The following is a 270498-nucleotide window of genomic DNA, read 5'->3' as shown; positions in this document are numbered from 1 at the left end:
ATCGACAAAGAAAAGAATGTGATATAGGCACCTTGAAGTTATATTGAGCGTGCATGCGAAACCGTTTCTCTAACCACTCGGCCACGGGACAATCACGGAAATGGTAAGGCAAAAAAGAAATGTACAGATATTACACGGGGAAAAAGTCAATGCCCACTCAACAATCGTGGCCGCGTGAACATGTATTGCATTGCTAGACGGAAATGCGGCCTTGTAACGACTGATGTCGCTATGCCATTTCTGGCAACTTGGAAAAAATACGCGCCGTAGACATAAAACCTATAATCGACTGGTTTTGATACCTTGCCTTTAATCACAATTTCCAGTGTGATGACGTCATCAAAGTACAAAACAATGACATGGTCTTGAAAGACAATTGTTCAAAGTACAACACCTCCGTCGTCGTCATTACAAACTTTAATCGGTTTGACAAAGTCAGCCTGCAAAATTTTTGCAGCAGTCGAAGCAATGTGGTCTCCAACACAAAAAAGAGGGATATGGTGTGCGTGTGTGTTTATGTGTGTGTGTATAGGTGCGTTTATATACGAACGTGATTTCTACATGGACGAATATGTAATACAAAATTGAAGAAAAAAAGTAAAATAGCTAAGTATTTTGTTTCGTGATCTTGTGGGGTTCGAACCCGCAACCTCACGTCTCTGAGACGTCGCCTTTAACCACTCGGCCATACGTCTAGGCGAGAAAATATGAGGAACGTAAACTTATGTATGTGAAAGATGAATCGGGAATCGTTTTGTCCACATTCCATTCTCATTTTCAGTTTTAAACTGCAAAATTGTCAACCTGATGATGAGATTTCAAAAAATAAAATGCATGATTACTGAAGCTTATTGTCTCAGCTACAACATACTTAAGTTTCAGAGGAAATGAAGCAAAATCAGCTGAGATAAAGGTGCTTGAACGTTGTCAAGTCAATGCATGGTTAAAAAAAATCACCTCCCATAGACATAACACGTAAACTTGTCCGATTTTGCGTCTTTACCTTTAATCACAATTTAAGGTATGATGACGTCATCAAATTTCAAACCATGACTTGGACTTGAAAGGCAAATGTTCAAAGTACAACATATCTGAATTTGGGATAATATTGAGCTTAAACAACAGAGATACGAGCAAATGAATGTCAGAAACAGTACCTCAAAAAAATTAATTCCACTTTTTTGATTTCAGATGACGATATGATGACGTCATAATGTAATTATGGAAATAATGATACTTGAAACGTCAAGTCCAATTTATATGCTTTTGTAATATGCAATAAAAACATAGGGTCACCTGACGTTTTAAAGAGCTATGGCGAAATAAACAAAGACATGTTTTTTCACTATATTTGCACATAGACGCGCAGGCGAAATTTGAACTTTGACGCAAGTGCATTGCTTTGTTATTTGTAGGAATCGATTAGAAATCAATGGATATTGTTGCTCAAAGTATCAGGAATCCAAATCTGTCAAAAAAAGTGTATTTTCATGTTGCTGACGCGCTGTGCGCGCGAAAATGCGCGGACGGACGCGCACGCGCAAAATTGTTTGAAACGCATAAAATTGTCTGAAACTTCGAGATTTCCCATTGGAAAGTTGTTTTGAGCCTTTTAAAATTTTGACGCGCGCTTACGCGCACTTAATGATGTCCTAGGTAATTAGCATCAAAAGAAGTAAGATAGAACGTGACCTGAACTTTATGTCCACAAAAAATGATACAGAAATGACCTTTAGTTATGAAGTTATGATCGATCATGTAACATGGTCCAAAAATCACAAAATGGCGCCTAGACGACGTCATAGATATGTTACTGTCATGAAAACCTTATTGTGGCTAGATATTGTCATGAGACATGTTCCCTGAAAATGTCATGTTATTCCGTAATGTCATTCTTGAGATATTGATGACACAAAATTGTCCAGAAAGAAAGAAGAACGAGATATGAAACTCGTCACGCTGACGAGTTAGGTGATACGCTTGAGGTCATCAGATGTCGGTCATCTGTGATCGACAAAGAAAAGAATGTGATATAGGCACCTTGAAGTTATATTGAGCGTGCATGCGAAACCGTTTCTCTAACCACTCGGCCACGGGACAATCACGGAAATGGTAAGGCAAAAAAGAAATGTACAGATATTACACGGGGAAAAAGTCAATGCCCACTCAACAATCGTGGCCGCGTGAACATGTATTGCATTGCTAGACGGAAATGCGGCCTTGTAACGACTGATGTCGCTATGCCATTTCTGGCAACTTGGAAAAAATACGCGCCGTAGACATAAAACCTATAATCGACTGGTTTTGATACCTTGCCTTTAATCACAATTTCCAGTGTGATGACGTCATCAAAGTACAAAACAATGACATGGTCTTGAAAGACAATTGTTCAAAGTACAACACCTCCGTCGTCGTCATTACAAACTTTAATCGGTTTGACAAAGTCAGCCTGCAAAATTTTTGCAGCAGTCGAAGCAATGTGGTCTCCAACACAAAAAAGAGGGATATGGTGTGCGTGTGTGTTTATGTGTGTGTGTATAGGTGCGTTTATATACGAACGTGATTTCTACATGGACGAATATGTAATACAAAATTGAAGAAAAAAAGTAAAATAGCTAAGTATTTTGTTTCGTGATCTTGTGGGGTTCGAACCCGCAACCTCACGTCTCTGAGACGTCGCCTTTAACCACTCGGCCATACGTCTAGGCGAGAAAATATGAGGAACGTAAACTTATGTATGTGAAAGATGAATCGGGAATCGTTTTGTCCACATTCCATTCTCATTTTCAGTTTTAAACTGCAAAATTGTCAACCTGATGATGAGATTTCAAAAAATAAAATGCATGATTACTGAAGCTTATTGTCTCAGCTACAACATACTTAAGTTTCAGAGGAAATGAAGCAAAATCAGCTGAGATAAAGGTGCTTGAACGTTGTCAAGTCAATGCATGGTTAAAAAAAATCACCTCCCATAGACATAACACGTAAACTTGTCCGATTTTGCGTCTTTACCTTTAATCACAATTTAAGGTATGATGACGTCATCAAATTTCAAACCATGACTTGGACTTGAAAGGCAAATGTTCAAAGTACAACATATCTGAATTTGGGATAATATTGAGCTTAAACAACAGAGATACGAGCAAATGAATGTCAGAAACAGTACCTCAAAAAAATTAATTCCACTTTTTTGATTTCAGATGATGATATGATGACGTCATAATGTATTTAGGGAAATATTGGTACTTGAAACGTTATTTTCAATTCATATGCTTTTGTAATATGCAATAAAAACATAGGGTCACCCGACGTTTTAAAGAGCTGTGGCGAAATAAACAAAGACATGTTTTTCGCTATATTTCCACATAGACGCGCACACGAAATTTCAACTTTGACGCCAGCGCATTCCTTTGTTATAGGTCGAAATTGATCGGAAATCAATGGATATTGTTACTTAATGTATCAGGAATCCAAATCTGTCAAAAAATGTGCATTTTCATGTTGCTTACGCGCACTGCGCGCGGAAATGCGCGGACGGACGCGAACGCGCGGAACGCTTAAAATTGTCTGAAACTTCGAGATTTCCCATTGGGAAGTCGTTTTAAGCATTTAAAAACTTTGACGCGCGCTAATGCGCGCGTAATGATGTCCTAGGTAATTAGCATTAAAAAGTAAGATAGAGCGTGACCTGAACTTTATGTCCAACGAAAATGATACAGAAATGACCTTTAGTTATGAAGTTATGATCGATCATGTAACATGGTCCGAAAATCACAAAATGGCGCCTAGATGACGTCATAGATATGTTACTGTCATGAAAACCTTATTGTGGCTAGATATTGTCATGAGACATGTTGACTGAAAATGTCATGTTATTCCGTCATGTCAATGTTGAGATATTCACGACACAAAATGTGCCAGAAAGAAAGAAGAATAACGAGATATGAAACTCGTCACGCTGACGAGTTAGGTGATACGCTTGGGGTCATCAGGTGTCGGTCATCTGTGATCGACAAAGAAAAGAATGTGATATAGGCACCTTGAAGTTATATTGAGCGTGCATGCAAAACCGTTTCTCTAACCACTCGGCCACGGGACATCCCCGGAAATGGTAAGGGAAAAAAGAAATGTATAGATATTACAGGGGGAAAAGTCAATGCCCACTCAACAATCGTGGCTGCGTGAACATGTATTGCATTGCTAGACAGAAATGCGGCCTTGTAACGACTGATGTCGCTATGCCATTTCTGGCAACTTGGGAAAAATACGCGCCGTAGACATAAAGCCTATAATCGGCTGGTTTTGATACCTTGCCTTTAATCACAATTTTCAATGTGATGACGTCATCAAAGTACAAAACAATGACATGGTCTTGAAAGACAATTGTTCAAAGTACAACACCTCCGTCGTCGTCATTACATACTATGATCGGTTTGACAAAGTCAGCCTGCAAAATTTTGCAGCAGTCGAAGCAATGTGGTCTCCAACACAAAAAAGAGGGATATGGTGTGTGTCTGTGTGTCTGTGTGTGTGTATAGGTGCGTTTATATACGAACGTGATTTCTACATGGACGAATATGTGATACAAAATTGAAAAAAAAAAGTAAAATAGCTAAGTATTTTGTTTCGTGATCTTGTGGGGTTCGAACCCGCAACTTCACGTCTCTGAGACGTCGCCTTTAACCACTCGGCCATACGTCTCGGCGAGAAAATATGAGGAACGTAAACTTATGTATGTGAAAGCTGAATCGGGAATCGTTTTGTCCACATTCCATTCTCATTTTCAGTTTTAAACTGCAAAATTGTCAACCTGATGAGGAGATTTCGAAGAAGAAAATGCATGATTATTGCAGCTTATTGTCTCAGCTACAACATACTTAAGTTTCAGAGGAAATGAAGCAGAATCAGCTGAGATAAAGGTGCTTAAACGTTGTCAAGTCAATGCATGGTTTTAAAAAAGATCCCCTCCCATAGACATTACACGTAAACTTGTCCGATTTTGCATCTTTACCTTTAATCACAATTTAAGGTATGATGACGTCATTAAATTTCAAAACCATGACATGGACCTGAAAGGCAAATGTTCAAAGTACAACATATCTGAATTTGGGATAATATTGAGCTTAAACAACAGAGATACGAGCAAATGAATGTCAGAAACAGTACCTCAAAAAAATTAATTCCACTTTTTTGATTTCAGATGATGATATGATGACGTCATAATGTAATTATGGAAATATTAATACTTGAAACGTTATTTCCAATTCATATGTTTTTGTAATATGCAATAAAAACATAGGGTAACCAGACGTTTTAAAGAGCTATGGCGAAATAAACAAAGACATGTTTTTCGCTATATTTGCACAAAGACGCGCACACGAAATTTCAACTTTGACGCCAACGCATTCCTTTGTTATAGGTCAAAATTGATCGGAAATCAATGGATATTGTTACTTAATGTATCAGGAATCCAAATCTGTCAAAAAATGTGCATTTTCAGTTTGCTTACGCGCACTACGCGCGAAAATGTGCGGACGGACGCGAACGCGCGAAACGCTTAAAATTGTCTGAAACTTCGAGATTTCCCATTGGTAAGTTGTTTTGAGCCTTTTAAAAGTTTGACGCGCGCGTAATAATGTCTTAGGTAATTAGCATTAAAATGTATGATAGAGCGTGACCTGAACTTAATGTCCGCCGAAAATGATACAGACATGACCTTTAGATATGAAGTTATGATCGATCATGTAACATGGTCCGAAAATCACAAAATGGCGCCTAGATGACGTCATAGATATGTTACTGTCATGAAAACCTTATTGTGGCTAGATTTTGTCATGAGACATGTTCCCTGAAAATGTCATGTTATTCCGTAATGTCATTCTTGAGATATTGATGACACAAAATTGTCCAGAAAGAAAGAAGAACGAGACATGAAAACTCGTCACATTGAGGACGAGTTAGGTGATACGCTTGTGGTCATGAGATGACAGTCATCTGTGATCGACAAAGAAAAGAATGTGATATAGGCACCTTGAAGTTATATTGAGCGTGCATGCGAAACCGTATCTGTAACCACTCGACCACGGGTCATCCACGGAAATGGTAAGACAAAAAAACAACAACATTGTATAGATATAACGGGGGGAAAGTCAATGCCCACTCAACTAACGTGGCCGTGTGAACATCTATTGCATTGCTAGACGGAAAAGCGGCCTTGTAACGACTGAGGTCGCTATGCCATTTCTGGCAACTTGGGAAAAATACGTCCCGCAGACATAAAACCTATAATCGGCTGGTTTTGATACCTTGCCTTTAATCACAATTTTCAGTGTAATGACGTCATCAAATTACAAAACAATGACATGGTCTTGAAAGAAAATTGTTCAAAGTACAACACCTCAGTCGTCGTCATTACATACTATGATCGGTTTGACAAAGTCAACCTGCAAAATGTTGCTGCAGTCGAAGCAATGTGGTCTCCAACACACAAAAAAGAGGGATATGGCGTGTGTGTGTGTCTGTGTGTGTGTATAGGTGCGTTTATATACGAACGTGATTTCTACATGGACGAATATGTAATACAAAATTGAAGAAAAAAAAACAGTAAAGTAGCTAATTATTTTGTTTCGTGATCTTGTGGGGTTCGAACCCGCAACCTCACGTCTCTGAGACGTCGCCTTTAACCACTCGGCGACACGTCTCGACGGGAAAATATGGGGAACGTTATGGACTTGAAAGACAGTTGTTCAATATATAACACATTCATCGTACGTTGTCAGTTTGCTATTGACATGACGATCTATCATTTGAATATGAGGCAGGCATTAGTACCTGTATGAAATTATTATAGGCATGGTTATCAAATTGCCCTAAAATATCCTTATAATTGCCTTATTTTTACACACAGTTACGCTATCCCTTTAAACTCGTCACAGTTTAATCAGAATCATTAACATCATACATTAGTACCATATTCAGTTCCATAGCTGATCACGTTTGCTAATCAATTAAGAGTAATTGTCTAGCATGTGTCATATGGCCAACCTGTATACACACGTATATACACACACACAATGCTAAATGTATGTATCAAACATCTGTAACACAGCTTTGAACTAACTATAGGAATTATCGCTGCACTTATCATCCATACTTTTTATCACTATCTGAAACTCCACAAAAACCACTAATTGACAAATAATCATCAATACAGAAGACTGAATACCTTTTTTACAATGTATAGCTTGTTACATGTATAAATCAGCACAAAGTAACCACGACTACATTGTGTTACTGAATTAATATGAACAAATTTCATGTTGTGACAGTATACTATATCAGTTTGAAAAGCCCAACCTGCAAAACTATAATTTTGCAGCAGTCGAAGTAATGCAGTCTCCAACGCAAAACAAAGGTATACTGTGTGAGTGTGTGCGTATAGGTGTGTTTACATGCAAACGTGATTTCTACATGGACGAAGGTGTAGTACTCTATTGAAGAAAAAAAGTAAAAAAAATATATTATTTTCTTTCGTGCTCTTGTGAGGATCGAACCCGTACGTGTGCAACCTCACGTTTCTAAGACGACGCCTCTAACCACTCGACCATACGTCTCGACGAGAAAATTAGAGGAACGTAAGCTTATGTACGTGAAAGATGAATCAGGAATCGTTTGGTCCGCATTCCATTCTCATTTTCAGTTTTAAATTGCAAAATTGTCAACCTCATGAGGAGATTTCAAAGAATAAAATGCATGATTACTGCAGCTTATTGTCACAGCTACAACATAAATAAGTTTCAGAGGAAATGAAGCAAAATCAGCTGAGATAAAGGTGCTTAAACGTTGTCAAGTCAATGCATGGTTTCTAAAAAAATCACCTCCCATAGACATAACACGTAAACTTGTCCGATTTTGCGTCTTTACCTTTAAACACAATTTAAAGCATGATGACGTCATCAAATTTCAAAACCATGACATGGACTTGAAAGGCAAATGTTCAAAGTACAACATATCTGAATTTGGGATAATATTGAGCTTAAACAACAGAGATACGAGCAAATGAATGTCAGAAACAGTACCTCAAAAAAATTAATTCCACTTTTTTGATTTCAGATGACGATATGATGACGTCATAATGTAATTATGGAAATAATGATACTTGAAACGTCATGTCCAATTTATATGCTTTTGTAATATGCAATAAAAACATAGGGTCACCTGACGTTTTAAAGAGCTATGGCGAAATAAACAAAGACATGTTTTTTCACTATATTTGCACATAGACGCGCACGCGAAATTTGAACTTTGACGCAAGTGCATTGCTTTGTTATTTGTAGGAATCGATTAGAAATCAATGGATATTGTTGCTCAAAGTATCAGGAATCCAAATCTGTCAAAAAAAGTGTATTTTCATGTTGCTGACGCGCTGTGCGCGCGAAAATGCGCGGACGGACGCGCACGCGCAAAATTGTTTGAAACGCATAAAATTGTCTGAAACTTCGAGATTTCCCATTGGAAAGTTGTTTTGAGCCTTTTAAAATTTTGACGCGCGCTTACGCGCACTTAATGATGTCCTAGGTAATTAGCATCAAAAGAAGTAAGATAGAACGTGACCTGAACTTTATGTCCACAAAAAATGATACAGAAATGACCTTTAGTTATGAAGTTATGATCGATCATGTAACATGGTCCAAAAATCACAAAATGGCGCCTAGACGACGTCATAGATATGTTACTGTCATGAAAACCTTATTGTGGCTAGATATTGTCATGAGACATGTTCCCTGAAAATGTCATGTTATTCCGTAATGTCATTCTTGAGATATTGATGACACAAAATTGTCCAGAAAGAAAGAAGAATAACGAGATATGAAACTCGTCACGCTGACGAGTTAGGTGATACGCTTGAGGTCATCAGATGTCGGTCATTTGTGATCGACAAAGAAAAGAATGTGATATAGGCACCTTGAAGTTATATTGAGCGTGCATGCGAAACCGTTTCTCTAACCACTCGGCCACGGGACATCCACGGAAATGGTAAGGCAAAAAAGAAATGTATAGATATTACACGGGGAAAAAGTCAATGCCCACTCAACAATCATGGCCGTGTGAACATGTATTGCATTGCTAGACGGAAATGCGGCCTTGTAACGACTGATGTCGCTATGCCATTTCTGGCAACTTGGAAAAAATACGCGCCGTAGACATAAAACCTATAATCGACTGGTTTTGATACCTTGCCTTTAATTACAATTTTCAGTGTGATGACGTCATCAAAGTACAAAACAATGACATGGTCTTGAAAGACAATTGTTCAAAGTACAACACCTCCGTCGTCGTCATTACAAACTATGATCGGTTTGACAAAGTCAGCCTGCAAAATTTTTGCAGCAGTCGAAGCAATGTGGTCTCCAACACAAAAAAGAGGGATATGGTGTGTGTGTGTGTTTATGTGTGTGTGTATAGGTGCGTTTATTTACGAACGTGATTTCTACATGGACGAATATGTAATACAAAATTGAAGAAAAAAAGTAAAATAGCTAAGTGTTTTGTTTCGTGATCTTGTGGGGTTCGAACCCGCAACCTCACGTCTCTGAGACGTCGCCTTTAACCACTCGGCCATACGTCTAGGCGAGAAAATATGAGGAACGTAAACTTATGTATGTGAAAGATGAATCGGGAATCGTTTTGTCCACATTCCATTCTCATTTTCAGTTTTAAACTGCAAAATTGTCAAACTGATGATGAGATTTCAAAAAATAAAATGCATGATTACTGAAGCTTATTGTCTCAGCTACAACATACTTAAGTTTCAGAGGAAATGAAGCAAAATCAGCTGAGATAAAGGTGCTTGAACGTTGTCAAGTCAATGCATGGTTTAAAAAAAAATCACCTCCCATAGACATAACACGTAAACTTGTCCGATTTTGCATCTTTACCTTTAATCACAATTTAAAGTATGATGCCGTCATCAAATTTCAAAACTATGACTTGGACTTGAAAGGCAAATGTTCAAAGTACAACATATCTGAATTTGGGATAATATTGAGCTTAAACAACAGATATACGAGCAAATGAATGTCAGAAACAGTACCTCAAAAAAATTAATTCCACTTTTTTGATTTCAGATGATGATATGATGACGTCATAATGTATTTAGGGAAATATTGGTACTTGAAACGTTATTTTCAATTCATATGCTTTTGTAATATGCAATAAAAACATAGGGTCACCTGACGTTTTAAAGAGCTGTGGCGAAATAAACAAAGACATGTTTTTCGCTATATTTCCACATAGACGCGCACACGAAATTTCAACTTTGACGCCAGCGCATTCCTTTGTTATAGGTCAAAATTGATCAAAAATCAATGGATATTGTTACTTAATGTATCAGGAATCCAAATCTGTCAAAAAATGTGCATTTTCATGTTGCTTACGCGCACTGCGCGCGAAAATACGCGGACAGACGCCTACGCGCGGAACGCTTAAAATTGTCTGAAACTTCGAGATTTCCCATTGGGAAGTTGTTTTGAGCCTTTAAAAAGTTTGACGCGCGCGTACGCGCGCGTAAAGATGTCCTTAGTAATTAGCATTACAAAGTAAGATAGAGCGTGACCTGAACTTTATGTCCACCGAAATTGATACAGAAATGTCCTTTAGTTATGAAGTTATGATCGATCATGTAACATGTCCGAAAATCACAAAATGGCGCCTAGATGACGTCATAGATACGTCACTGTCATGAAAACCTTATTGTGGCTAGATATTGTCATGAGACATGTTGACTGAAAATGTCATGTTATTCCGTCATGTCAATGTTGAGATATTCACGACACAAAATGTGCCAGAAAGAAAGAAGAATAAAAAGAAAGAAAGGAAGATTTTGACAAACACAATAGGTGATACGCTAAAAGCGTATCACCTAAAAAGAAACGAGACATGAAAACTCGTCACATTGAGGACGAGTTAGGTGATACGCTTGTGGTCATCAGATGACGGTCATCTGTGATCGACAAGAAAAGAATGTGATATAGGCACCTTGAAGTTATATTGAGCGTGCATGCGAAACCGTTTCTGTAACCACTCGGCCACAGGTCATCCACGGAAATGGTAAGACAAAAAAACAACAACAATGTATAGATATAACAGGGGGAAAGTCAATGCCCACTCAACTAACGTGGCCGTGTGAACATCTATTGCATTGCTAGACGGAAAAGCGGCCTTGTAACGACTGAGGTCGCTATGCCATTTCTGGCAACTTGGGAAAAATAACTCCCGCAGACATAAAACCTATAATCGGCTGGTTTTGATACCTTGCCTTTAATCACAATTTTCAGTGTAATGACGTCATCAAATTACAAAACAATGACATCGTCTTGAAAGACAATTGTTCAAAGTACAACACCTCAGTCGTCGTCATTACATACTATGATCGGTTTGACAAAGTCAACCTGCAAAATGTTGCTGCAGTCGAAGCAATGTGGTCTCCAACACAAAAAAAAGAGGGATATGGCGTGTGTGTGTGTCTGTGTGTGTGTATAGGTGCGTTTATATACGAACGTGATTTCTGCATGGACGAATATGTAATACAAAATTGAAGAAAAAAAAAGTTTTAAAAAAAAATTGTTTCGTGATCTTGTGGGGTTCGAACCTGCAACCTCACGTCTCTGAGACGGCGCCTTTAACCACTCGGCCATACGTCTCGACGAGAAAATATGGGGAACGTAAACTTATGTATGTGAAAGATACATGAGGAATCGTTTTGTCCACATTCCATTTTCATTTTCAGTTTTAAACTGCAAAATTGTCAATCTGATGAGATTTCAAAAAATAAAATGCATGATTACTGCAGCTTATTGTCTCAGCTACAACATACTAAAGTTTCAGAGGAAATGAAGCAAAATCAGCTGAGATAAAGGTGCTTAAACGTTGTCAAGTCAATGCATGGTTTCTAAAAAAATCACCTCCCATAGACATAACACGTAAACTTGTCCGATTTTGCGTCTTTACCTTTAAACACAATTTAAAGCATGATGACGTCATCAAATTTCAAAACTATGACATGGACTTGAAAGGCAAACGTTCAAAGTACAACATATCTGGATTTGGGATAATATTGAGCTTAAACAACAGAGATACGAGCAAATGAATGTCACAAACAGTACCTTAAAAAAATTAATTCCACTTTTTTGATTTCAGATGATGATATGATGACGTCATAATGTATTTATGGAGATATTGATACTTGACACGTTATTTCCAATTCATATGTTTTTGTAATATGCAATAAAAACATAGGGTAACCAGACGTTTTAAAGAGCTATGGCGAAATAAACAAAGACATGTTTTTCGCTATATTTGCACATAGACGCGCACACGAAATTTCAACTTTGACGCCAACGCATTCCTTTGTTATAGGTCAAAATTGATCGGAAATCAATGGATATTGTTACTTAATGTATCAGGAATCCAAATCAGTCAAAAAATGTGCATTTTCATTTTGCTTACGCGCACTACGCGCGAAAATGTGCGGACGGACGCGAACGCGCGAAACGCTTAAAATTGTCTGAAACTTCGAGATTTCCCATTGGTAAGTTGTTTTGAGCCTTTTAAAAGTTTGACGCGCGCGTACGCGCGCGTAATAATGTCCTAGGTAATTAGCATTAAAATGTAAGATAGAGCGTGACCTGAACTTAATGTCCACCGAAAATGATACAGAAATGACCTTTATTTATGAAGTTATGATCGATCATGTAACATGGTCCGAAAATCACAAAATGGCGCCTAGATGACGTCATAGATATGTTACTGTCATGAAAACCTTATTGTGGCTAGATATTGTCATGAGACATGTTCCCTGAAAATGTCATGTTATTCCGTAATGTCATTCTTGAGATATTGATGACACAAAATTGTCCAGAAAGAAAGAAGAATAAAAAGAACGAGATATGAAACTCGTCACGCTGACGAGTTAGGTGATACGCTTGGGGTCATCAGGTGTCGGTCATCTGTGATCGACAAAGAAAAGAATGTGATATAGGCACCTTGAAGTTATATTGAGCGTGCATGCAAAACCGTTTCTCTAACCACTCGGCCACGGGACATCCCCGGAAATGGTAAGGCAAAAAAGAAATGTATAGATATTACAGGGGGAAAAAGTCAATGCCCACTCAACAATCGTGGCCGCGTGAACATGTATTGCATTGCTAGACGGAAATGTGGCCTTGTAACGACTGATGTCGCTATGCCATCTCTTGCAACTTGGGAAAAATACGCGCCGTAGACATAAAGCCTATAATCGGCTGGTTTTGATACCTTGCCTTTAATCACAATTTTCAGTGTGATGACGTCATCAAAAAGTACAAAACAATGACATGGTCTTGAAAGACAATTGTTCAAAGTACAACACCTCCGTCGTCGTCATTACATACTATGATCGGTTTGACAAAGTCAGCCTGCAAAATTTTGCAGCAGTCGAAGCAATGTGGTCTCCAACACAAAAAAGAGGGATATGGCGTGTGTGTGTGTGTGTCTGTGTGTGTATAGGTGCGTTTTTATACGAACGTGATTTCTACATGGACGAATATGTAATACAAAATTGAAGAAAAAAAAAGTAAAATAGCTAAGTATTTTGTTTCGTGATCTTGTGGGGTTCGAACCCGCAACCTCACGTCTCTGAGACGTCGCCTTTAACCACTCGGCCATACGTCTCGGCGAGAAAATATGAGGAACGTAAACTTATGTATGTGAAAGATGAATCGGGAATCGTTTTGTCCACATTCCATTCTCATTTTCAGTTTTAAACTGCAAAATTGTCAACCTGATGATGAGATTTCAAAAAATAAAATGCATGATTACTGAAGCTTATTGTCTCAGCTACAACATACTTAAGTCTCAGAGGAAATGAAGCAAAATCAGCTGAGATAAAGGTGCTTAAACGTTGTCAAGTCAATGCATAGTTTTAAAAAAAAATCACCTCCCATAGACATAACACGTAAACTCGTCCGATTTTGCATCTTTACCTTTAATCACAATTTAAGGTATTATGACGTCATCAAATTTCAAAACCATGACTTGGACTTAAAAGGCAAATGTTCAAAGTACAACATATCTGAATTTGGGATAATATTGAGCTTAAACAACAGAGATACGAGCAAATGAATGTCAGAAACAGTACCTCAAAAAATTAATTCCACTTTTTTGATTTCAGATGATGATATGATGACGTCATAATGTATTTAGGGAAATATTGATACTTGAAACGTTATTTTCAATTCATATGCTTTTGTAATATGCAATAAAAACATAGGGTCACCTGACGTTTTAAAGAGCTATGGCGAAATAAACAAAGACATGTTTTTCGCTATATTTCCACATAGACGCGCACACGAAATTTCAACTTTGACGCCAGCGCATTCCTTTGTTATAGGTCGAAATTGATCGGAAATCAATGGATATTAATACTTAATGTATCAGGAATCCAAATCTGTCAAAAAATGTGCATTTTCATGTTGCTTACGCGCACTGCGCGCAGAAATGCGCGGACGGACGCGAACGCGCGGAACGCTTAAAATTGTCTGAAACTTCGAGATTTCCCATTGGGAAGTTGTTTTGAGCCTTTAAAAAGTTTGACGCGCGCGTACGCGCGCGTAAAGGTGTCCTTGGTAATTAGCTTTACAAAGTAAGATAGAGCGTGACCTGAACTTTATGTCCACCGAAAATGATACAGAAATGTCCTTTAGTTATGAAGTTATGATCGATCATTTAACATGTCCGAAAATCACAAAATGGCGCCTAGATGACGTCATAGATACGTTACTGTCATGAAAACCTTATTGTGGCTAGATATTGTCATGAGACATGTTGACTGAAAATGTCATGTTATTCCGTCATGTCAATGTTGAGATATTCACGACACAAAATGTGCCAGAAAGAAAGAAGAATAAAAAGAAAGAAAGGAAGATTTTGACAAACACAATAGGTGATACGCTAAAAGCGTATCACCTAAATAAAGAGAGATTTTGACAATCACAATAGGTGATACGCTGATAGCGTATCACCTAATAAAGAGAGATTTTGACAATCACAATAGGTGATACGCTGATAGCGTATCACCTAATAAAAAGAAATAAAGAGAGATTTTGACAATCACAATAGGTGATACGCTGATAGCGTATCACCTAACGAGATATGAAACTCGTCACGCTGACGAGTTAGGTGATACGCTTGGCGTCATCAGGTGTCGGTCATCTGTGATCGACAAAGAAAAGAATGTGATATAGGCACCTTGAAGTTATATTGAGCGTGCATGCAAAACCGTTTCTCTAACCACTCGGCCACGGGACATCCCCGGAAATGGTAAGGCAAAAAAGAAATGTATAGATATTACAGGGGGAAAAAGTCAATGCCCACTCAACAATCGTGGCCGCATGAACATGTATTGCATTGCTAGACGGAAATGCGGCCTTGTAACGACTGATGTCGCTATGCCATTTCTTGCAACTTGGGAAAAATACGCGCCGTAGACATAAAGCCTATAATCGGCTGGTTTTGATACCTTGCCTTTAATCACAATTTTCAGTGTGATGACGTCATCAAAGTACAAAACAATGACATGGTCTTGAAAGACAATTGTTCAAAGTACAACACCTCCGTCGTCGTCATTACATACTATGATCGGTTTGACAAAGTCAGCCTGCAAAATTTTGCAGCAGTCGAAGCAATGTGGTCTCCAACACAAAAAAGAGGGATATGGTGTGTGTGTGTGTGTCTGTGTGTGTGTATAGGTGCGTTTATATACGAACGTGATTTCTACATGGACGAATATGTAATACAAAATTGAAGAAAAAAAATAAAATAGCTAAGTATTTTGTTTCGTGATCTTGTGGGGTTCGAACCCGCAACCTCACGTCTCTGAGACGTCGCCTTTAACCACTCGGCCATACGTCTCGGCGAGAAAATATGAGGAACGTAAACTTATGTATGTGAAAGATGAATCGGGAATCGTTTTGTCCACATTCCATTCTCATTTTCAGTTTTAAACTGCAAAATTGTCAGCCTGATGATGAGATTTCAAAAAATAAAATGCATGATTACTGAAGCTTATTGTCTCAGCTACAACATACTTAAGTTTCAGAGGAAATGAAGCAAAATCAGCAGAGATAAAGGTGCTTAAACGTTGTCAAGTCAATGCATGGTTTTAAAAAAAATCACCTCCCATAGACATAACACGTAAACTTGTCCGATTTTGCATCTTTACCTTTAATCACAATTTAAGGTATTATGACGTCATCAAATTTCAAAACCATGACTTGGACTTAAAAGGCAAATGTTCAAAGTACAACATATCTGAATTTGGGATAATATTGAGCTTAAACAACAGAGATACGAGCAAATGAATGTCAGAAACAGTACCTCAAAAAATTAATTCCACTTTTTTGATTTCAGATGATGATATGATGACGTCATAATGTATTTAGGGAAATATTGATACTTGAAACGTTATTTTCAATTCATATGCTTTTGTAATATGCAATAAAAACATAGGGTCACCTGACGTTTTAAAGAGCTATGGCGAAATAAACAAAGACATGTTTTTCGCTATATTTCCTCATAGACGCGCACACGAAATTTCAACTTTGACGCCAGCGCATTCCTTTGTTATAGGTCGAAATTGATCGGAAATCAATGGATATTAATACTTAATGTATCAGGAATCCAAATCTGTCAAAAAATGTGCATTTTCATGTTGCTTACGCGCACTGCGCGCGGAAATGCGCGGACGGACGCGAACGCGCGGAACGCTTAAAATTGTCTGAAACTTCGAGATTTCCCATTGGGAAAGCGTTTTAAGCATTTAAAAACTTTGACGCGCGCTAATGCGCGCGTAATGATGTCCTAGGTAATTAGCATTAAAATGTAAGATAGAACGTGACCTGAACTTTACGTCCAACGAAAATGATACAGAAATGACCTTTAGTTATGAAGTTATGATCGATCATGTAACATGGTCCGAAAATCACAAAATGGCGCCTAGATGACGTCATAGATATGTTACTGTCATGAAAACCTTATTGTGGCTAGATATTGTCATGAGACATGTTGACTGAAAATGTCATGTTATTCCGTCATGTCAATGTTGAGATATTCACGACACAAAATGTGCCAGAAAGAAAGAAGACGAGATATGAAACTCGTCACGCTGACGAGTTAGGTGATACGCTTGGGGTCATCAGGTGTCGGTCATCTGTGATCGACAAAGAAAAGAATGTGATATAGGCACCTTGAAGTTATATTGAGCGTGCATGCAAAACCGTTTCTCTAACCACTCGGCCACGGGACATCCCCGGAAATGGTAAGGCAAAAAAGAAATGTATAGATATTACAGGGGGAAAAAGTCAATGCCCACTCAACAATCGTGGCCGCGTGAACATGTATTGCATTGCTAGACGGAAAAGCGGCCTTGTAACGACTGATGTCGCTATGCCATTTCTGGCAACTTGGGAAAAATACGTCCCGCAGACATAAAACCTATAATCGGCTGGTTTTGATACCTTGCCTTTAATCACAATTTTCAGTGTAATGACGTCATCAAATTACAAAACAATGACATCGTCTTGAAAGACAATTGTTCAAAGTACAACACCTCAGTCGTCGTCATTACATACTATGATCGGTTTGACAAAGTCAACCTGCAAAATTTGCTGCAGTCGAAGCAATGTGGTCTCCAACACACAAAAAAAGAGGGATATGGCGTGTGTGTGTGTCTGTGTGTGTGTATAGGTGCGTTTATATACGAACGTGATTTCTACATGGACGAATATGTAATACAAAATTGAAGAAAAAAAACAGTAAAGTAGCTAAGTATTTTGTTTCGTGATCTTGTGGGGTTCGAACCCGCAACCTCACGTCTCTGAGACGTCGCCTTTAACTACTCGGCCACACGTCTCGACGGGAAAATATGAGGAACGTTATGGACTTGAAAGACAGTTGTTCAATGTATAACACATTCATCGTACGTTGTCAGTTTGCTATTGACATGACAATCTATCACACGAATATGAGGCAGGCATTAGTACCTGTATGAAATTATTATAGGCATGGTTATCAAATTGCCCTAAAATTTCCTTATAGTTGCCTTATTTTTACACACAGTTATGCTATCCCTTTAAACTCGTCACAGTTTAATTAGAATCATTAACATCATACATTAGTACCATATTCAATTCCATAGCTGATAACGTTTGCTAATCAATTAAGATTAATTGTCTAGAATGTGTCATATGGCCAACCTGTATACACACGTATATATACACACACAATGCTAAATGTATGTATCAAACATCTGTAACACAACTTTGAACTAACTGTAGGAAGTATCGCTGCACTTATCATCCATACTTTTTATCACTATCTGAAACTCCACAAAAACCACTAATTGACAAATAATCATCAATACAGAAGACTGAATACCTTTTTTACAATGTATAGCTTGTTACATGTATAAATCAGCACAAAGTAACCACGACTACATTGTGTTACTGAATTGATATGAACAAATTTCATTTTATTACAATATACTATATTAGTTTGAAAGCCCAGCCTGCAAAGTTTTGCAGCAGTCGAAGTAATGCAGTCTCCAACGCAAAACAAAGGTATACTGTGTGAGTGTGTGCGTATAGGTGTGTTTACATGCAAACGTGATTTCTACATGGACGAAGGTGTGGTACTCCATTGAAGAAAAAAAGTAAAAATAAAAATTATATTCTTTCGTGCTCTTGTGAGGATCGAACCCGTACGTGTGCAACCTCACGTTTCTAAGACGACGCCTCTAACCACTCGGCCATACGTCTCGACGAGAAAATTAGAGGAACGTAAACTTATGTACGTGAAAGATGAATCAGGAATCGTTTGGTCCGCATTCCATTCTCATTTTCAGTTTTAAATTGCAAAATTGTCAACCTCATGAGGAGATTTCAAAGAATAAAATGCATGATTACTGCAGCTTATTGTCACATCTACAACATACTTAAGTTTCAAAGGAAATGAAGCAAAATCAGCTGAGATAAAGGTGCTTAAACGTTGTCAAGTCAATGCATGGTTTCTAAAAAAATCACCTCCCATAGACATAACACGTAAACTTGTCCGATTTTGCATCTTTACCTTTAAACACAATTTAAAGCATGATGACGTCATCAAATTTCAAAACCATGACATGGACTTGAAAGGCAAATGTTCAAAGTACAACATATCTGAATTTGGGATAATATTGAGCTTAAACAACAGAGATACGAGCAAATGAATGTCAGAAACAGTACCTCAAAAAAATTAATTCCACTTTTTTGATTTCAGATGACGATATGATGACGTCATAATGTAATTATGGAAATAATGATACTTGAAACGTCATGTCCAATTTATATGCTTTTGTAATATGCAATAAAAACATAGGGTCACCTGACGTTTTAAAGAGCTATGGCGAAATAAACAAAGACATGTTTTTTCACTATATTTGCACATAGACGCGCACGCGAAATTTGAACTTTGACGCAAGTGCATTGCTTTGTTATTTGTAGGAATCGATTAGAAATCAATGGATATTGTTGCTCAAAGTATGAGGAATCCAAATCTGTCAAAAAAAGTGTATTTTCATGTTGCTGACGCGCTGTGCGCGCGAAAATGCGCGGACGGACGCGCACGCGCAAAATTGTTTGAAACGCATAAAATTGTCTGAAACTTCGAGATTTCCCATTGGAAAGTTGTTTTGAGCCTTTTAAAATTTTGACGCGCGCTTACGCGCACTTAATGATGTCCTAGGTAATTAGCATCAAAAGAAGTAAGATAGAACGTGACCTGAACTTTATGTCCACAAAAAATGATACAGAAATGACCTTTAGTTATGAAGTTATGATCGATCATGTAACATGGTCCAAAAATCACAAAATGGCGCCTAGACGACGTCATAGATATGTTACTGTCATGAAAACCTTATTGTGGCTAGATATTGTCATGAGACATGTTCCCTGAAAATGTCATGTTATTCCGTAATGTCATTCTTGAGATATTGATGACACAAAATTGTCCAGAAAGAAAGAAGAATAAAAAGAAACGAGACATGAAAACTCGTCACATTGAGGACGAGTTAGGTGATACGCTTGTGGTCATCAGATGACAGTCATCTGTGATCGACAAAGAAAAGAATGTGATATAGGCACCTTGAAGTTATATTGAGCGTACATGCGAAACCGTTTCTGTAACCACTCGGCCACGGGTCATCCACGGAAATGGTAAGACAAAAAAAAAAACAATGTATAGATATAACAGGGGGAAAGTCAATGCCCACTCAACCAACGTGGCCGTGGGAACATCTATTGCATTGCTAGACGGAAAAGCGGCCTTGTAACGACTGAGGTCGCTATGCCATTTCTGGCAACTTGGGAAAAATACGTCCCGCAGACATAAAACCTATAATCGGCTGGTTTTCATACCTTGCCTTTAATCACAATTTTCAGTGTAATGACGTCATCAAATTACAAAACAATGACATCGTCTTGAAAGACAATTGTTCAAAGTACAACACCTCAGTCGTCGTCATTACATACTATGATCGGTTTGACAAAGTCAACCTGCAAAATTGTGCTGCAGTCGAAGCAATGTGGTCTCCAACACACAAAAAAGAGGGATATGGCGTGTGTGTGTGTGTCTGTGTGTGTGTATAGGTGCGTTTATATACATACGTGATTTCTACATGGACGAATATGTAATACAAAATTGAAGAAAAAAAAGTAAAATAGCTAAGTATTTTGTTTCGTGATCTTGTGGGGTTCCAACCCGCAACCTTACGTCTCTGAGACGTCGCCTTTAGCCACTCGGGCATACGTCTCGACGAGAAAATATGGGGAACGTAAACTTATGTATGTGAAAGATACATGAGGAATCGTTTTGTCCACATTCCATTTTCATTTTCAGTTTTAAACTGCAAAATTGTCAATCTGATGAGGAGATTTCAAAGAATAAAATGCATGATTACTGCAGCTTATTGTCTCAGCTACAACATACTAAAGTTTCAGAGGAAATGAAGCAAAATCAGCTGAGATAGAGGTGCTTAAACGTTGTCAAGTCAATGCATGGTTTTAAAAAAAAATCACCTCCTATAGACATAACACGTAAACTTGTCCGATTTTGTTTCTTTACTTTTATCACAATTTAAAGTATGATGACGTCATCAAACTAGAAAACATCGATATGGATTTGAAAGACAGTTGTTTAATGTATAATATATTAATCGTACGTTGTCAGTTTGCTATTGACATGACGATCAATCACACGAATATGAGGCAGCTATTAGTACCTGTATGAAATTATTATAGGCATGGTTATCAAATTCCCTTAAAATTTCCTTATTATTGCTTTATTTTTACACACAGTTAAGCTATCTCTTTAAACTCGTCACAGTTTAATGAGAATCATGAACATCATACATTAGTACCATATTCAGTTCCATAGCTGATCGCGTTTGCTAATTAATTAAGAGTTATTGTCTAGAATGTGCCATATGGCCAACCTGTATACACACGTGGACACACAAACACAATGCTAAATGTATGTATCAAACCTCTGTAACACAACTTTGAACTAACTGTAGAAAGTATCGCTGCACTTATCATACATACTTTTTATCATTATCTGAAACTCCACAAAAACCACTAATTGACAAATAATCATCAATACAGAAGACTGACTTAAAGGAACAATTCAAATACCTTTTTTTACAATGTATAGCTTCTTACATGTATAAAATCAGCACAAAGTAACCACGACTACATTGTGTTACTGAATTGATATGAACAAATTTCATTTTGTTACAATATACCATGATCAGCTTAAAAAGCCCAGCCTGCAATATTTTGCAGCAGTCGAAGCCATGCAGTCTCCAACGATAAACAAAGGGATACTGTGTGAGTGTGTGCGTATAGGTGTGTTTACATGCGAACGTGACTTCTACATGGACGAAGGTGTAGTACTCCATTGAAGAAAAAAAGTAAAAAAAAAAAATTATTATTTTCTTTCGTGCTCTTGTGAGGATCGAACCCGTACGTGTGCAACCTCACGTTTCTAAGACGACGCCTCTAACCACTCGACCATACGTCTCGACGAGAAAATTAGAGGAACGTAAGCTTATGTACGTGAAAGATGAATCAGGAATCGTTTGGTCCGCATTCCATTCTCATTTTCAGTTTTAAATTGCAAAATTGTCAACCTCATGAGGAGATTTCAAAGAATAAAATGCATGATTACTGCAGCTTATTGTCACAGCTACAACATAAATAAGTTTCAGAGGAAATGAAGCAAAATCAGCTGAGATAAAGGTGCTTAAACGTTGTCAAGTCAATGCATGGTTTCTAAAAAAATCACCTCCCATAGACATAACACGTAAACTTGTCCGATTTTGCGTCTTTACCTTTAAACACAATTTAAAGCATGATGACGTCATCAAATTTCAAAACCATGACATGGACTTGAAAGGCAAATGTTCAAAGTACAACATATCTGAATTTGGGATAATATTGAGCTTAAACAACAGAGATACGAGCAAATGAATGTCAGAAACAGTACCTCAAAAAAATTAATTCCACTTTTTTGATTTCAGATGACGATATGATGACGTCATAATGTAATTATGGAAATAATGATACTTGAAACGTCATGTCCAATTTATATGCTTTTGTAATATGCAATAAAAACATAGGGTCACCTGACGTTTTAAAGAGCTATGGCGAAATAAACAAAGACATGTTTTTTCACTATATTTGCACATAGACGCGCACGCGAAATTTGAACTTTGACGCAAGTGCATTGCTTTGTTATTTGTAGGAATCGATTAGAAATCAATGGATATTGTTGCTCAAAGTATCAGGAATCCAAATCTGTCAAAAAAAGTGTATTTTCATGTTGCTGACGCGCTGTGCGCGCGAAAATGCGCGGACGGACGCGCACGCGCAAAATTGTTTGAAACGCATAAAATTGTCTGAAACTTCGAGATTTCCCATTGGAAAGTTGTTTTGAGCCTTTTAAAATTTTGACGCGCGCTTACGCGCACTTAATGATGTCCTAGGTAATTAGCATCAAAAGAAGTAAGATAGAACGTGACCTGAACTTTATGTCCACAAAAAATGATACAGAAATGACCTTTAGTTATGAAGTTATGATCGATCATGTAACATGGTCCAAAAATCACAAAATGGCGCCTAGACGACGTCATAGATATGTTACTGTCATGAAAACCTTATTGTGGCTAGATATTGTCATGAGACATGTTCCCTGAAAATGTCATGTTATTCCGTAATGTCATTCTTGAGATATTGATGACACAAAATTGTCCAGAAAGAAAGAAGAATAAAAAGAAATAAAGAGAGATTTTGACAATCACAATAGGTGATACGCTGATAGCGTATCACCTAATAAAGAGAGATTTTGACAATCACAATAGGTGATACGCTGATAGCGTATCACCTAATAAAAAGAAATAAAGAGAGATTTTGACAATCACAATAGGTGATACGCTGATAGCGTATCACCTAATGAAAACTCGTCACATTGAGGACGAGTTAGGTGATACGCTTGGGGTCATCAGATGTCGGTCATCTGTGATCGACAAAGAAAAGAATGTGATATAGGCACCTTGAAGTTATATTGAACCTGCATGCGAAACCGTTTCTCTAACCACTCGGGCACGGGACATCCACGAAAATGTTAAGACAAAATGTTAAGACAAAAAAATGTATAGATATAATAGGGGAAGAGTCAATGACCACTCAACAAACGTGGCCGCGTGAACATGTATTGCATTGCTAGATGGAAATACGGCCTTGCAACGATTGATGTCGCTAGGCCATTTCTGGCAACTCGGGAAAAATACGTCCCGCAGACATACAACCTATAATCGGCGGGTTTTGATACCTTGCCTTTAATCACAATTTTTAGTATGATGACGTCATCAAAGTACAAAACAATGACATGGACTTGAAAGACAATTGTTCAAAGTACAACACCTCCGTCGTCGTCATTACATACTATGATCGGTTTGAAAACCCAGCCTGCAGAATTTTGCAGCAGTCTACGCAATGTGGTCTCCAACACAAAACAGAGTGATCGTGTGTGTGGGTGTGTGGCTGTGTATGGGTGCGTTTATATACGAACGTGATTTCTACATGGACGAATGTGTAATACACCATTGAAGAAAAAAAAGTAAAATAGGTAAGTCTTTTGTTTCGTGCTCTTATGGGGTTCGAACCCGCACGTGTGCAACCTTACGTCTCTGAGACGTAGCCTTTAACCTCTCAGTCATACTTCTCGACGAGAAAATATGAGGAACGTAAGCTTATATGTGAAAGATGACTCAAGAATCGTTTCGTCCACCTTCCATTCTCATTTTCAGTTTTAAGCTGCAAAATTCTCAACCTGGTGAGAAGATTAAAAAAAAATGATAAAATGTATGATTACTGCAGCTTATTGTCTCAGCTACAACATACCTAAGTTTCAGAGGAAATGAAGCAAAATCAAGTGAGGTAAAGGTGCTTGAGCGTTATCAAGTCAATGCATGCTTAAAAAACAAAAATCCCCTCCCGTAGACATAACATATAATCTTCGCTGATTTTGGCATCTTGCCTTTAATCACAACTTCTAGCATGATGACGTCATCATACTAGAAAACATCGATATGGACTTGAAAGACATTTGTTTAATGTATAGTATATTAATTGTACGTTGTCAGTTTGCTATTGACATGACGATCATCACACACATATGAGGCAGCTATTAGTACCTGTATGAAATTATTATAGGCATGGTTATCAAATTCCCCTAAAATTTCCTTATAATTGCTTTATTTTTACACACAGTTAAGCTATCTCTTTAAACTCGTCACAGTTTAATGAGAATCATTAACATCATACATTAGTACCATATTCAGTTCCATAGCTGATCACGTTCGCTAATTAATTAAGATTTATTGTCTAGAATGTGCCATATGGCCAACCTGTATACACACGTGTACACACACACATAATGCTAAATATATGTATCAAACCTCTGTAACACAACTTTGAACTAACTGTAGAAAGTATCGCTGCACTTATCATACATACTTTTTACCACTATCTGAAACTCCACAAAAACCACTAATTGACAAATAATCATCAATACAGAAGACTGACTTAAAGGAACAATTCAAATACCCTTTTTTACAATGTATAGCTTCTTACATGTATAAAATCAGCACAAAGTAACCACGACTACATTGTGTTACTGAATTGATATGAACAAATTTCATTTTGTTACAATATACCATGATCAGTTTGAAAAGCCCAGCCTGCAATATTTTGCAGCAGTCGAAGCAATGCAATCTCCAACGAAAAACAAATGGATACTGTGTGAGTGTGTGCGTATAGGTGTGTTTACATGCGAACGTGATTTCTACATGGACGAAGGTGTAGTACTCCATTGAAGAAAAAAAGTAAAAAAAAAAAAATATTATTTTCTTTCGTGCTCTTGTGAGGTTCGAACCCGTACGTGTGCAACCTCACGTTTCTGTGACGACACCTCTAACCACTCGGCCATACGTCTCGACGAGAAAATAAGAGGAACGTAAACTTATGTACGTGAAAGATGAATCAGCAATCGTTTCGTCCGCATTCCATTCTCATTTTCAGTTTTAAATTGCAAAATTGTCAACCTCATGAGGAGATTTCAAAGAATAAAATGCATGATTACTGCAGCTTATTGTCACAGCTACAACATACTTAATTTTCAGAGGAAATGAAGTAAAATCATCTGAGATAAAGGTGCTTAAACGTTGTCAAGTCAATGCATGGTTTAAAAAAAAATTACCTCCCATAGACAATACACGTAAACTTGTCCGATTTTGCGTCTTTACCTTTAATCACAATTTAAGGTATGATGACGTCATCAAATATCAAAAGCATGACATGGACTTAAAAGGCAAATGTTCAAAGTACAACATATCTGAATTTGGGATAATATTTAGCTTAAACAACAGAGATACGAGTAAATGAATGTCAGAAACAGTACCTCAAAAAAATTAATTCCACTTTTTTGATTTCAGATGATGATATGATGACGTCATGAGTTTTCCTGGCAATATGGGTACTTGAAACGTTATTTCCAATTCATATGCTTTTGTAATATGCAATAGAAATATAGGGTCAATGGACGATTTAAAGAGCTATGGCGAAATAAACAAAGACATGTTTTTTCACTATATTTGCAGAAAGACGCGCGCGCGGAATTTCAACTTTGACGCCAGTGCATTCCTTTGTTATAGGTCAAAATCGATCGGAAATCAATGAATATTGTTACTCAAAGTATCAGAAATCCAAATCGGTCAAAAAAATTGCATTTTCATGTTAGTTACGCCCTCTGCGCGCGAAATTGCGCGGACGGACGCGCACGCGAGAAAATGTTTGAAACGCTTAAAATTGTCTGAAACTTCGAGATTTCCCATTGGGAAGTCGTTTTGAGCCTTTTAAAATTTTGACGCGCGCAAACGCGAGCGTAATGATGACCTGGGTAACTAGCGTTAAAATGTAAGATAGAGCGTGACCTGAACTTTATGTCCACCGAAAATGATACAGAAATGATATCTAGTTATGAAGTTATGATCGATCATGTAACAAGGTCCGAAAATCACAAAATGGCGCCTAGATGACGTCATAGATAGGTTACTGTCATGAAAACCTTATTGTGGCTAGATATTGTTATGAGACATGTTGACTGAAAATGTCATGTTATTCCGTAATGTCATTGTTGAGATATTGACGACACAAAATGTGGCAGAAAGAAAGAAGAATAAAAACGAGACATGAAAACTCGTCACATTGAGGACGAGTTAGGTGATACGCTTGTGGTCATCAGATGACAGTCATCTGTGATCGACAAAGAAAAGAATGTGATATAGGCACCTTGAAGTTATATTGAGCGTGCATGCGAAACCGTTTCTGTAACCACTCGGCCACGGGTCATCCACGGAAATGGTAAGACAGACAAACAACAACAATGTATAGATATAACGGGGGGAAAGTCAATGCCCACTCAACTAACGCGGCCGTGTGAACATCTATTGCATTGCTAGACGGAAAAGCGGCCTTGTAACGACTGAGGTCGCTATACCATTTCTGGCAACTTGGGAAAAATACGTCCCGCAGACATAAAACCTATAATCGGCTGGTTTTGATACCTTGCCTTTAATCACAATTTTCAGTGTAATGACGTCATCAAATTACAAAACAATGACATGGTCTTGAAAGAAAATTGTTCAAAGTACAACACCTCAGTCGTCGTCATTACATACTATGATCGGTTTGACAAAGTCAACCTGCAAAATTTTGCTGCAGTCGAAGCAATGTGGTCTCCAACACACAAAAAAGAGGGATATGGCGTGTGTGTGTGTCTGTGTGTGTGTATAGGTGCGTTTATATACGAACGTGATTTCTACATGGACGAATATGTAATACAAAATTGAAGAAAAAAAAACAGTAAAGTAGCTAAGTATTTTGTTTCGTGATCTTGTGAGGTTCGAACCCGCAACCTCACGTCTCTGAGACGTCGCCTTTAACCACTCGGCGACACGTCTCGACGGGAAAATATGGGGAACGTTATGGACTTGAAAGACAGTTGTTCAATATATAACACATTCATCATACGTTGTCAGTTTGCTATTGACATGACGATCTATCACATGAATATGAGGGAGGCATTAGTACCTGTATGAAATTATTATAGGCATGGTTATCAAATTGCCCTAAAATATCCTTATAATTGCCTTATTTTTACACACAGTTACGCTATCCCTTTAAACTCGTCACAGTTTAATTAGAATCATTAACATCATACATTAGTACCATATTCAGTTCCATAGCTGATCACGTTTGCTAATCAATTAAGAGTAATTGTCTAGAATGTGTCATATGGCCAACCTGTATACACACGTATATACACACACACAATGCTAAATGTATGTATCAAACATCTGTAACACAGCTTTGAACTAACTATAGGAATTATCGCTGCACTTATCATCCATACTTTTTATCACTATCTGAAACTCCACAAAAACCACTAATTGACAAATAATCATCAATACAGAAGACTGAATACCTTTTTTACAATGTATAGCTTGTTACATGTATAAATCAGCACAAAGTAACCACGACTACATTGTGTTACTGAATTGATATGAACAAATTTCATTTTGTTACAGTATACTGTATCAGTTTGAAAAGCCCAACCTGCAAAACTATAATTTTGCAGCAGACGAAGTAATGCAGTCTCCAACGCAAAACAAAGGTATACTGTGTGAGTGTGTGCGTATAGGTGTGTTTACATGCAAACGTGATTTCTACATGGACGAAGGTGTAGTACTCCATTGAAGAAAAAAAGTTAAAAAAAATTATTATTTTCTTTCGTGCTCTTGTGAGGATCGAACCCGTACGTGTGCAACCTCACGTTTCTAAGACGACGCCTCTAACTACTCGGCCATACGTCTCGACGAGAAAATTAGAGGAACGTAAGCTTATGTACGTGAAAGATGAATCACGAATCGTTTGGTCCGCATTCCATTCTCATTTTCAGTTTTAAATTGCAAAATTGTCAACCTCATGAGGAGATTTCAAAGAATAAAATGCATGATTACTGCAGCTTATTGTCACATCTACAACATAAATAAGTTTCAGAGGAAATGAAGCAAAATCAGCTGAGATAAAGGTGCTTAAACGTTGTCAAGTCAATGCATGGTTTCTAAAAAAATCACCTCCCATAGACAATACACGTAAACTTGTCCGATTTTGCGTCTTTACCTTTAAACACAATTTAAAGCATGATGACGTCATCAAATTTCAAAACCATGACATGGACTTGAAAGGCAAATGTTCAAAGTACAACATATCTGAATTTGGGATAATATTGAGCTTAAACAACAGAGATACGAGCAAATGAATGTCAGAAACAGTACCTCAAAAAAATTAATTCCACTTTTTTGATTTCAGATGACGATATGATGACGTCATAATGTAATTATGGAAATAATGATACTTGAAACGTCAAGTCCAATTTATATGCTTTTGTAATATGCAATAAAAACATAGGGTCACCTGACGTTTTAAAGAGCTATGGCGAAATAAACAAAGACATGTTTTTTCACTATATTTGCACATAGACGCGCAGGCGAAATTTGAACTTTGACGCAAGTGCATTGCTTTGTTATTTGTAGGAATCGATTAGAAATCAATGGATATTGTTGCTCAAAGTATCAGGAATCCAAATCTGTCAAAAAAAGTGTATTTTCATGTTGCTGACGCGCTGTGCGCGCGAAAATGCGCGGACGGACGCGCACGCGCAAAATTGTTTGAAACGCATAAAATTGTCTGAAACTTCGAGATTTCCCATTGGAAAGTTGTTTTGAGCCTTTTAAAATTTTGACGCGCGCTTACGCGCACTTAATGATGTCCTAGGTAATTAGCATCAAAAGAAGTAAGATAGAACGTGACCTGAACTTTATGTCCACAAAAAATGATACAGAAATGACCTTTAGTTATGAAGTTATGATCGATCATGTAACATGGTCCAAAAATCACAAAATGGCGCCTAGACGACGTCATAGATATGTTACTGTCATGAAAACCTTATTGTGGCTAGATATTGTCATGAGACATGTTCCCTGAAAATGTCATGTTATTCCGTAATGTCATTCTTGAGATATTGATGACACAAAATTGTCCAGAAAGAAAGAAGAATAAAAAGAAATAAAGAGAGATTTTGACAATCACAATAGGTGATACGCTGATAGCGTATCACCTAACGAGACATGAAAACTCGTCACATTGAGGACGAGTTAGGTGATACGCTTGTGGTCATCAGATGACGGTCATCTGCGATCGACAAAGAAAAGAATGTGATATAGGCACCTTGAAAATATATTGAGCGTGCATGCCAAACCGTTTCTGTAACCACTCGGCCACGGGTCATCCACGGAAATGGTAAGATAAAAAAAAAAATACACACAACAATGTATAGATATAACAGGGGGAAAGTCAATGCCCACTCAACTATTAAACGTGGCCGTGTGAACATCTATTGCATTGCTAGACGGAAAAGCGGCCTTGTAACGACTGAGGTCGCTATGCCATTTCTGGCAACTTGGGAAAAATACGTCCCGCAGACATAAAACCTATAATCGGCTGGTTTTTGATACCTTGCCTTTAATCACGCACGTGTGCAACCTTACGTCTCTGAGACGTCGCCTTTAACCTCTCAGTCATACGTCTCGACGAGAAAATATGAGGAACGTAAACTTATATGTGAAAGATGACTCAGGAATCGTTTCGTCCATCTGCCATTCTCATTTTCAGTTTTATGCTGCAAAATACTCAACCTGGTGAGAAGATAAAAAAAAAAAATAAAATGTATGATTACTGCAGCTTATTGTCTCAGCTACAACATACTAAAGTTTCAGAGGAAATCAAAATCAAGTGAGGTATAGGTGCTCGAGCGTTATCGAGTCAATGCATGGATAAAAAAAAAATCCCTTTTCATAGACATAACGTACAATCTTCGCTGATTTCGATATCTCGCCTTTAACCATACCTTCTAGCATGATGACGTCATCAAATTAGAAAATAACGATATGGACTTGAAAGTTGTTCAATGTATAACATATTCATCGTACGTTGTCAGTTTGCTATTGATATGACGATCGATCACATGAACATGAGGCAGCTATTAGTACCTGTATGAAATTATTATAGGCATGGTTATCAAATTCCCCTAAAATTTCCTTATAATTGCTTTATTTTTACACACAGTTAAGCTATCCCTTTAAACTCGTCACAGTTTAATTAGAATCATTAACATCATACATTAGTACCATATTCAGTTCCATAGCTGACCACGTTTGCTAATTAATTAAGATTAATTGTCTAGAATGTGTCATATGGCCAACCTGTATACACACGTACACACACACACAATGCTAAATGTATGTATCAAACCTCTGTAACACAACTTTGAACTAACTGTAGGAATTATCGCTGTACTTATCATCTATACTTTTTGTCACTATCTGAAACTCCACAAAAACCACTAATTGACAAATAATCATCAATACAGAAGACTGACTTAAAGGAACAATTCAAATACCTCTTTTACAATGTATAGCTTGTTCCATGTATAAATCAGCACAAAGTAACCACGACTACATTGTGTTACTGAATTGATATGAACAAATTTCATTTTATTACAATATTTTAAATCAGTTTGAAAAGCCCAGCCTGCAAAATTTTGCAGCAGTCGAAGTAATGCAGTCTCCAACGCAAAACAAAGGGATACTATGTGAGTGTGTGCGTATAGTTGTGTTTACATGCGAACGTGATTTCTACATGGACGAAGGTGTAGTACTCCATTGAAGAAAAAACAAATTAAAAAAATAATTATTTTCTTTCGTGCTCTTGTGAGGTTCGAACCCGTACGTGTGCAACCTCACGTTTCTGAGACGACGCCTCTAACCACTCGGCCATACGTCTCGACGAGAAAATTAGAGGAACGTAGATTTATGTACGTGAAAGATGAATCAGGAATCGTTTCGTCCACATTCCATTCTCATTTTCAGTTTTAAATTGCAAAATTGTCAACCTCATGAGGAGATTTCAAAGAATAAAATGCATGATTACTGCAGCTTATTGTCACAGCTACAACATACTTAAGTTTCAGAGGAAATGAAACAAAATCAGCTGAGATAAAGGTGCTTAAACGTTGTTAAGTCAATGCATGGTTTAAAAAAAACTCACCTCCCATAGACAATACACGTAAACTTGTCCGATTTTGCGTCTTTACCTTTAATCACAATTTAAGGTATGATGACGTCATCAAATATCAAAAGCATGATATGGACTTAAAAGGCAAATGTTCAAAGTACAACATATCTGAATTTGGGATAATATTGAGCTTAAACAACAGAGATACGAGTAAATGAATGACAGAAACAGTACCTCAAAAAAATTAATTCCACTTTTTTGATTTCAGATGATGATATGATGACGTCATGAGTTTTCCTGGCAATATTGGTACTTGAAACGTTATTTCCAATTCATATGCTTTTGTAATATGCAATAGAAATATAGGGTCTATGGACGATTTAAAGAGCTATGCCGAAATAAACAAAGACATGTTTTTTCACTATATTTGCAGAAAGACGCGCGCGCAGAATTTCAACTTTGACGCCAGTGCATTTCTTTGTTATAGGTCAACATCGATCGGAAATCAATGGATATTGTTACTCAAAGTATCAGGAATCCAAATCAGTAAAAAAAAATGCATTTTCATGTTGCTTACGCCCTCTGCGCGCGAAATTGCGCGGACGGACGCGCACGCGAGAAAATGTTTGAAACGCTTAAAATTGTCTGAAACTTCGAGATTTCCCATTGGGAAGTCGTTTTGAGCCTTTTAAAATTTTGACGCGCGCAAACGCGCGCGTAATGAAGACCTGGGTAACTAGCGTTAAAAAGTAAGATAGAGCCTGACCTGAACTTTATGTCCACCGAAAATGATACAGAAATGATATCCAGTTATGAAGTTATGATCGATCATGTGACAAGGTCCGAAAATCACAAAATGGCGCCTAGATGACGTCATAGATATGTTACTGTCATGAAAACCTCATTGTGGCTAGATTTTGTCATGAGACATGTTGACTGAAAATGTCATGTTATTCCGTAATGTCATTGTTGAGATATTGACGACACAAAATGTGGCAGAAAGAAAGAAGAATAAAAAACGAGACATGAAACTCGTCACGCTGACGAGTTAGGTGATACGCTTGGGGTCATCAGGTGTCGGTCATCTGTTATCGACAAAGAAAAGAATGTGATATAGGCACCTTGAAGTTATATTGAGCTTCCATGCAAAACCGTTTCTCTAACCACTCGGCCACGGGACATCCCCGGAAATGGTAAGGCAAAAAAGAAATGTATAGATATTACAGGGGGGAAAAGTCAATGCCCACTCAATAATCGTGGCCGCGTGAACATGTATTGCATTGCTAGACGGAAATGCGGCCTTGTAACGACTGATGTCGCTATGCCATTTCTGGCAACTTGGGAAAAATACGCGCCGTAGACATAAAGCCAATAATCGGCTGGTTTTGATACCTTGCCTTTAATCACAATTTTCAGTGTGATGACGTCATCAAAGTACAAAACAATGACATGGTCTTGAAAGACAATTGTTCAAAGTACAACACCTCCGTCGTCGTCATTACATACTATGATCGGTTTGACAAAGTCAGCCTGCAAAATTTTGCAGCAGTCGAAGCAATGTGGTCTCCAACACAAAAAAGAGGGATATGGTGTGTGTCTGTGTGTCTGTGTGTGTGTATAGGTGCGTTTATATACGAACGTGATTTCTACATGGACGAATATGTAATACAAAATTGAAGAAAAAAAGTAAAATAGCAAAGTATTTTGTTTCGTGATCTTGTGGGGTTCGAACCCGCAACCTCACGTCTCTGAGACGTCGCCTTTAACCACTCGGCCATACGTCTCGGCGAGAAAATATGAGGAACGTAAACTTATGTATGTGAAAGCTGAATTGGGAATCGTTTTGTCCACATTCCATTCTCATTTTCAGTTTTAAACTGCAAAATTGTCAACCTGATGATGAGATTTCAAAAAATAAAATGCATGATTACTGCAGCTTATTGTCTCAGCTACAACATACTAAAGTTTCAGAGGAAATGAAGCAAAATCAGCTGAGATAAAGGTGCTTAAACGTTGTCAAGTCAATGCATGGTTTTAAAAAAGATCACCTCCCATAGACATAACACGTAAACTCGTCCGATTTTGCATCTCTACCTTTAATCACAATTTAAAGTATGATGACGTCATTAAATTTCAAAACCATGACATGGACCTGAAAGGCAAATGTTCAAAGTACAACATATCTGAATTTGGGATAATATTGAGCTTAAACAACAGAGATACGAGCAAATGAATGTCAGAAACAGTACCTCAAAAAAATTAATTCCACTTTTTTGATTTCAGATGATGATATGATGACGTCATAATGTAATTATGGAAATATTAATACTTGAAACGTTATTTCCAATTCATATGTTTTTGTAATATGCAATAAAAACATAGGGTAACCAGACGTTTTAAAGAGCTATGGCGAAATAAACAAAGACATGTTTTTCGCTATATTTGCACAAAGACGCGCACACGAAATTTCAACTTTGACGCCAACGCATTCCTTTGTTATAGGTCAAAATTGATCGGAAATCAATGGATATTGTTACTTAATGTATCAGGAATCCAAATCTGTCAAAAAATGTGCATTTTCAGTTTGCTTACGCGCACTACGCGCGAAAATGTGCGGACGGACGCGAACGCGCGAAACGCTTAAAATTGTCTGAAACTTCGAGATTTCCCATTGGTAAGTTGTTTTGAGCCTTTTAAAAGTTTGACGCGCGCGTACGCGCGCGTAATAATGTCTTAGGTAATTAGCATTAAAATGTATGATAGAGCGTGACCTGAACTTAATGTCCGCCGAAAATGATACAGACATGACCTTTAGATATGAAGTTATGATCGATCATGTAACATGGTCCGAAAATCACAAAATGGCGCCTAGATGACGTCATAGATATGTTACTGTCATGAAAACCTTATTGTGGCTAGATTTTGTCATGAGACATGTTCCCTGAAAATGTCATGTTATTCCGTAATGTCATTCTTGAGATATTGATGACACAAAATTGTCCAGAAAGAAAGAAGAATAAAAAGAAATAAAGAGAGATTTTGACAATCACAATAGGTGATACGCTGATAGCGTATCACCTAACGAGACATGAAAACTCGTCACATTGAGGACGAGTTAGGTGATACGCTTGTGGTCATCAGATGACAGTCATCTGTGATCGACAAAGAAAAGAATGTGATATAGGCACCTTGAAGTTATATTGAGCGTGCATGCGAAACCGTTTCTGTAACCACTCGGCCACGGGTCATCCACGGAAATGGTAAGACAGAAAAACAACAACAATGTATAGATATAACGGGGGGAAAGTCAATGCCCACTCAACTAACGCGGCCGTGTGAACATCTATTGCATTGCTAGACGGAAAAGCGGCCTTGTAACGACTGAGGTCGCTATACCATTTCTGGCAACTTGGGAAAAATACGTCCCGCAGACATAAAACCTATAATCGGCTGGTTTTGATACCTTGCCTTTAATCACAATTTTCAGTGTAATGACGTCATCAAATTACAAAACAATGACATGGTCTTGAAAGAAAATTGTTCAAAGTACAACACCTCAGTCGTCGTCATTACATACTATGATCGGTTTGACAAAGTCAACCTGCAAAATTTTGCTGCAGTCGAAGCAATGTGGTCTCCAACACACAAAAAAGAGGGATATGGCGTGTGTGTGTGTCTGTGTGTGTGTATAGGTGCGTTTATATACGAACGTGATTTCTACATGGACGAATATGTAATACAAAATTGAAGAAAAAAAACAGTAAAGTAGCTAAGTATTTTGTTTCGTGATCTTGTGAGGTTCGAACCCGCAACCTCACGTCTCTGAGACGTCGCCTTTAACCACTCGGCGACACGTCTCGACGGGAAAATATGGGGAACGTTATGGACTTGAAAGACAGTTGTTCAATATATAACACATTCATCATACGTTGTCAGTTTGCTATTGACATGACGATCTATCACATGAATATGAGGGAGGCATTAGTACCTGTATGAAATTATTATAGGCATGGTTATCAAATTGCCCTAAAATATCCTTATAATTGCCTTATTTTTACACACAGTTACGCTATCCCTTTAAACTCGTCACAGTTTAATTAGAATCATTAACATCATACATTAGTACCATATTCAGTTCCATAGCTGATCACGTTTGCTAATCAATTAAGAGTAATTGTCTAGAATGTGTCATATGGCCAACCTGTATACACACGTATATACACACACACAATGCTAAATGTATGTATCAAACATCTGTAACACAGCTTTGAACTAACTATAGGAATTATCGCTGCACTTATCATCCATACTTTTTATCACTATCTGAAACTCCACAAAAACCACTAATTGACAAATAATCATCAATACAGAAGACTGAATACCTTTTTTACAATGTATAGCTTGTTACATGTATAAATCAGCACAAAGTAACCACGACTACATTGTGTTACTGAATTGATATGAACAAATTTCATTTTGTTACAGTATACTGTATCAGTTTGAAAAGCCCAACCTGCAAAACTATAATTTTGCAGCAGACGAAGTAATGCAGTCTCCAACGCAAAACAAAGGTATACTGTGTGAGTGTGTGCGTATAGGTGTGTTTACATGCAAACGTGATTTCTACATGGACGAAGGTGTAGTACTCCATTGAAGAAAAAAAGTTAAAAAAAAAATTATTATTTTCTTTCGTGCTCTTGTGAGGATCGAACCCGTACGTGTGCAACCTCACGTTTCTAAGACGACGCCTCTAACCACTCGGCCATACGTCTCGACGAGAAAATTAGAGGAACGTAAGCTTATGTACGTGAAAGATGAATCACGAATCGTTTGGTCCGTATTCCATTCTCATTTTCAGTTTTAAATTGCAAAATTGTCAACCTCATGAGGAGATTTCAAAGAATAAAATGCATGATTACTGCAGCTTATTGTCACATCTACAACATAAATAAGTTTCAGAGGAAATGAAGCAAAATCAGCTGAGATAAAGGTGCTTAAACGTTGTCAAGTCAATGCATGGTTTCTAAAAAAATCACCTCCCATAGACAATACACGTAAACTTGTCCGATTTTGCGTCTTTACCTTTAAACACAATTTAAAGCATGATGACGTCATCAAATTTCAAAACCATGACATGGACTTGAAAGGCAAATGTTCAAAGTACAACATATCTGAATTTGGGATAATATTGAGCTTAAACAACAGAGATACGAGCAAATGAATGTCAGAAACAGTACCTCAAAAAAATTAATTCCACTTTTTTGATTTCAGATGACGATATGATGACGTCATAATGTAATTATGGAAATAATGATACTTGAAACGTCAAGTCCAATTTATATGCTTTTGTAATATGCAATAAAAACATAGGGTCACCTGACGTTTTAAAGAGCTATGGCGAAATAAACAAAGACATGTTTTTTCACTATATTTGCACATAGACGCGCAGGCGAAATTTGAACTTTGACGCAAGTGCATTGCTTTGTTATTTGTAGGAATCGATTAGAAATCAATGGATATTGTTGCTCAAAGTATCAGGAATCCAAATCTGTCAAAAAAAGTGTATTTTCATGTTGCTGACGCGCTGTGCGCGCGAAAATGCGCGGACGGACGCGCACGCGCAAAATTGTTTGAAACGCATAAAATTGTCTGAAACTTCGAGATTTCCCATTGGAAAGTTGTTTTGAGCCTTTTAAAATTTTGACGCGCGCTTACGCGCACTTAATGATGTCCTAGGTAATTAGCATCAAAAGAAGTAAGATAGAACGTGACCTGAACTTTATGTCCACAAAAAATGATACAGAAATGACCTTTAGTTATGAAGTTATGATCGATCATGTAACATGGTCCAAAAATCACAAAATGGCGCCTAGACGACGTCATAGATATGTTACTGTCATGAAAACCTTATTGTGGCTAGATATTGTCATGAGACATGTTCCCTGAAAATGTCATGTTATTCCGTAATGTCATTCTTGAGATATTGATGACACAAAATTGTCCAGAAAGAAAGAAGAATAAAAAGAAATAAAGAGAGATTTTGACAATCACAATAGGTGATACGCTGATAGCGTATCACCTAACGAGACATGAAAACTCGTCACATTGAGGACGAGTTAGGTGATACGCTTGTGGTCATCAGATGACGGTCATCTGCGATCGACAAAGAAAAGAATGTGATATAGGCACCTTGAAAATATATTGAGCGTGCATGCCAAACCGTTTCTGTAACCACTCGGCCACGGGTCATCCACGGAAATGGTAAGACAAAAAAAAAATACACACAACAATGTATAGATATAACAGGGGGAAAGTCAATGCCCACTCAACTATTAAACGTGGCCGTGTGAACATCTATTGCATTGCTAGACGGAAAAGCGGCCTTGTAACGACTGAGGTCGCTATGCCATTTCTGGCAACTTGGGAAAAATACGTCCCGCAGACATAAAACCTATAATCGGCTGGTTTTTGATACCTTGCCTTTAATCACGCACGTGTGCAACCTTACGTCTCTGAGACGTCGCCTTTAACCTCTCAGTCATACGTCTCGACGAGAAAATATGAGGAACGTAAACTTATATGTGAAAGATGACTCAGGAATCGTTTCGTCCATCTGCCATTCTCATTTTCAGTTTTATGCTGCAAAATACTCAACCTGGTGAGAAGATAAAAAAATAAAATAAAATGTATGATTACTGCAGCTTATTGTCTCAGCTACAACATACTAAAGTTTCAGAGGAAATCAAAATCAAGTGAGGTATAGGTGCTCGAGCGTTATCGAGTCAATGCATGGATAAAAAAAAAATCCCTTTTCATAGACATAACGTACAATCTTCGCTGATTTCGATATCTCGCCTTTAACCATACCTTCTAGCATGATGACGTCATCAAATTAGAAAATAACGATATGGACTTGAAAGTTGTTCAATGTATAACATATTCATCGTACGTTGTCAGTTTGCTATTGATATGACGATCGATCACATGAACATGAGGCAGCTATTAGTACCTGTATGAAATTATTATAGGCATGGTTATCAAATTCCCCTAAAATTTCCTTATAATTGCTTTATTTTTACACACAGTTAAGCTATCCCTTTAAACTCGTCACAGTTTAATTAGAATCATTAACATCATACATTAGTACCATATTCAGTTCCATAGCTGACCACGTTTGCTAATTAATTAAGATTAATTGTCTAGAATGTGTCATATGGCCAACCTGTATACACACGTACACACACACACAATGCTAAATGTATGTATCAAACCTCTGTAACACAACTTTGAACTAACTGTAGGAATTATCGCTGTACTTATCATCTATACTTTTTGTCACTATCTGAAACTCCACAAAAACCACTAATTGACAAATAATCATCAATACAGAAGACTGACTTAAAGGAACAATTCAAATACCTCTTTTACAATGTATAGCTTGTTCCATGTATAAATCAGCACAAAGTAACCACGACTACATTGTGTTACTGAATTGATATGAACAAATTTCATTTTATTACAATATTTTAAATCAGTTTGAAAAGCCCAGCCTGCAAAATTTTGCAGCAGTCGAAGTAATGCAGTCTCCAACGCAAAACAAAGGGATACTATGTGAGTGTGTGCGTATAGTTGTGTTTACATGCGAACGTGATTTCTACATGGACGAAGGTGTAGTACTCCATTGAAGAAAAAACAAATTAAAAAAATAATTATTTTCTTTCGTGCTCTTGTGAGGTTCGAACCCGTACGTGTGCAACCTCACGTTTCTGAGACGACGCCTCTAACCACTCGGCCATACGTCTCGACGAGAAAATTAGAGGAACGTAGATTTATGTACGTGAAAGATGAATCAGGAATCGTTTCGTCCACATTCCATTCTCATTTTCAGTTTTAAATTGCAAAATTGTCAACCTCATGAGGAGATTTCAAAGAATAAAATGCATGATTACTGCAGCTTATTGTCACAGCTACAACATACTTAAGTTTCAGAGGAAATGAAACAAAATCAGCTGAGATAAAGGTGCTTAAACGTTGTTAAGTCAATGCATGGTTTAAAAAAAACTCACCTCCCATAGACAATACACGTAAACTTGTCCGATTTTGCGTCTTTACCTTTAATCACAATTTAAGGTATGATGACGTCATCAAATATCAAAAGCATGATATGGACTTAAAAGGCAAATGTTCAAAGTACAACATATCTGAATTTGGGATAATATTGAGCTTAAACAACAGAGATACGAGTAAATGAATGACAGAAACAGTACCTCAAAAAAATTAATTCCACTTTTTTGATTTCAGATGATGATATGATGACGTCATGAGTTTTCCTGGCAATATTGGTACTTGAAACGTTATTTCCAATTCATATGCTTTTGTAATATGCAATAGAAATATAGGGTCTATGGACGATTTAAAGAGCTATGCCGAAATAAACAAAGACATGTTTTTTCACTATATTTGCAGAAAGACGCGCGCGCAGAATTTCAACTTTGACGCCAGTGCATTTCTTTGTTATAGGTCAACATCGATCGGAAATCAATGGATATTGTTACTCAAAGTATCAGGAATCCAAATCAGTAAAAAAAAATGCATTTTCATGTTGCTTACGCCCTCTGCGCGCGAAATTGCGCGGACGGACGCGCACGCGAGAAAATGTTTGAAACGCTTAAAATTGTCTGAAACTTCGAGATTTCCCATTGGGAAGTCGTTTTGAGCCTTTTAAAATTTTGACGCGCGCAAACGCGCGCGTAATGAAGACCTGGGTAACTAGCGTTAAAAAGTAAGATAGAGCCTGACCTGAACTTTATGTCCACCGAAAATGATACAGAAATGATATCCAGTTATGAAGTTATGATCGATCATGTGACAAGGTCCGAAAATCACAAAATGGCGCCTAGATGACGTCATAGATATGTTACTGTCATGAAAACCTCATTGTGGCTAGATTTTGTCATGAGACATGTTGACTGAAAATGTCATGTTATTCCGTAATGTCATTGTTGAGATATTGACGACACAAAATGTGGCAGAAAGAAAGAAGAATAAAAAACGAGACATGAAACTCGTCACGCTGACGAGTTAGGTGATACGCTTGGGGTCATCAGGTGTCGGTCATCTGTTATCGACAAAGAAAAGAATGTGATATAGGCACCTTGAAGTTATATTGAGCTTCCATGCAAAACCGTTTCTCTAACCACTCGGCCACGGGACATCCCCGGAAATGGTAAGGCAAAAAAGAAATGTATAGATATTACAGGGGGGAAAAGTCAATGCCCACTCAATAATCGTGGCCGCGTGAACATGTATTGCATTGCTAGACGGAAATGCGGCCTTGTAACGACTGATGTCGCTATGCCATTTCTGGCAACTTGGGAAAAATACGCGCCGTAGACATAAAGCCAATAATCGGCTGGTTTTGATACCTTGCCTTTAATCACAATTTTCAGTGTGATGACGTCATCAAAGTACAAAACAATGACATGGTCTTGAAAGACAATTGTTCAAAGTACAACACCTCCGTCGTCGTCATTACATACTATGATCGGTTTGACAAAGTCAGCCTGCAAAATTTTGCAGCAGTCGAAGCAATGTGGTCTCCAACACAAAAAAGAGGGATATGGTGTGTGTCTGTGTGTCTGTGTGTGTGTATAGGTGCGTTTATATACGAACGTGATTTCTACATGGACGAATATGTAATACAAAATTGAAGAAAAAAAGTAAAATAGCAAAGTATTTTGTTTCGTGATCTTGTGGGGTTCGAACCCGCAACCTCACGTCTCTGAGACGTCGCCTTTAACCACTCGGCCATACGTCTCGGCGAGAAAATATGAGGAACGTAAACTTATGTATGTGAAAGCTGAATTGGGAATCGTTTTGTCCACATTCCATTCTCATTTTCAGTTTTAAACTGCAAAATTGTCAACCTGATGATGAGATTTCAAAAAATAAAATGCATGATTACTGCAGCTTATTGTCTCAGCTACAACATACTAAAGTTTCAGAGGAAATGAAGCAAAATCAGCTGAGATAAAGGTGCTTAAACGTTGTCAAGTCAATGCATGGTTTTAAAAAAGATCACCTCCCATAGACATAACACGTAAACTCGTCCGATTTTGCATCTCTACCTTTAATCACAATTTAAAGTATGATGACGTCATTAAATTTCAAAACCATGACATGGACCTGAAAGGCAAATGTTCAAAGTACAACATATCTGAATTTGGGATAATATTGAGCTTAAACAACAGAGATACGAGCAAATGAATGTCAGAAACAGTACCTCAAAAAAATTAATTCCACTTTTTTGATTTCAGATGATGATATGATGACGTCATAATGTAATTATGGAAATATTAATACTTGAAACGTTATTTCCAATTCATATGTTTTTGTAATATGCAATAAAAACATAGGGTAACCAGACGTTTTAAAGAGCTATGGCGAAATAAACAAAGACATGTTTTTCGCTATATTTGCACAAAGACGCGCACACGAAATTTCAACTTTGACGCCAACGCATTCCTTTGTTATAGGTCAAAATTGATCGGAAATCAATGGATATTGTTACTTAATGTATCAGGAATCCAAATCTGTCAAAAAATGTGCATTTTCAGTTTGCTTACGCGCACTACGCGCGAAAATGTGCGGACGGACGCGAACGCGCGAAACGCTTAAAATTGTCTGAAACTTCGAGATTTCCCATTGGTAAGTTGTTTTGAGCCTTTTAAAAGTTTGACGCGCGCGTACGCGCGCGTAATAATGTCTTAGGTAATTAGCATTAAAATGTATGATAGAGCGTGACCTGAACTTAATGTCCGCCGAAAATGATACAGACATGACCTTTAGATATGAAGTTATGATCGATCATGTAACATGGTCCGAAAATCACAAAATGGCGCCTAGATGACGTCATAGATATGTTACTGTCATGAAAACCTTATTGTGGCTAGATTTTGTCATGAGACATGTTCCCTGAAAATGTCATGTTATTCCGTAATGTCATTCTTGAGATATTGATGACACAAAATTGTCCAGAAAGAAAGAAGAATAAAAAGAAACGAGATATGAAACTCGTCACGCTGACGAGTTAGGTGATACGCTTGGGGTCATCAGGTGTCGGTCATCTGTGATCGACAAAGAAAAGAATGTGATATAGGCACCTTGAAGTTGTATTGAGCGTGCATGCAAAACCGTTTCTCTAACCACTCGGCCACGGGACATCCCCGGAAATGGTAAGGCAAAAAAGAAATGTATAGATATTACAGGGGAAAAAAGTCAATGCCCACTCAACAATCGTGGCCGCGTGAACATGTATTGCATTGCTAGACGGAAATGCGGCCTTGTAACGACTGATGTCGCTATGCCATTTCTGGCAACTTGGGAAAAATACGCGCCGTAGACATAAAGCCTATAATCGGCTGGTTTTGATACCTTGCCTTTAATCACAATTTTCAGTGTGATGACGTCATCAAAGTACAAAACAATGACATGGTCTTGAAAGACAATTGTTCAAAGTACAACACCTCCGTCGTCGTCATTACATACTATGATCGGTTTGACAAAGTCAGCCTGCAAAATTTTGCAGCAGTCGAAGCAATGTGGTCTCCAACACAAAAAAGAGGGATATGGTGTGTGTCTGTGTGTCTGTGTGTGTGTATAGGTGCGTTTATATACGAACGTGATTTCTACATGGACGAATATGTAATACAAAATTGAAGAAAAAAAGTAAAATAGCTAAGTATTTTGTTTCGTGATCTTGTGGGGTTCGAACCCGCAACCTCACGTCTCTGAGACGTCGCCTTTAACCACTCGGCCATACGTCTCGGCGAGAAAATATGAGGAACGTAAACTTATGTATGTAAAAGCTGAATCGGGAATCGTTTTGTCCGCATTCCATTCTCATTTTCAGTTTTAAACTGCAAAATTGTCAACCTGATGATGAGATTTCAAAAAATAAAATGCATGATTACTGACGCTTATTGTCTCAGCTACAACATACTTAAGTTTCAGAGGAAATGAAGCAAAATCAGCTGAGATAAAGGTGCTTAAACGTTGTCAAGTCAATGCATCGTTTAAAAAAAAATCACCTCCCATAGACATAACACGTAAACTTGTCCGATTTTGCATCTTTACCTTTAATCACAATTTAAGGTATGATGACGTCATCATATTTCAAAACCATGACTTGGACTTCAAAGGCAAATGTTCAAAGTACAACATATCTGAATTTGGGATAATATTGAGCTTAAACAACAGAGATACGAGCAAATGAATGTCAGAAACAGTACCTCAAAAAAATTAATTCCACTTTTTTGATTTCAGATGATGATATGATGACGTCATAATGTATTTAGGGAAATATTCATACTTGAAACGTTATTTTCAATTCATATGCTTTTGCAATATGAAATAAAAACATAGGGTCACCTGACGTTTTAGAGAGCTATGGCGAAATAAACAAAGACATGTTTTTCGCTATATTTCCACATAGACGCGCACACGAAATTTCAACTTTGACGCCAGTGCATTCCTTTGTTATAGGTCAAAATTGATCGGAAATCAATGGATATTTTTACTTAATGTATCAGGAATCCAAATCTGTCAAAAAATGTGCATTTTCATGTTGCATACGCGCACTGCGCGCGGAAATGCGCGGACGGACGCGAACGCGCGAAACGCTTAAAATTGTCTGAAACTTCGAGATTTCCCATTGGGAAGTCGTTTTAAGCATTTAAAAACTTTGACGCGCGCTAATGCGCGCGTAATGATGTCCTAGGTAATTAGCATTAAAAAGTAAGATAGAGCGTGACCTGAACTTTATGTCCAACGAAAATGATACAGAAATGACCTTTAGTTATGAAGTTATGATCGATCATGTAACATGGTCCGAAAATCACAAAATGGCGCCTAGATGACGTCATAGATATGTTACTGTCATGAAAACCTTATTGTGGCTAGATATTGTCATGAGACATGTTGACTGAAAATGTCATGTTATTCCGTCATGCCAATGTTGAGATATTCACGACACAAAATGTGCCAGAAAGAAAGAAGAATAAAAAGAAAGAAAGGAAGATTTTGACAAACACAATAGGTGATACGCTAAAAGCGTATCACCTAATAAAGAGAGATTTTGACAATCACAATAGGTGATACGCTGATAGCGTATCACCTAACGAGACATGAAAACTCGTCACATTGAGGACGAGTTAGGTGATACGCTTGTGGTCATCAGATGACAGTCATCTGTGATCGACAAAGAAAAGAATGTGATATAGGCACCTTGAAGTTATATTGAGCGTGCATGCGAAACCGTTTCTGTAACCACTCGGCCACGGGTCATCCACGGAAATGGTAAGACAGAAAAACAACAACAATGTATAGATATAACGGGGGGAAAGTCAATGCCCACTCAACTAACGCGGCCGTGTGAACATCTATTGCATTGCTAGACGGAAAAGCGGCCTTGTAACGACTGAGGTCGCTATACCATTTCTGGCAACTTGGGAAAAATACGTCCCGCAGACATAAAACCTATAATCGGCTGGTTTTGATACCTTGCCTTTAATCACAATTTTCAGTGTAATGACGTCATCAAATTACAAAACAATGACATGGTCTTGAAAGAAAATTGTTCAAAGTACAACACCTCAGTCGTCGTCATTACATACTATGATCGGTTTGACAAAGTCAACCTGCAAAATTTTGCTGCAGTCGAAGCAATGTGGTCTCCAACACACAAAAAAGAGGGATATGGCGTGTGTGTGTGTCTGTGTGTGTGTATAGGTGCGTTTATATACGAACGTGATTTCTACATGGACGAATATGTAATACAAAATTGAAGAAAAAAAACAGTAAAGTAGCTAAGTATTTTGTTTCGTGATCTTGTGAGGTTCGAACCCGCAACCTCACGTCTCTGAGACGTCGCCTTTAACCACTCGGCGACACGTCTCGACGGGAAAATATGGGGAACGTTATGGACTTGAAAGACAGTTGTTCAATATATAACACATTCATCATACGTTGTCAGTTTGCTATTGACATGACGATCTATCACATGAATATGAGGGAGGCATTAGTACCTGTATGAAATTATTATAGGCATGGTTATCAAATTGCCCTAAAATATCCTTATAATTGCCTTATTTTTACACACAGTTACGCTATCCCTTTAAACTCGTCACAGTTTAATTAGAATCATTAACATCATACATTAGTACCATATTCAGTTCCATAGCTGATCACGTTTGCTAATCAATTAAGAGTAATTGTCTAGAATGTGTCATATGGCCAACCTGTATACACACGTATATACACACAATGCTAAATGTATGTATCAAACATCTGTAACACAGCTTTGAACTAACTATAGGAATTATCGCTGCACTTATCATCCATACTTTTTATCACTATCTGAAACTCCACAAAAACCACTAATTGACAAATAATCATCAATACAGAAGACTGAATACCTTTTTTACAATGTATAGCTTGTTACATGTATAAATCAGCACAAAGTAACCACGACTACATTGTGTTACTGAATTGATATGAACAAATTTCATTTTGTTACAGTATACTGTATCAGTTTGAAAAGCCCAACCTGCAAAACTATAATTTTGCAGCAGACGAAGTAATGCAGTCTCCAACGCAAAACAAAGGTATACTGTGTGAGTGTGTGCGTATAGGTGTGTTTACATGCAAACGTGATTTCTACATGGACGAAGGTGTAGTACTCCATTGAAGAAAAAAAGTTAAAAAAAAATTATTATTTTCTTTCGTGCTCTTGTGAGGATCGAACCCGTACGTGTGCAACCTCACGTTTCTAAGACGACGCCTCTAACCACTCGGCCATACGTCTCGACGAGAAAATTAGAGGAACGTAAGCTTATGTACGTGAAAGATGAATCACGAATCGTTTGGTCCGCATTCCATTCTCATTTTCAGTTTTAAATTGCAAAATTGTCAACCTCATGAGGAGATTTCAAAGAATAAAATGCATGATTACTGCAGCTTATTGTCACATCTACAACATAAATAAGTTTCAGAGGAAATGAAGCAAAATCAGCTGAGATAAAGGTGCTTAAACGTTGTCAAGTCAATGCATGGTTTCTAAAAAAATCACCTCCCATAGACAATACACGTAAACTTGTCCGATTTTGCGTCTTTACCTTTAAACACAATTTAAAGCATGATGACGTCATCAAATTTCAAAACCATGACATGGACTTGAAAGGCAAATGTTCAAAGTACAACATATCTGAATTTGGGATAATATTGAGCTTAAACAACAGAGATACGAGCAAATGAATGTCAGAAACAGTACCTCAAAAAAATTAATTCCACTTTTTTGATTTCAGATGACGATATGATGACGTCATAATGTAATTATGGAAATAATAATACTTGAAACGTCAAGTCCAATTTATATGCTTTTGTAATATGCAATAAAAACATAGGGTCACCTGACGTTTTAAAGAGCTATGGCGAAATAAACAAAGACATGTTTTTTCACTATATTTGCACATAGACGCGCAGGCGAAATTTGAACTTTGACGCAAGTGCATTGCTTTGTTATTTGTAGGAATCGATTAGAAATCAATGGATATTGTTGCTCAAAGTATCAGGAATCCAAATCTGTCAAAAAAAGTGTATTTTCATGTTGCTGACGCGCTGTGCGCGCGAAAATGCGCGGACGGACGCGCACGCGCAAAATTGTTTGAAACGCATAAAATTGTCTGAAACTTCGAGATTTCCCATTGGAAAGTTGTTTTGAGCCTTTTAAAATTTTGACGCGCGCTTACGCGCACTTAATGATGTCCTAGGTAATTAGCATCAAAAGAAGTAAGATAGAACGTGACCTGAACTTTATGTCCACAAAAAATGATACAGAAATGACCTTTAGTTATGAAGTTATGATCGATCATGTAACATGGTCCAAAAATCACAAAATGGCGCCTAGACGACGTCATAGATATGTTACTGTCATGAAAACCTTATTGTGGCTAGATATTGTCATGAGACATGTTCCCTGAAAATGTCATGTTATTCCGTAATGTCATTCTTGAGATATTGATGACACAAAATTGTCCAGAAAGAAAGAAGAATAAAAAGAAATAAAGAGAGATTTTGACAATCACAATAGGTGATACGCTGATAGCGTATCACCTAAAAAAGAGAAATTTTGGCAATCACAATAGGTGATACGCTGATAGCGTATCACCTAAAAAAGAGAAATTTTGACAATCACAATAGGTGATACGCTGATAGCGTATCACCTAATTAGCTGTGAGCGTATACACAATTTGGGTTGTGTATGAGCATCTGGAACGTGCGCGCGTCTGTGCTTCAGAATGAGATAATAATATAAACAATGAGTGACATCAACAAGGTAATAAACAAAGACAACGACTGAAACTGCAAAAGTTTACTCGACAGGGTTTCAAATTTCATGGGGCATGAAAATCTTGTCAGAAATAAGTGTTCAGTGCCGAACTGAAATATCTATCATTATTAATTTCCTTGTTACAGAGAACTTCAAGGTCTCTGTTCTCTATTCTGCGTAACATCTACATTATTATTCTGCCATAAACACAAACAAAACAAAACATATTGGACTGGTGTCGTGTGAATACTGGAAAGAAAAAGACATAAAATGGTATTACAAGGTGTATGCGAATTTCAGGTAAAGTGAAAGAGACGGATATATTACATGATTTTATTATCTGCCAGCGTCGAAACTCAAAACACATGGTGTGCTGTTGTAACATCGAAACATAGTTACCATTTGCACTGACTACATCAAAGACATAGATTTTGACATTAAATCGAAATCAATAGGCAACTCAATGTGCTATGGTGCACAGATTAGAGTAGTGATAGGTTTATAGAATAGGTCCCACCCGTTTCCAGCCGTTTCCACCACTGAATTTAAAGTATAGACCTAACTTCAATCCTTCAAAATTTATTCGCAAAAATCTTACCTTGAAAAAAAAAATACTAATCAGATTTCAAGCTCCTTCAAAATTGCAACCAATACCAAACGCCGAAAATGTGATTTCGAAACACACACACAAATGGAAAACATTGAACTTTGTTGAAAATGCAAAATACGACATTCATCATCATGTCTTCATGAGAATGATCTAAACAAAAGCACACGAAAACATCAGATTCTTTAAAAAACTGTTTTGCGAACACAAACTCATTCATAGCTTTTATTCCGGATAATCTCGTCAAGGGGCATTATACATATCACGTTCTGTAAATTTGTTTATACGCTTGTATAGTATTAGAAAATGATTAACTTACAATGCTAATGATTATCATCACTATAATCAAACAATATTATTTCCAGATCAACGATATAAGAAATAACAACGACCTGCTGCTAATCTTTACAAAGACTAATTTGAATTTTGAAAGATACAATTACTTCATAAAACTTTATTAGAATTTTTTTTCTTTTAAAAGCACTTTCTTAAAATCCGGTCAATGGATACATTCCATGTGTTCTTACTTTGTTGAATATAATTATTTTATATTTCACAGGCACCTCAAGTAATCCATTCCCGCGGGGGAAAAAAAACAGCTCACAATTATTGATTGAAGTCACTTCATATTCATGAAGTTAATATTTTGGTTTGTCATTAATTTTGAACCAATATCCAGTAATTCACAAATCCACAGTCATCAATGGTGATGAAAATGAAGTTAACCGTAGTAATAATAGCAATTTAAAAAGTGAAAATTACTAAATGGATTATGACCATGATTAAAATAAAACTAAGTCATTTAGAACGGCGAAAATTTGGAACTCAGTGCATCTTATACACAAGTTTGTCAGGAGTACAAAGGTATAAAACAAAATATAAAGTATTCAAAGATATGTACCAGCCGATTTGGTTTCCAGAAAAAGCCATCACACTCAGTTTATATCAAGCTGGCACTCATACGCAGGCTCTCCTATAACCTGGATAATAATTCGCGTAGCACTTATAAGGGCTTTTTACACTTGTAAATTTTTGCTTAGCCCCGGACCAACGGTGGGGCTAAGGGGGGGCCTTAGCCCCACCGTTGGTACGGGACTATCCTTAGCCCACTTTCTGTTTACACTCGTTTTTGCCAAAGTGGGCTAGCCCCACCGATAGTACCGTACTATCTGGCCCTGCAAAATAGCAGGGGTTAGCACCGCAATTGCGGTGCCAAGCAAGTGAGTGTAAACAGAACGAAAAAATAATCCTGGGCTAAGCGACGGAGACGAAGTCCGATCCTCACTGACCAATCAGAAACGAGGTAATCAAGTGCTGCCGGTGCGTGCGTGTACGTGTACAGTACACAGCGTAATTATGAATATTCATGTGTTTTGGAAAGTCCGGGGCTAAGAAATACGAGTGTAAAAAGGTCAGTTTTCTCCTTAGCCCCGGACAAGAGATAGTACGGGACTAATTGGCGAGTGTAAAAAGCTGAAAAAATTGGTACGGGACTAACGATAGTCCTGGGTCAGAGAAAGTCCGGGGTTAAGAAACACAAGTGTAAAAAGCCCTACAGTAAGCCTACAGACACTCATGCCATTTACGGACTTGATACATAAATAAACTGTAGACAAGCGTGCACCTACATGCATTGATTATTGCAACGGAGATAATGGATTTTAGCCGATAACTGTACATGAATTATAAATATTCAAAAGAAATCATCGATACAAATCGTGATAACGGAGCAAAGTATCGACAAACAATGAAAGTTTACTCTATTATATTCAAGAGAACATTGTGGACCACGTAATATGTAAATCAGAAGCTGGAAATGTTTGGAAGGATTGCATCATAAAATCAGTTTTCCTGCTAGGGGCATTCATATGTAAACTGGAAAGAAATCATTGAGCGATACGGCATATACACGCCAGTCTCTGAGAGCTTTCCAGTCATTGGAAACTGTATATTCACCCACCATTCCATTTGTCATTCAAACTTCTTTTGTAACCTATTGATGCTATTGCCAAATTAAGATAGGGTATATTCTTCACTTGTTTGGGTATGAAAACTTTGTGGATTTAAAAGCATAATTATGTATTATCATATTGGATGTTAACGGTTCAGTTGAGTTTTCCAGTTCAGTTTGATCTTATTTCTGCATTTCTCCACGAAAATTAGATTCGGGAATTATCGGTGCATGTATTTGAAAAAAAAATCTACAAAGTGAATTCACAATTGTATGATAACGATATTTCTAAAGTTTTTGAACAAAAATATGATGAAATCAAAGAAGTCAACGATTTGCTTTTACCCAGTTTGAGGGAGAAAAGTAAAAGGCACGAGTCTTACATCTTAAGCTGCTGACTTATAGTAACGGCAGCCTCAAAAAAAAAACAACAAAAAACCATTTAAGTGCCTTTCTGGAATGAAACTCCTCGTAGTCATTTGGTAGTTGACAGACATTTCCGATGAAACTATACACAGGGGTAGTCAAGAAATAAAAATATCCTCTTTGTAATGGAATATAACAATCATATTTTATCACAAATCATATACCTATCGTGGAATGGAGAAGCTATTATGCACCTGTCAAACACAAACACACTCTGATTATAGCATAACCTCAGATAGCTGTTGCCTTTTTTTTTGTACAGGCCTATTACGGCATGAATGTTTTGAATACCACCACAGAGGAATAGGAAATGTGGCAGTAGTATAGCAAGCCCCTGTCAACAAACAAGAAAGAATTAATAACCGCAGAGATAGTTTTTTTTTTCTACAGGGCGGTTATGGGATGAAGTTTTGCAGCTATACCAGCAGAGAGGAAAAAGGAAATGATTGTGGCAACAGTGCCTGATATGTGGGCGTTTCTGTTTAGATATGACTTTGTGCCAGGAATCATGAGCGAACAGCTATTTAGTTCCCTTGCATTATTTCTACGGGATGATATCGTCTTACATGGTACGAAACTTCTGACAAGCTTCAGATGGCATTGATATGGATAATGTTATACAGAGGAACTCAAAAAGAATTTGACTGCAGAATTCGGATGGACAAATCATAACATTAAAGACTATAATTATCTAAAATGATTATTTCCTTTTTGTTATGGGTGTCTCGAAACAACTCAACACGACACACTTGACCTAGGTGCTTTCACTTAAAACCACGGTCTTACAAATACGAGAAACATTTTTTTTTGTTAAATCTAATACGACAATAAGTACGTGAGAAATGGAAGAGTACATAATCATCTGTAAAGGGTCTCAAATCAATTTTTTTTTTTGGTAATAATTCTTTCTGGTGACCGTCTTGGTGGGATTGTAAAAAGGCTTCGGTAAACTTCACAAAATCGCTTCTTGCGATCATAATAATAATAATAATAATGATAATAATAATAATAATAATAATTATTATTATTATCATCATCATCATCATCATCATTGCTATTATTATTTATTCAGCCAAATGAAAATGGCAATAACATTAACTTAACATACATTCACACGGAAATGGCACAGTTGACATATAACGCAAAGCATGAAAAGGGAATAATACATGGGCCAGAGCTCACAAAAGTAATTATTTTACTGTTGCCCTATAAGGCATGTGAGCCCTCATGTAATGCATTCCCGAACACAAATACAATGGACTTGTAAAAATAAACATACACCCCATATCAAAACAGACGAATAATACATAAAAGTACAAGAGATGAATGAAAAAATATCCCAAAATTATCCAATCTTTACTTTAAAACCTACCTAAATTGATACATTCACTTTATGTAATAAAAGCAAAAGAAAAAAAGGGGGATAATGACATAGCAATATAGTCATATCAGACATTGTGTCCTGGACCGGATGTTTCAATCGTATTACATTCAATTCATTCAATTAACTTCAATTCAATTCGTTTTACGTTTATCAATGAAAAATACATCAAATATAACTGACTAGAATGATTATGATATCCAGCTTGGATGTGCAGCATAATACTACTAACATAGAATATGACCGTCAATTTATCAAAATTTGAATCGAGAGCTGATGAAGAAAAAAAAAACCGAATACAGCATAGGATCAAACTAAAGAAAAATGGCAATTATATACTATACACGGAGGTATATCAAATACTTCTCAAATGCAGTTATAGAACGAACTACACCATATGCTGCTGAAAACAAAATGACAGTAGTTATGATATGAGAGAGACATTGGAAGTAGTTTAAACGTGCGATTGAGACAATGAGTAAACTATATACAGGATCCTCAGAAGACACAGGGGAATGGAAAAAGAAAAAAAACACACACATACACTGACATATTATGAACTAACCAGGGAGGTGTGAGAGAGACACCTCCCTGAACTAACGATGCACGTGTGATCTATCGATCAAAATCAACTTTTATTCCCTGGGCACCTATAACTGTAAGGTGGACCCGGCGCATTCAATTTCTCTTATTTGGCATTTGTTAACATGTCATCAACCATCATACTCAGAGATGCCACATAGTCCATTTTTTCAACATTATAGCGTGTTCTGTAGCAGGGATGGCTGAAACATGACAGATTTGGAAACCGCCCCATGTGCACAGACGACACTAGCATGGCGTATTCAAATGTTCGGTCCTCTGAAGCAAGATTGACAGCTGTTCCCCCATAGCTTGAAGCTGATCGTGCATCTGTCAATGAGAAAAGAGATTGAAAAATGACTGCATCTATCTCTAAAGGGTATCTTCTAATAAATATCAATGGGTTATTGATTCATAGCTTTTATTGGGTATAGTGGTATAATGCTGATATGTGACATTGTCATGTGTCATCTTTGGTGTGTATTACATGAAGGTGTAATCAAATTAATAACAAACGATGTGCAGGTGCCGGCAGATTTGTTTTGACTATTTTGATATTCATCTTCATTGGCTTTGTTTGTTTGTACAAACAGATGGAATGATAAATAAATATGTATAAACGGATGTATATGGGATTTAGGATAGAAGTAATAATCAGTCAGGTATACTTGGAATGAGCATGGTTGAAATGGACGTTAATCTATAACATAACAATTTTGTTCAACATATTTTACGAATGCATCATAATAATTATATAAAAGTTCAGAGGACAAATGTATGGACATGCGAATGGTTCGAAGCATGTTATGGTACAGAGGAAGAACTTATGACAAACGAAAATGAATAAGCGCATGATTATAGTAGTATTGTGTCGTATTGGCTGGTGTCAGTGGTTGGCTATGTCTTCCATTGTTTTTTTTTAAGAGGGACAGATTGACCATTCATTTAAAACGCATCCTATGATGTTTATTACAATGTATTGTAAATTCACGATTTTTTTTTGTGGGGGGGGGGATCCGAATGGGCGATGAATTCAGGGGAATTCAATTCTATCCCACTAAGAAAATTGAATAACCTGTGGGACGTTTTACCTACGATATACAACATGTAAGGCATTTCCCATCATTAACATCTCGTCGGGTGAGAATGATAGGGCGTTAAGTTGTCAGTAAAACCAGCGAAAACCATAGTGTTCGAGGCACCTTAACGCCCTTATCATTCCTCGAAGGAATCGCGAGAGCTAAGCCTATAAGTAGAACAAAAATAAAAATGCTTAATGCCGTTATCAACTGCAGTCACAACAATGATAAAATCATTAAAAGCCACCCCACAGACACACAAGCAGCTTCGTAAAATTTTCAACGATACAGCAGAGATATGAAATCGTAACATTCCGCATGTAGATAACGCTTCACAAAACTATATCTAAAAAATAATTGTAAAAACAATAGCTATACAACTTCCTCTTTCAAAATCGTTAATGTCTTACCATTGCTCCTTTAGTATGACTTAAAGGGGATGGCTAGTAACTGATCAGTGGGGATCAGTGGGGGAATGCTGGGGGATGATTGTTCAAATCCTTGTGGGATTCATTTAACCCTAATCAGGCTAGGCTTTTTTGGCTATGCTATATCTGGGGGGGGGGGGGAGAGGGGGGGGGGGGGCGGGTTCCGCCCCCCCCCCCCTTCAGATCTCGCCTATGGAATGCGCGATCGCGCCGAAAATCGGCACACGCGACGCCCGCGACGTATTCTATCAAAATGTATGGTTGCTTCCTCCGAAAAATTTTTCTTATATCTTATATTAATTAATTATTGTAATTATATGCATAAAATCAGTTTTGGGCTGTAAATCACTTATTAATGCTCCAATTAAGCTAATTTCTTTTTAAAAATGTTTCTTGTATCATTCTTCTGAGACATAGGATTAAAAAAAATCTGTATCGAAATTAATTTCTTATGTATTTTATTGGTTTTTTTTTGAATTTCTTCTGTATTTCATTGTTTTTTGACCTTTTGTTTTTGTTTGTTTTTTGGCCAAAATTTGTCACAGACATTTTTCGAAGCATTATTATGCTAAAATAAATTAATTTCGGCCATTCTAAGTGAAGATATGAATTTTTATGTGAATTAATTGAAAAAACACAATTTGCATTGGATTTGTACACAAAATCACGTTTTGGAGCAATTTTGGGGTTGACAAATTTTTTTCGAACGGGCGTCGCGTCAAAACGGTACGCGCGGGCGGAACAATTTTGGTCTCAAAAGTTGCGCGATACTTGAAAGAAAAAAGTCATGAAACATCGCGGTGGGAGCTTATCGCGTTGCGAAGATATTGCGCGAAACGTCGAGGGGGGGGGGGCGGATTCCGCCCCCCCCCCCCAGCCTGATTAGGGTTAAGAGTACATTATATATCTATTGCTGTGTAAAGATTATTTGCTTCAGAATGGTCTCATATTCAAGTAATGTGCAGTTTAATGTTTCCAGGTTAGCATGCCTGTACAGTGACGGGGTGATCATTATTTCAAAAAAGAAATTAGTAAGATAGAATAGAATGAAAATCTTTCTCATCACCTGTCGTGTGAGACTTGCTGTTCTTTCCCTCTCTACACTTGCTGCACGCTCAATCTCTTCAATTCTGCAAAATAGAAAACAATATTTTCTTGCGGTCATATGCACATGCACACACACATAAATCCAGAAACACACATATTATACTAAACATATTCATTTGATACACACATAATACTGGTCAAATTGTCACGTTAAATTATGCACCACTTCAGGAAACCCAACATGCATGCCCTTATAAAACAGTTATGGTAAGGAAAAAAAATCAATACTATACATCATGATGCTAGAATAGTAATGTACAATGTACTGTGTAATTAACATTATCAGGATCACTATATTCAAAATACCATTAACATCTTCTGGGGGAGAGGTATCATTATTGACAAAGGAAATGACCGTGCAGAGCCAATATCATTTTTAGTACCTTCTGTTCAAGCGTTGAACCTGCTCCCCAACGTTAGTGACGTCCGTCTGCCGCTGTTTAGCCACATAGCTCTCGAGCTGTAAAGACTCCCAGCCAATCAGCGACTGGAGTTCAACTGTAGGCTCTTCATCTGAGAATCGAAGCGAAAGCATGGAATAAGATGAGTATTGCAACTTCGTGGATGTACCTTTTTCATTCATTCACGTTTTCCCATTTCCACGTTGACATGATATTATATGCCCAAGCATAAACTAAATTGAACGTGGTTGGTAAAAAGGCCGCAGGATGCAAATCTAAAGTACACAAAGAATGTCACTAAAGAATTAACAAAATGTGTTTTCTATGTCAGAGTTTGAGTCAAAATTTCCGTTTATATACATACCTGCAAATGCGTATGTAAGTGAATAATAGCACACACATTATAGTATAAGTATACACGTATATGTACACACACATACGTATATATTCATAGACATTATTTATTTACAGTACATATACATTTACATATCAATCGCGTATCTCAACATGCGCTTGTTTCTAGCTTTTCATGGAAAGCAATCGTTTCTTTGTTTGTTTTTCTGCTCTTCCGTGGTCGCAAAGAAGTGGGTGTCTATGAGGACCAATGCAGGTTGGCAAATAGCTTACCGAGAAGCTTTTCGTTATCCTCGCCACAGCGTTGGGAGGAGAGATACCTGATGAAGCGGTAGATATGTGCGGCGATGATGAACGGTGGAACCAGAAAGGGTTTGTCGATATACTCCTTGATGAGTCTGTAGCGATGGAACTTCCAAAAAGCATCCGTGTTGTCTTGTACCGTGCTGAATGTGTAGCTGGTGTTTTCAGACCAATTTAGAAAAATGACGGTTAAAGAAAAAAACAAAATCTTGCGCCTGTGTGGCGTAAATTTCTACACTGTAAAAACATCGGTGTTAGATTTAACACCACAGGTGTTAAATCTAACACCGATCAAACTTCAATAAAGGACCACACCCACAGGTGTTAAAAATGCACTGTGATGGTGTTGAAAAGTGTTCACCTGACACTTCGTGGTGTTAATTTGACACTGTACCTGGTGTTATTTTGACACTGTACTGGTGTTAATTAAAAAATGACACCACATGGTGTTGATTTGATATTTGTTGGTGTTAATATCAATGGTTTAACACCCGTCCAGCTTCAATAAGAGACCACATCAGCTGGTGTTACTTTGGTGTAAATTTATTTTCACATTTTTTCAAAAATCTAGTATTTTAATGTAAAATTCTTGATCGTCTTGTTTAAATTAAAAATCAACAAGAAGTGCAGTTACTAAGAAACTCTTCAAAAAACAGTTTAAAATTTGGAAATGACACCCGGAGGTGTTGATTTAACACCATAAATGAGCACCGAAAATTTAACACCAGCTCGGTGTTCACTATTTAACACCGGACTTTTTGCAGTGTATAATGGGCTATATCATTTTGAATAAAAAACGAGAGGAATGTTGTTCTCTGGTTGTAAAGGAAACGTGTAATAGACACTATAGAGAGCCTGTTGTACGATAGAAAATTGAACAGGAAGGTTCTGTGTGCTATACCAAGCATTTAGAAGCTGATTGCGAAGGACCTACAATGTACGACCAAAGAACACACGTGTGTGTGATCTTACTTCAATACTTTGAACGCTGACCAAAAACAAACAAACGAATGAACAAAGAAACAAACCAAATGCTGCTAAGCTATGTCGACATAAGTATGCAAATTTGATATATTTCATGCATCGAAATCCATGAGCTCAAGAAAACTATTCAATTTGAGAGGTTTCATCTGCAAACAGAGGCATACCTGAACATGGCAATGAGAAGGTTGAGGAGGAGAACATTACTGATGAGCATGTACACAGCGAGGAGTATAAGACCTGTCCACGAGTTGTCCGGGCAGGGAGAGTAGTTGCCTTCTTCGATCATGGTCTCATTCCTCGTGCAACCCTCGGGTCCTAGGTGTTAGAATTCAGTTTGTATCCAGAGACAATTTGGCTGATTGACTAGCGATTGACTGGATTAGTGAGTCATTAATTTCTCAGTTAGTCTATTGAATAGTCAGCAAGAGTATTAGTTGGTCTGCGGCTTAATATAATCATATTCTAACTGTCTTGATTTAACAGTGAGTGTGATACGGATGATTACGGAGTAGGTCTTATATACATTTATAGATTTTCGTCACACGGACGTTCAGAGAGAGAGAGAGACAGAAAAAAAAACCTGCGCATGCGCAAATTTGCTTATGAAAATCGACCTCGTGTCGTCTGAGTATGCACGGTCGTTCTGGGTTATTTTTGCGTCCCCTAAAATTCACACGGCAGAGAGCTACTCGATGCAGTGCTCCTTATGGGGCGCCATTTTACTTTGTATATACAATAGGCTGCGTCTTCACGACTCGAGGAGTGAGGAGAACGGCCAACGCAATAGCCGCAAATCTAGAGTTTCCTATTGGTCCGGATGCATAAACATTAGCAATAATTGCTTGTGCTGGCCTGTTTGATTAAGTGATCAATTGGCATAATGACTGACTCGAGAATTATGATATTGATTGATCAGTGAGTACTTTCATCAATTAATGAGCTCACTGGATTATTTATGTCTAGATTGTTGAATAACAACTGTGTGCATTTATAAGTGATTGTTGGTTCATACATAGAAACATGCACGTGTCTCTGTGTGTATTACCCATGATGACGTCCAAGTACAGCTCGCCAAAGACCTGGAAGTAGGCGCGATATAATATCCCCTTGAAGACGTCTACTGGGTCCTCCTGGTTGGGGTAGAGGATGGCTTGAGATGCGATCCCGTACGACAAGAGGAAAATCACCAGGATGCTGATAAACATCACAAGATCGATCATCTAAAAAGAAGACAAACAGTCTCCCTTTTAGGTATACATACATCGCAGTTTAAACGACTTGAATGATTCATTGTTTGTTTGTTTGTTTTTGCAACGACTGCTCTTCATGAGATATGACTTGTATTGGAAATATTTACAAATATTTGCAGCAGAACTGTGGTATATCCCTTTAGCAACTGATGATTCCGTACATAATGGCCTATTGTTCCTCTGAAGGTACAGCAAGATCTTCTTATTTTGAAAACTTTTGAAAATATGAAAAATAGATTGCTGCATGTTTATTTTTGCCTATTGAAACTTACGTTTATTTGAAAGCCTATTTACACTTTACCAAGAGACTTGTGTGTCACAGAAATAATTCCGGCAAACTTTTGTTTACATCTGACCTCTGTCAAATTACGTAATTATACGTTCTATATGAGAAATATAAAAATAGTAAAGCATAAAACTATTTTAAAAAAAAGGACGGGCTGTTTTGAGCGTTTAACCCTAACTAGGCGGGGGGGGGGGGGGCCTCCGAGCCCCCCCCCCCCTCTACGTTTCGCGCGATGTATCGCGTATCGATGTATCGCTAACGCGAAAAGCTAACGCCGCGACGTTTCATGACTTTTTTCTTTCGAGTCTCCCGCTTCTTTTGACACCAAATTTGCGATGCCCGGGCGCACGGTTCCGAAGTTGCGCATAAATATGTACGTGCATGTCAGACCAAAAATTGCTCAAAAACGTGAATTCGTGTACAATTTCAATGCAAACTGTGCTTACAGGCAAATTTCATAAAAGCATGATTATTTTGGGGTTTTATTGATTAAAATCAATTGATAACATATTTTCTTGTTCGGAACATTGTCGCGGACAAGTTTCATCGAAAACATAAAGTCGGAAAAACAAAGAAATACATAAGAAATTAAAAAAACAATAAAATACTTCAGAAATTTTTTCAGATGGCACAATTTTTTTCTCTTATATTTGCTCAGGACACTAAAAAGAATATTTACACAAAAAAGTGCCCATTTTGAGCTTTATTTAGTGATTTATACCAAATTGTCTGATTTCATGCATGGTTATGCATAAATTAGCATAATCAAGCATTAAAATTTAACTTCATGGTACTTTAGATTACGTCATAGGCAATGTGTGTGCGAATTTTCGTCGCGATCGCAGGGTCGACGGCCGAGATATGGAGGGGGGCCTGGGAGCCCCCCCCCCCCCCCCGGCTCTATGATCTACCTAAATAGCCCGGCCTAGTTAGGGTTAAGGGAGTAATCTGAAGGGCGGTTTCGGGCGGTTCAGTTACTAATGAGATAAACATCCTGTCTGATGTAATACTTTCGAATTTTGCTTTGAATGTTGAATAAATTAGTTCAGATTAACCTGTACCGGGAATCCTTTTTCTCAGATTTCTTTCTAAAAATCAAGTCATATATAATCACGTGACTGCAATCGTAATGGGCATATCACACGCACTTTTCCAATCATTAAGATTGAGCACTTATTTTCACGATCAATGATAGTGGATACACAAATCAATTATTAGCAGTCAGATTCATAAAGAAGCGAGGTGGGAGAGGCGTATGGGGAGCCGAGGGTCTTGAGATATTACCATTTTCCCGATCATCAGCAGTTTTGGGCCGAGTTTTCTGACGACAAGGAAGAGGTAAAGAACCCGGATGAAGAACGTCATCAAATTGACGCAGAGAACGATTCGAGCAGCTTCGAGGTTTGCGTGGGACATGCGCAGTATGAGACCCAGAAAAAACAGGAGGAAGTTGAAGATATCCATTCGGTTCCAGGAGTCGTTTATCCAGACTCTGATTTTGCCTTCCCACGTCTCTTTATCCATATCAACAATCTGAGAGTGAAAACAAGATTAAAAAACAATTATTTCCAACAACGAATTATTTGCACTGTCAATTCCAAATCTACGTGAAAGCTAGAAAGATCCACTCACAATATTTAGGAAAGTTTAGATTGTCTATAATTATCATATCTTCACAGGCAGCAATCTGAAATGACCACAGCTATTTCTACTGAACCCTAAAGTGATAATCTTCAGGTGGCAAATTTTAAAAATATTCAGAGGGCTGAGAGAATCAATTCCAACTACGCTCTTCTGCGTCACGGTCAAAGACAGCAACGATCGGAGCCTATTGTCTTCTTGCTCCGCAAGACGGTCCAGAGAGGGTTTGGCAATACAGTGTATCACTTTCTTTATAACTTAGTATCAATTGATAAAGTTGAACCACATTGATAAAGTTGAACCGCAGATATTCGCGGGGAATTTTTCTAGAATTTTTTCCCTATATCCTGGACATTTCAGAAGGAGGTAATTAGTGCCATCAATGATAAATTTGCTGTCTGTATTCAACCTCTACATGCACGAAGGACATTTCTGAGAGGTAGGCTTCGTCAATTAAAAATGTGACAAACAAGAAACTTAGATTGACGAATGACTACTATTGATAAGAGCAAGCATTTCATAACGCAATACCTTTGAAGTGCTGGCCACAATTGATATAATTGACGTACTTGACATTAACCAATCGCTCAGCAATTGATGCAAATTGCTACTGATGAAAGACTTTTAAATAGGGCAACAAGTAGTGGCAAGAGGTATATTTTCAAGGGAGCATGTCACCTTTGCTCGATTCTCGAGTAACGTTTGAGCAACACCTCAGCGAGCTTTAGATCTGCCACGCTAATCCCCCGACGTGGCCATCAGACAAAAAACATCATCATCATCATCATCAACAACAACAACAACAACAACAGCAGTTACAGCAACAGCAACAGCAACAGCAACAGCAACAGCAACAGCAACAACAACAGCACCAACAACAACAACAAAAAGCAACAAAACAAAACAAAGAGAACAACAACATCAAGCAAAGAAACAAAAAAAAATCCTGCACTGCAAGTATGCGAGATAGCTTTTCCCATTTTCCAACCCTGGAGGAGGAGCGCCTTAAGTATTAGCGTCATCCACAGTGAAGTTTCGCACCTGCCTGATTTCGTCCAAGAACAGCGTGAGGACCCAGAAAATGAGAACAGCCTCCGGTCTGGATATATCTTCGTGAAAATTTGACAGCATGACGTAGCTGAACTGAGCCAGAAATACAAGGTACACAATCTGGGGAATGTCAAGAAGGACGACAGAAAAATTAGACAAAACTTGAGTATGAATGGTGACGTCGAGGTGGTATTTCAACGTAATGAGAATTTGCTACGGAACATTGCGGAGCAATTATATTAAAAGCAATGAGTGTACCATGTGTGTTTTCAGCACTAACTTGTTACCATATTAGATTTGATAGATCTCTTTTATTTCTGCAGATTGTATTACCAAAGTATTGTTTCTCCACTCACGGTACGTAGCAAATTTTAATGTCATGTTGTAACCATTCTGATACAATATATTGCTACGTTTTTTAAGGCCATTATGATATCATATTTTTTCAATTTCAACTTACTTCTGCAACTTCTTTTCACGGATATAATGTACAGATGAATGAATGATGATAACATATAGGTAACAAACAAAATGATTGAAATGAAAAATACAGTAAATGGTTGCATTTTATCTTCCATCAAACATACGTAATGATGTTTGACGAGGTAACAGCCCTTTCCTCGTGATAACAACTACAGCAAACCCTTCTCAAGGATTTACTCACAAAAAAGGGGTGCAAAATGCGGGGGATTTATTTTCTTTTAAAAGGTTTTAAGAAGGATGTGAATTTCTTCAAATGGTTGGGAGAGCATTCCGTACATCAGATCTATAATAGTGTCTTAAGGATTTGTAAAGCCAATAGAATTCTTGGGCAATTCAAACGAATCGTTATCGAACTAATTCTAATTGAATACCTTGTTATTTACACTTGATGCAGAGTTGTGCTTGCTTTTCTTATTGTATTATACCGAGAAAGACATTGGAAACCACAGTATAGAAACACTAATAACAATTAAACAATTTAAGCCGAAATCATGATGTATAGCTCCATGCCCAAACATACCAGGTGTAACCGGAACTTCACCGCAGGAGACGAAAAGAACGCCACCATTCGTTGGAAGCAAGTTAGGCCACCTTCAGGGGAATTCCCAATCTCGCTGGTTTGTTCCAGGATCAGAAGTTTACAGACAAGTTTGATGTAATGCAATGAAATAGAAAAATGTGAAAAACATAATAAGGTGTTTCTAAACTCGTGGGGGCTCAAGAGAGTGCTGTTTGACTCATCATTTCCTATCATTACACTGCAAAAAGTCCGATGTTGAACGAGCTGGTGATGGTGTTAAATTTCCGATGCTCATTTATGGTGTTAGATTAACACCTCCGGGTGTCATTTCAAAATGTAGAATTATTTTTTTTAGGTCTTTAGTTGTTGCGACTTTTCACCTTTGATCTGTCCTCATACTCAGCTGTTGTACACATTCCAGGAACACCCAATCATAGCGAGTGAGGTGTTATAGATATAATTAATCAGGCTTTCTTAGGATGTCATCAAATGAAGATAATACCGGTATAAGAGAAATATGATATATCAAACTCCGATTGCAAAACTTCTTTAAAGGGCTTAATTACATTATAAATGATTATGCACTGTATATTAACTAGTACGTCACGATTCGAGGGATTTACCCTGTAATAATGTCTGCGCTTAGTCACTTTTTACGATTAATTACACTATCATATTTTCCACAAGTATATCAAGATTCGAGGCGTATAGTTACCCTATAATATCGGCTGTTGAGAGTGGCTGGTAACTCGCCTTCCTAATAGTCTCGACATCAGTTGTTTCCTTGAAAATTGCAAAGACACTGTTAGTTTCGTAAACTTTTTTTTTTCGTATTCGTGGTGTACTAAAAGATTACTTAAAATCAAACTCTCTCCTTCAGTGATCAAAGAGAGAAATGAGGATCTTTGTATAAGAGCATGTTGGAATCCCTTCCCTCCACGTTTTGTCCATTGTGTTCAAAAATTTATATGCAGTTCCAAGAGCATCCAAGTGCTTAACTTGGAAGAAACAGACCCATGGCATGCTTTACATTAATCAACATTTCTCTGTGACCACTTGATCATATTGAATAGGGCTTTCTGCAAAATATTGGTGATGATGAAATAGAATTCAGACACTTTGATTATATTGAAAGTTATGAATGCGGAAATCCGATCTTTTTTTTTTTTTTTTGGGGGGGGGGGGGGGGAGACATACTGTCTAGGAGACATGAAGGCCTCCAATGGACCAAGATCACTCCCACAGAGAAAGAGACAATACATTACGATTGACACAAACATCTCATAATACATTGAAATCATGGTCAACATGCTTTCTCACTTACACATCAATGATATTGTGCCACGTGTAACATATAGAGTTATATCACCGTCGATGTTATTTGTGAAATCAAGCATTATTTTGATCGAAAAAGCAAGTTAAGACAGGTCAATAAAGATATTAGCACCTGGGGTATAGTCATTACATAATCACATGAGGGGGATAATGTCAGACGATCTGGGAATGGAATGCAATTCTTAGTTCTGATTTATATAAATGTGGATGATTTGTATAGATCTATCAGTGTTAATTTAAGTCAACGTGTACCATAAACACATCAACGAGTCCAGGAACCACAAGGAAGGGAAAGTTATGAATAGTTGATTTAAGGGTAAGAAGTGGAGAAATAAGAAGAAATCCGGTAACCTCGTGAAGTGTATTCCTTTCTTGCAGCTCTTGCTCTTCTTGGTTGGCGCTTTCGAACTGGATGTACCACATCAAAGGTGGAAAAAGGGTCGCCAGCCATATCTATTGAGGAAATGTAACATCGCTCTTGTTACGGAATTTCTTAGCATGGAGCGTACAAACTTGCCTCTATCACAAAGCGTGTGTACATGATTATCGAATGAAACAACAACAGTAACGTAGAGTTGAATGTTGCACAAATTCCAACATTTTTTTATTCACAAAGGCAAACCAACAGCGTATCTTTCATACTTCATCATTAATAGGTACGTAATTCAAACATTTACGTGTGAGTTAAAGCGAGATGTCCTTACCTCGGCTTACGGGGTGAATCTCAAGAGTGAATCTCACACAATATTTACCCAAAAGAAAAGTCCAGAGAGCTTTGACATAGACTAAAAAAGAAGAAATTTTTTTACCAAACTTACGATGTTGAAATAGATATTTGACAACTTTAGTACATTTGAAAATCGCCAACAGGCGTCGATTTATCTATCGCTCAAAATATTTTTCGATTCTCCCAAATTTCCCGAGGTTTCTTCGAATTAAGGTAGATCCGGCACAGTTTACGATATTACGAACATGATGCATCCTTTCTTCATGTCAGCATGACTTAATTTCGCATTACATATTCATTTGTGTTAATTTGACTTGTCCTTGTAGGAATGTTATCGATATTAAGGACGCGAGAGCCGTATTTTCAAATCGTCGACTATCTTGAGATCTAATCTCATCAAAAGACTTAGATTGTACTAAATTGATTTTTCCTGTAAAACAACTGTCTTATAGATTTGGTTTTAAAAAGTTCATGGAAAAGCAAAAACAAAAAAAACAAACAAACAAACAAATTAATGGTGAAAACTGCCATTTGGTAATAGTACCAAATGCATAGCTCGGTTTTTTTTTTTTTACCAGAGATGCCTTTTCGAGAGAGACAACCAAATCTGAACTTTGATCGCCTTGAGAAAAGAGCGAGAATGTCGTGATACATCTAAGAGACATCATTCTTTACGAACCAGTTTGGAGGAGACGAGAGAAGAGATGTCTCCCAACCACATCCGGTTGAGTACTGTCTGTACGCTGATATGCGAGGTGAAGACCAGATTTTGTGCGCTGAAACCGATCCAGACACAGGAGGTGTTGTCCCAGTTGGGTCGGATCACCGTGAGGAGTTCGGTCGTCCTGGCGGCACTCTCGTTCTGACACTCGTCCAGGATGTCCACTGCCATTTGTTCCAGTTTCCTGGACGACGAGGATGAGGATGAGAAGGAGGACGAGGAGAAGGAGAGGAGGAGGATGAGGAGGAGAAGGACGAGGAGAAGAAGGAAGAGGAGAAGGAAGAGGAGGAGGAAGAAGAAGAAGAGGGGGAGAACGGTAATGATTCTCTGTGTATTTCTACTTCATTCATAAACCATCTGTCTGACCTAACCAAACAAGCAAAATGGTGAACGCAGGATAATTATTACTGCAGAGGGGTGAAGATATGCCTGTAAAGATTTGTTTGTTTGTTTGTTTGTCTTTGTAATCAAGTGTCACCCTCTTGTACAAATGTATTTGTCAAAATTGCAACATCTAAATAAACATGTCGGGGGAAAAGAACCAGGGGGGATCGAACCTATCATCAACGTCTTTTCGGGCAGCAGCGTTGTACCACTAATCTAGGCTATCCGTGGTTGCCGGCAGTGATAAGATGAACTTGGAACAAATACTCAGACTTCGACATTCCGACACTGTTATGTTATATAGTATAAGGCAGACAAGAACAATGATATCAGTGCCACAATGTGCGGCTGTCAGTGTGTATCAACTGTATGTTCACATGTATACGTGTGCGTTTTTCGGCATATATTACCCTATATGCAAGACACAATAAAATGATCGAGACGCTATTCTTACATGGTGGTGCTTTTCATACTCTCACACTCGTCGGGAAAGTTAGTGTAGTGGACGAAAGAGATGGTTTCGAGCATCTTTGTGGAGGTCAGCGCGGCAGCTATGGGCTCCCTGCATCTTTCCCAGAACAGTTTGGCCAGTTCGAAGCGGTTTCTGAGAGTGGCGTAGAGGAACAGCTCCTGGAACGGCTCTTCAAAGCGGAAGATCGAACTGGAACCTGGAGCAAGGCATCAATTAATAAGATAGTCTTTCCAGAAATTCTTTTAAAAAAAAAGGAGTTACGATGTGATGGATGAATGAAAGATATTTTCCTCTTGTCATTCAACCATGATAAGTAGATTGGTTTTGGGAAAGTGTTGTTATGTAAATCTCAAGTATCATAATGAAGACGAAGTCCAGTGAAAGTCTGGTATCAGTAGTAGGGCAACACTTTATGAATAGTACACTCTATATTTCTTGGTCATGCACATTCGTCAAAAGCATCTCCAACGCTTTTAGACCTGGCGTTTCTCTGTATAATACGTGAGTAAATCAATAGTGACTTTCGGAGACGAAATCCGTATCTTCTCCTGTTTTTCTTTTCAAAAGCCCCTCTATTTTTGGAATAGGCCCAACCGTAACCAGGACTGTCTGTGAGAAGGGAGGTGAGACTCAGCAAATCGCAAACACTAGGGTGCAGTTTCAGAAAACGCTTTGTGCTTTATTTGTATGTAACGTGAGCACATGTAATAGTTACTTCGTGCCATGAGTTGGTGCACGTCACAAGCTCGACAACCACGAATCACACAATCCACGAGTCATACAACCTACGAGTCAAACAGCCCACGAGTCATTTAGCCCACTAGTTATACATCTTACGAGTCATTTACAGCAAAAAGAACTAGACACTAAGTGAGCAATTCGCCCAGACCAACGAGCCTGACATCAACTATAGGTCCACGATCTATACAGTTCTTCAGCTAGACACTAAGAAAACAAGGCCCACACACCATAGGCAAAATTTGTAGCTCATGGGCCACTTTTAATAGTGCTAGCTACAGTGGGCCTGTTTTTCTCGGTGTCTAACTCGTGGGCCGTATGACTCGTGGATGTCGAGCTCGCGTGGGATGACCCCTATACATTAACCGCTGTTAACCTCTTTGTTTCTTAGTTGACCGGTATCGTCCTATATCTTCGTCTTCTTGCGCGTTCGTCTGAGGAAAAGATGTTCGCCGTACTGACGTCGCGGCTCGTTGTTTTACCGATGCTCTGACGTAATATCGGTTCTCCGTTTCGTACTCAGACGAAGTGAGGTGCTTTATCAGTCTACCAACATCTGACACAGTGAAGAGGTTCTAGTCAATATCAAATCATCAGAAATATACATAATTTTTTTTTTTATCAGCAGGATCATCCTTCCTTTAATGTCTTGCATAGTACGACCATAAAATCAGTTTGAAAGATGCAAGTTACCTCAATCATAAAAAGAAAAAAGTCATCGTGCTTGAGTGCAGAACAATAGTCATTCAAACAATTTGCAGAATAGATATCTATTTCTATGATGCTGATCATAAATGTACATTGATACTATTAGGGATCGTAAAATCTAAGTACTGGACAGAGCTTATATTAAGGGAACTTTGAAGAAATTAAGACCAAGCGATAATATCTATTGAAATGAAAAGTATACTGTTGAATTCCTTTTTAAAATACAACAACAAAAAATGCCAATACATCGTAATCATTTCATGAAATCACAGTCCAAAGCACCTATGGACAAAAGAGTAAAGTAAAATGATAGAGATTTCTAAACAGACATCGGTGGAAGTACAATAAAAAAAGAGAGAGAAATATTACCCATGGCATCTGTTTCCCGCAACAGAGAGTGAAGAGACTTTAACGTGGTACGTGAGATTTATTTCAAAAGATGATTTAAAAAGCTAGTATTTTCCTGAATCTGAAGATGATTTAGACAGTCCCATACATGGTCCAATATCTGGGAGAAACAATTAACCCTCACATGTTTCGCAGACAATGTGGACTTAGACATGCAGATTTAGGCTATTTGATACCTTTTCTGTGCTGCTGGAGTCTTGGCGACAAGAAGAGTTTTGCTTCAGAAGATGAAACAAAACGGAGTTGGTGTTGACCTATTATGACAGTAAAACATATAGATATTGAATATCATATGCCTCATAAGTATATTTGACTAATTGGATAACACTACTGGAACACGTGATCAAGAAATGTTTTTTTCCCTAACATCCATTCCGTGGTATTTTCACATAATATTATCTGATACACTTTTTCGTCAGCACTTCTTACAATACCTGCGATTGCAAAGGTATCGCTAGCATCTATCGGCCACGGCCAAGTCCGGTAGACCCGCCAACGACGCCATAAGCGCAATTATCGATACCATTAGTATCGCTTGTTATCGTCTTAGATCTAACGATAGTCTCGTTCATTCAACTGCCGCGGACCGCGGTCGTATGCCGCCTGTGTTGTAATATTTAGCACGATTATAGAATTATAATCTGCGTGGTTGATGGACTACATTTTTTATCAAATCTCAAGTTTGTCGAATGATATGGGGTATAAGGCACATAATCATCTTCTATTTCTTTGGCAACGGAATCTAACATCATCCCTTTAAGTACAAACACTGACAAACTGAGTCTTACATGATTGTACAAGCTTTCCAGTTCTCTGACAGTCAAGTAGTCACGGACGTGCACACCTTGCTCCAGGAAGAGTCTCACAAAGTCAACTTTATTACAACATATTGCCTCGTGGAAGATCCTCTGTAACTCTGAGAGTTCTAGGGGCTGGGGGAAGATTTTCACGAAAGAAAGAAAGAGAGAAACACGACATGATATGAAATGAAACTCATCATATCTCATCTCATCAGACTATCCCGTCATCATCATAGCAATTACCATTTTATCATAATTATGATATTATCATCTGATAACAATGACATAGTCTTATCTAACCACCTTTACACCTGAGATTGGAGGGACATCTCTGAAAAAAAGAAAGAAAATCAAGTGGTCCAAGGCGTATGTGCTATGTGGATGGAGAAATACGAACTTGAACTTGGATTCTCCTTCTATGTAGAGTCTTATCCACTATATCACAGTGCGGCCACAAGACGTCACTCTTGGATTTGACATTTTAATTCTCACCATTACTTGGTGAAACTTTGTTATAAAAATGTTATGTATGGAGATCGGAGACACGCTACCTCGTAGGCCCGAGTCGGATCGTGGTTGTCTTGGAACAGCTTCTCCGCCGCCTCGAACCGGTCCCAGATCATAGCGAGCTTCAGAGCTGTAGTCCAGTCGGGAGAGTTGCTGGCTTGTGGGACTGATGAGCGATATATATATATATATATATATATATATATATATATAAACCAATCGCCAACATTTACACAAGGAGGTTAGTTACTTCAAGAAGAAATACAGGTAAGTGAGCAGGTGAATCACCATGCAGGCAATCAGCGAGACACTCAGCCAACCAACAACAAAACTTGCATGATACTATTATGGACAATTACTAACAAACAGGTAGTAAAGTTGGGGTCTACGTTCATCTTCGACGGCAACATAAGTATTGCTAGAAAGACTGTGGCCCTGAGTAGTTATACACATAGTGAGCTGTTTCAAGGACAAGCTCACCTTCATATGAATGTGGAATGAGTGAATTCAGCAATATTTTTGGAACACATCAGTGAAGGTTTGTGGAAAATCGACAACTCGTTCACACGTTATGAATTTTTAAAATGTCTGCACAGTCACTGCTGGATGAGAAGACTATACAGTGTACTATGATGTCACATGCGTATAACAATAGGAAAATACAAAGAGAATTTCACATATTTTTAGTTTTTGCATGAAAAAAGGTGCACATTTCCTCGACTCGTCAGTGACGTATGTTAAGGGCAATGTTATTCCCCCTGCCTTCTGAAAGAGGCAAGTCAAGCGTCCTTTAATTATGCGAGAAAAGTGAAAATATGTTGAATTATCTTTGTTTTCTTTATATCGTTGTACACATGCGACATCACAAGCTGTATAGTAGTCTTCTCATCCAGCAGTGACTGAGCAGAAACTTCAAAAATTCATAACTTTTTAACGGAATGTCTGATTTTCCCTAAACTTTCACTGATGTGTTCTACTAATATAGGTTTTCCCGGTCAATTTCATACTTTTGTCATTCAAATTCATTAATGTGCATTCAAATTCACACAGCGCACGCACGCGAAAATATTCAGGCATTCAAATTCAGAATCCGAGCGATCAATTTCATTTAGGGGCGTTCTATTTCGTTTTCGTGAAATCAAATTCACGATTGGGCATTCAATTTCAAAATGCGAGCACCGACTTCCCCACTCGTGCATTCAAATTCATGCGATACTCATGTGATAGAACCAAAGAGCTTGTTTGGAGCGTTCAAATTCATATTTAGGCGATCAAGTTCCTACTTCGTGCAATCAATAACGAGGAAAATGGAGTAGACTTTTAAGGAAGGAAAAAGGGCCAACACAACCAATGAAGGCTTGCATATAGTGTAATCCTGATTGTTTACAGGTTCTACATTGTTCTCTGTTCATGTATTCTTTGTTTTTCATCTCACTAAATTTCAAATTGCAATGTCCAATCAGCAGTGCATCCAAACAAAACAACGACAATCTAATCATATTTCTTGATGATACTGCATGCTGACAACGCCCCAACACCAACCACATAACGACAATTCATAAATTTAAAGACAAACTGACACACAATAATCTCACATAGTCCCGCAAAAGTAAATCAATAAGACAGCAATACACAATACGGTATCAGTTTCAATATAGTCGAAATTGTGGGGGTTTTTTCCTCGAAGGTGTCAACCAACCCTCCGTATTATGCTCGTCTGTATAATTAGGCCTATACAGTGCCTAATGTTTGTTTGTTTGTTTCATTTTCCATCAAAGAAGATGGCTGGATAACCCATATTCAGCTGCAATAGCTGGTCTTCCATATGGGGTGCAGTTGGATGTTCTGCTCTTTGTGATGAACAAATGAAGTGGGATCTTTTACGTGCATGAGTTGTGACTCTCTCATACATGGGACCTCCATTTTATGTCCAATCCGAGGGACATGTGCCTGTATATTCCTTTTTGCTAAGCGCGAGTTCAAAATTGTCAATGAACAAGTGGACCTCTACTGCAAAATAAATAATCATCATAAATCCCAATATAATTATTCAAAGCCAAATGAGAAACACATGCATACACGGCACCAAACTTACTAAATTCAGAACTTGAATGCAGTTATTGAATTTTTTTAAATTGAATGCAGTTATTTGGAACATGGTTGCCTATTCACGAATTTGAATGACCGACGAGATTCCGTCGCCAGCTTGACATGAATTTGAATGCTCATTGATGAAATGCGTGCTCCTCTCTTAAATTTGAATGCTCCGATAGTGAATTTGAGGTTCCGATAGTGAATTTGAATGTTCCGATAGTGAATTTGAATGCTCCGATAGTGAATTTGAATGCTCGGATAGTGAATTCGAATGACCGGATTTTGAATTTGATTGCTGATTCAGTGCTGCGAGCGTGGAATGCGTGAAATCGAATGCTCGGAATAGGAACTTGAATGACAAAAGTATGAAATTGACCGGGAAAACCTATATTGCTGCATTCACTCAATCCACATAACTATGAAAGTGGACTTGTCCTTTAAAGAAAAATCACAAATTTGGGAATCTCAGACGGCAAATTACATCGGAGAGTCAAATCACCATCGCAAACACGAATCAAATGAGATTGTCAAGTTTTCCAGCACATAGACATAATTTAATCGCAGGATTGTGATTAAGGGAATCTTTCCTCCTTAGACATCACACCAGGACAAACTTCCCCTTTATCTACCCACCCCTCCTCATTGCACCCTCAGGGGAGGGGATGGAATTCCTTCACTTCTATGCCAACGAAGTTCTGTAATTTACGTCAACGTAAATCATGCTTAGAACTACATAACTATTATAACCATGCAGGTGAAAATTACAATCGAGTATACACATTGGTAAAAATCCTGATAAATTCGACTATTTTCGATGACTAATCATTAGTCTTAAAGATACTGTGGTAATCCTACAATAAGATTACAAATTCACATACCTTGGACCCATATATCCAATATGACGTTGGGAAGGTCCATACCATCATAGAGCAGGCTAATCATTTCTTTCTTCCTCATGCATGCCTTGATGGATTCGATGGTAGTGTCTATGTCGAGGTTCGATTCGTCTTTGCCGAGGCGTTGCCGGGTCGACTCCTCCCAATCTAATCGTTTCCTTGAACGCAGGCATTGAAGTTGCATATTCAAATGAGGATTGTGAGTGTTGTACGAATGGTTGTTTGAGCCATCGGTTCTTTGCAATCACCACTCAATTAACTGATTAAGTCGACAAAAATGAGAACAACCCCTCCACAAAAATAACAACAACTCACTTTTTGATTAGATGTTATGATAGAATCGTAAATCACTTTGTAGCTTTTATGGTGATGTTTTTAGATTACAGCTACCCCCTTTCTGTTGTTACTTGTTTGTTTTGTTTAATTGTTTGTTTGTTTGTTTGTTTGTTCATCTTTCCATATGAGAAGATGGCTGGATAGCCCATATTCAGCTGTAATAGCTGGTATTCCATGGGCTCCAGTTGGATGTTAGACGGGACCATTTCACCACTCCGCTCTTTGCGATGAATAAAATGAAGCGGGATATTTTACGTGCAAAAATTGTGACTCTCGCACACGGGACCTCCAGTTTATGTCCTGTCCGACAGACAGTGTTTCGCCTGTTAATAGTCAGTGCTAGTGGGGATGGTATGATTACACACAACATTGCTCAGTGGGACTTGGGAATCGAACCCGGGACCTTTGGATCATGAGGCAGAAGCCCTATACCGACTGAGCTAACTCGACGTCCTTGGTGCTGGAATGAAGAATATGTTGATCTGAAAAATATATTCATTTAGGAAGTGAGCGAAAGAAAAGTAGAAAGAAGCTGTACTTCACGAGATAATTTATGGAGAATTTACCTCTCCGAGTCCAAAGCAAGGACCAGGTCTTGTGCGATTCTCCCGGTCTCTCGGAGGACAATGACCGGCAAACCCATCTGTAGAGATCTCCGTGCCGTTTCCAGTGAGTTCTTCCCGCCATTAAGAAGTATGCACACGCTGAAATCTGAGTTGTCAGTGAATAATGAATAAAGATATGAAACATATATATATATATGTATATATATATATATATATTTATGTTATATATACATATAAATATATATATATATATATATATATATATATACGAGTTCGACGCACAAGCGGAACATCAATCACATTTTGGGATCAAATAATGGATTTGATAAAACTCTTATATGAGTACTATATATATACCTCAACTGCGTGTCTTAGAAATGTGAGATGCTGGTTGTTTTGCTTGTTTTTTTTTTTATTTCTTGCATAAGATATTCCGTGTGTCGTAAGGAAATATATAAAGTAAACTTCTATGACGGGGAACGTATGAAATTGATTACAGTAACATCCGCGTCATCTATATTTTCTGGTAGAATACCCAGCAAATCTGTTGAAAATTTCCCACTCGTAAAACTGCAAACACGTTCATACTATGACCAAGAATTGAGATCAATCGAAATAAAGGAAAAAATAATAATATAACCATATTGAGAAAGGAAACGTGAATCTTTATACGTACTGACTCTATTTTCTTCACACAGGACATTCAGCAGCTTGGCGCGCAGTTCATTGTCCCCCTCGACGTCGGTCTCACAGTTGTCGATCAAGATGAAGTGGGTGTGGTGTGGATCCAGAGAACACTTATTTGTCACTTGATACTCGAAGGGAACACCAGACTTATTAGAGTCCTGGAAGTCAGTTACAAACAAATTTGTCGCCAAAATGCAACGGACAAAATATCATACCTTTCTTTCCTTCCAAATTCTAAGAGGTTCGTTTAATGTTTGATGATGCAAGGCATTGCAAATGACATGCCTGTGTATATCATAATCATAAAAAATTACACGTGTAAGATATGAGTACATTAATATCGATGTTGCCACTGAATTTGCTTCCATGTTCCGTTATTTCTGAATACTTTGATAGTCCATGATTTACTGAAAACAATAGAGATGAATTGTATGACCTGAACGAATTCAGGGTAACAAACTCATAACTCCCAGCATGAGCATGCGCTTAAAGAGGAAATCCACCCCAAAAATAAACAAACCTTAAAAGAAAGAGAAAATGTGCCCGACAGAAGGATTAAAAAATGACATGAATCGCATAAGAAATAAGGAAGATATGACATTTTGAAATTTCACATTTTTTCGGAAAACATTTCTTGACCAACCCTTATGAATATTCAAATCAGCAAGTTGATAATGTCGTGCTCTCACAATTTCTTATTCATTTCATGTACGGAAATGACAAGAATCTCATATTTCAACTATATAGATATAAAACTTGTCTTAACCACCCAAAATAAAAAGAGCAAAATGTTAACATTGATATATCTCGGTATGGTAACATGCTTTTACTTGTATTAGCTAAATATAACATTTTTTCCGAATTTCATACATAACATACATGAAAAATTGTGAGGGCATGACATCATCAACTCGCTCATTTGAATACTACATTCAGCAAAAATTCTTCAATCATAAACAATATCGTAATTGCATAAGCACAAAATCTTTTTTTTTTCAGTTATTTTCATCAGCCCGGGAATTGTTACATGAAAAAATGACAAACCTTGAATATAGTCCTATAGAATTGATTAACATTGAACATAATGGGTAATTGAGTAGGTTGTTTGAAAAGGAGAGGACTGATAAAAGGCTTAGCTTGTGTATTGCAATCTCCTCAGGAGGAAGACCTATACCAATAAGCAACTCCTGCTACTGATAAAGAAAAAAAAATGAGAACAAAAAGCGCCCTCTGAGTGTGCTGCATTCAGCATGTTCAGTAACACGCATGAATAAAAAAAAATGAGGGTAGGGGGAAGAGGATGAAAACTTAAAGGAATGATACAGTTTCGATCGAGATGGGGCTTGAGGTTTCCAACGTTTTTTGATGATGATTTTTTTTCTTTAAATAATGAGAAACCTCTTATGAAATATGAAAAAGCATATAATTCTAAAAGGAATTTAAAGTTTTTTTTTTAATGAAAATTGGTTTTGAAATGGCTGAGACATCCAAAACAAGCGACCCTATCATGAAAGGTGACTAACGTATAAAATTGGTTCCTACAAACTGGTGAGGTAGTTCGAGAACCACTCCAAGGCCTTTCCCTTGATACCATGATGATTTAATTTTTAAAGAGGAGAAAACTGTGATTAATGGTATCGGTGAAGGCTTCGGAGAAGTCCAAGAAAACACAAACTATGTGAGAATGATTATCGATAGCTTTGGAAACTTTGTCTATGAAAATGATTATTACATGAGAAGTATTATGATTTCTACGATATCCAAACTGAGAAAAAAAGAAAAATATCGGGAATATCAACAAAATTGATAATAATATTAATCTATAACCCTCGAGTGAACTCCTTTTTCCAAGTATCTGGTGATAAGCACAATCAGGGTATGCAATCATTACTTTCTCACTTTAAAAAAATTGTAACTTCTAAAAGAATGCACCAACTGACTTAAAAATTCACATGCAGCATGCTAAGACATCAGTAATCACATGTGGTAAGACAATAGCTAATTTCTTTTCATTTACTGTTAATTATTAAAGATTAATTACCAAAAAGTCCCCCCAAACCCACGTAATGCGTCAAAAAAAGCGTTTTACAACTTACGTAAAATCAAGATTTGAGGTCCATATTTTAAGTCTACCCCTATGTGTTTGGTATCAAATTAATGGATTTTTTCCTGGCATTGCTGGCATGCAATAAAAAACAGTGGTTCTTTCAGCTGGAGAAAGTTATAAGGTCTGAAGTCCCATCCTGGTAGGAGTGTAATGCGGGCTTATTTTTGTGACATTGTGACCTTTTAACCCATGCTGTACAGCTATACATGGAGAAACAGCTTATTTTTCTGCTTTTCCTGAAAGTACTGAAGACACACTACAATATGGTGCGCTGTTTGCCAATAAATGTTCAGCCAGTTTTGAGTTTTGAGCCATTTTCAAATGCTGAGTAAAATAAGTGCAGCCGTTTTTCAATATTTTCAGTGAGGTATATCCTAATTTGACTACTTTAAAGAATCTTTTTCCCTCATTGAATATCCTTGTTTTTTTAACCATGAATTGTACATATGTAGAAATCTATTGTGTGAAAATTTTAGCAAATTTGAGCAATAGGAACTTATTTTTTTATATTTTTACAAATTGCTGAGCATAAAAAAGTGCGATACACGCCCATGTTATACTGCATGAAGGTCATATGATAAGTGTTCAGTGTTCATATTTCAATGCTTGTTCAATTTCTAAAGATATCATAAGCAAAAACATAGTATTTTGGCTTAATATGTCATTGTTTGAGTGTCACAGCTTGGATATCAACTCAAGTCATCATAAATCTCACATTCATTCTTCTATCTGTGTTTACAAATATGAGAATTGATCCAAACACTGTGCGCACATTCAAGGTCAAACTGTACAGATAATTTTTTGATGAAAAATATAATATCTTCCAAAGTACTAGCCCTAATTTCATAAAAATTTGTAATAATGGCCACTATATGTCTGTTACCTATTCCTGAAAGTTTCGCCTCTTCACTCTTTGGCAAAAGTGAAATATGATAAAATATGTCAAAGTGGTTTTATTTGAATTCAAAATAATGCCTACAAAATTGATCATCCATTCCAAGAAGTGAAAATATGAAATTCATTCATATTTGGTGATATGTCATGGCTATGTGCTGGTGGTGAATGAAAGGGATATTTATCAGGAATATCTAACAGCAATATCAGATGAAAAAAAACATTCTCCTTTTTTTTAATGAGTTTTTCCAATATATTAGTCATTTCAATGTAATTCGACACCCCTAATTTAAATGCTAATTTATGCGCAGTTTAATGGAAAATTTTGACTCTTTCTTTACATGAAATGAAAATTTGAACACTCAGCTACAACAAACAACAAAAAAAGCATTTTCACCAAGTTTTTTCATTTTTGCCCTGTTACACAATTGCATACCCTGATTGTGCTGTTGACCATCTTTGAAAATGCATGTAATATAAATGAAAATAGGTCTCGTTGCCTCATTTGTACAAAGTGATAACCGCCGAGATTTTCATTTTGTATCTTTTTAACCAAATGTTATTAATACGAGTACCAGGATGCTGTGTAATTTTTTGGCTTTAGATTTCTAATTATGTCTATTAATTAATTAATTTCTAGATACAGGTAAAAACATTAATGAACATATGTTTTAGGAACCTAAAAAAATCAAAGATTTTTTTTTTCCTTTTTGACGAGGAATCTTCTCGTTTAAATTCTGACTATTTGTGAAAAATATAGGTTTGATACATTCGCAATTGGTCGTATTTATCATTAATATCCACATCATCATGTTTGATATTTGCATACACATAACTGAGAATTAGAATTAGAATTAAACAATACAGGACAGCTTATCAATGTTCCTCATTTGCGCAAGAGGAGTGTCTGTTACACGATATAAAATTCACCGAATACTGATGATAAACAGATGAGTCACGGGTATATTCTTAGATATTGTGTTGTAAGCAGAGACGTAAACCATATTGTGCGCGGCATGGAGCATGTTTACACGGTAAACAACGTCGCAATGCCTGAAAAAAAAAATATTCCTTTTCTTGTGCGTTCTTTGTAAAACCAGGAAGGTGAGACGAAAACACCGTATTTGGAACACCTTCATGCATGACGTTGATGCAATGTCAGATTATGGCATCAAGAATGAACTTTGGTGTTGCAAGGTATAGCCTATATGACATGATATTGTCAGTTTGAGATTGTGACTATGCCTGGTAGTCTTGGGGACATAGAGATTGTAATTATGTTAAGCACAGCATAATGCTCCATAAACACAATTTATTGGATACAATGCTATTATGTATCATTATTGTCAATGTATTCATAGCAAATTGATTGTTTTGGAAATGTATCCAGTACCAACCATTGCCAACAAATGTCACTACCGTACTGCTTGACCATATGAGTGAGGTGATATGAGTGAGGTGATATGAAAAGTGAGATTAATTGAGTTTGAGTTTGTTGTAAATGCTCGCATGGCAAAGGATCATGTCTCGAATAATCCGATATCCTTCTGTGTTGCAAACGACAGTAAAGCAGCCTTGTACAAAATTAATAGCTGTTAAATGGTTCAGCTAACCTCAATGTGCTCTTTCAGTTCTTTATGATGAGCCAGATTACGCAGAGTAGATATTCCGATGGCCACCACATTTCGAGGAGTGTCTGTCCCGTAGTCTCGTACCGCCTCGCCAACGTATTTCATCACTCCGGCGTGCAAGCCGCCAGAAATTATCCATGCATCTGCAATAGGCACATGCAGAAATGAATGTTTAGAAACAAATTACTGTCTCCATAAACCCTTCGGATAGCTGTTGGAGCTGTAAAAAGAAACAGTGCTATCAGCACAATAATGGAGTACGAACAGTAACGTTTATGATTGTTATGAGTTGTTACATTTATCCCTTATAGAGGTATCCAGTGGCGGATCCAGAGGGGGACTCAACCGGCGCACGCCCGCCCTTTTTTCGTAAAAAGAAATATATATATATATATATAAAATGAAAAATGAAATGAAACCCGGAAGTTGCACCAGAAATAGTTGCCCCCCCTTTTTTTACAGAATTCCTGGATCCGCCTCTGGTATCTATACATTGCACTGTATTACAATAGGTGACGGTAATGGTTTCAGCAGTAACAATTGACGAAGTCGTTTACAGCTGTTAGTAACAGAAAATACATATTATAGTGTCTGTGACGTCCTTGATGAGTATAGCAACTGTTATTTATCAGCAACATTTGATGGTAGAGGTAGCAGTAGAACTAGAAGCAGAATAAGTCACACGGTACTTAACACAGGAATAGCTCTGCATGACCCTTTCGAATTTTTCATATATGACGTATGCTTTGTATCTTATTTTGCTCGATGAAAAGACAGAAGAGGATACTTGTGAGCTGGCTTTTAAAAGTTGAAATTACAGCGGTTTAGTAGTATACTGGATGGACATTTTTTGGACAATGTACTAAAAATGTTGAAGGGTCAGAAAGTTATTATGCATTCAAAAAATCTATAGATTTAATAATTTCACTCTGTTTCAACGGACAGAATAGCAATTCATTTGTAATCTAAAACAAAATAATATCAGAATAGTCTTTATAAATGAAACTGGAGAAAAAGACTTTAAAAATCCACATCTTTTACGTGGCTCCATGTTGACTTACTGGTACTGAGAGATGTTTTGATGAGTCCCTTCTTAAACGAATCCTTCATGTAATCCAGAAAGGGAAAGTCCACGGCACCGCCAGTGACCCGCATCAGCAGACACGGCCTTTTCAGCCCCCACTTTCGCCGCATAAAGGTCTTTAGAGCTCCCGGGTCTGTTGAGTCTTTCACAATCACAACCTGAAAGAAATGGACCAGGCTTTGTCATCTTCCTCTATTAAAATAATTCTCTCTTTTCAATCTATATGGCGATAAGAATCTGAATTACTTCAGGGAACAGAGAAAGACTTCCAGGGGTGCAACGCATAATTCTGGAGTGCAAAATACAGTGGACTCCCGTTTTAACGAAGTCCTCGGGACCGGCAGTTTTCTTTGGCTATATCAAAATGTCTGTTTAAACGAACAGATAAACAATAAAAAAGCACAGAGTGGATAACTTTTCGGCCCGAATTTTTACTTCGTTGTAACCGGAATTTCATTATAACTGTGTTCGTTATAACGGGAGTACACTGTATAAATAGGAAAATACGAAATACGAATGCAGTACTACTCTACAATATATCAGTTTCGAGCGTTCTTTTGTGTGTGTGTTAGTGCATCAAAATGCTTCTTTTTATTTTGCTTTGTTATCTTCTGGGATTTTGGGGTTAATCCTCACCCTGTCTCTGGCCCATACTGCTACTTATATGCGATTATGAATTACAAGAAACACAGACCTGGCATTCGTATATGCAGAGTATAGTGTCATGTCTGCAATGAATTAAGTCATGTAAGTGATGGTCAGACATGTATACAAATACCAATAAATGACCACTCACTATGGTGTTGACTATAATTTAACCTGAATTTTTTTGATGACACTCGTCATCAGAGATGATACCTAATATAATTATACACAGCATCAGGTTAAGACGCCTATTTTATGGTTGCGGAACCTTATGCATCAAATGATGCACATAGATTTCTACTTTCTTGCGTTTTGCTCGCATGGATTGTCAACATATCTTCGTAAGTGAAAAGAACATAATATTACTGTCCTGGGCCCTGTCTTATAAAACTTGTGATAGAAATCAATCAATCACATATCTCTTGAAAGTTGCAATCAATCGCAAACTGTGATTCATTGATTGCAGTTCTCCGTCTTAATTTCAATCATAACTTTTTTATAAGATGAATTTGCATTCAGTCGTAGAGTTGCGATTGATTTGAATCAATCACAAGTCTTTATAAGACGGGGCCCTGATCTATGTGAATCTAGTTTGCTTCAAATTGTACATAATTTTATCATGTACATGGAAAATCGCTTATCATGTAGGACTACCGAGAAATATTTATAGATATCAAGTCATGTCTCTCACCTTGGCCTGGTGTTTGTGCCCAAAGCTCATTTTGTTTTTGTGCCCGAAGCTCACTTTGTGCTGATTGAAGGTCAACCGGCCCGAGCTGCAGAGTAATTCATCCATAACTTCAGGTCTCTGTAAAATGAACACAAACATTTGGAATCGAAATCAAAATTGAACTTGTCGTGCCCGACGATTAGTGGCAATATTCAAAATACTCACTTCTTCGGGCATATCAGTAAATTATGCAAGCATAAAACCTTCAAACAGAAAGATTCATAACGCATTCCTCTTACATACTCACTATTGTACTGTATTAACAGGTAGTAGAATATTCTCACAACCCAAAAGTGAACAAGTACCTTATTCCTTCTATCATGGTTGGAATGACGCAAGTGAACTCGCTAGCCACCCAAATGTGCCCTATATACCCAGGTTGAAAAAACAACCTGAGATGAATGCTACAAAGTTCCACTGGTTAGTCAAGCGTAGTCCAACAAATAAAATTGGATTCCCCTCTATTTTGACCTGTAGGGTAAACGTGTGTCTTTTTGTAGATGAATAATGACATGCGCGTGGAATTCACTAGTCTGCGACAATCTCGTAAAAAGACATTGTACTGAAGTCTCTTGGAATTCCTTTTTTATGTGTGTTTCATGAAGCTGCCATTTTTTGACATAATGCCGTATGCAAACTATATAATCGACAGATCGATATTATGATCTTCTGGTATCTATGTGACAGCCATTGTCAAACTTCGACTAGAGTTTGCGTGGTGAAGGTAACAAAGAAATGATTCTCCTTTAAGAGGCATGTCTATTTCTTTTCTTAGGATCAAACTTATATCTAAATAAACGAGTTGCAACCATACGCTAATTGTAATGACACCACTAGGTAATTCTTGCTCATTGAACCTAATAATGATCATTGTGGGATACTTTCTTCATATCAATGCGTGTGCGTTTGTGTGTCTGTGTTTGTTTGTTTGTGTGTGTGTGTGTGTGTGTGTGTGTGTGTGTGTGTGTGGGTGTGGGTGTGGTTTAGGTTTTGGTGAATCGGGGCTTGGTGGGATGAGGATTTGATTTGAAGAAGGATAGTTATAATTATTGTATGAAAGATATTGGTAGGATTTAATATTTGGGATAGATGTAGACTTGTTTTGGTTGGGAGGGGGAGGGTTGGTTAGGTTATTCTTATGAATGATTTCATTTTAGATTTGTATAATGAATTTGTTTTGTTTTTTGTTTTTATGTATATGCCCTTGTAAGTGAGAATTAATTACATGATTCAATATTTTCAAGGGATTTAGGTTTGGTACATGTCAATACTTTCTCGTGAAGAAATTGTCTATAGGGTTGATCTATAATCGGGTTATTTGTGTTGAAAAGAGATGATTGGCATTATAAATGGACAAATGGATTTGTTTGTGTTTTGAATTGCATTTGTACCTTTTTTGTCCATGTTATACCCAGAATGGGTTGATTTATGAATGATTTGAATGAAATCAATAAATACCAAGGAAAAACAAAAACAAAAAGTACGTGGCATGCACATTTGAATGAGTGATTAAAGCTGCCAGGCATTCTGAAATTTGGGGAATGATGTTTGGGATAATGGGTTCAGTGAACCAACCAGTCTTCCTCAATATCCAAAACAGGAAGTAAACTCTGGGTCGATTTTCCTGAAAAGTCACATTCAGGTCATGTCCGTTCCCCAATGAGCTCGTTACACCCTGTACATTGCATGTGCCAGATTTTCTCAATGTCTATGCATGAAGTATAAGTGTAAAACTTCGTGTTTTTATATAAGCCAGTTTCTCTGAATAGAGAAGTGTGTGTGGTGCATTTGTGGTTGTTTCCTATAATGGTGCAGTGTATCAGCCAGTTATTCTCAGGGATATAGTAGCAAAGGAAAAGGAATTAAGAGATTTAGAGCAGAATTTATTTCATTTCATTTCATTTCATTTCATTTATTTCATTCCTTCTTTCTTTTTCGTCAAACATAACACGAAATGAATCAGAAGATATAACATAGGAATGTATTCGACTTTACATGGTAGATAATGGTTAATAAATACGAAATTATACATGCATACCGGCAAAATACAAAGTTATGTTTGGAGGGAAAAAAAGAAAGAACTGAGAGGTTCACTGAAAAGCATGCTTGTAAATTGTGAACCACTAAAAGGATTCTTGTAAATACATTAAACTTTTTTTTTTTTTACAAAGACAGGAGAGAACAAGACAGGAGAGAACAAGACAGTAGAAACACACGACATTACATGACTTTACAGTAGGGTATACCATGACAGTAATAAAACACAAAAGAATAATGGAAAGAAAGGAGAGAAAGAAAAAGGAAATGAAAGGAAAAGCCAACACGCTGAACATCGGGATCAGAAGAGGGAATTGAGGTGCTGAACATCGGGATCAGAAAAGGGAATTGAGGTGTTTCAGCTCGATTAGCCGAGCAAAGTTTATACAAATAAGATAATGTAAAAAATACACAATAATGAAATCAATGATTGACGATGAACCTTTAGGCTGTAAAGACCAGCTAAGTGATGAATCGTATAAATCTTAATATGAGTTCAACAAAAAAAAAATTAACTTACGCTCAAACTAATTCAAAGATAAAGATTTTTTTATATCACAACTTAAAGAATTCCAAAATCTAGGGCCAGTGTATATAAATGTATTTTGAGCCAATAACGTATTGATTTGTGTTGCTTCTTTAGAGTTGGTTAAACTAATTGGAGAAACAGATAAATGAATGTATCAGTGGAAGGACTTAAAGTGAGGCCAAGAGCTGATTGGTTTGAGGATTGGGAAACGAATACAGAATATTTTGAACAATATTACTGTTGAAATCAAATAAAAAGAAAATTGTAATAAAGATAAATTGTATGATGAAAATGAATTGGTGATTGAAGAGAGAAAAAAATATTTTGAGGTTAGTTAAGTCTGAAACATTATTCGGAAAAGAGTTATGTAGTAGAAGCAAAAGTTTTTAGAAATATTTCTGGAAAATCGGAAAGAATGTGAAGGAGGAATTAGTAAAGAGGAATGTTATGAGGTTTTAATTACAATGAGGATGAATATAGTTCCAGATAATGATGGTTTATCTGTAGAATTCTACATTCCTTTTTGGTCATATATAGGAGGACATTAATTAGTAGAAGCTTTAAATGAAACTTATTCTAGGGATATATTATCAATAACTCAGAGGCGAGGAGTTATTACATTGAGAGAAAAGGAGGGTAAAGATCCTTTGAATATTAAGAACTATAGAACAATCACACTTCTGAATGATGATTATGATTCTTTCAAAAGTATTAGCAAAAAGAATGAAAAATGTTTTGAGTGAAATAATACATATGGATCGATTCGGATATATTGGAATATTGGAGAGGCAACATGATTAAAAGACGATATGATTTTTTTATTGTTTGTCATGAAATATTGATACTTATTTAATAGCTGTAGATTTTGAGAAAGGATAATAAGCTCTTTTTACACTATAGAACTTACTGGAACAGCTATCGTACTTTGCCGTGGCCAATAGATGCGAGCGATAGCTTTACTGATTCCCATAATTGCAATCGCCGGTGTGGTAAAAAGTGCACAATAATGTGATAATACCACGGCATGGGTGTTAAAGAAACCCACGGCATGGGTGTTAAAGAAAAAAAAACGTCTGTCGGTCACGTGTTGCAAATTCAAATAATCCCACTGGTCAAGCATACTTATATTGGATATAGAAAAATAAACCACACCTTGGGACACTAATTCTCATATTGATACATAGGAATGGCTTGAGTTGTTTGTCGCTATATTATTATGTGTCTTCTACTGCTTGGATGGCAGCGAGTGTGGTGTGACGCCTGACGTATAATGGCTTGTTTTTATTTGTGACTTGTGTAGGAGGCGTCTCTTTGGCTTCACAGACCTGGTATACTGTAGCACCCCATCGTGCCCCTACAAAAGGCTTCTTAGTAAATGAATATCAATGCATGCATTGAATTCTCCATTCTTCTCATCCGACAAATACAGTGTTGACACACACAGTTTAAATATGCACACTCACACAAATACATGCAGGTAGGACTACATCGCAGCAAAAGCACATAAAATCAACACTTGACTCAAATACAATGTTAAGAGATGAGTAGTGGTATGACAGAGCTATGAAAGAAATATGAGGTGAAAGCTTAAAGGGTCCAGTCATTCATTAGTGTGTGTATGTGTGTGTGTGTGTGTGCGTGTTTGTTTTTCAAAGTGGACGATTTGAAAAATGGTCAGAGGCATATTCCTAGCTGCCTCATATAATGTGCATCTTTGTATACTTTGTGCATCTTAGAGCATCTTTGGATACTTTGTTTCTTTTGGAAGCCTCGTTAAGTCATTGTATGTATATGGGGAAAGGTCATGGTTGAAGAGAAATCTAATGTGGGGTAGGCCTATATAGATACTACAAGAATTTTGTCTCTCAGATATACATAATGCTACAAACAGATAACGAGGAGAGTAAGATTATTGGTACCGGATTTGATTTTTTTTTTTTGATTTACTGTTCCTCATCTCAAACACAAATATCATGGTACAATCGATTGAACATAAGACAATACATAACATCGTAATGAAAAAGATAAGACAATTTTACAAACATGAAATGTGAAGGACCTACTAAAAAGTAAAGCTTGTATTACGTTTAGGTCTCTATAGATTAAAATGCTAAAGTCTTTTCAAACAAACAACCTAGTAATGAAACTTTGAAAGGAAGGAGTGGGACGTAAAGGAAAAGAGAGCAAAAAGATAGAAAGAATGAAAGCCAGAAAAACAAACAAACAAACAAACAACGAGAATGCATTAGAACATATCGAGATGTAGCCACCTGTAATACGCTTCGTTACCCGAGCAACACAGTTACGTAACAATATGCAAGGTGCACATGATACGTGGTAATTCAGGAATAGCCTTGACATGAAAGAATCTGCTAGAATAGCAAATACCTATAGTAATCATCGAATCTGATAAAGAAAAGGAAGTTGGAGTGCAGTTTCAGTGCTATGATTGAACATAAGTCTGCATAAGGGATATTTCTTTGTGTTTATATAAAAACAATAAGCCAGTTCACAGTAAGCTCATGGGCACAATGACCTTTCTTTCTTTTTTTTTCTAAGTTGGTTAGACACTTCATTCGTTTTCAATTCAGCATGATGCATAAGTACGCCCATAATTTATGGAATTCACGTTCAAACAATGAATGAACTTACGCAGAGCAGGTGACAAGAATGGTCTGTCAATTGACACTTCGGCAGGCATTCATTTCATAGTTTTGTGCTGAATGCATAAACAAAGTCTTTCTACCAACCTCGCAATATACCAGGCTTGCTGTCAGGTAGATGATGTGCTAGCAATCACAATTTTCAAGGGTTACATGAATAGAAATTACATCAGGGATGATTATCTCAGTGAATTAAAAAACAAACATGCCTGATTGTATACAAATGACCTTTTTCTGCTCATGCGCAAAGTGGAACTGTAAACTGCTATGGCTTATTGAGTGACAACGATTCTGTGACGTAAGAGTTATGAAGGATAGCACTTTCCTTGGTTTTTGTTTTATTCTATGTTCTATTTTCTTTTTCGTTTTTTTTTGTGGTTTTTTTGTGTTTTTGTTTTTGTTTTTGTTTTTGTTTTTGTTTTTTTTTGTGGGGGGATCTATCATTAGGCCTAGACTGTCATTTTCATCGGTTTTCTCATGTGACAATATGACCTTTGATCTCGGAATGAAATGCGAGACAGGAATACACACAATCTTGAACCGGTAAATGCTTTCACAGCAGGTATGCGATATGACACAATAACAATCTCACAGCAGGGTATATGATATGGCACAATACATTAGGTCGTATTCAGTGTAATGTGGTGTTATGGGTGTGTTGCGTGTTCATCATGTCGACTGCGCTTTGTTGTTTCCTGTATAAAACTCATACATCTCCATACACTGTATACACTCCATAGTATTTTTACGTACAGCCTGTATACACTGTATATAGCCCTCTCCCCTCCTCCTTTGCCATTGTACCATACTCTCTTTATACTAAGGTTATATATATATATATATATATATATATATATAACCTTAGACAAATGCATTGTGGCAGCAACTACCAGTCTAGACGCATTCCATCACAAGCAGGTTAGTTTTGAAATCCGTCCGACCAGGAGCAGACGTATACTCTTGTGTGTATGTTCTGCTTCAGAAACGGATTTTTAATCTGACATCACATCGCATCCTGGTCGCTGATGAAGAATGCGATGACTAACCTGTTTGGTGTCTTGTTCTAAAACATGCGCTTTCCTCGCCAGGATAAAGCGTTTTAATGCCATTTTAGGTTTTAATCTCATATATATATGTAGAAGTATTGGAACAAGTTCACTCGGTTGACAGCAGGTTCATCCGTATTTACTGCTACTCGGAGTTTCATGCCACCTCCATGAGGCGCAATCATCAGGCAATCATCATCATTGCCTGATAATTGCGCCTCATGGAGGTGGCATGAAACTCCGAGTAGCAATAAATACGGATGAACCTGCTGTCAACCGAGTGAACTTGTTCCAATACTTCTGTCTAAAGCTCTTCCTTTGAGGATATGGAGCACTCTTCATAGGATAGAATCACCAAGTATATATCTATCTATATGTATATATAATCTATATATATATATATAATCTATATATATATATATATATATATATATATATATATATATATATATATATATATGTAGTTGAGACAATGTAGATAACAGAAGATGTCGCATGAAACCGGCAGAGTTGTGAAGCTTTCTACCGTGGTCTTCCTCAGCTTTAATATCTGTTTGTGAAACGAAATATATGTTTTTGAGCATAACAAATCTGAAGTCATAAACACAATATATTGAATATAAGTTGAGCATGAGTTAATAGTTACATGACATACTTGGCAATATTTTTGGCACTTTGCAACACATTCAACAATGTATAACTGTAAATGAGTGTATAGTGAGTATATGTAGCATACAAACATATCATACAAGAAAAATTATCAAACATATTATATCATAAATGAAGTAAATAATATAATTACCTGCTAAGCAGACGTTTGAGTTGCCTGGATGTCTTGTGGCTAGGGTTAGGGTTACCTCGGATAAGTGGCAAAACATCATCCCCTCCTTATCTGTATACCCGGGTTTTATGTAAAATGAGACTGTAATTACGGAAAAGATAGAATGTTTGTAAAGGATTGTGATTTTTCGATGTTGTATTGGTTAACTGATATGTATTGTTATATATTCAGTTATTATATAATGTGGATAGAAGGAATTATATAATCATATATGTATATGTATGTGTGTATATAATATTCATGTGTATATATGCATGCATATGTATATGGATATATATGTATATCTATATATATATATATATATATATATATATATACGATCTCAATATGAATATATATATATATGAATTATGAATAGATTAATAGACAGATTGATAGACGTGTACACAGAAAAATTATACTGTGCGACACAATTTTGTTATATTATGTGGCAAGAGTATGAAGATTGTTTCAGCAATAATTTTGGTACATAAAATAATGTGTATATTGTATATTTCTGTGTTATGTACCAAGGGACAAGTGGCAACACACTATCCACTCTCTATCCACTCTCTATCTGTACCCGGGTTCCATGCCTGCTATTTTGATTGTTGGTAAATCAGCTATAGGGGTTAATGACCATGAGAATGTTCATTGTATCGTAATTGTTAACAATCCTTTATCTGCACTGACACGAGTGACACACTTGTAACACTGAACCTAATTCTTTATACTACCCCACTCCTGCCTGACATGCACCACCGCACACAAACCTTCCCCCAATATCACATGATCACTCACATCCCGCCACAAGACAGCCACAAGACATCCAGGCAACACAAACGTCTGCTTAGCAGGTAATTATATTATTTAGTTCATTTATGATATATGTTTGATAATTTTTCTTGTATGATATGTTTGTATGCTACATATACTCACTATACACTCATTTACAGTTATACATTGTTGAATGTGTTGCAAAGTGCCAAAAAATATTGCCAAGTATGTCATGTAACTATTAACTCATGCTCAACTTATATTTAATATATTGTGTTTATGACTTCAGATTTGTTATGCTCAAAAACATATACTAGTATTTCGTTTCACAAACAGATATTAAAGCTGAGGAAGACCACGGTCGAAAGCTTCACAACTCTGCCGGTTTCATGCGACATCTTCTGTTATCTACATTGTCTCAACTATAATTTCACTTAAGATGACAGAGGCGTGCGGTAGGAATATCAGCATCATCACACTATATATATATATATATATATATATATATATATATATATATATATATATATATATATATATATATATTGTGACGAACTCGCCTTCTCGTCGTGAAGTAAGAGAGTGTATTTGACTGTTTGTACAAATGTCTCCGCGAGCCGTGTCAGGATGGCCGAGTAGGCGGGGTTCGTTTTGTTGCAGTTTACAACGATCCCTTTAAATTATTAAAACTACTACAGTAGTCTGTATGCTACCGTGTATTATGTTGTGTCAGAAGCAGCTCACCAACACAAGCGGCACACATACCAAGTTCAGCATCACTTAAAGTATGTCACTCCCAAGCGTCACTTGTAGAGGATGTTAAATTGGTAACACTTATTTTGTTACCAACTTTTGCTACCAATTCTTGCTACCAAGTTCTACTACCAAATTCTGTTACCAGCTTTTGCTACCAACTTTTGCTACCAACTCAGTCACGCTAACGTGGAACACCTTTCACAACCATATGGTGGCACAGGTATCGTTGATGGCACGGGGTAAAGTGCTGTATCGCACCGTTACCAACTTCCTCAGGCGACGACTGGAACTTGGATTGGGCACAGGGCATATGCGACAAGTCACATTACCACTATTCCCGAAATCCATCGGCGACGACTGGAACTTGGACTGGGCACGGACTATGCGACAAGTCACATTACCAATATACCCGAAATCCAACGGCAACGGCTGGAACTTGGATTGGGTACGGACTATGCGACAAGTCACATTACCAATATACCCGAAATCCAACGGCTTACTAGTTGGTTTTCTCAGGGACATGTGCCACCACTCTCCAAGCTGTTGTACCGTGGTAGAACTCTCAGGAAGACACAGTGAGGACAGCAGTTCAGGAACACATGTACACTTTATTACATATAGAAGTGAACTATAACAACACATTGGAAATGAATCATACACGGGCTACATGTTGCGGACTATGTCGCACAACGGCCACTTTACATGCCTCTCCTCCTATCGCGGAACGAGGAGGCAATCCCGTACGACCGTGAACTTCGCGGAAAATACCCGCAGTAATCGTTCAAATTAGTTACAATGCTGGCGTGGTTACAAAATTCGTACAATGATTATACGTTTTAACAGTATCTCTTGCACATGGTTACTATAATTCGGCATGTATCATCGGTCTAAACCGGAGTTAGTATTAAAATAATCCAAACCTGCCCATGACAAACAAGTAACCACATATCTAATAATAAATGTTTAAACTTATAATGATGCACTACCACCTTGAAACGTTTGTCCACCGTTTCGATATTGTGCCCCTTTCTATGTTATACACACTATCGATCATAACAAATACTAATCGAACAGTTAAATCGAATCGGTTCCACCGACTTTCGTTACAATATATATACATGTATATTTATATATATATATAAAATCCTACTCCCATCTGGTACTTTATACCATTTTCTGTTATAACTCCCAAATGAAACTTTTCCATACTCTGTAGGCCTACATATTCCTATAATATGGTACTTCTCCATGCCCTTTACATATTCTTGTCGTACTTCCCCTTACTCTGTATGGGAATGCGCTCTTTGCTCGCCTTCACGCTTTCTTTCTTACTGAACTGGTTTTTCTGAACCGACCAAGCTGAATTCTACATCCAATTCAATTACATCCATAGTTGACGATATAGAATGACTATAATTATTTGTCAGCAAGCTTCACAGTCGTATACGTATTCTATTCAATTCGGATATCCCAGGATTATTTGTGAGTTAGTGGTGCAATGACACCACTTTCAGTACCTTTCAGGTAAAGATCATTGATGCAGTGTTGTAATGTCCTCTTTTTTGTTTGTTTGTTTGTTGGACTGGAATGATTGATGTTTAGAGCCTGCAGGGAATTGACGAATTAAAACCATTTTTCAGCCGCAGCATTCAGTGCTCTCTCATTTTCTTTCTGTTTCCATAACTTTCTTTGTCCCACACGTGCTTTTTGTCCAGGAAACAGTGTGAAGAATTCCACCGACACTAAGAAAGGATCAAAATAACGTAAGCTCGTTTCAAATTGCTTCATGAAAGGGGGGGGGGGGGAGAAACGATGCTGAAATCTGCTCATTGAAACATGGCAAGCCAGTTGAGTAAAAAGGAGTCAAAAGGGGGTTGAGATTTCGAATCTTCTTCAGAGGCAATATGACAAACACACAAGTAGGCATACAATATGGACTAAACAGAACGGATATAATAACATAATATGCATGTGCTCTTCGATTGAAAGAGGTAAGGACACGGGTCAATGAAAGGCCAAAAGGGTATATGGGTATCCGAAGCAAGGATATCAATCAGGTACCGAGAGGTGATTAAAGTAATGCAGTGAGCAGACACACACACACACGCACAAAAAAAGACGGTGATGTCAGGCCAGTGATGATCCTAAGCTCATGGATGGTCAACCTGTTAAGGACAAAGATGCATGGGGAGGCATTTTTCAACTTATACCCTTCCTCCCCTTCACTCCCCCTCCCATAAAATGTCTCACATGAGAGTGAAATGTGTATAGGCCTATAAGGTAATGAAGAAAATTCAAAACGTATGTCAGTCATTTCATTCTGGATATGGGATGATGCGAAGTCGTCTCATCCAGTTGGCCGCCAAATTTTGCTTCCTGACAACGAACAACGAACAACGAACAACGAATGATATTTTACTATTATCTTTATTATAACTATTATTATCATTATTGTTGTTATCATTATTATCTATTATTACTATGATTTACTATTATTTACTGAGCTGTAAAAAGCCCTAGGTCAGTGTTCGTCCCAGAACCCCTAAATTCTTAATGCTCGAATGGTCAGAAGCTATAGCTTCTAACCTTCCGAGCATTGAACTAGGGCTAGGGCTTTCTATCGCTCAGTCGGTAGAGCACCGGGCTAGCATCCGGAGGTCTCGGGTTCGAATCCCGATGGAATCCCATTTTCTCTGCTCATTTTTCCTCTAATGAATTATATTCTTTTCTGGTCAGTTTCCTCCTGTTTGCATTCATGAAAATAATACGTATTTCCCCTCTTTATCGTCATCATAGGTATGAGCTTTGCATGACGTATAGGAAAAATGAATATAACAGGTCATGCAGTCAAAGGCAGGGGAAAAAATCAGACATGCGTGTACTAAGAGTAAAAAAAACTTTTAAACAAATAAGCAATGAAAGACACTTTACGAGCAGATTTCAACTGTAACATCTCTTTTAATAAGCTTCGCAAACAATGCATGGAACAAATGAAATAAAAAATACCCTTCACCAGAATCATAGTGCAGTGTCCCATAACCATTATCAACCCCTTTGAAAGAATCCTGCGCAAGCCCCAGGTCATGACAGTTCAGCCCCTTTCCACCCTCACAACAAGTCGACAGAATCGGTGATTGTCTTCATTTCATGTTCTTTCTTTCCTCCGAGTCCCTTCAACTTCATACAGATTCCATTACATTTGTTTTCCTGTAATTCTTAATTACGAAGGCCTACATGACTTTGATAGGAATATATATTTTTCTCGTACAAAATTCGTCAAAAAGTGCTGACAATTCATAGACTATGTACAAAATGTACATGGGATGACATGCGTGACATACAGCCACACTGGAATGATTGCAAATTATTGAAATGTGTTCATCTAAAGAAGCAAAATCACAGAAAAAAACCCCAAAGAATTATACAATAATCTCGTTGTAAGAGCACTGTACACGCTGATAAAAAATTCCCAAGTTTTAGTGGGACAGTTGCTCAATTCAAATCTAACCCAAATAGTATGAAACAAAAAGAAAGGTGCACTTCATTTCATATAGTCGATGATTACTGATTATCATAATCGTCACAAGGAATTGTACCAAAAGAAAAAAGCCCAACAACTCCTTCATTCCAAATGTTAATCGGTACGTGAAACACGCTATCAAGACTTTAAAGAGTTTGTGCATTGTTTAATAAGCAAGTTCGGATTTACACTTCATGTGCATATTGGTAAAACATGAAATGAACTTTCTTCTCTTCTCATTAGGCTCTTCACTTGTTTTCAAAGTAACATAATGCATAAGCTTGCCCGATGTGGCAAGTTAGGGAATTCATGTTCAAACTCAGAATGAACTTGTGAAGACCAGTGGCCTATCAATCAAAGTTTGGGGAATCATAGAAATATTTTATTGCTCTGCTTTGAATGCGTTAAATAAAACTTCTCTTTTATTTCTTTAATTCATGCACTTGCCAAATATAAGGCTTGCTCTCATGTGGATGAACCGGCAAGCACCACTTTATAAGGCTTACATGAATAATCATTGTCAAAGACGCTTATCTGAGTGAATTTAAAACCCACCACGCTTGTTGGTAGAAACAACCTTATTTTCTGCTCATGCGCAAAGTAGAACTCCGAACTGGCTTATTCTGATTTCATATCATATCATCTAATTTCCTTCCACTCATTTTGCATTGCTCTGATGCATTTAACGCAGTTACCGCTTCCCGGTCTGATTATATTTCATTATATGGTTATTACGAAACAACACTGTTTCGTTTGATTTCCTTTTCACAACGTGACCATGTACAGCAAAGAATGACAACTTGACAAGCTGTGTTGTATTCCCTCCCCCAGTAAAAAAAAAAAAAAAAAATAGGTTTTCGAAACTCGCAATTGACGAACTATCGTGTTTTGTGGATAACAAACTGAAGTAAATCACACCAAGCACCTTGTTGAATGTATAAATTAACATCAAAGAGATCGCATAATGATTATGAAAAAATATCGATAGAAAATTAGTGTCAGTAAATATTTATGTGAGTCGTGAATTCTTCACCTCTGTGAGGTTGTAATATAAAATCATCAATCATGCACATGTTTTTTGTTTTTCTGAACGCATTCTGACTGCCAAATTTCCATGTAAACATTGGTAGACATTGTTCTACTGTTTTGCTCCTTCATCGTTTGCTACTAACGTTGCATAAATCATTTGGTAGATAATCTTGGAAGACATCTATTTCATTTTTTTTTCTAATCTTTGGTAATTAGTATTATCTTTTAGTTTTGCAGGAAATAAAAAGAATAAAAAGAAAAAGAACGAGCTGACATGCCACGTTGCTATTTGTACACAATATCTTCATAAAAATTCTGAAGCAAAGCTGAATTCTACCTATACACACCAAAAAAAAAACCCCCAAAACAGCAGACATATACACACACAAACAATGAAACAAGTAAGCGTCATGTCATAGCACACGCAAGGATTCAATCCCAAATGATGCCTACAATTTGGCAAGGCATAATGATGGCAAAAATGCTGGCATCTATACCCAGGCACAGATTTAGGAAGCACAAATCTCACCCGCTTCTCCTGATGGAGCACCATCAAATCACGCATTTGCAAGAAGTGCATAGGGCGTTCGCATATCATAATCTAATTCTACCTTCCTCTATCATATCAACTGTGAAACCACCTTCAATCGGAGACATACGCTTACGCAAACATTATACACACATAACACTTATAAGAATGATAAGAAAGACATCCGTTCGTCGAAAGTCAACAGCGGAGCTCTGAAGAGCATCAACGCGGATCTTCCAGTCGAGATGGCGCCAACCACACCTCCAGCGGATTGTAGCGCACGTGGAATGCAAGCGAAGAAGGCAAGAAGAGCATCTATAAAGGGAGCCAAGGTTACTTCAAGTGTTCCTCTGCTCCTGACTGAACGAAGCGGAGAAGATGGGAATCCCTTCATGTCGTGTCTGGCTGCTGTGACTTCTTGATCAGGTCGATGATGTCTGCGAGTTGCTTCTCCAGGTTTGATTCCATGTCCTGGACCTGGGGACCAAAAACAATATTTCACAACCACTGGTCAATATAATTCATCTTTATCTCATACTCAGCTTTAAAACCATGTCTCCTATTTCCATCAAAAAAAAAATTACTACGGATAGATAAACAAGAAAAATGCAAACTCGTGCACTTTGCAGCTGGACTTTGGGGGTGGAGAGGTGAGTCTTTTTGAAAACATCTCTATGGTGTTTCTCGTATTTCTAATTTATATCCGTTGCCTTCTTCACAACATGCTTCTGGTATAACCTACAGACTGCGCGAGCTTTCAGAGTTGACAGAAAGTTTAGAATTGCCCTGTACGAACAGGGAGCGGATAACACGGGAAGCTCATTAGATTTGGTCGCATTCGTGCAGTGTATACATTGCATGTGCATTGTCACACTGTGCAACACATGAGATATTGCATTGCTCTCTTCTGACAATTGCACTACACTGAGAGTACCGCCAGATAAAAGTACTCTGGGAAATGTATCACAGTGTTTTATCACATTTCAGCACTGTGGAATATAAGGTGTATCCCGATTCTCTTAAAAGGGTGTGATAACATTAAGAACGTATGTTGTCACATTGTGCTACACAGATATCATGCTACACTTTTCAGACAACTGCACTGCAATAATTACACTGTGGGTATCGGAAAACATTGAGGAAATTTTGCCACAGTGCTTTAAGATATTTCCACACTGTGGGATATAAGGCGTAGTTTCTGGTGAAAGCGTGCAATAAAACCATAGAACCTAAAATATGTTGCCACACTGGTGCTTCACATTTTATAGATATCATACTTGTATACTGCTCTTTTCAGAAAACTGCACTGTGCAGTACAAATACACTGTGAGTAATGGAAGACACTGTGAAAAATGTGGTACAGTGTTTTAACAATTTCCCACACTGTGGGAGTATAAAGGTGTAATCTCGGGTGAAACTGTGAAATAAACAGTCATGGAACTTACCCGCTGCTCAACGCTCTCCAGCTTCTTCTCGATCAGCTGCGTTCTACTCATCGAACTCTCAATTCTGTCCACTCTGTAGAAGTGAATTTAAAGCAAAATCATCCAAGCAATAAATGCGATGTCATGACTAAGTCCACAGTTTAATGCTGTTGAGTATAACAATGAAAATAGATAATAGTGAAGTTGGGTTCAGTGATATAGAATGATTTTCTCATTATCAAATCACTTCACTACGGTTTCACAATAAGCATTACAATTTGGTAGACGAAGAAATTAATGAATTCCCAAGAATGAAATTTGCAAGGGATAGATACACATGCAAGGAATATTTGGCCTATGATGTGGCATTTCAGAGGAATTTAGCATTGTCTGTCATTTAGCAAAGAAAAACAACAAGCTGAGAGGAAATCTTCACTCTATTCGGTTTTGGGGTGTGGGCGATGATCGGGTGGAGGGTTTTACACGCTGCCTCACTGGTCAGTATGGTTTAACGCGTAAAAAGGAAAGTAAAAGACAACAATGCTACATGGTTAAAGGGATAATTAATACAATAATGATGATATAGCCTTCTTTATCCAAGGTAGCCTCTTCAGTGTTGTCTGCACTGCTCTACCAGAGGGCCCTGCCATAATGATAATAATAATAATAATAATAATAATAATAATAATAATAATAATATAGGTTTTCCCGGCCAATTTCGCACTTTTGTCAGTCCATTTGATAAAAGGTTCATTCAATTTAGCGAAAATCCTCGTCACTGCACATTCTGTCATTCAAAATTGCAAGTTGGTCGTTCAATTTAGCATTTCGATCAATGAAATTTGCACATGTGCCATTCGAATTCGTAAAACGAGCATTCAAATTGGCACGTGCTCTTCAGTCATTCAAATTCGCCAACACTGGCCGAAAGGGGTATTTCAGTCATTCAATTTCGCGTATGGGCATTCAAATTCCTAACATGTTCATTCAAATTAACGTCATGTTATTTCTCTTTTGAAAAGGTGATAACATTTAAACGCGTATTTCTATGTGACTTTTTGTTTCATCCACGCACTGTTAAGCAGTAAAAGTATCATACTTTTTACCATACATAACTCGGGTTTGTTGTTCTGTAACGCCCCTTTTCTTTCATACATGTCATTTTAGGCCTACATGTACCAATACTAACTTCATCTTCTTACAGTCATGACAGCACAAATTAGATACAGACGTATTTCTCAAGAAGACAGAAAAAGAATTATAGAAACATTTGATGATCATAACCTTGACTTCCTAGAACTGGCCGACACACTCGGAATAAAGCACTCAACGGCCAGATAAGTTGTGGCCACATGATGCACTAAATCTTCGGACTGGAAGAATCACTAAGCACATTGAAGAAAAAAAAACCTGTTACCAAAATCTTTCAAATAAGTACGAAAATATGAAATGTAATGACGCTTGCAAAACAGTAACTGTGTTGATAAAAAAAAATAAAGAAAGAACCAAAGCATAAACATGCGTGCTAAATTGACTGCAAAAGATGTTAAATTGGATGCCCAAAAATGAATTTGAATGAACGAGTGCGGCATGTCCGTGATCACGTGACTATATCATTCTAAATTGAATGAACGAATAACGAAATGGTGCTAGTTTTACGAATTTCAATTGAAAAAGTGTTAATTAGAATGACGCTAAAGGTAATTTGAATGCTCCAAAATGAATTTGAATGAAGAGATCATAAAATTGAACTACCGAACATGTCATCTACGCTAAATTTTGCTAAATTGAATGCAGCAATTAGGAATCGGACTGACACAAGTGCGAAATTGGCCGGGAAAACCTATAATAATAATAATAATAATAATAATAATAATAATAATGATGATAATAATAATAATTATTATTATTATCATTATTATTATTACTATCATTATTATTATCATTATTATCATTGTTATCATTATCATCATTATTATTATATTATTGTTATTATTATCATTGAGTTGCCAGGTATTCAATCAAACACCTGGATCGAGAGAGACATGATCGGTAAATACGTATTGTCCAAGGAAGTATAGGCCAAGGCAAGGCACTTGACAGGATTTGAACTTGGGGCCCCCTGATTGAAACTCAAGAGTCCTATCCACTAGGCCACAGTGCTCCCATACTAGTACCCTGTGACGAGATGACTTACTTCTTGCCGAGGTTCTGCACCTGTTTGCCGATGTCCTTGACCGTCTCTGTCCTCTGCTTCACCATGTAAGTCTCGAGTCGCAGATACTCCCAGTGCATAAGGGACTGTTCGGTCATAGCGGTCTCTGATCCTTCAGTGCGGTCTGGCAATCAAACAGGTAGTCAAGAACCTGCCATCACTATAGAGTCTTAATTGCTTAACCCTTTCACACCCACTATCTGAAAATGGCACTTATATTGTTTGCAAAAAAAGATTGCCGCTGGTAAGAGAAGTGTTAATTCCCTCGGTAATATAATATCCCAAAAAACAACAACAACAATAACAACTAAATAATGCAATCAGCGCAGATATTACTCATATCGTTCATATATCTTTGTGGTTACATTATCAGTAAATTCATTTTTCAGGCATAAACAAGATGGTTTCTGCAGGGATCCCGCATTTTATGACAGTTCACGGCAATGTATCTTACGAGCTGCCTATATATGGACACCATAGATGTAGGCCTAGATGTGACTTTATTGCTACAAAAACGAGGTGAATCTACAGTGTACCCAGTCTCAGGAAGCTAGCATGGTTAGTTTCTGCAATGCTTTAAGGCAAGGTTTAAACTCAATTTTCCATCTGTCTTTAAAGCTTGAATAATGTGGAACCAAGGATAACAACCATGTGTACTGCTTTAAAAAAGCGACATTACATTTTTCTCACATCGGTCAGCGCCAAAGAGGATAAATATTAAAGTACGTAACCTCTTTGGTCAGTGCTAATTATCAAAGTCTAACCTCAACAGAAACACACAAGCACGCATTTCAAAGGATTGTACCTATAACTGCCGACTGCAATGTGATCTCATGTAGGCCCTACATATTGCAATTCGCAGACTCGGCTGCATACTTCGATTCATAAAACGAGTTCATCTACTGATATATGCTATCACAACTTGTGGATTCTCCTTATCTCATTCAGTATATCCACAATCTGGGCAATTTAAGAATATGTTACTGAGAAATCACTGTCTTTGTCAATGCGGAAAGCGACTTCGTTTTCTTACCTGAACCCTGTTTGGGTCCGCCAATGCACGGTTTGCAACAGAGGCAACGAATGAGACGGACCACGTGAGCGATGATGATGAAAGGGGGTACGAGGAACGGCTTGTCGATGTACTCCTTGATGAGCTCGTAGCGGTGGAATTTCCATACTTCGTCCGTGTTCTCCTGCACAGTCGTGAATGTATAACTGTTCGTCGAGAAACGAGGTAATGAGTATACGTCTTAGCTGTAATATCATGGATATGATATTATTTCATCCACATTTTGATTTGATTTGATATGTTTTGTTTTGACATGGTATTTCAATATATTCAAATAATTATCAAAGCTCGTAACGAAATGAAATACAAGGAAATACTGTAGGTTCTTTGTGCATATAGTATGTGTTTAATGCAGTCATTAATGAGCTCCTTTGTGGAGACAATATCAGCTCCCTCGTGGAGACGATATGAGCTCCCTCATGGAGACTTGATACATATATTTAATAATCTTGTAATTTTTCTAAGATTTATAATGTCTGTTTAATGTTAAGTCCTGTCTGGGGCAAATTATTTGTTTAGGGCCCCATTTTTCTCTCTCTTCTTTCTTTCTATAAAACAACAACAACAACATTAATGTTTACCCAACAGGAGTGTTTTGGATATTCATGCAGGGCCTAATTTGCTCGGCTACATACAGTTCGTTGTACCAAAGTTCAACATTCCTAAGGTTCGTCATCCAGAAAGTTCGTCATTTCGACGGAACTATAGTTCATAATCTTTGATTTAGCTCATCATGATAGCAGACGATTATGTTTGCACGAACACGTGACGACCGTTCGACCAATCAGGTGGCTAGAATCTTACGCGGCATATAGTTAATAGCATACCTGAACATGGCGATGAGAAGGTTGAGGAGAAGCACGTTGCTGACAAGCATGTACACACCAAGCAGTATCACTGCCATCCAAGAGTTCTGCGGGCAAGGCATCTCACCCTGTGCTATCAGGGTCGCGTTATTCGAACAGTCAGTATCGCCTATACAGTCCACAATAAGCACAAACACGAAGAGGTTACCAAAATGTACAGCAGATCCCCACAAATATAGATACACACACAGACACTCTCACAAACAAACACAAACACAGATGGGCAATGCTTAACAAACTTGGAATCTACAAGGTCCATTCCAATATCGTGCTGTAGAGTAAAGTAATGATGTCTTCTTTACCCATGCGCAGGATCTCTTCAGTGTTGCCACTGCTCTACCACAGGGCCCTGGTATTTGCCATTACGATTACCCCTAGCATGCCCAGATACACATTTATTCACATGGGTCAACAGGAACATCATGTGTTAAAACATCTCCTCCAAGAACATAAACACTCTCTTTGGTGACTTGGCAGGGAGAACCCGGGATCTCCGCGCGTGAAAATCAAGAGTCTTATCCACTATACCACAGTGCAAGAGGAAATATAAACGGGGAGTTTGGTTTGTTAACTGCTTTGCGAGAAAATAAAGTGATAAATGTATTACTAATACAGTGAGCTCGGAAAACGAAAGTGGCAAAGGCATCGAATCTTAACGAAATAACAAGATGAAAATGTCTATCGACTCCGAATTGGGATCTCAAACATCTTATCCGTTGATGGATTTGAAATTTGTGTGATGTGACATGTGTTCGCATGCACTGGCTGTAGTATTCAGTGTATGGTAGCTCTCCCAAGGTCCTCTCGACCGAGTCACATTCAGTCATCAATTCGAACAGGAAGGGACTATAGGCAGAACCAAACGTTGCCCGAAGCCTGTTTTCAATACTTCAACTTAATTGGTAAGTCTTCAAATCGAATAAATTTTTGGATTTTAAGTTGACATTTACCCGCGATACTAAATCTGTCATGATCCTGAATGCTACAATGTGAAGCCCGATTACGCTATGCGTATGGGACTGCTGGTCGCTATGCGTATGGGGCTGCTGGTCGCAGTTAATTGCATGATTACTAAGACATGAGAGCACTTTGGGGCGAGTAAGTCTCACAGTGTTAGTTATATGGAAGGCACTTTAACCTGAAACACAAACTAAGACAAGGAAATTCAAGGAAACTTTTGAGGTACCAAAACTTTTTATTATCTTTAATGTAGATGGCACGCTATTCATTCCTGAGAAGCAGAGGCACCATTGGAATGGTTGTGACAAGCTGCGGAAAATGAAGTGCTATAGCTTACCCTCGATTACTTCCAGAAACAACTCGCCAAACACCTGGAAGTAGGCCCTGTAGGTGATACCCCGAATGACCTCCAGGACTCCACTGGTGTTAGGGTAGAGAATGGCTTGTGAGGCGATGCCATACGAAAGGAGGAACACACTCAATATACTGCAGAACAGCAGCAAATCCACCATCTGGAGAAAAACAATGACAAACGAAACAGATAATATGATAAACAGTAATGACTAAAAGGAGGACATTGTATGGAAACATGCAAGTTATGCTATGTCCAGCAGTCTAGGGGAAGGTGCTTTCCAATGCCTTTGATTAATCATAATATGATATCTTTGTGAATGTTCTAAGTCATCCAGGTAAAGCATCTCATAATCAATCAGTAAATCTAGTCAACTGGACTTAATTGTAATTTGGAGTAGCGAAGTTTCACGTCCTCTCCGGGACGCTTCATCAGGACGATTGATCTTTGGCGGCAATTGGTTGTTGACCCGTAACAGGGTCGGGGAATTTCGAAAAGCGCCAAGGAATCTTCCGAACTGCCGGATTGTAGGCTCCGGCTAGGTTGTGTCGCAGGCCCCCTCCTCGGTTTAGGGATGGCTCCTCCCTTTTTTACGTAGATAGACTCTTTGACTCCCCACTCGAATCACTGTGCCTCGCGATCTAAGATGACCACATCCTTGTTGTCAAAGGTGTGGTTACTGCTGTTCAGATGGGAGTATACGGCAGAGTCTCCACATCCAGACGCGCTAGCTCGTCTCTGCTGGTACATATACGTTTGGCTAAGGTCTGCTTTTCTCTCCTATGTACAGCTCTTCACTCTCGTCATCCTTGCATTGGATAGCATAGACCACGTTGTTTTGTTGGTCCTTCGGAGTCTTATCCTTAGGATGGACTAACTTCTGTCTCAATGTGTTGGTAGGCTTGAAAGAGATAGGAATATGATGCTTGCTAAAGATTTTACGGATATTCTTTGAAAGTCCGGAAACACAGGGAACCGTATAACGTTGTCTCTTTCAAAGAGACAAACTCATCTGTGCTGGCACATACGTTTGGCTAAGGTCTGCTTTATCTCGTCTGGATGTGGAGACTCTGCCGTAAACTCCCATCTGAACAGCAGTAACCACTTCTTTGACAACAAGGACGTGGTCATCTTAGATCGCGAGGCACGGTGGGTCCAGAGGGAGTCAAAGAGTCTATCTACGTAAAAAGGGAGGAGCCATCCCTAAACCGAGGAGGGGGTCTGCGACACAACCTAGCCGGAGCCTACAATCCGGCAGTTCGGAAGATTCCTCGGCGCTCTCCGAAATTCCCCGACCCTGTTACGGGTCAACAACCAATTGCCGCCAAAGATCAGTCGTCCTGATGAAGCGTCCCGGAGAGGACGAGAAACTTCGCTACTCCAAATTATAAGTAAGTCCAGCTGACTAGATTTACTGATATAGTTCATAATATGATTTCAGCGCTCTAGCAGTGATTGACAGATGATGTCATCGACAGAATCTTGGTTTGGAAGGGTTTTTTGTGGGAGTGTCCAAGAATATCATAGAATATATGGCACATAATTTTTCGATATCCTTTTGGCCACATTAGTGATGATCTGATTTAATTCAACACACGTAAGCATGGACTTACATTGCATAAATCTTTTACGCGTTTACTCAATGAGTTAATCGAAAAAAGGAAAAAGAACCAGAAAGTCAAAAACAGATCGCAACAAGCGCAAATCTTCCCTGAGGTGAATAGAATTTGGTACCGGGAATGGACATCAGCAGCCACTAACAAGTTTGGGAATAGCTTTCATACTAAAGACCAATGATCGAAATTGACATTTACGTCATTTTTTTTTCACAAGATATCTTCGTGTAGCATCGAAATTCGAGTGTTGATTATGTTGTAATAACAAGGCACTGCCCGACATGATTACAATGCGCTGTATGCTGGGATATGTTTTTCGAAAGTCATTACTCCAGGTACAAAAAGCCTAAAAAAAAAAAAAAAAAAAAAAAAAAAAACTTGACTACGTCTTGCGAACGTGCGCTACTCCGGTTATGACAATCAAGATAATGTTCGTACAAATAAGGATAAACATTAAACTTAATTTAACTCTGCCAGGACAGATATCATCCCAAAGACGCCAGGAATGTTATGGCAACAAACAAACCGGCCATGTTGTAATGAGAGACAGAATGGGGAGTTTTACACAAATGGTTCCACACTCCATACAAGATCTATAGCTTTCATCCACAATCCAGTGTTCTGACGATACAGATTGCATCCAGGATTCCGTTGTTGATCTTTTCTTTTTTGGGGGGAGGGGGGGGGGGGGACAGAGCATGCAGTGTCGAACATCTGGGTTCTTACCATTTTTCCGATCATCAGAAGCTTGGGTCCTAGGCTTTTGACGACGAGAAACGAGTTGAGCATGCGGACGAAGAAGAACATAAGATCACAGCACAGCACGATCCGAGCTGCGTTGAGATTGGGAAAGAAGCGCAGGGTGAAACCCAAGGAGAACAGGACTAGGTTCAAGGTGTCGATGCGATTCCAAAAGTCTCCAAACCAGATCTGAACTTTTCCTTGGAAAGTAAAGTTGTCTGCCTGTACAACCTGTCAAAGAACGCAGACAAAAAAAAATAAGCCGATTCGTAGTTCCACTTGATTACACAGGAGCTTCAGAATAGCTGATTAGCGATTGAACAAGCATGTTGGTTTTCAAATTCACTTATTAAGCATTTGTGATGTAATGATTATTCACTTTGATATTCCTTATATATTGCGTTCGCCAGGAAATCCACCTGATTGCTACAAAATGTTTATTAAAGCCTAGTATTTGGAAATTGGTACAGATACAGATGCACATGAATTTCGTAAATACATGGTTACAGGCAAGCCTATGAATAATTTTGCTTTACAAAAAAAAAAATGAAATGGCTACCCGAATGAGGAATGAATGGTAATTTAGGAAATGTGCTCATTACGAACGGGCTCACTTTGCTGATACCATACTTTTTCGAGTATCTGTATCTAAATCATAAGTGAGTAAGGGGTTTGAAAGTGATGGAATCGGTTTGCAAACGCTGAAAACAGAAATGAATAGGCAGATAAGGAAGTTTCAAAATTCTAGATACGGGAGTTTCAAAATTCTATATACGGAAGATATGTCGGGTGCGATATAAATTGAATTTTAGACCAAAAGATCATTTACCTTTGTTTGTTAGACTATGTCAGTTTTGCATGAAAAGTAAGTGCCTCGAGGCACGAGTCAATTAAGGACTAATAAATATTTAATGCATAAACGTGTAGCTAATATTTTGGTCCAAGGGAGGGAAATATTAATCTCTGCTAAACACTTTTCTTTTAATCATCAGTAAGTGGAAATACCTGTCTCAGTTCCTCAAAGAATAGGGTTCCCACCCAAACAACGAGCACAATCTCGGGGATTGATATGGTTTCATGGAAGTCACACAGCATGATGTAACTGAACAGACCCAAGAACGCGAAATAGGAAATCTACAAAGAGAGAGAAGATATAACAATATCCAAAAGCACTCATCAATATAAACATCACCATTATGTTCAACATTCGTAAATAACATTTGAGAACAAGTTATCATATTTGATTTAGTCTTCCTTACGTCGAGTCTTGCTTGTTGTGAATGGTTGACAAAATGCCCTTCATCAATGTAAACAAAGACCGATTTTCAGTGTTTTCAGTAGCCATGATAAAGATCATGGACATTTAGTTACGTCCTCGGGTTGGACTCGAACCAACGACCTCCTGATTGCTAGACAGGCGTTATATCCACTAGACTAGCGAGCTTCTGCTCGATAGCCAACGAATGATCTCTAGAAACCCTAGATGAATAGCTTATAATTACTTTAAAAATAAAAGTAAAAAAAATCGGAGTCTTAAGTGGTTGCACTATTTCTTGGTGGATAAGACGTCTAACTTTCAATAGGAGGTGCCGAGTTCGAATCCCGTTAAGTGCCTTCATCCTTGAACATTATGTTTTCACCCATGTCCCTCTCGACCAAGGTGTATAAACGGGTACCTGGCAAAGATAGGGTAGTTATAATGGCAGGACCCAGTCAGGTATATAGAGCAGTGGCAACATAGAAGAGGCTATACCTTGGATAAAGAAGACTACATCATCGTTTTGATTAGTTGGCAAGATAATGAGACTCATTTCGGCTTTACATCAGATGATTATTCGTATACTCACGAGATGCATATTGAACTTGACGACGGGAGAAGTGAAGAAGTGAAAGACTCTTGCACAGTAGCCAAGCTTTCTCCTTGGACTTCTGATTGTCGTGTCAGACTCCTCCTCGGACACAGACTCGAGAGGTTCGTTTTCTTCCGGGTTCGTCGCACTGCCGCGATGAAGGAACATTTAAAAACAAACATAGAAACTAGAACAAAACCTAACAGATATCATCGATGGAGATTCCTATCATATCGTGCTACTGGTGCCTGGCCCCGGGGCCAGGGTTGACAGTAAAGGCAGGGACCTAACAACTCGTCCATACAGAGCCAAGAATCTTTGTCTGCGTCGAAAATGAACTTGACAAGCATTCTAGAACATCCGAAAGGATAATCACATAGCGCCTTGTGCATGTCACTTTATATCTATCGTGCCGTTTTCGTGGCTACGAAAATGTAACTGCAAACAACATGCCCGCGGAACATGGCATGAATGTCATCCCAATACTTCATATCAACCACGGCGACTGAACAAGTTTTGCATTTAAATTTGTAACACTATCTTAAATCAATTACCCTCCTTCTTCATATCCCATTATGAAAATATACAGTCAGTAAAAAAAAAAATTGTATGATCAATGCAAATACATGTACTGCAAGATAAAAGATTAAAGATGCGGAACGTCCGCGTCTTCTCCCTACAAGCTGGGGAATCACCACTATTTTTTGTATCATGTGATATGAAGCATATAAGTATATCCCATATCTGTCCGGTGCGTTCATTGAAGATGCTCGTTAAAACCCATAATACTATTTTTTTTTCATAACTTCCGGGCGCTAGTAATTAGACCTCACTACATTAAAATCTAATAAGTATGATCTTTCCAATCATATATTGACACCGTAACAACGTTTGTTGCGATTAATTCGATGTCAGCATGAGTTGTCATGACTTGTCAACCGAAAGTGCGTCAACCCCTCTTCGAGGTGACAGGGTATGCTATGCCAGTTAAAGCTATCACAAAGAAGGTTCGGTTCCGCAAATTAAAGCCATCGCAGCAGCATTCTACAAATTTATAGGGAAATCACAACAATTGGTCAAGATATTAAGGCCATCACAACAGGGTTTTACAAATTGAAGGCTATCACAACAGTATTTTGCTTATCAGGGCTATGCGACCTTTTAAGGGTTCCTCACCAGATATCACCAGCGTCCCAATCTGTGGAATTCTGCTTGAGTAGGGAGCGTCTTTGGGAAAGCTTCGAGTCTCTGGGGTTCTGCTGCGGCCGAGCTTCGCTCTCTCCTTCCTGGCTTTCCGTATCCTATACACCCACAGCCGGAATATATAGCAGAGATACACATACTGTTAGGAACAAACACAGGATCCGACACCACAGGGGATGCTTAGCCCCCACCCCCATCCCCATCCCCGATTTAGATACCCAATAGGGAAAACTGTATGCATCTTTGGACCCGCGATATAACACGATGATATAAATGTTAAAACATCAAAACATATGCGTAAATTATGCTTAAATACAGAAACATTATACTTTCATTTCCTCAATTTAAACAGCATGGGAAATACAGGAGACTCATCTTTTTTGACACCTACTACGTTGTTTTTTTTTTCTGCCTGCATTGTAATTGATGGTATTGCAATAGATACCAGCTTCAGTTTCAGTTTCAGTAAGTTTTATTTCTCCACTTGTATAAAAAAAAAAACCAGTATGACAATATCGAAAATATTCACAAGTCATGAAAATATAAACAAGAGCTATCATAACAAATATATAATCATGAGAATAATACATATATTTCGTGACAAATATTTAAGTATACAGGTGAAGGAGACCGTTATCGATCAGCAAATCGCTTGACTTGGACAACGGCCTCAAAACATTACAGCTTGGAACAGTTTTATCTCTTTACCATGCTCACAATGCCTACATTTCACACTTCAAGATTATAATAGCGAGTTTTTTGTTGGGGGTGTGTTTTTGAGGGGGTACGTTTGTTCTTCTCGTGCATTCATTGAAAATTCTTCCTCACATCATCAGACTCTGTCTCTTGGTAATGCTGTTCTTCCCTATCGTCATGCCGGAACTGAACGAAGAATATCGCAGGTGGAAAGAAAAGGGCCAGCCAGATCTAGTAATTAAAGTGAAACAGAGAGAAAGAAAAAAAAAGTCACCGTTCATAGTGTCTAAATATTCAGAAGAAAGACTGAGAGATATGGAAACACACAGCAGCGAACACACTCTTTATATACATCAATGAGATATCTACATCACTTCGTACAATTTGAACTTTTTAAACTACTGCATGGTTATGACAACAGCATGTCACACAGCGACACACACACACTTCGCATACGCCCCTGTACACATATTATTATGAAATTAGAAAAACGCTTTGCAAACACGGATACATTCTACCAATTGGATGGCATATAGACTAATAATTTCTTTGCATTTTTACAATAAAACGGATTATCTGCAGCACTTCCTAAGATGGTAATTGCGTTGTGTGTTTCTCCTTAATAGCCAATGCAGATATGGTCTTCGCATTTTATTACCATACCAGGCAAGAGGGATGAAAAATGAAGTATCCATTTTATCTAAAAGGACACCAAGAATGAGCGTTTCCATATTGACATTGATACCTGATATGATGGTCACTCTGAGGAGCTTCTACTGGAGGAATTTTTACCAGGATCTGACAAAATTAATTGTTTCGACAGCACTGTATATGCAGCACCTGCCCATAATCACACAACACTCACGACAAATGAGCTAGCAGTAGCCGAGATCTCCCCAAGCCACATCCGGTTGAGCACGTTCTGCACGCTGGTGTGCGAAGTGAACTTCAGGTTCTCCACGCTGAAGCCGATCTTCACGCACGAAGCCTTCCCCCAGTTGGGGCGATTCACCGTCAGCACTTCGGCCGTCGTCGCCGCGTTCTCGTCCTGGCACTCGTCCAGTACGCGCACTGCCATCTGCTCAAACTTCCTGCGGATTAGACAAATGGAAAACCAACCACTTTAAGGACAAATCTGGACCAGAAATAAATTGATTTAGAAATAGACTAATCATTAAATCAGCACAACGATGAACAATTTATCATAAAGAATAGTCTAGTCTAGTCTTGTCCTATGTTGTTCACGTCTATGATAGTAAGTATATTTATCTGTGAATCTAGTTCTCAGTGGGCTTCCAGACTTCTTCCTCTTTTTTTCCTCTCCTTTTGTATTTATGATGCTTCAATTAATTTTTCCATTGATGTTATTTTTACAGAGGGGCCCACATTCTACAAGCTCTGTCTGTTTATTGGGTCCCTCCATTTTTCGCACTTTAAGCAAAGTTATACATGTACCTTATTTCGATCACTTCTGTTTTTTTTTACTACAATCTATAATTACTATAAGGTCCTCCTCAGCTGTTTCACATTCTTTTCGATACATAATGTTCTGTTTACCTTATTCTCTGTTGTCTAAAGAAGTGCAACTTATATGTTTTGTCGAAAAATGAAATAAACTTTGAATTGAATTGAAAAATTGAATTGAATAAGGAAATTTTTTTGAAACTTCCCTCAATTTTGCAAAACAATTCTCAAACAATAAATTGATTCGAACGACAAAATGAGTGAGTTGATGATGTCATCACTTCCCCGGATAACGACTTGGGATAACATGATACATAAGAAAAATAGAAGTTCTAATTGGAACTGGAGGAAAAACGACAAAATGTCACTTCAACCTATAATTTTACATGTGCAGTAGATTAAATGCATTACGTTAAACATAGGACTTAACAAGACAATCGGAAGGAGAGAGAAGGGGGTACCTGAAAGTAGAGAGATTAACAGTGTAATGATAATGTCACCCACTCTGCGGTCTTTTTCATGTCTGCGCACTCGTCGGGGAAGTACCGGTCGTTTGAGAAGGCGATGTTCTTCAGGATGTTGGTGGCCGTCAGGGCGGCGGCTATGGGCTCTTTGCATCTTTCCCAGAACAGTGTGGCCAGTTCGAAGCGGTCTTGAAGAATCGCGTAGAGGAACAGTTCCTGGTACGGGAAGGAGAAGCCCATCATCTTCGCATCGCTGTTAGAGCGACCTAGGTTTAAAAAAAAGGTTTATCTTCATTTGAGTTTGGACATAAGAAAAAGACATTTCGTACAAATTTAGATATTAATGTACGGAGATACATGAAATGTGACGCGGAGTTTATGCTGACGATTGCAGGCAAAAGACACTCAAACTGTATAAAAGATACAAAAAATTAATTGACTTGGTATAACATATTCTGAATAGTTTTTTTTGTTTTGTTCGTTTGTTTGTTTGCTTGTTTGTTTGTTTGTTTGCTTTTCACCACAAGGAATAAGCCTTGAGCGAAAAACAGAAAGATAGTTTCTTCGTGTCTCCAACCAAATATTTTCAAGAAATGACATAAAAGCAGCAATTTCAGTTACATGGCAGAGACCGCTATTTGAGGCCCAAAATGGACTAAAGTGATGAGGAACAGTTATTCAAAACGTTACGGATAATTGATATGGTTGCATGATCTTCCATGACATGATCTTCGATGATCCGTTTTCAGCCAGTGCCTTTTAATTGGCGTGTTGAGAGAAACATTCTTTGTGGGGTTACTTCAAAATGTCAGGCACTTACGCATCATGGACGGGGAAGTGTAACGCCCTCCTTCGGCCTCCTCCTCCTCAGTTGGTTTGGGGGCTGTCAGGAAATCGGGACGGTATCGATTCCGATTGTATTGTTGATGGATCAACTTGTAGTCGCTAAACGTGTGAGTTTTGATCAGCTTACTGACATCAGACAAAGTGAAGGTTGTCTGTACAGCGAGGAAAGAAAATGAAGAAAGTTCGGAGGAAGGTTTCCACTTCATTCTGCTGGTATCAATATTGTTATTCAGATTAGCAATAATAACATACATGCAATGCAAACCTTAAACACTGTGCCCTTAACTGAACTTCAGTCCTATTATATTGCATTATGTTATACTATATTATATTAAATTATATTATATTATATTACATCATGTTATATTATATTATATTATATTATATTATATTATATTATATTATATTATATCATATTATATCATAATATAACCTACGTATGAGTATACAATTTACCTTAATACTATTTTCCCCTTCTCTATTCTTACTTTTCCTTCTTCATTTTCATCTTTTTCTATCATTGATATCATTACTATTACTGACATCATCATCACTATTATGAAAAGTACGACTAGTAATAGCTAAGGTATAGGAGAGCAGGAGAATAGTAACAGTATAGTAGGTGGTAGCAGTAGCGGTAGCAGCAAAATTTTTATCATATTAATTGTTATTGTATTGAATAGTCTTCTTCTATCAATGCTGATCTCTCTCATGCCTTGTGGAGTAAAATGATTTAGTGTCGATTTGTCATCATAAACAGTTTAAGCAAAAAAATATATATAAATAATTAATATATAACATGGTTGCGTACGAGGTGAATATGCGAGCTGTTGCTGCCATATTATAGATAAAAAATGATTAACTTGGTTGGTCAGACAAAGATCAGGCAGGGAGGCCGAAATGTTCTTATACATTAAGACCACAGAATTATCTTACCCTGGAGCTCGGTCGATGTTTGCGCAGAAGATGGTAGAGAAAGGACTTCGGATCCAGCTATGGGTGAAAAAGTAAAAGATGATATCACACCATCTTGGTGACGAGAAATAGTACTCACAGTATACAGATTAAGGAATAGATTCTCGAAGGAAAGGGGAAAACACTTTAAAAGGAGAGGACAAGAATAAAGAGCGTGATAGCGGTAAATCTGCAATGCTAAAGTTAAACCTCGTGACGAGAATTTCGAACTTTTCAGTTAGCAAGGATCATCTGGATCTTGTAGTAAAAGAACGCAAATGAAGTGCGCCAGACCTTGCTGGATTATAATTAACTCCCAAATAATTGCAGCTCTTTGCAACCGGTATCAAAGGTCATATTTACATCGTTGTAGAGACTTGTGAGCTCGTACTGAGTGAGATACTTCTGAACCGACAAGTCCTGCTCCAAGAAGAGTTGGATGAACTCCACTTGGTTGTTGCAGATGGCTTCATGAAAGAAGGGCCTCAACTCTTCGGTCTGCCAAAGAAACATGAACATGAAAAGAAATGAGTACATATTACCATCCCGAAGGAGATGGAAATAGTGAGACATGCAGTAGGATCGAAATCACAGGAAATGGGTACTAAAAGAGTATTCACCCCATAGATTTTGACAGTGATGGTCATCACAGACATGCTTTTGTTGCTTTTCCATTATTTCAGATCTTTTTCCTCATGTTATGACATTCAGATTGTATTATGGATTGTATCATAGTTGATGATGTTCACTGCCAAGTATTACTGCTGACACGCAAATAAGCAATAATATGCCTAAACTGTAAAATCTAAGCTAAAAAGTATAAAACAAGAACAAGAACAACAACAACAACAACAACACCAACAACAACAAAAATGACAAGCTTATTTTTGCTGCATCCTCTAATCAACAGGCCCCTCTGTGACGCCATCAACGACAGCACACTTACATCCCACTGCTTTCCGTGACTGAAAAGTTTTTCTCTCGCCACCTCTGCTCTGTTCCATATCATGGCAATCTTCAGCTGGTCCCTACTGTTCACATTCGCCGCTGAGAAAAGAGAAGACAAAAATATCAACTGCATTTAAACCTTTCTGCAAGATTTAATGGCAATAATGACTAGTAGGTCTTGCTAACCAATGTTGCCCTCTCCCTCCAACAGAATCTCCTTACAATCATTACCTCGGCAATGCTAAGGACTCCTTTTCAACACCTGGATCAGGGAGGTGTATGAAAGGCACATTTTCAACATCTTGTTCAAAATATCCTTTTTCTTCCCCCTTTTCCTGACCACTCCAGTCTTTTCATAGCCACACCTTTCTCAGTAATCTTTTTATCTATCTATTTTTCTTCCTTTATGAGAGCTATTCCGTGATTGTTAATGTACGTCTACGTGTGTGTCCATGTGTGTGTGCACTATTCCGTCTTTTTTTCAATCTCTTAGGCAAATTGCCTTGTCTCTTTTTCTTAAAGTTTTGACATTTGACTTTTTCTTTTTCTTTTTTAAGGGACTGCATACTACAAGTGCTTTTTTTTAGCAGTCGCCTCCATTTCCAACAAATTTGTTCCTGAGTTAACCATAATGATATAGCATTTATTTGTAGCTCTGTTAATAACTATTTCTGTCTTTATTACATGTTTTTATGTTCATGGTATTGTTGTACTGATTTTGTGACATCATTAAATTGTATACCCAAACATTTCTTTGTATCCTCGATTTGTTGGAGATGAAATAAAGCAACTTGAACTTGAATATGTACAACGGGCCGAAATTGAACCCATAATCTTTTGCGTAATACTACACATCTCTATCCACTATACCAAGTTGCATGCACACATTGCTGACTTGCTGATACACCAATGACACCGTTACCTCTGAGAAGGGCGTTCAAAATCACTCCAGGCAGATCGGTGCTGTCATCCAGCTTGCAGAACGTCAAGGCCTCCTTGCGATCCAGACATTTCTCCATGATGGTGATGAAGCCCTCTACGTCCATGTCTCTCTGCATGCCCTCCGACTGCCGTATCCTGTTCCTAGCCAGATCTTTCCAGTCGGAGCCATTTCTTGATATATCAATGATTAATTGTACAATGCTACATAGATGAATGTAGTACTAATATATTTTATTGGTATATTGGTGTTGCTGTTGTTTTCATTCCAGTGTTCCATGCCTTACAAGCTTGGCTTTTTAGTGGAACACACTTTTCTATTCTTACGATTACTTCTTCTTTTTTTTTGTTACCATGACAAAGTGTGCGTTGTTTCTTTTCTTTTTTACTACAATATCCTTCGTACACACATTTTATATTGTGTTCAATGAACTATCCTTATCAGCTGAATGAAAGTCAAATTGACACATGTACCTCTTCGAATATGTTTTTTTCAAGTGGAGACTAATTAGGAGATTAATTCACATTTTGTAATAATAAATGAACGCTTCTGAATATATAGAGAGCGCAAGGAGTACCCACACAGACCCACAGATCAGTAGATATCAGGAGAACAGTGTGCACTGCACCGCACTTTGGAAAGAAGGTATGGATTGCACACTCACAAGAAGTGCATAATAACAAGAATAGCACCATAAACTATTTCCCACACCATAAAAAAGAGATAAATGCAGATAATTGTTGAAAACTAATACGAAACACCAACAGAAATAACGAAGAGCTTCGTGACATCGCCATCGTAAAGTTTGGGCTGAGACCTAACTTCGGATTTCTAACACTTTTGGGTGAGGTAATTGAAAACCACTCTTGGAATATGATAAAAGCATGTGATTCCAAGAGGAATTCGAAATTAATTTGATGAAAATTGGTTTTGAAATGGCTGTTTTACTCTGTTTTTTTAATGTCTCAGCCATTCCGAAACCGATTTTCATCAAATAAACTGGTATGCTCTGTAGTATTTTATTAGTGGTTTCTTGGTATTTCGCAAAAAGTTAAAAGCCCAATCCTTGTCTCCACCTATCATCCCTGTAATGAGAGAATTTCTTCCTTATAGATGCTGCAAAACTGTCCATGCACTCACATCAGCGCATCGTAAGCACTAGCCAGCACGTCGGCTATTCGTCCTGTCCCTCTGATAACCACAACGGGTGTGTTGGAATCCAGGGCACTCTGCACCGTCTTAAGTGAGTTCGGTCCTCCCTCGAGGAGCACACACACGTGGAACTCTGCATCAGTCACGTGATAGATATATCATATAATATATATATATATATATATATATATATATATATATGACCGTGCACTTCAAAATGAACATAAAGTCGCACACACTGATTTTGCGTGAGGACTGAAAATAAGTGAAATGTGTCAACCTAGCCGAACTTGTCTTTTTCATATTTTCTGAAAGAGCGGGTCTTCTTTTACATTATGCTAAAATTTGGTATCATAAAGTGTTTTTTTTTTAGCAGTTTATCTCGAACATTTTTGGTAGAATAGTGTGATTAGGTGTGTCTTTAGAATCCCTTTTTCATTTCTGAAAAGCCTTGTCCACACTCTTCACTTTCAACTCTAATAACTTTTGAAAGGATAGTACTACTGCTTTGAAAGTTGGCATTAATTATGTACAGAATGTGTTAATGAGGCATGCTTACTTTCAGTTTAATCTGATAATCCCTTCATTGTTGTTACTCTGGTGGTTTACTTCCTGTTTTTTGTCCCATTCATCGCACAGCCAGTACGGTTTGGTAAAGATTAAGCGCTTGAATAGACACTGTACTTCAGAGCCTCTTTTCTCAGTTCACATTTTTCCTGAGTTTGTGTTTTCTTTCCAATATTCAGATAGGTTAGGAGAGTCCATTTGATTTGAGTTATACATCATTTTAAAGCTGAAAGTCTACTCTTTTAGAATATGGTCTTCACTAAAAATTCATGGCTGGCGACTTTTTGTTTGTTTTGAGGTGCAGGGTCACATATATACATTTAGAGAGAGAGAGAGAGAGAGAGAGAGAGAGATAGATAGAAAGGCGATGGAGGAAGCAAGTCACGTAACCATCATAATATTCTGGAGTATTGCAGGAAATAAAGACCTTTCAAAGCTGAAAGGCAGTAATCGTAAGTTCGACAAAACACTAACTTTCCAGCTTCACTAAAAGTATCATCATAAGGTATAGGATATGTAAACCAACAAATGAAATTTTCATCGTCTTTCACACATTAGCTACATTCATAAAATTCACATGTGCAAATTCATGAGGTGATAACAACGTGAGAAGCAAAATATTCGCGCCAAAATTTGAAAGGAAGCAACGAAAGCGTGCGTTCAACTCACTGACGCTTCTGCGCTTGACGAGATACTCGATGAAACGCCCCCGTAGGTCCACTTCCCCACCGAACTCCTCCTTGCCGCTGTCTACCAGGATGAAGTGGGTGTGGTTGGGATCTAGGGATCGCGAGCTCTTCACCTCGTAGTCAAACGGGTCGCAGCTGCTCAGTTTGGCGTCATCCCCGTCTAGCTCTTCAGGTGAGCAGTGATTCTGTTTTTTCCCGGATTCAAAGTGATGATGAAAATGACAATAATGACAATTATAATGATAATGATGATGATGATGATACAACTACTATCACTACTACTGCTACTACTACTACTAATAATTATTATTACTATTTTTATTATTCCCATTTAAAATGGTCATGATAATGACATTTATCATGATAACAATGAATAATATTAATGATAATCATCATGATAATAATAATAACAATAATAACAATTACAGTAATAATTATACTCATAACAAGTACCATAAACAGCTTAGTAATATCAATGACAGCCAATCGAAAATGATAACAGTAATTATATACAAATGATGTACAGGATAGAGTGCGTGCGCCTCGTGCATGTTGCACCATTGTCAATACTCTCGAGTGCGCCGCACCTTCACTAACGCCACGAAATAATCCTGTGCATCATTTGTTTTATAAAATGGGTCGAAAACTAACAGCATTTTTCACGCACCTTTGTGGGTCAATACCAGTCAGCTACATGTAGCACTCGCTCAAAAGTCAAAATGTTCGAAGATGTTCGACCCAAACATTTACGCACGTCCCACTCGGAAATCCCGCACATATAAGTACTGTACGTATAAGAGTATACGTACGCCACATGTTATGCACAAGAAAGGCCGGCTGGCAGCCCGAACTAGAAGTTGTTTACAGGATTGACAGCGCGTATAGTAGCGCGTGACGCACTTGTAACAACTGATTGTGTGCGCACTGCTAGTGTAAACATTGTGACGTCAGGCCGTGCATGATCGTAAAAATTAATGCACGCACACGTAACTCATTTCAGCGCTTCCAATTGGCTACATTCTTGAACCCATTTTATAATCAGTTATTATCTTCAACATCATTATTATGACGATGAAGTTAACTTGATCTGCCCACAATAAATACGACGGCTTTCTCGCACGTTGCGTTCCGAAAGACATAAAACGGGGGGGGGGGGGTGGGGGTGTGCGCCCCCTTTAATGACAAAAAGTCTCCTTCCCTTTACAGAATTCCTGGATCCGCCCCTGCGACGGTATCCACTACTTTTCCTGGGGGCAGCTTACTTAGTGGGATTGGAACGGACTGTGCAGACCGTTGGTTCAAATCGTGTCCCTTGTCTTAAGAGCTATATTATGTCTGAACTTATGTCAGAAATCCACCCGAGGCAATATTATTGTTTCAGATGGTTTGTCGTATACATGTTCGAACCCCTTAGTGATCTTTATTTCAACTAAGTGTGCATCACAGAATTTGATTCTCATGTTCTATATACTGCCATGATATTCATCAGCATAATAATCCAAATTTACTGCAGATACACATCCCTTCACTAATTCATGTTGTTAATGTATGTCGTATTCATAGAATGAATGACTATTTGCTCCACATTGTGTATTTCCTGTGAAAATGACACCATGAGTAATTTGGTTCACAAGAGTAAATTCAAATATTATGGGATTAAAAGAAAATGAACAACGAAATACAATTCCCTATGAATGTCAGTGACGTTGGAAATGATTGTTCCGTCATTAAGCCTTGCAGAAGGCCAAAAATCTTGAAAACTGTCATCTTTCCTCCTAGTAGTGTACTAATGAAATTCAGAACGCGAATACAATTAATATAAACAGAAAGTAAATTTAAAAGGATTGTAAGGGTCTTGGGACATGGTCTGTGATGCCCTTAGCATATCCAGTACAGTGGCACCAAAGAGATTTTATAGGGGTGGTGTAAAACCTCTTTGAGTGACACTCGATATTGCGCGTCAGTTCGAACCGCGTGAGATCCCGGGCAAGGAACCCAACACAAACCTGCAGATGGGACAGTAGTTCGTGCCGGTGGTCGATAATGCCCCAAGTAGCTATCCCTATGGCTACCACTTTCATCGCGGCGTCTATACCGAAGTCTCGGACAGCCTCCCCGACGTACTTCATCACACCGGCGTACGTGCCGCCGGATATGATCCAGGCATCTGCGCATGGTATAGAGAAAAAAACAGAGCATCTGAGCGATCGGGCACAAGGTCAAAAACAAGGTCGACATGGGTCATCGCAGAAGACAGTGAGGTATGGTAGTCTGGGGAATGTCTCAGAAAGTTTCAGTTTGTACTGAGGGAAGGTATACACCAAAGGTGAATTTGTGAACTCGTTTTCGTCTGAGTGTATACATTTCACTTCGCAAGTGAAGCCAGGATTGTGTGTGTGTTTTTTTCTGTTCTACAGGGTTGCGGGGTATTCAAATCATTGGTGCTTTCCAAATTAAAGAACTGATCAAGCGGTTCGTGTCTTGACATAAAGTTTCCTAAAAGTATTTCCATGCCTTCCGAGGAATCAGTTACAAGCAGTAAAAAAAGAGAGTTTTAGTCAAAAGATATTATAAAATTAATTATCATTAAAAAGATGCCATTAATTTTCATGTTAAGTTATTAAATACTGGTTTTCGAGGGTGAACATCACCACGCTACCCCCCCCCCTCCATCAAAAACTGCTTATTCCCGTATCCTGTATCACTAACTTATCAAATTCGTGTATAGAAATTTAAAGTGCAAAATGGAGAAGATGAGTGAGCTGTGGCCATGTTGTTTAATGTCTATATGTTAACTTGTTTAAGATAAGTAGACGAGAGGAATTCTTTGTTTAGTTTTATCAACTTGTCTTTCAGCCTCCTTGTCGTCGCCTAAGCACTTTTAAGCTTTAAGATTCTAGCCGATAAAGGAGGAGTGTGTATAGTGCATACTCGTGCTCAGAGAGGCCTTGATGAGCCCCCGGCGGAACGCGTCGCGGAGTGGACCGTTGAGGGGAAAGTTGCCCGCGCCGCCCGTCACCGAGATCAACAGACGAGGCTTGCGGATTTGCCATGTTCTCTTCATGAAATTCACAATGGTGCTTGCGTTTGTCTGAGCGTCCACTTTCACGAACTACACAGAAACGAAAGAGAAATACAGTAACAAGAAAGGCTTGAATGGCAGTTTGCAGGAGGCATTCTGCAAGTAAATTTCTCCGTTAATTTGACAGTCGTATATATACATTGCAACTGATTGACAAATTGCCCTACATCGACGTAAATAAGCACTGAATTGATCAGTGTTTTAGTAGTAGCCATGATAAAAAATCATGGGCGTACATACTCGAGCAGGATTCGAACCCACGACCTCCTGATCACCGGACAGGCGTCATCTCCACTAGACCACCGAGCTTTCGCCCGACAGCAAGTGTTGGTTCTAATCCTTATAGCATGCAGCGGGTACTGCTTTTGTTATTCAAATTTATGAAGTTCTTCCGTCGTGATGTTTTCATTGCAACTGATTGACAAATTGCCCTACATCGACGTAAATAAGCACTGAATTGATCAGTGTTTTAGTAGTAGCCATGATAAAAAAAAATACAACGCCCATGATTTTTTATCATGGCTACTACTAAAACACTGATCAATTCAGTGCTTATTTACGTCGATGTAGGGCAATTTGTCAATCAGTTGCAATGAAAACATCACGACGGAAGAACTTCATAAATTTGAATATATATACATTGTATATATGAACAAAATTGACATAATTGATGTACCAAATCTGCAGCTATATTCGCGGGGATCTTTTGATTTTGTACTTATTCAAATTGCACTATACCACGTAGACAAATTCCCTATTATCTTCATTCATCCGTTCGTCTATTAATCCACACATTTATATGTCCTTTCAATTTATTTACGCTATCTGTCATTCTTTCATTTCACAATATAATAGCTTTTCTTTCGTCCGTAAAACTTATCTACTTCTTCGAGCTCTCATTCATAATCAAGCTGAGCTTTCTCCCAATAATTTACCTATCAATCAAATCAATTGAATAATGTATAAATCCTCATCTTTAATTCAGTTATCTAAACTCTTTATCTTATTTCCTATTACGTATCACTCAGACAATCAGACGTCCCCTTCAACCCCTCAACTCTTGGAGGGGGGGGGGGGCATCCTTCGAGCCCAACACCCACGAGCCATACGGCCCACGGGCTCAACACTGGAAAAGGTCCATGAGTCATACAGCCCATGAGTCCGACAGTAGTCAAACAAGGAACAAGAGTCTGACACTAGGCAAAAAAGCCCACGAGACCGACACTGTGATGTAATGTCGGTCTCGTGAGCCCTGTTTTCCCCTATAATTATAGTTTCGGACCCGTGGGCCTTGTTTGCCTCTAAAGTCGAACTCATGGGCCTAATGTTGAGCTCGTGTATGGGCTGTATGACTCGTAGGTGTCGGACTCGTGACGTGCACTCACACCTGGGGTCATTTTGCAGCAATCATCTTGTTATCGAAACTGGCACATCTAATTTTCACTACATAATATCTTATATTGGGGAGAGATCAGAAAAAATTTGTTAGATTCAAGTGCACACAAATAGGAAAAAAATATACAATCATTTTGCTAATCTGAACAAGGAATCTTATTCACCTTAAGATATGCTGTTAAGTTACGAATCAGTTATAAAGTTATCGAAGGCGGCTTCTGAAAACTCGTCAACTGAAAGAAATAATTAGACCCTATATATTTGTTTGTTTGTTTGACTGATTTCTTTTCTTCAACATAAGTTCATACATGAATAACATTTCTTTTCAGTAATACCTGTGTAGAAAACATCAATTGTATAGATTACAATGTACATGATTCAAAGGAGAAAAGATAAATGTGTAGGCCTACATTGATTCCATTACCAAAATATAATGTATTACCAAATTTGAAAAAAAATGATTTCAAAAAAGAAAATGTTTTACTCTATACCTCATGAAAAGTTGGAAAAGTATGTAAATATAGGAGTCATTCTAGTTCAAGTTCAAGTTGGGTTTTTTTCCATCTCAACCTAATCAATAATAGATACGCACAAATCTGTTGATGAAAGTACAGAAATATCAACATGAGCAATCAAAAAAGCGGGGTACATTATGCTTTTGATGGGGGTTGAAGAGAAGTGAGACATTTGGGTGATAAATTACAGAGATTAAAGGGGCATTCCAGACGATTTTCATAGTTTTCATAATTTTATGACATGTAGTACATAAATCGGCAGTTCCATGTATAGATTTGTGGAATTTATTGTGGTCATTGAGCCGAGAAACCAATACTCTGAAAATCTTTAACAAATTACACTGAACAGTGTTGATGACATAGGAGCCTCACATAGTGAATTGAAAAATGCAATGTAATTCCATTACAACACTGCTTGCTTAATAAGTTCATCTGTGTAGAATCTGTACATATCTTCTTCTTTTGTTCTGCTTCCATTGGGCCCCAAGTCATGCATTCTTATGGTGAGGCTGCTATATGTCATCATCCTTGTTCATTGCAATTTGTTATAAATTTTGAAAACATTCTTATTCCTCATCCCAATCACCATACATTCTGAAACGCTGTATACTGTAACTGATTTATAGTTGTTCAAATGTAAAAGTCTGAAAATCATCCGGAGGTCCCCTTTAAGAGCACCAAATGACAGAAAAGTGGTTTCCTGACGTCATCCTCACCTTAGCTGGAGTGCGATGTGGAATGTTAGGATTGTCACGTTCTCTCATTTTGACCTTTCCTGAGTTTTCTTCCAAGTTGACTTCCGGCTTGCAAGGGTTGGCAACCGAATGCAGTCGGTAGATCCCACTGCGTTGTCGGTACAAAGTGAAACAAAAATATAATAGACAGATTTATTCATCAGGCATTCCTTCTGATACATCCACGTGCTCAATAACATATTTTTTTTTTTTGCACATAGGCAATAATATTGGAAATAACTTGTAAAACATTTACATTTCATTCACTGGTATGTATCAGTCCTGGACTAGCATAAATGTGTCGCTGTCGCATTCATGTCGTTTTATCGAAAAAGCTTGTCAAAGGCATAGCCACTTTAAAAATATAAAATTTTTTGTATAAATCTACTGGCAGATGATTAGACTCTTGAAATAGTCTTAGTTCAAATCGGGTTATCGCAAAAGTCGTTATAGTAAAAAATATACAAATCAAAATAAAATTCACATAGAAAAGAACAATTACAAAAGGGTATATGATGCTCGTTGGATTGTTTTGCACGGATGTCAGTGTGAGTTTTAATCTATAGAAGAAAAACAAAATATGCCAGATATTGATGAAATAAAATGAAATAATGGTCAGCAATTATCAAATAGCAATCATAGCGACAGATATATGTTTCATGAAAACCTGTTTTACCATATTATTTACTTTAAATCTTTTTAAGTAAATAAGAGTTTTAATGCATGTTTTTTTTCTCTCTCTTTGGATATCACTCTATAAAACAACGTACAGGCCTATATGAGATTGAGTGGAGAGGGACATTTCTCTATTTACATGATTTAACGATGGTAGACATTGGTCATGTAAGAAGAAGCTGCGTTTGTGCAGTCGTGTAAATTAGCGATCTGGTTCTCGCTCGGGAGTCAATAATGATAATAATGAATTGATAATGATTGTAATAATAAGTATTTGGTATGCTCTCCATATTATAAGCTTTCAAAGCGTTTACACAAAATAATACAAAAACAAAATTAAATAACAGTATTATAGAAGGAATAAATTAAGGAAACATTTCTACATTATGAGTAACTGTAAATATCCGTATAAACAGCTATTTAGCATTGTTTAGGAAAGAAATATGTTTACAGCTGCTATGATAAAAGAGGGGATGTCGTTCCATTCTTTGGACGCGACAATAAACGGACAAAATTGCCCAAATTGCCATGGTTACAACGTTATCAACTCCAAGTCCCACGCACATTTTCCTTCCCGCATGATAACCACGACTGCCAATTTAGGAACGTGCCTGGACTTGTTCAATATAGGAACCACATTCAAAGTCAAGATACAATGCGAGACCGTATACATGCGTGCACGTATATGAACAATTCCGCACTATTATCCTAAGTTTTAACCGGATAGTGACTATTACTCGCCACCACAAGCAGATTAGAAAATGAGATGACATCATAACATGTATAGAAATGCATCATAAACATGTTTTGTTGGATTATTACGAACGATATGATTTTAAAAGTACAGTTACCATGAACTGATGTAAATATCAATTACTGCAACTTTTGCAATCACACCGTACTAAACTAGGGCGAAAAGCAGTATTTTCAAGCTGGATGGTAAATCACTGATCTCCCAGTAAATGAAAAATTACGACCACTGACGACAGGAGATCCAAAGATTTTTCCCATTCCCTCTTGTTTAAGTATGGGAAGACTGCCCCAAACATAGGATATCGATGAATACGGAAAGATTACTACAACACACCTGTCAGCTTAATTGAAGAAAACAGGATAATCAGTTGAAAGTTATCGATTTAGGATTTCATTAAGCATTCATGTGCCGCCGTATTTAGATGGGAACGTTACAACGATATCATGTTAAAATAATACAAATACATTGAAAAAAGTATGAAAAGAATTTCAGTTAAATTTATTTGTTATGTGAGTTACATATATTCTCGATTTGATAATGAAAACTGCAGGTTTTATTCTCCAATCCAGCCTCATATTCAGCCAAGTCAAGTGCTTTTTGATGTCCTCGCATGGTGACACTGAGGAATGATTTCTTTTCACAACTGCTGAAGTAAACGTAGTATACTATACGTGTGTTTTCCATACAACATCATGAATAGGTTACTTCTGGAGAAAGCAGCATATGGAATTAACAAATTCATAACTTTGCCCATAAACTTTCATTGTATTACAAAAAAAAAGAGAAAAGGAATCTGCATCCACTGAATTCACATGTATGTTTAGAGAAACACTCCTTTAAAGTGGGACAATTTGACAAACCTGACATCAAGAAACGAAACTTTAACAAGAAATCCACTCCATAATTAATTTTTATCAATTTCATAGGAAAAAGAAAAAAATCCTAGAAGAACAGTGCAAAAATTATCCACATCGAATAAGGAATTAGGAAGTTAGAACATTCTGAAATCTCAAATTTTTCGGAAGACGCTTCTTGACCAGTCGTTATGAATATTCAATTCAGCAAGCTGATGATGTCATGTTCTCACAATTTCTTATTCATTTCATATACAGAAAAGATAAACATCTCCTATTTCAGCTGTATAAATATAACGTTGCCTTAAAGCCACACAAAATAAAAAAGGGCAAGTTGACTCTGACGTGGGAATATGCTTTAGCCTGTATTATAGTTAAAAACTAAATTTTCCGAGTTTCATATTACTTACGGTATCATAATACGAAAGATTGTGAGGGCATGACATCATCAACAGGCTCATTTACATATTTGTAAGGACTGGTCGAGAAATATTTTCCGAAAGAATGACATTTCAAAATGTCTTATCTTCCTTATTTCTCATCCATTTTTTTTTTTCATTTTTGGAACGTTCTGTGGGGAATTTTATCTCTTTCTTTTAGAGTTTATTTATTTTTTGGGGTGGATTTCCTCTTTAAAGCAGTTTTTAGAAAGGGGCGGAGAGCAAGCACAGGTTTGTAAGCAGAGCACTGCACTAAAACTACCGTTTATACACGGGCTTCCTTCCCTTTGGCCATTCACGATATACTGCCCTGGAAACTTCACATTTTGATATTGGATTCAATATCCGTGTAGCTTTGGATCTCACACATGGGTCTAATCATGTTTTTGGTTTTATTGTTTATTTAGATCCTAAGATTGTATAAACTTAAGGGATGAAAAATAGAGTGCAACAAAAATAGTTCATAATAGCCCTGTGTATACATCAGCCGGAAGCTGTCAAACAAATGGAAAATTGGTATAGAGAGAATTATTTGATCTGATACGTTTCTACATTCGGGAAGTTGTAGTTAGAGCACGTTAATCGACAAGAAGTATGCTGTGGGTTCCGGAAGAGGTATCCTTTGTTTACGTAGTTTAGGAAGTTGCTGTATATTGCCTTAATTTCACTCTTACCGGTACGTTACGTTGTATTCAATTACTGTTTTATTTTTTTTCCAATGACGGCAGGAAGAAAGCTAAGCTTATGGAATAATCTTTTTTTTCCCGATAGCATTTACGTGGGCCTACATCACCGTATACATGTAGTTGTACACTTGGTGTTAAACTCTATACTACAAACAAAATAGATGATTGTAAAGAAATCTTAAATGAAAATACCTTCGTCCGGGTTCATCTTGATTTGCAGGACCTCTTCTCACTTGGAACGAATCTAGGAGAGGAAAAATTACGTCATATTTTAGTACAATAATACTTACAAAGAAAGGGTATATGTTCGTATTTGCCTAGCCTTTAAACAAGGCGACTCGCTCTGCGTGCCCCCGTATAGCGCGTTTACCCCACAAACCTGTTGGCCGGCGAGTGCTCCACTCGCCGGCCAACAGGTTTGTGGGGTAAACGCGCTATACGGGGGCACGCAGAGCGAGTACCACTCGCCGGCCAACAGGTTTGTGGGGTAAACGCGCTATACGGGGGCACGCAGAGCGAGTCGCCTTGTTTAAAGGCTAGTATTTGCCCAGCATGAACGTCTGCGTACAACGACCACCCAATATACTGTAGCTAGTTATTCTGTTATATTGTTGAGATGGTAAATATTATGTTACTATACACAGAAAGTATTTCTGTTTGTCATATGAAGCAAAGGAGAGAGCTATGTCATGTTCCTTGGCAATTTCTCCCAGTTTGAGATTTTTTTTCAATGTTTAACCCGAGATCAGTCTGAATGGGACAGAAGTGCAGTGCGAACGAAAATAAGCATACCAGACGAGACGAGATGTCCTTTGAAGGGAAACACGATCTTTATCCCTCACTTGATGAGTGGTTACTATTTATCCAAAATTTATTCTCTCATATTCATTTTTTTTAGACCATTTACATCCTCGTAAAGTATCTGCTCATAGGTAGTCTTACGCATTTCTATTACACTGTCACTTGAACCGCAGGTACGTGAAATATTAAAGGAAAAATCTTCGTTTTGTATTACCGACATGACCGAGAAAAATAAAGTTGCACTTAAGTCAATCATTTACCTCTTTCAACCTATTTTCCCTGTGAGAATCTAATCTTCAAACACTTTGTACAATTGACGTTGTACTTTATCCTTGCAGGAAATGCAGCAAATCAAATCAAATCAAATCAAAATGAAAATAAAAACCACGGTAACACGCATGTGCATGATGCCTTGACGGGCAAGTATAACGTGAACGGACGTGTGGGCGTGTCTCTCGGACTGTAGCACAAACATTCACGCAAACAAACATAATTATTATTTGGCACAGATCCGACCATCGTGAAATATAAGCCGATACCATTCCATTTTACTTCTGTGGCTCTGTTGTAGCATTGCACAGTGTAGTTGTTTACCTCGATGTATTTTCTGTCTTGAAGCGAAGTTTGTCTAAAGATCATAATTGAGAAGACGAGTTTTGCCATGACGATAATGGTCACCAGCAAAACGCTTCTTTTTCCTTCTGAAGTATTTTCTAAAATCTGAGCTGAGATGCAACCAATAGAACGTGACATACGAGAACGAGGCTACAATCATGTTTGCAAGTCTTTAAAAAAAAATCATGTAAAAACAACCCTTAAAAAATCAATCTCAGAACGTAGTAGGTCACATGACGCGGGGCATTAGGGTCTATACCCCTATAAAAAGAAATTGTTCTTCACTCGAATTCGAGTGCGAAACAATATTGGCTGCATTAAAAAACACCCTGATATGTAACTGCTTTCAGTGCATTCATAATTCCTCGTTTGACCTTCATTAAACCATCCGATCTCTTTAGCTTTTGTGTTTTTGTTTTTACTTCTACCACACCGGATATTTACTACTTCCTGCTAGATTCACGGGATTGACCGATATCAACGAACCGCCCTGTGGTGTCGGGTCTGTCTGAAAATGAAATAACAAACAGCAGCATTCACTGTTATTCATTTCTAGAGGTTTGGATATATCATCAAAACACCAAGAATCTTTATGTGTATGTCAAAAACGGTTCTATGATACATGTATTTGCTCCTGAGACAATATTGCTTAAATTTTCCGCCGAAGCTGCCCGTCTCGGTCCATGTCGGTCAATACAACAATTTGTCTAGCCATATAATACTATCCACAAACATAACCCTAACCTTTAAAGGGATGTACAGTTTTGGAGAAGGGACTTGAGGTTTTTGATGATTGTTTTTGAGATAATGAGAAACCTTTTATGAAATATGGAAGAGGATATGATTCAAAGAGGAATTCAAAGTGACTTTGTATTTCATGAAAATCGATTTTGAACTGGCTGAGATATCCAAAACAAAGCGATTCCAATAAAAGGTGGGACCCACCTTCTATTAATTGTGTATATTACTTCTGCATTATGTCACTCATCAACCCGGCGTTGTTTAGTTTTACGGGGATAGTGAAGGATGCTTTTAATAGAGCAGAAACAATGGAAAGGCGATAAAATATCAAATCATTAGACTGTTTATGATACCAAATGAAATGCATCACATGCACAATATAAATGTCTCTACGTCACATGCTCCTCTTTTGTGCCAAACCCGTGACTCGAGGTTTATTTTGATCGTTACATGAAATGAGGTTAACAGTGGAGAGGTTGCGTTTGAAAATGTTGACTCTACTCTGGCACAAAGAAACTAGTGGACACCTAACAAAAAGTGTGTGGTCTGAAAAAAAAAATCATTTGTTTTGAGCGTTTCATTTCATTTTCCTTTGCGAACATGGATGACTTTTTTCACGTGACTTCATGTTGACACTACCAGCGTTTTGCAGAGCACGTACTAAATTATACATACGAAATGACCAAAAAACAAAAAACAAAACAAAAAAAAAACTTTGTCGAACTTTGTCAAACTTTGACAGACTAAAGGTCAATTGAAGACGATAATAAGAAAAACTTAAATGAACCTGCTCCCGCGTGCTCTGTTACAAATCAATTCATTGTTGTTAGGCTAAGCGTTAAACAACATTTGTTCAAAAGCGGGTCGTTGTTTAATCCCTTCGTTTTGATTTGTTTTGTTGTTGGTGTTGTTGACGAAGACAGTGTAAAGATTATGCATGCTCGTGATACCCGAGACCTGTATCCGGATCATGGATCACATCTTACCATGTATGGAAAATCAGGGGTGCCAACCATGTAAACAGCTAAGGATTTCAGTATTCTGAGGCCTGAAAAGGTGTGTTTTGTTTCTTTTTTGTTTGTTTGTTTTTGCGGAAATGGTATTTCTACGTTTCCTGCCACGTAATACATATCGAATAGTAACACAATCTGGGGAAAAGCATTTTCCATAAAAAGTGCGATATCTTTGGCTACAAAAAGAATACGAAATACTGCAAGAAAGTGACAGCTGGTATCTCCCCAAGTTCTTTGAAGGATCGGAACGGAAAAAAAAAACCCGGCATGCATGATGTTCGAGGTGAGGTTAACAATCATTTACCGTCATCAAGATATAAGTCATGCAAACTCTGGAGCCCGGAAGTCACTTTATTTGCAAACAAGTCGGTACATTTATTTGAGTCATTATTCCTTATACAGCATATAGTTTAAAGACCTTAGAATCGATTAAAATCCCAAAACAGAAAGGAACCATTAGTCATTGCCAAAAGAAGCAGAACGGTAGAGCTTGTTTACAAATGGTACCTCAGACAGCAGTAAGTTATAATACGTTTAGTGATAATGAAAAAAGGAGAAGCAAAGATCCTCTACAACTGGACAGGTTAATTTGGGCAAGACAACTTGCCATTATAGTTGAAATCTTGAAATTTCCATTTTTTGTTTGTTTGTTTGTTTGTTTGTTTGTGGGTTTTTTTGTTTTTGTTTTTGTTTTTTTTTTTTTGGGGGGGGGGGGTATTTAAAACGGAATTGTTACGGTCACAAATCCTATACTGATCACTATGTATTCTGCCAGGAATAATATTATGCTTCACACTTTTGTACGGTAGCAGAAAAAATACATTTCCGTCATTTTTTTTTACACAATCAATGGAAAATTGGGAGGTGATTTGCATATTCATCTAAACTGTTGGAGAACTGTTTTACAAAATTTGGCGAATCTTTCTTTAATAAACTGATAACAATAATTCCTTCAACATTTATTAAAATCAAATTTGATCAAATATACACTGTTGTGCTAATCACAAGATTTCACTCTTCCTTTTCAGATTAATCTTAAAATGGTTTGGTTAACTTCTACACCACACTACTGTCAAGCGTATTTTTCGATCGTGAACAAGCACGACTGATCTAACCGTCTCTAAATGCCGATTTCGAGTAGGCCATATGAGCACATCATGACAGCTCATTGAATATCTCATCTTTCTTTGCCCTATTTCTAAAGATGACGTTTAGAGCTCTTTCGTCGATCGCTTCAGGCAGTGGAAATTTGCCCATTTGGCAACTTTGGAAACTCATACGTTCTTTCAAGAAAAAAAAAACAACAAGCACAACACACTAACAAAGTCCTTGCAATACATTAAGTGTACATTGTACTTCACTTTTTTCGCCAATGCCTCATATCGTTTCAACTATAAACTTGCAACAATAAACAAACGCGGAGCAGACAGGCACATGTTCATATTGCGCAATAATTTCACAATGTTGATCTTTCTCACTCACTTAATCAACCATTATACGAAGGTAAAATGCATAATTCTAGGCTAATACAGCGTAATGTATCTCAAAGGTCATCTGCTGCTGTTATATTATTAGCAACTGAAAGTAAGAGTTGTTATATTGATCATCATGTCTTTATGCAACTCTTTTAAATATAGGCCTACATTGCACGAACAAATCAACCGCGTATTCTAATGATCATAAATTGTCAGCGATGCACATCAATACGTTGACATACTGCACATCTCCACATACCCACACTCAACACACGTGTGTTTGTATATATATATATATATATATATATATATATATATATATATATATATGTATATATAAGTTTATAATAGATAGGTAGATTGATATAGATATACACAGATAGGCAGACTGACAATGTGGCTGCGGAGTTACAGCAGGGAGGTGGAAGTAAAGGTTAATGGGTATGATCAGTACACAGAGGTATTTGCGGGAGGACAATAGCATTATTTACTTTGAATTGATAACGAAAACCGAGCAATCGCGCTTTATGTCACGAACTGGGTTACTAGTATTCATGATCACCGCGAGTGAGATACGATTATGTGAACAGTCCCACCGGTTCATACGATCGATGACAGCACGTACTAGAGATATAAAACCGTTTACCTTGGATAGTCTGCGCCGCCTTGGTAATAAACTGCTGCATGTTGTCTGTCGAACTTTACCCGGGAGAAAAAGGGAAGAAAAATCTATGCACCCCTGGCCGAGGCCCTGTCGCTGCTGCTGTACACTGCAATGCAGGCCTACTATGTTCTGAGCCGTCTTGCAGATCGTGGTCATGGGGTGCTGAGAAGCCGCATGAAGAACTTTGAGGAGTGATCTACGGTGTTACTTCCATATCGCCCAGTTACTCACACCTCTACAACTCTGAAAGAGCGGATAGCATACAGACTTCGCTGCCGTGAACTTGACGAACAATGACGAATTTCTCAAACTTAAACGGAAGTGTATAGTTGTACAGAGACCTGTAATGTGAAGAATCGCGAGGTTAGCTTTTGCCACGGGTGGCATGCGTGTCATCTCGACTCGTACTGGACTGAGGCTGTTCGTGGTATGGGTGTGAGTTGAGTTGACGATTTTTTGTCCCTGAAAACGAAAGCAGGTTGATAAGAGCGCGAAACTATTGGCAATGTAAAAAACGGGAACAATTCAACACCACATTCAACACTCCGGAACTGTCCGCATTGTGTGCAGCTCAAGTAGGTAGACCTACATCTATTATGAAACAAGCGAACTCTCAAATTAGTAAGTTCTGTAGTGGATCAATGTCTGTGGGTTATAGGCTCCACGACAAACACTGCTATCATACGAAACAGTCTAGCCCTGTAACTAATTCCCGGAAATTCATTTCCGGATAGGAAGAAAGGTACATCATCCATTGTCACTCCATGTTGTGGACTTGTATATTGAGCTCTTCTTGACGCAAATGAGGCTAAGCTACAGGAAAAATAACCCGTATGTATGGTTTTCATTTCATACCCACGCAAGGTCAAGGAGACAGTGGAAGTTAGCAGAGCACACAAATACAAATAGCTGTTGTAATTGCTCTGCCACTGATGGCTATTCATAGATTCGCTTCGTTAAATCAGGGAGGTGAGACGTCTCGCCTTCCTGGTCAAATGAAAAAAAAAGAAGAGAAAAAATAATAATGATGATAAGAAAATACGACACACTGTAAAACATAACACTTTTTTATAATGTCTTTGTCTTTAATTGTTTTCCTCATTTATGTCTCAGAGGTATGGATGTACTCCCTGCTCTTCATTGCTTTCAATTCCTAATGTTCGCACCAGTGCTGCTAATTGAAGCCAAAAGTATGATATTTGCATTGTACTTGATGAGAGACGAACTTTCTATATCATATGACAATCACCACAGTACACATGCACGCTTAGATCTGTACTGCTTTCTTTGTCTTTGCCATTGTACGTCGTAATTGCAAGAAGTGAAAAAAAAAATATGATGAATGCAGTGACGTCATGGATACTCTTCGTTCGTTCAAGTCATTTTGATAAACTTTTATCTGGTAATATGTACATTAATGTACACTGCACATGTTCTGTATTTTTAATTCTTGCTGTATATACTGTATAGTCTCTATGTCAGGCTGATGCTGTATATCATAATTCATTATATCATTTTGCCCTGTATTTCTGTGTTTTAACATGGGGCTTCCTGTAGGCCCTACATTGTATAACTTTTTTTTTTCAGATTTTTGACAGTGAAATGATTGTACACCTCTTTATATGAATGAATTGATGTAGAACACTTGATTTGACTAATAACTATAATATAGCGTGTCAAAAATCACTGGGGCATTGTGAAAAGTGTGTGACGGGCTCAATCAGTACTGTGACCACCTGTGTGCATACGATGTCAATGGCATTTTCCAGGTCTTTAAAGGGGTTATTCAGGAATTGAGTGGAATTCAGAAAGTCATTTTTGAGAAGTATATGCTGGATAGACCTTTTATCTGCCTTATTTTCCCCTAAGATCAGCAGAAATCAACCAGCTAATGCAATTATATCATTTCCTGTTTTTCCAGCGGGCAGATCTTTATATATACGGTCAAATGACCTGCTTTAGCGGCCACCTGTTTATAGCAGTCACCAGCCATATACGGCCACTAAAAACAATGCCCCCGAGATTAATAAAGCCGTGTTAACGACACTGCATTAGCGGCCATCTGTCTATTAACAGCCACGTTTATCGTCTCACTTGCATGGATGGCCGCTATGGACAGGTTTGACTGTGTATGTGAAATGCATGCATTCACAAAGATTTCCCGCACTACAAGCTGATCCCATTAGAACTCTCTCTTTCTCTCTCTCTCTCTCTCTCTCAATATAAACAACTGAACTCATCAGTTCGCATTGTGACTCCATTACATCAGGGAGGTGGGAAGACTGATTACATCTATAGACGAGTTTATGAGTGCATGTTGTTTGTACTAAACTGGTAGAAGAAGGCCGATCAATCACCATGCCAACTTTGCGCTGCCCAACTTCCGGAAAGGGGCCTTCCATCGCGCTGGTTTGCTTTTAAATGATCTTTTATGCGTAGTTTTAAAGCAAGGAAAAATCTTTCATTCCACATTAAATCGCGCTGCAGCTCACTGAAGATTTTGTTCACGCTTATCCACGTGTTTTGGACTGGTGATTTTTGATCGATAAGCCGTGCTAACTGGCTCACTGCAGAAATCCCCAATCAACCGGCGTTTGACCAGATATAGGCCTAAGAGCAACAGAGAAAACTTCTTTGCAAAGTTTGACTCACGAGACACTTTGGTTTGATGACGAATATGTTTTGCCTCTCGCTCTCTTCTTTCAAGGACGAGCTGACACACGCACTGATATAGACAGACAGACAGACAGACAGACAAAAATACAAACACACACACACACTCACACACACACACTCACACTGCACACTGCACACATACGTAAACACACACGCACACACACACACATACGCGCACACGCGCACACACACACACACACACTCAGGCGAGGAATGCAAGGTATATACAGATATAGCCACGGTATATAACTGACAGAGAATTAACCCCCTATGGTACACAATGGAAATAGTGTGCGATATACGTACTTAGATGTCTGTGGTGTTGAGAGAGTTAAAGCAACTTAAAATAGAAACAGCACATAGGGAATGAACCGATTGACATCCAGGTATAAATCCCCAATAAGCCTCACAGCTAATTCATTATCCATAGACACAACTGCTCAAAATAAAAAAAATCGGCAAATGATAAGAAAATAACAATACTAATAATAATAATAATGATAATAATAATGATGACAATAATAATAATAATAATAATAATAATGATGATGATTATTATTATTATAATGATAATGGGGATGATAATAATAATAGTGATAATGACAATAATAATAATAATAATAATAATAATAATAATAATAATAATAATAATAATAACAATATGAAATATTTATCTAGCGCTTATTACGATATAATATGAAACCCATGAAAGATTGAGTCTCTTTCGTGTTCCGTATCTCAAGTAGACAAAAAAGAGTGAAAACTCCTTGAGTAGACCAACTCATTTCATTCCAGTCATAATTATTGAAATTTCCAGAATTTCCCGTGTTTTTGGAATCTAACCTGAAATATACGTGTAACCCCATAAATTGCAAAGAAATTAAGCCTGTCCAGCCTCCAAATAACGTGTATCTTGTCGTGACATTCGCCCTTATCAGCCTCAGATTATGATTATTATTACTGTAATATTTTTACAGGCTTGAATGGCTAAACATCTATATGATACAAAAGATCTCACTTCATTTATTCGTCGCAAAGAGCAGGGTGTTTTACCCCTTGAAGTGGTCCCGCCTTACACATCCAACTGGACCCCATGGAAGGCCTGCTTTTAATAGCATAGCTGAATATGGGCTATCCAGCCATCTTCTCAGATGAAAATGAAACAAGCAAACAAACATGATCGTGCTCGTGTAAAACAGAATACAGTCCACGTACGATATGCATTGTGAAAATGAATACCATCCACAGACTATGAGGAGGAAGTTCGAAAGCCCCTGAAAATGAGGTCTCCCATTACCGTCGTAGTGCCGTCGTGAATAAAAGACGCTTGAGCCTTTTTTTTTCCGCTCTCGCCATCGTCTTCATCGAAACATTTTGGAGCTATTCATCTTGTTTTCATCGTGATGACCTTCTTGCTTGTTGATTGTCAGGTCTGTAGAGCGATATCGCATCTAGACACGGAATGTAATGAAATGAACTTTGAACTATAAAGTCTACCTGCTCAGATCTGTACATTGAGCTACCTTAATTCATATTCATCCACTGCATACCGCGGACAAAGGTTAGTGAAGCCGTTTTGGAGTTTGGCATTCGAGAAAGTGTTTCTCGAAAGTTTTCTTAAAAATAATTTTACAATAGGGGTTAAAGATCTAGTAGCGTGAAGATACCATGTCCATTTTTATATTTTCCTTTATAGTCCATGGTATCAAAATTGTGAAAATAAAGACATTCTCATCCCACTGCTTGCCCTTTGGCCAGTAATCAAGTTGACCTATTTTTTGCTTGCTACCACTTTCTCTTATTCTCTCATAAGCCTTCTTGTATTTACCGAGGTGACGGATGGGTGATCAGTCCTTGAAAGCAATTGTTGTTAATTATGTATAGGTAGTCATCGCATTCTAGCGAAGTAAATGAACGTAAACACAGGTGAAAAGATTGTGGTTCTTTTTTATTTTTATTTTCCATCCTACGTCATATGGCATTAACGTGGGTAAATGTGCGTACGTTTGTGTGTTTAACAAATATATATATCTGAGTTGCGTTTTATCACATCGCGTGATAAGCAGATGTCATCTTTTAGCTTTTGTAAGTTAAGTGTTGCAGTAAAATTAGATATGCTGGTATCAATTATGATTATTATGTTGATCAAAATAGTTTCATCTGAAAGAATTGTCACGACATTGATGGTTACAAGAAAAAACAAAACCGTGATGGTAATTACAACCAACATGGAAGGCCACATATGGGGGAAAAAAGACGTTGTTATAAACAATGACGCGTATTCTCCTATAGAACGAAGTAGTATGACTTGCAAATGTGGATAATGACAATAAGTGTAAACATAATTATTGCAGTTTTCTAGAAAAGGTGACGGAATCTCTGAATTTCGCCATCGGAAGTTGCAGGATAAATAGTTGCATTCAACAAGGTACATGTTTGCCGTGGGAGGGGTAAGGAAGACGAAGAGGTTAACCTCCACTGCGTATTAAACTAATACATCTCTATTGTTGCACATTACTTAAAAACGTTAACCTTGTCTACCTTACACCAGTCTTTCTAAAGATGGATAGCCACATTCACTAAAACATGAAAGGTATTGTTTACCATTGGGAGCAGTGATTTAAAAAATGATCAAATTATCACATTTGAAACATGATAAGTATAGGTCAGTTGTATCACAAAACATCCCACTATATAGAAATTTTGTAATAAAGCCTAAAATATAAGGCGATATAATTATTTTCCTCAATAAACCGTAACTGAGACGGTTTATTCTAGAAACAATTTCATTATCACTATTGATCACATTTTGTATATCTAGCAATACTTAACATTGATTATACTGATTAACATTTTCACATTGGTTGTTTCTATCCCTAACTCACATTTTAGAACTATTTTGAAGCGCTAAAGCTGGGTCTTTGTTTATCTGCAAATGGAAAATAATGCCTTTAAAGTTGGTTTGAGACTATGTACACTTTTACCTAACGGGTTGCGGTTGCAATTTGATAAAATGGGTGACCCTAAGAGTTCTGAATAGAAGAGATTGTGAATATAAATTTTTCGTCAGTTGTCTTTTGTTTCCTTTCTGCTCCCCCCCCCCCCCAAAAAAAAAAACCAGGCATATCTTGAACGGGTCTATTCTTCATACTAATCCTCATACTTACACACATGCGCACACGCGCACACACGCACGTACCCACCCACACATTTTTCACATGCATGTTCATGCACACATTAGTTCCTTTTGTTTAGGCTGGCACACTATTTATGAACAACTGAAGTATTTGTACCGTTCATAATGAGAGAAATGACAATTGTATGCAGGTACATTTGTATCCTATATACTAATATCCCAAACACTATGAAATGGGAAGAGTGAATATGGACAACCGAACAACCGGCAGAACGCACAATTTGATTTAAAGAACAAGTTCACCTTCTTATACACGTGGATTTAGTGAATGCAGCAATATCAGGTGAACACATCAGTGAGGGTTTGAGGAAACTTGGACAACCCGTTAAATTTATAAATTTTTGAAATTTCTGCTCAGTCACTGCTGGATGAGAAGACTACTACAGCCTGTGACGTCATATGTGTACAACGATATAAAGAAAACCATAAAGGAAATTCAACATATATTTCACTTTTCTCCCATAATAAAAGGACACTTGACTTCGCTCTTTGAGAAGGCATGAGTAATAATATTACCCTCAAGATACGTCAGAGCCATGTCGAGGAAATCTCCCCTTTTTTTCAAAGAATTAAAAATATGTGAACTTCTCTTTACATTTTCTTATATTGTCGTACGCATGTGACTTCATGCACTGTAGTAGAGTCTTCTCATCCAGGAGTGACTGAGGAGATATCTAAATAAATTCATTTGTGAACGGATTGTCCGCTTTTCCCCAAACTTTCACTGATGTGTGTTAATAATATTGCTGCATTCACTCATTCCACATGTATATGAAGGTGAACTAGTCCTTTAAGATGGCACTTGAAATCATGTAGGCATAGAATCGGGCAAAGCCATCAAGGTTCTCTCCAACTTTCACTCCCACTTAGCAAAACAGTATATCCTGTTGGCTGATATCAAGTTATTAGTGTGAATATTCTCCCCGATCCCCCCCCCCCTCCAATAAGAAAAAGTAAATGCTTCTATAGACCTGACAGAATTCGATCCCATTCTTCCGCATGGTCACATACACTACTTGAGGATAATAACACACAATACAAGGCAAGATTGCAGTCACCGTTTACACAGTTAGTCTTTGTTCCCAGCGAAACAACAATATAGTTTTATTATCGTGGTTCACGAAACAATGTCAACACATCCATATTAATGCAGCTCCGTACCAACAAGAGACCATACGAATAATTCGTGGATTCATATATATATACACAACGTTTTACATATGTCTGACATAATATTATCTTGATTCGGCATAACACTTGTAAGCATATACTGATAGCATAGTGTAACATGTTCACGAGTTTTATGGCGGGCAATTCGACGCTAATGGCTTTGAAAGCTATACATTATATCGCTATCGAATGTGGATAATCATGCGATAATGCAACGAGCTACGAGTTGACGTTATTCAAACCGAAGAAACTTATCTCGCGTCTTTGAAAAACGCGGATAATTATATACTATTACTGGCTATCATACACCAGAGGACATGGGAAGCCACTAGAAATGATGCGGTCAACAGAATTATTGTACGAAAAGGTGTGATCACACGTTGGTGGCGCTCTAATCATCAATATATCAGTGCCGTATGCAGTAGTAGTTTTTATTGGGTAGTGTATTCTCGTCTACTAGTATATCAATCCCATTTGCTTGTTTGTGCATAGGTGATACGCTATAAGTTATGAAATATACGGGATTCTCTTCATAGAAATTCGTGACTCTACTCATAATAATGCTCTAAGCTTTTGAGGGCCGAATACAGAAAGTAACCTAACAAGAAGCTAAAAGGAAGTAGAGAACTCTTTTATTTCCTCTTTTTTTAACTTTCAACTTTCATAAAATAAAATTTAGTGCTTTACATTACTAAGTCGAAAAAAAAAGACAAAAAACATCACCTATTATGCTACAGATTACCATTCCTACAAAACCGTCTGGGGCTTGGGCTTGTATCTCACCTAAAATAGATGTACAAAAAGCTCAATTTTTGCTGATCACGTGCTCAGCCCGAGACAATATATCCGACGTGTTTGTTTGGGTTTTTCCCATTTTAGAGCTGTATTTACGTATAAATACAGCCCTGTGGTTTTCCCCACTAATCATGCTTGTACATGTACATGTACATTGTATCGACATTACACTTCACCACCACAGCCATTCATATAACCTGTCGTCTTCAGGACATATTTCCACACCTTTAATGCATAGGCCATACATAGGTCATCCCGGTCCAGTGAGCTATTAAAGTGGGAATCTTCTTCTGTATATACGCGCAAAAAACATCGAATACAACGCAACTATCTGCTTAGATTCTTCCCAACCAGATCGTGTGATAAGCAGTTAACATCACCCGCCGTAGTTAGAAACGTGATCCGTGCCAGGGTGGGACCAGAGTGGACGATTTTAGAGAGGGGGCGCCCTTCACCATTGTGTAAAACGGTCGAAGCGGAAAAGTGAGTCGTTAGTAAAGATCCCGTTGTCTACACGAGAGTTGCTACAAAACGGTTGAAAATTTTGGTTCATGAGAAGAACAAACAAGACAAATATACAGAGAAACTAGAGTAAGACATTTATACGGTATTTTACGGCTTATTTTGTTCACATCAAGAAAGACCCACAACTGTAACCTATTTTAGAATTTTCACCACTTCCAGCGTACTGACCTTCGACACAATTTCCACGATTTCGAATCAGGTGCATCATTGAATATAAGGCTTTGCATTAAATTTGCATATAACGTACAAGAATACATCAGTTTCCATTTGCCAACACAGTGATCGTCGCATATCTATCCAACAAACAGACACACAAAATTCACTCATGACAGCTCGTTGTATAATTATGTATATCTATCACGATATTACAACTTCAATGTGTCATATCTAACACCGCTTTTTTCCCCAACAGTAGGACCAAGTTACCAATAAATGGAATATGGTAGTCACGAAGCAAGCATATTTGTATCTTGAACATTTGCTGCTGGTGAATGGTATTTGTAGGGACACATTCATCAATACAAAATAGAACAAGTCGCAAATATATACCAGCACTGTAACACCAGTAATTGGACATATACACTGACATGGAAACAACATGGTGTTCTTGTCATCGATCAAACGTTGTTTATTTTGATGATAGTAGTTACAATTACTAATGTATGTTTTATCTCTATCCAGGGGGCAAATTTCCGTCAGTTTTTCCCCATTTGGCTATTGTTTGTAGAATCTCTCTTCAAATACTCATTGATGTAGATGAACTTGTTACCAGCTCAGCTATCACCCCTCTTATTGAAAATTAAGGCTATCCGTGACGATTTAAGGACATGAGAAATATTACTGTCACCCCTGGATATTATGAATTGATTTGCCAATTATTACGTCAGCAGTGTGAACAAGCAAACGTAAATTATGATTATGATTATTGGAAATGAATCTAGATCATTCAGTCGTATTAGAACAAGGCAGAAAATTCTCATAGAGGTTTCGGATCATGGCAAATCTGTCATTGAGGTCAAATGAGGATCACTTTGGTCCCTACACATAATTTACCGAGTTTGTGTATATAATCCTGCGGGTTCATTATTTGAGAACAAAGTCTTACCCTATTGCAGTCATGAATATTTTCACGGGGTTACCTTGCAATGCAAGGGCAATATTTATTGGTTTACTGGGAAAAAGCCGACAATTTGCATGAGGATACCCTGGATGAATACGACTACATTGCTATTATTCAAAATGTTGTGAGATCTAACAATGCTTTTATAGAGAGAGATGATAATGTATGAACTAATGGAAGGGAAGCTCAAAGTTAACACTCTTGTGCAAATCGAACCTGATCAAAGCGAAATCGAGTGACTTACCACGAAGTGGACACGCAGACGCCATACCATTACAATGTGTGTACATGCAGCATTAAATCACATTCAGTACATCAAAAAACACAGGCTTACAGCTCATTCTCTCTTATCACTGACTCTGCCTTTGACGTCTGTTTTTAGTAACACTTCAACTTGAAATCAAACGTCACATCTGCTTGGAGCTATCGTGGTAACGGTTATTAAAAGACATACAAAAGAAAAACGGCTCAAATGTCGTTTATTTACAAAATATCGCCCTCGCGCTGTTGATTACAGAAATGCTGCTCGTCGTAACACAATTAAGGGCTGACATCTCCAGGCGTACAAATCCACGTATGACGGGCTCGTCCATTGTAACACACAAGTAAGGAGCATCAAACTAACTAAGTGCTAATAGGAAATAAAATAAGTTCTACGCCTTCTCAGATTTTATGGCACTATAATGCTTGCAAATAAATAAATAACATTTCCAATGACTAGGAAACCGTATTACAGGAGGTTGCTCGATAACTTCAGTTAGCATATGCCACGAAAGATGAGAAATACAACATACTTTACACCATATCACGTAACGCAATTTGTGTTTAACAGTGTGGATGAATAATTTATACTCTATACACTGTGTCTGCTGTTGTTGGTTTATCTAAATACGAAAGCTAACCTAGAATATGGTAAACAAAAAAAAAATATACATTTGTGACGGCCAACGAAAAAAAAAAGAAAGCACACGGAAATTGTGCATAGTGACAAGCAGAATTAGGGCATAGAACACTACAAGGAACGTTCACACGAACAAGCCACAAGTTGCCGCTCCAAAAAATGACGTTACTAGTAAGTATAGTCTATCACGTGACTACTATAGGTCTCGTGACCTCAGTTGTCCATTTCTTGCCATCGAAAGGACTTTCATTTGTAAGAAGTTTGAATTACACAAGCATTATATGATCCTACACAAACATGACGATGATTTTTGTTTTTTCTTGTTTTTCCCCCGACACAGCACTGCTTAATCATGAAATTTATTTGTTAGAAATGAGTAAGCAATATGATTATTGTTTTTTGTATTTAAGAAAAAAAGTGTGTCACCGTTAACGAAAGATTTTTCTGGCAGGCGAAATTATTGGCTTTCCGACAATTCGTCATTCAAATTCAATTTCATGAGAGTAGAAACGTCCTTGTCTTCGTTCTAAAAAAGTTTGGCACTAGTATTGATTGATTTCAATCAATTCCATTTGTGATCTTGGGAATACTGACATGATACCATGAAGTATTAATGTTTACAGCTTGCTGGTTGCTCTGCATAATTGTGTTTTCTTAATCATGTTAAATAACACTTTCACATGGAAACTGTTCGGAACGAGCTCCATAATCATATTTGGAAATACGTGTATCTCTGAATAAAATTTGTTCGAATTCCAGTTGTTCACTCCTCTGGAACAAACGTGCTTCCATGTAAGGTATGTACGTTTACATTTTCGAGAGGGCCACAATAGTTATTGATTGATATAACGATGTCGCACTGCATGGGATCTTGGAGACGGCAAAGTACTTTGACCTGTTTAAGTATGAACGTTGCCTTGGTGGTTAGCTTGCCACAGCCAGCGGGGGGATGCCGAGCGGAGAGCATGGGCGGTGGGACTTCACGGGGTCGACAACTTGGTTAAGTAGTCGTTCTTGAGCGCGGCGTCGAGATCGACGAAGAACTCGATGAGATTTTTAGGGAGGGCAGACTCGACCACAGACTGGGGTAGCATCCCACACAGATCCGTCTGAACGATGTTGATCACACGAGTCTTACTGGTCTCCCTGGCAAAATAAATAGGAAATACACAAAACACACATTTGATTGGATTCTGTTATAGGTTGACAGGTCTATCATCATTCAAAATGCAAACGAAATGAAAAAGAATATGATTATCATGATCACGATAACGCAAACATGTTGCAACGGTGTGTCCATTTTTGTTAATAATGCGTCACAATGTGACTTGCATTTTTAATCGGTTGCTCTTAGCATTATCAATACACTGTAATGATTATAAAAGGACTGCGTTTGTATGTTTGTTTTTTCAATTTGTTTCTGCTGAACAGTGCTTTGTTCAACTCCAGCAGCCGTAAATTAAGGATGTTGCATTATAAGGCAGGACAAACTATTTTCCCGCAAATAGTTTGGCCACAATGTCATAAGACAATCACGTAACCGTCTCCTCTCTTTCACTTTTGTTTTTTGTGACCGTGTATATGTGGTGTTGCCGTGTTGGAGTATAATAATTAGTAGCTCACCGCTTTTTCACGTCAGCACCTTTCGATTACTTTCGCGGAAACACTTATCTAATCTACAAAGTGCAGGATCGATACGTCACAGACCCTACCCCACCTTTTACCACCCTGAAAAAAGGTGCACTAAGTCTTAATTCTTCACTGAGATTGGACATGATCAAAATATGAATTATAGAGCATCATGCTGCCGTCTCATGACAAAAGGAAGCAACTGAAGAGTTTGTTCGCAAAAACCGATAAGTCCATTTTTGAAGATTTTGAAGTACGGTCTCTGTCATAAAGCACAAAATAATACCTTTTAAATGATATATTGGTCACTACATATAAAGGTACATTTTTGATGTTATGGTCAAAAGAAGCAAAAATTTTCTTATTATTCTCTTTATTTTTCTCGACCTTTAATCGCAAATATCTCCATTTGGCAAATATGGACTTATCGGCTTTTGCAAACAAACTCTTCAACTCTTAATTTTATCGAAATTGATTTTTTTTTTTTATTTGAGGTACTTTTGTATGCTCTACATGATGGTGAAGAAATTGAGGTCACATGACCCGTAATTTCTGAAATATAGACATATCAAAAGGAAGCAATTATACATAATTATTCACTAATAAGACAATGACATTTTTCTTCATTTACTAAGAAACTCATTCCACATAGTTACTCCCTTCTGTCATGGTGGGACGGCAGTGTCGATCCACAATGGCCATTGCACATTTAGTCTAAGGATAATGAAAACATGACAAACGACCTTTTGACAAGCGCTACGCCACTACTGCACACTTGATCTACTGACATGAATCGAATTTCCGAATAAAACAGATATCATAATTCCGAAAGCCCTTTCTATAATTCCGTCATGCTTTGTTGGTTGCATTGGTAAAACGTCATTCGCAGTGAGTTGGGTCGGAAATAATACGCTACTTCTTCCATATTGTTGTTGTTGTTGTTGTTGTTGTTGTTGTTGTTGTTGTTGTTGTTGTTGTTGTTGTTGTTGTTGTTGTTGTTGTTGTTGTTGTTGTTGTTGTTGTTGTTGTTGTTGTTGTTGTTGTGGTTGTGGTTGTTTTATCACAATGAATAATCCCATTCATAATCGTGAGCCCTTTCTCGATGGAATTACGGTATGCCTACGACTTTGTGCCACAAACCGCCACATATTATCGAGGTGCGCAACATTTTTTTCCCGTTTTTATTGCACACATCTAAAAGAAACCGTGTTAGATTAAAGTTTTGACCGTTCAATAACGTATGGCAGGAGTACGATGTTTACTTTGCTGGCGTAGATACCAGTACTCTGCAATAGGTAAAGGTAAAAAATTTATATTCGCATACAGTTTGTCCGTTTACAAGCAAGCAAAATGGAAAGGAGAAGTGGAAGTGCGCCATCTTGTGTTCACTTCGGGCTGCATGCGCTTGTAAACAGCGGCAGAGTTGTGTTTCTCCTCTGGATTTCGCTGGTTCGCGAAGGCGGGCAATCGGCTGGCAAATCGTATGTGACAGATTGATTTGTATCAGGGGATGAGAGACGTCTACCCACGATGATTCAAGCTGGCCTGAGACAAGCCTTGTACGCCCTCGTATACTCCTACTAATTCCGCTGCCTGTAAACCACATGTCAGCAATAAGGAAGTGTGCTGACTCTGAACTTTAAAGGGGTCTTTTCTCAGCATCATTCTGCGCAAAGAAATGACATCAAAACATCGATCTCTTTCTCAGCAAAACAACTAGTACCCTGATCACAAGAAAATAACTTCAACAATAACCGCATCTCCTCTACTTAAATTGTCAGCTCAAAAAAGAGGACAAAATAAAAGTAGGCCTATGTATTTACAGTGCGCCTAAAACAACTTCACTTTTAATCGAAATGCTCCGCCCGCTTGTTTCATCAATGAATGCGGTTGGTTGCAGCCCGTGTAAGTGCAGCGTTCCTTTCTCCCATGTTCTTCGGACTTGAGACAGACAGACAGACAGACAGACAGACAGACAGACAGACAGACAGACAGACAGACAGACAGCCCAATGAAGTTTACCCTAGCATGAGAGACGCTGCGCATTAAGGAGGGAAATATGTAAAGACTATACAAGTCCCGACTGGTTCAAATGCAATGACACTTCGTGTTCAAGTTGACTTCATAGATGGCAATCTAAAACTCAATCAAGGCATAGGTCTCATTAAAAGTGGAGGCAAAATAAACAAGTTATTGCAGTGTCGCATTTTCACTTGTGCTTGAAGAGCACCTTCATAACCATTTGTGTGTTATTGATGCCGATTGGTCAAGAAATCCTCATGTCCAAAGTACCACGTACAGAAAGGGTTAGCATCCACCCACCGATGCGAATCACAAGAGCTTATGGTGACATCGCCTCACAACTATTCCACCTACCCACACAAAAATATTCTATTTTTATTTCTTGAATCTAATCGAAAAAAGAAAAGAAAAGAAATATATGAAATATTGTATTCTTCTCGTGGAAGCACTCTGGTGCCGTTATGACTTTGCTAACCGTGATGAAAAAAAAAAGAAGAAAAAAAGCTGCAAACACGTGTATGTGACCAGTGCTGTTTCCGCTTTTAATAAAATGTCTGTCTCTTGTTTGCGTGATATCACTCTGTTCTTAAAAGTGAAAACGAACATAGAATGACACTGCAAATCATTTCACAGTTGCCATGGTTATCAAAAATTTTGGGTGATCACGGCAACTATGAAATGGGACAATCAGAGTCTTAGATTCTGTTCTTCCGAACCATTGTCAACTCGAGTGACGTGAACTAACACTGACTCTTTGTACGCTCTTTCGAGAAAACGTGTGCTCCTCCTCCTTTGCACGGAGACATACTTCCAATGCCGACTGGCTTTAGATATAGATTTTCCCGCCCATTTCGTCACCTCTGCGTTCAATTTCATCAATTCTTAATTCGATTTCGTCCAGAAAAGCTTACTGCATTCCAATCCCCTTCTAATTTCATCAAATTGTCATTCATTTCCGGGCTTTTTTTTAATGTATGTGAATCAAACTTACATATGATATCAAGTATTCTACTGCGTCAACATCCACTGGAAGCAAGAGAATGATGAACTTGGAACAAAGACCCCAGCTCCAAAATTCCGACATTGTTAAGTTGAGGAGTCCAAGGCGGACAAGGCACTAATGAAAGCAAGAGAATGTTAAGCAGAGGGATCAAGGGAGAGGTAACTTTTCTTCAATTTGTCTCCCTATACAAATGAAATTTGTAAGATCGCAACTGCTGATCATTAATTTAACAAACATGTCCGGAAAATGAACCACGGGACTCGAACCTGTCATCTATTCCTTTCCGGGCAGCGACACTACCACCAGGCTATCCCTGGTTGCAAGCAGTGACACGATGAACTTGGACACTGAAATTCTTCTCTGCCGCTCAGCGATTTATGAATGTTACCGTTGTTGTTTGCGGAAAAAAAAAGTTATGAATGCTGTTATCAAATTGGTCACTAATTTTTGTGAGTATTAAGATAAGTGAGTTCTGTGAAATGAAAATTAGTTTTTATAACGTAAGATAAAACGACGTAAATGTGGTGATATTCCGTATATCTTGGGGACTATTTTGAGTGAAACTTTGACAAAAACCATCCCCAACATATTAGGTATAGACGAAATCGATTGTGCTGTCTCGTGCTCAGCCACTGTTACCAACAAATTTAAATTGCAACTGACAAAGACAGATGACAGAGCAGGAAATTGATGACAATGTTTCAAAATCGATCGACAAAAGACGAAATTGAAACGAACATTTGCACATTCCAGAGTGTCCGGGACGTAATTGAAAACATGTTGTCAATTGAATGGAATGATGGCGAAAGTGTGTCGGGGAAACCAATGTTTCGAACACTGTATGGTAATTATATCCATGCCATGCCAAGACGAGTTCGCAAATCAGGCTTTCCGGCCAAATAGAAGTTAATTTTGAAGCTTCCATATTACGCTGTACCAGATTATCACGGGTATTAAACCAAACACGATTCCCTGTTTTGTTTTGTTTTGTTTTTTGTTTTGTTTTGTTACTTTCTTTCTTTTTTAATTAAGTTGTGCATCGGTTTTCATTCAAATTTTCCACTTGTTTGTCGCATTTATGCTGCTGATTTAATGCTAATAAATTATTCACGAGACATTTTTCCCCCTTTGATTAACGGAAGCTGTGATTTGTCATCGCCGAGATACCGTACCTGCCCAGGCGTAAGGTCTGGCGGTGAGTCAAACTGAATCAGATCTAGAAATGATGAGAAACATTCATATGTCTTCTCGGAGAAATATCAAGGACAGGAAAAAGTGCGGGGAGGAAAGCGATTTCCAGCGCAAGGTCAGACATTTCTTTCTACTCACTTCATTTCAATACTTTGCCATGTTTAGGTTCTTGTCGGTGGAAGGGACGTAAGGACATTTTTTTTCGCTGATGAGTCCAAACACAAAATCATGCTGTAAAGTCTACCCACTATCCTGAGATACGCAAATAGCTTGCAAGATTGTCTGAAGTCATTAATGATTAAGCTATATATATGTGGCTTTATTTCTGTCTTTTTTTTCAGTAGTACTTCTACTTTAAATTTTCTCATCCAACTATTCCCCCGACATGATAAGTAATAATTATTGTAGACGTACGTTGGTGTCTTCGTACAATTCAACATTTCTCTGCCACCACTACACAGATTCGCCCTACTTATTTGCTTCGCACTTTTTTTCTCGTGTTGGACGAGCCAGCAGCATACGCATCAGATCACCCCCACTAGTAGTCCAGCTCTACCCCTTTTTCCTATCCTGTTTCCATGGTGACACTATACGCCCTTCGTCTCTTGCCCCTGCCTTTCCTGCTATGTACCGTATGTCCCACCCCCATGACCCCCCCCCCCAAAAAAAACAAAACAAAAACAACAACAACAACAACAACAACAACACAACGACAAACAACAACAACAACAACAACAACGGGACCCGCCGCAACGATAACTTCAAATATAGTGATTCAATCCAAATACAATTTCAGAGTATGAAACGATAACTTACTACCAACATCTTACAGAAAATCCCATCTGATTTGCTTCAGTGATCAAAGAAAAAAGAGGATCTTTGTAGAGCACAATTTCAGGAATCCCTTTCCTCCAATTTCTGCCCATTGTGTCACACATTAATATGCAGTTCTAAGAACATCCATGTGCTAAACTTGGCAGAAACAGGCCCATGACATGCTTTACAACGATCCACATTCCTGAGTCTGTTACCACTTAACCAAATTAAATGGGCTTTTCTGCTAAATATAGGTAAGAAGTTATATTCTAAACCCTGAAATAGCATTCAGACAGTTTATTCATATTGGAATTTATCACTGACAAAATCCGATTGTAATTTTTTGGGAGGACATACTGTAAAGTGCCGAGAATCACTGGTATGCAATGATGGCTTCTGTTATATACTCCATACAGGATCTCGGCCCGCTCCCTTTCCGATTATCATCGTCTGGTTGTACACGGTTACTAGTGAGTTGCTCCATGGTTCGATTTCGGGTCACAGACAAGTTTCTATCGCGGGATATTGAGTAAATTAAAAGGTATAATCGAGTTCTGGAAGCAGCCCACGCGTGACAGAGTGAGCTATTGTGAAGAGAAATGCAAGACTGGGGAGAGATAAAGTGAATTTTTGGTCTTCAACTTTTCATCCCATTATATTTAATCATATATAATGATAATAATGACGATGATGATGATGATGATGATGATGATGATGATGATATGATGCTGATAATAATAATGATAATAATAATGATAATAATAATAATGATATAATAATAATAATAACAATAATAATAATAATAATAATAGTAATAATAATAATAATAATAATGATAATTATAATAATAATAATAATAATAATAATAATAATAATAATAATAACAACAATAATAATAATAATAATAATAACAATAACAATAATAATAATAATAATGATAATAACAAATATAATACTAATAGACACATCTGGACAATGTCCTCACGTATAGCTGCGGAAGAAGAGCCGACACATCCCATGCCTGGTTTATGCCACATAGTCAAGGTAGGGACTTGAACCAAGAACGCGAGCGAGGAAACCACGGGTCTACACAGACCGCACAACAGTATCAAAATCAGGCATATTGCCACCTACCCTTCGACTGGCGAGCAGAACGTCCCCCCATGGTAGTTGATCCCGCGAACATATCCGTCGCATGGCGGTCGGTCCTTGCGCTCCACGCTCCGGGAGCTGGTGGCGACGATGCCCTGGCTGGGATACCGCCGAACGGTGATCAGATCAACGAAGTCGCGCGACGAGATGAGACCCATGGCAGCGCTGTGCGTCGCCGACCGGGCTATGATGAGATTCTGGAGGGGTGGGGGGAGGAGGGGGCGGGGTAAAGGGAGTGTATTAAGTGAATCAAAGAAAATCATTGCATGTGTTGACACTGATGACTTCTCAGCTGTGGCAGCCACGTATCATCTGAAACAATCTCGTCGACTTACTGTCCATGCAAGGCATAGCATTCTGTCATTCTGACTAAAACTGTAGACAAAAGAAATATCACCTCAAGATGTTAATGCCATATTTGATAAAGAAATTTGACTTTCTGAATCAAGGTTATCTGAACCATCATCTCATGTCAAAGTTCATACAAATTTCTTAGAACGGTAAAATGGTATTCCCGAAATGGGTATTGTTACTATGCGTACATAGGGGGAAAAAGTCTTATTCTTACTTCAGCACAAGTTCGTATGTCAATTCCTTATTCCAATGCTAGGGACGGGTTGCCATGTTCATAGAATGCTCAATTCCCGAAGATAACTCTTGGAGAAAAGCGAATTGTTATCCACTGAAGGGAACAAAAAAAAAAAAATCCCATCGCAGAGAACCAAGCCACGGCTTCCTAAATATTCTTTATATCCGATATTAATTTACCATAACAAATATTCCTGACAATCACTACCATAATATCGACGTAGTGAAAGATGTATCGTAAAACTCTTGCAATCAAATTTGAAATATATGACGCGTGTATTCTTGTAATTATATTAGAATGTGTTCAAAACAAGTGCAGTCATCAAAATTTGTGTCCACGCGTCTACGTATCCGTGTATCTGTGTGTCTGTTTGTTTGTATGTCTGTGTGTTTGTTAGTCTGTCTATAAATGTGTTCATGGTTGTGTGTGTCTATGTCTGGTTTGCTTTTCCGATATCCTCAAACCAGACGCTGGTGAGCTAATTTTTGTCTGCCTAATCCATTTCCCCCCACAAACGATATCAGGCCGACTGCTTCGAGACTATTCGGTAAAGAAAAGCCATTTTAGAGCTTAAACATGACTCTGAGGAAAGTATGTCGTACAAACATCTTCATCTTCGAGTCGTTATTTGCTTATTTATATTCATTCATTCATTCATTTTGCCTTCCTCGTGAGATAAATCCGGTAATCACTCGTGCTAATTCGTTTAGCGAAAGCTACGCCAAACTTTCCGCCCGTTCCACCCGCCTCCCCTCCGGCTCGCCTAGCAAGAGATAACCACTTCATCGCATCATCACTGTTTTGCTCAGAGCGTTGACTTTACAACCATCCACTTATGCCTCGATATTATTGCGTCCCAGGTGTAGACGCCATCCTTTGCAACAAATTCTGCCACCAATCCAGCAATCCACTCGCCGCGATTATAGCCGACGGTCACTCATTTTTTTTTTTTTTTTTGAACCACAAAATTACAATTTGCGTCTCAGTGGGTACAATTTTCATCCTAATCACGACCTTTGCAGGAGATTTGCTCTCTAATTTTCTTCTGCTTTGCCGACTTTCATATCCTCTCTTCCCCACGCTTTTGAGCTGATTTTAGTAATTTCACACGCACACACGTACACACACACACACACACACACACACACTTTTTTGGGGGTTTTACTATATTCTTTATTTGAGTTTCATTATATATCAGGTCCATGTTGACAATGAAATTAATATGAACAACAACAAAAAAGCACACACACAAAGCACAACAAAGTAGAGGAAAGGAGAGAAAGTCAGAAAAAAAAAGAAGGAAAGGAAATGCGGGGAAATACCTATTACCTTTTCTTACTCTTATAACAGGTACAGGAGTGGGTAAGAGACTAGAATGATTAAAAACATCTGATGCAAAACTGCTTGTATCTTTATAATAACGCTCGTACACACTGGCAACTGAGTTGCTGTTATTTGACTGACTTGTTCTCCTGATATTTCTATATCTTGGTGAATGAAAATTAATGAATATTTTTAGTCTCATAATGTAAGATAACAGTACGTTTGTCACCGCTGTCCTCTTTTGTGGTCATGCCAGTTTCAGAATGACTACGAACTGACATGGTAAAAGATAGTCTAAACCACGCTCATGACGTTCAACCCGTTAGCTCAACTCTGAGCCCGATGGCCACAAGCTGTCACCAACTCGAGGTATCATTCGAGATGAGGTGCTAAATAATTACTCACATTCACATGCTCTTAGACTTGCCATTTGTCTTTGACTTTCTTTTACTACTAATAAGGGCGGTGATTTGGCTCAATCGGTAGCGAGTCTGCCTCCAGATCCAGAGGACCCGGCTTCGATTCCCGTATCCCACTGAGCAATGTTGTGTTTAAATATACTCAATACTGTTCCCTCTAGTACTAGTATGCGTCAAAACACTCTGATCCTCATATAGCAGGAGATCTCGTGTGTGAGAGAGTCACAACTCATCATGCACGTAAAAGACCCCGCTTCATTCGTTCATCACAAAGAGCAGGGTGTTTAACCCAATGAAGTGGTCCCGCCACACATCCAACTGGACCCAATGGAAGACCAGCTAGCGCAGCTGAATATGGACTATCTAGCCATCTTTTCAGATGGGAATGAAACAAAAAACGGGGGAAACGATGTTTCGGTAATGTCGTTTACTTTATGTTTATTTTCTCCAGCTACAGTTACTGACAAAAATAGAGATGGATTATATGACTTGAAGGAATGCAGGGTAACAAACTCACTCCTCCCAGCATGAGCTTGAACTTAACCCTAAGCTAGTCATGGAGAAAGTTTGCTGGCCAAAAAAAAAATCGTCCTTACGCCATCTTGAAATTGCATGTAGCACCTCTGAATTTCATACATTTCTTTAAAAAAAAAACACCTCTCAGGATCATTGTCTGAAGAGTACATAGCAATGCATAAGATCCAGCCTCTCTTTAAACGGTAATAGAGTTTAACAAATATCAGCAACTCCCTCCCAAATCTCTTAGGAACAACATTATTATCCGAACATTTGGAATAATCTTCTAGACAACATAACGTCTTGTTCAACTGCACGTACTCCTAAACAGCTACATTTAAGCAAGGAGGTGATCACCTCCCTGACGTAAGCTACACTATTAATACAATCATAATGTTCCCAACTCTTTGAATCAGAGCAACGCATAGTAAAGTATACAATCGTAATATTAATTGCTCTTTTTTTTGCACCGCCATCTTCTTGAGGCCTCATCCATTTCCATGGTAACTACTCATAATGGCGGTCTCCAGCTTTCAATGTCTTCTCTCGTTTACGGGACATACATCTACTACATATCTTTTATCTTATGTTTTGAATATGTTTATTTTATGATACTATTTCTATATTTTTCTACATGTAATATTTTGTTATGATTTTGTAATGCATTTGTAATTGTTTGTACATTTGATGGTTGAATTTCAATTTGCATTTGTTTGAACGCAGAAATAATAATCTAGCCCAACAAAACACACAAACTCATATCAGTTACAGTGCTGACGGATCGACTTTGAAAAGACACATCCCGTCTATGGGAGTGCGAGTGAGGTTTTCTTTTTTTTTTGTAGTCGTATGTTGACCTCATTGCAGACACAAATAGGACAGGTTCGACGTGTTAGCTTCACAAGTTCAGTGCTGGGATATTAAGCGCCATGTGCTCTGAGAAGAGAAGGAGACGGGGAGATAGGTATATCGTCTCCGTCGTTGGACATTTCGTATTTTTTTAATTAACCTCACCCTCGCGCCGCTGTAGCTCGACCTCTGCAGACTAGATCAGTCTAGCAGCCAAGGCCACGGCGCTGCACGCAAGTTGGCTTGAGCATGGAAACATACAGATTGCCAATCCAAGCACGAATGCCAGGGAGAGCAGGGCCTTCTTCTATTTTTTTACCCCTTCCTTCTCGTAATTAGATTAGATCGAGATCCCGTAATCTACCAAATTGATGAAACTAAAAACCATCACGGAGATGGAGATAGCAAAGTAGATAAAAGGAAAAGGAAGCATGTTGGAGGAAAAAGCGGGAGAGTGAGAGAGAAAAGGGGGTGAATCAGATGGAGTAGGAGAGATACGGGGTGGGAGAGGGGGCGAGATGAGGAGAGGGGGAGAGACGGAGAGCGGAGAGGAAATATGAAGAATGTTTATCCTATTTCTTGCTCTTTCGATCGATGTCTGGCGAATGGAGTGTAATGGTAGGAGTATGATATATCACCGATGTCCCAAATTAGCAACAAGCGCGGCGATGCTTACGAAAATCCTTTGATTTAATTCAAAAATATTGGCTGGATGCTTTCAGCAGGCCTCGACATGAAATGTCACGGCTGGTCAAGAGGGTACGAGAGTGCAGGGACGCCACACTTTTATTTTGGGGGACCGAGGTGAATGCCAAGTTATCACCCCGTATCCATGGCAACCGCATGAAGATCGTCTGCTCCTTCCCAACCATCAACGCACAGAGATTTTCGTATGTTGTCGCTGTTGTTGTTTTCGGCCAAACTCTCATTTATCAGAGTATATATGAGATCGCGGTGAAAGCGATAGTCTATAACAGAACCAAAGACAAAAGACGAATCATACCAATAAAGGCCAACGGGTGTCACAATCGTTTTGATATGAGATTTTACTAGCATTATCCCATTTTGCAATAACTTCTTGAACACGAGGGTCGTTGCAAGAGCAACGACGAGACGAGTTGAGTGGTTACCGACGAGGGAATATTTTTCATTTTATTTCATTTCCATTTTCTGTTCCCTTTCCGTTGGCAATGGTTGGTGTGGTTCGACGTAGGCCTATATAACGCAGCACAGTAATGACATTACGTATTTCAGGGTTGCCATGAAAGCAAAGAGTGTAGAAATCATGTACAGTGGTGTAGACATATAATCATATTTCATTTAATGTTGTTGTTGTCTCTTGGTGCATGAACATAACAAATCTGACAAAACATTACAGAGCCAAAACTATGTACTGTAGGCCCTATGTAGGCCTACTTCAAAGTAAGTAAAGCTTTCGGTCGCTTTTTTATCATCATCACATCGCCATCGTTATCATCACTTCCAACGTTACTACCGCTACGTTCTTTTATGTTTTTAATGTGTTTTTTTCTTTTATGTTGAAACCGAAATCCCACTTCGTGTTATATTGTAGTTTCAATGAATCTGTGTACATGCAGTGTCTGTGTTTAGCTTCAGTTATTTTTACTCCACGTATCATAGGCAACTTGAGCACAAAGAGACTTTGATCTTGAAATAAAATTACTTCACTCTACTGAATTGTTTTATCTGACATGCCTGACAAGAAAAAGCAGACATAATGCAGTAGTATGGATAGTAGTAGTATAGTACTGGTAGTAGTAGTAGTAGTAGTAGTAGTAGTAGTAGTAGTAGTAGTAGTAGTAGTAGTAGTAGTAGTAGTAGTAGTAGCAGTAGTAAGTAGCAGCAGCCGTATGTACTAGCAGTAAAATAGTATTAGAGTGTTGGAGGGCAGTTTGTCAATGTATTTGCAATCTGGCGAATACCAACACGAATATGGGCATTAGCTTATTCAATTTATCAAACCGTGCATTACTGTTCAACTGCACAGAGTAGTTCAGGACACGCAATACAGACAGTATGATATTGCTCAAATACTGGTCGAACAATCACTTTGCAGAGTCATCTAAATATAACTTCGCCAGCGATAGACGGTGTATGTGCCTCCCACGACAAGATCCGACAAGGGATTTGCGAAAATGAGTATTTCTGGCTGGAACGGGGTAGAGTGCACTCCATCTACATCAATTCACCCCGACATTTTCCCGGTTATCCCTTCACGGAATTTACTTTCCGCTGTGCCTACACTATCGAAAAAAGGTTTTCAATTCGCCGCAACTTCAGCATGCGTTAGCCTTACCGCGGAGTGAAACGGCGAATAAACGAAAGCATTCGGCAACCCCTTGTAGTCACATTACAAGACCAGATCCGAGGAAAGAGAAGGGATGGTATTTCGTTTTGTATCAAAATATGAACAAAATAAAACAGAATACATGAATAAATGAACAGAATATTACCCCCCCCCCCGCGCATTTAAAGCTAAGATTGAGCCCTCAATAGGACGACAGGTGTGACCAAACTATTTCATATTATCAACCGAAATATTAAAAAATGTACCCCGTCCAGTCATAAACCATTAAGCATTTTGAGAATACCAAAAATGTTTTTTTTTTCGAAACAGGTTCACTAATTATTCCCACTTTAAAGTAGATGACGGAAGTGTCTGGCATTGAGGTAGGATAATGAAGGTCTGTGATACGCTGCTATCCACGCAGATAGCTTCTAATTTGCCTTTGTCTCGTTTTTTTAAAGAATTTTAAGGAAATGATTCTGATTTAGTTCTCTCCCTCTAGAATAGTGAAGTGACATTTTTATCCAAATCGCATTGAAACAGATTATGGATTTCAAAGATTTTCATACACTTATTAAGAAAAAGTCGCGTTCACATTTGCACGAAAGATGAAGCGATCATTCCATCGTCAGACACTTTCTTAATTTGGTTTGCAAATAAAAGAATTCGGACACAGTTATTTTTGTCGCTGGATTCAGCAAGATAATACACCCTTTTACAGCAATCCCAGCTAGATCTATAAATGGAGGGAAGCTTAGAATAATCTGATGTGCAGGAACCATCCTTCTCTCTTTGACTTCATACAGTAATGTGAAATAGAATGAATATTGAAGCGCAAGCCAATCGGGAAGAATGGACGTTGTAAACATTTCAGGGACAAGGGACAAGACTGTCATGACCGTCATGTGACCGAAATAGTCATTTCGGGCTTCTTTACAATGAAACGTTTAAGGCTAAGTGATCTTCACATATAGTCATAACTTTCTTGTTGTATGTCTACGCTCTGCACTAGTCTGTTGCAGAGCATGCTTTAAGGACACTATACGATCTAGCTATTCCAAGATACAGACCTGTGTACATTTCCCAGGTCGAGGTCTTCAGTGGAAAGAAAGTTATTGGAGGGTCGGGTTAGTTAGGATGGGAAGAAACAAATAGGGTGAACTTTACGATCGTCTTGCACATCGTACTACACGTGCCAGCATTGAAATTCTTTTACATCTTAAGAGTCCTGGGCCCATGGCTTCATATTGGCGTCGGTAAACTGCATTTGGAAATGGCGTATACTCACGCGCGGCTCGCATTTCATACTGACTGGGCCCTAAATGAAACTTTAACAATGACCCTGGCCGAGATTAGATGTGAGGATGGCACACACGGAGGAAAATAAAAGAAAAAAAATAGCAACATGCCTCTACTTCTCATCTGGCCCTGAGAGCGCGCTGCGTTATCATTCAAATGGGCACGACGACCGTGCTTCATAAATTGCCCGAAAAAGAAATATGTATTTCTAGGATGAGAAAACAAGCCATAAACTAGTACGCTATGCACCGAGTCCCCATTCGGATAAAGGTCACGAGGCAATATGTGTCATTGAGCGCTCTATGCTTTCGTTCTGCCGGTTGACATCCTATACATTATAATCAGGGTTTTCGTGATTTTAAGAGGATATCTCAACTTGCTTTCCCACTGTCGTGAAGCGACATTCACACGTGAAAGTTAATTACTTGGCCATGCACCAAAACGCCCTATTCCCACTAGCCATCGTTTAAGAGCTAAACGCATATGAAAAAAAAAAATGAATCAAGAGCCATTTGTAGATTGTACAGTACGCCAAATAGAGAGATATGACGATTTGACAAAATAACTCGCTGTAAAGATTCTTTTCAAAAAAATATCTACAGACCAAGTGTGAAAATGAATCCGGTGTACATAAAAAAATGGATTTGACTGTATCATCACTGAACTGAAAAAAGGCATCTTCCTAAAAACATATCGGCTATAATGTTTCCAAATATGATTTGTCACCCCCAAGGTTTCCTTTGAAAAATGACTATATAATTCGGGAATTGCTGTTATGGAATTGCTTCTGTAAAGAGTGATGAGGTCGGAAGATGGGAAAATTGAGTGCAGATCGTCAGAGAATATATCGATGAAAGAAATAGAAAGATATCATATTATATTTATATAAATATAAATAATATATATATATATATATATATATCATACATATTATATATATACATAAAAAGATAGACAGACAGACAAACAGATAGATAGATAGATAGATAGATACATGGATGGATGGATGGATATATGAATAGATAGCTAAAGCTAGATATGTTGTATATAAATGTATATATATATATATATTATATATATATATATATATATATATATATATATATATATATATATCTAATAGAGCAGAGAGAGCGACAGGAAAATGGATGTCGATCGCTAAATATGAAGAGATCAAGAGAGAGAAAGAGAGGGAGAGGGAGGAAGGGGAGATGAGAGGGAGAGGGAGAGGGGAAGGCGACAGGGAGAGACATAATACAGGAGTGAACTTGGAGAGAATTGTACCTCATTGATGGTCTCAAGGACTTGCGATTCCTTGACGTTCTTATCCCACTCGCCTCGGAGTCCCTTAGGCGATGGAAGAATGTAGTGGATGATCTTTTCCGGAGGAGCGTCTATCGTGCATTCTGCCCGGTAACTGGCGGCAAAGGAAGAGAAAAAAGAGAGAGGGAGAGATTGAAAGAGACGATAAAGACAGTGCTATTTACGATGAACAAGTCATACCACTACAATATAGGGTCGGTGGATTGCGGGAGGGGGGGGGGGGGGGGGGGGTGAGGGAAGGGAGGGAGGTATCGTGCAATATGGGCGTGGCATATTGGAATATAGGCGGAGTATCAGAGTTTGAGGAATCAGAAACCCATGTGAGACAACTCCATTCCCCCCTTCTTCAAAGCAACATCTCTTAAAAGATACATTAATTTTCATGCTGTTTGATGATAATATGTCACTTTGTGCAATACGGCGTCATATGCATTTCTCATTTTACATTCTGAGTGAATTAATGAATATGATGGAAAATGTACACACACAACTGAATATAATTCAATTTTCTATTTCTGTACATTATCATAATAGATACATATCATTATAATTGCAGTCTCTTCATACAACAAACATACTTTACGAAATGATGATGAACATTAACTTTTCATTCAAAATCATTTAAGCTGTAATCATTTATGCTTATTAAACAGTGTCACTGAGGTATGCATTTCCACCTTATGCTTTGGTTAAAACTATAACACTGTCTCCGAGACTTCAGTTACCACTTACACTCGACAATATATCCTGGGGGGGGGGGGGGGGGGGGCGTGAAAGAATGGGTACTACTTAAACCCATGAAAGCCAGAGGGTTATTGTTTTACTCCAGAATAAAGACATTATTGTCATTAAATTACACATTTTCTTTATTGAAAAACAATTATACGAAATTTATCATATTATTATCATTGTTTCATTATTGAGATCACAATGCATTGATGCCCATCTAAATCTTCATGTTTTACGAATAATTACTATCATATCTTGTAATAAGGATTGACTTAACATCAATAGTTTCATGCCCCGTAGTACGCTTCGATCAAAAACAAAATTAAAAATAGGCATGCTGCCGAGTATTCTACAGCATGTCATGGAATATGATATCAGGATACCTAAAAAAATCGTGACAGAAGAAGGTAAGTGACTAGAGTGCCATTTCTCATGAATGAGATTTTTCTACTATGTGCATGGTCATCAGTGCAATATAAGGACATCTTGCCTTACATACATATCTCACTGAAGAATGTATGTTTCTGCACAAAACATGTCACCCAAGTATAAGAAACGACGTGGTCTGTCAAGTCAACTAGCCATTAGTGACTCAGATTTCTAGTAATTGTGTTATTTACTTCCTTTTGTCATCACTGGAGTGTGAAATACGACAAACGGGCTTTCAAAATGAACTTATTGCTGCACAGGGGAGGGATAATTATAGCAGCGAAGGTCTCTATATTATACTTATTCACTTCAGTATATACCTGCCGATTAATTCCTCCGTTATTTGCGATATCTGTGCATCTGAAAAGCAGCCAACGTTGTAACGTTCATCGTGGTTATACTGAACGACCTTGCCTAATACTGCAGCGATATTTTTGGGAATATTCCAAGGTCCCTCTCGTACCATCGGACTAGTTCATTGCGGTTCATGGGCGTTTATTGACTGTCACTGCAAAAGTACACTAATCGGCTAAACCCGACGTAATTAAGGGGATCTGTTTTAAGTTGGTTTTTATTTCATTATCTTAGAGAGAGGGGTAAACATATTTGAGGGCACATTCATCAGCACTGTCATGCTAAAATCACCCCGTAAAGAAGAAATGCATTAACTCCAAACGGAGACAAGTACATACTAATGACAAACACTTACGCATGTACGTGCGCCGACAGACACTACAGAGAGGCAGACAGACAGACTGACACACACACACACACACACACACACACACACACACACACACCCTCACACATTCACAAACAGAAATATGGACACGTATACACAACTAGAGGAACACTCAGAGAGAGCAGACCTCCGCCAAGCAGCCATGATTAAATTATCGCCATTTTGTAGGCAGTATCTTCAACACGATTATAGACACAATACATTTCGTATAGGCAAGTTTGGTGTAAATCTGATCTTCTATTGTTGGACTCTTGAGAGATTACGCTTAATTCATGTCCTACGTGACCCTATGACTTTAACCTCATGACCCCAAATTTAATTGTGCCCTTACTTCATTATGAACACACCCTGCAAGCTTAGTGAAAAATCCAATCATCCTTTCTTGAGATATTGGGAGACTGAGCTTATTTTATGAACTTTATGACCCCTATGACCTTTCACCTTTGACCTCATGGTCCCGAATTTTATCGTTTCTTTTTCTTACTTCATTATGAACCCACCCCGCAAGTTTGATGAAAATCAGATCATCCGTTCTAGTGGTATTCTGGGAGATTAACTTATTTCATGTCCTTTAAGAACCTTACGACCTTTGACCCCTGACCTTATGACCCCTAAATTTATCGTTTTTTTTTCCTACTTTATCATAAGCACACCCTACAAGTTTGGTGAGAAATCTTATCATCCGTTCTTGAGTTATTGGTAGACTTACGCTTTTTTCATCCTTTATTATGAACCCTATGACCTTTGACCTGTAATATTATGACCCCAAAGTTTGATTGTTTCTTTGTTACCTCATTATAAACACATAGTGCAAATTATGTAAAAATTCGTTCATCCGTTCTTGACCTATCTTGTACATGCTGTACACATATAGACAGATAGATATGCAACACTGCTATTAATTTTAATTGCTCAGACCGTCGTGCATGTTAATTCATGTCATAATGCACTTTGCTTTGCTATGATTCTGTTCAAGTTTTGTTGCGATTGGTTGCTTTTCGTTATGTTGATTTCCAAAAGCACTGAAGAAGACCGGTCAAAGGTCGAAACATTCAAATTGAACTAATGTAACTAATGCTCCACCTTTCGTCGTGATTATATGAAATATATGCAGCACCCATCACATGTGTGGCCAAGGCAACTTCACACTTTACTTTATACCGGCATAAGGAGAGAGATACGGACACATATAGGCCTACATACTGATATTCTTATACAAAAAGCGACGCTCAACTCGTCAAGTTCTGCATGGCATTACTATGAAGCGCGCAAGTCATTGCATCAGGTAGCTACAGATTTTTTGTTCATGTTGATTTAATTGCAATTACCGCATACCAGTGTCCTGACCAGCTGTCCTTGGGCCGGGATGGTACCTTTAATCCGTCGATCCAACAGCTCTTGGCCAGAATGAGATTTTTATTGCACGAGAACTCGTCTTCATTAAAGCTGCATTTGATGTAATTCTCAGTCGTAATAATAGTAAGCTGCTAATAAAAGCAATCATTTGCTCTACAGGCAGAGCTGTTCCGGCTTGGACACTGTCCTGCTGTGACTTAGAGTGCCAACAATGTCACTGAATGTCGCCATTTAAAGGGGCATTCCAGACGATTTTCATAATTTCACATCATGTATAGTACATAAATCGACAGCTCCATGTATAGATGTGTGGAATCTATTGTGGTCATTGAGCAGAGAAACCAATACTCTGAAATATTTTAAACAAATTACACTGAACGAAGCTGATGACATAGGAGCCTCACATATTTCAAAAATGCAGCAGTGTAATTCAATTACAATACCGCTTGCTTAACAAGTTAGTGTAGAATCTATGCATGCCTTCTTCTTTTGTTCTGCTTCCTTGAGGCCCTACTCACGTATCCTTATAGTGAGACTGCCATGTCATCATCCTTGTTCATTGCAATTTGTTATGAATTTTGAAAACATATTTACTCCTCATCCCAATCACTATAAATTTTGAAATTCTGTACTCCGTATAACTAATTTATGTTCAAATTTAAAAGTCTGAAAATCATCCGGAGGTCTCCTTTAAAGTCAGGATCTGACTTCCACATAGACATGATAGACAACGGATTTCGCATCAAATGTGCATAACGCAGCTTCCAACTCTCCCACCCCCTTTAAAATGCAGCTACCATTCCGAAAGTGTTATAAGAGATCGAGTCCCCCGTCATAACTTTACATACATGTATTTTATGGAACAACTGCTTCTCTTTTTGATCAAAATATCCATGCAATTTGTGGGGGGGGGGGGGAATGGACAGGTTAAACAAGTCAATTCTAATGGATGCCACACGCACATATATGGACGCCAAAATGCATATCTCTTTTAAAGAAGAAATCCACTTCAAAATTTTATCAATTTCATAAGAAACAGAAAAAAAGTTCCCTGCAGAACAGTGCAAAAATGATCAAAATCAGATAAGAAATAAGGAAGTTAGAACGTTTTGAAATTTTAAAAATTTTCGGAAAAATACTTCTTGACCAGTCGTAATGAATATTCAAATGAGCAAGTTGATGGTTCCATGCTCTCACAATTTCTTAATCATTTCATATACAGAAATGGTAAATTTTTCATATTTGCGCTGTATAAATGTAAAATTTGCCTTCAAGCCACCAAAAATAAAAAAGAACAAGTAATGTTAACTCTGTTTAATTTTGGTATGGGAATATACTTTTACCTATATTGGCTAAAAAAAACCCAAGTTTTCCGAATTTCATACAATATAACAATCATGAAAAATTGTGAGGGCATGACATCATCAAATCGCTTATTTGAATATTCATAAGGACTGCGTGGTCAAGAAACGTTTTCGGAAGAAATGTGAATTTCAAAATGTCATAACTATATTCCTTATTTCTTGTCCGATTTTTGTCATTTTTGAAACGTTCTGCAGGGATGGATTTCCTCTTTACTTTTGGCTGAAGCTTACCAAACATTTACGGTTACCTTCTTAACAAGACTCGAACCTTATTCGTTCGCTACTGCCTTGGTGCAGCAAAGCATTGTTCACTGGGAGAAAATAATGTTTCTTGTCTCTCTATATTTAATACTATGAAAGCACGCCTTTGCGATAAATGCATGAATATGGAATAACCAGAGCTTTGACATAATCCCCTGATGTGCCACGTCACTACTATTGGCTCATTCGATCTTACAAAGCAGCAAAGCAGGTCGTATTGCTCTGGGTTCGGGTTTCGTGGCGTTTATCATCCAGTGTTGAATATTTACACAGGTGCATGATTATCTATCTGTCAGGCTTGTGCCAGCTAATGATTCTTCGAAGCGTCATAATTTCGAACAGACAATAACAAATGTAGAATATGAAACAAAGAGAGAGAGGGGGACTGGAGGCACGGGGGGGGGGGGGGGGTGAAGAGGACCAAGGCAAAGAAGACAAATTAATTCTTCAAAGGAGCTGAGAGGCGCCGCAAAGGGACACTTAAAGGGCTTCCAATTCCAAACCACCTGCCATTTTCGTCTACGTGTTTTAATTTTCCACTAGCAAGCTTTAAGTGTGAAATCTCTTAGAAAATATCTCCCACGAAGCCGTTATGCACATTTTCTTATGGTTCTTGAATCTTTCCCTCTCTTTCCTTCATCTCCTTGGCAACAACTCATCACGCTCTTTCATCATACTCATCATTCATCACCTCCGTCAATGTTCCTACCAGCTCTTGGAGTCGGGGGGGGGGGGGGGATGGTAGATTTCACTGTTGATTACACCCACGGTTGAGTCATACCTAAGAAGTCTGCCGCATCAGACGTATACATCGAACCGCATCGAATCAGGAGCCGAGCACGCGAAAAACAAAGTTGGTTTATTCACGAGCGTGTCGATGGAAAGAGAAATGGCTGAGGAGGGCAGCGCTGAAGCGCGGTGCTCCTCGGCACGTTGAAGCGCGCAAGCTCTACCAAAAGACTGAAAAATATGGCGGCAGTAAGAAGACAAGAGATCATATTACGTAATTAGCTCGCATAGCGGAGTAAAGGTTCGTTGACACGAAGATGAAATGAGTTTTATATTTTCGAAGGTTCTTCATCATTTATTATTATGATTTCCAACAGCATACAACCAACTATTATTTGATACAACATTAATCATTTCTGTACGACTGTGTTAGAAGTTTGTAACCTGAAGTACATTATTTGAAATATTTTGTGTTTCATACAAGTACATTTGCCTCATGATTGTGTATTCTTATTTCTTTCTTTTTCTGTGGGGTGGGGGGATAAAAGAAATGAAATGAAATGAAATAATGTGCTCCCGTCAAACCCACATACCCGGTACAAACTATAGTGCAATTTCTTGCAAGATGTCGTATAATATCACTTACGGGAAAGGCATGTCTTTTTTTGTTCATCCTTTGATTAAGTCGGTAGAATTTGTCAAATCATTCATTCATCCACGTAGACTGACGTGCGTAAATAAGTGCTGTGAAACATCAAATTGTTATACTATCTCCTAATAATAGATTTGGTAATGTATGAGGGTCAATTTGGTGCCTCTCAGGAAGACGGGCCGGGAGCTGTATATACGTTGGGAGCATTGTAGAGACATTGCAAACGCTGAGCTGCTCTCCTGCTCGCTCCAAGGCAGGCAATCAAATCTGGTCAATACGCAAAATCGCCTCACGCTTGGCCGCGCTAGCCGCGGGAGACCAGAGCTTTCAAGGTCAAGGAACCGGTGTCCTGCAATGCCGGCCCCATTGCACCTTACACGTATGAAGTGGCGCCACAAACGTGTGTGTGTGCCTATATACATGCATGGCGCCGCATACGTGTGTGTGCCTATGCGTGTAACACGTGTAGGCCGCTGGGAGGATATTTTTTTTCTGTTCTTAGCACGAAGGCGCCGCCAGCAGCGCAGTCACTGTCCACCAAGATAATGGCAATTTGAACGGAACATTTTTGACAATCGTCTAATCATGAGCTTTCTAGTTAAAATATAGAATTGACGTAAGGATCAGTGTGAGCATTGTGTGTGAGTGTGTATGTGCGTGTGTGTTTGATGAGTTTGTGTGGACGTGTGGATGTTTTGATCATCTGATATTGTACTGGTTCTGTCTAAAAGACAAAAAAAAAAGAAAAAAGAAAAATGGGCATCATGGTTTTGGTACATACAATTCTTGATATATACATATATTTTTGCCACGACTGAGTATACAGTTACAAAGCAATGAACGGGACATCATGGATCTGTTTTGTTATTCAGCCACAAAGCCTCACGGAAAATATCATTTTGACGGTTGCTGGATGTGTTTTTAATGATAATGTTTGAGTTTCTTTGTATGCTTTTTTGTTTGATTTTGTTTTGTACTTGGTCTGTTCGTCTATTATTCATGATACACACTTAAACATGTTGGGGGGGGGGGGTAAAAGCATCTCGCGTGATGGAAAAAAAATCCAGACTGCGTCGTCATGATTCATCGGAGTAAAAAAAAAGAAATAGACAAATGCATAAAATTTAATAGACGAAATGAAAGCTATTTTAACTTGACACTTTCATTATCAGGCTTACGAGACTTTCGCTTTTGATTTTTCCTTTTCAATATGAGCGGAAAAAAAAATTACTGTCTGCGGAGAAATTGTCATCCATTCAATGCATAAGCAGCCCTGTTTTGTCTCAAGGTTAGAAATAATGAGACGCATTTTCTATTTCTTTCCCCCTCTCGCGAACCGCTGAATCTCCGTGTCGCTCAGGTAAACAAGCACGTTTGCACTATAATGTGTGCCTACAAGTGCTCGGTATAAATTGCAGTCTGGGTCGCGCACTGGTACATTAATCTCTCTCATTTACGGCGGATGCATTCCGTCTGCAGCGTCTACAAGATTAATTAGTTATCAATCGCAGCTTTATTGTGCTGCTGTCATGTGGTAAATGAGCTCCGTTACGGCGAGGAGGCTGCGAACGGGGACGAAATTTGGCTCAAAATGCGACGCGTTTCTCTTACTGCGCAGATGCGTCCAAAATGCGTCCATCATCGCGCAGCCCGGGCAGATGACGGCGCCGGAGACGTTGGGCATTGACAAAAAAGAATACAAACATTTGAATGAAAAGAAAACAAGTAGGCCTATCCGCGGCGCCACATTGTTGTGAGAGAACGTCTGCTTTTTGACGTCAGTCGAAAATGTAGTATTTGATGGCTCTGACAGAAACCATGAGTTTTCTCACGACAAGTACATTGATTGGAGCTAAGTGCGCATCACACGCACGCACGCACATAATTATCACACACACACACACACACACTTTTTTGTTTATGACACACATACACACACTCACATATGTCTATGTATTATATAACTTATGTAGATAGATAGATAAATATACATATACAATGCAAATAATGTTACAAACACTCTGTATATAACTGAAAGACCAACATAGGGCTCTCAGGCTCTAATCAGCAGAGGTGATAGCACTTTCAGGATGTTTATGAAAACCACGATATATCATAGAGCGCACACGCGCCGTTATTTGCGAGGAATTCGCCAATTTAGATGACAAACGAGGAGACCTAAAATGACTTTCATGACCTTGATGTTTGTCTTCATTTTTCACATAAACGGGTCGGGCAAGTGGCCAATTGTCTAGCTCACTGCCGTTGAATGATTTGTCTCAACGACGAGGAAGGAGCGATGCATTGCACATTCGCGAACAGAGTAAGTATTTATCAAAATATTATGGGGATAGTCGAGGTGGGGAGGGGAGGTTAGGGGAAGAAATCGTGCACTGGTGACTTTCGGGGCCGCAGACAACGTTTTGAGCTAAAACGAACTTTGCTCTCAGAAGGGCTCAAAATTCATTTTGCATCATTCGAAATTCGCTTGCAATTACATCAAAAAGGTCTACCGAGAAACTTGCCAGCCTGATGCGATTTGCCAGTATGATGAGTTGTTTTTGGCGTGTTTTGAGAGCGAGAAAGTAGAATAATTTCGTTTCGTTTGGCACACGACTTCCATTCCAAAAGAGCCCTCCCAGTTCCGCATTGAGGGTAGGTAGAACTTTCATTTAACGTAGACGGTAAGGTATAACGTTACGTGACAATCGATCATGCCCTAGCAATCGTGTTTTCCAACAAGCTCCATGCATCTAGCTCTAGCGCGAAAGATCAGTGAGTACTGCTGTTGCCTGATTTGTCAAATATAGATAATTGGTTGTTTTTTTTTTTTTTTTTTTTTTAAGTACGCACCAAATACAGTCTGGGGGCCCGTTTCATAAGACTTGTCATCAGTGACAAGTTGTCATAGATGTGACAAGCTACTGAAATCCTTGCATCTGATTGGCTGAGAGCAAATTTGTCATAGAAATGTGGCAGTTGTCACTGATGACAAGTTTTATGAAACGGGCCTCGGGTTGTACTGTTGTACTTCCTGCGAACCTTTTTGGCTAATAAATGTCGCATGATCGCCTTTTCCTGATGACGTTACTGAAATCGCTATTTCACATATTGCTTTTATGTGTAGGTAGGCCTACATTTTAGAGCAAATATGGACAGTTTTGCATGCACATGAAAACTACGTTTTCAGTTCAAGTCGATGTTAGTCAATTCTATCAAAGTCGAGATGTGCAGCGAGTAGCTGCTTTGAAACTCCATTCAGGCCTGCCAACATTCCCACATCCAAATCAGGGAGTCCACAATGGCGTGTGTTGTACCATAGTCTCATTTCCCCCTTTTTTGTTCTTTTTCTTTCTTTTTTTTCTTTTTCTTCTTTTTTTCCCCTTCCTAAGTTAATTTCATGTCAGTTGACATTGGTTTCTTTGACTTTGTGTACGTATTTTTTGAGGATCCCATACCCTACAAGCTTTGCTTTTTAAGTGGGACCCTCCATTTCCATTCTAATCTTTGTATTAGGTATATACCTTAGAAACGAAATTCTGTTGTTACTCGTGACCACTTGTACGTTTTCTTTAAAATTGTTATAAATTTGTTCTGTAAATGTATTGTATATATTTTTTTCTGTTTATTCAATGGAAATGGAAATAAAATTGAATTGAATTGAATTGAATTGGGAGATTCCACACAGCAATCAGGGAGATATCTGTGTGTTACATGCATTTCAGTGGGCGAAAATAATTCCCAAATCAGGGAGATTTTAATATTCTCTTATTCAGACATGAACAGATTTCGACATTTTCAGGGAGACTCCTGCAGAATTAGGGAGACTTTGCAGCTCTGCTCCATTGGTAATGAATATCCATGAATGATTCTCTTATGAATAGTCAATTTGAATACTTCTGAATTACTAAGTTTCGCAGAATACTCACATGTGCCCATCAAACTCGGAAGACTTCTTGTACATCACTTTGATTTCTTTCTGCAAGAAAATCATACAAAAAAGGAACGTTAGGCATACATAGATCGATGTCGATAAATTTAGATCAAATGAGCATAATGGGTAAAGGGCAAATACGAATAGGTTAAAACAAATCATGTTTTTGAAAGTACGTGAGAACAGAAAACGAGCAAAGCACAGAAACACAGTGGTGTCATTTTGTGCGTGGCACATTAAGTTTCGTAGCAAAGTCGCATTAAAACGTGTACACGTACAGAAAGCCTGTTAAATGCAATAAAGTAATTAACATGCTTTCTCACTCATATATACAGAAATACGAAGGTATACACACACACAACATTTCATGGCTATTGGATGGATTGTGTAAAAAGACTCGAATACAGGTGCATTTAAGTTCACACGATAGAAAACGCAACATAGGATACATAAGAAAAGATTATAAGTGAGTAAACATAATCGAATTCTCTGTCTCCTTTCTCTTCATTACATGTTTCTTCTTCATCTTTTTCTTCTGCCCTTTTCATCTTCTTCTTTTATTCTTCTTTTTATTAATTTTCCCGCTGTCTTTACACAAAAACGTAAAAGAAATGTTTATTGTAGCCACACAAACAGTGAGAAGTGAGAAACCAACGAAGCGTCACACACTGTACACATCCACACGGATGATGCCAACAATCAAAATTGCAGACGACAAAATAATCCATGTCAATCCGGGTGCATTACACTGACAGATATCATAGTTCAGAAAATGATTATACATTCAGCGGGGATATCTTTTTAAAGGAAGGAAAGAAACAAAACAAAAATCATTAAACACACGCCAGTACAGACATGCGACACGGATAGGATTGAAAGATAAACGAAATACTTCAACGGATTTTGATTTGGGAGTAAATGATAGCGTGGCGTCAGGCAGATGTAAAAACTGTTACCTGGAAATTCTCTATAGCGATTTCCTCCTTGAAAGGCAAATTAAAATGAAAGTGAAGAAAAATCGTCGAGTGAATATTCTTTCATTTTGGAAATTCGTGTTCGTACAATTCATTCTTTCACGCATATTTATTATCGAAACGGCGACGAAGTGGCACTGCACAATCACAGATCGCACTAGTTTACGAGAACGATTAAAATGCATTGTGATCTTCATAAATACAGTTGGACCAATGCCACTTAGAATTATTCACTTGATGAAAATGGCGCCATTCAAAGTAATAGCAGCAGTATAACAGCACTAATAATAAAGACCGTCATTTAGGATGCAAATCAGCGACATTGATCATTGTTTTAATAATATATTATCATCTGTAATACAACTTGTCTCCAGTAAATTAGTGCTGTGGTCTATGTGCACTAAAAGCACTAAATGTGTGTTGGAATGATACCAATCGACTGCGATTAGAATTCAACTATATATGAAATGATATAGTATTATTCATTATTCTGTTATCGTCGCATGTTATAGGAATGGAGATCTCAAAAAGTGACGAGAAAATCACAAATGCGACTTGGATCATCATATTCATTACCAACACAATATATATGTTCTCCGTTAACGACGGCGAGAATAACATGTGACGTGGACAAAACAAGTTGGTGGATTAACATGTTGCTATTTCAGAAACGTTGTGCATAATTCACACCGCTGTATAGATAGCATCAAAGAAAGCGCCCCTTCGATTCACAATCTCAGCATTCCTAACAGCAACGCTTGTTGGTTATATCGTAAAGGCGAGTGATTAGAATCATATTTGCCAAAAGTTTTCCATGGGGACACACACACACATAAAAAAAAAGAAACAAAAACCGAGAGACATAGAGAGAAACACGTGTATCCTGTCGGTGTGGTTGCGTCAGATTTGTAGGTCAGCATTGCTAATACACTTGTCACTAATCAGGGTACAACGAGCAGTGTTTGCTTCCGCGGGTTACGGCTAATTTCAGAGCCTCAAGGTTTCGTTCTGGTCACGGTCGCTCGTGGGCTGGAGGTGCGCCTTTTAAAGGAGCATTCTCCACTTCACGAGGTTCGTGCTTAATGCTATACTAGTTGTGTTCTTTCAGTAAATATTCCCGAGCCAATCGCCAGATAGCAGACGATTTGCGTAATGAAATTTAATGACAAAGGCAGATTAGCAACTTTGGCGCCAGCAGGATATAATAAGCAGACAGACAACATATCTTGATTTTGTCTTAATTATCTTTGACAATTTGCATGATTTGCAAGGTTAAGGAAGATAAACCATTCTTTGCTATAGCAAATGTCACTGTAGCTGAATTTATGTCTACCATATACGTAAATAAGTAGTGTAGCCAATACCACTGTGTTGGCGTATGTATTCATCGTGAGAAGAACCTTTCATTCGGCGAGGTATAACTACCGAAGGTGGTGAATGGTTTGCACAATGATTTGTTTACAGGTCATTGTGCCAAGCCACTAAATGGCGCCGCGGCAACAGATACATAATGGACATTAATACTGAGGAAAACAAATTGTTTTTACCCCTATAAATCAGAAGTTAAGAACCCCAAACGTCCACGTTTCACGAATTTTCATGTACACAGAGTTATCATCACATCACACATTATTATAATTTTTATCAACGGTACACATCACACACACATACACATGCATATAAACGCATTACAAATACATACTGCACACACCTCACACGCAATGCACTCTCACATAAACGAATACATAATACTTCCAACATAAGTAGGAAAATATTGCTCTATGATTATCATTTTGATGTGTTTGTGTTCGTGTGTGCGTGTGCGTGTGTGTGTGTGTGTGTGCGTGCGTGTGTATGTGTGCGTGTGCGTGTGTGTGTGTGTGTGCGTGCGTGTGTATGTGTGTGCGTGTGTGTGTGTGTGCGTGTCTTAAGTATGTGTTACATGATGCGTGTGTACGTGCGCACGTTGGTTACAATGTGCTTTGCTATAATTACATCACTTGACTTTCGTGTTAAGTGTAGATTTAAGCCACACTTAACACGAAATTGCTGTCAAAATGGAGGTCGAATATTTCGAGTTGGGGCTTATATTGACATGGTTTTTTTTGCTAAAAGCCAAATAACGACTCTATGCCAACTTGTTACTTTATGTCTATGATTCGATTTCATGAACGGAAGTAAACCTGAAATGGAGGAAGACATGAAAAAAGTTTTGTGTATTGTTATGTTTGCTTGGTTGTTTTTATGTCTCTCTTCAGTTTGGAATGTAACTTCAGTTGCTAGTTTAGCTTGAAGGTCTGGGTTCGATAAAGTAGTCGCATTGAATTTTTGTATAACATTACATCGCCTTACCATAAAAAAGCATTTGCCTAATAGCAAGAATGCATACCATACTCGAAAGTTCGGCCGTGTTGCCTTTTTACGCGATCTACAATGAGGGGTATTGTCGCGAAGGAACACTGAAAACTGTGCGAGTGTTACGGTGTACTGGTTATAGAAGGCAGCCGGCAATGTTGATATTGTTCGGTAAACACGGACCTTTAAGCCTAATAGACATCGAAGTGTAGGAGTACGGTAAGCATGCACCTTAACATGATGACTGACAGCGGAGATATTCGTCGTCGGCTGCGCAGCCATGGATCACATTTACTGACGCTGAGCGTGTAGATTGTCTGTAGGCGGTGGAGAAAGTTCTTTCGCCGTTCAGCGGTGCACGGCCAGTCGTCCGTGGAGACGGAGAAAAGTCACGCAAATTGGGGCCAGTGGCGCGAAGATCCCTTAGCGGAGCAGACGACAACGCGATGAAGGAATGCATTATCGGAGAAACGAGCAGGGGGAGGGGGTGGGGGGGGGGGAGGAACACGACCTGCGGCTCTCATTTACTGTTGCCACATGCCACATGGTGATGATATTGATTTTCAAAAGTTTTTTGGGGGTTATTCATCAAAGCATTAGGGAGATCAAAATTCACACTTGCCATCAAGGGGGTAAAAACAAGAAGACAAATAGAATTGCATTTGGGATTTTTTTTTTTTGGATACTCCCAATACATTTTCAAGGTTTACTGTTCAAAATCGAACACAAAGTAATGAAGGTAAAAGTTTTTTTTTTTTTAAATCTGTTGTTATGTAACACTCAATTAATTTTGTGCTTATACAAGCCATTATCTGGATGATTATAAAATAAATCGAAACTATATATACACGTACGAAAAGAATGCCCTTTTTCAAAGCGAATGTTCAGCTCTTCCCGCTCAATGTTGTCATATTTCATTTTGCTGAATTTGATGATTTTCATAAACTCTTTGTCTATATTGTTTTTATCTTGGTCCTGGTAACAGTGCTGCGCAACTGACTTTTGAAGGACAACACCAACAATCACGGCTCTTCTTTCCTGGTGATCTCCATTCCTTATCAAATGCGATATCTTCATTTGTTTTGAAATTATCCGCAAAAATAATCGAAGCAAAAAGTTGGTTCCTTCCCATGATTGCTCTATATACGATAACAAAATAATTGTTGATAAAGTTTTATAAGGGGCTTTATATACAGCGATAGCTCAGTATTGTAATATACTGATACTGTTACACATATCACTTATCATAATGCCGCGAGTCATAATATCCGAACCTGATTATATTCCATCAATAAAGAAACGTATAGCGAACCCGTAGCCTCCCCCTTTTTTTATCACACATGATGTTTTCATTTGATTTATTCCCCATTTGACAGGCCGTGAAGGAAACTCTCTCGTTGGCAAACATGTCACTAAATCACGTAAACCGGAAACGCTTGCTATATACTCCCGGAAGTCTTTCATGAGCTCCCGTGTCCGTTTGCCTATCACGTGCCATTGACTGCATGCACACAAGCGAGTTTATTGCTGCTATGGTAAGCAAAATTATGATATGGTATGCAAAATTATGATATGGTATGCAAAATTATGATATGATAAGCAAAATGATGATGCGGCTTCATAACCTTGGTCGTCAGAGAGTTTTTTTTTTAATCGAGTTTTTTTTTTCATCAGTATATTAGCTCTGTAAACGAGAATCTTAAATTCAAAATTAAGCATGGGACAGCGGGAGCGCAAATTTTTGTTCTCAGTAATGTTTCCCAATCATGACAACGGTTGTGGATGCCGCTGTTTGTTTCTTTTGACATTAATTCACTTGTACTGATAAAATATAGTCTTTATGGCAGCGATAAAACACTCGGATAGGACATAAAATGCAGATCCCTTGTGCGAGAAAGTCACATCCCACGTACGCAAAAGATCCCGCTTCAATGGACATTCAATCATCACGAAGATTATAGGATGCATAACCCGGTGAAGTTGTCCGCCCAAAGTACTCTCAACTGGACTCCATGGAAGATCAGCTAGTGCAGCTGAATATTATGGATTATCAAGTCATCTTGTCAGGTGGAAAATGGGGGAAAAATAAGACTTCAAAATAATGTCCTGAACTTTTCTCTTCCGTTAGATAAACTTTGTCATAGTTTTTTTTTTCCCGATACATCCATGACATCGTAGACCTGTACAGATACAGACAGAGATACACACTAGGGAATTGGTGATGATGAAAATAATTTTGTCACTACTGCCACCAGTATCAATACTCACACTTATTAAGTTCATATAGCTATTCCATAATAAGTTCTTTTCGGTAAAATTTTTTTTTCTTCTGTGCCATGTAATGCTACTGCAAAGCATTAATCAAAGTTTTCCGAACCACGAACCGAAGTCTGAACATGGTACGCATGGTATCTTGGCGTCTTGAGGCGAACAGTGGAAAGCATACGTTTATGAGATGGATACTAAGTGGGCACTCGGTACTTTAAGAAGGTACTTTAGTACCATTGTAAGTTGTGATGTTTGTTGGAGAAGGGTGACAGCGCACCCCTACCCCAATCCTCCATATTATATCCAAACGTCTGGGGCAGTTACAGAGCGATCTCCGTTAGATAGGAATACAGTCAGTGGGACAAGAGTGAGCGAGTGCCCATTTAGTATCCATCTCATGAACGTACGTTATGACTGACTGACATATTGGTCGGCTGACTGATCGATTTTAAAGTGGTAGATTGGTACATTACATGGTAATTAAACAAGGAAGTGAATAAAATTGATCCGAGAAACAATACTGCATTGACGCTTGATACCTTCATAATAAATGTGAGAAAGCTCGGGAAGCAATTCTACAAGAGCTAACGGCAGAAAGAGCAACGTAAGAATAAAGTTTTCTCCTATTTGTCGGTAGTTTCAGTTTATTGTAGTTATTGTTTAACTCTGATATTTTACTCCAGTACACGAAATTACACCTTAGCAGTGACATCGGTATACGTATATGATATCATATCAATATCGTGTCTTTGAGGAATGAGTTGAATGTCACTACAGTTAATGAATGATTCGAACTTTAAGAGTCTTCCAGTAGTCTCCTGACAAGGTTGTGTCACTGAGACGTTCTTTGACATCCTGCAGTCCTGTGTGTGAAAAGGAGCGTGTGTAGCACAAAAACAGCGCCAGGCGTACTCAGTATAAAAACAGTCTCCGCAGCACGCTCCTCTCTCTCCTTAACCTTGACCCATTTAAACTCCTCCTGGTTTAATGGTCTTTTCACGTGTGAATATACACTGAGTTCGGCGCGTCGGTGCATATGTGTATTGGAAAGAGAAAGAGTTCAACCAATTCCAGGGCTTTGAAAGCACTGGATTGTCCCATGCCGAGATACTTCAGTCGAGCCTTCTGTGTTTAGTTCCATCCGACTTCTGACTGCCATTGGTGATTGGCTTTACATGCACAGCGACAGCACTCACACTCACGTGAAATGACATGGTACAGGCTAATAGAGAAACATTGGAAATTGTTGCCCTGACGATGTAATTGTCCCGACTTCATGATATTTTACTGGATCCCTAAATTGTTAATTTAAGGAAAATACGATAACAACGGTCTTGCGATACAGAGGCCATAGCCTCTGTATAATAGTAACACTATAGAGTGTCTGCACCGCTCTCCGATGGCCCTGGTATTATTATCAAAGGCAAAATAGAGATTCCACAGAGTTTCCCGCAGAAAATGTCGATTTTTGCTCTAAAATGGACACACGTGTGCTTAAGAAATGTTTAAAATAACGCTGTGATAACACGATTACAGTTGGACAACTACAAAATATTAGTCAAAAAGGTATATGGGTAGTATCGCAATCTGAGAACATTATCCGACCGTGGTTGCTACGTAATGTTTCTGTAATCGATTATCGGCAATCGACAAATCGCAGTATCCCGCGATCTTCCGCACGAGAAAGAATAGCACGCAGCTTGGTGGGAAATACGATTGCTAAAGGAGCGATCACACATCGCCGGTTTAGATGGCGGTTCGGCAATTCGCCGTGCTCCGCCAAAGACCGTGTTCACACCGTACACAAACCCTGGTCATACGTCACTCATCCGCCATAAACCCAGAGAACCGCGGGGAACCGCCAGAAAAATTAAACATGTTTAATTTTTGTTGCGGTCTTGGCGGTCTGAAATGGACCGTGTTCAAAACGCCGTTCACCGCGTAAAGAACGGCATCATCCGTGTTTGCACCGCAAGATCCGTGATAATACCGTGTTAACATCACCATAACTTTTCATGCAAAAACAAATGTTTAATTTAAAAGAGAATAATGCCTCCGGCGACACTTCGTGGCGGAGCAATAAAAAATGAAGGAAAAAAGCAAAGATGAACCCATAATACAAGATCGGGTGTATATATATGAACGCTAAAGTTTCATTACTTTTTTTAAACACATAAAGTAACAAAGAAAGTTTAATGTTCAAAAAGTTGGTAGGTACGTTGAGTAGTACATCAGTTACATTAGAAGGTGTGTTCATAATTTCGTTCAAGCTTAAGCTTAAAAGATGGCCAGCTACGTGAACCTGTAAGTTATACAGAGAAGACTTATGTAAATATGTTGGGTTCTGCTTTCGAGATGAAAGGGCACGAGCGATCATTACCTAGCGTTCTGCCTATACCCACTACCGAACTGAGAGGGCTCTTCTGGAAGGAAAGATGGTGCACCAATGTTTATCATTTTACACTTTTAATCTCAAAATACTTCAACACAACTTATTACCCTGGCAACTTGCGTCAGACAGACAAATTTCTTGGTAGATCCTTTTTTTTATAAATCGCAAGCAAATTTCAAATCGTGCATGGAAGATGAATTTTGAGTCCTTCTGAGAACTATGTGTCGCTTTTAAGCTAATAATTGCCAGAAATTGATCTTTACAGCCAGTTGAATGGAGGCACCATGGCTAAAACACCCTGTCTATTTAGATTGCAAGCCCTAAAGCATGACTCGAATACGAGATTTCCCAAAAAAGAGTCCAGATTCATTCTCTATACCACACCACATCCCAGACATTGGCTTGAAACTAAAGTCTTTGGCTACACCTCCAGGGACCGAACGACTGAGGAGAAGCTTAGAATGATGGCTGGCGGGAACAAGGTCGACCCTTGTGTGTAGAATGAAGTGGCCAGTGACCGGGGGGGGGGGGGGGGGGGGCTTGACTAACACAGAAAGAGAGGGGGATGGAGACGGAAATGTCCAGCGTCGCGGTCGCGCGGGAGACGACCTACTTGTGTCAACCGCCGTCTTCAGTTACCATGGCAATATATGATTGGAATGGGAGAAACGAGCATTGATTGGCGCCAATTTGTGTCCGCATGTAGTGTGTGTGCATGACGTGTGTGTGTGTGTATGTGTGCTGTTAATGCAGACGATGCTCCTGTCCAGTTTGCAAATTTAATTAAAGACGTGTCTTCTTGAAAATCTATATTAAGGCGTGTTTTGTCTCCCCATACCAAAACTTCGTTCTACCGGACATCAGTTGTTTCTGCTTCACTTTGGCTCAGTGAAGTCGCAGTCGAGCCCTTGACATCATCTTTTTTCACAAATCTGAAAACGGCATATATATATATATATATATATATATATATATATATATATATATATATACACACTTGGTGATTCTATCCTTCTATGAGGAGTGCTCGATATCCTCAGGCCTAATGATTGCGCCTCATGGAGGTGGCATGAAACTCCGAGTAGCAATAAATACGGATGAACCTACTGTCAACCGAGTGAACTTGTTCCAATACTTATATATATATATATATATATATATATATATATATATATATATATATATATTTGGCAATAATATTTGTTTAGATGCTGATACCTTCAAGCCGCATTTCCTGGAGGAGGGGTATTTCATAATCCCCATTCTGTTCTGCAAGGTGTTCCTTCGAAAATTCCGATGTTAAGAGTAAAAGTCCCTATACTGCCATGACTGCTACAAGCCCAAAATCTCTAGAAACTTCCAATCGAAAAAATAATGATGGTAAAATATATATTCGGCATGCACCGAATTTCGTTTAATGTCATACCTGAACCCTTTCGTTAAAAAAAAATAATTAAGTTTTACACGAAAAAGATGGATTTTTAATTCTTTGACTAAAAGAAGGCAACACACCCAGATAGCGTGTCATCTCCTCTTGATGCAATGGAACAGTCCAACTTCCAGGAAACGGACTGTACTGATTCTCTCATATCACATCTTAGTCTTGAAGTAACATTTTCCGAGTATTGTAGACTGAGAGCGACACCACAACTCGTCGCGTTGTAGAAACTTGGTGTCACTTCGTTGTGCATTCAGTCTTTAATCAATTGATTGTAACGCATCGTGAGAGTAAAAAGTTGTGTGTTTGACAAAATTCATACAATCGTGATTCCTTCAGACATATATAGTAAAATGGGCAAACGAAAGCTCTATGCTAAGGTTGATTTAAAAAGAAAGTAACTTTATCCAAAAGAGTGAAGATGACACACCTTCATGATGTCAAGAAAAAAAAAAAATCCAGAGAAATTAACATCTCACATTCTGGTGGGGAAGAATGGTGCATGTATTTCTAATGTTCTAAGTGTTCTGATATTAAGGAAAACAAAATCATGTAATCGATGATGTGCAGAAAATAGTACGTCCTGTATTCTGGATGATTAAAATGTATCGACGAGGCTTTTAAGAAGAAGATACAGATATGGAGATTGTGTCGGCCCGTCAATTTGTTGTTACTCCTGGGATATCAATAACGCCCGAATACTGAAAACAGGTTTTTAATTTTACATCTATCTCTGCTTTAGCAGTGAAATGATATTGACAATAATGATCACATTTGAGATATTCCGAATGAGTGATAAGAAATTGAATGAATGGATCAAGGGCAAAACTTTTTTTTTCAACTAAAAGTTTTCAAGGGACTAGACCTAATTAATTTATATTGTGAAAAGGAGCTGCTACATCATCAGTTCATTCCTACATGTTTTGTTGTGTCTTGTTGTTTTTTTTTTTTTGGGGGGGGGGAAGGAGGGGTTGCAATATTTGCTACTTTGCTTTTTTTTCAATACGTCTACATACTCTCACTCATGATATTTGTTCATACGCCAGCATAAGGCACTATTTGACTCTGTTCCCACAAAAAACGGCTTTTGATTGGTATAAAATCAAGGACTTTAGGTCAGTAACATCGGCGCTTTTGTAATGTGAGATCGGGTAGCGGGGAAAATCTCTCGCGTTACACACCTGTAATCGGTGTCGTGTGCCCCCCTGGCACCGTGGTGAGATTTTAGACGACTCCCACTCTGGAGTTGGCGCGTTCGCTGTCGGGTTCGATCAGGAAACCTTCAATCAACCGTGGTCAATCCTGCCTGTGCTGTAATTCCGGCACACATACATACACACACACACACACACACACACACACACACAGACCACAATGATTCAAGATTCAATTAAACCCTTCGGACACCGCGCGGCGACCAACGATCAGTAGTAGTGGTCGTAGTTCGGGCTGAGTGGGAATTAAAGCGTGCTTTGCTGTAGACAATGTTGGTGATTTCCGACCTCCCTCTCCCCCACCTCTCTCTCCCTCTCTCCCCCCCCCCCCTCTCTCTCTCTCTCTCACTCATTTTGTCTATATTTTTTTTCTTTCTGTGAAACACTATCATAACTTCATATCATAATCTCATAACCGTTATTACAGCACTGAGGTTAACAACACGAATGATTATGAATGATATTGATTGATAAGACAGGATATAATAAAGGATGATTACTAACTAAAAGATCTCTCAGCGTCCTTGGAATTTTGAACATCTCCTGGACGTGACTTTTTATCCAGTATTATCAGAATTCCAAAAAAAAAATGATTTTCCTTTACTGAAATCGTTTATATTGAGGAAGAAACCGGTAAACAATTTGAGAGCACACGCAAGGTAACATAAGACCGGCAAGTAACATGAACACATTACTCGCATTGGGTGGATGACCGACCATTAACTATCGCGCATGCGCAGTCACAAAATATGCCAAAGCTAAACATGATTGAGAAGGTTTCATGACGTGCTGTGGTGTGGCTTTGACTATGTCAGGTATTTTTCCTTCCTGGGGCGCTCGTGTGGAAGTGCAGGTAGAGCGAAAATAAATCGCTCCAAAATTGGCGTCGGGAGTCGATATATGCATGCGGCCATCGCCACACCGGAATCGTTGGTGCGTGCGGCACGATTTACCTCTTATCGGATAAGAGTCAGACATGAAGTTAACCCAAAGTGAACGACCTCCTAAAAAAAAAAATCACAAGGGTCGCCGAGAGAAAAGAGCAGAAATATATGAATGCGATGTTACGTCACTTAAAATATGGACATTTTTCTTCCCCACGAAGTTCAACGCCCGCTTACTGTTCTCCGAGGCTTGGCGCTCCGCACTTCGGGAACACTTTCGTGTGGCTTTACGCTTCGGGCATACTCCCACCTATACCACTTTCACTCTTTTGAACGCAGTGCACTTGAAAGCAGTCAGTGATCTCCGTCAACCTGCTCAACCTGCGGGAATGGCGGAAAACAAGCCGCCAGCGGGGCAGGCACATCGGGGAAGGTTCAATGCTCTCGCGTTTTCCTCCCTTCCCGAAGAAAAAAAAATACAAAAACAAACTACGCAGTATAAAAATATACGAAATACTTCCGATGGCCTACCACAGACAGACAAAGTGAAAACTTGTAAGGAAGTTTTGGTTTGGGGAGAACATAGTCGAAAGAAGCCGAGTGGTAGAGTAACTCGCACTTGTGCAGAAGCGATGGTTCGTTTAGATTTGATTTTCCAATGCCACTCAACAAAGTTCAAGAAATTTCAACAAAACTGTAATACATTTTAAGGAACTGCGACAAATGTTCTGTAAACCGAAAGGAATTATGGGAGACTGATGGTCAATCGTGTAGGAGCCAATCGAAGCGGTTACATTATACCTTGCTATCATATCAACTGTTAACCACTGATTCAAATAGATACAAGCGGTGATATCTGAGAAAGTTTTGATTCTAACGTGTGTTTGAGAGTCGATTTCACGAAGATTAACGTCATAGTGAACGTGCGTTTGAGAGTTGATTTCACGAAGATAACTTACAAAACTCAACACATTCGAAGCTAATTTCCTGCCTCTTTAAAAATGGTCAATAAGTAAAAGTGAAGCGCAGCATGCTCTGATTATCCTTTCATCTACTCTAAAGGAATTGCATTATGTTACAAGGAAACTTGCTTATCTGCAAATGTGGTTTTCCCATAAAAATGATAAAAATGATAATACTACAAATCAAATAAGGGGAAACATAGGTAAATTTCCGAATGTTCACCTCAACAAAATGCCCCCTTCGGCGATCTAAAAGCAATGGATTTGAAATTTCATGGAAGGCAATCCATTCAGAATATCTTTTTTTTTTAAATACACACCGGGAACATTCAGTCATCGACTTATGCACATGCATCGCGATAATCTGAGTCCGATCGCTGCACATTAGAACATTTTGAAGGGCAACGAACTCGAGGATGAATCTCCGGTTCAGGAAAGGAAACGGAAGGAAAGATGCCTCGGCTATCTCCCCCCCCCCCCCCCCCCGCCTCTCTCTCTTTCTCTTTCTCTCCTCAATAGAACTTTCTCGTCTCTCTCTTGCTGTCTATTTCACAGCCACAGACAGACAGACAGACACAAAGACACACATTACCTCTTCTGTCTTTGTTTCTTTTTTCTCCAACACACCTACAAACGCACACAGACGCACAAACATAATATATCCAACTATTAATCTATCCATCTTTCTATCTATCTATCTATCTATCTATTTATCTATCTATGCTTCTCGTCTCTCTGGTTCTCTTTTCAGGACGACTTTGGGCGGAGATGAACGCTAAGTAAAGTGTAATTAGGCATCGGCGAGGGCCCGACTTTTAATCAATTTATTGAGTACCGGTATGCCCACGACCGCATTTCTGCCCTGAGGAGTTTGTGTGATTTGTTGTTGTTTCTTTTTTTTAACAATGTCCCCGAACAGGATGTATGTGAACATTGTTTCGTGTGGTTAAGAGACCAGAGTGAGAGATAATTGCGGAAGGCGATGTAGCTCCTCTGACATGAGTATGCGACATTAACATGCGCGAACATTCGCCATTTAACAAGAAGGATCACAGTAACAATCAAGCGACGCCCTCTAGGGGCTAAACCCGGGGGAGGATCGAGGTGTATTTTTTTTTTATCAAACTTTTTTGAAGGAGATATTAATCATCGACAATTTGATGCCAAATGTATGCTTTTATAAAAGATGGCGTAAGAGGGTAAACTGGCAAAAAGAAAGACTACAAATTTCACTTCAGAATTTACTGATGGGCAACCAGTGGTAGCATGGTTGCCGCGCTAGGAAGTACATTATGAGGTACTGATCAATTTCTTGCTTCTGGTAATGTTCGTCTGTTTCTGGTCGGAAATATCTCATTATTTTATATATGATTTGATTAGCAAAAAGATCTTGTTGGCAACATGTAGGCCTACACCTTCTGGTATGTGATGTTAAATCAAAGGCGATATTCAGTGTACATCCTAAAACGCAACGACCGGAGTTTATATCAGAATCACCATCAAGATCTTCAATGCACAATTCCTGGGTGTTTTTTTCCCGCCCGGCAACTTTGATATGGAGACACATCAGGGCGAGCCTGATTTATTATACTCTTGTACTACGCTTGTGTTTTTATGCCTTAGCGACAATGATACAACTGTGACAGTCTTCATTCACTTTTAACAAGGAAAATCAATGTAGAGGAAGAGGCAGGAAGGAAGGTGGAAATAAGAATGAAGAAGAAGAAGAATGGGAAGAAGAAGAAGAAGAGGAAGAAGAAGAAGAAGAAGAAGAAGAAGAAGAAGAAGAAGAAGAAGAAGAAGAAGAAGAAGTAGAAGAAAAAGAAGAAAAAGATCGTACACCCCACGAAAATATCTCAAGGACATCCGTAAGGTGTGTAAGATGGTCGAGTCGCGAACATGTCCGATTCCCTCTGGGTAAAAAGCAATTATACGTCACTGAATTAATGATTAAATCTCAGGGAAGATGGGATTTGGGATTATACAGGTAACGATCTATGCTTAGGGACTGCTTTGAACAAATCTTCACTGTCATCACCTCCCCCTCCTCCCCCTCCCCCTCCTCTTCTCACACCCTTATGTTCACGTGGCCCTTAAGTACATCTGTGGTTATCCCCCGCAAGGATTTTCCCCTTGTTTGCCATCCCCCTCTCCCTCTCTCTTTCTCATTCGCTTTTTAGTCATCAACCTGTCTATCTCCATTACATCCTCCTTAAACGTGCTCGCACGCTTTACCAAGTGTGAGCAACCACTTAGAATTTACGATTTTGCGATATGTCAACCATTTAACTGACATCCTAGATCTGTGCGTTCTGAAGTAGCGCTATAATCGACTGTTCAATGAGAGATGCAGCCACAGAGATGTGCGATGAAGACATGACTAAGCTAGCGACATCCACACACTATTGTGGTTCAAATGTCTGGAACACAATCTTGACTTTCACTGTAAGGAAAATGTATCAATGAACAAAATAAATGAATAAACATGCCAGGAATCCCTGGCAATCATTCCTTTGGTGAGCTTAGTCGTGAGCTTATTAACGATGGGATGTCGAAGACATACAAAAGACGTGCGCAAACATACACAAATCCACTTAAAGTGGACATGTGGAAAAAAAAAACTAATCGTATTGCTTGTTTCATCCAAGATGAAATTAGCGCACGCGCATGCATGTATGAATGTCCCATGTCAGACAGTTGAGAATATTATGACAATGTTATGACGGGATGTCCAATTCGGATTATAGTCTCAATGCACTTTTCATAACGCGCGGAGAAACTGGTATTACGTCACTCTTGTGCAGGCAATTGTATTATTCTGTGAGTGGTTTTTCTTTTGTGCAAATTTGTATAGGGCCTACGTGACGTATTCGATAATTATGGAGGAAGTTTGAAGACAGAATGGTTCCAAGAGAAGAGCAGGAGGGAGTTCGACCCCACTAACTTGTCCCATGATTACTTATTTTACGTCTTCCGTGGACTGGTAATGCAAAGCACGGTGCAGCTGTCTGCATGTGACATTGAGATCATCTGCGTAATGTGTGATGAGCGCTGATGTTATGATGCTACTGGACTGTTGAGCCCATTGTTGCAAAAAAAAAAAAAAAAAAATCTTCCATAAAGCATTAGAAATTATTTTCACCCATTTTTTCTTACTTTTTTTAAACCAGGACACAGCGGTAAAAAAAGAGAAAAAGTTGAACGATTCGTCAAAATGACGGATTTCTTAATGTACTCCAGGAAGGGTACAAAAAAACTGCAGCATTTTCGAAACTGCAACATTGGGCATGGTTGGTTGGTATACTTTACGTTTTAACCAACCTCCTGTAAGTGACCGTATCCCGAGATGCCGCTTTGGAGGGCGGATGTCCTCTCAAGACTCTATACATACTAGTCGGGGATGAAACGGCGGTAAAACCAAACAAAGTAAAACAAAGCTTGAAAGGAACAAAAAAAGTGGGTTGATCGTCATGAGATCACCTATCAGCCGATATCTTCGATCGCGCCTGCGCGCCGCGCCGATTGTCTGCGCCGCCCGCCACGCCGAGTCTCGCGCCCCGCCGCGAGTCTGACATTGATCCTTCGTCTGCTCCACGACACCGTCCCTTACGAGGTCGACCAACCACGTCACACAACACATATCCTTGGGGATGCTTCCAAAACAGACGGCGACCAGGCGGGGGGAAACGCATCTCCCTGCCGAAGCGTATCATCTTGAGTAAGTTTCGAACTTCCTTCATCACAAAAAGCAAACACAATAGGAGAGGGTGGGGAGGAGCAGAAGGAAGATGGAGAATGCCAGTTTCCTATTAAGGCGTGTTAACTCCCGCGAAATCAATAAAGTCGCATCACTCATCCCTTTTCCCGCCACAGCATCCCCCCCCCTCCCCTCCCCCCCCCCCCTCCAAACGCCGGAGTCTGAGATACTCGCGTCTACTGACCGATTTTGTGTACGGCTGATTTTGATGTGTTTAGTCTCTGCCGATGGAAAAGTCAAACATCAGGCATTTGTGGAAGTGGAACGTCCGAAGGATTTTGTATCAAGTATTCAGTCTCGACAATGCGAGCAGACGACGAGACAATTTCGACCAAGCCGTAACTGAAAGCTTATAAAAATGCAACATATCTGTCACAGTCTGGCCTATGATGCACCCGAGAAGCCTAATGTTTCATTTTGATAAGTGCGAATAAAGCGTATTATAGGTATAATTCACCCAGCTCATCTCATTCTTTTCTTCGTAAATCATTCTAGAATAGGGAAAAATGATGAAAAAAAAGTTTCGACTGTCTCTAGAGAAAAGATGGCAAATGTCTCTGATCTATATTGTCTGCGATGCTGATAAAAGTAGCATCGAAAGTGACGGTTGCAGGACTGACAACGCAATAATATTCAATCATTGCTCCAAGTCGACAAGCAACTTTGCTGGAGCACGTGACCTCATCTCATGACCGCTCATATCAAAGTTTCTGAACAATCTCTTCAGAAAAAAAACAACAATTAAGGCATTCTTTCTCTCCATGGTATCGAAAACGTAAATTCTAATTTGTGGTGGAACATACTCCTGAAAAGATTGATCTCAAACACTTTTTTGCGTTTTTATTCTTATCATTTCGCTGAGACATAGATTACAACCTTTATCGAGATGAGTGTATGGGGTACACGTCACGAGTTCTACACCCACAAGTCATACAGCCAGTGAGCTCGACACTAAGCAATTATGGCCCATGCGTCCGACACTTTATAGGCAAAAAAAGCCCACGAGACCGACACACTAAACCACGTGATGTAATGTCAGTCTCTTGGGCCTTTATTTTTCCTACTATCGCACTCGTGGGCCTTGTTTGCCTAGTGTCGGACTCATGGACCTTATTTGCCTATAGCAGTGTCGAGGCTCATGGACTGTATGACTCATGGACCTTTTTTCAATGTCGAACTCGCGGGCCATATGACTCGTGGGCGTCGGCCTCGTGGGATGAACCCGATTGTCATTAAATCACTTCCTTTCAGGGAGCTTCCCTCATATCTACGAAATGTTGGTGAAGATGTGCTGTTAGGAATCCTATAAATGACATACACTATTCAATATTCCGCAGCCACAAAATATCAGCAAGAATGGGAATTGCCATAATTCCTCTTTTTAATATCTTGACAGGAAATTGTCATATCATTAGTATTGATAATCTTTTGCAGGATCAGCCTGTGAAGCCACAGTTAAACGACTGACAGAGTTAGCCTTCTTTAAGAGCATCTATATTTACCCAAAGGAAGCTCGGAACTACCCTCAAAAGTACTGACAAGTGAAAGTAATCCACAATCTTGTTTCCACTTTGCTTTTCTGTGATGAACTGCGAGGTGACCTAATCTGAATTTTCAACACTTGCCATACAAGCTACATACGTGATTCTATACAAATTAGGCAGGATAAAAGCAACTAGAAGAAGAAAAGTCGAAATTTTAACCACAGACAAAAAAATCTTCCACATCTCCCTGAGTGAATTCATTCGATATTCGTCGTTATGGAGTGGTAACCCAAGAGTAGTGGACAACCCAAGCAGGCGTGTCGCTCAGCGACTCCGCCAATTGTCTCACCGTTGCACAACCAGCCTGGCTGGATATGAGCTTGTTTCCTGAGCAGACGACAGACACACCAAGAATTATGTCGAGCTCTTGACATCGCGCGCGCAGCGGTGCATGTCCGCACACCACGCGGCGGGTCGATACCGGAGCCTTGCTTAACATCCCACTCCAGAGCAGACAGATGTAGCAGTCTGCAAGCGATCGTGTTACCAGCCAGGCTTTCCCAACGTTTACATAATCTCGTCTGAGCTGCGGCTCGGCGGGAGATCATTTGCGGCCAAGACTGGCATTTGCATGAACGCAATTTCGCCACTGTGGAGCGCAACAAGACAGCGGCGCCCGGCAGCCGTTCAGAGCACATGAAGTCGGCATACCAAGAGGCGACCAACCCCTGACCTTGCTTCACGTGGGACGATAAGGTTTTCACGCCCTCGTGGGTTTTTCCCCTCAACATCGAACAACATGTCATTACGAACATACGCAGACAGCACATGTTTTAGCACGTCAGCTGGGTTAAAAAACAAATCATGATGTTTATTCTTCTCACATCAGATGTTCAAGATAAGTGTCCAAACATACTTTCCCTTTTCTACTAAACCTACGTACTACAGGCAAGCCTTGTTTGTCCTGGGTGCGTCACAAGATTGCACGCCTGAGGGACGGCTTAGCGTAATAGTCCCGCCCTCATTCTCGTCCAGTCCTGGTATGCGCCTGATGTTCTATCAACATACATTTTAAGGGAAGTTGAACGCTCTGAAAGAATGTCCCTATTCAAACAATACCATCTAAAGCACACGACATGAAATCCTACAGACCGATAAGTATGACAAACAGTTCGTGGAACTTTCAAATCAGTTACTAGGTGCTCTATGTGGTAATCGGAATGGAATGCTGCCTTGTATATCTTTTTATCTTTAACTCCATCTCCAATGTTGTGTGCAATCATACCGTCCCCTCTAGCAAGAGGCAAAACACTCTAGGTTTTTTTTTTTTTTTTTTTTTTTTTTTGATAGGACATAAATGGGGTCCCGTGTGTGAGAGAGTCACAACTCATGCACGTAAAAGATCCCGCTTCATTCATTCATCGCAAAGAGCAGGGTGTTTAACCCGGTGAAGTGGTCCCGCCTCACATCCACCTGGACCCCATGAAAGACCAGCTATTGCAGCTGAATATGGGCTATCCAGCCATCTTCTCAGATGGAAAATGAACAAACAGATAAACAAACGTGCTTTCAAGAGCAAAGTTTGAGAGCTGAGGGATAATCCTTTTTGACTCGCCACTGCTGGTAATGCTGCGCTCAATTACACATGCCCCATCTCTTCCACGACCTTTCTTATACATGCCCCACTTGCTCTGCAGGTCATGTGATTTCCGACACAATTATGAATGCATGCGAAGACCACTTTGTCTCTCGCCATGCTTTCGTGCCATTAACATTGACTAAGATGCATTCTCTCTGAATACTGAAGACTGAAGACTCTTACATCTGCATTGATTGATAATTTGACTTCGGTTTATCGACAAATACATTAGCCATAGAATAATAATATACTGGTGTACATTGGATCATCATTCCAATTCCCTGATATTCTAGCTCGATGCTGTCTCGTTTCTATCAAAAGGCTTACCGACCTGTATCTTCAGGTAAGTAGGTACCTATAGGAAAACATAGTGATAGTCTTATCTTTATTTACCTACTAAGCAACTGATAAACACGATAAAGGGATCTAGAGGACAAGATTTTAAGATTCTATCTTTCTTTAAACTGAACCACAGACATTTCAAATACTTCGACTGGGTGAATTTCAGAGTAAGTTAAACGTATCCCTCTTGGACAGGTGATGTAGAACGGTAAAGTTTCTATTCCCCGTGGAAGAAACGCAACACAGATATGGTAAGACTTTTAAGAATTATGCAATGCAAATGCATGTTGACTATGGTAGTGTTGATTCTGAATATCCAGATCATCACTGATGCGGCCAAAATGCTATCTAAACATGAGCCATATGTTTTATGATATTTCCAACTGTTTTTCTTCAGAGACCTTGACTGCGCCCCCCCCCCCCCCCCAAAAAAAAAATCTTATCTTCCAAACCAAGATTCTGCCAGCAACTGTCAATCAGTGGTAAAGTAGGCCTAATATCATGATCTAAACAAGACATTGGAATGCCCCTTCCCTTGTGGAGTCCGAGCATAACTTGCATGTTTCCCTTCACTACATTTAGCTAACCGTATTAGTATCATGGATGAACATAAGTCAACATACATTTGCATCGCATAATTCCTTTAGAGTATTACCGGTAAGTCGCTATCTACCTTAGATAGTGATGACGTCTTGCGAAGGCGCCATACGGATACTAGTCCTTGTTGTCTGATAAAAGCATCAGTCCTTCTTCAAAATATTTCCTAGCCCTTTGGAAAACTGGATAATGCTTTCGCCCTTCAAACTGCAGGTCCCGAGTTCGAATCCTGCCCTGTGCTTTTATTATCATGGCACTAGTCATGCTAGTCCTAATAGTTTAATTTGTCCGTGTACACCCAAGTGCATGAGTGGGTTCCTGACACCAGCGACTGACTGAATACATCAGCAGCCTCTTTAGGAATTGTTGTTATTATCATCATTGTCATGTATCAGGACTGTAATCATTCGTATCCTTGTCACTGGTCACTATTTCTATTATCATATCATTGTAAATGCTACCATTGTTTTTACATTTTTACATTTGATTATCGTCACCATCATCGTTGTTGTCGTTGTTGTTGTCAATATTCATTATTACTAAAATCACCATAGTATCGTTCTTTTCATCGCCACGAATCAGGGTCGGTGCAAGGGGTGGGGGTGGGGGCGCCCCCCCCCCACACACACACACTTTTTTTTTTGCAGAAGACAGGGTCTTACATTTTTGGGCCCCCACTGTTTAGCAGAAAGTATAGGGTGAGACCATTTCTTTTTTAATTTGCGTGTCAGCCAATTTTGGTAAGCAAGTGGAAGCAAAATGCCCCCCCCCCCCCCCCATCATCAAAGTCGAAGTCCCTGCTCCCATAAGGTCGGCCCTTCACTTTGAAAAACGTAGCGCCGCCCCTACGAGTTGAGTTGTGGTAACTCTTTGGCTCCGTGTATGGGAATTTTAAATGCTGAATAAATATTTTTGGAAGAGAAGATAGTAATGCAAGTCAAGTGTCATGATTATTGCGAAAGTCGAATCAAATGTGATTATTGCAACGATGCTTTCTAATTTATATGAGAATGGTACAGAGCCTTGAAAAGTCTGAAATCATCGCCATATTTATGTTATATTTCGCTCTTCACCTCGGGTGATGTATTTGAGATGAAAGTGATCGCGTACTGCTGATGTATTATGGTCGTTGCAAGCTGTCCTTTTTCTTAAAGATTCATTGAGCTATTTTCTAACTCAGTGAATACCTTATTGGTATGAGGCACATGAGCTTACACGAAGGTATACTCTGACTACAATCCATTTATTTCACTTTGCAGCACTAATAAAAAAAAACTTGAGAAATTAGACATAATTATTACTATCCTTACAAATTCTTAAATCACCTTTAAATCATCGAAAACTAGAAGTGATAGTAGGGGTTATATGAATGGCGGTATATATTATTACTTGATGTCTTTTAATATACTAGAGTACATTCATTATGGTGACCTTTTATATGAATTGGCTATGTTTCATATATACCAAAATATACCGTCAGTCTTTCTTTTCTTCTTTTTTTTTTGCCTAACTATCTTCAGCAGCATGCGGTTTACAAATGAATGATAGTGAGCAGAACTCTGCAGAAGCGCCATAAAGCCATCCTACAACATATCATCGTAAAATGAAGCCGTTGCTGGAAGCACAAACTTATAAAGGTAGAGAATAGAACAGCGGCATTTTTATTTGAAGGTGCCTTACCAAGTGATGTTGCCTTTCCTATTGCGCTTCAGGCAACAGACTTTTGTCACGCATATCAATTGGAGGCGAGAAGACTGAGAATGCACATACTAATGGAAGCAGGAAAAAGCATTAACAAACAGGAATGACAATTCCAGGCCAGTTAAAAGTGAGTCTGAAAAGAAACAATAAAATACGGCAAGCACAATTATAGTGAAAATTTGATCAAAATCGAATCGAAAGTAAGGAAGTCATGAAAATTTCAAGGATTTGCTAATTTTTGTACAATAAATCTTGAGCAGTTGATATCAATATAATTATGTAAATTGGTGAGCTGATGATGTTATCACCTCAAGATTTTCCATTGATAATGTACCAAATACTGGCGAAAATTCCATTTCTGGTCTAAAACCTGGTTGAATAACTTTAAAAAAAAATGAGCAGTCAAATATGTCAGGATTTGAGACCGGGGCATAACTGTGTTCGATCAAAATATCACCAGAAATTTCATGATTTCATGTTCATACTGTATGGCAAATTATGAGGGGATGACATCATCAATTCACTATTTGCATATTCATATTGACTGTTCAAGGCCTGTCTGTTGAAAATTAGCGACGTTTCACAATTTCATACCTTCCTTAATTTTCGTCCGACTTTTATCAAACTTTCACTGGTGTGCTGTAAGATCTCACTACTTCTTTTTTTAAGATTAACGTTTATTTTGTCCCGGATTTCGACCTTTAAAGAAAGAAGATGGTTGTGATGGGAGCGGGATAGAAGGACAGATCACATACGACAGACATCAACAAACAAAGGTGAGATAAAGTAGGACGGGCAGTGCAATGAATTACACGCATAGGCACATGGCAATGACAGAGCTGGCCTTCTGGCGGTGAAGCAATGCCATGCGAGCGGCGATCACCGATAAATATTACTGTTCGTGGAATTTTTATCTGCTCCCCGTATGACTGTAAGCTCTCGTGTTCCTGTCTGGTGGACATAACGCCAAAAATACCAGCTGACTAATGGTCAGGATTGGTCAGTTCGAGTATGTACTTTGTGTTTTCATAATCATCCAGACGAACTACATGGTACATGTACCGCCAGGGAGGTGAGACTTACCGCGAAATTCATGGGTAAACTTTCGCCTCCCACGCAGGGCGCTTCCACAACAGACGATAAATAACTTCCGTTCGAACCTATCAAGGAGCGATAGTACTTCCTACCGTTACGACAGGTACAAGTATATCCGACTCGATCAAGTTAAAAGATGTTGCATGGGAATATGTTGGTATTTCAGAGGATGTCTAAAGTAAAGTTTACGTATTTTGTTTGTGTTGAAATGGACAATCTTGTTTCACTTTTATGACACAGGAGTCACGCTAGAGAGTATAAAAAGTACATTTAGGCTGCCCTGAGCCTGAGGCTGACAATCCGATGACTCACTTTTTCGTTGCAAAAAGAAAGAAAGAGAGAAAAAGTGAAACAGCGTACGTCTCCCTCTACTGAGAAAGGCCCACACTGGAAAGGCCCACACAATCTGACGTAATTATGAGCTGTTGAATATTTCTGATCATGACATAACTTTGAAGAGGAATGTCGATTTAATACAGTCGACAATAGATTAAAATGAGTTCTAAATCAACTTCCACTATGTGCAAGGACGTATCATAATATATTGCTGATAGATAGTTCATTCTATACTCCTCGCATTATTAGCAATCGCTTCCCAATCACGCCCATACAGTTTGAACACCCACACTCACACACACACACACACACACACACGCTCACACACTTACAGACAGATCACTTTCTTCATTGGTGAGGAAAAAGTGCAAAAGCCCCATCAATCATCCTTTGCCTGTTACGAGTTGGAAAATCGTCACGGAAGTATGGTTACGTAATGACCAACCTTGATAGTATTCGAAACATCCTGTCTGCTCCACATGAAGAAATTAATCAAACTGGCAAATTCGAATGGAATCGCATAAGTGATTTCGGATTGTGTTCCCTACCATTATAGGCATTGCACTTACAGAGGTAAGGGAATAAGAAACGGGAGCGAGAGAGACACAGAAAAAGAGAGAGACGGAGAGAAACAGTTATCGTTGCGCACGTTTGACATTTAAAATATACCTCACGCATTAAACATAATAATTCAACATAATATCATGTTTGTGAATATTTTTGGAAACTTTTTTTAAAACTATAATTTTCCCTTTCACTTGTCTAGGCCTGTATCGTATATTTAGCATGTAATATCAAAGACCTCGTAAGATTTGCGTTCACGTAATATTCATGGAGACACGCGGCAAACAACATTTCGTGAAACTTCTCAAGGGCCTATGTTGCATGAAAGTTGAGATCAAACATAATAGGCAGAATACCAAACATAAGTCTGTAAATGCTCAATCATGATCGGTTGATACCGGACTTACGTTTGATTTTTCTCCCTTTTATGCTTTTAAGATGCAATTTTTGTTTTGTATTTTACTTTTGTTGTTTTATACCATGTTTGTTGATATATACGGACTCACTGAAAATCAGCCCTGAGGCTGATAGTGGGTTTTTTTAAACCGTATTGAAATAAATAAAACAAAAACAAAAATAAGATTGCCTTTTTTTTATGCAACAGGGCCTACGTGTGATAAAACGTGAGTAAAGGTTGAGGAGTGAAGACGAACAATGACAGAAAGATTGAGACCCATGCTTAATATTTGCACTAAATAACGTACAAAACTTTGTGTTTGAGAAGATTTACAATGAGGAGCTATACTTTGTATTTTAGAAGAAGTGGTTATCTGAATAGTTTTCGTCGATCCTTGATAATTTACTGAACAGTAGCATTTTAAAGCTTCTGATAAAACACAGATTAGACATCACTCTTCATTCCATTCAACATTGGACGGCAAACTACACTTGCTACAGTTCGTGCAAAATTATCAGTTGTTATACTTATTTAATACTTTTTATGTACTCATACTTATAATCAATTAATATCGATATTGATTGCAAGTGAAACTGTCATCTGATTATTAAGAATAAGTAAATATTTTCGGTTCAAGGTCATTCCGGACTTTAAAGGAGTAAGTAAATTCAGTCACACTTTGCTAATTTTACGCGAGACCATCTTTAATGCGTTTTAGGATCACTGACTTGGTATACCAAGTTCCCCTACGGATGCAATTTCACACACATTTTAACCACTACATGCATACATTTTACAATTGCATATATTATGATTATCGATCAGGGGTATTTTAAGCGTCTTGTCAGATTTTTTCCTCTAACAAATATGCTCTCAGCCAATCAGATGCAAGAATTTAAGGCGCTGAAAGCAGGTTGTCAGAAAAGGTATCTGATAAAACGCTTGATTTTAATGGCCCAGATCATGCACGTTCATATGGTGAAGGTGAAGATGAAATTACCATAAGCGCGCGGTTCAACCTATTTGAACACATTCTTTTGGATAGCTCCTCGGGAAGGACTTTCGTTTTGTTCCGTTTTCTTTCTTTTTTTTTCTGGGGGGGGGGGTTCTCATGTATACCCTATTGAACGTTTCATAGCATCACTCAAGCTATTTCTTTCTCAAAGCCATATTAAACTTTGACAGACGTCTTTCATGGCTATTTCCAAGAGCACACTTTTGATAAACTTGAACGCGATATACCCTTTAAAATACACTACTTTTTTTTTCTCTCTCTCTCGATTTGAGCTTTTGGCGTTTGGAACCTCATTCCCAAGTTACATATGGTCAACAGCAATCGCATCCGCCGGCATACAAAAGCCGACATTCCACCATTTGAACGTGGTCCAACGCGCTTTGTTGGTGTCCCTTTTGTAGCGGCCCGGAGTCACCTGTAATCCTACACTTTGCTAGGTTTATGGAAGTGTCAACGCCCTGGTAACAACGGGGCAAGGCAGATTTACTTTCCTGGCAGTAAAACTGGAACCTTTTTTTGACAAGTACAGTTAACTGACGCCAACTGGTGAAATGAAGTCAAATGGTCGGCATAAGCATGTAGATATTCTCTGCGTATGTCAAAATTCCTGAATCTAAACTGTTCATATACGAAACGCGTAGTATTGTATACTTTACTTCGAAACAGATAGATGAGATCAATGGTTCATTCAAATAAACTCTCTCCATTTTTCGTCGCCTTTGTTATGTGCAGGCATGACATATGGTGTTACAGTAGTATTGTAAAGGAATTCTTGTTTATTTTGCATTATATGTGAGTGTGTAACGTTAAGCAGACGTCACTTTGTCATATGGTAATAATCATCACAATTTGTGCCAAGGAAGATAGTCAGGATAGCCTTGTTATCTGATTCGACACGAACACAAATATGCATAGGCCTATCTATAGGTACCGACATAAGTATATATATATATATATATATATATATATATATATATATATAGAAGACGATGAAGACAAACAAGTTGACATAATGCATTCGAATCCAACTTAATTTATTTGTAAACCAAATTTTCGACCCTTGCACGGATCTTCCTCAGGGTAACAGTGATATTTGTATTTTTCAAAAAAATACAAATATCACTGTTACCCTGAGGAAGATCCGTGCAAGGGTCGAAAATTTGGTTTACAAATAAATGAAGTTGGATTCGAATGCATTATGTCAACTTGCTTGTCTTCATCGTCTCCATGCTCTTATTCCAACACGCGGATAACGATACCATTATATATATATATATATATATATATATATATATATATATATATATATATATATATACGTACGTAGGCCCTACATATTATGCGTGTGTGTATAGTTGTGTACACTATATAATTATTATAAAAAAGAAAACAAGAGTCATGTGGCATACTCTGGTCAGGCAGAAGTAAATACTGCCCGGATCTTTAGCAGAGCAGATCACACTGACTGGATTTATGACTTTGTTATCATCTATTCGCCTCTGGCCTAGGACCATCAGATATTTCGATCCCGCGGTCAAGGGTATTGGTATTCCGACCACCCTACATTCCAGCCCCAGGACGAGTGAAGACGTCACCTACCAGAACGTCCTTGGGTCATCTTGGGCATTGGGAGTCGCTCGCTGGGGTCACTGGCTCTGGATACCCGCTTTGACGCCAGCAAACCCAAGTCTAGAGTTACGACAGTTTCAAGCACATGGTCAAACAGACCTCTGAAGCTTGATGTGACGGTTCGTTCGATATATTGTGCATTTCAAAATATCCGAGATGTTGCCATATAGTCTATGTTAAACTGTTCAAGTCAGAAGTAAGTCTTTGAAGCAACTGAGATCGAACGAACGAAAGAAAATATCAGAGTGAGAGGCTATAGGTGTTCCAACAGATGAGACACATTCACCGAGTCCATTCTGCCATCTGCAGGCGACAATCAATCAGCGTTCACGAAAAGGCGGGCAAAGACAGCAGCTATTTTTACAAAAATCAAGCTCAATTTGTATCGAATTTCTTGTGATGTTGAGTTTCGGTTCACTAAATGCATGAGCCGCATTTATTTTCCGTTCAAACTATACGCGCTTGAGCTTGTGACAGAATAGTATATATACTGTGCCTTCGGTATCGAGTAGGTGCGTTTTATCTTATCCAAACAGCCGCTAATTTCTTACACGGCAAATCATCCTAATCTGTAGTACCAAAATAACTTTTTTCCCCCTTTTTTTTTGCAAGTAAAGACACAACTATGAGCAAATTGATCGAGATATATCGAGATATCTGTCGGAGTCGAATTGAGATTACGAAATAGCGCGATAGTTTGCAATAAAATCAGACACTGTATGGACCGTTAACATGGGACTCGTATCCTTTAGGTAAATGCGTTCGAAATCCAATCAGTCAATTATCCACCTATATACATATAATGAGAATATCCTTTACCATCCATGCACAATCCGGCACCTCACCTGGAATGGCCCAGACGTTCCCTTGATGATCGACTTCTAAACTGGATTGGTTTCATTGTACTTTAGTAATCAATATAACATATTAGCATGCAGATGACTACTGTTGACTCAGCAGATTGAAAAAAAAAAACCCAACAACACTGGAATTAAAAATACATCCCTTGTAACTTCCAATATGTAAGTCGTTACATACTTATTGACCTTGATCCACCCCCCCCCCCCCCCCAAGTCATTAAGTCGGTTTAAGTGGCCAGACTATGACGCCATAATTAAACTGTTATACCGTCATTAAAACGCCAGACGGAAACCAGACGCGAGGTCACGTGACTAAGCTTTCAAACGCTCGGATTTGGAGAACGCTAATTAGTAAGTGCGGTATCATTAGCGAGTCAAGATGCGACCACGTGAGACTGGTACAACAGTGTATCAAACTTTCAATCCCCATGACATCTTCTGAGGACAATTTTACGCTGATCGTTGTCCTTAAATACTGTACAAGAGATAATACTTTTTATTCTCTCCACGTCACATGCCGATGGGAAGCTTTGTTGTTGTTGTTGTTATTTTCTATAGACGTGAAAGTGAATGTCACAAAGCAACCTCTTAATTGTGTTACTTCTTTTGCACACTGACATTTCTAAAGGACTTGCACATACAATCATCAAGCATTTTATACACAATCGAAAGAAACATAACCGCATACATTCGCTTTGATTCTTGTATACAATCCACTTCAAGATGTTTTACGTCACGCTCACATTGCGTTGTCGTGAAAGTTTTGGCAGCGCCTTAACAGATGAATATCGTTTCAAGCATACATAAAATCTTATTCAAATGTTCCGCAAAACGAATTTGACTCTCGTAGATTTGATTATTTTATCTCTGAATAAGATTGGCGAGTTAAGTTATCTTGTCTTTCACTACACCACAAAATCGTCTGAGACATGCAGCCTTGCTTGGCGCGCAAACGATGTCGCTCCATACACCACAATTTTACTGGGAGCATTGTTCCACCTTGCTTGTCTTATTAGCAGCCGGACAAATGATATACCGCAGACAGTAATCACGGCTCACAAACCAGCTGTTTCTTAGAAAACATTGTTCATAAGGCAGAAAAAAAATATCATATGCCAACAAGTAAAAGGATGAGCGGTGCATCCTTCTTGTGGCAAGCAAGAGAAAAAAATAACGACATCGTCACAAGTGTTGAGCATATGTCTAGGAAGTGTCTTAAAGTGACATAATACACCAGACAAGTGTTTTACCCGCAGCTGAATTTCCTGTGTGCGCTTGTCGCTTGATCACGGCACAAAGTGTAACAGCTTAAAAACACATACACATACACACACACACATACACAAACACACTCACACGCATTTTTTATTTACCTATATAAAAATGTATAAATATATGAACATATGATTATATAGATATACAAATATATACATAAATATACATAAATATATGAATATATAAATACATACAGACATTATATTTCTCTGTGTGTGTGTGTGTATTTATCTAATTGTTTATGTGTTTATCTCAAGGGTACAATCAGGTGTTAAATTTCCATCTCTTTCTCTATTTCGACAAGCTTCTGTATTTTCCGCCAGCCTGACCATGCATGTGAACCAAGGCAAAAACCGAGGATGTTCCCGAGGCGAGAAATTAGACACAGATATATGTATATTTATATATCTCTCTCTTTCTTTCTCTCAAACAAGCAATCCTCACGACTTTACAACAACAGAAGTCCCTTCACCGTCTCTTGTCTGTGAATGAAAAAAAAATGAAGAATGAGAGGAAGGAAGGAAGGAAGAATAACACACGGTCAAACTTGGGTTGGCTAACTTATGGGATATCTCAAAATACGTGGATTTCTCCTGGAAGTGACAAAGGTGCACAGATGTATTCAACCTCGGGGGACAGACATGAATGTGTGTGGGTTGAGAGGTTAATGGAATATAAACCTCCGGTCCGGCACTGGCTCGACAGGGCAAGGTTCAGGAACCGAATCCATTTCTAGACAAGATGCACGGTCGAAAACTTTCGGGAGGAGATGGGGGGGGGGGGGGGGGGGGGACTCGGGCGACTTGTGGACCGGGGAGAATATGAGAACACATCTCAGGCGTAGGATGCTGACTGGCGAAACTTCGAAGGTTTTGTTCCTGTTCTAAAATGTAACACAAAATTCCAAGGAGAGTGCGCTTTTACAATGCAGAATGTCATTCTTAAAATGGATGTCCTTTACAAGGATTGTCTTTCAAGCACAAGTACTCGCAGTAGAACACTTTTCGAAGTTCCCGAAAACATTATTCATTTTCGCATCTATTCTTCATTATGTACATATAGGCCACACCTTCACGACTTGTTTCAGTGTGATTATTTGTCTGTGGCTGCCTCCATTCCATCTGGATATTGCTTAACGTCTTGACTCTTACGCAGCACACAATGGCACACAATCTTTACCCGGGTGCAACTGCCGCGTAACATCCATCCAACTTAACAATTAGGCCTAAGCAACTCGGAGGCTACCCGGAGACTACCCGGAGACTAACCTGCGTTTTATGGCCTTAAGACGGGGCATATATTAGTCACTTTCGAGCACCGTCATCATTGTTATGAGTACAGTTTTCAGGAAGGCAAGGAACAAGCTAACACTGGCATGGGGCTTTCCGTTGTAATGATGTAGGCCCTATCGTTACCTTATTATTTTGCATTTGAGGTGATGTCATTTGTTACGTCCGTAGCTAAGTGAATAAGATCACGGACTCTCTATTCTCAGGCCCTTGGTTCGAGTCCACGGGCAACTGTGATTATGCTCTCGTAATACTTCTCGGCATTGCCCCGTTCTCCGATAGGAACGCGTTAAGCTGTCCGTTTCGTGGTAGCCTGCTCATGAATATTATTAACCCTCTCTGTGCCAGATACTATGACCACTTCGTAAGACCTTTATTATTGGGTTTTCTTTCAGTTTGTCAATCTGCACTCAAAGCACACTACGAAAAAGGATAAATGCTTTCTGGGTGCAACTACCGCTTAACATACATCCAAAGACACAATTAAGCAACTCTCAAACCTTCCAATCAGTAGGCCTACATCTTCTCTTGATGCAGAAATATGCCAATATTTTATGTTCCTCCGATTAGTTCTCTATTGTTATTTTCTAGTAACTCTACCGATGACCGATGGCACTGATGAGAAAATGCTGATGGAAATCAACTTTGTGCCTCGAAGTGTCATGTTTTTTTTTTATCGCGTATTTCTGAAGATATAGGCCTAATGAATGACCTCGTTCATTGTCAATCACGGCATAATGAAGGTCAATGAATCACTGAAGCCAGGACCACAAATTTATCTTGGCTAGATATTCACAATGTCACGATTAAACTCTTCATCTTCATTCACGTATTTGCAATATCTTATCAAGTTATCTGCTGAAAGCCCGTCCACAATATTTTGTGGCCGGACGTAGGACTTTTATATGAGAATCTATCTTGCTGTAAATATGAAAATTCTATTCATTGCATGTACTTTGACAGTACGTTTATCTTTGGGGACACCGAAGTCTCTTGGCAAGACCTTTAGACTCGAACCTGTGGGGCTGTTATCTAGAGAGCGCTCTCCTTTTTCACAGTGATTACCGTACCTTGGACTGCATATCTTTGCAGCGACCTTTCCCCCGCGCTTGCTTTCTATCGAGGTCCTCCCGTCTTTGACCTTTGAACCCTACAATGGCACTCGCCCCGTCAAAGAGGCTCCCCTCGGAAAGATCCTATTTGCAGTATGACAGAACGAGTGCCCTGGAGGCTGGAGAAAGAAAATTTTCATGGTCCTCCGTTTCATCGGGGTGCAACGGACCAGTGTGTCTCATGCTCTATATCCGCAAGGGAGGAGAAACGGCAAAAATCATTTCCCAAATATTACGGGGCAGGAGACATTTCAGAAAGCATAAACACCTGGGACGTGGGTTTAGAACTCTCGTGTAAACTTGCCACGCCACCATCAGCTATTGTGTTCTAAAGCTAACAAGGTCCACATCAATTCCACTTCCACCCGAGGGAATTTCATGCTAAAATGAAAATTTACGTTGTTATGTGCATGTGTGTGCGTGTGCCATTTGAGTTCGTGTGCGTGTGTGTGTGTGTGTGTGTGTGTGTGTGTGTGTACGCGCGCATACTGGGGGGGGGGGGGGGGGGGGGGTCTGCTTCTCCATACCGCCATAATATGCACACGACCCAGCGACATAACATTCACGTCTCTTCACTAGTCGTGAACATAGAGCCCGGAAGTGCATGTTTCCGATGTCTGTGGCTCATTGCCAATACCCTTCAGCTGCAGTGTGTGTGAGAAAGAAAGAGAAAGGGAAACAGGCAGACAGACAGATAGACAGACAGACAGACAGAGTTACATAATGCGACAACGTTCATAGACGAAACAAACTGTCCTCGAACATGTCGAAGAATTACCACCGGCTTCCACCTGTAGTGTGAGCTTTAATAAGGTCGCATTGCATGGTTCTGACAGGCATGGCTTTGCCACACCGCTGTATTGTTGTGTCCAAGAATTACATGTGATGTGAAAGTGCGCTCTGGGACACGCTCAGAAGTCAGTACGATTTACAACTCTCCTTTTACGTGTAGGCCTTTACTGAGTAATATGAACAATCACAAGTTGCGGGTATTCATACATTAAAACGAATCACAACTGTTTTGAAACGTGGTTATCAAATTCAATCGTTTAACCTATAGCTGGGATTCAGCAAAGTTGAGTAGCAATTTGCACAAGCATCATCAATTTTTAAATAAACTCAATAGTGATGTCTCAAGACGATAGTATTAAAGGGGATGGCTAGTAACTGATCAGTGGGAATCAGTAGGAATGCTGAGGGATGATTGTTCCAATCCTTGTGGGATTCATTTAAGAGTACATTATATACCTATTCTTGTGTGAAAATTATTTGCTTCAGAATGGTCTCATATTCAAGTAATGTGCAGTTTAATGTTTCCAGGTAAGCGTCCCTGGTCAGTGACGGGGCATTAATCTGCACATTACTTGAATATGAGACCGTTCTGAAGCAAATAATTTTCACACAACAGTAGGTATATAATGTACTCTTAAATGAATCCCACAAGGATTGGAACAATCATCCCTCAGCATTCCCACTGATTCCCACTGATCGGTTACTAGCCATCCCCTTTAAAGGATAATTTTGGACCAATTTTAGTCTAGAAGAGTAAATTTTTTAAGCACAACCTTGAAATTTTGATTAAAATCTAATATGATTTAGGGCAGTTATGAAATTGTGAAGTAAGTTAATTTTCACCAAACACTCATCATACAGTAAAGTAAAACAAAGTAGTCCTAATAAATGGTGGATGTCACCTTTAATTAAGATTTCTTTGTTTCTGGAAATCTCAGCCATTTCAAACCCAATTTTCATGAAATAAACTTTGAATTGCTCTTAGAATATTGTATGCTCTTTCACATTTCAGAAGAGATTTCTCAATGTCTCACAAAAAAAAGTTAAATACCTGAAGCCCCATCTCGATCAAAACTATACCATCCCTTTAAGCTTCCTTCTCGGGATTCGCCCTGGGTCACCCGACTGCTGCTGCTGCAGCGAGGATTCGAATCAAGGACCCCAGGATTGAGGATTTGTGGTCTTAAACGAAAAGAGTCGCAGATTTGGAACCATCAGTCTGCAAGGGCACAGCATGCTCCAACTGAAAAAAAAAGCTCAGGAAGTAGCCTCTATACATGAGGGCTGAATCTCGGTCTGTGACGTGAATTTGAGGAAGACGTTTGCCCACATCACGTCATCCCCCTCACCTCCCCCGCTGTCCCTTAAAGAGGAACCAAACTCCACCACAATACCTTAAAGAAGAACCAAACTCCATCTTCAAGTCGTTGGCCTTACGTGGTAGAACCGCATCACACAAACAGATAATCAAATAAAACCCCCTCCAAATTAGATGGATAGATAGATAGATAGATAGATAGATAGACAGATAGATAGATAGATAGATAGATAGATAGATAGATAGATAGAGCTAAACAGATAGATGGATAATTACATATACATATATATATATATATATATATATATGCATGGATAGTTAGATAGATAGATAGATAGATAGATAGATAGATATGCATTTCAAAATCTCTCACCCCCGATCACGTTGATGACATTTTGGCGACGTCGTCACCGTACCAATCTACCTGGCTTACATTTTCAGATGTTCTCAAAAATATTTCTTTTTCCCAACAAGCTAAGCATGAAGAAATATTATGAAAAAAAAAATTAAGAAAAAATAAAAGAATCAAGAAAAATATTTAAAAATATGTCTTTTTGCTAATCAATTCCACGGTTGTAATTCTCCGGCATAAACAAGAAAGAAAGAAAAGGAAAGTTGCATGGATATACGCGTCATATAAAAAAATAAATGAAAAAAGTACTGTGTCATAATATTCTCAATTCAGACCACCGGTAGAGTTGTAAGGCTACGACATCATCTGTTTGTGAGATTGTGACGGATATTGCCTGTTCCCCAAAATAACACTGATACACAGAAAAACACACTACATCAATGAAAAATACTACTCCTGGACCCTGTTTTATGAAGAGTTAAAATTGATTAAAAAGTTGATTTCTATCATCAAGTCTATGGCAGCCTGTGTGTTAGGGAAATTCAAAATCAATTATATCTTTTGATAAAACAGGGGCCTGGAGGGTATATTATGTACGAGAAAAATAGCATCAACTTCGCTGAAATCGATGCGATAGCACGTACATCATGTGTATAGTTAGGCTTTTCAAGTGTAACATAATGACAGTCAAAACTTTGAGCGAACAATAAATTTACGGCAGGACCAGAACGCTAAAGTCATACAGCAAACACCTGTCAAGAGGCGTGAAACCAACCGAGAATCGTTTCGAACAGAATTTGGGGCCCGGGGAATGGAATTGTCAGTAAGTTTGGCATCTTACTGTAAAGCGATGACTCACTACACCACTCACTGAACAAACCTACAATACAGCGCTGTCGGGCTGCAGAGTACACAGGACCCCGTGCTCAGAAAATGAAGAAGGGAAAATGAAATCGTTCTCTGTAAATGTCATTGTTATCTAAGTGATTTAAAAGCAGACAGAGTTTTTAGAACGCACTATCTTCGTGATTTAAACTGTTTCATCAGACAAAAAGTGTTTACCGGATAATTAATTCAAATGTGAAACCCATTTTATGTCACATGATAGGCCTATGATATAACTAATGAAATATAATACGATTATTCATCATAATTTATTATTAGGCGACACATGAACTGGAAGGCTAAATTGTTCCTTCGGAAGAATGAACGCGTTTTTATCCTATCTAACTCCCTGCATCAATATTTTATCACATTGCTTAGAGGATAATTATGTAGGCCTACATCGTTGTCAATCATCATTTTATACCAGCTGTAAGAAGTGAATTAAGAGGCGATTTTCAAACTCCCAAATAATACGATGGAGAAGCAATTCCTCGTCATTATTCTCCCGGATATGAATTTGATTAAAATGCGCATATTTATATCATAATTTCGAGGAAGATTAAAACACAGACATTTTACAAAACACAGCCTCCACTAATATACAGGAGACTTACGAATCATCGCGCCCTGAACCTCTGAGACATGGAAACAGGCACGAGTGATTTGATTACGATGCAGCACAGAACTACTAAGTATAAACGCTTCATTATTTTGCGTTACGGAAAACGTCGTGAAACGTTAGAAATGTCAGCGCCGATTTTCAAGGCCGGATGTAAGAGAGAAGGGCTTGATCTGATTATGTAGCGAAATTATGTTCTGAGGATGTTTCCCCGCTAAGATTATACCTGCAGGCAGTCTCACTTCACAATCCATTCGTCGTGATTGCATCTCGGTAATAGAGGAGAGGAATCACGTTACAATCATCGCTTCTTTTCTGTTTTTGTTGCAGTTTGTTTGTTTGTTTGTTTTTTGGGGTTTGTGTATGTAAGCCAAACTTCGCGGCATCTTTTGAAATCATTAAGACAACGCCTGCTTGTAGCATGTGTCTTGATTGCGTCTTCTCTTTAATTTCGATCATTTCCGGGGGGGAAAAAGAGATTCAGAGCAACATATCACATAGGCCGTTTGTGACATATTCGGATTCTCGTCACCACACCTGTCTTCATACACGCGTGCGTATGATAATGCCTCCTAATTCTTTCTCTCTCTCTCTCCCTCTCTAATATATAATGAATAATTATATCTATCTATGCATGTATTATATATACATTGTGTATATATATATATATATATATATATATATATATATATACAAATTTATATAGTGATTATAATTCATTTCAATCATTATCATATAATGTATAAATAGAGAGAGAGAGAGAGAGTATGCATATAATAATATTCGTTTGTCTCTATGTCTTCCTGATTACCTATTCACGCCGAACCACTGACAAGAATGTCCACATTAAAAGATGGATTCTCCCTTATCTCACTAAATTTACATAAAACCACTTGTACTAAAATTGTTTTCAAGCTCGTGACATCATCTTTATGATCGGGGAAAAAACTGTATAGATATTCAGGCCTATGTGGCGTACATTCATGGAACAAAAAATCCGGCTTTTTCTTACTCGCTTCTGCGATTTCATAGTGGCATCTCGATATGGCTACTTCTACTGCTGCAGTTCTTCCACGATGAAAGCATCTTGCTAAATAATCTATTAGGGCTTACTAGTAATCTAAATAGTTTTATAATCCACAATCATTCGCTAAAGTTCCATGTACACCTTTAATGACACCACATGCAATACGTTCTTTTGTTCGCGAAAAAAAAAAGAAGAAATGTGCTGTCCAGTCTTCCACAGCTGACCCTTCCTTCAAGGCGACGCCAAAGATCGATGTCGGTGGCACTGACCCGGTTGTGCCGTGGACGAGACAGACCGCCGCGTTTGACGCACGGCCGAACAGGGCGATGCCGGATGGCAGGAGTCAGCATCTGCGATTGTCGGATCGCCAGATGAATCGTATTTCGTTATAGGAGATTACTGGAGAGAGGTAGAAGCTAAGCGACTATATAACAACAACAGGAGCAACAAGCAAAGACCAAGCAGAGATATTCACAAACTGTTAAAAAAAAGAAGAAACAAAATCATGGGCATTGATGGGCAGAGATGGGCAGAGATGGGCAGAGATGGGTCTCGAAAGGATTGAAATGAGAAGACAAGCATGACAAGGAGGTGGCGTCTTCTATCGCTTTTATTTGTTTGTTTGTTTGTTTGTTTGTTGTTGTTGTTGTTGTTGTTGTTGTTGTTGTTGTTGTTGTTGTTGTTGTTGTTGTTGTTTTGGTATTGTCGATTTTGTTTGCAGCAAGCTGGACGTAAATTAGAAGCAGCAGAATTCCGTTGTAAACAAAATACCGCTGGGGTGATTGATGGCATTTTGTGGCTTAAAACGACGATTTCCATGGACTTGGGAGGCAAAATATGTCAGAATAGTAGCTTCCTTCCTCGGACAGCGCAAGATCGAGTTTAGACATTACGGCGACAAGGAGGCCCAAGAATGCAGAGTAAGGGAGGGGAGTCGATTCGAACTATGTTCTCATCATTTCTGCAAAACGCACAAGTATATAGGTGAAGTTGCAATTTTGACATTTTTTGTTTTGATATCAATTTTCATCCACAGATGGGTTCTGACGGAGATTGGGCGAAAGTCCTCGTCTTAAATTAATCCATTGTGTTCTGTTCCGCGACTGAAAAATACAAATAAACTTAGCAGCGACATTTTATACTTTAGGTCAAGGCAGACGACCAACAACACACGTTTGAATGTTCTTCCAAACCAAAGGAAATTCTGCCATCAAATCCACAATGTCGCTTCTCTGCTTAGAGCGGATGAGCAAATGAGAAATCGTTTGCTGTGGTCTAGTTTTTTACGTTTATTTTCTATAGATTTCGACATCCCGAGAGCCGAAAATAGACGTTAATGCGGCAAATCAAGTCACAATAAAGTTGAATAAGTCTGATATCACCGAATTGTGTGAGGATGATGATCTCCTTCTACACTGTCATAACATTAAACATTTCAAAGACACTGTACGAAATGCGATTATAACTTTAATAAGCGTAAATTAATGGTAAGCATTAATGATTAATATTTATGTTGGTTCCTCGGCACAATCTGAATGCGTATAACGGCATAACATGTTTTTCTTTCAAACGGCGTCGATGTAAGGTAGGCGGGCATTCATGGTTCATTGTGGTACTCCGTCCATTTCCCTGGTCAGAACACGTGCAGCTCCCAACTGCGGAACATTCTAGGTCACCCGGTCCTTCGATATCACTTCAAAACAAACAGGGCATTATAAAACAGCAAGTCACTGGAATTTAAAATCATCAAGTAAAAAAGGGGAAACAGTTCTCTTCCAGTAACCTAAAAGTATAATTTACTTATCAAGACATGTATTTACATTAGTAGTGCTCTTATTCAACCGGCATTCATGTAAAATGTTCAAGTAAAATCCGATACTTCATCGATGTTTTTTAATCCTTTGATTCATAAGTTTCTTTCAATCCACCCTCACCATGATGAGAAGAGGCAAATTGTATTATTGGTCTTTTACTGCAGGGGCCAGGGGGACTGGGGCCTGCCGTAACCCCCCCCCCCCCCCGCTCCCCCCCCCCCCCAAACACACCTACACATTTATGTCTTTTTACAAAACACAACCCGGAAAGGGGATCTACTGTTACAAACACAAGATAAATCACCGCTACATTCTACACTTATGGTACATATTTGATTCACTATATTATTATTATTATTATGATTATTATGATTATTATGATTACTATTATTATCATTATTATCATTATCATTATCATTATTATTATTATTATTATCATCATCATCATTATCCAGTGGCGTATCTAGGGAAAACGGCGCCCGGGGCAAGCGCGAAAATTGCGCCCCTAATTTCTGAAAAAGTGTTCAACCCCAACCCCATCCCGGTAGTGACTTTAAAAAAAGTTCACATGATATGCTTTTTCAAGCACTTAAAGGGGGTCTTTTGAGGGTGATTTAAATGTAATAAATTTTTGTATTTCAGCTTACAAAACATGGAATTCTTGTCATTTTTTTCTCATTAAATCTTACAATTCTAATCAAGATATAGTGACGGCCTTATAGATAACGATTCATACCAACAAACTGAGGACTTGAAAAATACTCTAAATTAGTACGCGCGAGTGAGCCGAAATTTGGATATTTCCGCGTCATCATCACGTTTTGTTCTTATCTTCTTCTTTTTTATTGATAAATCTTAGCGAGTGAGCGCAGCGAGCGAGCCGAAAATTTTTTTATCTCAGCTTACAAAACATGGAATTCTTGTCATTTTTTGCCTATTAAACCTACAATTCCCATCAAGATAAAGTGACGGCCTTATAAATAACGATTTATACCAACAAACTGAGGACTTGCAAAAATACTCTAAATTAGTACGAGCGAGTGAGCCGAAATTTGTATATTTCTGCGTCATCATTAGCTTTTGTTCTCATCTTGTTTGATTTGGGTTTTTTGCGCCTCTAATCCAATCGGCAATCGCTTCGGAGCGGAAGAAATTGCAGCCGCTGCTCCGTGTAACATTTTGCCTGCTAAATATATAAATAGCATGTGTGAATACAATAGACATCATCACGTTTTGTTCTTATCTCTTTTTGTTTGGATAAATTTTGGCAAGCGAGTGCAGTGAGCAAGCCGAAAATTTTTGTATTTCCACTTACAAAACATGGAATTCTTGTGTGAACACAATAAACATTGTCATTTTGTCCGCGTCATCATCATTGTTTTGTTTGTAATCTTGTTTGATTTGGTTTTCTGCCCCCCCCCCCCCCCACTCCCCCCCCCCCCGCTTTTTTTTTCTTCTTCGTCTTTTTTTCGTTCTTCGTTTTTTTTTTCGTTTTTTCGTTTTTGGCGCCCCCAAGGGGTGGCGCCCGGGGCACGTGCCCCCCTTGCCCCCCCCCCCCCCCCCCTAGATACGCCACTGTCATCATCATCATCATCATCATCATCATCATTTTGCATAGCAGATTTCTATTTGGCAACGAAGATACATGACGTAATTGCCCACCAACGACAAAACCATCTGAATCATGTCTTATTGACCGTGAACTTTTAACCAGATAACTAACTCCCGTGGAAAAACCATGACGAGCAAGCCAAATAAGGCAATCACGAGAATATCTCACTTATTTGGCTCTTGAAATATTATGATCAGTAGAAGTTCTTCCGTTTGAGATTTGGTTATTACCGTGTTCATATTTTGCAAATGTGTTTTTGGATAATTTCAAAGACGAATAATAGCGGTTTCTTAAAAACTTCATAAACATTATGCTGTTTGTGCTAAGTGATGTCTTCGTACTTTTTAAAACCACGATGAGCAATAAGCCGAATAAGCCATTCACGAGAACATCGTACTTATTTGATTCTTAAAATACGAGCATAGATTTGGTTATACCGTGCTCGCATTTTGCAGATGTGTTTTAATGGCTTCTTAAAGATTTTCAGAAATAAGACCGGTTTCTTTAAAAATGCATACAATGCTGTCTTTGCCAAGTGGGGTTTTCGTACTTTTTTTCTTTCTAGACTTGCATCTTGTCATCCCTGGGAAACCATCGACGTGTTTGGAGCGTCGCACTCCCAGCCCAGAATCCATGCCATCCGTCTTGGCTTGCTCCGGGAGGTTCGTACGGATGGACGAGAGCGCTGCACTCTTTCGCGATCCGGGGAGATGGATGGCTTTTGCAGACGCCTTTGATGAAGCGACGCTCCAGACAGATGCAAAGGAACAAGCAAATCGTTCCGCAAAGATCTACCAGACCAATTACAAGATTACACGCGTTTATGGAGATATCATTCATTATCGAAGAAGACCGAACTAGTCTTGACTTCGAGACCGCACTTCTGAGTATCCATTCAAATGATGTCTCTCCCTGCTAACGACGTTACAACAAACGAGAGGTTCCTGTTTGTGACGAAACTGGTACGTTTTGCGTAAATGTGGCGAACACCTAAGACTAGCAAGAATTCTGAAACATTTTAACGCGCGATTGATGTAATTTCATGGGAGGAAGAAGCAAATGACTACTCGGCTGGAGATGATGGAAATCGCACGACCAACATTTATAATGATTAAGATGGCGGGCATTTTTTATATTTCATGTCAAATCACTTAACTGCTCTGGGAACTCTTGGACGTGGCTGTAAACGTCAGCAAGCCGGAGAATGAGGGCGAAGTTGGGGGTTGAATACCCCGACAGCCGTTGGCAAGTAAGATCATTTTCCACATCATCGCTTCGAAACCAATCCACCACAACCCCAGTGTTCTGTGACTTGGTATGTACTCTGGTCTGCGTTCAGTGATCTGATACTGTGGTCAGGTGCATCACAAGATATTGAGAGAAGCCCCCCCCCCCCCCCTATGCTAACTATTTTATTGTTATTGCACAGGACAACGGCTAAGAGTATACACCATGATGTCATAGAATCACTGGGTCTGCATTACGAAACAAATCCATTCATACTTTTGCACTCCTGAGTACGAAAGTATTCCGTCCCTCTATATAACAACGTAATGTGCTCATCGCAAGCATCTTGTATTATGATAAAGAAGACTCAATGTAAGAACACCGAGGATATCCTCGTGTATTCTGAGGACGTTGCCCTATGGACCTTGGTGTCAATTCCCGTATATTATGTAGACCTAATTATGTAGCAGTCAACAACATACACACACACATACAGACAAAAACTTGTTATACTGACAAACCTTCTTGCATCACTTGAAAATCAACGTGACATGTGACGCGATCGTTTCTCGTCACGACGTCACGAAATACGTCATATCCTGGACGATTACCCAAAGACGTCTTTCGCGGTCAGCCGACCAACTCATATTTTGCCATATCATATGTGATGCGCTTACTCACTTTTCCGCACGGCTATCACTTACAAAGCAAGCCGCCACACTTCCCATTACAGTGGGAAATGAGACAATGGGATAAGTAAACACATGCAGATATCTGATTTTGACAGAACTTGCAACAGCGTGACGTATACGTACAAGGGCGGTGAGTTCGCTCAGTCGGTAGCGCGACGGCCGTCTGCCTCACGATCCAAAGGACCCAGGTTCGATTCCCGGGTCTCACTGAGCAATGTTATGTGTAATCATACCGTCCCCTATATAGTATGAGGCAAAACACTCTGTCCCTCAGATAGGACATAAAGTGGAGGTCCCGTGTGTGAGAGAGTCACAACTCATGCACGCAAAAGATCCCACTTCATTTTCATCGCAAAGTGCAGGGTGGTCTAACCCGACATCCAACTAGATCCCATGGAAGACCAGCTATTGCAGCTGAATATGGGCTATCCAGCCATCTTCTTGGATGGAAATGAAACAAGCAATAGCGCTACGTATACGGGAAGGATTCTCTTTCCGTATGAATATTTTTATGTGACCAAATTATTACATCCATGATGCATGTCTTTAATCGATGGTAGAAGAATTTCATTTTCCTGAGTAGCACTTGGTCCCTGTTGTATAACAGTTGAGATCGAACGTAAGCCAGAAAATCAAACATTCGTCTCTGAATACTCAATTCTGATTGGCTAATACCTGACTTATGTTTGATTTTATGACTTATGTGTTGACTTGCATTTTTCATGCAATAATACATGACCTTGGAGATGAAATATTTCCACGCAGAGAGCCTTGAATAAAATTCGTTTAGCTTTACTATATATCTTGATTGAATAATAATTATGGTACAAACTTCTAGGTTTTGCGAAACCTGCTACGAAGTTATAAATTGGAGATTCATCATAATGGATAAAATAAACGATACTTATAAACTACTTAAGTGTCACAGTTGTATGCCATACTTCAGAAAAGAAGTAGAATTTATGGAGTTAGAAATCATGCTGATATTCATCTAAAGATGCATTTTCGCTAGACAATAGTCAGTATCAATTTGCGATTCACACTGCTAACGGGTTAAACAGTAGAAACTTAAAATTTTCGATCAAGATTCTGTGTATATATACAGTATATGTGAATGCTTACGACATTATGAGCGAAGATACAATATCAGATTTTTTTTTTAACAAAGCGGTTGACTTCGGCACCAAGACATCGATAGACTTGCAACATCGATAAACTAATTTCCGGGACGTCATCCTTAAGTTTGACATTCACACACACTAAACACACACACACACACACACACACACATACATCCAATAATGATTACAAGTAAAAAAAAAAACAGCAACAAAGGAGCTGCCCGATATGGTACACAGACAGAAAACCTCGATGAACATACAATTGTAGTCGAAACCCATGATACTCACGTGATACCCATGATACCCATGATACCCATGATACCCATGATACCCGTGATACCCATGATACACGTTGAGACAGAGACCCGTTTTCTTTCCCTTCTAAATCATGTCATTTTGGGTAAAAAGAAATGTCTTATCTAAACAAGTAGTGACCTAATTAAGGGTTAATACTAATCATTGTGGGAGGGAAAACCGCGCACCCCAACATTTTTGGTTACGCCTGTCATCCACTCATCCTTATCTAGCCAGCTGGTATCTGCTGCAGTGCGTACCACAGGTTTGAAAGGATGTTTGTCCTTTTATCCACGGACTGCTTTTACTCGCTTCATCCCATCAGCAGAAACCTGGAAATTAATTATCTCTTTTTCAATATCATTATTTGTATACAACGAGTGAAATCACTCCGGCACGAACCCAAGGCGATGAGTGTTTGATTGTCTGCTGACAAACGCGCGTGCCACTCTGGCAAAATGCCGCCAAATCTGCCACGAGGCGTCGCGCGCTCTCTCGTGAACACTTCGGCCCTAGTTGCCTCTATGAAAAGCCCCATTGTGCCTTTCTCATCAATAGATTCAGTCATCCCATAAATTATAAGTGAGGATTGCGCTTTAATTGCGGCCTAGAACCTGGACATACATCCATGGAAGGGACTTCTCTGATAAATGAGAAGTTCAACCGTGAAAAGCCAGATGATTTGTAAGAGGCGTATATTTCAGGAGAACAAAACCCGTCGAGTTCTCTAACCCTGCCTGTTCTCCGCCTTGTCGTTTTTGTTGTTGTTTTTTGTTTCTTATATTATTCTTTTCTTTATTGTTCGGAAACACGTGATCGCCGGTCGTTGCCAATTGATAATAGGGGCTTCCCCGGACAATGCGATGGCTGTGTGTGTGTTGTTAGCATCTGAGCAAACTTGCTCTGGGTCAAACGACCACGATGCGCGCAGATCTGAAGCAAGCTAAACTCGTCATATTATAGCTGCGATCTCCTATCTCAGAGGTACAATGCAGGGATATGAGGAATAATGTATTTGATGACGTACTGCCAGTTCTCTGATTCCTGCGAAACCACGGCCAAATTTTGTGCAGACTAGATTGTGTCATGTTCCAATAATTTCGAATGTATCTGTCCATGGACTGCTGCAAGAAACGTCATTCTTCATGCTCCTATTGTTTCATTCTTTTTTTCCCTCTTTAATTTCAGCTTGATAGGAAACACGCATCAGCGTTGGCAATGCAATTTGTACTTCCAGGAAGATTGATTTCATTACTTGTTTGTTCTTGGCTAACTCCTTTATAAACGTCTGCGCAAAAAATAGCCCGTATTCATCCCGATGTTATCAGCGAGACGATGGTTGTGGAAAACGATTTTCACAGCTCGTTTGGAATTGCTCCCCTCACAAATTGACACATCCATATAGCGCCTGCAGACGTCAATTGATTATCATAACTATACCCGTGTTTGTTGGAATAGAACACCCCTGGAGGATAATCATAACACCCTTCCCATGTATTCTCCCGTGTAGCCTTCATCTCTAGTGCGATGCGAGCGACGATTAACCTAGCCTCTGTTTTTTTTTAGCACATTTTCGATGCTCTCCCGCAAAATGCTTGTGCATGCATAAATTATCATATTCACAGCATTGCAAATGGTAGAAATATATAACCGATATATTTTGAGATGTGAATAATCTCTCCACAAGATTAAAGATGTCTGGCCGACAGGATACGTCATGATTCAGGTATTTGCTGGCTTTAATACCTTTCTGATGCCTCGATACGTCTGTTTGTTTGTTTGTTTGTTTGTTTGTCTGTAAGTCTCCAACTAAATTGATATTATGAGTCATGCCAGTGTATTATATGTAGCTAATTTAAGTTAGGCGATTACAAAAGTTTTTAGTTTTTCCGCGGTGTGCAGTCTTGTTAAAAGCAAAATCAGTTTTAAAAATTGCATTTCTACAATGTACTTTTATCAGCGACCCGAGCTAGATATAATTTCTGCACTTAATTTACCTGTTAAGTTTTTTTTTCCCTGGCAAACGATGTAAAGAGGATTATAATTTATTATCAATCACAGTCATTAACGATGAGTTTGTTCTCACTAATGCGACAATTAATGCCGACCAAAATGAAATCCAACCCCGCGCTGCTCTCTGTGTCAACTAATCTGAAAGAGCATAATTACACCGGCCTTCAAAGGGGAGACCTCAAACCCTCGCTCGACGAGAATTTGAAGTGAGTCATTTTCTCCTAGATCACGCAATTATGTGATTTGTACGCCTCATCTTGTATCAATGTAATCTCTAGGCCTATAATTCTCGTCTCTCTCTCGTACCCCCTTGCCTCCACACTCCACCTCCCTTCCTCCCTCCCTCCCTCCCGCGATACTCCGCAGTATTCCATGCAGCACTACAGAAGGGAAAGTGATGTAAACAAATCAAATTATTTTCACGTGACTCTTTTACGTTTGCAGAACGTCAACAAAGATAGCTCTTTCGAGCAGTTTCGTATCGTGACAGTCGTTCTAACCTTTCTAAAAGTTCGTTCGAATTAGCATCGAAACGGTTTCTGAGTGACAGACAAGATCTGTTGGTGACAGAGGTTGTTTTTATGTTTTGCGATGAATCAGAATATTGACAGTTATAAATGGGTCGTATTTTTAAACACCATAAAATGAAACAAGTCCGCGCAGATGTCGCAAATCTGTAAACAAAAAAAAAAGATAAATAATACTAAGAGAGCAAGGCTTGCTATTCAGAACCACATCTGTGAATGCTAGATCCAAGATTGTTATTTTGTGGACACAATATTTGTGGAAATGGAATTCTAGCCTTAGACAAGCAAAATATAATTAGAGACGCCGTCTAGTACTGTCTTTAAGTTTTAATATTCTCATGGTAATTACTGTCGAGCAGTGCAAACTGACATGTAGGCCTACAATCATGTCTTTACAGATAGGCCTACTTTCCAGCACACAAATGTTTTGAAAGTCTTGCTGGCAAACTATAAAGCTAAACTATGAGAAAAAAAAAGTATCCCTATGCTGAAACCGGATATGGGTTCATTGCAACACTACTGCTTTTGAGAATATCGTAAATGCAGTAAGTTATATATTTTCACTTTTGAAGCATTTGATGGTCAATTTCATTATTATGCAGCTTTTATTCATAGCTTAGTCTTTACATAATGTCATACTCATAGACACCGGTAGAATGTAGGAATACAACATGCATGAAGCTTTGATTTTTTCAAACCGGAACAACGTAACACAATTCTTTTGACACTTTACAAGAACAAAGTCACGCGTCGTCTTATAGAATTATAGTGGATCATCCGCAAGATGCGACCTTGTGGCACACACGAGAGGACCTGTACGATAAGGTGTGATTCCCTCATTTGTCACGCTCATCAGCCTCTGTCGTCGATTAACACGATCACGAAGAACGCACGGAAAAGGCGCGCGAGAAATTGAAGGACATGCGCAGACATAATTTAGAAACGAGATGAGAGTGACATCGTAAATGACATCCAACAAGGTTGATAAGGGAGGGCCGAGATAGAGAAAGTAGAGACAGAGTGATCAGAGAAAGATAGATAGATAGATAGATAGATAGATAGATAGATAGATAGATAGATAGATAGATAATAGCTAGATAGACATATAGATAGATAAATAGAAGGATAGATAGATAGATATATAGATAGATGGATAGATAGATATAGATAAATAGATAGATAGACAGATAGACAGACAGATAGACAGACAGATAAATAGATAGATAGATCGATAATAGATAGATGGAGAGATAGATATATAGATAAATAGATGGATAGATAGATATATAGATTGATAGATAGATAGATAGATAGATAAATAGATAGATAGATAGATAAATAAATAGATAGATAGATAGATAGATAGATGGATAGATAGATAGATGGATGGATAGATAGATAGAGATAGGCAGATAGACAAACAGACAGACATAGAGCGAGATGATGAGGAAGAAATGAACATGCTGTCGTTGGAAAACCAACAAATCGGCGAATCTTTTTCGGCAGCTCAAAGACTTTGTTCAAAGTTTATTATGGAACCACCACAGACGAGAAAAATTGCACTCACATTTACCTCAATGAACAGTAACAAAGCTCTTTTCTTGCTTTATCACCAATACTGACTTAATATTCACAACGCGTTAAATCACACCATTTCATTAGGCCTATACACGGACAACAACTTTCTCACATTCGTTTGTGTATAATCACAAGTGGAGAACTCTTACCTTTATAGCCCTTGACTAAAGTATTCCTTTGCAACGTCGCAATAATCAGCACATGCACCCACATCACGAAGAAACGCTTACTCTCTCCAATACACTCCCACACCGTCTTGCTGTCTCCTAACTGAGATACCCCCTGATATAAAGTAAGCCCTTATCACAAGGTAATACATTTTGCAGACGACACCAGATTACTAACTTGTCACGTTGTCGCTCTGTTATCGTTTCACTGGTCTGCCATCTCTAGACATCATACTCATGTGCGAGAGCGCGAACATCCACATGTCAATACAGCACGCAAATAGCTTGATTTGATTATTGGAACAGCGATCGTGACGACTACTTTAGTAGTCAGATTAAGTCGTTATCAGTATTCTTGTTTGTTGAATATCGTTTTATCATGATGATGAAGGTAAAATTGAAAATGTGACGTTATGTTACCATCATGCTCCTCATCTTCATCATTGTCATAATCATCATTATTGCGATGAGTGATTGCAGAATTATCGTTTGATCACATACAGCATCACCCATTATCATCAATATCATCATCATCAGCATTACCATCATCATGAACGATCTTCAAACGACTATACCTCATCGCTTAGTAACCTAAACCGACGCGTATCAAAGTTAGTTCAGAGGGCAACCTAACCTGATACCATTCGTAACACCATCATCCGGTGTTGATAGCCTCGCACATGTTGTCAACAAAGTTTCATGGATGAGAGAAGTTAAAAAGGCCGTACAAGCTCTTATCTCAGTAACTATACTTCAGGAGAAGGGTGAAGGAGTATGACATCTAAACGGAGAAATCCTATGATGGAACGAGGAGTCGGTTCAACTTACCGTGGAGCGTGCAACTTTCCAGTCGGTGTCGTTATAAATCTCTAGCGCCCTTTTAGCGACCTCGTCGGCCTGTTCGTTGAAGTCCATGGCTGGGCCTGCCGATGTCCCCTTCCCTTCGCCCGATGGAGCCGCGGAGATATCACTACCACGCGCCTTCTCTCCAGAGCAGCGAGGTGTTGACTGAGAGTTATGAGTCGCGCGCTGCGGGTTGTTCGTCTGGTCGCTTTCACGGCGCTGATGTTGTACTATACCCGTTGCGGCGAGGCACAGACCAGTCAGCGCTCCTGCAGACATACGGGCGAGCATAATTTATGAAGATTAATACGAGCGCGATTTGGGAACGCCTTGGGTGGGTTGGCCGTAATGTTGGATCACAGAGCGGCAGGTAGCGAGCGCGGAGTTGTCGCACACGAGGTGGGTGTATGTGGTAATCACGTAAACATGGAATGATGACGCTGATGAGATTCAATAAAGTGCGGACATTCCGAAGTCCTACGTTGGGTGCTGGTGTAAAGAGAGGGAGAGATTAGAGAGACGCTTTTGATTACCTACACGCGCGCAGTGAATCGTGAATATCGCCAATGAAAGTACAATGTCTCTGGGGCGGGACAACTTTTGGAGAAAGGCGTGAGAGAGCCAGTCAAATGCCCGCTACAACTGGCCGCAGCTATAAGCTTCGGAACTATACAAAGCGCAGGCCGCTAAGGATAAAGGAGACCCGAGATTTTTGGCACATATCCTGAGAGCTCCCTCTTTGCGTTTTACCCCTGAATGAATACCAGACGTCTCTCATGAACAAACGGAAGCTAATCGAGTTAGCGGTCGCCATGGCGACCTGGGTCCTTCGGGACAAATGTCACATTTTTGCGGCTCGATCTGGGGTCAGCTAAGGACGGGGCGTATTGTTTTGACGGCTCTCGGATCTCGTGCTGGAATGAGAAATGTCACTGATTTTATCAGAGATCGGTGTAGGAAAATATTGCCTTGATTTTTGTCTTACAAAGACAGCAGGAGTTTAATCTAGTCCCCTGAAATCTTATCACTCAATTAATTAACCAGAAGCAGTTTCACAGTGATTTTTCCAAAGTCATAAAAAGATTTAAAAAGAGAAAGGAAAAAGATGCATTACCCTGTACGACAAAATAAATGGAAGAAAGGCAGAATATCAGAATGCATTGGAGGATCACGAACCACTGACTTGTCCAATGCTCCCAAACAATCATTATTTGCAACGGCATTGGCTCTGATGAGCATAATCAGATCAGTCTGTAATTGCGTTATATACATGTCACGAACAGTCACGCCATCGCAGGATCCTTTTCATTAGAGGACATGATGCAATGATTATACTACGAAGAAGTTTTAGATAGTCACGAATCCTCCACGGGATTCTATGAATGCGCTAATGACAAAATAACATTTACCCATCAACGTGATTAATGCGGTTTGTTTGGTCTAGTTCAGTTCACGCGAACTTCGGGGGGATTATATCCTATAGTCTTGGTAGCAACATCGTAGGTATAACATGCGAAACAACGTCACTGTATTTTCTTCCTTATATCATGTCGTTGAAACTTCACTTTCAAAATTTCGAGATTCCTCGAAAAGGCGAGGACATTCTTTGGGCATTCAATTATCTCGTATTTGGCGCGGGATTTCATCGCTTGGCATGGACGCAAGAAAAGGTGCTCATCACGAAAATGATGTTGATGCTATTTTTTTGTTTCATGTTAACGCTTTGTCTGCTTCCGTTGTTGCTGCTGTCATAAATCTCAGGCGGGTCGAAATTTGCAATTTTCAAAGGTTTCCAAGCAAATTTTCGGTGAAAATGATATGATTTATATTCCTTCCTTCCTTCCATCCTTCCTTCCTTCCTTCCTTCCTTCCTTCCTTATCCTTTTCCTTCCCTTCCTTCTCCCTCCAACCTCCTCTTCCCATTGTCTCTTGTTGTTTGCGCTTCGTGTTTGTTTATACCGTGAGCGTCTTGTGCCTGTGTTTGTGCTTTTGTTACTTTATATCTTTTTTCTGTATCGCAAGTTCGATTTTTTGAGTGGCCCACATTTCTACAAGCCTGTCTTTTACGTGGGCCTCTCTTTTCCAATAACACAATTTTTAACATTAGTTTCACATGTATATGTATATTGTTGTTATGCATTGTACTATTTTCTCTTGAACTTGTATCAACAAACGTGTGTCACTGGAAAGAAGATCTCATTTGAATTTGAAAGTTGAAACCAAATGCGTCTCTCTTCGAACTCTGGAAAAGGTTCGGAAGCGAAAACGTTGTTCGAGATTGAAATTGTAAAACACCTTAAAGTCAGAATAAAAATCTCCTGTCGTAAAAACATTGATTTCAGTTCAATTTATGGAACAGTGTGAGATCAAACAAATGCTGCAGTATATAAAAGTTGCATGTATGTTTGGACAGTAGGACAGTTTCAAAAATATTTTCGCGAGACGGTGGTAGTGCGGGCGCATTGTGCAATTCAGTAGCTTGAAGTCAGGGGGACATTGCCTCACAAGTCTTATTTTGGCCAGCGCACAAATTGTAATTAATTAACCCTTTGTAGTCTGAGAAAAGAAAAAGAATTAGAATGTCATTTACATAAGATGAATATGACCGGTGTGGGGAGGGATCAATTTTGCTCGATGTAAACAGCCAAAACATGTATTATGATACCTTTATTTGCAAACCATGAACACTGAAGAGGACAACAATATGATATCATCGCGTCATCTAAATGTTATTACAGTAGGTAGTACAATCAGGTTATTTGAAATTATAAGATTTCATATCTTTTTTTGTATGTGTCCGATCATACTGGACTTTCTTTTAATGTGTTTGTTTGAACGAGTCTGTTCATTAGAGTAGCTTTTTGACCTATGTAGGCCTAAAGTATATACACTATAAAAGGCAAGATTTTGGAGTGCAGCAGCCCTGTGATTTAACTATTCTTGATGCTTGCTGATCATTGTGAATTCTGAAAACGCAAAAAGTTTGAGGGAGAGATTTGAATGTTGATTTATGGAAATAACTTTACACTTTATGATCATCCGGGGGGGGGGGGGAAGCTGTCCCTGCAGTGTTTTGTTTGTTTTTGTATTACTTATTTTGAAATACTTCCCATTTTATTTTATAGATACATATCACTGTGTTTATGAGTGGAAGAAAGCGAGAGAGAGGGAGAGAGGGGGAGGAAGAGAGGGAGAGAGAGAGAGGGAGAGAGGGGGAGAGAGTAGAGAATACAGGATAAAGAGAGAGGGAGAGCGTATATGTGGAGGGGGGATCTCGATAGGTGGGAGTTAGGGGTATATGGGGAATGTTTGCGGATCTTCCCCTCCGCCCCCCCCCCCCCCCCCCCAAAAAAAAAAATGTACCAGATATTGTCAGCTGGCGTTGGAGTATGACTTTGAAACATTGCTCCCCCCCCCCCTTAAAAGATAATTAAATAAATAAAAAATGAGAAGCGCCGCCAGCAAAACTATAGACATTGGCCAAACCAACAGACAGCTGCTGATGTTGTTGAGGTTAATGTCGATGCTGTCAATACTTTTCTAATTGTCGCTAGATGCTTTAGTCATTGTTATTGTTATGATGACGATAAAGAGAAGATATGATGTGCGAACATAATATACAATGACACAAACTATTCTTTTCTAATTTGTTTATCGCGAACGCGCACCGGTTATTGATAAATATAAAGAAACAACGTGTGCTTACTGTATGAAGATTATAGGCTTGTAGCCTGTACTAGTACCAATGAAATTTCTGAAATAGCGCCATCTACTGTTTATTGGCATCACTTGCGCTAAATTTTCGTTACAATCCCCGTCATCTGTTTTTCAGAGACATAAAATGTCTTCCTATACTGTACGTTTTTGACTTTACTTGATTTCTTCTCTGTTTTGCAAAATTGATGATGTCAACAGCCAAAACATTCACCAGAAATGTTTTTGCTGTTGTTGTTGTTGTTGTTTTCTTGTGCCACTATTTAGTACACACACACAAAGTTTCTGGTAGGATTTTGTATTGACAACGACCGTCGATTCTGGGAGAAAGTATATATATATATATATATGTATATATATATATATATATATATATATATATATATATATATATATATATATGTTTTATATAATTATATATATATATATATATATATATATATATATACATATATATATATATATGTAAATATATATATAAATATATATATACATGTATATATTTACATTTGTATATGTATATGTATATATATATATATATATATATATATATATATATATATATAATGAAGAGTTTTATCGCAGAATGACCTAACTCCATTGTTGTTAAGGTTGAGATAGTTGTGATTAACGCTGCTAAAAACAAATAAAATAATGAGAAAATATTGGATATTTTTAATCATAACTTCTAGAATATTCCTTGTTATACTACAGCTGAGGTATTACTGGAAAGGTTTAATATTGCTCTATCTGATGATGGATTTACTTTGAAATGTTTAAAAATGGTGCTTACTAGTATCTCATTTTGCCAAAAAAAAAACACCTCTTCATATATATATCACTTATATCACTTATATTATCACTTGCTGTTGACTCAGTGTCTGATAAAACACAAAATGTATAAGAGATAGTATGGTGGGCGAGCGAACGTAGATGGCGCCATAGTCATCTAAGCTACATCAATCATTGAGCGTACTGAAAAACAAAAAATCGTTTTAGGTTCTTTCTCATGGCCGATGGCCGGCGCCATGTTTTCAAAAGTGAGGCCCACTTCAGACGTGGGTTTCACCAGCTAACAAAAAGAAAAAAGAAAAAAAAAAGGTCTTCAGCGCAAAAAAAAAAAAAGCCTTACCGCGCTCACATTTCAAGGTTTCTATGTATTTCTTTCTATAGTGCCACTTACGCACTTCGGGGTAAAAAAAGTGGGGGCCCAAAGTGGTGACACCTTATTCCTTTGTATGGTGCAAAAAAAAAGTGGGGGTTGACGGTAAAATGGCACATATGGCATTGAGTTTAATTCGGAGAGATGCGATATGTCAACTATGAAAGAAAGAATAAAAAGTTGGCACTGGAATGTCAATATAATTGCAATGATGAAATGATTGCGATATAAACCAAGTAATGCTTAAGGCGCCGTAAGAAATTTTGTATACATGCACTCGTTTTCATGAAAAAATAAATACCATGCACAGCGCCAAGCATAGCAGAATACATGTATGGAGTTCTGCTTCAAATAACTTCACGTCACCAAGACAGTTACGTAGAGGGAGATAATGATGACATGATGACGATGATGATGGCAATTATGATAATGATGATGATAACCATAATAATAATATAACAATGCAGTCATTCTTATGAAGACGCATCATATCTTTATAGCAAGGTCTTTATGTAGGCCTTCTGGTTAAAAAAGAAGCGAAATATAAGAATTGAAAAGACTAAAGCAGTAGCATGGTCGCAAAGTACACATTCTTGTGATAAGATGGGTTCCCTTCCCTGAAGTTATACAAAAATTGTTCTAAGCGCGTCTGATAGCGTAGAACAATAATCACCATCTTAAATATACTATCATGCATGCACTGAGAGGTTCCAATTGAAATTATGGATTCTGAGGTGCACTATTTTCCGAGGGGCACAGCCCCGAGGAAGAAAGTTACTACGCCAGTAACTGAAGAATCCATAATTTCAGCTGGTATGTCGAAAAGGCTGTAAGGCATATCAAATATCCTGCAAGCGAAAAATGTAGACAACAATTTTAAATCTAGACTGCATTGGCCAAACGGTCGTCTGCACAGCTACCGCACACAAAACACAGTACAAAGTGAACGGCAGTGATTCGCTTTGTCAAGATATTGATATATCTGATTATCTCGTAATCGTATGCAATAACGTCGAAATATTGGTATAGCGAAATATAATACAGCGGTTTGACGTCATGCCGTATCTACTTTTTTTTTTATGGTGTAAGTATTCTAAATCACATGAAGATTTCTCGCCCAATCCTAGTTTTATGATGTAGGATATAATCAAAGTTATGCCTTTCTCACCAGTTTCTCACCAGCAATGAGGGGATCAAGAATCCTCGTGATGCAACGGCGCCAGATGACTTCTGTATGGATCTACATCACTCAATCTAATCTATTACTTAGTATTTTGAAGCTTCGGTCAAACCAGTATTGCGTAATACATAAATGCTATTTAATCATATATTTTTTCTTCACGAAACCAACGACAACCCGTTAATGAGCAGCAGCAGCAGCAACAACAACAAAAGATTTCCAAGCAGAGCTAACACAATCACATTTGAATATCACGAAACTCAGATTGAATTTCAAGTTTTTCTTTTTTTTACTTACTACCCCCTCCTTGTGTGCGTGTGTGTGTGTTTCTCCCTGTTATCGTCATTGATTGATTTTCTTGACACGCATAGCATTATATTTTGTCATTGATTGCTAATATCTACTCGTTACACAATAATATGACACTTTACTTGGCTCATTCATGGCATTTAGGAGTACTGAGTAACGTACGTCAGTTTAACAAGTCCATGGTGCCGCGTCGTGGAAGCACCCAAGCAATAATCGCGAAATTACGATACTTAACAGCGCCACCTATTGGTTAGATATGCACAACCTCGTACTCGGAACTTTTCATCACCTCATGAACATACTTTGTTGTTGTTGTTTTTTCAGTGCTTGTCTTTTGGATTCGTGTGATTGCATGTGTTGACAAATGGATAGAAATGACAATAAAAAATGGAAAGAAATGTCAATGTTTTGTCTCATGGTATTTTTGAAAATGACGTACGTTTTTAAAGGGATCTTACAGTTTTGGTTGAGACCTAATTTCAGGTTTCTAACATTTTTTGGTGAGATAATGAAAAACCTCTTATGAAATATGAAAGAGCATGTAATTCCATGAGGAATTCAACGTTTGTTTGATGAAAATTGGTTTTGAAATGACTGAAATATCCAAAACAGAGCGATTCTAATAAAGTGTGGGACCCACACTTTATTATGATCGCTTTGCTTCACTTTTTTTTTGATGTTTCAGTCATTACAAACCAAATTTTCATCAAATAAACTTTGAATCCCTCTTAGAATGGTATGTTCTGTACTATTTCATGAGTGTTTACTTGGTATCTCTCAAAAAGTTAAAAGCCCAATTCTTGTCTCCACCAATACTGTACTATCCCTTTAAGGTTTTTTTTTTTTCCAAGACTGTTTCATTTTGTAATATGCACCCTAGATTAGGTCTGTATGTAGGCCTATGTTTATTACAATGTATAGGGTATAGGATGATAAGCCTACACCATAAAGGTGAGATACTATGTGAAATCTTTGACAAAGACTTCTTCAAATATTTGCTTGTGAGAGAAGACTGGATCGTCTTGTACCGCCAATTGGCGCAGCGGCATATTGTCTTCAAACAATGTTTTAGGCCTACATGACGGCCGTTTGCTTTTTCGATTGGATATGTTTGCCGATATCTCTGTTTTTGAATACTAGTAGTAGGCCTAATACAAGCACAATTCAAGTTAGCGTAATATAACATTTGTTTATTTTGAATGAATTGCCGGTATTGATTGTCATGTATATTATGTATAGGCCTATTATGTAGGCCCTTACATTGAATTGTCCGTTCCAGCCGTTCTTCACTGACAACAATTATTTTGTTGTAACACATCAAGTATTACATGCAGAAAGTGCACAAATAAAGCGACCAAACAAAACAGAAGACTAGTACTTATTTTGGGCGTACAATCAAAGAAAAAAAAAATCGATGTCAGAAAGTGAACAGCGAGGTACCTGATACGCCTGAACGCACAGGAACAATCCCTGTCTATAAACACATCAATAGGCACAAATCTCACACGGCACATCCGAACACTCGCGCACTAGTCGGATCGCAGTCGCATTGATTGGTCAACACACACACAGACAGACTCCGCGAACGAGGGCCTGATAGATTTACATTCCATGCAGCGGAAGCACGCACAACTCACGCGTGTCACACACACACGTACGTACAAAACGAAGCTACTCGTAACTGGCGAATGAACGAGAATCAATCGCACAACCGATTGGCTTCATTCACTCTTCGTGTCGCTAAAAGTTTGTGTGTGTGTTCATTGCATACGATTGCAATCTACACATGTCAAGGAAACCTAGCGAGACACCTACGTGATTTGGCCCGAGCTCAGTTACTAGTGAAAGTAACGAAATCGTAACTTTGACATTCTCTTGAAAAATCCACGAAATATCAGGTGTACTGGGTCTTGCTTTATATTGGGTCTGGACCCTTTCCTTTCGGATTTTTTGAGGAGAATACCAGAGAAGAAGCCGAGAAATGTCAACTAGTGAGTATAAAGTTTGGCTGTGGCTGGATGCTTTGATTGGTTGTGCAGTGCGCTGCCGGTGAGTTGTTCCGCTAATGGGTTGGGCACACGGGCACAAGTCGCTGTGTTACCGGCAAAAGAGCGGCTGCTTCGCGTCAGCGCCCCCTCCCCCTTCCCGTACTCCTCTCAATAGCTGTCCGCTTAACGCGGTGGTAGTGACCGCAAGAATATTTATCAGCATGTAGAACCCCTTATTTGCTTCTGCGATGTGATAAACGTAATGACAGTAACGTGAAATGTTTCCCGATAGGTTTGGCAGCAGTAATTAAATTGTACATGGTGCTAGTCTGTATAAAACCTCGCCCAAGTTAAAGTAGAGTGTATGCAATGCCAATGCATAACACTGCATTGACCGAAAGATCGGTCTAGATTAATATCTGGTCGTCGGGACGGGGATATGTTCCGCGGAGACTGCGTCTGGCTTCACGGATCCCAAAGGAGAGCGATAACGTCAAAAAAAAAAATAATAATAAATAAATAAATAAATAAAAGACTCCTCAGCTCCGGACAGACTGATCTTTCTGTGTAAACATTGCATTGCCAGTTGTTCTCGGGTTAACTCTCATTCAGTTGGCGTCAGTACTACTATTTACAGTAGTAGACGTGCACAAGAAGCATAAAGTTACTTTTTAGTTTTGTCTGTTTGTATTTCATCAGAGTAGATTCTATACTTTCTAGGCTTCACAAACTTCACAGCTACAGTAGGATCTATTCTGATGTTTGTTTGTTTGTTTTTTAATGAGCTTGATGTTATTTCATGTGTGTGTGCATGATTTAGTTTTAACTAATAATTAAAGAGCTGTAGACTACGGTATACTAAGAGCGACTCCAAGACTTTAAGATCTAAAAGTACAAAAAAGTCTATCATCAAGTTTTATTCATTTTTCCAAAGATTAAATCTATGGCATGACTCTATGCTTGGTCCGGAGAGATTTGATGATGAATGTAGTAATTCAGATTCATCCCAAGGTCTTCCTCTTTTTACAGTGGCGGATCCGGGCGGGGGCGGATCCGGGAGCGCACCCTCCCTTTATTTTTTGTTAAAACAAAAGAAATAAAAATAAAAAAAATTAGGGGTGGGGTGCGTGCGCCCCCCCCCCCTAATTTTGTAAAGACGCCCCCTCTTTGAGGAATTCTTGGACCCGCCCCTGTTTTTAGTTATTTGGTGTAGAAGTTCTGCAGGTTTTACGTGATAGACCTTATCGAATTGTACTTTTTCAGAATTTCTATTTGTAAACTTCTTTTGTGAATATCAATAGTAATCTAGCTGTATCAATTATCACCTTTTCACATTAGATGGTCAAGTTCTTACTCTAAGTCATAGAAGGAATTGTGCATTTTGATCGTGGTTAAATTATACTCTTTTTTGTGCTGTAGTGGCAAGCTGTAGTACATGTAATTGGAGTGTACATTTGTATGTAAGTATTGGATTTTGAATATGCACCTCTTTACAGCTGATACAAGAAGAAGCGAGTAAAATTGCTGACAAAGATACAACATTACACAGCAAGAATAGCCTGCTGTATATGGGGGAGACATTTTTTATTTTTTTTAATTATGTACATTTTTTGTAGATGGGGTCATTCCGACGTACTGCTACTGTAAAAGTGGATATTTTCATATGGCTAATTTTTCGCGCTCAGCCGAGTAAGAAGAGTTTTGCATGTTTCTAATTCCGCGGAATCAAGACATCAACTAATGTGACATATGGCAAGCAAAAAATATATGAGTGCTTTTATTTTTGCGCTCATTTCTGGTTGCGCGAAATGTGCGAAAATTTCAACACCACGAAAAATTCCACTTTTACAGTAACTTACATGTACTGTACATCCATGGTTATTCCTCTTTTGACATACAATGTACTGTAGATTTGTACAGATCTACCAGGAATATAAATGATTGAGAGATCATCTTGTGGGAGACGTGCAGTTCAGTATTGTATATTATCATCATTGTATAATACTTCAACTCAAGAGATGGATTTTCATAATGCACTGTACAAAGAGAGGCAGTAAATGCTACACGTGCTGGAGAGAGGGGAGTGCAAGTTACAGGTGTTTTAAAAATAGAAAGATACAGGTTGCCTGACCCTACTCAATCTTCAGGGAAGTCTTTCATATAACAGTGACCTTAAGGGGTATCTCGCTGAGTGGCAAATGTTTGCTGAAATGTAGCAGATTTTAGCAAATTGTAGGTTCATTTAGTGTTCATAAACAGTTGCAATCAAGTTTGTGGACACATGCAATCAAATTCACAGATTTTCTTGTCATGAAGAAATTTTGAACTTGATTGCAACTGTTTATGGACCCTGATGAAACCTACACATTTGTAAAATTTGCAATGTTTGCAAACATTTGCCACTCAGTGGGATACCCCCTTTTAATAGGAGGTGTACATGAACGTGCAATGTACGTACGATAAAACATTGTCAGGTGCAGTTAGTATAAAAGTGACATCATTCATTCATTGCAGGCGGATCCCCCTCCCCTACAATGTATTCTATGTGGATCTCACTCTGCATATTGATTTTGTGTAAAAGAACAGCTAATGTGTCAGTTTTCCATTATTGAGCTGGGATGATGCGTGGTGTGCTTATTGAACGAGGACGTTATCTCCTTGATCGACCTGACTCTGATTGATTTTCTTCCCATCCATTATGTGCATGCCTACAACTCAACACTCTTCCGGTAATTATTCTGCAGATGAATGGATGATTGAAAAGTTGTGTTTTGTAGTGGATGCCGTGTATGCAACCTCCAGTATAGTTGGCCCAATTACAAGTGACATGTATGCTGTAATTGTTTTATATATTGTGTTATACTGATAGTTGGCCAAAGCTTTTCATTAATTTTGTTAGTGCCAAGGTTACAAGTTTTGAAGCATTGAAAGGCAGTGCTTGATTTTAGATAAAGCTCTTTTTATTTCTTTCAGTTAGCATTTTATAATCTGTGATGAAGGAACGTATGAGTTTTCCCCTTTGTAATTTTCCTCCACTTCTCCCTCAGTAGAAGTGTTTCATTCTCGGTCAGGCTGTGGAAGCTACATAGCTAATGCATACTTATTGTGTTTAAAATATCTCAATTGACAAACATATGACGACATTGTGTACATAACAATATTTTTTCAGTCTGCAGGCATGAGTTAGAGATACAGATATTTTCATTTTTCTGTTCTTCTTTTGTGGTTTGTCCCATTTCAGTAAAGTATAACATTACAATTTGATCCTTCTGTATTAAGATGTTTACCAAGGCATTGTGTACAAGTCAACCACCAGAAGTGCAAGTGCTACAATTCAGAGGAAACAATAGACACAAACATATAAAAGTTGGGTATATGTTACTCTACTGGTAATTGCTGTTCAAATGTTTTACCATGTGACCATACGTCATGCTGTGCTGGAGTTTGCTCAACATTTCTTGCAGTGTACTACTTCGATTATGAGAATGTGAGTGGATGTGTGTGCGTGGTACAATTCTTTCTGGCTTCATGTTATTACCTTGGCAATTTCGTTTGTACCCCCATGAAGTACATGTAGAGGTGGCCACAGATGGTAAAGCCATTGTGGCAATTTCTGGTGTGGTAACACATCCGCTAGTCTAGGGCTGTGTTCACCTCCCTGGTTGAACCGCCTTCTTCCTTTTTAGTGGGAACGTGGATTTGGGTGTTGGAAAATAAAAAAATGTTTGTGTGTGTGTGTGTGTGTGTTATTTGTGTGTGTGTGTGTGTCTCTCTCTCACATATGCCACATTGGGGGGGGGGGGGGGGGTAGGGTCTGGCAAGAGGGGACAGGTGTTCTTTTTTTTTCGATAAAAGCATACATGTAGTCTTGGAAATAACAGCCTGTACATCATGTACTAGGTGTACATTTTATTACCCCAATATAGCAATTAAAGCATACAAACTAGGGTACTAGTGTATTATTTGGTTTACACCGCCTGAATTAAACATCTACAAATGTAATGTGTGTGTACATACATGTTGTAATTTGTAGTACAGGTATACAGTACACAATACAACCAGTTGTGTAACTTAACATACAGTATATCTCCATGTACATGTACAAATGTAGATGAGAAGAAATGAATTGCAGTTGAATTTACAAACAGAACTGGAGACTTGAATCATTGTTTATTACTTTCATTGTAGCCCCACTTGTACCTATAGTACGTACAACCGTAGCTGCCTGTGTGTGCGCTTTCTTAAATACCATGGCTTGAAAGTTGGAGAAATCGAGGCATTGTGGACATATACAACTTGGCGAAACTGAAAACATAATGCTGAGTGACTGGATAAACGAGCTATGATTATAGACTTCCTTCAAGCCTGAACGTACAATACGTACAAACTGTATGGTCATACGGTAAATGTTTATGAAGTGAAAATAAGGCTCAGCGTGCAAAAACCACCTTGCTGGTCATTCACCTCTGTTGGAGTACGGCCTCACAATGAACCCATCACTTCTACAGTTTGCTTTGTCTTTCTTTACCGGTGAAGCTCACATTTATATACAATGTAGCTGATCCAGTGAATATCAAATACATTTCTACAATTAATACATTTCTGTTTGCAAACAAGACCCATGGATTGTCTAATTTGGTTTTCACACAGTTTCCCTGTAGGTCTCCACTTCTCCCCTTTGATTTTGAAATTCAAGTGCTGTTCATTTAAGAGCTGCTTAGCGATCTTGTTTATTTTGTTCTTTTGATGATATACCCCAGCATATGATGCTTGTCAAGCACTAGTTGGTAATAGCTGCCTAGGGCATGAGAAAGCTGGTAAAATTTTGCTACGATACCAATAGCGTGTAGTCCACTTTGCTGTCATTGTCAGTCGAGCCTAATTAGCGTCTGTACCTCATTGATTTCTCAAGAGTGATTGGCCAAGTGGAGTGATTATGAAAGTTACATTATTTATGTTGATGATTATATGACATGGTTAATACTGTCCTACAGGCTACTTTTATTGTTTGAAGTCAACATGTCATGACACAAGAGCTCCTTGCACTAGTAGTATTGCAAGTATTACACAAACTACAATGTATGCGGCCCTTTCAAATTTAAAAGGTTTGTTCCAATGCAATTATTGCGTGTTGTGTATGAACAAGACATGCTCAGAAGGAATGGCAGAAGTTTGTGACAAAATTTGGCAAAAGATTCTGACAAATGTTTCCTCATGATGCCATTTTTACCTTTATCCTGTTGTTCTTGGGAGCAAAACTGGATTCATGAATGGATGCATTACATATTGTCTTTGATGCCTCTAAGCTTGTATCATGCATACAGGTACTGTAGGGGGCTGAATATTAAATTGGAGGTAGAATGCTGTACATACACAGGTTTGCCATGAAATCTATCACGGCGCTTGCATGTATCAAAGTTGATATGTGTTGCAAGTAGCGACCTCAACACCTTGACTACTGGGCAAGTTTTGCAATTAAATCAACAATGGCACTCATTTCTGCTGTATTTACTATAATTTGAGGGCATGTTTTATAGCTTCAGCCTATGTGTACAGCTTGACATATTACAAGACAGAAGTGACAATGCATCAGTTGGTCAGAGTCACTGCGACTGTTAACACACACCTAGTATTGAATCTGGCCTGATCATGCATGGCTTACTTCCTTTTGAACAAGCCTCACAAAACATTGGTGTTGGTGACATCTTGCAATATCTACTGCAGCAGTCTCTATGTGTGAATAATTACCAGTAATTTTATGCAGTCTCCCTTGCAGGTACAATGTACAAACGTACAACTGTAGGTCTACATTGTACAAGTTTATAATTGAAGCGCCCAATCCCCAATGCACAATTAAAATACATCTTTTCATTTCAAAGTGAAAGCAAAATAAATTATGCTCAATGAAACCAAAACCACTGCCTTCTGCAAGATTTAGACACCACTGCTAACTAGGGCGACAAATGTACTCTGAATGCCTACAGAAAGTAATGCCATAGTATAATCTGTATTATCATAATATTTCCACGTTCTGCAAAAACAAACTTTTCTCATGTTCCCAAATGTTAATCAGAACTGTAGACAAATTCCTGAAAAAGTAAAGGGGAAAAAACGAGAAACTGTCTTGAACTCCATAATGCAGTATTCTGAAATTCCTTCAATCTTTCTGCATTTTCCTATACTCCTGTGCACAGTCTTTTACCATGGAATCCCATTTTCTTTGCTCATTTTTCCACTAATAAATTTGTTTTGTCAGCATTTAGACATTTTTGTTCAATTCTCAATACTGTATCATACACAGTGTGCATCAGATTAGAAGCAGAGTATGTACTCAAATTGCCCCTCCTCCAAAGTTTTTGCAGTTTGTAGAAGGGGCTTTCATGCACTTTTTTCTAACCACCTCCATGCCTGCTGCAGACCTATGTCCCTGACAACGTTGCTTGTATTTAAATCGAGTTGTTATTAATAGTGTTTGCATTGTCTAGACAGATTGAGGGAGGGCGCTGTGCCAATTGGAACCACTTCCTATTTTGACGGACCCTGGCCTACACCAAATAGAATGATTATCCATAGGCATTGCCCATTATGCTTGACGCGTTTTGACATACCGAAAATTCTTTAAGCCGCACATACAGACCAGGAATGAAATTATGCCCAACACCGGAGACATCTAAAATTAATAGTTGTTTGTCATGTCCACAGATTAGCTGTACTGTATCTGTGAGTTTGCTCCCTAGAAGGCCAGTGATCGTGTATCTAGTAAATCAGGAAGTTTAGCACACAGGTGATATGAACCCCTGTCAAAAAAACAAATGCTTACAATACTTGTAGACCTACACATTTGTACATGTATGTGTAGGTGCGTTCATACATCGAAACACTGCATTATTTTGTGTATTAATTTGCAATGTGAATGCAAATACTCCACGAAATATACGTATATGGAGAAATACATTGCGAAATACCATAGTATTTATAGTGGTGATTTAAACCTTGCACAAAATACGCACGCAAGAGTTGAGTGTGAATAATGTTTATAAAATACATGTGCCACTAATCTTAAGCGGTATTTCTCTCATGACCTCACACAGCTCATGTCTTCTTCCTGTAGGAGAAATGTGCTTACCATAAATACCAAACGTATTCCAAATACTGGTACCCACAGACTTAAGATTGAGAATGTTTGAATAAGAAAATTACCGCAGTATAGATTTACTATGGTATATCTCCAATGAGAATGGTGTTACAAATTACTGTGAAATTTGATACCACAGTGATTCAAATGTGAACGCACCCAACATTTGCCTTTTCCCAGCACCTCTCCCTATAGATCTTGTTAAAAAACTGATTTCACCCAGTTGCTTTCTCTGAGTGTGGAGTAGTGAGTGATATTCTGTTCACAAAACATGTAAATGGTCATCATCGGTAAATGCCTAATGGACGCCATAATCTGCACTTTGCATGCTATCCCCTGTGCAAACACCTACAACCTTGGACTTATTTCTGTTCGCTGCACTAATTCAAGGTAAATGACTCTATCCAGCAAATCACTCAGGCATGGGTATGGATGCATTAATGCACATGTCAAAGGACTGTGTAATCCCATGCATCAAAAAAGGAAGTGTGGTGCAGATTAAAACAGATTAGGTGTGATGGCTGGCTATATTTTCTTGTTTATTGGCTACAATACTGAATATCAAGGTTACATTATTAAAGGCTATCTCCCAAGTTAAATTTGTTTTTGATGGAGATCTGCATTTGTCAGTTAATAAGACCCCGTTTACAGTGCGGGGCCGGGCTCGGCCGCGGCTCGTCCGGGGCCAAGCCCGGCCTCAATTGCGAGGCCGAGCCTCGCAATTTTGTCCGTTTACACTGCTGGGCTCGGCCGCGCTTTTAATTCAAATCTGTCAATATTTTGTCGTAGTGGCGCTCTGCTTGTAAACAAAAGCAATTTGGTATTGTCTGGTTTTCAGACCCTTCGCCAAATGAATTCCGTGGCGACGAAGTCGCCGTTCGGGCAAAGGCCTTTGCCGAAGGAAAAAAATCCTTTGCAGGACAAAACCACCTTAAACTATACTAGTTTTTGACGTTGAGGGGGTTAATATCCTGAATAGCGAAAGATACAGGCAGAGGGTTTGGAAGCCAGACTAAAATTGGCCGCGCAATTGGCCGCGCATTTGGCCCAGTTTGCGTTTACGCCAAGAAAAGGCCGGCCGAGACCACCTCCAGAGCGAGGCCAAATGCGAGGCCTCGCATTTGGCCTTTTGAGTGTTTACACTGAAGCGGGGCTGGGCACGGCCGCGGCCGAGCTGCAGCCGAGCCTCGCACTGTAAACGGGGTCCTAGTTAACTTTCATACAAAGGCCCATGTGGAATGTACAGCTGTACAAATTCAGTGCAGTGTACTGTAATACAGTAGTAATACAGTAGTAAAATGATCACACTATTGCATTTAGTGGTATAGTCATTAGTTTGGAGAAGGTTCATTAAGATGGCCATCAAGTTGTAATTATAGTATTATAGCATGCACCATACATGCACCATAGATTCATTGATATGATAATACACATTTGTATAATAATGCAGTGAGGTTTCATGTGATAATCACAGATGAAGACGTTTCATGCCATGGCACATTAGATGTTAACTGGGAGAGGGCCTTATGGTGGATTTGGAAGTGCCAGGTATCACTCTGTTTAGACCTGTTTTTGAATATTAGTGGCCCTTGTCATCAGAAATGCCAAGATAGCTCTTAATCTTTTCAGTGAGACATATTAGGTGCTTTATTGCATCGCCCATTCAGGGCATAAAGGCCAGTGGAGACTGCACTTATGGGGAGACGATTATGTGTTTGGTATCTGTTTTTGAATCCCACTATGTTCAGACACACATCTCACCCAGGGGGGTAATTTTCTTGCAGTTGGAGGATCGTTCGATAATCTCTGTATAGGCAGGTGATGAATTGTTGAATAGGGATTAACTACATCATTGTTGCGTGCAAGAGCATTTGTACAGGAAGAAGAAAAAAAATAGTAAAATGATGATTCTCTGGTGATGAAGATTTACTTTTATCAATGTATTTTTGTTTGCTGTGGAAGGTAAAATTTTGCAGATTCTTTTACAGTTCATATGATATGAAATCAGAAAAATGTGATTGTGAGAGAAAATGTGCCATGATATCACTGTTCAAGTGGGATTATAGGATGAGACAAGGATCATCAAAGAAAAGACAATAATTGTTTTGTTCAATGCTTCAAGAAAATCAACCAGTTACTCTAAAAAACCTATTAATAGATGATTTCCACTCTTTCACTCTACTATTGTGTAATTGTTTTGAATTGCTCATATTCCAGCAATATGATGAATTCAAGCAAGGGCAGCTATTAAAATTCAATGAAAATGTAGGTCAACCTGATGAAAGAGTGAGAAATGAAAAATGGTATGACATCCTGGAAATCAATTTTGGTTGTCATCTTTGGAGATGTTTAATGGGTGTCTTGAAAAAGGCCAGTCCTTGGTCACATGACTGTTTCATATTTCATGAGCTCCTCACTCTGCTGCTGCTGTGATATATAATGTCATTCACTTCACACTTTTATGGAAAGATGTTTCCTCCCAACTCTTGCCATTGTGTATTTAGTTCTCTACATTGTAACTTTGGCTCTAGCTGCATTTGAACATGACTCTACATACCTGTATGCCTTGCTTGGCCAGGTGTGTACTATGCATTCAATGAAAATGGCTTCACACAATTTAAACCTTACTGTCATGAAATTGGATCTGCCCTGACACATGCAACAATGCACCCTCTTCAGTTGAGAGATCTTGTTGATTTGGCATACATTGTACTATATATACACACAAATACACACTTGGATTTATTGAGTGCAAATATCAGTCTTTGTTTTTGTTCTTGTTTTAATTTCAGTTTTAGTTGGGTTTTTTTTTTTTTTTGATGGAGCTAGGCAGAATTTATCTGCCCCCCCCCCCCGAAAAAAAAAGAGTGTCAATGAACTAATCTGTTAAAGATGAGAGCCTCCAGCTAAGTCCCAAATTATCATTTTTTCTTGTTTTGGTATGCCTAAGATAGTAATTTGTTAATGCATCATCATGTTTGCCATACCGACCAACTAACATCCATGGAAATTCTGCCTACACTGTATTTTACAATGTACTGTATATTGGATATCAGAGAGTCAATCACTTGTGGAGTCAGATCAAACCATAGCACAGGAACAAATTGCATTGAATTTGCACTCAAGCAGTAAGAAAAGCCACCCATGCAATGCTGTGCAACGAGTGGGCCTGAAGGATACTGTCATGCCAGTAGTTTCTCGGTCATTTTGTGTGCTGCATAGTGTGAGCACGACGCAGCCCACAAATTGCAAACCTCGAAACAACATTCATGTGTAGTCAGAATTTTGAGTCAAGTGGAGTGGGCTGAAGTCGATCAAAACAAGAGAGAGTGAGAAGGCACCATGTACATACAGGGCTTGACACTAGCAGTGGCCCAGGGCCACTAAAAATTGATGTCGGGCCACCAAATTTCCAGAAAGGCTGTCCTTTGGGGGCCCGATCAGGTTTTAAACATTCAAAATGGATTATCATGTTTCCGTTTGAATTTGGGCCACCAAAATTTCAGATTTGAAGATCTTTAATAGTGGCCTGAATGGGTCATCACAGAGAAAAGTTAGTGTTGAGCCCTGTGTACATTGTAGTTTTAAAATACAGAGGAGAGATTGGTTGCTTGTGTATTCTTTATTCTACATACCAGTAAAATATGATGGGGGGAGGGGGGTGAAATTAAAACTCGCCTGTTTATAACAATACAGTCCTACCTCGATTATCTCTTATCTGAACTTCTCTATCATCTGGATGTGTTTACGCTTTCAAGACATTTAAAAAAAAAGTGATTTCAAACTCAATTAAAACTTGAGTACTGCAAAACTCACACAATTTACCTATAACGATATCCCCAACATTAAAATTTATGAAGGTAACATTAAAATGTTTCAATTTCTCCCCCCCCCCCCAAAAAAAAAAAAAAAAACAACCCACAGACTATGATTTTAAGTAGGTTGGCATGAATAACACTGCTGTTGCAGTTTACATCTACTTTTTAATAGCACTACAATTTGTACCACTGGGTTGGCAGCTATACATGAACACATTCATGTACATACGGTACGCATTGTTTCTCCCATGTCTTGCTAAATTGCTTATTAAATCCGGACGGACAACGGTCCGAACATGGCTGGATAACAGAAGTCAGACTGTAAAGAGTAACTGCATAAAGCTAGACCTTTTTATTGTTCAACTGTACCGGGTACATGTACCTATTCATATTTTAAGATACAAGCAAATTAGATATTATCACAGTTCCGATATGTTCTGCTATGGAGCATGCGCACACTTCTTTTGCGGCAGCTGTATGAACAGACAATGCTTCATGAAGAATACCAACTTTGACTATGATGGAATGCTAGCAACAGTGTCCATGTAGCATTTTACCATGGTTACCATCAACATAGTTTTCATATGCTGGTCAGAAAATGGCATTTTCAATACTTTTTTCTAATACAATGCATGAAACTCTGAAGTCTGCAGTTTTCATGAACATACTATACACGGCACGGGGTGTAGAACAGGAAAAACATTCACAAATTGTCAAGGAAAAAAAGCCCCAGTACCAGCATTTTTCCTTCATCCTACAGACTGTGTATTGTTTGTGCAGAAGGAAAACATGTTCTTGGGTATTTTATCGATAAACTTTGGGATAAAGAAAAGAAACTGGAGGATTTTTTTTTAATTCATTTATTTATTTATTTATTTATTTATTTTTTATTTTTTATTTTTTTATTTTTTGGGGGGGATCTGTTTAATGCTTGCAACGTAATAAGGGGCATTTCCAGTGTTAAGACATGATTTTGGCAGCCCAACTATTAAGTGACAATATTGATTTCCAGCATTTGCTTGTCCACTTCCAGTAGCACTAAAGCATATATAGGGAGTCCCTTGTTTTACAATGCAAAAAGTAAGAACAGGAGGTAGTGTCTATAAAGTTGTACAGGAAATAACGGATACATGTTGAACACAGACATTGATCAAGTGAGGATTTTTAGGGAGTTTTCCCCAAATCGGCCAAGACCTGTAACTTCCTGGAACATTGTTTGTTTGTTTGTTTTTTATGATGTATTTTGTTTTGGTATTGTAATCTCATATAAACCGAGGAAGTACACTTGCGGGTCTTCTGAAATAGCTCATGTGGTTCTTCCAGTATCAGAGAAAACACATTTATCACAGAAATTTAAAGGAAATTTGGCCAATTTGGCACATTTGAATAGATAAGAGGAAAAGATGGCTACTGTGTTGAAGCACCACCATACATACATTATGTGCACGAGTATTCCCTGAGGATCCAATTCAATGCCTGCTATTGAAATACTTGAGTTATCATGAAGGTCAACTTACGAGCGATGTTTTGCATTGCTCTGATACAGAATCATCGCATGTAATCCATATGCTGTAAAGAAGGTGCCAGCAAAGTTTGCGAAAAATTATATTCTGCGAGAGGCCCGTTTCTGCTGAAGACTCCAGAACAAACTGATACTGGTATGATACACAAGGCAGAGTGGATCGCAATGTTATGTGCACCATGTATTGTACATTGTACATCTAGAGCAGCTTCGGCAATGCACATAATTCAGTGAAAGGAACACCCAATACACAAGCCTTCTGTTGAGCTCATTCAGTTTGAAAAATGTGAAAAGTAACTCACACCTGAGGCTACGATGCATTATGGCTCTAAAATTTCATGCCTTGGCAAATTTGATGACGTTTTTTTTTCTGGCCTTTTCTTTTTTTTGGAGTCAGACAAATTGCTTGCAAAGATATACTGTACAATGTGCAAACAGGGCTGCCATTATGTTTTGTATTTGTAAGTGCGTGTTCCCTTTCAAAAGTGCTTTTATGTTCTGTATAAATTTTACTCTCAGCGACAGAGTTTATGAAATTCCAGCAGTGAAACGATCTAGTCAGTTAAAAAAAAAGTATGAAAGTAGTCTGAAGATATGATGATATCATTAGACCATTTGAATGAGGGGTATGTTTCTCTGCCTTGGACACCAGTGAAGAGCTTCCATGTTCATGTGATCATAAAACCATTTTCAAAGGTAGAACTTATTGTTGACCATATACACGTGCAAACTTTCCAAGACAAAATTGTTGCTTTTGAATATCTAATTGGGCTAAAATTTCCAAATGTTGTATCAAATCCATTTCTTGGCATTGATATTGCTATGACATCCCCACAAAGAGGCAAGCAGTTAATTTTTGGATGTAATTGTCTCTCCCTGCAATAACTCCACTTTACTTCACACTTTTAATACTGCACATGTGTCATACCATCCTTCCCTATCCTGGATGGAGCACTTCACATCGGTGTCAAATCTCCACAGACCACGAGCACTTGCCTCTTCTTTTTTTTTTCTCTCATATTTGTCCAGTTCACTTTAATATGAATGATAGCATCATGAGGATTAATGAATTTCAGTTGCAAGTGACAATTTTTTTTATAACTCTTACTGCAAAACAAGAAATGGTACATTTGTACATATGTATTCCATGCAGCCTCTGTGTTTACTGTGCGCTGAACTTTGGACATCATTGTTTAAATATTGGTCTACATTTGTACAAGATGTACGGTACCCTTGTAAGCATAGTTTCTGTCTAAATGATGCTTTTCAGAATATGTGCTATCCAATCTGCTTGCAATGAAGACCACTCGTGTCTCAATTCAGAGAGCGTAAGAAAGAAAGAGACAGAATAAGGGGGGGGGGGGGAGGGGGTGAAGAGGGAGGAAGGCAGGATTTGGAACTCTAGAACCTGGCATTGAGCAAACAGTAGAGGGACTTTCACTAATGATGTGAATTACAATTTTAGCAGGATACAAATATCAGGATTTTTGCCAGTGTGGACATACAAATCTCACTTAATAACGGCGTCAACATCATGATCCAAATCCAGAGAAATCTTGCAAAATGTATCAGAATTATCACGATAATTTAAGAAATATTGCAGAAATTTGCACCCCCACCAGTGTGTGAATGCTGGAGCAAATAATCTTGAGTTTTTTTTATCCCATCATTCAAAACAGTGCACGACCACAAGGGCAAGGGTCACCATTTCGATATGAGATTTTAGGCATGAGCAGTTTGGTGGACAAATTTTAAGGATCAGCATTTAGCGGGATATTTCTGTTTGTCTGACTTGTAGGTGGGTCTTCGTCAGCTCGAGCTTCAGGCAGGCACGGTCGGGTTTATAAGCTCGATGCTGCGGCGTGAACACACTCAGACCCGACTGCCTACGTTCCTGCGTGGTGCGCAACGCATGCAGTGTCGATAAAGCTCGAGCTGATGAAGACGCGCTAAGATTAGCACGCTATTTTGCAAATTAGCTGGCTATTCTGCAAATAAGTCCAAGATTTCTTTGGCTTATTTTCCAATCGGGATAGCTCGCTATTTCGATCTTCATTGCGAAATTAGCAGGCTATTTTCTGATCAGGCTAATTCTTTGGATCAGAAATAGTGGGCTATTCTTCAAGCTCAAGCTGATGAAGACCCACCTAATGAGCACAAAAAGTCTTGGTATGTGGATCTTGATAGACATCCAGCTATATTGTATAGTAAAGTGACACTAGTGTAGTTTGATCTACACTTCAGTTTCTTCTTTGATTCATGTGTGCCTGTGTTTCAGGTGCTTGTTTCATCCGTTATGAACCAGAATGCCCCATGTACTAGTATGAGGTTGCCAATTTGCCCCCCCCCCCCCCCCCCCCCCCCCCCCCCCCCCCCCCCGGCTAAATAGACCTACTGGTTCTGGTAAGGTTAGAGTAAAGATTAGGGTTAGGAGTTTGGATTAGGGTTAGGATTAGGTTCAGGATTAGGATTAGGATTAGGGCCAGGGGAAGGGTCCAGGATAATTGCCCAGGGGGTAATTGCCCTAGAGTATCCTTCTGGAGGTTGTAGTCACATTCACACAGACAAGATAGCAGGATAACAATCACCATCCAAAGACTGAGATTTTGCACCCAGACACACAGAAATATCCTGCTAGTTGCCATCACTATATTAAAATTGGTGACCAAACTGGGCATACATGCTCAAAATCTACCGAACTGGTGATCCCTGCCCTTGACTTTATGCGCTGTTCAATCATGTATGTTTTGAATGACAGAATTAAAGATCCCCAGATTTTTTACTCGGGTGTTCACACACTTGCTGCATTATGCAAACCGTCGTGCTTTTTCTGAAGTTATGACAATACAAATGTGTAATTCCAAAATGATTGCAAAGATTTCTTACAATTAAGATCACCCTATTCATTGGGATTTTAATGTCCATACAGGCAGAAATATTTAGGTTAAAATCTCAATGCAAAGCTCAAGATTTGTTTTGTGCTAAAATTTGTGTTGGTGTGAATCCCACTATTAATGCCGACACCACTAGTAAGTGAAGATGTATCTTTCCTTGTTAGAATTGGGGGAGGATAGGGTCATTGTTACTGAGACTTTGTGTCTCTGTGAAGCATGCTTTTTGGCTGATGGGAAAAAAAGAAACCCGTGGCTCATATTCTAACATTGTTCAAACATCACATTGTGCTGCCAGTGTAGCATGACTGATTTTTCTTTTTTTTTTTTTTTAAAGGGAGGGCGAGGGGTAGAAAAGGGGTGGAAAAGGAGCATGTTATCGCGGTGATGTGAAAGCCAGTGGAGGGTTGCAGCGGCATCCTGCTGTGTCCAACATTGCGACTGAGCAGGCATTACCATTCGAGCCCTTTCACATTGGCAGAAGAACTCATTTGCAAACATGTTGCATGCCAATCAAGTATGTATTTCTTCTTGAAAGTCTGAAAGTGATCCTGAATCCTATTTTCCCTCCAAAACATCGTATGTACTTGTACAGTACAATACATCTCAAATTGCATTTGGCAAGTTGCTGTCCGGAAATTGTGCTTTTCAGTAGAGTTTTGCTCCAGTTTAGATGCATGTGTGTACTTTGAATATGTTTGACCTCTTGAAAACAGGATTGAGGAAGTGGATCTTGTCTAGACCTTGTATTCTTTTTTGTTCTGTGATACATTGTACATGCATACCAGTGATCGTAGGTACATGTTTGAATTAGCAGGCTATGGTGCTTGTTACAGTACTGAGCTGTTGTGTAGAGAGCCAGTAAGGTATCACTCTTGCAGTGTCTGAACACTTCTGAATGTTACAGGAGACCTCCGGATGATTTTCAGACTATTACATTTGAACAACTATAGATTAGTTATACCCGAGTACAGAGTTTCAGAATTTTATAGTGATTGGGTTGAGGAATAAGAATGTTTTCAAAATTTACAACAAATTGCAATGAACAAGGATGATGACATGCCAGCCTCGCCATAAGAATGCATGAGTTGGGGCTCAAGGCAGCAGAACTAAAGAAGATGGCATGCATACATTCTACCAGAGACTCCAACTCTCCCATTTTCGACGAGAGATCTCCCGCCGAAAACCCATTTTTGCAAAATCTCCCGTTCTCCCGCTTGAGATTTAATTTCTCCCGCCCTGGCTCTGTGTCTCCAGTTGGAAAGGATTTCTTACTTATTGCTATTGTATGTTGAAAAAAAAAAACCTTAAGATAGCACCAGAGAGCATCTAGAACCCTAGGAACTTCGCGCTTCGCACACATCAACTTGGAGTCTCCCGTTTGCTAGGGGTTTCAGGCGGGAGAATCTCCAGATCAGAAGGTGCTTTGGGTTGGAGTCTCTGTTCTACACAGGTGAACTTGTTAAGCAAGTGGGGTTATAATGGAATTACACTGCTACATTTCTGAAATATGTGAGGCTCCTATGTCATCAACACTGTTCAGTGTAATTTGTTCAAGATTTTCAGTTCATTGGTTTCTCTGCTCAAGGACTAAAATAAATTCCACATATCTATACATGAAGCTGTCGATTTACGTACTACATGATGTGAAATTATGAAAATCATCTGGAATGCCCCTTTGTTAGATAGGGGGCCTACATTATTCAGAAACACGTCATATGAACACGATGTCAAACAAGTTCTTTTTGTGAGTGTGAAACCCCTCCATGCCATGTGAACGATGTCTCATGCTGAATAACGAGTGAAAACATTCAGGGAGTGGGGCGCTTTGTTTGGGGAGAGTTTGCGAGAGTAGTCATAGGCAGCACCACGCAGACTACTTGGAATGATGTACTGTTAACATATAATTGATGGTACAGCTGAAATGTTGGGGAAAAAATGTGCAGAGAGAAGAAAGATAAATGCTGGAAACATGAGGAAATTGCTGCTTGTGGTAGAAATAGCACATGCTTTATTAATTAAAATGTGTTAAAACAACAAAATTATGTCTGCAACGAGGGTCCATGTAATAAAGACCGTGAGAAAAATAAAAAACAAGATCATTAAAAGAAATTTGCTATTAGAGTTGCATAATGTAAAACGAGGGAAGTTCACATGCATTTGAATTTTGCAAATTTCGCGAGCGCCAAGATTTGTGAAATTAAAATGCATGCGAAAGTTCTTGTCTACACTAGTATGCATTGAACTTCAGTGGAAATTCTCGAATATTTCATGCCACGAAAAAGGCCATGGGCTCTAATTTGCGAAAATTTCATGCTGCAAATATATCATGTTTTACAGTACATAATCACTAATGGAGAAGAAGGAAGAGGAAGGAGAGAAGGGAAGAAAGGTAGAAGGAATAAATGTTGGTTTTGACTGCTGAGAGGGAAGAGAAACTTTGGGTATATCCTGAAAATGGTATCCATTCCTGTGCACACAAATAGTGTGTGTGCAATACCTCCTTGGTACACCTACTCGCCTCTGAAAATTTTACTGGATGTGAACACTTCTGGACAGACATCATTACTGCTGGCATTGGTGTTGACATAGCTGCGTGTTAATGAGACTATTCTCCGTCCCGTAGCGTGTAATAATTAGCAGAGGCTGACTGGGCAGAAAAGAAATGGCGGGGTAATTGATAATTCCACTAACTCCTAATTTCAGTGCTGGTTACATCATCCCGACGGCACTGTCTGCCATGCGGTTTGATTACAAAACGATCATGTGTCATCATTAGAGAATCAGAAGGACGCTTATTCTGCACCTGTGCATATTGGACTTACGCCCTGCTGCCTCTGACATACTCATGCCTGCTCTACACATAGATACTGTCTCTTTAAAGGCATTATGTACCATTTGCAGATGAAATGAAAACTCAGCTTTAGTGCTTCAAAATAGTTCTAAAATGTGAGTTAGGGATAGAAGCAACCAATGTGAAAATGTTAATCCGTATGAGATTATAAAAGTTAAAGTATTGTCAAATATACAAAATGTGAACAATACTATTTATCATTTCTAGAATAAACCATCTACAGTTACGGTTTATTGAGAAAAATAATGACATCTCCTTATATTTTAGGCTTTATTGCAAAATTTTTATATGGTAGGATGTTTTGTGATACAGTTGACCTATACATACAGTATGCATCAAATGTGATAACTTGAACATCTTTTAAATCACTGCTCCCAATGGTAAAGAATGCCATTATGTGATAGCTCCACTCCGCTTGTAAATAGCAAATTTGATTGAAACGGGGCAAGGTCGGCAATATGCAATCATGCATCTATTTCTCCCTTGACCTCCCTCACAAAAGAGATGATATCGATGCAAGGTGACAAATCGATTTCGCTGAATGTGTTCAAGTTGCTCACTAGTTGTGTATGCTAATGATCTATTGGGCTTGAGATTTCTTGGTAGGACCCAAACAATGGGTAATTTCATGTTGCATGATTCATAATTTGTAATTATTCTAGCAACCGACTGACATGGACCAAATATATGGTATGAATTCATCTGCCTAAAACATTGATAATCTACAAATCATGTGAAGTAGCTTGAATACAACAAACTGATACTATTGATAGGCTATGCTAGCAGTTTTTTGCCTTATTACTCAGTAGTGTGTTATGAACTTAGTCAGTGACCCCCCCCCCCCTTTTTGTCGAGCCCACCTTTACGATAGGTGAAGGGAGACTAAGGGATTGCCTGGGCGTCTGTCCATCCGTCGTCCTTCCGTCGTCCGTCCGTGACGCTGCAAAAACTTGAATAACTCTCTACTGAGGACTTCAATTTCAATCAAACTTGGTGGGGAGAGTGGTTATACAAAGTTACACAATTCACCAAACATGACGGTCACCACCAGGTCAAAGGTGACAGACAGGGGTCAACGAACTTTTAGGGCCCAATGTTAAGTTTTTATGGCGCGCTTTGACTATGGCTCAAAACTTTTGATCCACATGTCTGTTTGTGACCAAACTTGGATGGTAGATATCCCCTGGCGAGTTGAAGGTCACCACAAGGTCAAAGGTCATAGGCGGGGTCAATGAACTTCCGGAAGTTAGAAAAACATTAATATCTTCTACGCAAATGGGCGAGACACATTTTGGCACACCTTGTTTTTTACACTGCATTCAATGTGCACACATTATGTTTTTATGTTTACATGTAATAAGGTGTATGACAAGGCTCAAGATTGTATCAATGGTATTTAAACAATGTTGAACCTTCTTACATTCCTGCATCAGAATGTCGACTGCCCAAGAGACATTTTGTGAAGTGGTCAAGCCTTGAACTCAGGGCCTGCATATCAACAGTCCTTGGGACCAGCACACAAACCACTAGGCCACACTGTATTCAATATATGCCTACTTGAATTCGGGACCTGCACAGTCATTAAGTCCTTCACGCACACAAACTACTCAACCACACCGTATTTACTGTAAGCTTGTTTGAACTGCGGGCCTGCACATAAACAGTCTTTTATGTACACAAACCACTAGACAATACCATATTCACTGTTGTAAGTGGAAGCCCATAAAAATTATCTCTACTATTTTGCAAGTGATCTCGGCATGGTAAGGCAAATCGTAGATCGCAGCTGCCTGTCCTCTCATGGAACTTGGACTTGTACAGATTCCTTGACAAAATCTCGACTTTGAGTCATGTTTGTGCTTCGTATCTCGTCTAATCTGTAAATCTGCCATTCCCACACCTTGGGCATTGTCAGGCTGTATGCCCAAGAATTTATGATCATCACTCAATTGCAGTAATCAGACACAAGAACTTGTTTGCCTGTGTGGTGAGTAGTCTGGGTAAACAAGGATCTATAGTCTGAAGCACCTGTCAAATGCTTGACAATGGCTGGAACTGTCTGGCAAATGAATAGTGAGGCCTGCCTTCTAAATTTCCATTTTTAAAGGTCATTTTGATGTAGAAATATGATTTTTTTTTTTCGTAGTAAGCCAGTTAACTCTTACTCCATCCTCTTTGCGAAGTTATCATTGTTAAATGATTACAAAGTCCCCAAAACAAAGGATGTACCCGTATTTTTCTTGTGAAGATTTGTGCACAGACCAGTGAGTGACTTGGTGGGCCATATCTTCATTATCTCATCTCATTTTCCCACATGCCTTTGAATGATATCACTGCTCTTAAAAAACAGGTGAAATTTGAGGGGAAAAAAAAAAATCACAATTTCCTGGTTTTTGAGGTTTGGTCATTTTTTTTTCCCCTGAAACTTTCACCGTTCTGTTTGTTTGATTTTACTCTACATATTAAATCTAAAGTTAAACATGGAGTGATTTTTTTTTTTTTTTTTTTTTTTTTGCTTTAAGACCTTCAAAATTGTCAATATGCACCAGACGGAAGGGTTTTTCAAACAGTTGGTTTATGTATGAAAACTTGTCAAGTAAATTTCTATCTGTATGGCTTATCAGCCAGACTGTTTGATAGACAGAAGGGATGTTTGTATGCCAGAGATTGTTGTTGGAAAGCTGACAAGATATTTGCTCCTATGACAATTGCTCTGGTCTTATTTTCTCCAGGGACTTTGGGTTTATAGGGTTGTAATAGGGTTTTAGGTTTAGTTTGATGTGAGGATTAGGATTAGGTCATGTTTGTGGGTACAATTTGTGTTTGGCTTACAACAACATGCATATATTTCATGGGAGCAATTGTCACAGGAGCAAATGTAATGGAACTTGTTGGAAAATGCTAGATTACTAACAGTCTTTAAAAAAAGAGTCTATATGTGACCGTGCACCTCAAAACGAACATAAAGTCGCACACACTGATTTTGCGTGAGGACTGAAAATAAGTGAAATGGGTCAACCTAGCCGAACTTGACTTTTTCATATTTTCTGAAAGAGCGGGTCTTCTTTTACATTATGCTAAAATTTGGTATCATAAAACGGACAGGAAAGTGTGTTTTTTTTAGCAGTTTATCTCGAACATTTTTTGGTAGAATAGTGTGATTAGGTGTGTCTTTAGAATCCCTTTTTCATTTCTGAAAAACCTTGTCCACACTCTTCACTTTCAACTCTAATAACTTTTGAAAGGATAGTGCTACTGCTTTCAAAGTTGACATTAATTATGGACAGAATGTGTTAATGAGGCATGCTTAATTTAAGTTTAATCTGATAATCTCTTCTTTGTTGTTACTCTGGTGGTTTACTTCCCGTTTTTTGTCCCATTCATCGCACAGCCAGCACGGTTTGGTAGAGATTAAGTGCTTGAATAGACACTGTACTTCAGGGCCTCTTTTCTCAGTTCACACTTTTCCTGAGTTTGCGCTTTCTTTCCAATATTTAGATAGGTTAGGAGAGTCCATTTGATTTGAGTTATACATCATTTTAAAGCTTAAAGTCTGCTCTTTCAGAATATGGTCTTAACTAAAAATTCATGTCTGGCGACTTTTTGTTTGTTTTGAGGTGCAGGGTCACATATAAAGTGTGAATCTTTTTACTTTTTTTTTTTTTGAATGGATGTCTTCTGGTCCTTGGTCATACTGTATCTTTTGCTAATGTGATAACTCAGTGGTAGTGACTTTGTACTTGAGTGTATAGTTTGTATGTTGTGTGTGTTGCGTGTGTGTGACTCTTCCGAATTTGGTGCACGCAAGTGCCTGGTGTGTACAACTGTAGGAATGGGTACATTTGTTTACATCCTGTACCTGTTTTGGGGAGTCTGCACACCAACAGGCCTGTTAACACAAATATGCCCAAAAATAACATTTGATAAAAATAGATTTTTACAAAGCAATGCACAAACAATTCATTCTTGTTTGTTGACACACACACACACACAAAATCACTAACAATATTTGGTCTGCCTTATGTTGCAAAAATCAGTTCATATTGATTTTGTTGTTTTGTTTTGTTTTTTATTTATTTACCATCGCCATAGTTTGCCCAGTCTAGTGTGTCTGAATGGCAGGCAAAACAAAATCCATTTTTTTTTTCACACCATGGTTCAACTCATCGTGCTAAATGTGAAGGTGACCATGATCGTGTGCAGTTGCTCTTTATTTGTTTAAGCATGCACAGTTTGGATATTTCAAGTGTTTTACCTGCAACTGCAGTGCAATCCCATTATAACAAACATGGTTATAACGATATTCCGGTTACAACGGAATAGAAATTCAAGCTGCAACATTATTGCCTCTATGTTTTTTATTGTTTACATTTATTTGTTCTGTTACAACAAAATTTCGATATGACAAAAGAAAACTGCAGGTCCCAAGGACTTTGTGATTCAAAACAGTAGTCCAAATTTGCTGTATTAAAGTATATGAAAGAAGTAGATTTTTGCATGTCAATCCAAAAACCAATAAATCCTCAGTGTAAATGGCCCTACAGTGTATGTTATGTACAATGTAGACATGACTTTTAATAGTATGGTACATAAACAACCCCTTTCATTCAGTGGCACTTTTCTACTGGTGTGAGTAGAAGAGAAGAGAAGAAGCCCAGTGTTTTCGTATATTTTTTCATTCATATTCGTTTTTTTCCGATTCAATGCAAATAGTCTCAGAGAGAAATGTTTGTTTGTCGGGCAGAGACAACAGTTCCCCTTTTATGCCAGCAGTACTATCAAATGTCATGCTAAAATTTCCCCAGCCGAAGCCCACAAACTGTGGTAAATAAGTTTCTCTTTTCTCCGGATACATTCTGCAGGTACTCTTGTGTCCTGTGGTTTAAATACAATGATGAGACCGTAATGTGATATCAAGTAGTTTGCATAAATTTCATTCCCAAACCAGAAGGTAGTCAAACTTGTAGCTAGTGTGGCTTCTGACCAAACTTTGTCCTCACAAGCAGAGTGTGAAGGAGGTCATAAACAGCCAACGGCTCAAGTCACACAGCAGTTAGATCTAATGTGTACCACACATCACATTACACATGTTTTCACTTTGACTGTCTTTATTTTCAAAAAAAAAAAGGGGGGGAGGGGGTTGTCATCATGTATGAGAAATTAGTGATGTTGTATGAAATTGAATGGGACCTCTGTCAAGGAAGTGCTGTCAGCATAAAGTTCAGTGCAGCCTACATTCATAGCTCCATAAATGAATAGGAAACATTTAACAGTGTTTCCTTTGATGGGGATAGTTTCAACATTTTACTTTAACCACTCCTCAAAGAATGTATGGGATTCTTTTCAGAGAAAGCAGCAACTTGCAGAGCAACCTCACAGCAGCTGATTGACAAATTGCTCTTTGGTGACCAAAATAAGCACTGATTATTCTGTGTTTTAGTAGTATGGTAGCCATGATAAAAGATAATGGGCATACAAACACACCGACATATATGACCACACTGAGAAATCGGTGCTTATTTACATCGATGAAGGGCAATTTGTTGATAAGGTGCAATATTAAACTTACAACAGTTTCTTCAACACCATGACATTTGGTTCAAATACTGGCAGAGTGTTGGATTCAGAGATCCAAAGTGGTTTCCAATCAGACAGGGTTCATGCAAGGTTTTCTATCACAGTTTTCCACAGGATGAGTATGATCTCTGAATGCTTCATAGAATCACAAGTCTTTCACACCCCCCCCCCTCCTATTTGGCTTTAATTATGTAATTAATATTATGACATTACAGCAGATGAACATGCACCTTTTTCTTCTCAAAAATTCTCAGTCGAAGATTATCCATTGTAGCATTTGATGGCATTATTGCCTGATGATTGTATTGCTTTAATAGGCAAAGATAATTTCTGTGATGTGAACTACTTGTGGTGGAGAGTGTCCTCACGAGTAGGTTGCGCCCCACATTCAATCCACTGCTAACAATGAGGTATATTTCTGTATGGTAGATCTCTTGGGAGCTAAATTATATCTAAAAGGCATCAAATTATTATGCTGGTAGGGCATTGCTAGCGAGGTGTTTTGCATAATGTGACAAAAATTAAATGTGTATTTATGTGCTCATGTACACCCTGTACAGGGTGCTGGAGGACTTTTTTTGCGTGGTCATCCTATAAAGACTTTTTAAAAATTTCTTGGATAGTAAAGAACAGGAGCACCTTGTTGCTATGTGTCAGTATTATGGTGATTTGATACCATGAATTGTGAAAGAGATGCAAGTGTATGAAGTATGCAGTACTGTAATGATAGTTGGGATGTAATGGTGATTCTTCTTATTTGTAGAGCTCACTATCAGTTTTCAGGGTGGAAAATGTCAAGTCCAAAGTTAAAAATCATTACTAGTACTTTATATTTTCTCTTTATATGAGTTTTTTTTTTTTTTGGGGGGGGGGGGAGGGGGAGGAGGGGGCACTCTTTACTCTAGTAATATTCCTAATAAAACATGAACATGCATCATAGCTACAATGCTACCCCTCAAAAGTCAAAGATATCGATTCGGGAAAAAAAAACATTTCCGGCAGACAATGACAAAGAAACTTGCTATCATTATCACTTGCAATACCATTATCTATCTTCCAGAGAGTACTGTCTCTTCTGGACACCCATTTTCCCCCACTGATGACTAGAAGGAATGCAAAAGAAAGCAATTTTGGTGAAATGGACTGTGCCTCTTGTCGCAGCTGCACATTCGTGTTTTGCCTCGTAAGGAGGAGTGTAAATGACCGTAATATCCTCACGATGTATCAGAAACTCATTACAGATGGATCGCAGTAATTCAGTAACTCCCTCCTCGCGCCTCTTCAGTATCGACTCCACTCACACACCGGAACGTTAACATTCTTGACGACGTTGATGCAAGCATGAGCAAATCATGCTGTGTATTGTGTTTAGGCTTTGCGACCGTGGGGCGCACAATGCAGTTGACCCAAATCAGAATGACAGAAATCAATATTTCCTTCCTTTCCAATGCAGTGAAATTTTCAGGCCTCTTTCTGGTCCTCAGTATGAAAAAAAATGGTATAACAATATCTTTCACCAACCTGTGTATAGTTTTCATTATTTAAAAGACCCACACCACCACCATCATCAACAAAGTTGGATGGCCAGTAGTTCATCATATTTGGCATCTTGCTAAAGCCATCTAAAAATTGCTCTTTTGGTGACTGGATTTAAGTTCACACACATATGTGCACTGTAATTTAAATGAAGGATGATAACTAAGAAACAGTGGTATTAAGATATTGAGAAGATGTGAAATGATCTCGAGGGATTTCTCTTACAAAAATGTATCAAGCCTTTGATTAATCATTTTGTTAGCTGGACAACCATCAGGCAATGTGGGCAGACTATGCTGAAATGCAAAGTATTACCCTCCCCCCGTTCACATTAGTCCCCACGTCACACGGAAAGTCACACGCCACAGGACTTTCCCCTCCCAAACCGTATTATGTACACTCATTTGGACTTGTCCCCCTGTCCCCGCGAAGCAGTGCTGATAAGGGGACAAAATTTGGAGGGGATCAAGAGTGACAAGCTGTATTCACTAGGTGCACGAATGTGTGAAGTCTGGTTTCAAGCAGCAGGGCTGGTCTCAGCCCCGATTGTCCCCGCAGTTCTGGGACGGTCGAGATGGCACTGTGGACGGTCAGTCCTAAAAAGGATGAGATTTCTGGTGACTGTCCCTGTGATGCAGGGTCCAGTGTGAATGCAGGGTTTGTCTATCATGATGGGTGTGAAAGGACAAGTTCACCTTAATATATATAAAGATCGAACGAATGCCGCAAAATTACTAGAACACATCAGTGAAAGGTCTGGGAAAATCAGTACAATCCATCCATAAGTCATGAATTTTTGAAATTTCATTACGGCCATTGCTGGATAAGAAGAGTACTACGGCTTGTGATGTCACATTTCTGTACAATGATAAAAAGAAATACAACAAAATTCTCACATAATAAAAGAGCACTTGGCTTGCCTCTTTCGGAGGGCAGGGGGAATAATATTTTTTTTCAAAAAATGAAATTTTGTTGAATTCTCTTTATACTTTTCTTATATCATTCTACGCATGTGACATCGTAAACTGCAGTAGTCTTCTAATATAGCAGTGATTGTGCGAAAACTTAAGATTCATAACTTTTGCATCAGTTGTCCGATTTTCCTCAAACTTTCACTGATGTGTTCTACTGATGATGCTGCACTCACTAAATCCACGTGTAAATTAAAGGCATAATTTACCATTTGCAGATGAAACAAAAATTCAGCATTAGTGCTTCAAAATAGTTCTAAAATGAGAGTTAGGGAAAACAACTAATGTAAAAAATGAAGCAGTATAATTGATGTATTGTTAAAATGTTCAAAATGTGAACAATAGTTATAATAAAAATGTTTCCAGACTAAACCATTTACAGTTATGGCTTAATGAGTAAAGGAGTGATATCTCCTTTATTTTGCACTTTATTGCAAAATTGTTATACAATGGTAGGATGTTTTGTGATACAACTGACCTTCACATATGCATCAAAATTGAAATCACTGCTTCCAAAGGTAAACAGGACCTTTAAGGTGAACTTATTCTTTATATTAATTGAAATCGGGAGGAGTAATTGTGGTATAGAGAGTCAAATCTACAGCAGATTTCTTCCCCCTGACCCCCCCCCCCCCCCCCCCTGTCACTGAAGGTCAGAATGGCATAGAATGACATCTCAATGAGTGGTAGGATGACAGGTCAAAAGGTCATTGTCAGTAGAAGCCCAGAGGGATATTGGAGGTCAGGGGCTCAAGTGGTATGGGAATCAATGGTTGGGACCAAGAGCCACACCCAGTCTAGTCTTGGTTCCAGTCTGCTTAATTTTCCATCTTGTTTTGATCCCCTCACACCAGACTGTGTGTAATACAAATGATGCACAGGTCTGAGTGTATCGGTAGGAATTGTGTTCATATCAAAGGTAACCATAGAATGTTTTTAACATTCCATACTTACTTATTTCAATGGTTTGGTGCTATGTATCTTTTCATCATTTTTTTTTTTAATATTCATTTGCGTTTCATTGGTTAGAGTATATTGTTTTCTTTCACATGAAACCTTTGTTGTTTAGTGTTTTGGTTCTAGAATTTCCAAGAACTCTTCATTGCTAACTTAGATAACTAGATCATTCTTGAATTCACAACATACTTTCAAATAGGAAATTGAAGTTTTTTTTCCCTATCTTTATAAATTTTACTTACAGTGTACATATTTCACTTTGATACTCTGCAGGTTCCATGAATTTTACCGGTTTTATGTATTTATTTTATTATCATTTTTTTTTTACAAAAGAAAAATGTTATTGAATCTTTCTCAAAGATGTGCACAGTGAAATCTAGCTGTGCCAGTTTCATAATCATAAGATGGCAATTTCTTCAGCAAAATTCCCATTGGACATGATTAAAGACCTGGTAGTGTTGGGTATACCATGTAGTGGAAAAGCTTACCCAGTTCGGATATATTTGAGAATCGCTGTAAGAAATCGTGTAAAGCTTTATCACTGATCTCTATGCAAGTACACACACATAGCCAAAGAATTTCTTCTGGAGTCGACTGCTACCAGTGAGCGTATGCTTTGATCTGCGTTCCCTGACAGGCACTACTATTAAGTAGATTTTTGAATGAACATGTACAGGTAACTCGTTGGGCAGTGAGTGAACATCAGTTCAATTGGACCATTCATGTTTCCCCATACCACTGTGTTTTTAAGAGATTAGAGCTGTGCCCAGATCTGTAGTGTAAGCAGATTCACAGCTATCTGAACTTATAAGCCAGATGTTGTGTTGTCGATTTGCAGGAAACAGACAGAATATTGAAAGAGAAATGAGCCTAGAAGGCAGGATGTTTTCTAGAACGGCTGAGAAAAAGTCTGCAAATTTATTTGAATGGTAGTGCAGTAAAACAGTATTTCTATAGTCTGACTTTTCCTGGGCTATTATGAACACCTGTTCTGTTTAACGCAAAGTGCACAAACTTGGCACAACACCATGTATTGTGCAGTGTTTTGAACATCTGGTTTACAGCTAATTTGGTTTCAACGAATTTGGTCGGCGAACGAGTTTTATCAAATCTTTGATCACATTGAAACGTTATGCAAAAGCCTAGGACTTATACGATTTGCAAGGACATAATATGGCATCTCTTTTCATCGTATTCATATTTTGTTTGTTCTGAAGGCAATTATGGGAGGGGGTCAAAACTGAATTTTTAATGTGAATCCTTATATACCCTCTGATTGAAAGTACTGGGATTTGAATGTGAATTATTATTTTTTTTTAAAGATGGATGTTAGAACAAGCAAGTGGCAGTCAGAAGTATGGAAGAAGTAGCGACAAGTGAGTGAAGAATCGGTGAAGAGTCTCGTTATGCACTCTGTACGAGTGCGTGTCAGCTCTCTGCTCTTCCACATGATGAATCGATTATTCTGACAATTGTTCAAGTCAGACAAACCCCTGGAATCTCTTCTCAAAACCACAAGCTTTGTGCAGCCAGTCCCCAGCGGGCAGCTCACAGTTTGCTAGGCAACGTGCAGTGCATACAATTTACATTCAAATCTCACATATCAAGCTCTTTAATGCAAACTCTCATGCAAAATCTATCTGTAAAATGGTATGTTTATTGTCTATTATTATGAGGAAGAAGCTGGACAGTTTGTTTTCTGTACACTGAACATTTCTTTTTCTTTAAAAATCTAAGCACATAACTGAAGATTCCTGCCATAGGCTTTCCTGTAACACACACTTTTCAAGGCATTACTGTAATTACACTGTACATATGGGACTGAGCCTTGAGCCTAGATAGACAGTACATATACATTTGTATACACACACAGAACCAGTACTTCAGAACAGGAAAGAAAGTGATCAGGGCATTACATCCGGTACAGCAGGAAATATCACTTGCACAAAGATGAAAAGGGGGAAAAGTGGCATGTATATAGGCAGTGATACGGCCATACGTAAAAATGTAGCTGGATGTATTAAGTACCAGTGCGAAAAGCGCGCTGTAGAAGGATATTTACTTAGCAGGAAGGAAGTGGAAAGAACCATGTTGGCCAGCCTGCCGACGCTCGAGTCCGAAGATGTTATTTGATTAGCACAGGGCAGACACGCTGGTGGAGATTTTTACTTCAAAATCACGAACCTGTCCTTGCTCAGTGGATGGCAAAACGTCTGTCATTTGGGTAGCATTCGCACAGTAAAAAAGACTAATATAATGCTATTGGTCTAAAGGACTATTGAATGATAAAGTGAAAATTTGATAGAATAGCCCCCCCCCCCCAAAAAAAGCAAGATATTACAACTTGTTCTATATGGCTAGCAGCTCTGCTATCCCATGTTAAAGGACAAGTCCACCTTCATATTCATTAGGATTGAGAGAATGCAACAATATTAGCAGAACACATCAGTGAAAGTTTGAGGAAAATCGGACAATCCGTTCAAAAGTTATGAATATTTAAAGTTTCTGCGCAGACACTGCTGGATGAGAAGACTACTACGTACAGTGTATGATGTCACATGCATACAACTATATAAGGAAAATAAAAAGAGAATTTCACAAAACTTTACTTGTTTAATAAAGTGCACATCTCTTCGACTTGCTACTGACGTATGTTAAGGGTTATATTATTCCCCCTGCCTTCTGAAAGAGAGAAGTCGAGTGTTCTGTTGTTATGCGAGAAAAATGGAAATATGTTGAATTTGCTTTATTCTTTCTTTATATCGTTGTACTCATGTGACATCACAAGCTTACTTAGTCTTTTCATCCAGCCGTGACTGAGCAGAAACTTCAAAAATTCATAACTTTTGAACGGATTGTCCGATTTTCCTCAAACTCTCACTGATGTGTTCTACTAATATTGCTGCAGTCACTCAACCCACATGTCTATGAAGGTGCACTTGTCCTTTAATTATGATGCAGTAAACAGTGATTGCAAATGGACAATAAAGCAGCATTTGAGTTTTTCTAGGTACGTGTGGCTCAGTTTAAGGGTCTCCTCATCTGATATCAGGGCCCCATTGATAATAGGCCCATTTACACTTGCTTGGAAAAATCGCAATTTTTCTAAAATCGCGACATTTGGGTGTAAGTTGCTAAGCAACTACACCCAAACGCCCTCGAAACATCGCCAGAAAAATCGCCAGCCGGAGTGCGATTTTTTGAAACTTCGCGAAGTTTGAGGCGAAGTTAGCGAGTGTAAACCCAAGCCGCAGAAATATCGCGATTTTTCATCACGTGACTTTCGGTATCGGATTGCACCGGGAGTTTACGCGCGCTCCCCTCTTTGGAACGTGTAGAGAGTACGTCGGTCACTGGCCAGAGTACTACACACACGGTATAGACAGCTGTGTACAGGTCTAAATGGCCGATCCTCGATCGGCTCGTGGTCTCTCACCTCCCTCTCCCTGATGAAACTAGTACGTGAAAACTACTACATAGCAAACTTGAAGTTCTCCAACCACGTATCATCACCCCATGACGAGTTAACAAAATTATGTTCTCCCAGAAAATGCGTTGATTCAGATTGTGGGAGTGCCCGTACTGCTCTCGATATACATTGTTTGTGGAATACAGGAGTACGTAACAAGTGTGAGTTCTTGCTGTCGCCTGATAAAATACCAGTCCTAACTTCCAAGTCCTACTTCTCACTTTCGTCATATCGGCAAAATTTCATGATCCTCCTGAATGCTGCTGTAGATGAAGTTTTACACACCTACTACGTATGTGATCTAATATAGCAAGCTCTATAGTTTTACCGTAAGTAAACAGTCGCGAGAAGCACAAATTTATGTGTGCATTGTACTGATAAAAAGCCCTGCTCAACATTCCAACCAGCTGGCTGTGATCAAAATGCGTGTATACTGTATACTGCACTGCAGTGAAAACGAACAGAATAGCGCGCGCTTCCACTCAGCTGCCGTGTTGAAAAGAGGTAAATTACGCATGCGCACTACCGACCAAAAAATCGCGATGTTTCGTGTGAAGCTCAAACTTCGCATGCTTTTGCGCAAGTGTAAACGGTGGACCAAAATATCGCGATTTTAAAAATCGCGATGTTAGTAAGTGTAAATGCGGCTAATAATGCAGAAAGGAATATCAGCGACTATACTAATGATGAAAAAAATTATAGTGATGATGATGACACTAGTGTATCATTACTGTCCATTTACTTCAAGCACCCTTTCACAAACTGTGGTGCTGAAAGTGTACTTCCTTTATACAATTTTGCCAAACATATACCGTAGGCCTACAACTTGTGTATTGGATTGCAGAAATTTAGAAGACGTAGGCAAGACACTTATCCTCATTTCCTAGTCTTTTTGAGGGCTTTTCACACTTGTAAATTTTTGCTTAGTCCCGTACCAACGGTGGGGCTAAGGGGGGGGGGGGGGGGGGGGCCTTAGCCCCACCGATGGTACGGGACTATCCTTAGCCCACTTTCTGTTTACACTCATTTTTGCCAAAGTGGGCTAGCCCCACCGATAGTCCGGTACTATCTGGCCCTGCAAAATAGCAGGGTTAGCACCGCAATTGCGGTGCCAAGCAAGTGAGTGTAAACAGAACGAAAAAATAATCCGGGGCTAAGCGACGGAGACGAAGTCCGACCCCCACTGACCAATCAGAAACGAGGTAATCAAGTGCTGCCAGTGGGTGCGTGTATGTGTACAGTGCACAGCGTAATCATGAATATTCATGTGGTTTGGAAAGTCCGGGGCTAAGAAATACGAGTGTAAAAAGGTCAGTTTTCTCCTTAGCCCCGGACAAGAGATAGTACGGGACTAATTGGCCAGTGTAAAAAGCTGAAAAAATTGGTACGGGACTAACAATAGTCCTGGGTCAGAGAAAGTCCTGGGTTAAGAAACACAAGTGTAAAAAGGGCTTTGGGGACTAAGGACTGTTTGAAATGCTGGTGTTCCTCAATCTTTCAACAGTCTTGCCTAAAGAATTCCAAAGAATCTCCTCCTTTTACTCTCTATGACAAAATGAAAATGCAGCTTGACCAAGATTAATAGGCTCTTTCCAGATTGGTTTATCTATTGCAGTAGCCAAAAATCCTGTACCAAGACATCACAGCCTGGTCATCTGCCAGGCAGCCAGCCAGTCGACCAGAGGTCCCGATTTCCGGGGATCCGCCCCGATTAAACCACTAGCTGGTAGTCACTATGTAGTCTACACCCCATGTCAATCACTATTATCAAATTATGAAAAATATTCAAAGTATGACCTTGCCCGTACCCACATTGAAACCAAAGATCCCCGCTGATACACGACACTACCAGAAAAATGCTAGGAAAGAGAGAGTACTGTAAGAAGAAAACAGAAACCATACTCCTGGGTACTTCAATGAGAAGCATTGCTGAGAACCAATTTACCGAATCCTGGTATTCCGCAATGGTGGTGGTTACAAACCAGCAGACCACTGACAGACAGCAAGATAATTCAATCATTCTAAAGGCAAACACTGCATGTATGTCCTATGATTGCTTTCAAGCAAGCCTGTAGCACAGCAGTGATTTGACTTGCTAGGGTTACCTTTCTCATCTTCACAGCAAATGAACATAAAATGAAGCATGGAAGGTTGCAAATTATGCAAAGAAAATTTCAACCCCCTTCACCATGACTACAACTACTTAAACAGATCTGCTCAAACTAGACATGGGTTTCATGAAGGCTTTCTGTCATTTTTTTTTTCACACATAAATTCTTATATGTTTTGTGAAAATGATTGAGCAGAAACAAACAAACAAACCACACATTTTCTCAGCATGAATAGCCTCCAGATATGATTAATTTTGCAGCATAGGAATGTATAATATTGATGATCAGACTGGCATATGTCTAAGATTGATGATTGTTTGCTAAAATGATTTCTGCATATCAGTTAGTGACACTTTTGTTTTTGAATGATTTTCTTTGAAAGTGATTAGGCCCGTGAGAATACTATGTCCCAACAATTTATTTTTGCAGACAGGGTTCCTCCCTTGCAAGGTGCAATTTGGAGCTTGAAGCTGATAGTTTGGAAAACTTGCATCAACAAAAATGATTGAATCAATTTTAGAAAATTGTAATTTTAGAAAATTGTCATCTTACGTGTGTGGATTTTGAAGTTATCGTCTCTTCTGAAGATCTAATCACATTCCATGATTCCAAAGCATGCAATGAAATTCTATAATAATCAGCAACTGCAGAATTATGTACTTAAAAGTGTTTTTGACCACTTCCTCTTCCAACACATTTGCCTGCTGATTAGCTTCTCTTCCATTTCTAAGGCAAAATGGAAAAAAAAGGAAAAGGAATGAAATACAGCAAATGCAATGAGATATAGTGCTTCTAAACCTAAGCCATAATTATCCTTTGCAATTAAAGGAACCCACTTTCAAGATAGAAGGAATTCAGTATTCTAGTATATAGTATACTGCCACACATTCCCTTTTAAGAAATGGTATAGTTTTGGTAGAGATGGGGGACTCAGATTTGAACTTTTTTGTGAGATAATTATAAACCACTTATGAAATATCGAAGAGCATACAGTTCTAATGAGGAATTCCAAATTTATTTGATGATAATCGGTTTTGAGATGGCTGATATATTAAAAAGCAAACAAACAAACAAACTAAGCAAAGTGGTTCTATAAATTAAAAAAAGAATGTAATAAAAGATTGGCCTTACCTTTTATTAGGACCACTTTCTTTTCAGATATCTCTGCCATTTCATCATCAAGCTTTTATCAAATAAGCTTTGAATTCCTCATAGAATTATGTGCTCTTTCATATCTTATAAGAGGTTCCTCATTATCCCTCAAAAAAGTTGCAAACCTGAAGCTTCATCTCAACCAAAATTATACAATCCTTGCCATAAATTGAACACCTCTGATAGCTAGTGTGCATTGTGTTGAAGAGATTCACGCTGCTGTTCTCATAGAAGCGTACTCCTCGGAAGGTTCACCATTATCCTGGAAACCTTCGCTGTGCTTTCACGCAGAAATATGGTCTCCTTCAGGACTAGCTCTTTCTCAGTAAATTCCTCGGGTAGATTAATTGCTTGCGATCCTAAGCGCTCATACCAGATGTGAAAGTGTGGGGAGGTCCGTGCTAATGGGTGATCTGATTAATTGCGCATAAAGGTGATGTTCTTGTCTGAACTGTCCTGATAGAAATTAACAGAGACACTCCACTTCATAGTTTCTAGACAAAAGAAAACATTAGAGAAGAGAACAAGACAGTCCCTCCCCACCCCCACCCCCCCCCCCCCCCAAGTCGGGCAATGGGTAAAGTACATAGTATTGCCAGAAGCATCTATCAAATCCACTCTTTCTCTCTCCATCCATGCACCCTCTTGAAAAGCATGAAGTTTTACAATCATCTAGAAATGTGTCCTGATCAGGGGCGGATGAAGGAATTCCGTAAAGGGGAGGCACCTTTACAAAATGAAAGGGGGTGCAGGCGCCCTCCCCCCATTTTTTTCTTTATTCTTTCTTTTGTTTAAACAAAAAAATAAAGAGGGGACTTGCACCCGGTGCACCCCCCTCTGGATCCGCCACTGCTGATGCTCAGTAAAGTTTAAAAGGATGAATTATAGCAAAGCAAATTATTGGTCAATTTTTTTTTTTTTTGAAGGCTGGAAAACTGATGTATGTAGCATACGTGTGTAGATAATCATTCCATTTTGTTGAATGGGCATATTCTGAGTAATATGTCAGGTGAATCACCTAGCCAGATCAATTTTCTGCGACATATTTTGCTTACCCAACAACAACAAAAAAACAAGCAAAAACAAACTAACAAACTAACAAACTTTGGGGTGCCCTTGGCAAGCACACATGTGGCTCTTACACAAAGTGCTCTTGTATGTGGGACTGGCATCACCCTTAAGTTTATCAGTGAAAGCGTGATAAAAGCAAATACTTCTAATACAATGTTTGTTTTAGTGGACTGCTCTCTTGTTTTTGCATTTCAGTGCATGTGCTTGTTTTTGTCTCTAAAGTGAACATGGGTTGAATGAAATCCGTGGAATATTTGATAATGACTTGCCATTCAGGAAATTACAACCAGTTTAAAGTGAAAACAAAGTTCTCATGTGCCTCTGTAGAACTGTCAATTTTTGCTCCAAAATGTACACATATATGTGTAAGAAATGTGTGACATAATGCTTGAATAACACAATTTCAGTTTGTTTAATGATGAAAGTGTGAAATATTTGCCGAAAAGGTGTGCTGGAAGTACAACAGTCTACAAGCATGCCTGATCAGTTCAGTTAAGTTTCAGTTTATTTAATTTTCGTACTGGACCTGCTTCAGCCAGTTGTGGTTGCTAAGTAATTTTTTTTTTTTTGTAATTGATTATTGATAATCAACAAATGGGCCGCATCAGTATCCACTGATCTTTCACGCTAGAGTGAATCCCGTGGAGCTCGTTGGAAACTATGATTGCTAGGACATGATCGATCGTCATGTAACGTTCTACCCACTCACAATGCTGAACGAGGAGGGCTCTTGTGGAATAAAAGTCATGTACCAGGATCAAAGTTATTCTATGCTTTTGATCTCAAAATACTCTGAAACAACTCATTACTCTGGCAATTGCGTCAGCCAGGTACGTTTCTTAGTACACCCTTTCGATGTAATGCAAACATACTCGAAATGGTGTTGAAAAATGAATTCTGAGCCCTTCTGAGAACTATATTTTGGCTTTAACAACATGCAGTTGATTTGTAAATGGATTTGACAGTTTTATTGCTCGGCATGTTCTCACGCTATTTGAGACGTCCAAAAGATGACATCATTTTTCTTTTTAATCATGTCTCAGCACCTCTGGAGTTGTTCACATATCTGGTAGTGGGTTTACACCAGGTTTCGAGTTCAGTGATCGACATGAATCGTGACGCAAATGAAAGTAGTTTCTGTTCATGGGATTGTTTTATAGTTTTTATGAAATAATGACAAGCTTAGATTTTGTACGAGTGATCAAAGAGCTTACAGGAAAAAAATTGGTCCAGTGAGAACTTTGCATAGATTACTGTAAAACTAGCATGAAAACAAATGCATGCAAATATTTTTGCTTGTTAGGTATATCTAACACTATGTAATGTTTTGATTCCTTGGAATTGAAAACATGCAAACTTGATTTTATTCTGCCAAGTGCGAGTGGGCAAAAAAATTCCACTTTTACTGTATGTATTGTGGTATTTTATATTTCAGTTTGTGTCAGTACATTATTTATGTTTTACATATCTTCTGCAGTTATGTGGGAAAGAAGATACTGAACATATTACCCCCCCCCCCCCCCAAAAAAAAAAAAAAGTATTTCAACAAATGCTTGCGTGTTTGAGCCTAGGTAAAAGTGTTCAGCAGAAGAACTTATGCACCCATTCCAAAAGAAGTAAAACAAAAAGGAGAAAAAAACCCAACATTACAAACCATGTAAGCAGAATTAAGGTGGCAGAATAACACATCTGGCTATATTACACTCGGGACTGTCCTAGGTGAATGACTAGTACATGAGATTATCTATATTATTTCATTTATTTATTCCAAATGATCAATCACAAACTGGTTTAATTTTGTGCATTATATGATTTCTCAATAGTGCACATCCCCCTTCTCCAAAAACAAACAAACATAAACAAACAAGAGAGGGGAAAAATAATGAGAGAGGACAGCGATTATTTTTCCAGCAAAAAAAAAAAGAAGAAATTAATAATAAAGTTTTGTTGTACATACCCAGTGTACCAGTAAGAATATTTTGGCACTCAGTGTAATGACTTCACTCTTTGGGAAGTTGCCCTGACTAGGATGAGTTCATCCTTTCACAGTCACTCACTATTTGCTACACAGTGAAACAAGTGCAAGCTCATAGAACCTAGCTGTTGTGATTTAAATGACAAGGCAACGAGAAATGCATCACTTTGTATTGAAGCACACAAAAAATAATTTCAATGCACTTAAAGTTGCCTGTGCTCACCACAGCACTTCCAGTGTCCAGTTAAACCACAAGGCTGAACTAGAATGTCGCTGTGAATTCACAGAGCAATCAAAAAGATTCATGTATATTCGTTCTCTTTGTGAGCATAATTTCCAATGTGCGCTACAGCCTAATGGTTGCGCTACACTTCCCACCGAACAGCAGGTGATAGATTCTTGTCTATCTGTATCAATATTTCTCCCACTATGGTGCTCGAATAGATTAGGTATCAGCAGGGAGGTGGTAGATGTATCTGATTTCTTATTTTTTTTGTAAAGCTAAGAATATCTTTGATTTCATCTGTAAGCAACATGAATAAAGTCAAACATGTGGCACCTGCCAATGAAGTTTCTCCTGGGCTATATTGAAATGTTGCAGAACAGAAAAAGAGAAAAAAAATCAAAATTCTTGTGCTTATTTTTGGACTATTGCTAGTATAAAATTGGTTTTATTTTTGACCATTTGAACATAAGCATTACAGAGGATATTTGTTTTATCACAGTGGGGCTATGATGTTGGCATGTTTCACAATCACATACACAGTATCAGTTCTTGGCAGGCTATAATCTAGGCTAAACAGGTAATAGGCGTAATGGTAGGGGGTCCACCTGTAGTTTCTTACCCCCTTACCCTCATAGGACGAGAGTATGTTCTGTCAGCGGGGAGTGTTTGGAAGGAAGTCAGGTAGCATTCGCTAGGAAATGAGACAACTTCCTCTGGTGATGTGCGTCCCTGACTGACAGATCTGCACATCGCTGCATCACTGCAGAAGACAGTTGAATGACAAATGAGATTCTGAGCTCTGAACTGTCGATTGTTCATATTTTTTTACTAGTATAAAGTAATAGGAGGCGTCTGTTCTGTAAATTGACATGGTTTCTTTTCTTCTTCTGTACTTTCTGCAGTGGCTGAGGCTGGAGGGGTCGTGAAATCCAAGAACCTTGGAATGCAGGTGCAGAAGAAGATGCTGGGTAAGATGGTGACCACCAAGAAGGTTGCCAAGGTCTTCATCGATGACACCATGGGTGACCTTCTGGACAACGTCTACAAGCTCTGCAAGGAATACAAGCAGAGCAAGAAGGATGCTGAGAAGCTCATCAAGAACATCATCAAGATCGTCATCAAGATCGGCATCCTCTACCGCAACGACCAGTTCAGCGACGAGGAGCTGAAGATCATGGAGCGGTTCAGGAAGAAGTTCCGCAGCACAATCATGACCTTCGTCAGCTTCTGCGAGGTAGACTTCACCTTCGACAAGAACTACATGGTGGAAGCGCTGTCGGCGTGTTCGGACTTGTTGAGCCAGTTGGTGGCGCGACACCTGACTGATAAGTCTCAAGGGAGGATAGACTATGTTTTCGGGTTCTTCCAGGATGGTGCTTTCATGGACACTCTGTTTGACACAAACAGTCCACTTAAATCTCATCTTACTGCAATTGTTGCAGGACTCAACAAGTTATTAGAGGAAGAAAGCATATAGCAAACCTGTCCATTCTTCCACTGTAATTTTTTTTTTTTTCAGAATTTCTTCTCCTTTTGTATTTTTGGAATTTTTATGAACATTATTGTGCAACTTTGATATAACAAAGCACAAACAGACATGTTTATACTCATGCATTTTGAATGACACTTTGTCCTGGCATTCCGATGATGCCGTAGTGCAGGATTTGTAGAAACTTCTCACAGTCTTCACAAGATATGCAACAAACCCAGGAGCCTACATGCGGTAGGAAGGATCAAACAATCCCTGTGTTCAGATGCTAATCCCTCCAAATGTCGCTGCTGCTACTGGATCTTGGAATCAACCAGTGTTGCGCCCTGAAAAGATTCACCGCTAGTCGGAAGATGTCTTCCCTTCTCCTGCGTGGAGTCATACCCACACTACAGTAGTCCATCGTTGGTACTGGAGCAGATGGAGTTCCTTGACATGAAAGCACAATGCCTCCACCAGGCCCTGGGCTGATGTAGGAGCCTGTTGATGAGAGTTGGATGACAGCTGGTGGCAGGCTTCATTGTCAAAGTAAAGTAAAAGTGAAGGAGGGGAAATTAAACTGTGATGTCATCAAGACCAGCCGTCTGCAAAGCCATCTGCAAAATCTTCAGAGAGGGCAGCAGACAATCGAGGTGTGATTTTTTTTTTCCAACTTCTCCATACGCCTCCTAGTCAGACGAAGTGATCTGTGAGAGGGCAGCATTCTGTGTTGGTTTGTGTATTTGTACCTGTTTGTGTTCTCCGGTTTTTAAGACTGTTCGAGCTTTTGTTTGTTTATGTCGTATGTTTTGTGTAAAAGGAGATTTTAATTTGGCAGGGTGCTGAATTTCGTGTAGGTGTGGTTACCACAGAAATATGCAGCTGTATCATATTTGTGTCTTTCTTTTTATGTTTCTACCTGGTGTGCAAGATGTCTCAACTGCAAGCCACATTTTTTTGTTTTGTACCCAAGATGCCATTGGAGTATCTTCATTTTTATTTCCTGCATTTTACTATTATAAATATATTTGTAGGGTTGTAGCCCCAAGAATTTTGCTAGAGTACCTATGAAATCTGTAGGCCCTGTCATACATAGAAAGTGCTCCATAAAGTATTGACAGAGGCGAAGCTGAATGGGATGATGGAGGACAGGACTTGTTCGACAGGAGCGATTAACCCATTGAAGACGAACAGATTTTGCAATAACATACATTTCCCATAGGCACCTGCCTGAATATACTTGCGACTACATGTAGTCTTTGATGGGTTAACACAGGACAAGGATATGTGAACTATACAACAACCAATTTCCTTGAAGATGAGTCTGTAGAATACCAGATACCCTTGCTGCCCTGTTGTGAAGCACGCAGTAGTTAGTGATTATCAAGTCTATTTAGAAAGGAAAATACAAAAAGGCAGGGAAAAAAAGTAGAAAAGAAGAAGAACTCTGAGTAGTAGAAGCAGTGTACTATGAAGTATACCTATTGCTTGAGCCTCAAGCATTCCAGCTCAGGAAATCATGTTGGTTGCCACATGCAATGCCTGAATTCTGGCTATCAGGAAAATGAAATGGCTGAAGAGCCTAATTATGCTCGTTAGAACTAGTTTCATTTGCAGCTGTAGTGGCTGTAAGCTGCTGTGTACAGCACATTATGTATAGTGAATCTTTGCCTATTCTTTGCCCTTTTGCATGTATTGCTGCTCAATTTGTTTTGATGCTAAACTAGCTGTCTTAACCAACTCGACCCTGTCAATATCAAGTACTTGTTGTCATGGAAAGCTGCGGCACAAAATATAAAATATCCAACGACAACACACAATTACTCATCAGTTGCCTTGCCCTTTTAGTATGAAAACATGTGAGACCCAAACAAGGTACCAGATGTAGATGTTAGTGAGACATGCAAATGAAGAAGAAACAGTACTGGACTTTCTCTGTTTGTGCAGTATCCTCCTGACTGTAGAAATATGGCAGTGTTCAGGAAGTGTAGAGAGAGGAGTGTCCATCCAACTATGTATGCATGGTCTAAGAGGTTAAGGGCTGTCTGCTTGTGGCAGGCAGCTCAGTTTGTTCTCCGTGATAGCATTCAGCTGCAAGAGAGTGGAATCTTGTGGCAGGGTGGGTCTGTGAAAGTGCCTGTGGAAATGCCATATTTGATACATTGGTGGGACTAAGTAAGGATGTTTCATGCTCTGTCTGTGTGTTTGTGTGTCTGTGGGCCTGAGTATTTGGCTGAGTATGATTGTGTGTCTGAGTATGTGTCTGAGTATGTGTGTGGAAAATATATCGCCTGAGAGGAGAGCTAATGTGGCGCACTCAGTGGGTTATTTGGCACCTCCTAGCTTCATCACGCTTGGCGAAATCAAATCAAAGTATGTCTAGAGATCTTAAAGGTAGTCAACTTTCTCTTGCAACCCCCTTTTTTCTCTGATTTGGAAAGAATACCCCATCATTTATCTGCTTGAAATGTCTATCACGTTTTAACACACACAGAATATACCAGCTTTAATAAAGATATTAGTATGAAATTTGTAAATACAAATGTATGTAGTGGGATGACAAATAACCTCTTGCATATTTTATATGTACATGGAAGAAGCCTTTTTTACCAGCAGTATAGTATGAAATCATTATGTATGAAAGATAACTGTACTTGTCTGAATTATGTTTTTTGTCACCAGTTTTAGAATTTATATGGCATTTAACATGAATCAATTTATTGATACAAAGCTGCATTAATCATCCAGTAGGTCAAAGGATGAACACCCCGTACTGGTACCAGGGAAGTAATTTGCTCCATAAAAACAAAAGTCTGGCCTGTAATGTCTGGGGGACCCCCAAGAAAATCAATCAAGCAATCAGTGGCTTATCACAGCAATCAGTTGCAATCAACCAGCGCTCTTATCTTATTGGTCAGTTTTGAATACCCGTTGATTACTCTTGGTTAGGATTTGAGTGCTGAGTTTTACGAGATGGGGAAGTTTCATTATGAGTTTCATCAAACTGATGGATGAATCTCTTCCACATGTACTTGGCTTATCTTTCACAGCTAAAAAAAGAATGAAAGAAGTAAATTCTTTGATGTCTAAGGAGTTCATGATATCAGATGCTTGAAGAAGCATACAGTATGTGGTGCATATAACATCTTTAGCATTATTATAGTCAATATTCCTGTTTGTTCCGTGGGATAGGTAGGATTTTAACTGGAACACTTTGGATTAGTCACATCTCTTTTCATTTTCCTCACTGTTTTACTGGAACTTTGTTTTGAATGCACTACATTTATCTTTTGTTCTTTTCTTTCTTTCTTTTTTGTTGGACAAGTAGCTCAGAAGAAAACTGAACATACCATCGTATTTTTAGAAGCAGAAACATTTTTTTTTTCTCTCTCTGGTATCATACCCATGGTTATGGCTATGAGAATTGATATGCTAGTGGCATTGATGCAAATAGCAACCAATGGCATTCAAATTTATGTTCAACCCTCAGGTATCTAGTGTTATGTATGATAGCCTAACAAGTAAAGGATGCTTTTATTCATACGATGGAGGCAAGTAATTTTAAGACCTAAAAACAACAATTTCATGTGCATATCAAATCATCCTTTAAAATAAACCAAGTACACCCACATCAGTATCTTGTACACTTTAATAGTGCTGTCACTTTTCACACACACACACACACACACACACAAATTAATAATAATATTACTGCTATATTTGTAGCATTGCAAGCTATAGGGGCGACTTTCGATGTGAAACTGAAACTTGGCAAAGTGGTTTCGCTGGCCAAATAGCAATATCTCCATTTTCACAGCTTTAAAATGTGTTAGGACGGAAAATAAACCAAGTTATTTTAATTTAATACAGGGATGTATTACTAATTAGAACAACATTGCCATCTTTTCACACTATCTGACCAAAGATCTTACATCTGGCCCTCATCTGCCGTGCCTTTATGGTTTGATTTCAGGAGTGCAGATTCGTAAAAGATGACAAATGCAGTATCATTGTAGCTACACTGCTCATTGGCAGTGAGTGTTCAACTTTGTATTTACATTAAATTTCAGCTTCAGCTACTCCACTGAGTCCTCCAGAGCAGACAATAGCTATGTATATGTCGCAGATTGCATGGACCCCAGCTAGCTAATACTCCATGACAGCATGCTCTCATATTGGGCTTGCATAGCTCCTAATGTGTAGTGGCTAGTGTAGAATTACATCTACCGTGTACAATTGCAAGTGTGTTGTTCAAGCACATCTCCAGGTAGCCAGGTAACCAATTGTCTTTCAGCACGGTGCAAATTTGGAAGATGGTGCCCAGTGTCTCGTGTGATTTTATACTTCTCACTTGCATTAAACATACGTTCATAATAGTAGAGGTGAATTCTTGGTGACACTTTGTCACTGTTAGTGTAGGGGCTTGTTTCCTATAGGGATAAAAATAAATATAAAACATCAACAGTGGCCAGCTTGGATCATAATGTATTTTGGCAACTCCTGGGGTATTACTTAATTATAAAGAACACCTGTCCCCTATAGGAGTATTGTTTACATACCTTGCTCCCCCCCCCCTCCCTTTTTTTAAATTGAACTACAGCCTTGCATTTGTGACAATTTCAATTTATTTGCAGTTAACGGAGATGTTTTCTTTCTTCCTCCCAGTTATGTACTTATGATAATCTTTATATGAAGTAAGGTATTTTTCCCATCAAACAGGCATCTATACTTGATTAGATTACCCACAGTAACAAAAAAAAATACTCAAATTTGGAGAATTAGCCGGTACGGCTTGGAATTGTGGCGCTTCGCGAAAGCACAGGTGAATACTAGGTCAGTTGAAATTAGAATTTGTTTTGATTTCAGCTTCTCTATATTATTTGCCATTTGTGACAGCTGCGAAGGGCATTTACCACGCCCAGAGTAGCTCCGGATGCACTCTTACTGGTACGGCGGGTAATCAACAAAACAATCTATGAAACCCAGGCTGAAGAAAATGACATGGATGTTTGTATATATGGTTGTACTTTCATATATGGTTGCACTTTCATTAAGTACAAAGCTTCCGTAGGAAAATTGCTAAGGTTAATTTCTGGCAGAGTTAAAGAGCATCAAATCAACAACAGGATGGGCAGTATAATTTAATATCTTTCTGAATGATAAAGAATGAAAGCTGCTTGCCCTAATTTTATTTTGGGTGAAGCAGACCTGTTTACCACTTGAGAAGAAGAGAAGAGAAATTTCTATCAGCACTTTGTTGTGAAAAGTGTTTTGGATCTGTTATTGTTGCCGCACACAGCTTTATCATTGTCCATGGCACATGTGAAGGAAATGCCTGTTCATATAAAACAAACCTCACCTTTCACATCCTCCTTTTAACATCTGCTCCTACCTTGAAATAGATAAATCCCCTGGTTGTGGACCCACATTCTAGAATGAATTTCTCATTTAAGTGATTACCCAGTACAAATGTGTTAAAATGTTCACCCTCACCCTTTCAGAAATATGTTATCGAATCCAAGATGTACCGGTGGTACTACTGGGAATGTTAAAGATGTACCAGTATGACCTTTTCAGCTTGTCTTGCCCCTCCCCTTTTAATTCTTGAAAATTATGAATTTTGATTAGAGGCCTTGTGTTTGGGCATTTGTTCTTGTTGAATGTCAGTCAAGCCATTGTCCCTGTGGCTTTTGGTGACCACTGATGACGACAGAAATTGCTGAAATACATTAATGCAGTTACACTTTGTATATATGTCATAAACTGGGGATTGCACTGGATAGTTACCCCCCCCCCCCATGCCTAAAGTGACAGTGACGTTCAGAATAGTAGTGATGCCTAGAATGGCACTGGTGCCCAAAATGACAGTGATGTCCAAAATGACAGTCTTGCACAAAATGACAGTGATGCCAGAAATGAGAGTGGTGCCCAAAATGGCATTTGGCCCAAAATAGCAGTGATGCCTAATATGACACTGGCGCCCAAAATGATAGTGGAGCCAAAAATTGCAGTGGGGCCCCCAGATGGCAGTAGAGTAGGTGTCCTCTGTATTTATCAGTGTTTTACTTGTCCCTTGGTAAATTTTAGCTGCCGTAGGTATTATACAGCTGTATAATATCCTGCTCCATTACTCACTCTTTTCTCTCTCTCTTTCCCTATGACCAGATGATATTTAATTGACTTTGAGAGAATAAATATGAGAGGAATAGAAACCAATGCTGGCAGACTGATTTGTGGAATTAATTAGTTTGGCACAAAATTGAGGTTACACATTGGTAAACGGTAGTTTTATTGAGGTTAACCTACAAAGCTTACCGAATTATACCTGAGAGTGTAAGCAGCAGAAAGTAGTCATACAGTGGCTTAAAGGCATAGCCATGAATTATGGAGTGATGTAATGAAGGCTAATTGTAGTCATAAAGTCATTAAAGATTACATAACATCATAGGATGATGAGACATAGTTTGATCACTTTGCGTTATTCAATTTAAAGAGCTATGATGCAGCAACTTGTAGTCTTCTGAAATACTTTTTATCTGACCTCAGCACAAAGACTTCCTCAGCCATGAAAGAAGTGCATGAATTGAATCCAGATCTGCCTTTAACTTCCCCCTTCTAAATAAGAAGTTGTTTTTGTCGTATTCTATTTATTTTTTTTTTCTTGGTTGTTTTGATACCAAATAGCATTTTTATATATGGAGAGAGCTACATGGAAATGGGGTCGTTAACTTTGAATACGTGACTGCGTGCAGAAGAGAAGAAGATGTGAAAATTTGCTGGTATGGGACCCTTTCCAATAGGCTTAAAGTTTACTACCAACAAGCCTCGGTCATCATCATCGACGAAAAATATGGTGAAAATATGTTTCAATCAAAAAAATTCAGCTGAGAATATTTCCTTGAGACAGAAATAGCAATAGTGAAGTTAGAAACTTTCCACACAAAGACGGCCAAATGGGGAGTGTCGTAATTCCCAGCTGCAAACTGAATGTGCTTGAATGTATTTCATTTTCTATTTGTAGCAGAGTGGACTAGCAATCTATCAGAATTGAACTCGATTCTCTTTTTTCCCATCTTCATCCCATAAGAGGTGGCTTTTGACCGATTACTTTGATTCCAGACATTTGTCGGCTCATTTGGCTCGAGAGCAGTGATATGGGATATTTGATTTTGTTGACTGTGACAGTGCTGTTCTTTTTATTACTATTTTCTTGGGTAATTCCCAAAACTTCAGCGACCTTCTGCAGCTGAGC

General features: G+C 38.6%; 5 protein-coding genes across 5 annotated transcripts; 1 reads left to right on the top strand and 4 right to left on the bottom strand.

The window, feature by feature from the left end:
- Positions 1-56154: 56154 nt before the first annotated feature.
- On the bottom strand, positions 56155-85049 carry LOC139713142 (transient receptor potential cation channel subfamily M member 5-like; the record flags this gene model as incomplete). The annotated part of the gene is made up of 17 exons (XM_071624893.1): positions 84987-85049; positions 81475-81591; positions 80116-80296; positions 79037-79197; positions 74412-74580; positions 73736-73880; positions 72816-72991; positions 69888-69973; positions 69381-69468; positions 66665-66878; positions 65785-66010; positions 62032-62160; positions 60634-60882; positions 58859-59033; positions 57978-58128; positions 56800-56984; positions 56155-56284 (listed from the first exon to the last, which is right to left on the bottom strand). Coding segments are annotated over exons 1-17 (2645 nt in total), but the record flags the coding sequence as incomplete, so codon positions are not given.
- A 10478-nt stretch (positions 85050-95527) lies between these two features.
- On the bottom strand, positions 95528-112951 carry LOC139713141 (transient receptor potential cation channel subfamily M member-like 2). The gene is made up of 17 exons (XM_071624892.1): positions 112889-112951; positions 112306-112440; positions 111925-111981; positions 110963-111140; positions 110183-110408; positions 109080-109305; positions 108347-108445; positions 107492-107616; positions 106313-106463; positions 105471-105599; positions 104451-104696; positions 102094-102268; positions 100758-100905; positions 99892-100076; positions 98841-98982; positions 96665-96737; positions 95528-95696 (listed from the first exon to the last, which is right to left on the bottom strand). Exons 1-17 carry the CDS (start codon positions 112949-112951, stop codon positions 95610-95612), a joined length of 2445 nt encoding a protein of 814 aa, XP_071480993.1. The 3' UTR covers positions 95528-95609.
- Positions 112952-116018: 3067 nt separating this feature from the next.
- Positions 116019-122766, bottom strand: LOC139713140 (transient receptor potential cation channel subfamily M member 2-like). Its single transcript, XM_071624891.1, has 6 exons — positions 122735-122766; positions 121947-122073; positions 119170-119350; positions 118245-118405; positions 116219-116423; positions 116019-116035 (listed from the first exon to the last, which is right to left on the bottom strand). Exons 1-6 carry the CDS (start codon positions 122764-122766, stop codon positions 116019-116021), a joined length of 723 nt encoding a protein of 240 aa, XP_071480992.1.
- Positions 122767-141375: 18609 nt separating this feature from the next.
- LOC139713139 (stAR-related lipid transfer protein 5-like) lies at positions 141376-216439 on the bottom strand. Its single transcript, XM_071624890.1, has 6 exons — positions 216146-216439; positions 168657-168683; positions 167696-167745; positions 157466-157598; positions 148861-149075; positions 141376-142211 (listed from the first exon to the last, which is right to left on the bottom strand). Exons 1-6 carry the CDS (start codon positions 216437-216439, stop codon positions 142046-142048), a joined length of 885 nt encoding a protein of 294 aa, XP_071480991.1. The 3' UTR covers positions 141376-142045.
- A 7796-nt stretch (positions 216440-224235) lies between these two features.
- LOC139713144 (tumor necrosis factor alpha-induced protein 8-like protein 1) lies at positions 224236-265026 on the top strand. The gene is made up of 2 exons (XM_071624894.1): positions 224236-224516; positions 262681-265026. Exons 1-2 carry the CDS (start codon positions 224507-224509, stop codon positions 263253-263255), a joined length of 585 nt encoding a protein of 194 aa, XP_071480995.1. The 5' UTR covers positions 224236-224506; the 3' UTR covers positions 263256-265026.
- The last annotated feature ends 5472 nt before the right edge of the window (positions 265027-270498 follow it).

The sequence above is a fragment of the Diadema antillarum genome, unplaced genomic scaffold, assembly GCF_040938485.1.
Source record: "Diadema antillarum isolate AM-2024a unplaced genomic scaffold, OU_Dant_1.0 seq00001913_RagTag, whole genome shotgun sequence".
Lineage (NCBI taxonomy): Eukaryota > Metazoa > Echinodermata > Echinoidea > Diadematoida > Diadematidae > Diadema > Diadema antillarum.
This window is presented reverse-complemented; position numbering and strand designations above follow the sequence as displayed.

Excerpts from the sequence above, each read along its gene's own strand:
- LOC139713141 (XM_071624892.1), bottom strand. The coding sequence starts at position 112,951 with ATGATATGGAACAGAGCAGAGGTGGCGAGAGAAAAACTTTTCAGTCAC. Across the intron at positions 111,982-112,305 it reads TCACAAGTCTCTACAACGAT|CTGGATCCGAAGTCCTTTCT; the intron begins GTAAATATGACC and ends TTTCACCCATAG. Across the intron at positions 100,077-100,757 it reads CTTCTCATCGCCATGTTCAG|TTATACATTCACGACTGTGC; the intron begins GTATGCTATTAA and ends CTCGACGAACAG.
- LOC139713140 (XM_071624891.1), bottom strand. The coding sequence starts at position 122,766 with ATGTCCCTCTCCACTCAATCTCATATAGGCCT. Across the intron at positions 119,351-121,946 it reads CACATCGCACTCCAGCTAAG|TTCGTGAAAGTGGACGCTCA; the intron begins GTGAGGATGACG and ends GTTTCTGTGTAG. Across the intron at positions 118,406-119,169 it reads CAAGGCCTCTCTGAGCACGA|ATGCCTGGATCATATCCGGC; the intron begins GTATGCACTATA and ends TACCATGCGCAG.
- LOC139713139 (XM_071624890.1), bottom strand. The coding sequence starts at position 216,439 with ATGTCTGCAGGAGCGCTGACTGGTCTGTGCCTCGCCGCAACGGGTATA. Across the intron at positions 149,076-157,465 it reads TCCTTGAGACCATCAATGAG|AATCTCATCATAGCCCGGTC; the intron begins GTACAATTCTCT and ends CCACCCCTCCAG. Across the intron at positions 142,212-148,860 it reads TTCTGCTCGCCAGTCGAAGG|GGAGACCAGTAAGACTCGTG; the intron begins GTAGGTGGCAAT and ends TTATTTTGCCAG.